The sequence below is a fragment of the Dermacentor andersoni genome, chromosome 2, assembly GCF_023375885.2.
Source record: "Dermacentor andersoni chromosome 2, qqDerAnde1_hic_scaffold, whole genome shotgun sequence".
NCBI classification, from domain to species: Eukaryota; Metazoa; Arthropoda; class Arachnida; order Ixodida; family Ixodidae; genus Dermacentor; species Dermacentor andersoni.
In genome coordinates this window covers 207,609,380-207,897,737 of record NC_092815.1, presented here as the reverse complement: position 1 = coordinate 207,897,737, position 288,358 = coordinate 207,609,380, and the positions used below count along the sequence as shown (strand labels likewise).

The 288,358-nt window shown below is 47.3% G+C and overlaps 3 protein-coding genes across 4 annotated transcripts; 1 reads left to right on the top strand and 2 right to left on the bottom strand.

The window, feature by feature from the left end:
* Positions 1-54,695: 54,695 nt before the first annotated feature.
* LOC126540186 (solute carrier family 13 member 2-like) lies at positions 54,696-59,367 on the bottom strand. The gene is made up of 2 exons (XM_050186973.2): positions 59,287-59,367; positions 54,696-56,535 (listed from the first exon to the last, which is right to left on the bottom strand). Exons 1-2 carry the CDS (start codon positions 59,301-59,303, stop codon positions 55,143-55,145), a joined length of 1,410 nt encoding a protein of 469 aa, XP_050042930.2. The 5' UTR covers positions 59,304-59,367; the 3' UTR covers positions 54,696-55,142.
* Positions 59,368-98,621: 39,254 nt separating this feature from the next.
* On the bottom strand, positions 98,622-189,679 carry LOC126540187 (uncharacterized). The gene is made up of 9 exons (XM_050186974.3): positions 189,211-189,679; positions 155,206-155,341; positions 144,813-144,952; positions 141,981-142,077; positions 139,552-139,688; positions 124,274-124,430; positions 113,959-114,098; positions 105,511-105,628; positions 98,622-100,129 (listed from the first exon to the last, which is right to left on the bottom strand). The coding sequence occupies exons 1-9, from the start codon at positions 189,275-189,277 to the stop codon at positions 99,907-99,909; spliced, it is 1,215 nt and encodes a 404-aa protein (XP_050042931.1). The 5' UTR covers positions 189,278-189,679; the 3' UTR covers positions 98,622-99,906.
* Positions 189,680-203,063: 13,384 nt separating this feature from the next.
* LOC126540189 (MIF4G domain-containing protein-like) lies at positions 203,064-251,598 on the top strand. Of its 2 annotated transcripts, XM_055075857.2 has the most exons (9): positions 203,064-203,351; positions 211,515-211,708; positions 212,563-212,665; positions 224,416-224,543; positions 238,984-239,001; positions 239,032-239,122; positions 240,137-240,255; positions 246,627-246,944; positions 251,206-251,598. In XM_055075857.2, the coding sequence occupies exons 2-9, from the start codon at positions 211,556-211,558 to the stop codon at positions 251,443-251,445; spliced, it is 1,170 nt and encodes a 389-aa protein (XP_054931832.1). In that variant the 5' UTR covers positions 203,064-203,351; positions 211,515-211,555; the 3' UTR covers positions 251,446-251,598. The 2 variants fall into 2 exon arrangements, with proteins under 2 accessions (XP_054931832.1, XP_072142716.1); XM_072286615.1 differs by having other exon boundaries at positions 238,984-239,122.
* The last annotated feature ends 36,760 nt before the right edge of the window (positions 251,599-288,358 follow it).

The following is a 288,358-nucleotide window of genomic DNA, read 5'->3' as shown; positions in this document are numbered from 1 at the left end:
TATAGCGAGGGACTCCGTCGCGCGCGAGCTGTTGTGACTCTCGTTTCGCACAGCGCACCATTTCGCGCTTTGTGCAGAAGGAGACATGACTACCGGTATAATTGAGTGCTACACTGAGGCAGAACAAGCGGATCGCAGAGCATGATCATGCTCTGGAACACGGTAGAAAATGGCATAGTTTCGGTACCTGCGCACGTGACCGCACCACCATGGGAACAAGCAGACGAAGCGGAAGTACGGTCATGTGTCTTCCTTCGGTGCGAAGTAATTCAAAAAACACGCAGACATTCCGTTTGTGTGTTTTATGTATTCTCTAAACTTCAATTCCTCCCCTCCTTCCTATCTTGCATTTCTGTGTTGCTGTCACCTCCCTTCAGAGGAGTAGGCAGGCGTTGTGCCCCTTCCGGTGGCAGTTGCCAGCCTGCTCCTCGCTTTCCCTTTCCTGATACCTGTGTATATGTGTATATGTGTTCAAAACAAATAATAATAATAATAAACTTCAATTAGTCAACTCAAGCAACAGATCACACAAATGACAGATGTTGCCTTCAATAATTCTCGAAGTCACGTGCCTCGATGATTGACGTCACACAGCGGACACTAGTAAGTGGACGCCGGGACGCGAGTACGTCACCGTCCGGCTTGGAGCGCGCTCGCCGCGAGAGAAAGGGAAAACGGCGTTTGGATTAAAATTTCATACTTTTCCGCGGCGCGTAGCGATGTAATACTTTGCAAACACGATCGTTAGCGCACATTGTATGCTCTGCGCTTGTCAGTTCAAAGTGGCCAGACCTGGTGAGGGGCCCTTTAACGTGCACCTAAATCCAAGCACACGGCCGTTTTTTTTTTGTTTTTTTTTTTTTGCATTTGGCCCCCATTGAAATGTGGCCGCCGAGGCCGGGATTCGCTCCCGCGACCGTGTGCACACGCACAGATGCGCAACACCACAACCACAAGGCAACCACGGTGAATACGCCGGTTTTCACATTAGGACATAAGTGCATATCTATTTTTCTTCGTTAAAAATGAAAAGAAAGGTAAGCTTGGCCAGGCCGGCTAGGCCAAGAAATCACACGTATGGAATACAATAAAAAGAAAGGATAATTAATATACAAAGCACTGTCAAATGTTTTTAACTGAATGAGAAACAATAAAAAGAGCGAGCCCAGAGATCACAAACCAAACAAACAAAAATGTTATTAGGCTGCAAGAATACCACAAGCATGTACACTCGTCAGCACAACTGTCTAGAACGATCGAACGCCGTCCACCTATAACGCCTTGTTCAAGACATCTTACATCTGCGAATGTGCTGCGCCACTGGTGGCACTGCGTCAATCTTTTACGCCTTACCGGCTGCCCAGGCTTCAACAGTTGCAATCATCTGCGATCGCCGGTGAAGGCGCCGCAGGACAGGGGAGCGAAGATGACACGCTGCGCTTTCAGTGGAGCGCGCCCGACACGTGTTATCTGTGGCCCTTGCTCGGCGGCCGTGCGGCGCCCAACACCGGCGACCACAGCTGTTGACGCCTAGATATGACTAACAAGACGAAGCGATTACGGCCGTTCCATAAGTAGAGGGTAGGGGGGCTGCACGATCAGTGCTTAGATGCCAGCTATTTAGAACCAAGCGTTATCGGTTGAAGGTGCTAGCTCTGTGGTGCTAGTACGGCCCAAAGAACGGCGTTCGAGCGCTGCAGAGAAGCGTGTTGACTACAGGTAGTCGAAGACGGAGGAAATTGAAAATGCACGTTAACTACCGCTCAACAGGAATTTCTCAATTCACTGTCAGCGAGATAAACTCATAGAGCCTCAACAGCCAATGCGAGTTTGCTGAAGCACGTACGACCAGGGTCCACGCACTTGATCTGCACCGTGAGCTAAGCTCGTACGTTTACGCAGCCTGCAGCAGCACGTCCGAATATCGTCGAGCCAAAAACCCCTTCTTTTGCGACAACCAGTCCCGCAACAGCATTTGCATCTCGCATCGAATCTTATCAACCGTCAGTCGATCAGAAAAGGCTTCTGGCTTTATGATTTCAAAGTATTCCGGCAAAGGTAACGTGACCGTTCAATGCAGTCGTCTCCACGCTGTCGACTCGTCACTTCTATAAAGTACCTGAATCACTATCTGGATCGTATTGCGCCATCGTGAACAATTACCGCATCTATTACGAGCTGTATTAAGCGCATCAGGACATTTATTTCGCACTGCACCGCTTCAACTTGGCGATACACCCGTCCTCCAAAGAAAGACGGAACACGTAGCCGCTTGACTACGCGGCTGATCAATTTACAGACGTAACTATTGCAAAGGTAGAGAACTCATTTGATCTACATTTCCATATCAAAAAGCTTAGTATGAAAGCATCTGATAGGATTAGTGTGAAACAAACGCGGCGAACATATGATGTGCTCGGATAGTGAAACCAAAATAAAGGATGACATTTAACCGAAAAGTAGAAGGGAAAAAATTAAATATTAAGAAATGAAGGAAAAGCACAAGTTGCCGCAGGAGGGAGCCAAACCCGCAACCTCCGCATTAGTGTTGCGGAGTTACCACTGCGGAATTGGAATGAATCCGGCATCATTCCACATTTTCACCACTCCGGGGGAATGGGAATGGAATGGCTAGAACGCTTGAAGGAATGGAATGGGAATGAAGCGTCTTTTGCCCGGAATGGAAGGGGAATGTAATTACGTATTTTTCCGAAAATGGTGCGCTTTTTCGTCTACGCGCTGTTTTTTGTCAAAATATGCCGAAGAACCAACCAGCCCACGTTCAAACAATAGTGAGTCAGAGCCTCGAATTTAACAATAAAGTAGTATTTTTTAAATGGCTTGGCTGATTACAAGCACGGTACATTTATAAGCAACGCGCCTACTACAATTATCTTGTAGACTGAGTTGCTCCGAAGTTTGTCTCGATTCTCCGCCTAACCGCGGCTCCATGCCGTTGGCATCCGTCGTGCGCAACTACGGAACTACCTTGTGATATATATATATATATATATATATATATATATATATATATATATATATATATATATATATATATATATATATATTGTTACAAGCAAGGGGAAAAGGGGTTTATTTAGGCGTGCGAGAGCAGGAACGGCAGGCTACGAACAACAGGAATGGCCGCTGCACAGTCTTCGTTCTCCTCTTCTCTTCTTGATCCCCGCGTCCCTTTTACGCGCTTGGACGTAACATATACCTCTCCTCGCAGACAAAGCCCACTGGGCGAGTCAACTAGCTTGTCGTGGCGTGCATGATTTCAACCGTGCGACATGCGCGACTTGTGTCCTAGCAGAACGTCTACCAGTGTTCGTGAGGCGCGCGAGAGTATAGTTCACTTCACTGACTTAGTCGATGACAATATACGGTCCATCGTAGTTTGCCGGAAGCTTTTGGCACAAACCGCGCTTCCTTGTGGGAGTCCAAAGCCAAACGAGATCACCAGGGTGATGTGTAACAGGCCGATGTCGTGCGTCGTAGCGGGCTTTGGAGTTTTCTTGTGATGCTAAAGTCCGCAGACGCGCAAGTCACCGAGCCTCTTCAGCGAGGCATAGCGTATCGGCGACCGTAGGATTGTCGTGGTGGTAAAAAGGGAGGACAGTGTCGAGCGTATACCGGGGCGGCCGAGCATATCGAAGGAAGAAGGGGCTGTAGCCGGTTGTCTCGTGCTTGGCGGTGTTGTAGGCGTAAGTAATAAATGGTAGAACTCCATCCCAATTCTTGTGATCGGACGCAACATACATGGAAAGCATATTGGTGATTGTTCGATTAGTGCGCTCAGTGAGGCCGTTCGTTTGCGGATGATACGGCGTCGAGTGCCTAAGGTGCGAGTTACATAAACGCACAAGCTCTTCCACGATATCCGCCGTAAATTGACGTCCCCGGTCGCTTATGATAACACCAGGCGGTCCATGTCGCAGAACAATAGCGTGAAGTAAGAAGAGCGACACTTCGGTGGCAGTGGCTGATGGTATAGCCGCCGTCTCGCAATAGCGTGTGAAATAGTCGGCGCAGACAATTATCCAGCGGTTTCCCTTAAATGACTTTGGAAAAGGGCCTAACAGATCAATTTCAACTTGCCGAAAGGGTGAGCTTGGAGGCGGCACAGGTTGAAGGAGACCAGATGGGGCAGTGGTTGGGCGTTTCCGACGTTGACACTGTATGCAGCTGGCGACATACAACTCAACCGAATGTCGCATCCGGGGCCAGTAAAAGCGTTCTTGAATGCGATAAAGGGTGCGCACAGTGCCTAAGTGACCGGAGATAGGGTCATCGTGCATAGCCTGAAGCATTGCTGGCCGGAGACGCTGCGGCACCACTAAAAGGAAGCGCGCACCCGTGCTTGAGTAGTTCCTTTTGTACAGGAGCCCGTCCCGTAGACAGTAGCTGCTTGTTGCACTTGAATGGGCGGAAGTCCGGCAAGTCGACGGCTTCGGCGAAGTTGTAGCAGCGTAGGCTCCGTGGCTACGAGGTGTAGCCCGCACCTCCACCAATTTGTTACAAGCACGGGGAAAAGGGGTTTATTTAGGCGTGCGAGAGCAGGAACGGCAGGCTACGAACAACAGGAATGGCCGCTGCACAGTCCTCGTTCTTCTCTTCTTCTCTCTCTATGATCCCCGCTTCCCTTTTACGCGCTTCGACGTAACAATATATATATATATATATATATATATATATATATATATATATATATATATATATATATATATATATATATATATATACACACACCTCGGCGGCGCCTTCGCCCCGCGACCGCCTGCTGTCTCCCCGCCCTTCACTTCTTTGTTTTTGCTTGTCAACGCACATTCGAAAAATCGCTTCTTTTTCCAAGTTCTGATGCGTATCGACGCTGGCGGGATGCTTGTGCTCACTGCAACCTTTCGGACACACCAGCTTGCTGTCTCACTTCATACTAACCGCCACCCCCCCAACCCTTTTGCAATACTGTACCCCTTGCCTAGACACACGGCCGTCTTTAGGCTGTTTCACATGGCGCGATTGGGGCGAAAAAAAATCGTTCTGTCGCGCACGTCGCAGAGCGATTTTCGCTGACAGCTTTCACATGCGTTTGCGGCAGCGCGACATCCGTCGCAGCGATGCGCAAGGTTGCCTCCTGCTCACGAAGTATCCCTGCCTGCATCGTTAAATAAGAACAACATGGAAACTAGTCAAATATTCGCCTTTTCCTATTATTATTCGATAATAGAATAAGCACACCATTTTTCTTTATGTTTAAAGTGTTGACACCTTACGACAGCTTGCAGATGCGGTGAGTGAGGCGCTGCACAAAGAGAGAGAGAGAAAATAATGCAGAGAAAGGCAGGGAGGTTAACCAGAGGTAGTTCCGGTTGGCTACCCTGCGCAGGGGGAAGGGTTAAGGGGGATAAAAAGAGAAACAGAGTGGAAGGGGGAGATAGAAAGAAAGGGAGACAAGCACGAACAAAGCGCGTACACTACAGAGCGGTAGGGGGCGGCATTCTTAGAGTCTGTCGTGAAGCCCCGTGGACCGCAAGAACCTTAATAGCGCGAGTAAGGCCTTCAACGCGGATGTTCTTTCGGAGTATTGGCCTAAAGCTTTCAGTTCTGAAAGTGGACGATTGTCCAACTGGTCCAGTACTCTGCACATCACTTGTCTCTCAGCATTGTACCGCGGGCATACACAGATAATGTGTGCTAGCGTCTCTTTGCGCTGCACAACATCGCAAAGCGTGCGGCCTGTGTGGCATCGGTGGGGTAGTTCTGTTTAGTACATTCTAGTTTCGTTACTACTGAAGCGACAACTTTTTTCTTGGATGAGTATTTGCTTTTTCAGAAGAACAAGGAATTATTGAGTGTGCATGTATAAGCAGCTGGCGCAATTTGTAGCGATGAAGAGGTTGACGACGGTGGCGATCAAGTGTCTACGTGCCTTATGTTGAAGCGGCGCTCTTCTCCCGACCTGGATAGCGTGCAGCTTCTCCTTTCAAACCAATTGTGTAAGTGGAAGAAAATAAAACGTTTATGAAGCCGCAAGCCGCAAACGCTGGTGGGTACGCCCTAAACATAGCTATAACTGGCGCGCGACATTGCTCCACAGAGCTACCAACGCGTGGTAAAACAGGAAAGCTCCTATTTTGACGGCGCTTTGTTTCATCACACACATTGCCCCCCCCCCCACACATCGTGCCGATCGCTGCGACTGAGCGACGGCGCGACGAACTTGTTGAAATCCAGTCGCGGAGAGCCCACGACGTCGCGGCGGTCGCTGAGCGACGGAATTCGCTCTGTCGCTGACTGAAAATCGCGCCATGTGAAACAGCCTTTTGCCAGAACATCTGTCGTCAAAGGCCTGCAGGTCAGCGCAGCATACAGTCGTACACGATGAACTGTGCGCCCTCTCCCTGCGTACTGAGAGAGAGAGAGAAAGAGAGAGAGAATAATGTTGAAAGCATTGGTTCGGAAAGCCAGCCGAAGCAGGAGAGCCCACGTAATCGCGGCCATGGCGTCCCTCCCTCCCCCCCCCCCCCCCTCCGAGCCCCGAAGCGACAATTCGCTCCGATGAAAACCCATGTTCGCTCTGTTCTAGGGAAGGATGGGGGGGGGGGGGGGGGGGGGGGCAGGGAGGTTCGGGTGACGCTGGCGCCTGTTGGCGGCTACAGAAGCGCAACGATTCATTTCGTAACTCGCTCACATTGTGAAAGCTAGAATGCTTCGAAGGATACCCCTAAGCTTTCTGTGCTTTCTAGCCTTCTATTGCAAATAAAAAGCGCTTCCATAAACGCGTTGCCACACTGGCTCCTGCGCCCAGCGGCTCACGCACGCCGTAAGTCCGCCGACATGGCACATTGGAAATAATTTTTTTAAGTTACCAGCGAACAAGCAAGCTGCAAGCTGCACGCTGCAAGCTTTGCTCCTGAACTATACATGCTGTAGTCGGAGTTTCATCTAATTTGATTCGGCGCCCAAAAAGCAAGCACTAACGTGAATACACGCAACAAGAGAAAGGGCTGCAGCCGAAGATAACGTCGGCCTTCACCGCTGGGTGCAGCTCTGTGACTGTTGATCGAAAGGCTGCTCTTTGCTCTGAAGTACGTGCAGGAAGAAATACGCACATCGAAGGTCGTCATCCTCACAGACTTCCGTGCTGCCCTGAGTAGGCTGTTGAGAAATGATGCCAATAGCACAATCCTACGCTGTACAATAGAGCCCGCCGACAAAATCACTTCTCGTGGGGCGTCCCTCATTGACCAGTGGATACCTTCGCACGTGGGTATTGCAGGAAATGAAGAAGCTGATCGCCTCGCTTCAACCTGTGCTCCCGACGGGAGTGACTGCCCAGAAATGTCTTGTATGTTTGAAAACGCCCCTGTATTAATCCGCCGATACCTCTTAAGGAAGCACCCAGACCAGCGTGTTGCAAACGGCTCGTTCTCTCCCCGTGTTCGTGGTCGAGGCTTGCCTCGTAGTGCCAGAGCACTGTTAGTGAAATTAAGAGTTGGCTCTGTGTTGGTGCGCGAATGTAGAACGTGTGGACAGTCCGTCGTGTACATCCTGTGGCTCTTGTGACGCTTGAACACCTTGTATTGGAGTGCCCCGCACTCGCCACACAACGTGCATTGCTAATTAAGGAATATGGACTGATTGGACTCAAGTGTACGACCCTTGATGATCGCCTGTTTCCGAGATGGAGTGTTGCTCAACGCGCCCAAGCCCGTAGAGCCTTCCTAAGCTTCATGCATAAGCAAGGTTTGGGTACGGGCTAGTTCGTATACCATTGTTTCAAACTTCACTTGCAGCGCATACATAGACAAGGGACTAAAATAACGACGAAGACAAGCGCTGTTGCGCTTGTCTTCGTCAGCGCTTGTCTTCGGCCTTCTTTTGGTCCCTTGTCTATGTATGAGCTGTAAGTGAAGTTTGATTCATGGAGAAACCTGTTTTGGCCTCCCGTTTATAGACATTTTTTCCAGGTTCCAACTTTCTCTTGCATGTGTCTCTGTCATTCCTTCATTTCGTATTTTCTTTCCTATTTCTTCGTTTCCTATCTTCTCTTTGCATTCCCTCATCCCGAAAGAGTAAGCAGGCGTTGTACCCCTCTCGGTGGCAGTTGCCAGCTTGCTCCCTCCCTGTTTCTTCTGTGTGTTTTTGTATGCGAAGTCATTACCACGGACATGGCGCTTTTTGGCCATACCTGGCCCTTGCGCCAATAAACACCACACATTCATTCATATAGTTCGTTCAGGGAGCAAAGTGCCATGATATTTTCGAATTTCGCAGAAAAATCTACAGCGTGGGAATCCGACTAACATTCCATTTCCAGCAGATTCTGCTACGCCGTCCTCGGGGACGACGAGTCTTCTTCAATGGGAGAGGAAAACAATGGAGCAAAGCAACGCAAAGGCGTTTTGCTGGATGTCAACGTGACAGCGAAGATGACGTCCCTTTAGAGTGGCGACGGCAAACGAACAAAGCGATACGAAAGGAAAACAGTGCCGCTGAAGGAAGTTTTCCCCTAACTCGCTTGTCAAAATGCGCTTCTTGCGTTTGTCCATACGATTTCTGCTATAAAAGAACTTTTGTTTGTGCTATGCAAATATTATATTCGGAATTTGTTTCCAAGCTCTTTTTAAAATATTCAACTAATGAAGTGATCGGAGGCAAGCTGAAACTATGCCACATTACTAGTTGTCATGCTAACAAGACAACCTCCTGCCTGAATCCATATTTACGGAAAAAGACGTCGGCTCCTATGTACCTGTTGCTGTGCAAGGTTGTTTTGCATCAACATCCAAGTGCCAAAATTACACGGAACATTACTCGACTTGTAGAAAAGATGGACGCCGGACCGTCCTTATAAAATGTAACAGTGTCAGAACAATGCGGCACTTCACGGCACCAATGTAAACCGTGGAATTTTTTTAATGCTGTGTACTTACGTAGCACCACCATACTTACGCACTATTTGCAACAAATAACAGAAGATACGCGGCTTTTTTTTTTTAAATCTTTCCTCCCAACCAAAACTTGCCCAAACACATTACCGCTGATACTCTGAGCGAGGTTGTTCGGCCTACGAGCGATTCACGGTAAACTTAGCATACGCGTTGAGCATAGTCTGATGTGCGTGTTCGACCAAACGGCCGACCACGCATATCCAGCTATTCGCGCGTATGCTAAAATTTACCGGGGACCGCCCATAGTTAGAATAACCTTGCTCAGAATCTAACCTTGGCGTTGTGAGGTTAAACATCACGACCGCAGTGTTGTGCTCGGCGATAGGCATATGTGTCTGCTGAAGCCCCGATTTGTCCCTACCGCACTGCTGCTTTGTTTGGTGATTCAGCTTACGTTTGTTTCAGCTGCTACGGGAAAATATTTCATTCAGAGTGCACAGACATCGACAGCACAGCTAGAAGTACGAAAGGCAAAATCGCAGTAGCGGTGCTTCGTTAAAGCGCCCGGGCCATCCACAGCCTATCGTTTACGGGGAGAGATGCGTTCACAGCGCTGCTGTAGTATCATAAGTAATATTTAGCATGTCATTGTGAAGGTAAATTGCGGTGACTGAAATCAATACACTCCGTGACGTCGGCGGTTTCATCACTCCAATACCCTGAGCGCGAAATGTCCCTAGATCTGGAAAAAGTTTTCTAATCAATGGGTTATATCCCCTATATCTAGAAAATTCCCCTACATTTGGCAGCACTGAAGGTAAATGCCCGTTCCTTAGTGAGGTGCAAAGGCTGTGCAGCCTATAAACCCTCTTCAACGAGATGGCGTTTCCGCCGCGCCTAGCAATGACTTGCCTCAAGACCGGCAAGGTTTCCTCCGCAGCCGCTCGAATGCCGGTCGCGGCCGCATCGTCCCCATAGGTGCGGAATATAAAATCGCTCCTAGGTTTAGCTGCACGTTAAAGAACACCTTGCGGTCTCTAGAAGGTTGTGAATGCTTGTAAATGTGGAACGATAGAGCGCAAAAAGTAACGTCACAAGAACGTTTGAAGCCACCCGCACGAATAATGACGTGACGTACTTGACATGTGCAATTCATGATAATGATGTCATGAATAATGTAAAAAAAAAACATGCAAATTGCTCGCCTCTGCTAGGCAAACCCACAGTTGCCAGAAAAGCGAAAACAAAAACGGAAAGAGAAATATGGGAAACTCTCGCAATACAAAAGAGAGAGAACAGTGCGTAAGCAATGCCTCTATCGCGCTCACAGAGACCGAAATCGAGTCAGCGGGACGGAATGGGTGCATTGAACTCTGCCGTTGCAGAGTTCAATGACGAACTCTACAACGGTGCATTGGGTGCATTGAACTCTGCATTGAACTCTGCCCGACAGACGTGTCACAAGACGAACGAAACGCACAGGCGAAGCGCAACTTCTACAACTAAGCCCGAGCCGAATGCACCCTAGTATTACGCACAAACTTCACCGCGCTCGTGTGAGTACGTATACGTACAGTCGAGCCCTCTATCACAAACGCCTTGGCAACAAAGTAACCTGTATAACGAAGGAATATTTCTCTCCACACGCAGGCAGTTTCCGGCTCCTCACCCGAAGCTAGGCAGATACCAGGCCTCGGTGCTGAGAATGCTGCAGACGGGCTCCTTTCCGTCCGTCCGTCCGTCCGTCCGTCCGTCCGTCCGTCCGTCCGTCCGTCCGTCCGTCCGTCCGTCCGTCCGTCCGTCCGTCCGTCCGTCCGTCCGTCCGTCCGTCCGTCTGTCTGTCTGTCTGTCTGTCTGTCTGTCCGTCCGTCCGTCTGTCCGTCCGTCCGTCCGTCCGTCTGTCTGTCTGTCTGTCTGTCTGTCTGTCTGTCTGTCTGTCTGTCTTTCTGTCTGTCTGTCTGTCTGTCTCCAAATTCTACTGCGAGTAATTCGGTGCGCAATCTTTACAACGAAGTGACCTGTATAACGAAGGAATACTTCTGCCACAGTCATATTGCGAGTGGTTCGGTGCGCGACCTTCACAACGAAGTGAACTGTACAACAAAGGAATACTTCTGTCCCAGTTCTATTGCGACTGGTGCGGTGCGCGATCTTTTCAACGAAATCACCTGTATAACAAAGGATTAATTCTGTCCCGGTTCTATTACGAGTGGTTCGGTGCGCGACCATTCCAACGAAGTGGCCTGCATAACGAAGGAATACTTCTGTCCCGGTTATATTGCGACTGGTGCGGTGCGCCACCTTTCCAACGAAGTGACCTGTATAACGAAGGAATACTTCTGTCCCAGTTCTATTGCGAGTGGTGCTGTGCGCGACCTTTACAACGAAATCACCTGTATAACAAAGGAATACTTCTGTCCGGTTCTATTGCCAGTAGTTGGGTGCGCGACCTTTCCAACGAAGTGACCTGTATAACGGAGGAATACATCTGTCCCAGTTCTATTACGAGTGGTGCGCAGCGAAACCTTTCCAACGAAATCACCTGTATAACGAAGGAATTCTTCTGCCCCGGTTCTATCGCGAGTGGTTCCGTGCGCGACCTTTCAAACGAAGTGACCTGTATAACGAGGGAATACTTGTCTCGGTTCTATTGCGAGTGGTGCTGTCCGCGACCTTTACAACGAGACCACTTGTGTAACAAAGGAACACTTCTGTCCCGGTTCTATTGCGAGTGGTTCGGCACGCGACCATTCTACCGAAGTGGCGTGTATAACGAAGGAATACTTCTGTACCGGTTCTATTGCGAGTTGAGCGGAGCGCGACCTATCGCCTGCCCGTTTGCTCGCTAATCCACACGGCTCTTTTCCGCAAGAAGTTGGCGTGATGAAATTACGAAATGTACAGACATCACATGCACATACAGATATAGATGCAACACTCTCGTTACCTGTCATTCGTCATTATGAGTGTGTTTAGGGACCCTTTCATTAAGCCATCTGGAGCCCGTGTGCATGTGGCATTAAGTACTTGCTGCTCTTCACTGATTCGATGACCTTACCTAGTTTTCTGAAAAACCTGCGCCGTAGCTGCGGTAGAAATTTACATTAATTGTGCCTTTTAGTCGTTTTTAAATAAAGGTGCTTCGCTTTGATATTATTACGATATTATCGGTAGATGCCCGAGAGACGAGCCGCCGTGAGAACGACGACGAAGTGGGTCTGTGCCCTTGGCGCGAGCGAATGTCGGCCTGGCACTCTGGCTCCAGTCTAATGTAAATAGTCTGTAAATAGCCTCTTTTGTCTGTGTATTTCTACACGTAACATTCTGGTGGAGGTCAGCGATCCCCGTCCTCGCCACGGAACTCCGAAGTGGTCGGTACGTCGAGCTTGTCACCATGCCTCCCGGTGACGAGCCCCCCTCTGCAACGGCTTCGGCTGGTCAGACTGCTCCCGTCGTCACGGTTGCCCAACATCGCGACCCTGGTGTGTTCTCTGGCCTGGAGGGACAGGACGTTGACGAATGGCTCAAGCTATATCAACATGCCAGCGCTAATAACAGGTGGGACCCAATCATTATGCTCGCCAATGTCATCTTTTATCTTGGCGGCACGCCACGCGTGTGGTACAGACGCATGACGAAGAGATCAGCAGTTGGGACTCTTTCAAAGAAAAGCTACGGGAACTGTTCGGCGACCCCATTGGCCGCAAGGTTGCCGCGAGAAAGGCTCTTGCATCTCGCGTTCAGACATCTACAGAGCCGTACGTTTCCTACATCTTCGACGTCTTGGCTCTATGCCGCAAAGCTGACGATGCTATGTCTGAATCAGATGAAGTGTCACATGTCCTAAAAGGCATCGCCGACGACGCTTTCAATTTGCTTGTTTTCGGCAATGTCTCGACAATCGACGACATCATTAAAGAATGCCGTCGCCTTGAACAAGCCAAGAGCCGTCGTATCACACACCACATCACGCGGCTACCCAACACCGCTGCTACGTCGACATGTGAGGGTCGATGGCGTCAGGCCACCACCTGTGACGACGTCACCCGTATTGTTCGCCGCGAGCTTGAGGCCGCCTGTTCGCCAGCTTTCTCCACGACGCCTCCCGATCCGCCAGCAACCACGATTGCCATGATTCAGGCCGTAGTCCGACAAGAATTTGAGAACATTGGTCTGAACTCCGTGTGTTCAACATCTCAACCCAGCGTTCCCCAGTTCTCCACCGGCCCTCCTCGTCCCCGACAGTCCTTTTCCGCCACATCTCGCCGCAACCCGTCCGATTGGCGTACCCCTGATGACAGACCAATCTGCTTTCACTGCTGTCGCATCGGCCACGTCGCTCGTCACTGCCGCAACCGATGGCCTCCGCCTCCTCGGACATACGCCGCCACTTACTCCCGCACCTTTGGACCTTCTGTTCCCTATGCCACCCGCCGTGAACCCACTGCCGCTGATGCTCCTGCTCCGAACCTTCGCTACAGCCGCTCGCCCTCACCTCGACGCCGCCAGTCCCGTTCGCCCCAACCCCGCCGCTTCTCTTCGCCGCCTATCACCTCCCGGGCCCAGCCGGAAAATTGGCACTGCAGCTTCTGGAGGTGAAGCTGCGTTGTCGACACTGCCCTCAAGTCCTCTGCTCACGTTAAACACGAACCAAAACCTTCTTGACGTTGACGTTGATGGATATCCTGTCACGGCACTCATCGACACAGGGGCACATCTTTCTATTATGAGTGCTGCCTTCCGACGACGACTGAACAAGCTCCTCACCCCAGCGTCGGCACGCGTCGTCCGCGTTGCAGATGGCGGTACTGTGCCTATCATCGGCATGTGTACGGCACGTGTTAGCATCGCCGGCCGCCACACTCCTGTCCTCTTCACCGTGATTGCTCATTGCCCCCACGACCTCATTCTCGGCCTCGATTTTCTCTCTGCGCATTCTGCTCTTATTGACTGCTCTGCCAGTACCCTTCGCCTTGAGTTACCGATTCTCGCAGAACCTTCTGACGCACCCCAGTGCCGCCTACACCCCACTGGCTTTATTTGCCTGCCGCCAAAATCAATAGCCTATATTGAACTCTTGTCTTCCCCACCAGTCCCTGATGGCGAGTACCTCGTCACTCCTCTGCGCGACATTCCACTACAGTATGACGTTACCGTGCCTCACAGTATACTATTACTGCGAACCGCACTTTCATGCCTATCTTTAACTTTGGATTGGCAAAGCAAATTCTACCACAAGGTATTTGCCTTGGCAACGTTGATTGTCTCAGCGACCATCACGTGGCAAATTTAGCAACCGATCCTTCTTGCGAGCTTAGCAGGCCTCTCGTGCCAGCCTCAGCCGCCGATCCCAAGATACAGAAAATGGTTGCGACGGACCTGTCTTCTGCGCAGGCTGAAGACCTTTATCAAGTATTATCGGCCTACAGAGATATTTTCGACTTAGACGATCGCCCTTTAGGCCAGACGCTCGCGGTCAAGCATCGGATTCTTACTGGCGATGCTACTCCTATTCACCGACGACCGTACCGAGTTTCTGCGTCGGAACGCCAAGTTATTCAAAGCGAAGTGAACAAAATGCTAGACAAAAACATCATTGAACCTTCTTCGAGTCCCTGGGCGTCACCTGTAGTGTTGGTTAAGAAGAAGGATGGCACGTGGCGCTTCTGTGTAGACTACCGTCATCTGAACATTACTAAGAAGGACGCCTACCCGCTCCCACGTATAGACGACGCCCTTGACTGCCTCCACGGTTCCAGCTATTTCTCTTCTATTGATCTTCGTTCTGGATACTGGCAGATTGCTGTTGACGATATGGACAGGGAAAAAACCGCGTTCATCACACCTGATGGCCTATACCAATTTAAAGTAATGCCGTTTGGATTATGCAACGCCCCTGCCACCTTTGAGCGTATGATGGACTCCTTGCTCCGAGGCTTCAAATGGTCCACATGTCTCTGCTACCTCGACGACGTCATCGTCTTCTCACCCACGTTCGACACTCACCTTGAGCGTCTCACAGCTATACTTGATGTATTTCGAAAGGCGAAGCTGCAACTTAACTCGTCCAAATGTCGTTTCGGTCGCCGCCAAATTACTGTTCTGGGCCACCTCGTTGACGCTTCCGGAGTACAGCCTGATCCTGACAAAACTCGCGCTGTCCGAGACTTTCCGGTTCCGAAGACAGCCGCCGACGTTCGAAGTTTTGTAGGGCTATGCTCGTACTTTCGTCGTTTTATTCAAGATTTTGCGGCAATTGCTAGACCCCTCACTAATCTCACCTCACTAGACCGCTCACTAGACCCCTCACACGTAACAATATAAACAATCGCGCCTATAAAGTATAACCTATGAAATCGCTCTAGTTTTCGTGAATGATTGCATTGACCTTGCATCACTATCTGTTAGCGCATGAAAATTCTTCGTTCTGCATGATTTCCTGTGATGATTATGCTCGTTCACGTTGCGTTTCATTTAAACGTTATGTACCAGCGTCACAAACGTCGCCGACGGCCTCGAATAACACTTATTGCCAGATACGAATAGTATCGACAAATACATTTTCTTTATTGCCTAATGCACCGTACCGTCGAGCTTATTTATTGATCACTTTACCCTGCCTTGCTTCCGGCTTCGGCCATCATACCAACGCAAATCATATAAGGTGGCTGAAACCCTGCGCAGTGGCTTGGGGGTTGCGCGACTGTGCAGCGGTGGGACGGGTTCGAAGCCCGGCCCCGTAGGCCGCGTAAAAATGGAGGATGTACGCGAAAACCCTCTTGTGCACACCCTGCAGACCTCCACTACAGGGCTGTATATATTGTATATAGTGTTGATCCGTTGATACAGTGTAGTGTTATTATGTGTTGTTAAGTTTCTATTTGAGGGAAGAGGTAGGGTCGGGATTTTTTTTTTATTATTCCTAGCTTTTCCTTTCCTCCTCTACGCACTTTCCGAATGCAGCTGTTTTCATTTAAACGTTATGTACCAGCGTCACAAACGTCGCCGACGGCCTCGAATAACACTTATTGCCAGATACGAATAGTATCGACAAATACATTTTCTTTATTGCCTAATGCACCGTACCGTCGAGCTTATTTATTGATCACTTTACCCTGCCTTGCTTCCGGCTTCGGCCATCATACCAACGCAAATCATATAAGGTGGCTGAAACCCTGCGCAGTGGCTTGGGGGTTGCGCGACTGTGCAGCGGTGGGACGGGTTCGAAGCCCGGCCCCGTAGGCCGCGTAAAAATGGAGGATGTACGCGAAAACCCTCTTGTGCACACCCTGCAGACCTCCACTACAGGGCTGTATATATTGTATATAGTGTTGATCCGTTGATACAGTGTAGTGTTATTATGTGTTGTTAAGTTTCTATTTGAGGGAAGAGGTAGGGTCGGGATTTTTTTTTTATTATTCCTAGCTTTTCCTTTCCTCCTCTACGCACTTTCCGAATGCAGCTGTATCTGCCTCAGCGCTACAACTTGGATTAATGTGCATGCACACGAAAAGACAACTTGGTTGAATGGGTGTCTAGATTTAGACATGTGCAGTAGGGTACGCTGGCGGGCAAGGAAGTTGTGCCAATCATCGTGTACAATTGAGGGAACGAATTGCGTTGACAGCCTTCGGCAACGCACACTGCTCTTCGCGGAGGGAACGCTTGGAATTCGTGACAGCGCCACTAGATAGCGCAGCGCGTATGGAAAGATGCGCGAGTTGGGAGCGCGGAGCTCGCAAGACGCGTTTCACTCCGTTCGCACTCACCCGCACAGCCTTGCCTTTCGGAGGCTTCGCGTCGGCGACGGTAGAGGGCGCCGTGGGTCCTTCGGGAAGCGCGCAAGGGGAATGCCGCTGCACTAGACGCCTGATGCATAACCCGGCTTGACCGACGCAAGTGCTTCTGTCGCTATGCTGATTCGATGTTAGACACATCACCGTCGGCAGTCATGACGACGGTAACGACGTTACGCAGATGCGGGGACGCAAACGGGCTGCATGTAATGGTGAGGTCGAAATCGTGATGCAGACGCGGTGTTTCTTAGTCATCCCAGATATGATGTCCTTACTCTAATCATTGTGGATTCTTCTAGCGTGGCCACCGACACGGTTCCTCCGCAATTCAGTGAGTACGAGCTGTGCATTCTTGACTTTTTTTCTTGAAATCAACATCCTTCTCGAACACCCCACAGAGTTTTCATCCGCGAGCTTCTCAACATCTGCCCCGCCATCGACACCTCTTTAAAGGTCAATAGTTTGATGGTTCTCACGGACCAGAAGCCTCTTGTGTACATGCTTCCAACCAATTCCTCGAATTGCGTCGCTCGGGGGCTTAGCGATCAGCAGTGAAATTCCTCGAACAGCCGTAGCGCGAGATGCTCTGCGAATCTGCGGTCTGCGTAGGGGAGCTTATGGTGCCTATCTTGGAGTGTGCACATAACAGCATTATTGCCACCCTAATGTACCGTATGTGTAGAAAATTCGGATACGCAGGGCAACTCGCTAAGCTCCCGAGTGACGCAATTCGAGGAATTCCACTGCTGATCGCGCGTGGAAGTTTCAATCCCGCCAATTTGTGCCTTCTCATCTTCTCCGTACCATTCACTGCTGAACCAAGGGTCACCACCCTTGTGCTAAAGGAATAAGAAGGAATACTTCTATCCCGATTTTATTGCGAGTGATTCGGTGCGCGATCTTTTCAACGATGTGACCTGTATAACGAAGCAATACTTCTGTCACGAATCTATTGCGAGTGGTGCGGTGCGCGGCCTTTACAGCGAAGTGACCTGTATAACGAAGGAATACTTCTGTCCCGGTTCTTTTCCGAGTTGTGCGATTTCGGAGGCCACAAGCACGTGGTTGTGTTATAGGCGTTCGACTGTATCTGTTGCAATAACACGTACATGTCAAATTATGCTGGTGACAATGGGCATGTGGCGAGTCCATGATACCTGTATTGCTCCCCTATCTTTCTCGCGTAGGGTAGGCTGGAATGAACTTGACATGCATTGCGGAAGACAATATCGGCACCTAACGTCGCTTGAACGTACACCACCCGGGTTGCCTTCTGGGCTGTTCGTGAACGCGAAGAGTTCGGTTTGCCGAATAATTCCAATGAAGTTGTCCGTACACATAGTCAGTAATAGTACACATAGTCAGTAGCTGCAGTATAATCAGACAAGAATAAAGCAGCACCGTTATTCCTCCCCAACCAGGTCTACCACGAACAAATATCTATTTGCCGACTACAAAAACACAGGTAAAGAAACAAAAGTCACACACACACAATAAAAAGCCAAAGAAGTAATCAAGCAACTTGTGCGCTAATCTACATAAAATTGTATCGGACATAAGTATAATGATGTATTTAATGATGACATTTCTGAAAACATTTCATCACACAGTGCCGCCTATACTCATTTACGGATTTATTATGTTCAGACTTAAATAAAAAACTTCCATAATAAATAAAATTAGCCTTAATACTATGAAAGCTAGGCGCACCCAGTAGCCTATAACTGTACACGTCAAGTTAGGCAAAAGCCGAGTCATTCTTAAAGGGCCCCTCACCAGGTCTGGCCATTTTAAGCTGATAAGTGTTGAGCATACAACGCGCGGTAACGATCCTGTCTGCAAAGTATTACAGCGCTACGCGCCGCGGAAAGGTACGAAATTTCAAACCGAACGCCGTTTTCCCCTCTCCTCGCGGCCGCCGCGTTCCAACCCAGAGCTAGTGCGCCTACGTACAACTCCAACCCGTACAAGTGGTAGTGCGCCTACGTACAACTGTTTGTGCTGTGACGTCACTCGTGGTGAGACGTGACTAATTATTCAAGTCAACATCTGTTATTTGTGCAATATGTTGCTTCAGTAGACGAATTAAAGCTTAGCAAAATTATACCACACACAAACCGATTAAGTGCGCGTGCTTGTTTTACTTCTCCCCACAGCAACACAGATGTAACTTCCGTTTCGTCTGCATGTTCCCACGTCGTGCAGTCGCGCGCGCAGACACCGAAACTATGTCATTTTCTACCGTGTTCCAGTGCGGGTCATGCTCTGTGATCCGCTTGTCTGTCTCGCTATTCGTGTAGTACAGACTTATACAGCTAGTCAGATGTCCTCGTGCGCAGCGCACAATATTGTGGGCTGCGCGAAACGAGACAACAGCTCGCGCGCAGCAAAAAAAAAAAAAAAAAAGTAGCGAGGATAAAAAAGATATAAAGGCGGGGCCCATGACCTATGCGCCACGCGATCTTCGAGGTCCGATGTGGGACAACACCGGTAAGGAATTTCCCATGCGAAGGCAAGACGGGGCAAGTGAAGAGAGTGTCTCGCTTGATGGAGCTCGCCTCCTGAAATCATGGGTTCGCGGCCGCCAAATATTTCTATCACGGCTTTTAATGAGCCGATCTGAAACATCCTGCGGCAGAACGTTCGCTAGAGGACCCGCAACAACTTCCAGCGTATAACCAAATTTTGCTTTGGCGCTTGGTGAAGGGCTATTTAAAGGAACCGAACAGCACATTGGCGTAGTGCCCGTTTGTTTCTATTTATTTATTTATTTATTTATTTATTTCATCTGTCTTCTAGTGCAATGGAAATCGTACCGGTCATAGTGTCCAATCCTGTACGGTAGTAACGTGGAAAAGGCTGTGGAATATTCAATTTTTGATATCTTCAGTAGCGATCGTGATCATTAAATAGCACGCTCGAAAAAACGCGACAGAGGTTACACGCCAGTTTTGGTGGCAAGCGGTAGGATGTGCCAGTGTAGTGCTGTACACATAGGTCTGGCACTCAATTACCACACAATTAGCCAATGGCATTTTCTATCGGGCTGCTAACTCGCAAACTCGTGCGCGTAATAAAAAAAAAATTTAAAAATAAAGAAAAGGAAGCCCTCACGTGCGCGCCACCATGCAAAGAGGGACGCCGCGGCTCAGCCGGCAGTTCCACTTGTTGCCGGGAAGACAACTCCGCTCGTGTAGCGTGAACGTTTTTTACACTTAGTGATGCGCATAGAGTGAAGCACGCACTCGCATGTAATATAAGGACTTCGATTGTAAACATTCAGTGTGATGCATTTAGTACCAAAAAAAAAGAAGACGTTCTGGGGTTTCACGTGCCCAAACCACGATCTGATTATGAGGAACGCCGTTGTGGATGACTCTGGAAAATTTGAATACCTGGGGTTCCTTAACGCGCACCTAAATTTAAGTACGCGGGCGTTTTGCGCATTTTGCCCCCCCATCGAAATGCGGCCGCCATGGCCGGGATCCGATTGCGCGACCTCTTGCTTAGCAGCCCAACACCATAGCCACTAAGCAACCGCGGTGGGTATATTTAATAACAGGCGACTTCGATAATCTGATTGCATCCAGCTTGGTACTGAGGTTTCACCGCCGGTTCGTGTCCCATGCCGTTATGGGCGACTTTGCGTGCCGATTTGAAATCACTATTCCTCTACTCGAATCGCGAACAGCGTGCTCGACTCTATCGCTTTATAAATCATGGTCTTTTTCCTTTCCACCATTTCACGACATGTTCTAGGAGGTTATCGGTCCCTTTAAACACGTCTTGTTAATTTCTTTTCCTCGGTTTTAATTCCCCGCCCAATGCGTTTCTCGACACGGGAATCGGCCAAGGTACCGCGCCCTTGTGACAGCGAGCTACCGCTGCAATCCCAGCACGGCTGCTCCGCGAAGGTGAAGCGCACATTTACCGAACATCAGGTTCAATGCATAGCCTGACTACGCGAGACCAAGTGCTGCGAACGGAGAGCCAGCGCTTATTTATAACTGCCGCAAGACGCGGGTAGCGGCGGCCGCCGGGAACCTCGGCCACGAGCGAGCGAGGCAGGAATCCAGCAGCATCGCAATTTACGACTAAACTACTAGTTTTTTGTATTTTGCACGATTTGAAGTCACCGGTCTATTATTGCGTGGCAAGACGCTCGTAGCCACGCCGACAGGACTAGAGCGCCCTCCTCGCGCTATCGCGATCTGTGCCTCATCAAAAACGACGCGGGAGAAGCGTCAGCTAAATGAATAAGTGAAATTTGCTCTAATCGGCATAGTTAATTATGGCGTCCTAGGTGCTAAACGAAAGAACATAAAGAGAAACGCCGCTCGCTGCTCTCTCGTGTCCTCGATTAGCGCCTAGGACACCGCAACAAGTCACTCGAATAATTAGCTTTCTATTTCTTCGGTCAACGGGGCACGGCTCCCATGCCAAGCGTACATTTCGCATTACCTCGTACGCGTGGAGAAGCCTGAACGTCAGCTCCCGCCCAGCGCGTGCCCCTAATTGAAGTCGTTCTTTTCCGCTAAACGTTCTCAAAAAAGCTCTTCAGCCGTCCGAACACACACCGGCGATATGCTACATCCCAGCGCGCGGGCAAAGAGAAGGAAGGGGTCTGCATCGTTCGCCGCGCGTTGACAGGCGCCGCGGCGACGGAGCAGAGGCGCCTGCCCCACCCTCTCCCAATCGCGTACGGCGCCCCAGCATCCACGCGTCGGCCGGGCGCGCAGGCGGCACCGGGACGCGCCGGCGACGCCAGCGGCTGCCGCACAGTCTACGGCTGAGTCGGGACTACCCGGCGCCGCAAGGATCGCGCGGCAGCGAGAACCAACCGCGTGCCCTCTCGCCCCGTGCTGCTGCATACAGCTAGCTACTCCCGCCGGTCTCCTGTGTTTACGCATTTAATAAAGAAAGCAAGAAACTGTAGTGAGGGTGGGGGTTGAGAAAAAGATGCAGTGTTGTGCCGCTTCGCCTCGCGGGTGAATCGCTCTTGCCGCATTTTTTTTTTTTTTTGCGATTTCGCGTATTTTGATAAGTGCGTACGTAAGGCACGGCAATATGTACAGAACACTGAAGCGGCTGGAGACATCGCCGAAACACTTCTGCCCGTCACTAGACAAAACTTTCGTTTACCTAAGGCCAAAAAAAAAAATGATTTAACATCGTAAACACACATTTGTAGCATTTCGAACGTATTCGACGGCGCTCGAATAAGGACGTCAAAAAAAAAAAAATATGTTGGAACCTAAGCGGAGCTAAGCTTCCGCGCAGCGGTTCACTAAATGGTACACACAAAAAATGCGAAGCGTACAACTCTATATTTCCACTTGATGCAACGTGCAACGTCAGTCGACGTTACCGCACATCAAAGGTCCCAACTTTATTAGTGTTCTGCAAAGTTTACGTTCTGCAATGCGCCGTTCGCAAGCTGTGCCCCCTCTACCCTTTGTGTCACACTGGCACATGTCCATTCGGGGGGGTTCGGTCAGCAAAGGGCACATACGCAGTGGTACATAGAAGTACCCCGAGAATGGGGGTACGCAAAAATATATGGAATTTCACGGGTACCGTTGCATATCAAGCATGACGTATTAAGAGCTGTGTATGCATTAGAGATAGCTATGAGGCGACGTGATATGTACACGGTTTCTGCATTGATTTACTGTTCGATTATTACAATAGAGGTGCGCTCGCTGGCACAACTTTGGAGGTCAACATACAATGATTGTATGCGGTGCGTCGAGCTTGTATCCGTCCGTCGAGAGAGAGCGACCGACACACTAAGCCCCACGACGAGCTAGAAGAAACCTTCACTACATTTCAAAAAACTACTACGCGTATACGTGGTCCATGGTCACCACTGAGTGCAACATTCGTGCGAGTGAGGCCAGTCATGCGGATAGGGGCGCTGCTTAACCGTCGCCTCAACCACACCGACACTGCAACTCTGTGCGCGAAGGTCATGTCGTCGTTTTTCGCATGACTTCATGCAGACCCGATATTTCCCTACAAATCCATAGACCGAAACTATTTTAGTCCGGTCACCCAAGCTCGGCGAAGGGTGATAAGTCGGGCGTAAAAATGCCTTGCTTATATAGCGACGCGACATTGGAGAACGCACGATAACCTTACCAACGCCAGCTAAACAAAAACTGCACAAAACAGCACGATGCCGTTGCGACTCCGCTTGCAACTCCAACAGACGTGACAGCGCCGGCGGTCATGGCATGCGGTGTACTTCACACACCATCGGCGTCAGCGACACACTACCTACCGCCTTTGTCCTCCCTGACCTTTGTTGCATATTCTTTATTCCTTGCAGGAAACACACAGCCACTTACTTGGGAAGATCGTCAAGCTTATGTCGGGCGATACGGCGCACATATTCCGTTTTTTTTTCTGTTTAACTGAAACCAATCCGCGACATTCTTTTTTTCTTTTCTCATTGCTAGCTTACTACTTTTTGCTCCCACAATAACAATATACAACATACACAACACACCTCTATTGCTTCTTCGATGACAATTTCTGATAGTTAGCTCTTATTTTTTTCCCTCTATCGTGGACGTTATAAGTTCGCTTAAACAACTGCGACCTTATAGTTCCATCCGGTTACAACACTAAATTTCTGCGGCTGCAACAGTTGCGAACAGTTGCGCAAAGGTCACCTGCCGCAAAGCAAGGGCGAATGCACACGAACGTCAGGTGATTGGTTGTCAACACCGCAGCAGCGGCGAATACTTCCCCTATACAGACATGACAGTGCGCAGCTGTCAAGTTAAATGCGCTGCCATGTGCGCAAAATTTTTATGCGATGAAGGCAACTGGGATGTCGACTTACATGCATTTCCATACGGCATGAATAAGCATCGAAGCAGCGGGTAGACAACGAGATAACGCGCGCTCCCGTAACCGATCGCAAAAACTTTCTGAACACGGGACGCTAGTAGCAACAAAATTGCATCGTACACAATGCCCCCACTCCCGAATCGAAAGCCGCAATGGATACTCGTTGGTACGAGGGCCACATTGTTTACCTAAATTAAAGGCTTAGCGACGAAGTAACCCGTAAGCGGAGCTTTTTCTTTTCTTTCTACCCAATTCTTGATCCAGAAAAGTTCGCCTGTGGGCTGTACACGCCTACACAAGCACACAACGCAAATACAGAGACGCTCACAAGCGCAACAACGTTGCCGTGTAGGAGCTCCCATTCAGCTTTCAAAGTTAATTATGGCTGACTGCTTCGCCAAGGACTCATAAGCCACTCTGTATTATAAAGATTAGAATCAACACAAATCAACATGGACGTTATTGAATGCGGCCACTGACAGCGCTGCATTTGATAACATTTCTCCTAAGCGTTCGCGCTAAGTGGCTGGCCCGCCGCCGGATACAAATGCCCAGCACAAATGGTAAGCAAACGAACTGCCAATAAAATATCTGCTTTTGTGCCCTTCTTTTTTACTCAGCCGTATGAGTTTCCAAAGAACACCCGACCCACTCGCCGCAGTTAGGAGACCCGCAAGTCAAACTCGTTAGCCCCTGCGTTCTCTCTTCCAACCTACATGTTTTTCCCTTTCCCCTAATCCTGGAACTGTTTTGATACACAATGCCCCGTCATCTCTGAAGCGGCAAGACCAGCGCCGGAGCGCACAATCGCGACGTGTGGCCGTCGGCTCCGTTCGTGCACGTTCAAGAACTCTTTGGGAACCCTGCCGGGGGCAGCTCGAGGCAAACCCAGCCGGCCGAGTATGAGTTAATATATACCCGAACCCTTGAAGTGCAAGGAACGTTGGCGTCACTTATTCAAGGCAAGAACCGCCCGGACAGACAGGACGCGTTTTTATTTGCCTAGCAAGAGGTGTCATACACTACGTCACACGTTGACCCTAAAAGCATAGTTTAACAGAGGTCGACAACGGCCGTCGGGTATTTGTAGTTTTCTTCGCGCAACATTCGAGAAACCACAAAGACCGAAATTCAATCACGGCACTAAATCATGGGGCCCGCACGCAGCTGCGATGCTAAATAAATGACAGACACAAAAACAACGAAGCGTTCCATTTTGCGAATTTATAATTCCTTTAACGAGGCTCTAAAGATAGACCCAGGCACGTGAAGACTGAACTTTACGAATTAAGTCCACAACTAAAATAAACATCAACGAACTACACCGAGCCTAGTTTTAACATGATTTCTTTGGCTCATAGAAAACAAAGGAAACGCATCTGTAAAAGTTAGCTCGCTTTCACCAGCAGTGCAACGACGTGCGCACAAACATACGAACACTCAATACAAGTAAACAGTTCACAGGCACTCACCGCTGTTAATGCGAGAATTGCCGCTTGATTATTGAACACTACGGTGAAGAAGCCAACGGCACTACAAACGCTCGTCGCCGCAACAAATACGCAGTCCCGACCACCGCGCGCCAGGAAGCTGGAAATCTCCCTCCACCTTAAAAACTCTCAGGCGCAAAACCTTACACACCCACAACCAGATCAAACTCCGCCGGAACTGCAAATTTAAACTCGACAGGCGCGAATCCGCTCGCGTCGTCACGCGCGCTACGAGAGAGAGAGAGAGAGAGCGACAGAAAGGAAAAAAGAGATAAAACAAGAGAGGAAAAGAGGATGTTGCGAAGCGCGCGCCATCTGCAGCCTACAAAGGCAATCAAAGAACCGATCTCGAATGCCATGGTTGCGTCGTGGTCTCCGAGATTGCGCACGGAGTTTTTCTCGTTCGGGACACGCCGCCGGATCATAGCAACTTTGTTCGGAGTCCGCGAAAACGCCCACTCATCGGGAGTGAGCGTGCGCTACAAACAGGGTAACCGTCGTTGACGGCTGCGCGCGACCACCGCGGTCGTGTTTGGTTTGCAACGTAGGGGCGAAAGCGACCGGCCGACGAGAATCGGATGGCGGTAAGGGAAACCGCGATATCTGCAATGTCGATGTGGCATTTGTGTGGCACGCTCGAGTGGAAGGAGAATATAACGCACCACATTTCTACGCAAATTATCTAAGTAATCTACTTCTTCATTGATTTGATGAGCGTATTGGATAAAGTATCGCACATAAAGCTCTTGTTTAATATAATCTCCTTGGTGTTAACGTTAACGTTATCATTTGGGTCGCCGCCTAGTTACGACATAGGCAACGGTCGGGCGAGCGCTCGACTACCTCTCCTGTGCCGTTCGGCGCGCGCCGGGAGGCTCAATACTGGGTCCCGATGTATTTTTAATTCATGGCATCGACATGCCACGCGATGTTTCCTCGTCATTTGATGTGTGGCTATTTGGCGATGACTGTCTTCTCTTTTGCCGCGTTAAAAGTGTTTCAGACCAAGTCAGTCCTACAACTCTTCAAGGGAGGTGTGATTATAAAACAGTGTGCGCGATCATTTCTAACGAAAAAAAAAAGCGCCTTTGATTTGCAACTATTCTTCAATTAACATTTAAATTAGGCGCACTACTGAAGTACCTTGGAGTAAGAATTACTATCAATTTGAAGTCAACCAGACGCATAGAAAACATATGTAGATACGCTCAGAGAAAGCTGGGTCTCCTTCGGACGCAAAAGGCAGCACACCTGATGCTCAACTTCTGGCGTGTGAAACAAGTGTACGACCGATTCTGCAGTATGCTTGTGCGGTCTGGGACCCCTACAGAAAAAAAAACAACATTAAATTACTTGCGAAAATTTAAAAAAAAATTGTCGTTAGGTTAATTTTTCCTTGTTATAGCAGAGCACGTATACACTCAGTGACGGAATTGCTTCAAAGGGCTGGACTAAAACCATTGGCTACTCGGAGAAAGGTAACACGACTAAAAAATTTTTTTTACCAACAGTAATATTTTAGTATCGACTCTTCTTTGATCCGGTCTTCTTTGGGACGTCATGTTTCTCGGATGGTGATCGGCAGTGATCAGAAGCATACAGGAAGCGATGTAGAACAGATGGACGAGAAATGTTTATACGTAAACGTTTCTGCGCATATACATGGCAAATAAAGCAAATGAAGTATAACTTGAGCAATAGAGGAAGCAGCGTCTCGCTATCCGACTGTCTGAATCACTGTGAGAGCACAGACTCAGGTTAACGTACATTGGGCGAAGCCTCACTGATCTATATGCAATCTTGATTTCAGCCCAGCATGAGGGACAAGATCTCGTCCTGGTTAATATAGGTCGAGCAGACAAAGGGGAAACCGGGTAGTAGGGCCGCTAGCCCGTCGCACGGATGCAATTGCCAATGAAAGTCAAGAGTTTAGTAGGCAACAACCAACAGCGATGGGTTTACTTACTGTTGAAGGGGCCCTGAACCACCCCACGTGCTTGGTGAAAAAACACAGTCCGCGGATAGCATACGCTGCTGTGAACATCTCAGTGAATTTTTTGCAGTCGTGCGTGGATCTCGTAAGCGGGGCGCGAAAGTCACCTTTTTCTCAAACGCTCTCTTTTCCACAGAACCTTGCTCCTCACTCTTTTCTGGACGCTTTATTTCGTAATATAGCGGATTCCCATACGTGGCTGCTATTGGCCAGTAGCTCACGTCAATCAAGAAGGGTATGTGGATCAGTGCGGTTCTTCATACTGTTACTGCGTATATTTACTGACTGTGAATACTGTGCTGTGCTGACTGTGACTGTACTCTGTATATATATACATGAACAGGTTGAAGTAAGCGAAAATCTGCTTTTGAATTTCGATAATAATTACCACATCGACTATCGTCTACTCACGCTCGGCCGCGGCCCGCTCGGGTAGGAATGAAACAGTGGGCGCCCTGCTTGGCGGTATCGTAGCCGTCGGGTCTCCTTAATTTCGACCAGTTATGAACGCTCAAATAGCCTCGAACCAGGCGAAACTAAAGGTCAGACCGTACGCACGCTTTCCAGCGCCCTCTAGAGTGAGCGCTTGCGCACATGTGCTCCTGTCTGGCTGTGCTACGAGGTGCGGGCCGGCTTTGTCCGGCACCAACTTGACCGGCGGATAGCAGCCACATACAACTTGCGCATCTTGAAGCGCTCACTAAGAAGCAAAGTCTGCCAAGGCGTCTAACGAGGGGCGGCCAGGAGTGCCCTGTCGTGCACAAAGAAAACGCTGAAGTGGCATGTAGCTGCGGTCAGGGTTGCCAGATGGTCCCAACAAAAAATAGCCAAATCATCTAAAAATGTAGCCCAAAATAGCCAGACCCATATTTTTCGGGACCGAAAAGTAGCCAAAACCATAGCCAAAACGTTTGGTGATGTACTGCAGCTGCTTTATAGATGCTGTCTAAATCTGGTCGCGTATTTGTCCGGCTTAAAATTACTTCCGCAGGATGGAACCAGTACAACAATGGCCTCAAGACCTGCGTAAAGAATTCTAGTAAGAGCTGCCACTCAGACGTAGATTTAGACGCCACTTATTGTTACAATGATCCGAAGAATTTCTTTTCCGATTTACTCATGACGTTACGGGTAATCTACTAAGGCACGTTCAGAGCTAACTTCACGCCTCGCTTTACCCGAGGCATTTTTCGATAACACTCGGGCAAAATATCGCCAGCTCCAAGCTCGAGGATCAGATTCGGCTAGTGAAGATCAACTGCCCAAGAGGCGGCCCGTACTCAATGAATCAAAGTAGGGACGACTTTCCTATAGGCTTGATATATAAAATAAACATGTTATTTCTCTTCCGCTCTATCTGTTTCTCTCTCAAATTATTCGAAAGCAGCTCGACGGTGATTTAGCAAATGCTGCTGCTTAGAGGCACATTGGACTCTGAAGAAAACTTGAAACCTTCCATTTTCCTCGTGCGTAGAGCTGCATTTGTGAATGCAATTGACCGTTGAGTGGGAACAAACACAACGACCTGCTGGCCCATAAAAGAAGAGGTGAATTAAAGTTCTTTGTTTTAATTGCCACCTAGATTACGGCGCCCGCAATAATCCGGGAGGTATTAGTATCGAAAAGTGTTGAACTGCACAATACAACACACAGGCATTCGCTGGCAAGAATCGGGCAATATGAAAACGTGCAAGTTTCTGTGAATGCAGGCACGAATGCGTGTGTTGCCAAATTTCCGAGGGGGATCTGTATACCTTAGATTTAGTGCGATTTAAAAGACGCAACGAAGTGTGATTCCACTAGAGAATACACAAAATCAGTTTTATGGGTCGCGCACGGCTCTCATGAAGTTATGTACAGCATGCATAAATCCACCTGTATAATAAATTCAAGCAGAGTCAGAATAGGAAGTCAGTAGAACACTATATGTACCTTTGCAATCTGCCAGGAACTCTTTGCCAAGTCACCACTGCGATATGGGCAACAATAATAATATATGGACGCAAAAGTACCAGAATCACCTATTATGCACATCGAACGTAGTTTTTTTTTTCATCGCAGCTCGAAAATACGCGTGAGAAAAGCACAATTTAATGAATAGTAAGATGAACAAAGAGGAATTACAGTGATCATAAAGTACGCGCATATAGAAAGTAATCCACCCGTACGAATATAGTCTAAAGGGAAAAATTTGTCCCAGGAGTACTGTATAAAAAATAGGCGAGTTATCGTCCTGACGTTGGCAAGGCACTCACGCACCCTCGGTGAGTTAATTGTCTTGCCCTCTTCATTGTGGACGAGCATCCCTTTCATATAGTTACACATCTTATCATCGTAATAATATGCAACGTTCAAAAAGTACCATGAAGCAATCGCAACATTCACGTGATACAAAGCTGCTTGACTGAAACAAAGAACAGAAAAATAACTTTGCGCATAGTGCCAGTTGATACTTCTCACACTGGGGATTTACGCTAATGGATTAATGTACACTCTAGCCCCATTGTAACTCCCACTGTCACTTGGACCATATAGAACTACAGAGTTGAAGTGCGACAGAAACTGTTCATCTTGCTGAAAATCTTTGCAGCAGTCCCCACTCTCTGCCAGACCAAACTTAACACCGTATCTCATTCGACATGCGGTTTCTCAGATCATTCTTTGTCAACGAAACCTGGCTGAACGCGCTTTCGACAGATGCGTTCGAAAGAGTATTGCGACTCGCGGTCGCGGTCGAGAGACGAACTCTTGGAGCAGACGAAGAGGAGATGAAAAGCTTTATACCGTATGTACAATATAGCAGGTAATAGCAGGTAAAAGGATAAAATAGCGGAGCCGAATAGCGCATCAGGCCGATGGTGCGGCTGGTGGCGACTCTCTCTTCTAACAATGGGCCAGCTCTGCCTTGGGCGTCCCATGGTCGGTAGGAGCAAGGCAGGACCGGTGCTGATGTCAACCGCATCGCTTTCCTCTTTCGTCAAAGGAGAAGTTCAAGCTGTGTAAAACCGGTCTTCACGGCAGGTGTCAGCAGTTCTGTGGAATTCTGAAGGCTGCCAGCAGATTCGTCATGGTGCTCTGTGTCCCCGGACTCCTCAGTTCGAGCCACGGAAAGGGTTCGGCAGTTTTCTGGAACTTTGCAGGTTGTCACCAACGGCAACCATTTCAGGAGAACGAGGTGGCGAGGGGGGGAGCGTCCGTTGCCTCGATGTAGGCGCGCAGTGTGGCACAACAAGAGGCAGCGCACGTAGGGACAAAGCAGGCTGAGACAGCAGGCGGAACATTAGATTTCCGGCACTGTTTTCATTGATATAGCAATTGTATGGACACTCCAGGCGCATTTCTGCCGTCGGCGTCGCCGTGAGGTTCCGTATAAAGTCTCAAGGGCGATAAAATCGCCGCCGCGCGCCGTACGCTGTAAGTGCGAGTGAAAGCGTGCGAGGGTGATCCGGCGAAAGCGCTTCAATCCCGCGTGCGCGCCCTCTTCTGTCACGCGCAAGGTAGGGGGGTGAGGCGAGGGAAGGGAGGGCGTTCTTCAGCGGCTGTAAAGCACCTCAATTTTCCAAAAGTAGCGCCATTCTTAGATCCTTCCTGCAGCCCGCTCTCTCCGGCGTTTCCTCCTCCACGCCTCCTCCGCTCCTCCATTGGCCAATCTGTGTGCCGCGGAAGCCCACGTCGCGCTTTTGTGTATTTTTTCTTTGCAGTGCGCTCCGACCGCCATTGCTGGCCCAGTGCGACGAAAGTAAGCGCAGACGGATTTATTTATTTATTTATTCCAAATACCCTCAAACGCAGATTCATTATACAGGGGAAGGGTTACAAAGAACGGTAAGTTATACAAGTTATACAAAGTAAACGGTAAGACAAAAATCTATTAAGGCAGAATACAAGAAATCTCATCAAAACGAACAGCGTGATACAAACAAAATGACTCTTAATATGTCACAGTTAGTTACAATAAAAAATGCAAATAAGGATTGTCTGAACAAAGCATGGTCCGTGATGGAAACAGATTTGCAGGAAGGTGGTTCCAGTCCCGTGAGGTGTTTGGTATGAAAAAGTGTAGGAATGTGTTTGTGCGAGAGGATGCATACCTTACATTACTAATGTGGTCAACCCGCGATGAAAGGCACGTGGGTGGAGGGATGAGCTCAGCGTGTAGATGATGATGATGGTATAATTTCTGAAATAAACATAAGCGAAAAACTTTCCTGCGTAGTGATAACAGCAACAATGCTAAGCTGGCTTTCATTGCTGTTATGCTGGATGTACGAAAATAAATGGCTAGTATGAAACGTGTGACGTTATTCTGAATCAATTCCAGTGCATTAATCTCGGTCAGGATCCCAAACAGCATTGGCATATTCTAATTTGGGGCGCAGCAGTGTTTTATAAAGAATCAATTTTAGTTTTGTTGGAGACTTACTGAAATTTAGACGTAAGTGTCCTAGCATTCGATTTGCGTTATTAATTATTACAGTGACGTGAGTTTTCCATGTTAGATGAGACGCTATATTGATTCAAATATAATGATAGCATGAAACTTGTTCGAGCGTACTACTTCTAGGGTTATAAATTGGGCGGCGTTCGTTTGTATGAAAAACACGCATTGATTTGCATTCATTAATGTTTAATTCCATAAACCACTTATCGCGCCAGCTCATTATGCAATCTAAATCAGATTGTAACGTGTTCATCGTGCTCGCTACTAATTTCGCGATATATAACACAATCAACAGCGTAAATGTGAATATTAGAAGAAACACAACTTGGTAGATAATTAATGTAAATTAAGAAAAGCAATGGACCTAGACCGAAGGCCTGAGGCACGCCAGATGGAACATACGATGGTGAAGAATCGGGATCGTTAACCGTGACATAATGAAGTCGATTAATAAGAAAGTATTCTATCCATGTTAGTAATTTATGATCTACGTTCAATGCTGAAAGTTTGGCCAGAAGTAGTGTGTGGCATACTTTATTGAACGCTTTCGCGAAATCTAACTATATGCAGTCAGCTTGGGAACTTCTGCCCAGTATGGTGCGCAAGCGATGTGTGAAGAGTACTAGTTGTGTGTCACATTAGTAGGATCGGCGGAAACCGTGTTGAGCACCCAGGAAGAAGTTATTTGAGTCTAATAAGAATCGAATTGATCGCGGGAGGTCGCGGGATCAAATCGCGCTCGCGGCAGTCGCATTTCGATGGGGCCGATATGCAAAGACGCCCGTGTTCTGTCCATTGGGGGCACGTTACAGAACCCCAGCCGGTCAAAATTAATTCGGAGTCCCCCATTACGGCGTGCCTATAATCATATCGTTGCTCTGGTACGTAAAACCCAAGAATCAATTTTTTCTGTCTTGTGTGCCTTCAGTGTTCCAGTTAATGCAACACTGCTTCCCTGCGAAAACTTTAAACTCAGAACAATACAGAATCACGTGGTAGACAAATATAAAATAAGTACTTCAACAAAAGTGTTACTGTTACTAATGAGGGGGGGGGTAATTGTTTTCGGAACCTTTGTTCAGTTGTCCACATCATATTTGTTCTTGCTATCAAGTTCCAACCACTTGCAGTGTAATAAATAAATAAAAAAACGATTCGATGTGCTGGTACGTTGTTCAAATCATCTTTACTCTCTACGTGTGAAAACATTGCTCATCACCGCCACAACCCGTGCATGAACTATACACATCTGTAAAATGCGCGAAGCAGAAGTGGTCCTGTTGCCAGGCGTTGCTGGCCCCCGACAGATGGAATCTCACAGCCGCCCGCAGAACAAAAGTATCCTGCAGGCGCGTAAATGAACCTACAAAACCACGTACACATACCTTCACGCGGTCAAAACGTGGAACTGAGGTAATTACGCGCGTGTTTAAGCCAACTTTGTGCATGTGTCGTGTTTCAGCAACACGAACTCTCAACGTGGGGGCGCTTTACGCCTGAAATAATGGTCCTTTTCTCTCTCTTTTTTGCGCAATTCGAACGCGACATTATGAAGGCCAGTTACCGACTGACGAAGCAAAACCTCGCCTCAAAAACTGCTCCGAAGGGCTCGAACGAACTTTTACGCAGATTTCGCCAGGTAGTGCATTAGCCGTCGTCTGCTACGGCAGGGCCAGCATAGGCGGCGCCGCTGTCGAAGCTGTGCCAAGCGCGAAAGTGGAGCGGAGGAGGAGAAAAGTGGTTGGCGCTACTAGAGTTTTAGAATAGGGCCCCAAACGTTTTGGGGCCCCCCAAAAAATAGCGTCGAAGCCACTGCGCATGCGCGAGACGCAAACTGCGTTTGGGTTTTGCGTTGGGCCCGCTGTCTCACTGATCTAGCGGGAGCCCCAAAAGTTACCCAAAACGATTTGCGTGAACAAACATTGCGGCACCCATCGAAGCGACGGCTCTAGCCTAGCTCCAAACTGGGTTCGATTCGTGGTAACGTGTGAAGTTCGCAAGCTAGGAGAAGGAACTGCGGTTATCGCTTTCTATCAACTAGCGTGTGTTATGAAGGTTGATTCATCAAACGCCGCTGATACGGAATTCGATTGTAGATATTATGGCTCGTAGGCCTAATACGGCTTAGCTTGGCTCGTGAAGGCACGTAAAGTCGGGTACTGAAAACTAAGGGCAACTAATTGTTTTGCTGCTTACAGAATAACCTCTAAATTGTAAATAAACGTGAACACACGAAAGTCAAAATTACTATTGCTATCATAAAATGATATATTTTATTTAATTACTTCTAATAGCTTTTCTTTGACGCCGTAGTGACGCTGTCAGCGCAAGCCGCTATCCGCAAACGTAGAGCTATGTTCTAAAGCTCTTTACTCCTGTGCGCCCCAACGCTAACACCCGCAAAGCTCTTTGGGGCCCTAAACTATTGATGCCCCTATTCTAAAACTCTTTACTTTTGTAAACTGAGGGTTTTCCGACGGCTGAGGTTTTCCGACGGGCCGTGCGGACGCCATATCTTGAAAGTGATCTTTGACGTGGCCGAAGCGCGCGCCCGCGCGGGCCTCATCTTCAAAGCGATCTGCGATGTTTGCAGAGTGCGCGTAGTGCCGGTAGCTTCGTATGCGCTGTTCTTTCCACATTTCGTTCGAGGTCCCAGCACTCGTTGCTGCTACCGCGACTCCTCAGTCCAGTGTATTCACAGCGAGTTTCCGCAGTCATCGAGCGTGATGTGTTCATGTTTACCTCTGCGCGCGTGACACTGTGCTTGCTAATTTAGTTAGTAAGCGAATGTTTACAAGTTTACACGGCCGATAGAGGTACTATCCTTACTTCGTATAGGTATCTACTAATTTGCTGTCGCAACTGACGCTTCGCCTTTCGGGCGAAACAGCGAACATTTTTTTTTTCATTTCTGATGCTAGCCCACAACTTGGCAAAGCTTGGTGATACTGGAGCAGAATATTTCGTTTTTATCGACTGTCGAGACTTATGTGCTTCCTTGAGCATCTACAGTGCGCGTGCGCCCTTGTGTAGAGCGCGGGAACGGAGGCCGCCGGGGCGCTTCTCAGCCAGGCAGCAACGTCTAACGGTACAGTGGCTGGGCCGGAGATCAGATGCGTAGGCCACTGCGTGCCGAGACACCTCTTATCGCGAGCCCAGCAGCTACCTGAGACGTCGCTGGCTGCCTCCGGAGCGCCCTGCGGCCGCCTTTCCCACGCTCTCACTAGAGTGCAAGCGCATTGTACATAAGGAGTCGAACCGTCGCGTTCCTCGTTTAAAGTGGCGCGCATTTTTTCGTAAAGCTATTGGGTAAATAAATAACGCGGTTATTCCTGGGAAAACAAAGAAGTAGGCTTCGAGGAACCCTTGATAAACATTGAAGGACCACGGGTAACAATGACGCGCCACGACATGCGTAGGTATGCTTGCGCTGTTGTGTAAGTCCACATAATCGTTTGCTGTGTAGCAGCTGGCACGGAACACGTACTCGACAGCTGTCAGCCCCTTTGTTTTTCTTATTGAACTACGTGTGAACCGGCAGCAGATGGTGCCGAACCCAAAACCAAAAGAAGAGAGCTTTGCGCTGGAACGAAGTATAGCAGCCATGCCTTAACGCCATCCTCCCAATGCCAACATCGCATAAGAACACAGCCTTCGAGATTGCCTACATATCTTTGCAGCAGCAATGAGCTTTTGCTTTTCATAAGCCGGTGTTCCCGAACTCTGTCAGTGTTTACGTGATCCTCGGCACTCTGAAGATCTTAAGACAAAAATATCCCAAATATAGCCATGTAGCCAACTCGGACTTTTCGACGCCAACCCGCATAAAAAGGTAGCCCAATCTGGCAACCCTGGCTACGGTCTGCTACGTATTGTTGATACCGCGGCTGCCGCGGAGTGCAGCGACGAGTCCACTCGCTGAACGCACTGAACATGGCGATGAGGCTCGCTGAGGACAACCGCGTTTAGGCATTTGCACATGGAGCGATAAAGCGAAAAAAAAATGGCTGTGGCTTAGCTAAGGTTAAGCCCAGGATGCGAAGCATACTAGCCTTTATTTTAGTTGTTGAACCACTGTTTAGCCTGGTGAACTGCTGTTGCTTGGCTATATTTGGTTCGGCTAGACGAAGAAACAACTCATGCGTCACTCTGCTTCGCCTTCAAGAGTGGAACGCGACAGCGTTCCCGTCGACCCGCCAAGGGGTGTAAGACAATGGGCTACGGCGCAGCGACTACGCGCCCCGCATTGGACACGGTGAGCGTCGAGCAACGCAGCGTTCGGCGCGGCAACGAAATGTGCGCCTGAGCAAGCGACGCACGCCTGAGCCTTAGAAACAGCTCGTTTCTAAGGCAACACCGCATTCACTAGAGGCGCTTTTGTACCGCTTTGAAGCATCGTACTCGTGGCTCAGTCATTCCGCGTTTGGCTTTCGAGGAGGACGGACGCGTGATGGCTCGCTCCGTGCGAGGTTCTTTGGCGGCCGCTGTTGGCCGCGGTGACAGCTTTTCTTCTGCGCCCTCAGATTATGGAATTTTGCTGCCGGCACTGCCTTCAGGCGAGAGCATACAACAGTGCGTTTTTTTGCACGGTGACCTGGTAAGAAGACCATATCGGCTGGAAGATTTCCGAGAGCCATTGGAGGAAGCTGGTATGATCAAGAACATCACGGGTATAGGAGCCTTCCAGATGAATCACATCTGGCTAGTCAAGTTGCGCAGCAAGGCGGACAAGGATGCTCTGGTGAAAACGGGTGGACTTCAGGTCAAGGGCGGCTTCTGCGCTGTCATTGACCCCGTCCAAAAAGATGTCACCGTGAAAGTGCACTGGGTCGACTTTGCTGTCCAAAGTGAGAGCTTTCGGCAAGCGTTGAGCAGCTTTGGTGACGTCCTTGACGTGTCCAACGACAACTGGTCCGTCGCCGGTTTTGAACATGCGACATCCACGATGAGAGTCGTACGAATGAGACTTAAGGAAGGTGTTGAGCTTGATGACCTGCCTCATCTTTTCCAGTTGGGAAGTGGCACCGTCCTTCTTGTGGCCCCGGGCCGGTCCCCACTATGTTTGAGGTGCCGCAGGCAAGGACACATTCGACGGGACTGCCAGACGCCACGTTGTGGTGTGTGCCGGGCGTTCGGACACGAAAGCAATGATTGTGCAAGGAGCTACTCTAGAGTAACTAAAACGGTTCTCCCAACAGAAGAAGTACAAGAGAACGTAATGGACGCGGAGGAGGCCGAAAGGTCTGCCCCGAACAGCAACACCGAGAAATGCGAAGGCAAGGCCTGGGAGACTGACGCCGAGAAAACTGGAGGGACGACACCTGACAGTCGGGACTTGACGAAGGCAACTGAGGAACGTGCCGAAATAGGCGGCACGCAAGAGCCACTGCCCTTAAGTCAAGCTAGTGAAGAGGAAGACATGAGCGACAGCACCGAGATCACTACGGCCGAAGATCAAGCAGACGCTACAGGGGCGACCGCGGGACGCGGGAAGCGTCCCAGAACAGGCATTCCGAAGTTGACGGAGGACAGCACCGAACGCAAGGTTAAACGCCTGGAGCGTCAGTGGCACCGCGTTGCTGGCGCCAAGGGTAAAAAATATGTCCCCGAAGTCCGGTCGGCGTCATCGTCGCCGGTTCGGGGTCAGGGACGCGATAAGTAATACCCTGGTATTCCCACTGCAAGGTAGAGCCACGGTTAGCGTTGTACTGGTGGTTCGCGCTTACAATCACCATGATTAGTATACCTGCACCATTACGCGTAGGTACGCTCAATGTACGAGGTCTAGGGACTAGTCGTAAGCAATATCAAGTCAAACGCATAATGCAAGAGAGAGACCTAGATTTGCTTGCGGTCCAGGAGACGAAGGTTAGCAGAGAGGAGGCGACCGAAGGCTTGGTAGCAAAATTTTCTTTTAAGGTACAATGTCTGCGTGAGCCATGCGGTGGGAACATCAGCCGGGTGTATGTTGTTTGTTAAAAATTCAATTGGCATTGTCGTTGAAACTGTTACAAGTTGCTTGCAAGGACGCTTTGTTTTGTGCGATCTTTCTTATGGGGAAGCGAAATTTAGATTTATTTGTGTCTATGCACCTACAAAGCCTCATGAAAGATGTTTGTTCTTTCGCGAATTGAGTATGTATTTTGATTGTGAGAGGTGTTTGATTGTATTGGGTGACTACAATTGTGTCCTTAATCAGGAAGACCGTTCAACCACTGCTAGTGTAAATGATGAAAGTGCTGCGTATCTTAAAGAATGCGTCAGCAAGTTCTCTTTAAATGATGTGGCACAGTTCGCAAGAGGTGGAAGTCGCCAGCATTTCACACACTTTCAAGGCACCAGCCATGCACGACTAGATCGAGTGTATGTGTGTTCGGAGATTGCGCCTTTGTGTCAGAACTACGATGTTGATGCTGTTTCTTTCAGTGATCATTGTTTAGTTACCTTCGAAATCGGCCAAAAGCAAAAAAGGAAACTTGAATGGGAAAGATGGAAATTGAATGCCAAGCGTATCAAGGATGACGTGTTCATAGATGAAACCAACAAAGAAATACATCATTTTTTTAATGACACACTACGCAGTGCCGCAGAGAAATGGGAGTTATTTAAACAAAGGGTAAAATTGAACGCAATAGAAAGAGGCGGGCATATGAAGTATCAGGCTCAAAAAAAACATGAACAGGGGCTGCGGCAGGAGCTCGAAGACATGGTGAGAATCGAAACAGCTAATCCGGGTTTGGTGACGCAGGAACTGCAACTCATTAAAAGAAAACTAGAAAGCTTAGAGGAGGATAAATACAGAGGTGCAATTATACGAGCACGAGCTGAAAAATATCTCGCAGGGGAAGTCCCTACAAAGCGAGCTTTGTCAGATGAAAAGGCGTACGCTCGAGGAAATGAAATATTGGAAATAGAATATAATGGTAAGATATTCAGAGAACAGAAAGTTATCATGACGGCATTTGAAAGTTACTATAGAGATTTGTTTGCTTGTCGTGAGCCAAAGGTGCCGGGCTACGAGGATGACTTTCTGGAAGAAATGCCGACGCTAGGCAAAGAGGAAACGAATTTATTAGAAATGAATATTAGTATGGAAGAGATTGAGAGGGCTATTGAGGAACTAAGCTCGGGCAAATCTCCTGGTCCGGATGGCATTACCGCGGCATTTTACAAGGCGTTCAAGACGGACATGGCAACAGCATTGCATGAAGTATTTTCAGAGGCACTCGAGCGGGGGACTTTACCTCCATCGTTCAATCGTGCGCACACAGTACTAATCCCAAAAGGCAAAGAAAAAAATATACTACGTAAAGTAACGGGATACAGGCCAATTACGTTGACTAATGTTGACTACAAGGTTTTCATGAAAGTTCTTGCAGCAAGGCTGCAGGGAGTTATATGGAAGTTAGTTGGGCCGCATCAGACATGCGGCATCAGAGGTAGGAAAATATTTACAAATATCCATACAGCTAGAAGCATTTTAGAATATTGCGATAGCGCTCTCCTCAAGGTAGCGATGCTGCAAATAGATCTAGCTAAGGCTTTTGATATGGTACCACATAGTGTTCTCTTTTTATTAATTAATTATGTAGGGCTTGGTTCCGTCATGTGTAAAGGTATCAAAATGGCATATCAAAGCTCATGTACCAATTTAATTGTTAATGGTGAACTATCACAACGCATACAAGTACTCTCTTCCGTTCGACAGGGTTGTCCGTTAAGTCCTTTACTTTTTGCTTTATTTTTGGAGCCGCTCTGTAGAAAAATAGTTAATAGTACAGAAATCAGGGGGTTTAAGATACAGTCCTGTGAAGTATGTGTTCTAGCTTATGCCGATGACGTTGCCCTATTTGCTGAAGATAGGGAGAGTGTTAGCGCATTATTAAGGATTACTGAATGGTTTTGCGAGAAAAGCGGCAGTGAAATCAATAAGCAAAAGAGTATTGGTATCTGGCATGGCCATTGGAATGCCACGCCCGGTGTTTTTGAAAATATTCGGTGGCTCACGACACCGAGCACTTACCTGGGGGTACCTTTGGATGGGTATCGTGAGAACGAGTCACTCTGGCTCGAAAAAACGGATGAAATGCGTGCAATGGCCGAAGCATGGGGTGGCCGTGAATTGTCGATATTTGCACGTGCCACTATTTGTAACGTTTTTCTAGTTGCGAAAATTATGTATCTTCTGCAGGCACTGTATTGTACACGTAAGCACATTCAAAAATTTCACCGAATCTTTGCCACGTTTATCTGGTGTTCTACGTGGGAGCGAACATCAAGGACAAATTTGTTTCGTCGAGTAAAGAAAGGTGGTCTGTCGGTGTGCCACTTGTTTCTTCAGCAGGTTGTATCACGTTTCATATTGATAAGGGACGAAAGAGACCCGTTTCTGTGTTGTTTTTTTCAAACCATGTTAACAGTTTCTATGCCAGATTTTTTTGTTTCTTCAGCCATTGGCCCTGACTACACAATTTCAAGGTTCTTGCGTGAAGTTGTAACGTCCTATCGTTTCCTTAGGGCGAGATTTTCCCTCGAGTACCTCTCCAATGTAAAAAGAAAGCGTCTTATGAAGGATCTCATTGAAAGTGTGTTCCCTGTTCCATTGTATCGGTTAATTTTTCAAGAAGGGCCTGGGCAAGACGTACTTAAAAGGGTTAAAAATATGTGTATACCGGCGAACGTTAAAACATTCTTCTTCAAGCTTCACACGGGAACCTTGCCTGTTAAAACGTGGCTGGAGGAAAGAGGGATTGATGTGCCATGGGGAAGCAGATGCTTTCTGTGCAACAAAGCTGAAACGATTGAACATGTTTTCATTGATTGTAATAATTCCATATTCTTTTGGGATATATTACAGAGAACGTTAAAGATAGACCTACCCCTCAATCCACATGGCCTTCGTTTTTTACCCCCTGAACGCGATTTTGAACAGATGGATGTTATATTTTTACTAGGACTGCACGCAGTATGGCGTAGTCTGTTGACATATAGACATTGTGATGTTAAAGGCCGAAATGTCTATGAATATTTTGTGGAAATGGTTGTGAAGGTACGTGACGTGTACCAGATGAATGACTGTGATGAAGCTGTGGTGTCAATGCTTGATACTTTGACACATATAAAACGAGTGTGATCTATGATCACAAACACTTTTGAGGCTTGTAGCCAAGCTGGAAATAAAGAAAAAAAAATACTCGTGGCTCAGTGGTAGCGTCTCCGTCTCACACTCCGGAGACCCTGGTTCGATTCCCACCCAGCCCATCTTGCAAGAGTTGAGCCAAAGCCACCTAGAAACAAGCGCAGCTGCTTATATACCGCCGCGACGCCGCGAGCGACGGCGCGAGTTGGAGCCCCGTTTCTCCTCTGTCGTGACGTCACGGTGTCACGTGGTATGGCATGGGGTCAAAGGTCATTGAAGGCGACACCGCCGCGCCTGAGGAGCTGGGTTGAGCTCTAGTAATATGCTTTGCATAAAAAACATGGTTGCTCCGCGCACGTCGCAGAGCGATTTTCACTCACACCATTCGCATGCATTGGCAACAGCGCGATTTCCGTCGGAGCGACGCTCAATGTTGCCCCCTCCTCACGAAGTGTCCATGCCTGCCTCATTAAATAAAGATAACATGGAAACTAGCCAAATATCAAAATTTTATTATTATCTGAAAATACAATAAGTACACCATTTTACAACGCTCAAAAGCGTTGAGGCTTCAGTATCGCATAGTCAGCAGCTGCGGTGAGTGAAACGCTGCCCAACACCGCAAATATGAGCGTGCGGCTAGAGCGGCGTCGGTGGGGTGGTTTCGTTTAGTACACTATAGTTTCGTCTTTGCGGCACCATGGGAGCCGCAACTCTTGTCCTAGAGGAGTATTTGCTTCTGCAGAAGAAGAAGCTACTATTGAGCGTGCAAGTACCTGGCACAATTTGTGGCGATGCAGGGATTGACGATGACGATCAAACAAGTGGGTGCGTTGAAGGCGGCGGCTGCTCCCGACCCGGATAACGTGTAGCTGCTGATTTTAAACTATTTGTTTGAGTTGGAGACAAACAAATGTTCATGACGCTCGCAGTTACCTTTACGCTTCAATGCATAAAACGAGGATTTGTTAGAAGGTAAGTGAAACGACAGTGCATCTTTACGGCAAGTTTGACGGCACATATATCGTGAATGGTGTCATCCACACCATTCTTTTCAAGTGGACGCCCCTTGCAGTCTCACCCGCTGGAATCTGTAAATTGCGATATGTGCTATAAGGTAATTGGGTAAAACTTTAATTAGTGATTTTTTTTTAATTAGGCAATTATGCATTTCAGCTTTTTTATGCAATCAATGTCCGCCTCTTCGAGTAGACCAGTTCATGGACTAGATTTATGCTATCTGCCACAGGCAATTAAAAGAAATTTGGAAGGGTTTGCTGAAACACGCTGTACAGTCTCTCTTGTTCTTGCCGCTCTTATTTTATGCTTATTTTTTAATACGCGATGCGCGCTGGCGAGGGAGCCTCCACGTAGTCGCGCGACAATGGGACCGAGCGCCGCCAGAGGAGACGCTAGCGCGCCCGTCCCGAATGGTCGCATCCAGCTGCCGCTCTCCGGGACCATCAGCCCCATGGCTGGACTGCTCCAACAAACCGCGGCCGCGGCGGCTTCGACTCCTCAGCCCGTTCCACAGGTTCAAGAGCCCTGTTACCGTGCCGCGTACAGACACACCCTTCCCTAGGCTGCCTGAATGCTCTCCTCCAGGTCGCCGTAGAGGGAAAGCATGCAGGTACCCTACTATCCCCATTCGCCTTTACTTGCATGCGGAATCGGCGTTCTTTCCTATCTTTCTCCCATAGACCGTTTTTGCATGGGTGCCACCATATTGCTATGCAGTGGCGCCATCTATAGGCAGTCGGTCGGCTGGCTTGGGCGAGCGCTCATTTTGCATAGCAGGTATACGCTCAGCGGTAGTTTCTGGCGTTTGTTTTCGCGCTCGTGCGGTCTATTTAGTATGACGTGGCGCCTTCTACTTGGAAAATGGTTCTGTGAGACGTACTGAAGTGGTTTAAGTCGACATGGCCGGACCTTCCGCTGGCGTTGAGGCGGACGGAGCACGCAGCGTGATGTGTGCGCGCATGTTTGAGCCTACCATCAGCCTCGGAGATCAATTGTGTTATTCTGAAAGTTCCATTCGCTAATCTGACCTTATTGAAGCGTTATTCTCTAGTTATAAGCTCCGGTTTAGCAGCAATGGGACATACGCGATGATCGTAACAGCGTGGGTACCGTTCTGCTACGATATGAGCTGTGCTGTTATACTTTAACAAACGTTCAAACTGTTAGCTGAAGATTACATTGAGTGACTACTTGGTTCGGTGGATGAGGTTTCCACCGATGAATAAAATAGTTTTGGCTAGTAATAACAGCATAGCTTACAGTGTGAACTATACTTGTCCAGCAAAGCGACCGTTTACGAACTGCGCGAGTATCCTAAGCAGTGGTAGGTGCTAGATTACAGATATCTTTATTCTATATAGCGGATGGTCCTAGCATGCGGCATCAACGTTTATAGATCTATAAACGTTGTGCAGCGTTACTGTGCGAGGTCGTACTGCGGCGTTAGCCCGTTTTCTTTTTCTTTTACGAGAAAGAGGATGATAACCGAATTTTTTTTTTTTGATTGTGTTCGTTCCGTTTTCTACGACGCACTCACGCGTATTACGTAAATTTCGTCCTCAAAAAGAGCCATCGCATTCTTTTGATGCGATCCCTCTCATATATTAGGGCTTTACAGGGGAAAGAGGCAATGCCGAAGTACATAGCTAATATATGTATCTTGCTCGTCCGCCAACCGCAGTGATCGCTGTGTTGAGCAGCGCCATCGGCCTCATGCAAAAGGTTAGCGTAGACATATAGGGATCTCAAGCCTGCTAGACATGCAAATGCGTAAGAATGATGCCGATGTATCACAAATATTTGATAGCGCCTGCCACTTAGGTGTTTCATGGCTTAGGTTGGCCGTACACGAGCATGCGCTCTAATGTTTTAGTCTCTACGCCAAGAGATCAGATAGTGGGCATATTTACGATTTCATGCTGGTAATACCGAGACGCCGATTCTCGTCGTTGAATTAAAACTGATATACGCAAGATAGTTCACAAAACATACACACACCGCGGCTGATAATGCGCGTCACGTGTTTGCGCCCTCCCGATATATTTCCGCGTACTGTAGTTACCGATGCACCGAAAGGCTCCCCTGACGACCTAATATGAACGGACAGTGCGTAAATTTCATAAAATACAATCTAAAACATCTCGAAATCGTTCCGCAGCACGCGACTGCAATACTTCCAAGCGGCGGTGCGCCGGATCGCACAAGCCAGAGAGGAGGAAAGGCTCGTCGCACACCTTTTCCTCCTCGCCCGATGAAAAGGTTTATACCGGAACGGAGAGGCAGCGTCACGCGAATGTTACGCGGTCCCTCGCGAAAACAATGGTAAATAACACAGACTAAATATATGCACGAAATAAAAAAAAAACGAAATGCAGCATAATCTCGAAATCAAAGTAAGTGCTACTTTTTGAATTATTATTTTTTGTTATGAATAGAAGCAGGCCCGAACAAAATATGCGATATAATTCACTAGACGGCTGTTCATACATTCTTTACAAATAAACCAGTAGGTCAAACTCGAAACCTACTCTTTCTTAACGCGAAATATACTCTTTCCTGTGGGCACGAAGGATATAAACTGACCACTACACATCGGATCCAAATTAACAACACATTATTGCTTTATTGAAAGCATGTGCAGCCGTACATGAATATTTTTTTAGGTTTATATAGATTCTTTTATACCTAAACACATTGGTTCAAAGTCAAGTTGTATGAATAGACGCTGCTTACCACTGAAAGAAAATAAAAAGGCATCACACACAGACAACACATTAGGAAATCCCAGATCTATGATTAATATGTGGCAATCAGTATTTACGTTGATAGCTGAAGTATTTATAACTCAAGCTCACGTGCGATAGCTCTAGCCCAAATGTTTTCAAAATAATGCACTGAGAGCAAGGAAACGCTGTCGGTGCCATTAAATGTAGGTCCAAAATGAGCTTGGGTTCTGCACTGCTGGCGTTGTCTCTAGAATAAGTCGAGAGTTTCGGCATAGTCAAGCAGTCCTGTCGAAGGCAAACTCAGTGTTGAATTAATAGGTGGACCGCCACCAAGTGTTCCAGTAAATTACTATTCCATAAAAGTGCTGGTTTATTCACGTAGCATTTTGTAGGGCTTTCAGTTTAAGAGCTCGCTCGCGAACATTACAAACCTATTTTGTCATAGTAAAACCACTGCATACGTCGTTTGCGCTGAAGCCACTAGAAAAGTGTCGATTCTGCTGCAACGGAACGGTGGCGCCATCTGTCAGCGCTGCGGTGAAACCCGGCTTTCACTTAGAGCAGTGATATTATGATAGCGATAAGCGTTCAAGCTTGAGCTAGCATTTAAATCTCGGCCTCGGAAGGGAAGATAGGCAATACTGCATATTGTTGAGTAGTATGGAAATGTAATACCTGCAACTAGTTTACGAAGAACAATTGGTTGTGCCCAACTACAGACGCATTAAAGTGATAACTGTCTTTAGCTACTCCGCCAACTTTGAATGGTAGGACGATCTCGCACAATAAACAGCTGCACCATACCCAGTGACCCAAGAAAGACTACTTAATTTGGGCACTAAGTATGGGCTGACTGCTGTCTTATCGAACTGAGCTGGGTCACTAGGTAAGTACTCGAACAGACAACTTGCTGCTGTGTCTTGTGGCCTAGTACACCACTTTAGGTCACTGAATATGTTCTAATCAGCATGCGCCCGAACAGAGAACTTCGGCACTGCGTATGTCATACTGGTACGCGCCCCTTCTTGGAAAATTCCCTAGTATCGATGCACCAAGATGACGCGAGTGTTATGTAGCCTTAAATATTGTCACGTTGTAGTGACAGTGAAGAACGAACCAGTGTCAAAACTGCGAGTTACAAATTTAACTCTTCATTGGGCGAACTTGTTCCCAGCAAAACAAGCAATACTCAAGCACAACGATAGCAGCGAATAAATTGGGCGATCGTCAAAGTCTCGTCTGCGGGTCCAGCGCGCCGCGCCGGCTTTCATGCATGGCTCGTCGAAGGTTCCAGCGGGTGCACGCGTGCCTTCCAGCAAGTACTACACAATTCGTGTCGCTCATACCACCAGATTGCACAAAGTCCGGCGAGAACACACAGAATCAACGATTACATTCGAGTAAGTTCCAAATAATGCCAGCGCCTCTTGCGCTGAGCGATAACATTAAGTTATCAGGGGGTGAAATGCAGTCGCCTCAAGAAGCATAAAAAAGTGTTCGACGATTACGATACTCCCTAATGCGAAATTTGAGCGCAGCTCGATAGGTGCTTTCATTTCGCGTTGTGCTGATACAAGGAATTTGACCGAAATTCCGCGCAGACTGCCAGTGCCCTCAGCGCCTTCGCAGAAGGAGGGGCAGTATGGGAGCGCTGGCATGATGAGCGGCCTCGGAGCCAGCTATGGAAGAAGAACGCACGAGCAGTGGCAAGAGCGCGACGGGCAGTGTGGGAATTCCCGCTGGCATGTCGCACAGCACAACGTTTACGCCACTTCGTACTCTGTTATCGACAGTGTTTCAAATCGCTTCGATATCTATAAACGTAGCTGTAATACATTTAGGGCTGTTAGATCAGCACGAAAAGGAAAGAAGAAGCACTGTCTTCCATGATATAGATCTGCTTCAGTGAGAATTGAACGTAGCGCACCATGGCTGCGTAGCCAGGCGCGCCGACGTGGCGAGACGTTCATTGGAGGGATCACCCGACGTTTGTGAGCAGGCGCAGGTATACGAGTGGGCGCGAGAGAGAAAATCTGGGGGCTTTTGCCAGGCTCCGCACACTCTCAAGTTCCAGCGATCGCCACAGAGGGCGCGAAATCAACCGCGGCGCGTTCCAGCATGAAGCGCGTACGTGGAGCTACTCTAATTTGGTCGTACACATTAATTTCTATTTTTTCTGCTAGGGGCGCTCAACGCGGCTAAATATTTGATGTAGAAGTGTACGTATAGTAACCGTCAAACACAATTAACGTGTAATCTTTTGCTAAATAAGCAGACAATTGTTTTTATTAGACTTACGTTATTAAAACCTGTGCTACATTACTTGAATAAAGGTTTTGAGACCTCACTAACGTGTCACAAGTAGTATCCCACTGGTATCGATTGCATTCGGTGCCGTTTATCGATTCAAATTGTACGACGGTTATATTTGCGAACGGTGTGGTCGTTTCCTTTGTACAGCATCATGCACATTCCTTTTATTTAGACCACAATAATATCTCAGCTAGTTTATGCTTCCAGCATTCGATAGCCGCTACCAGGCGAACGTGTTTACAGACGGTGAATTCTATCAGGTGTGGCGTTTCACTGGCATAATGGCTACATACACGGCTTCCGTCGTCAGTGATCTGCCGCGTCTGGCCGCGCATCACGTGTTGCTTGAAAAAAATATGCTAGCTAGCGTGAAAACTCATCGCTGGAACCGAGCACAGTCTCTTTGGAAACAACCCAAGAAAGCGGATTAACCTTGCAGCCTCTGGGTGTGTGCACCGGTAACTATAAAAAAAAAAACTGCTCCGCAGTGATCCACTAGTTACTTTTCATGAAATCACCTCTCATTACAGAGGGAATAGGCAGAGTTTTCCTTTCCCCCATCATAAGCTCTACAGGCCACAAGCTAGCACGCTCCGCATGCTCCAGACGGGGTCCTACCCCTCTAGGGGCTTTTCGAACATGCTCCACCCGGACATTGATCCACTCTGCCCAAATCGTGGCACTGAATTTAGCTCATTAAATCACATACTCTGGCAGTGCCCTGTGTTACAGGATTTTGACCGAGAAGAAGACTGGACGAAGGCCATCACAGACCCGAAACAAGATGTCCAGCTCCTGGCTGTCCAGAGGGCCCGTGAACGAGCAGAGAGGCATGGCCTCTCTGTTCCGACATGGGACTAGCCAACGGCTGGGTAGGGACCTGCAGGCCCCCGCTTAGCTCCTCAGGACCCCAATAAAGTTTTTTACTACTACTGCTACTACTGCTCCGCATTTTCAACTATGAATTTCTTCGGTTGCGAGATGAAACAGATTCCTGTACTCATCTTTTTTTTTCTTTTTCAAAGTAGAAAATTTTAATAAAGCTATTGCTCTTCAAAGGCAATTCAAACAAGGCTCTTGTTATTTTATCGCGTTGCTAAAATTACTAACACGGAGTACAGTATAAAACATAAATAGTTTTGGTTGTGTCTGCATGAATGATACACTGTGATAAATTCACTGCGGATAGGATCCTATGACGCACAATCTTCACTGCGCATTAGTGCAAATGTACTTTTGGTGATACAGTTGGATTAATAGAATTTGATACGTAACAAAACTACTGTGTTTATTACCTAGTATATCGCAAAAGATTTAATCGAGGCTGCACAAGCACAGCCCACACGAGGACACAACTGAAAGAATGCACCCTCAAAACAGTGGTGTGTGTGTGTAGGTGTGTGTGCGTGCGTGCGTGTATGTGCGCGCGCGCGTGTGTGTGTGTGTGTGTGTGTGTGTGTGTGTGTGTGTGTGTGTGTGTGTGTGTGTGTGTGTGTGTGTGTGTGTGTGTTTCTGTCATGGAGCGTTTTGTGCACTGTTCTTAGCCTTACATGACTCACCCACATTTCCACCATAATAACTGAGGCTCTTTCTTCTTTTGCCTCCAGCCTCCAAGACGCTCCTCATATTTGATCACCTCTTTGGACTCTATTGTCTCTGGACGTACAAGTCAACAGTGAATGTGTCACCACAGAGCCGGAATCCTCGCAAGGTATGTTTCTGAACACTTCAACTAGAACCGTGATTTGTTCATTTATTTGACTAACTTTTGTTTCATCCTTTTCTGCTTGCATGTTTGTCATGCTTTCATCATTTCTCTTTGCAGGAAGGTGGACAAAAGAGAGATTATTGGTCTGCAAGCTGTCCACGCCAAGACACAAGAAGCTCAGCGGTCACCATAATGACAGCAAGTCCTCTTGAACTACGTGGCTCACCATGAAATGTTTGCAAGCTTACCAGATAGAGGACTGTAAGGCCTATGAGGAAAGCAGCAGTCTACGGTTTTGTATCGTACCCAGCAGGAATTCTAAAATTTGACATACAAGCTTATTTGCTTTTAAGGGCGTTTTGTGACAGTCAGAGAAGTAACATGTTGTGTCCCAGCCTGTTTCTTTTCTCGTAATTATAGCCATGACGACTAGAATAGAAACAATGTAACAAGCTCGTACTTTCTAATGCACAAACTCTATCATCTGCTATTTGCAAATCAGATTGACGGGCATCACCACCAAGTATCACGTGCTCCTTCATAGCATTATTTGTTACATGAAACTGCAAAGAATTTTAAAACCCTCAAAACCGCCCAGTGCAATTTTGTAGAAAGTAGGCTTCGTGTTGACAAACTCTTGCAGTCGCTCTTCACTTTATTGTTCTATTTCTTTATTTAAGGTAGGCTCAGGGCCATATGCCATAAAAGAGGGGAGCGGTTACGAAATGGTACAGTAAAACAAACAAGAGCAGTGAGTTCTGGTAACGCTATGATTCTCGTGATTATACTATGTTAGCTAGTGTATCGCAAAAAAAGTTCGTTTTCGGTGACGGCTACGATACTTGAGGGAAGGTATTCCTGAGATGTACGGGGAAGATTGAAAGAAAGACTTCTTGTAACAAGAATCAATTACCGCCTTATTGCGATGATCGATGCGGTTTGAAATGTACTTGAGGCCGCGGTATGAAGTTGTCGTGAAGTGTGGTATGACGGAAAATTTTATAAAATAGCGAAACACGAGCTACTGCGGCGGTTAGCTAGAGGAATAAGTGCTGGTTAGTTTCATTAAGTTTATACTCACGGTACGGTTATAATTAGGAAGAATCAAACGTGCAGAGTTATAATTGTACTAGCTCAAGTGAATTAATAAGATGAATGCGACTAGGTTCCCATACTGCAGATGCATATTCAAGTTTCGAGTGTATCAGGGTCTTGTAAATGTGCAGTTTTAAAGTACACAGTGCTTTGGAAAAGTTGCACTGTAAGTACCCGAGCAGGTGAATGGCATTGTTAATGACGTACTCTATATTGATCCAGTTGAAGTTATTTGTAATGTGTACACCACTATATCTACAGGACATGACGAAATCTAAGGGAACGTTGTTAAGATGATAAGTGCTAGGATTAGAAATAGATCTGGATATTGCATTATTTTTCATTTGTTAACTACGAAAGGCTCATGTACAGTCTGCATAAAATCAGTAACTAGACTAGCCATGCACCGTAAGAGTTGGCTAGAAAAGGCAACTTCACACAACCGGCCTACTCCACACTACTTAAACATGACAAACCCATAAAATCAATTTTTCTTTCTTTTCAAACAGCAGATGACATGCCTGACGACAGTGTGTTCACAAAAAGTTTTCGAAATATACTCGAAGTTTGGCTTAATATTCATCCAGTCAACAGTGGACGAGCAATGGAAGCCTCAGCGTGGGAACTTGTCTTCGTCACGGCCCTCACAAATAAGTTTGATTGTTGAAACGCTGGCTACAAGCTGAGGCTTCCCTTGATCACCCCTGTTCTCAACTGAAGTGTTTGTCTCCTTGTAACGTTTTTGCATTGTTTGAACACAGAAACCGAGATGTTTTTTTTTTTTTTACATAAAACCGTAAATTCTATTTTCTAAGGATTCGTGAGGATTAATTGGGTGTACTTATATGTTTATTTAGTGTCCTTGTTTATACACTATATTTGCAGAGGTCCTTGTAAGCACTGTCGTCTCCCTAAGAGTAATCCACTTGTGTCAAAGCCTTTACTGCTGCATCTGAACTCTAAATGTGCAGCAGAAATATCAAGAACAGACAATATGCAATCTAAAATTTACCATAACATTTTTTTTTCGTCTAAACTTCGTGCCTATCGCCAATGTGTTATGAAAACAATGCGACATTGCAGCTCGAGCTTACCTTACTGACAGTACAGGACCGCTGTGCCGGACAGATTAGGTAGTTTTTTGGTTAGGGGACGCAAGCGGCTTGTGTGCGCAAGAACTAGGGGCGACGCTACTGCGCATGCGCAGATCCAGACGTAGTGGTCTGCGCATGCGCAGTACTGTGGCCACTAGTTCTTGCATACGCAAGCCGCTTGCATCCCCTCATCTAAACCTCTACACTGCCTCGCACTTGCGGCGCTCGCGCTAAGTAAGTCGTGCCGGACCATAGCTTTCTTACGCCCTACGGCGATGTACCTTGGAAATAACACTACAGATGTTTCCGTGGGAGCAGTAGGGACCGTAGTAGACACCAGACCGCATATACAGAAAATCTAGACGCCAGAGCGCCTTACCAACCGCGTTTGAACGCGACTGGCTAAAAAGCCGCCGGTGACGGTCGACGCCGCTGCAACCGCTATGAGAATACGTCGCGCTGCCCTAACGCCTCTTACGCTTACCTAACCTAAAGTCAATTTAGCCTAACGTTAACATAAGCAAACGTGGCTGAGAGGAAAAGACAATAATGGTCACGGCGTAACCGCTGATCATAAGCACTTTGTAAAAAAGTAGAATAGATTGCGACAATCGGTTAGCGTTATAGGGAAAATTCAATGTTCTTTTTAAGAAAAGCACGAGAGCACGACGCGCCACCCTAACGTATTTTACGCCAACGTAACCTAAACTAAGGTAACCTAACCCTAACCTAAACCTAACCTAACCTAACGTAACGTGGCCGAGACGCAAAGCCAGTAATCCTCACGGCGTGAAATCAGGCAGTGGCGTTCAACCGCGGTTGCTAAGGCGTTGCGCGTTTATTTCACTCAAAGGCACCACTCAAAAATGCTCCTGAAAAGTCGCTGACAGCAGCATACGAAAAGCCTGCCAAGAGCGAAGATACTGTACCAGGAGAGCAGGCCGGGCCTCTACTACGGCGCCTACTGCGCCTGCTGTTACTCGCACCTGCGCACAAACGGCTGGTAATCCCTCAAATGAACGTCTGGTGCCGACGCGTGACAGCCCAAGCGCGCTAAAACAGAGAGGAGCTGTTCACCGTGATCGCGCCGCGTTTCGATGCGTAGCCGTGTCGTACTGTCTGCGCATGCGTGGGCGCGCAAACGCTATCTTGCGCTCGTCCGCAAGCTTACGTGTGGTCCGGGCTTAATAAGCACACGTGTCACTATGTTAAGGCGATAGTGCGCCATCCACAACAGACACCTCCGCGTTGAGCGCGACTGCTTGAGTGATAGTCATTGATACTAGGGGTAGTCGGTTCCTATGGAGTTTCGACAGAGGTGCAATGATTACAAGCTATATTGTGTCGTCGCATCATTCAGCACTACGGTTGGCAGCGAGATTGCCACTAGGTGCCTCTGGCGATGTACTCATAGGGCTTCGCGATTCACAGACGTGATTGGGATATGCATCAGGTTACAAAATAAATATATCGCCGACTTTGAAAATCATCGATGGCGTCTGCCACATTTTCTTTTTTTTGCCGAGAAAAGCACGGCCATCACGCTACCACACAGCACATAAATGTTTTTAGGAGTTGCTCATGATTCGCGCCACGAAAGCTACTCCGGTAACGACCGAAAAACTGAGCTAGATGATTCCTTGAATTGTATTACTCTACGTTGCAGAAGATGTATTATATTTCCTGTTTCTTTAATACCGAATTCGATTTTTATCCGCGCAATTGCAAATGTACATATGCAAGTTTATGGTCTTTTGCTCAGCGCCGATAGTGAGGTCGTGGAGAGCGTGTATCGGAAGTATGCACGACGGCCAGGTTCCGAACCTGCTGTGTAGCAACGTTCTCGCCTCTTTAAGGAAACCCGAAAGCTCATCTACTGCAGGCACCTCCAGTTAGCGCGTCTTCTCATGCACACACCATTGCTGCCGGTCAGGAATTGTTATGGAGCTTCCAGCGCGCGTTGTATGGTACGGTATGAAAAACCACTGTTCAGCCTGGTGAACTGCTGTTGCTTGGCTATATTTGGTTCGGCTAGACGAAGAAACAACTCATGCGTTACTCTGCTTCGCCTTCAAGAGTGGAACGCGACAGCGTTCCCGTCGACCCGCCAAGGGGTGTAAGACAATGGGCTACGGCGCAGCGACTACGCGCCCCGCATTGGACGCGGTGAGCGTCGAGCCACGCAGCGTTCGGCGCGGCAACGAAATGTGCGCCTGAGCAAGCGACGCACGCCTGAGCCTTAGAAACAGCTCGTTTCTAAGGCAACACCGCATTCACTAGAGGCGCTTTTGTACCGCTTTGAAGCATCGTACTCGTGGCTCAGTGGTAGCGTCTCCGTCTCACACTCCGGAGACCCTGGTTCAATTCCCACCCAGCCCATCTTGCAAGAGTTGAGCCAAAGCCACCTAGAAAATCAGTCTCTGTAGCACGCCGCAACCTTCGCTTCTCATTCCAACGAGCAGCTCTGTCTCCAGGAGGCATCTCAGCTCGTGAGTGTCTAGCAGAGGCAAGCGCAGCTACCGCCGCGACGCCGCGAGCGACGGCGCGAGTTGGGGCCCCGTTTCTCCTCTGTCGTGACGTCACGGTGTCACGTGGTATTGAAGGCGACACCGCCGCGCCTGAGGAGCTGGGTTGAGCTCTCATAATATGCTTCGCATAAAACTTTATTCAGGTCCTTCAGGTCGCGCTAGATTCCTAGCCCAAAGCGGTCCGCTCCCACGTCGGGACCGAAAGGCACAGCCTCTCGGCGCGCGTGGTAGCAACTATAAAAACAAACTCTAAAATGGACAAGGCTACAGAAAGCGGGCACGCCTTCTTAGTCTCTATTACAGCGAAGCTGTTTATTGCTAGGGTTCCATGGATTGTTCGTTTCTGTCAAGAAATCTTCGTGTACAAAAACTTAGCTCCCGAATTTGATACAAAATCGCTTCATTTTATTCAGAAGCTTATATATCTCATAACTTGGATTTGCATGTTCAGTAGATTAGTTATCAATAGGCACCGTTTTGAAGATCAGTAGACTCGCAGGTAGGAATTTTTTTATGCTTGCTCACGGGGATATGAGCCATTCATTGTCTTACGTGGCGGACAAATTTCTTGTTGGTAGGCATATAAATGCTTACACGTTTAATAACAGATGCGATACGAGAATTTGTGTGCGTACCTGTAGTCACGATTACCACCGATCACTACAATAAATGTGTTCGTACCTTTGTTCAAAATTCTGCGTCAAATGTGTGTCGTGTGTTGAACAGCTTCGCTGGTCATTCACCTTCACAGAGTGGAATGGCACATGATTTTTGCTATTAGAACGTAGCAAACAAAATTAACGAACTCGTCCAGGTCCAGGTAACGTTCCCTCTCAAGGGAAGACACTGTGACACGGCACCAAATTCGGACGCATATCCATACCTGAGCCTACGTCATGCCATGCACCCTGCGCAGCACTCGTACAAATGTCCTCACAGTGGTGACTACGCCTCGATCTACCACACAACATGGGAATGTCCCCGCACACTGACCCGCCTTCGTGAATTCTCCAACGAACACCATCGACCAGTGGAAAGCCATGCTGTTCAGTTCGGACCCACAGGTCCTGCATGAGCCAGTGTTCTGCTTGTTCGCTTCCGTCCTTCCTTGTTTGCGCCAAAGCGATCACATTTATGATCTACACATCACAAGCTGATGTGGCGGGCCTAGGAGACAAGCAGTCGCATGAGCCCCGGATTGAGGGACTCTCCGCCCAAGCAGAAAGACCAGACGGCTTGGGCTCGTTCCTTATCCTCAACAAAATTATTTTCTTTCTCTAGAACGGTGGGCGTATATGTACAGCGAAGCAGAGGCATTCTGCACGTTGTACAATAAAATCTTTTATCGACTGCATTAAAACCGACACTTAATAAAAACGGAAGAACCTAGGTGCTTTTCCTGAGCATGTCGAGTTTGTAACGCCGTTCCGAAAGCACATTTAGGTCAACCTCTTCTTGCGGCGTTAGTTTGTCCAGTACCTTAAAAAAAAAACCTATACCAAAATATAGTTCACCAGGAACTCACCAAATACACGCGTTAAAGTTCTCATATAAACAGCGAACGTTTATTCTAACAATACTGAAACGTCGGTTTAATTGCAGGAATGAAAGACGCGGTTTATGCGGCTCCGAATTCTTGGCACTGCATTTATCGGAAGTTCCGTGTATGGAGTGCGCCACCGATCGCAGTCGGGTCACTATGCAATGGAAGGTGAGCCGGACGTCACGCGGACCACAATGCTAAAACAAGGGAAATTGCTGCAGGCCGTATTGTCCTGCAGAAGCTTCGTGCGACCGAATAACTCGCAGGGAGCCGGCACGCGCAATGCGCAGTAGCGTCGTTCGGGCGACGGGCACGCGTGACGACTCTAGAAACAGCGAGAAAAAAAAAATAACACAGCGCATATACTAGGTATAGTGTGTAATCCCTCCAAAACACACACATGCACAAAAACACATTTTTGCAAAACACGCAGGAAGCTCGAGAACAGAGGAGGCGAGCCCCGCAAATGTCTTGAAAGGGCATGGATGTGGCTCGTTGGAATTAGGCCTCCGGGGCCGTCTGGTTCCGCTTGGTAAGCGGCCCGATGGCCTCCTTGAGATAGAGGTAGTCCCAGCACCAAGTGTTGTACGCGAGCAGCACGATGAGCGCGCAGCCGACCTTCATGGCTATGCCGGGCAGTATGAACTCGACCTCGAGCAAGTCCCCGTAGTCGGTGACGTACTCGGTGACGGGCGTCGCAGTAGACGCCACGAAGCCGAAGTAGCAGCAGAAGGTGAACGGCATGAGCAGGTAGAGCGGGTGCACCTTGAGCGCGTCCGAAATGTGGCATATGAGCGGCGCGAAGATCACGATGTTGTTGAGCGAGTTGTTGATCTCGGCCAGCACTAGGGCGAAGAACGCGACCAGGAGCTGCAAGTAGAAGGCCGACGTGATCACGTGGTGCGGCAGCAGCCAGTCGAAGAACTGTTGCAGGTTGTAGTGCACGATGAGCTTGGCCACGCACACGCCCGCACCCATGGTGATGACGAAGGCCCACGAGATCTTCTTGACGGCGTCGTGCGCCGTCTGGCCGCGGAAACGGCGTCGCAACCGGCCGCGTCGGTAGTTGTAGATGCTCGGCAGCGCGTGCAGAACGAAGGCCGAGAAGAAGACGCACGCCGTCTCGCTAAAGGTGGACTCTGCGGCCTCGATGTCGAACGCTTCCGCGTAGTAGTGCGAGCCGACGATAGCCGCGGCCATGCAGAGGAAGGTGATGATAGTCGCCACCTCGGTGAAGCTGACGGCTCCCAGCTCGGCGAAGTGCCGGTAGATGATGTCCTCGAAGGCTCGCTTGGAGATGTGGTCGCTCGACACCACGTCGCTCGCGTAGCACACGGAAAGCACGAACCACAGCGTGAACGAGCAGAGCACCGTCAGGGGCAGATGGCACTGAACCCACTGGTAGATGGTGATGCGGCGGTAGTTGTACATCTGCTCCAGGAAGGCCTTGACGAACAGGTTGCCGCCACAGCCGACAACGGAGCCCATGCTTCCCAGCACGGCAGAGTACGAGATGCCGATGAGCAGGCCCTTCTTGACGGTGAAGAACTGACTCAGGATGCGTATCACCTCCGGCATGACGACACCGCCTTCGATCAGGTAGCGCGCCTCCATGATGGGTGTACCGATGCCCGCGGTACGGCGGACGTAGCGCATCCGCAGCTCGAGCACGTGAAACAAGCGGTTGTCCTGGATGTGCTGCAGCGCTTCCATGGCGATGGGCAGCACGATGGAGGCGGTGCGCACGGCGTTGGTCCACATCGAGACAAGTATGGTGGTGATGACGAAGCCGCCGATGATGAAGCCTGACTTGCCCCCAAACACCAGCAGGGACGTCAGTATGACTCGCTTGTGCAGATTGGTCGCTTCGACACCATGGACGACGAGAGCGTACCTGTAAGGAGAGTGGCCAGTGTTACGTGCGTTCATAAACTTGTTTACAAAACATCCTTCAAAGAAAGGACAGAACTAAGCACATATTATGCCGGCTTTCTCTGTAAACAGAGACCTTTCATCTGCGTATTAATTTCAGTAAGGAAAAAAATATCCCAGGAAGGAGCTGACACGAGACCATAAATATTGCGCACGTGATAAACAGAAACTTGCAAATGAAAGTTTGCTTCTTGTGCAGCTTGGTATTTATAATTATATACTATAGGTGTTGTGAAAACTGTTGAAACAATTAACCTGGTTTTCGAATGGGACTGGCTTTCTTATTAGGCAAAAATATCACGAATAAGGGTTGTTTGTGCTTCGTAATCTATTACAGCCGAATATTTTTACTGACTTGCAAGATAAAATTTATTCGCTTTCCTACAAGCCATCGCGTAGATCACAGATACTGCGCCATATTTTTAGAAAGCAGTTACGCTTAACCCATCTGCCATTTATTCAATTGCGGATGTGCGATCTTGGGGGGAAGAGGCAAAGCTGCAAGCGAACATATTATTGACTGTCTTACCTAGAAATTTTGAAGATTTCCCCTTCGACCCATCTGTCGAATTTCATTGCAATACATCAGCGCAATTCGGTGTCTAGGATTTGAATACGCATTTTCATTTCGCGTGTCAATATATTGTATTGCGATTATTAGGTACACGGCTTATATTAGGAAGAGAACGCTGTGAGTAGCGCGCTTTGTTTTCATACGGACGACGCGGGCTACTCTGGCGTCATATCGTAGCCGTCGTCGCCGCACAGCCAGCTTTGCACGGCACGACGCTTTTTCCACCAACGACGACAGCGGTCCTTCGTCGTGGAGAAATCGTGCCGTAAGTGTCAGCAGTGGCAACACCCAAGGGAGCGTCACATCGAGCCTTACTCGTAGACGCTCGTCATTGCTCTTTGCAGGAGCAGTGATCCCCGTCACACACAGTGGTACCGCGGACAGACCTCAGCAGCTGACGCCGCGGCCAAGCGTAGCCCTCCCCACCTAACGCCACCCTGCCCCCCTCCCCCCACTCGGAAGCGCAGATGAGATCGCCCACGCGGCTGCGGATGCCCTGACTGCCGGCAGCTCAGCGCATGCGCAGGCCGTTCCCCTCCGTTCCTCCTCTACTTTCCGCCTCATGCTTTCTCTGCAGCCCCATTCATTTTTTACCTCGCGCGCTCTTCTTTCATATGCTGGCTGTGCCAGTTCGCTGGGTTACGCCGAGGAACGACGCCAGCGCTCAATGCAGGAACGGGAGCATAGAACTGCGCTCTAAAAAATATTTCGCAAGACAAGCCGAATTTCAAGGCCTTCCAATCAGCAACGTCAAGATTGTACTTCCTTCTAAAATGCGCTTTCTAATAGCAGTATTTCAATCCTCCCCGCAACACTAATCACTATATTGCAGCAGGGAAGTTACGACTTATTGCAGTAAATACGCATCTCATTGAAGGGCCCCTCACCAGGTCTGACCATTTTGAGCTCACAGGCGCAGAGAATACATTGCGCGATAACGATGGTGTCTACAAAGTATTACATCGCTACGCGCCGCGGAAAGATCTGAAATTTCAAACCGAACGCCGTTTTTCCTTCTCGCAGCCGCCGCGCCCCAGGACGAAGGATAACTTACTCGCGTACCTGCGCCTACGTAGTCGTGTCCGCAGTGTGACGTCTCTCGTGGTGACACGTTACTTCGTGAATTAATCAATACATCTGTTATCTATGCGACCTGCTGCTTGAATTGAATTGAAGTATAGAGAAATAATAAAACACACGAACGTAATGTCTGCATGCTTTTTGTTTTACTTCGCACCGAAGCAAGAGAAGTGTACTTCGTCTGCTTGTTCCAACGGTCGTGCGGTCACGTGCGTAGGTACCGAAACTATGCAATTTTCTACCATGGTCCAGCGCGTGGTCATGCTCTCTGATCCGCTTGTTCTACCTCAGTATTCGTGTAGCGCTGAATTATACCGCTAGTCATGTTTCCTTGTGCACAGCGAACAAAATCGTACGCTGCGCGAACGAGACCACAGCTCGCGCGCGACGCCGTCAGCGGAAGTGCGTAGCACCGAAAAAAAAGCAAGGAGAAAAAGAATCAAGGCGGGGCCTGGACGTATGTGTCACGCGATCCACGAGGTCCGGCATAGGAGAACGCAGGGAAGGAATTTCGCTTGCGGAGGCTAGACGGGGCGAGTGGACAGAGCGTTTTGCTTGACAGTGGAGCCAGCCTGCTGAAATCCTGGGTTCGCGGCACTGAAATAGTTCTATCTCGGCTATTAACGAGCCGATTTGAAAGCCTTTCGCGGCAGAACACGTAACAGAGGACCGTAAGAACTCCCAGCGTATAAACAAAATTTGCTATGGGGCCTGGTGAGGGGCCTTTTAAGACGCTCGACGTTGTAGACTGAGTTATTCAATTTTGGCCAATTTAAAAACATATATTTATTTTTTAGAATGCTGCACATTGATTTGAGCTAATGTATTAGCTGCAGTTCAACAGATAGCTGTATAGACGGCAGTTTAGCCCACGCAGAAGGCATTCCTCTCAGATTAGCCTTACAAAAGTTATTTGAAGAGGGTACGAGAGTGCACTAGATTGGTAGCAACGTATGGTTGGAACACAGGCATGAATTCGAATGACGAAAAACATTGTAAAATAAGTTTTGCAAAGTAAAACAAGGGCCATCTAATTAATAAAAGGAAAGCGGTACGTACCCGATATACAGCAGCATCGTTTCGGATGTGTAGTACGTCAGAAGCTCTGAACTTGAGTAATTCAGAAACGCTGGCGCCAAAATTATTGGTAGGAATGATACGATGGCTGGTGGGATAGACTGCGTCAAAAGAAGCGAAAACATATCAAAGACAAAAAATGACGAGCTCTGCAGCGCATTTGTGCTGGACAACTTTCTAAAGTTCAGGCTATAGCATTCATTTTGCTTAACTGCGCATGAAAAGGTTCGCAAACATCGAAATGGAGCTGTCGCCACCTCCTTAAAATGACATGACTGTTGCTTCTGTTCCTAAGTTGCCCATTTGTTGCTTTGAGGCCATGTTGTGACTGCTGTTTTTGGCTCTCTAGTTTATCTTACGAAACCTGGGTGCACATTCACAAAACCGCTGACCTGAACGAACTGGTTTGCGATCATGCATTGACCAACCTCCGAAGTGAAAACGACAGCGTACATCTTCTGGCAAGCGGCATGCAATGCACATAATTATTATGAAGGAAAAGTCGCCATCGATTAGTAGAGATGAACAATAGGCAAATGTAGTTAATAAAACGGATACGCAAATTGGCTTTGGTTAGCTTTGTTCCATGTTAGTGACATGAGCGTCGCTGTAGACGCACAAATGATATCCCAATGCCAATGAATAAAGTTTTGACATAACAGTATCGCAAACGTTATGCGCAATGTCTTTGGGGGGGGGGGGGGGGGGGGAACAGTAAGGACTTCAAACAATTGTTGGCGACTGTACGTTTACGACCACAAAGTACATCTTTCTATGTGACAGGCATGTGCTACCTAAGGCTGTGGACTGGTACTTAAGAAACTTGTTAGTAACTGCTGTCTGCAATTAGTAATTGTAGCGTCGGTCGTCGCCTTTTCACGGCGATCGCTCTTATTACGGACTGATGCCCAAATGCAGGTTAATGCCAAATGCTCACACGCAAGGGAGAAATAAAGTTAACTCTAATGACAAGGATAGTTTAGGGACCTATCTGAGTGACCTAAGTGACCGCCTGCCACTGAGTGGACTTCCTGACCAGTGTACGTGATGAGAATCATGAACTAAAAAAAAAAGAAAGAGCTCCTAACGTGCCGATCAAGCCGGCCTCGGCGCGAACTACCACAGAGACACAAAAATTTGCGCACAGACGTAAACGGTGAGTGAGGCAGAGACGACGCCACAATGCTATTTGTCTTGACTCGAAATTGCAGCAATAAGCCCAGATGTCTAACGGAGTGTTTGCTGTTCACAGGTTGTCGGCGTAAAAGGGTGACGTAGTTTATGCCTTCATATTAGCGGATGGCAGATCCCTTGCGTTTCTGTCTCCCTATCGGGAGAGTGGGAGGAGTTTTTGTTGATATGTCCCACCGTTTGGAGCTATTTGCAAGTGAGCCGTCTTTGGCGATTGCGGGATCTGTGCTACTACCGGCTCGTGCATGCGGTAGCCGTCAGTTAGTCAGATGCGGTGCGGGTGTATACCTGGAAGAGCCAGAGCAATAGGACGTAGAGGACGATGAAAGCGCAGTGGCTTTCGGCCGAGCGCTGCCACAGCAGCGGCGTCAGGCAGACCGGGATGACGTACATGGCGAAGGCGCGCACATAGAAGCCGATGGTCTTGTAGCGGTCGGGCAGCCCGTGCCGCGCAAAGTCCGTCAACGAGACGTCTTCCGGACTTGCGATCTGCTCTATCATGGCTGCTGCTCTTGGCCGTCACGGATGGTCCCCAACTCCCCGTAGGTGGGAAGAGTGTTTCACCTGCGTGAGCGTAAGACATGCGCGTCAGCTTTTTGCATCGAGGGTGTTACGAGTGGTTCCCTAACACTTTTCATGCGGTGGTGATGGCGGGGTGGCTATTATATGTCAATCAAAATTATTCGTAGTTTTATTAAAAGGGAACGAAAGTCGCGCTAATGCTGGCTCGAGTAGTAGAGAGGAATCGTAACGAATCGTCTTTGACGCAGTGTCGTCGGCTAGTGGAGTTGCAAGTGTACAGTCAACGACCGATTTTCCGGACGCCCAATTTCGGGAAATGCCCGATAGTTCGGACGGCTTCGTGGCACCACCACGCACGCCATAGAGTGTATATATAAGAACGCATGAAATTTGGGACGCAACAACCCTTCGTCGTCCTATTTTCCAGATTTTTTACCGTAACCGCATGTCCGAAACGGCATTATTCAAAGCCACGACCACCGCCATTTTGATTATCTCGCCGCCTCGAACCGGCGCTCTCGCACGCAGATCCGCTGGCAAGCCGTAGCCACCACCGCGGTAACGTTAGGCCTAGCTACTTCGTCGATCACCATTGTTAGCAATTCGCCGCTGTTAGCATAGGCGCCGACTCCGCTTTTGTAATCCTCGCTAATGGCTTCGAAGCTCGGAAAGCGCAACGCGTTGCATTATGCTTATGCCGGTTTTCAAAAGTAAGATGTGCCTCAATAGAAGAATGTTACGCGGTGAAGCATACACAAAGCATGGCGGTGAAGCTTAACACGTGTGGAAAGGGGCAATAGTCACGGGGCCCAGTATGTATTCCTTAATTATGCACGCGTGCACCCACCGTCTTCTGTCACAGTACGGGCACCAATGTACCTAATAAGTGTACTGGTAGACCTTCAGAGCTTTTTCAGACGTGCTTGGGGCGACGTGAGCCCTTAAGGACAGTAACAGACATACATTCATTTTTCCGGACTGCCCGATTTTTCGGACGTTTTCATGGCCTCAAGGGAGCCCCAAAATCGGACGTTGACTATACAAATGACCAAGAGGATCCTTTCAATGGTCCGTGAGGCGAACGCGCGGTGGAAGGTGGACGAGAACAGAAAGGACCGACGCATTCAGGAATTAACGGGAAAGGAAGTGTGCCGCCGCTTGTTTGAAGGAGCTTGTGCTGCAAGAACAAAGTGTTGGCTGGCGCCGAGTTGCAGGTGTCCCTCATGCAAACCAAAATATACTGTTTAAAGCAGTGAAACGCAACACTGAGGCGGGTGAGCGCAGGCTGAGACTATGTCAAGACAGTTGAGGTTGACTTTCCAGGCGCTAAGAGAGATGGTTTAGCACAATGCGTTGGCGGGCTAGTTGGTGCGAATCCATAATTACTTTGCTTTGCGCAAAACCACGGCTGTGGCAGGTGGACTAGGGGCCCTTCGTAGGCTCGTCCTCTGCGGCTCGACGTGGACCATGGCGACGATGTTAGCGGCACGCATAGAAGATCACCGTGTCCGCCGTGCAACCAGCACCCATCCCAGAAGTCCATCGATGGCATGTGACAGGACGTCCGAGTGCACTGAAAAATAGCCTTGTCCTGTCGTCTTTCTTGTGTCCGTGGTTTTGCGCTAAACAAAGTAATTATTCTAAGAGAGAATTTCACTTATGGCAAAGTTTGTGTAACATACCAATGAGCTCGCTATCAGATGATAGAAGTGGCTCGTATTCGAAAATATTTGTTTCTGTATGCATCTCATTTTTATTCGTATTTGAAAATGTTCCACTCAACTTGCAACAGGTTTTACCATTCATTTCGAAGATATGTTGTTCGCTGTGCGTTTTACTAACCCTTCCCCTTCCGTTCTTTTAATTTTTTAGCTTGCTCACTTGAGAGTGACAGCATCGGGTGACATTGTGTCAGCCCGTCTTGACATATAACAAAGTTGTGTGTCACTCAGAAAATTTTGCAAGGGCTCTAAGGGAAAACGTGGAAAATTCAGTGAATTTGGGAATGTCAACTTCGTAGACACCCTGCATAAGCGACCGGTCTCTCTTGTCCGTCCGAATTGGTTGTAGCAGGACAGCTCCGTGGCCATTATCTCTAGCGTCGGTGTGAGCGACAGTAGGTGCATATTCATGGTAATGCCCACGGTCTGCAGGCAGCGTCTGCACCCGGACTCCATTTCCATGAAACGTCTCTCTTTAAAAGTTGGTGGAAATGGAAAGATGGTGTGCGAGAAGGCAAATTCAGGGACTGATGAGGGAAAATAGGAGGCGAATTTCAAGCTTTTCAGCTTGAAATTTTGCTCAAGCAACACGAAGCCCGACAAAGGCAGCACAGTGGACCATTGGCGCTTGTATAGGCAAAGATGAAATGCATGCTCGGTGGGCCATTGCCATGGCTTTAATTTTCTTCGCCTCAAGACCGACGGCAAGAACTGCTGGAATGCTTGCCGGGCAAGCCAGCCGTACGAAGCATTGTATATTATTGTCATGCATTGCATCGACAAAGGTGTCCATGGTGACACTAGCAAAGCCAGGAAGTACCTCTCTTGAGAGATTTTCGCTCTGGAAGGTCACGTCAATCTTGTCACACATGTTTCAGCTGTGTTAACCGCTAATGGTGACCGTTGCCAAATCGGGCAGCGAGCTGAGGCACCAAGGCCTCATAGTTGAAACGGGTGGACTCCGGGTTTTCTTCTAAGTGGCGCGGATTAGGCAGCACGCTCTAAGGACAATGAAGTGACCGGCGTGCGAAAAGTTGCGTATAGAGAAAAATGAAGGAAAACGAGCTGGATGCCATGAGAGAGCGTATATATATATATATATATATATATATATATATATATATATATATATATATATATATATATATATATATATGCATGCTGGAAAGAGGCGTTGAACCTTTTGGAAGACGTATTTACTTAACGTTTTCGGCTGGTGGACCAGCCGAAAACGTTAAGTAAGTACGTCTTCCGAAAGGTGCGTCGTCTCTTGTCTCTTTCCCGCATAAGAGAAGTCCGATGCCCTAACGAATGCCACGAACGCATTTTCTTTTCTTTATTGTCTTTTTTGCTGAGCAAACAATTACACAATGGTAAAATGCATGAGCCTTTCGTTGGCTGACACGTATTAGGGCTTCCTGAGCATTACCAGATCATTAAAAAGTGGTGATCCACTCTGGCTGGCTGGGATGACTCCTAACACCTCTTTAAGATGAACTTCATTCTTAGTAAAATTGACTTGCACTGAACAGGCATTAATAACAGCCCCATGAACTTGCATGCGGGTCTTTCACGAACTGTGTAGGCCCAGAAGCATTATTAAATCACGAGGAATACCGTCTGTCTTCTGGTCACGCTACAATCGCATACCGTGTTCGTCCAGTGGCAATTCCGTTCTAATAGTTCGCTGAAATACATCCCAGTGAAAAATTGCTGACCATTAATCTAAGAAAACTTCTTCAATGGTTTAAGTTTTTTGTTTACGTCAAAGACGGCCAGTCGTCAAGAGAGCAAAAAAATTATTTTTGTTGGAGCCACATTTTAACATGCAATGTGTTTGAGTGTAGATTAAAAAAACTATTAACAGCAGCAGCGGGCATTTTTTTTACCCTCTTGAGTAGATTTCCCCCTGGCTCTCTAAAATATGTTAGATGGTACAGTGGTGTAGGGAGCATAACATCAAGACGACCTTTGTAACGTCGTTTTTCTGACACATTGGCCAAATATCCCAAGGAAAATCTAACTTGCAGCATACGACAAGAATACCCCGCGCATATGCATCCAGTTATAGCACCATGCATATCTTCTCAAGCAATTAATAGACCAGGAAGCAACCTACGTGAGCGCGTTAGAATTACTGTGCGTAAAAGCCCATCTTTTCAATCACGGAGAGAAAGGAACATGATACAGTTTGTCTATAAATAAATGGACCAGTCCAAGGCCACGTTCTTTAAGTGGAAGAAACAAGTTCGTCCGAGTAGTTCTCCCTCATGTTGAAGCCAAAATAACAGAAAGCAGTTGATGTATTCTTTATGATGATGACGCGTGCAATACGTTCATCACATACCATATCTTGGACACAAGAAACACGTTGCATACCGTAAAGCGCGCGACCATTGACAGTTATCTCCCTTGCCAGGCCTGTGCCTTATCATTTACGTGTGATACTTGATATGACCATCCGTCATCAGTGCCATCGTAATTGTCTAAAGTAACATCGCGATAGAGCTACACCAGCGCATACGAGAAAAGCCCGAGCACTTTTTTCGTATGCGCTTGTCTTCGTAACCCATTCACCCATTTGCCATGCCGGAAACCAGGGGAGGTATTCTGTAAGAGTCCACCTAATGTACATGTCCATTTCGTCTGCTGCTGAAGTGCTGATTGTCGGTGGCGCCTCATTGACGTGGATACGCAGCCTAGCGAAGCCAATCAGAACTTCAACAGCAGACAAAATGGACACGTCCACTAGGTGGACTCTTGCAGAGCACCTCCTCCGAGCTCTTCTGCCAAATCATGCAAATTTTTTCGGCAATGTCATTAGCTATGCAAATACTCTCCATGTTCCAACAGAAGACGGCGACATCGTCCGCATAAGCTAGAATTTCGACATGTGCATACTTTAATTGAAAGCCTCTTATGTGTTCGCTGCTCAAGGTAAGCAACAGTTAACAGTGGCAAAATGACACATCCCTGTCTAACAGAGGACTGCACTCCACATTTTCTGTGAGCTGTCTGTTGACGATTATTCAAGTTGCGCAGTCAGTGTATGCCATTGTTACTCGCTGCGAAACTGTGCTCCCCAAGTTCACATAGTCAAGTGACGTTAAAAGGACGTTGTGCGATACAAGATTGAAAGTCTTTTCCAGATCTAATTGCATCGTAGCCACACGGGTTCCCAACGCATCACAGCATTCCAAAACGCTAAGAGAAACTTCGATGCTCGTTGGAACCGCAGGTTTGATGCGGATTAGGCCACGAACGCATGCCTAAAAAAGACAGAATAAAGCACCCTTACGAGTGCCCCTCACGAAAGCCAGCGTTTTGAGAAGCTTTGCGCGTTGCGCTCGCCACATAGCAGCATAAGTGAGCCCGTTCATCTCCTAGGAAGCCGGCGATGAAGGCAGAAGTTACGCGGCCTGCTCGTAGCCTGAATCCGCGGCGCTTCTCTCATCGTATTTTGGGGTTCTGCGCGTTTCAGCAAGGTCGAGCGCGTCGGGCCTTGTGATTTAACGCAATTCTACTGCTGTATAAGCGGTTCGCTCTGCAAGGTCCACTGGGGTACCTGAGAGGCGCGTTCGCCAACGAAATCATCTATCTATCTAGCAGTAGACGTCTCATGTCTTAATGCACCACTTTGCCTTGCTGGCTCACGGAAGCTCCGTTTGCCACAGTTTAAGGGATGTGCATAATTTTTGTCCTGCTGATCTGTGAGAATTCGTTAGCTCACCTCACAATGACGATGCAGAGTGCGTCGCCGTGATCGTCGGAAAAGCCAAAGGTAGCACTTGGACACTTGGCGGTCAATTAGGAACGTCCTCGGGTGCAGCAGCGGTCCGTGGTTGGTGATGATGATGATGATGATGTCCTTGATGAGATTGGCGCTTACCCACTCACGGGGATTGGCCAAGAGTCGGGCAGACTTTGCTTATGTGTTCAGAAAATGGGGGTAAGGAATCATCATCACCGTGGTTGGCCCTCGTGCCTAGAGCGCGCGTTCTTCTTCTACTTCTCGCTCAGGACCACAGAAACGCCTTCAAGCAGTGATGATAATGATGATTTCACACATTCGCACATATGCAAAAAGAAAAATTGACCAAGATGCGGGTAGTGAACCCTCAGAAAAGTGGTAGTGTAATAAGAGTAATTAAGCCATAGATTATTATTATTATTATTATTATTATTATTATTATTGTAATTATCATTATTATTGCTGCGATTAGGACTCCATTCTTCAGGTGTCTTTAGCCTATCTATCTATCTATCTATCTATCTATCTATCTATCTATCTGTCTGTCTGTCTGTCTGTCTGTCTGTCTGTCTGTCTGTCTATTAGCCTGCACGCTTAGAAGCATCCAAGCTGTTAGACCGAGTAGGCTGAGAAGTGAGGATCAACGTTGACATATCAGCAAGAACGAACCAACATCGGCGGAGTAGTGGCCATCCGCAGCCAAGAGGGCCGGCAGCCGCAGCCAGGTTTGACCAAGCTTCCAAGTGATCATCTTGTCTCGTATCCGAAAGAAGATTGGCCACATTTTAAATGCTCGTAGTGCTTGGTTTCTTATATAGGTTTTCTTTTTCCAAGGACCGTGAATTCCGGTCTCCGGTCCCGGCCAGGGCTCGCCCTGGTCGGCTAGCCGACGCACTGAGTCCGTGTCCCAGGAGCGTTTTCTTCGGAACACAGTCAATACTTTGCCTGTGGCGCTCGCACTCACAGATGGTGGATCCATTCAGTTGATCGAATCGGAAATTTTCCAGGAGGAGCTGCGTGGTATAACCGGACACTTCATCGACATCTCGGAGGTAAAGTGTTTTGCAAGACTGGCATTATGTGTAAGTCATGTAATACTGTGTGCCTCAATGATTTGCTTAACTGCACGAAATTCGCTGGCATCGCGGTTCGTGCTTTTGTGCCTCCACGTCTCGTACGCGTGGGGCACCCGCGTGGGTACCTGCGTGGGTTCGTGGGGTACCCACAGATACCACTCCTAAGGCGTTCTTGAAGATACTTTCTCACTGGTGTTGCTTCTGTTTAAAGATGCAATAGGCCAGTGGGTGATAACCGAGTTCCAACTGAGAGCGTTATTGTCTCGTTCGCCGGTTTAACGCGCCCGTCTGAAGTGAAGGCTTGGCCCTATTTAGGTTTGTTCGATTCAGAAAAAAGGTTCACGGCACCACAAACGAAAAGGTGCAGGGGGTGCCGGGCTGCACCCACTCGCTGCAAGGTTCAAGGGTGCAGTGGACCGAGGCGGCACCTTGCCTTGCACCCCGTTCAATCGAGCACGGGGGTGCAGGGTGCGCTGCTGCACCTCGGGGAATCGAGGGTCTAGGTGCAGTGCACCGTGAATAGGTGCCGAAGGTGCAGAGAAACTTGGCTGAATCGAATAGAGCTTTTGTTTCCCGTGCAGACTTTGACACAGCAGTGCGAGAAGTCCTGGAGATTTGGGCACAGTGCTAATGCCTGCTGATCTTCAGTGAGATGCTGTTATTGTGGCGGCTCTCGCTCCACATCACCCTGCGACGTAGAGACACCAAGGTGTTACTTTCGCGATGTCTCTCATAGTGCTACATATACTACCTGCCCCGCGCAAGGTCATGAGATGCGGGTGCTTGAGATCGCGGAGAAACATCATTGTTCCCGCCCGGAAGCGATAGCAGCGATTAAAGGCCGTGAAATCGGTTACGCAGCCGCTGCATCCCGACAGTCCACATCACTAGAAGCTACAGTTTCGGCCGCAGTAGACGCGGCTATTGACAAGGCAATCCCAATAGTTATGGAGCGACTTTTTAACACATTTGCCAAAGGTATAACCGAGATCATGACTGCCAAATGCAACTGTCTCCTCTAATCGCACTTTGCTGCTGCAGCACCCACCCCCTCAATTAGTATTACTGCGCAACATTTAAACGAAAAAACTTTGATAGTCAGGCAGAAGCTGCGTCTGATACCTCCGTGTGCTCTCCACTATCAGTATCTGCGGGACCTAGTCATCCATTTGGGTACATGAGGCTTGGGACCATCAGCAATAGACGTAATAGTTCCCCACTTCCCCCCCCCTATCCTCGTAAATGTAGGCTGAAAATGGGAAAGAACAGCGATCACCACTAGTAGCATGCGTTGCGTTCTGTTGTGCAGTCATCTATTCTAGGATCGCCGTATCATCAGTAAAAGTTATCCAATGGAATTGCCACTTTATATTCTTCGGCTGCGTTGATCTTCTTTTTCTAGCCCACAAACTAATTCCGCTTTTATTTTAATTCAAGAATCATACTTTTCGTCACATCAAAGATTTTCCATTATGAATTTTCGGACATTTCGTTTCATCGCCCAAGTAGAGGCGATGGGCTGCTAGCATTAGTTTCATCAAAAATATATCACAAGGTAGCTGTCACTTTTGAATATGTATGTTCAGACTGCGAAATTTCAGGATTAGAGTTTTTATGGCCTGGTTGCGACATGTTTACAGTGGTTAATGCGTACTTCCCGAACGGAGTCAAGTGCACTGATCACCCGGACTCGTGCCAAAACTCTTCAAATGCAATGCTCCTGGTAGCCGATTTTACTTCTCATCATACTTCTTGGGGACTTGAAACGGATGTTTGTGGAAATAGTTTGTGGAATTGGGCGCTACTGCACTTTTAAATATCATAATTGTCATAATTTCAATGTCATAATTCCGGTCGAGTTACTTTTCTACGTGGGCGATTCTCTTCTGCATAGACCTGGCTTTATCTCCTGCTCATATGTCTGTTTCATCTTGGGACACCTTTGACAATGCCACAAGTAACGATCACTTACCCATTACTATTGAAATTGTGCTTTCCCATCAGCTTAGTATGAGTATGAGTATGACTTGGCAGCAGCAACGGCAGCCTGACGAGGTCATCTAAATCTTGTCCGCTATCATTGCAGGTTAGAACGTTCTCCATACCGTGAAATGCCATTTCTGTCCTATCTGCCCAAACTACTGCCAACGCCGTTGCTTGTGTGCACTGTTTTGTTGCATTTGAGATGGGTGAATCTGCTGAACTTAGGAAGGAAATGCGCGAATTTCAAGCTAAACTTGAATGGGATCTAAGAAAAGATCTAAGAGAAGTCAAGGCAAGTCTCGAATTTTTCAATAAAGAATTCGAGGACAGAAAGAAAGAACGTGATGAGCTGGCAAAAGTAAACAAAGAGCTCCAAGCGGCTAATGAAAAGTTATTAGAAGAATGCCAAGCGCTCAGAACGCAAGTTTTACAGCTCGAGGATCGAGTGACTTTCTCGGATCAGTATTCAAGGAATCGGAACCTTGAGATTAAAGGGATACCTTTCTCTGAAGATGAAAACCTTCCTGATGCTCTTGATAAAATAGGGGAGGCTTTAAAGAAGCCTATTGCGAAAAGCGACATTGAAATTTGTCATCGCGTCCCTGCAAAAAACCCCAACACTGTACCGAATATTGTTGTAAAGTTCAAAAGCCGTCCCAAGCGAGATGCTGTGCTCCAAAAAGCACGTAAAATGCGCTTATCAGCTGAGGACCTGGGTTTTTCACCAAACTCACCCCTGTTCATCAACGAACACCTTTGTCCAGCACTAAAACGAGTAACCCCCGCAGGGGCGTCTGCGTCAGCAGGCGTTTGGTGTGTTGCGACACCACGTACCCGAGCACATGGGGGTTGGACCCCCCCGCGTGTAGCCGTGCGCGGCTTAGCCATGTCTGGGGAAAGGGGGATCCTGGGGGTTGAGCTGATGCTGGGTGTTTGGACCTTTAAGGCCCCCCAGCGGAGGCAACACACCCCTTTGGCCTCTACTTCACATAGACGGCACCTCCAGATTGACCCACCTGGAGGAAACCGGCAGTCGCCTTTTCCTGTCTCTCTCTACCCTCATCTCCGTCTTTCTCTTCAACTTCTGATCTTTCCTGTCTTCTCATCTTTTCTATTCACTTCGACTTTTCCTGGCTGCAAGGGTTAACCTGGTGTGGCTGTCCTACCTTGGGTATACCATATTGGGTTATAGTAACGGCATACTGCTGGCGCTGTGCAGACTTGTTTACACGTTCTGCCACGTCCCCTTGTTGGGCTCCGTGGTGGGTGGCAGACGCCGTTGCCGAACAACTCACTTTTTTCCATGGGATCCTCCAACCCGTTTTCAATCGATCGTGCCCCGAAAAGGGTACGCACCGACGCAACCTCGCTGTTCTTACCCAGAAACAAAGAAACATTTCCGAAGTTCCACGTCCTTCACTGTGAACAAACATCCACAAAGGCTAGAGCAATTTCCCCATTCCTTGTGGCCAAGTGCCTGAAAGAGACCATTGGAGCTGGTTATAAAGTAACAAAGATGGCAAGTGGGGATTTGCTCCTGGAACTAAAAAACAAAGAACAGTACAACAGACTCGCACATCTCGGAGCTTTTGGTAACATCCCTGTTTCTGTCAGCGCACATCGAACTATGAACACAGTCAAAGGCGTAGTATCAGATGAAGACTTAATGGCATTGAATGAAGAAGAACTCCTGGATGGATGGAAGGACCAAGGTGTGATCTATGTGCAGCGCATCAAAATCAGACGGAATGACAATGAAATCCCAACAAAACATTTAATACTCACTTTCAGCTCAACTACTTTACCCGAGACTCTTGAAACCGGCTATGTAAAACTACATGTTCGACCCTACATTCCTAACCCGCGACGTTGCTTCAAATGTCAGAGATTTGGTCACGCATCCCAGAGCTGCCGAGGACAGCTTATGTGCGCAAAGTGCGGTGCAACCGGTCACTCTGCTGACGACTGCAATAATGATGAGGTACACTGCGCGAACTGCGACGGCAGTCACCCTGCGTATTCCAGAGCTTGTCCAGCCTGGAAGAGAGAAAAAGAAATAATTACAGTAAAATTTAAGAACATAACATTCCGTGAAGAACGACAAAGGGTCTCTTCGTTATTTTCACTGAAAACATATTTCGCTGAAGTGGTGCAACGGGGGGCGGCACCACAACGGCCTCTGGCGGCAGCCCGGACCACGCCTAGCGTGCCGAGGCTAACGCCACCCGCCCCTACGGTGGGAGCAGCCAACGCTGCCCTGCCATCTCTCGAAGTGTCCACACCAGTGGCCTCTTCAAGCTCCGGCAGTAGGCAGGGCACCGCAGAGGCCACAGGGGTCCTGTCGACCTCCGGCCCCGTGGGGACGAAGACTCCGTCGCTTGAGACGAAGTCTACGGGACGCACACATCGCTCTCTGGAGCGGGTGTCCCGTGCCTCGCAAGAGGCTATGGACACCAGTCCAAGCCAAACGGCGCAGGTAGCGTCGAAGGAGCGGCGAGGTTCTCTTGACCGCTCCAGAAAAGACAAAACACCAATTACAGGGCCTAACAAAGGCTCGAGATCTGTAAAGTAACGTCATTCTCCTCTCTCTCGAGACACAGAGCACAATTTTTTTTTCAACATGCATAACATCATACAGTGGAATGTTAGAGGACTATTAAGAAACCTAGATGATGTCCAAGGAATTCTCTCTAAGTTTAATCCTAAAGTGCTGTGTGTACAAGAAACCCACCTAACTTCCAAGCACACTAACTTCCTCCTCCTCCGACAGTACATGACTTTCCGGAAAGACCGCGAGGATGCTGTCGCATCATCTGGCGGTGTAGCTATCATTGCTGATAGAAGTATAGCATGTCAGCATTTCAAGCTCCAAACGGCCCTTGAGGCAGTGGCCATTCGAGCCGTACTTTTAAATAAACTCATTACCATCTGCTCTTTGTACATACCACCACATTATCAGCTTCACAGACGCGACTTATAATCATTAATAGATGAGCTCCCGGAGCCCTATATGATTCTCGGTGATTTTAATGCACACAGTGGTTTGTGGGGCGATTCCCGCTGTGATGTGCGAGGTCGCGTCATTGAACAGGCGCTTTTTTCCTCCGGAACATGTCTCTTGAATACGAAGGAGCCCACATATTTTAACCTAGCGAACAAGTCATATTCTGCCATAGATCTTAGTATTTTATCGCCGACACTTTTACCTTATTTTAAATGGAGTGTGCTTAATAACCCGTATGGCAGTGACCACTTCCCAATAATCTTAAGTACGACGGAACAAGGTCAACTTCTCCCGCAGGTCCCCCGGTGGAAGGTTGACTCAGCAGATTGGGAACGGTACCGAGCTCTTACTAACATGACGTGGACTGAGATGTCCGGTATAAGCATAGATGATGCTGTCAGATATTTTACAGTTTTTATACTTGATGCCGCCTCTAAGTGTATTACTCAAGCGAGCGGCACTGGTTCTAAGCGGCGCGTTCCCTGGTGGAACGATGCATGTAGGCAAGCGCGGAGGAACCAGAACAAAGCGTGGGCGCTGCTTCGCGATTCGCCAACAGCAGAAAACCTGGAAAACTTTAAGCATGTAAAATCACAGGCGAGGAGAACGCGCCGACAAGCTAGACGAGAGAGTTGGGCACAGTTTATATCAAGCATTAACTCTTACACGTATCCGTGAAGCTTTTGTTCATAAGCAGTTTTTCGTATCAATATTCCTAGATATGGAGAAAGCATATGATACTACGTGGCGGTTTGGGATATTGAGAGACCTCTCTCAGTTAGGTATACACGGTAGTATGTTCAATGTTATCGAAAGTTATCTGTCAAATCGCACATTCCGTGTTCGAGTGGGCAACGTTCTGTCACGAAAATGTGTACAGGAAACTGGAGTGCCGCAGGGCGGGGTGCTCAGCTGCACGCTCTTTATAGTAAAAATGAATTCTCTTCGTCTACACATACCACGTAACATCTTCTATTCAACATATGTTGATGATGTGCAGATAGGATTTCAATTAAGTTCTCTCGCAATCTGTGAGCGACAGGTCCAGCTTGCTCTTAACAATGTTTCCAAATGAGCGGATGAGAACGGGTTCAGACTGAACCCACAAAAAAGCACATGTGTCGTTTTCTCTAGAAAAAGAGGCCTGCAGCCTGATCCTGAAATTGTGTTGCATGGTGAGCATCTGCCTGTAAATAGGGAACATAAATTTTTAGGCATAATCTTAGACGCGAAATTAATCTTTATACAGCACATAAAGTATCTTAAAAACAAATGTATGAAAACAATGAATATCTTAAAGGTGCTGTCACGCACAACCTGGGGCAGGGATAGAAAATGTCTCATGAACTTATATAAAAGCCTCATACGCACACGACTAGACTATGGAGCCATAGTTTACCAGTCGGCTACTCCAACTGCTCTGAAGATGCTAGACCCTGTCCACAACTTAGGAATTCGCCTATCAACAGGGGCCTTTAGAACAAGCCCAGTGGAAAGCCTTTACGTTGAATCGGATGAGTGGTCACTTCATCTGCAGAGAACATATTCGTCGTTCATGTATTTTCTGAGAGTGAACGCAAACAGTGAGCACACCGCGTATTCCACTATAAATGATTTGTTCAGTTCTCAACTTTTCCGCAACCCGCCCACAGTGGCAAAGCCTTTCTCACTGCGTGTTAGAGACATAGCTGAAGAAACAAGGGTTCCACTGCTTGAATACCACCTTATGCCCCCTGTTATACGGCCCCCGCCCTGGCTGTGGCAACCTATATACTGTGATACATCTTTCGTAGCTGTTACAAAGCGCGCGCCTGTCGCGCATATCCGAATGCACTTCCTCGAATTACAGCACAAATACTCCTCTCCTGAATTTTTTACAGACGCATCGAAGTGTTATTCTGGCGTGTCTTACGCAGCGGTCGGCCCATCCTTTTCGGATTCCGGTGTTATGCATCCTAGCACAAGTATTTTCACTGCAGAGGCCTACGCGATATTGGCCGCCGTTAAACACATTAAAGAAAATAATATCCCAAAGGCAGTTATATACACAGATTCTTTGAGCGTCGTAAACGCTCTGAAAATTGTCAAAAAATATAAAAACCCTATCATTATATCTCTTTACTCAGCATTACTAACCACCTATGCGTCCAAGCAGCATGTCGTGGTATGCTGGGTGCCGGGGCACCGAGAGATAGAGGGAAACGTGTTTGCTGACCAGCTAGCCACATCCGTCCACGCGAACGCTTCCAACACTTCCACGACTGTCCCTGTAATAGACCTCAAGCCCTCAATAAGAAAAAAGCTAAGGGCTTTCTGGCAGCGTTTGTGGGACAAACAAACAGAAAATAAACTACATGTTATCAAGCCGTATCTTGGTAACTGGCCGCCGGTATCAAAGAATCGCCATACAGAAGTGACACTTTGCAGACTCAGGATAGGACACACATACAGCACACACGCATACCTCTTATCCGGTGGCGATCCACCCATGTGTGATAAATGTGGTGAGTCACTTACCGTGCTTCACATCCTGCTGCAATGCACTGAATTAGACGCAAATAGGAAAAAGCATTTTCCATTACCACACCGGCAACAAATTCCACTTCATCCTCTTATGATCATAGGTATAGAACCGCTCTTTAAATATCAATCCTTGTTCGAATATTTAAAAGATGTACACAATTTTCATGTTATATCACCAGGAAGTCCGTAGCACGGCCTCTTAACTGAGGTCTCTGCTGCGGTAACTGCATTAAGAGAAAGCACCTGCCTCCCAGCCTTTGGGCTCAAAGGCCTCCCGGAGGCATAGGTGCTATTTCCATGTTCTTGCTTTTTAGCTCCATGTTCATTTATCATGCGTACTATATCGATAGACAACTACATGTATCACTATCATAATATTATTCTATATATCATTTTACGCTTCTATGATACGGATTGATTTTAGGCCACTTTACAGCCATGTTAAATCCAACCATCGCAACTCACAAATCAGCGCTTAACCCAACATTATAAGTCATGGCGCCCTTTGGCCATACCTGGCCCTTGCGCCACTAAACAACACACATTCATTCATTCAAAACGAGTACTTGACATGGCTATTGAACAAAAGAAAGCAAAAGGGTGGAAATTTGTCTGGACAAGCAATGGTAGGGTTCTTGCACGGAAGGATGAATCGTCATCGATTCTGTACCTTCGCAATGCTCAGGACGTGGAAAAAATGGTTTAAGTGTCTTCATTTGTTTATATTTTGCAATTTGCCTGTAAAATGGCTCAGTCTCCGCACGACATAAACACCACATTTAATACATCGAGGAAAATTGGCTTGAGCTCTTTTCATCTGAATATTAGATCAGCAAGGCATAAAGAAGACGAGCTTTCTATTCTTCTAAATGAATTTGTTTTTAATTTCGATGTAATAATGTTGACAGAAACGTGGTATTCATCGGATACAGAGGTTTACAGGCGTGATGGATATAATAGTTTCTTCCTAAACAGACCTAATAAACAAGGTGGTGGAATTGAAATCCTCATCAAAAAATAATCTAGAATGTGAAATAATTCCTGAACTGTCTCTATTGACTGAAGATTTTGAATGCCTATGCTTGAAATCGAGAAAATACATCTACTGTGTAATCTACCGACCGCCAAACGGTCAATTCAATCAATTGATTTCCCACATTGAATTGCTATTCAACTACGTGAAGGTAAATAATTTGGAATTACTACTTGCGGGTGATTTCAACATTGATATGCTAAAATCTTGCCCTGCGCAAGAGACCTTTCTTTTGGCGGTAGAAGCAAATAGTCATGCTATCATTACTAAAACTGCAACACGTGTTACAATGTACACAGAGACTTTGATAGACCTTTTTATCACCAACATTGATGTAAAAAATGTATTATCAGGAGTTGTATGTAATGACATAAGCGACCACTTTCCGATATACCTTTTTGTTGAATGTGAAGATCAAAGAACGCATGCGCAAACTTCGATGATAAGTAACTATCCAGAACATCACCCCTGTAACTTTGGAATCTTTCTACTCGAGTCTTGTGAGTGAAAACTGGGATAGTGTATTCCATTGTGACACTGCAGATGAGGCATATGAAACATTCATATCCATTTTTAAGCGAATTTACTGTGAACAATTTAGAGAAATTACTTTAAAGCCGCATCATAACAACCGAAAGCCCTGGATCAGCCGTGAGTGTTTAAAACGAATAAAAAAGAAGGGTAGATTATATAAAAAGTTTGTCAAAACGAGGTCACTTTTAGATTTGAAAATGTTTAAGCAATATAGAAATAAGCTGAATTCCCTCCTGAGAAATGAAAAGCGGCGCTTCCTGCAGCATCAGTTCCAACAGGAATTCCGTAAGGATAGTGCAGACGTGTGGAAAAAACTAAACAAGTTGCTAAACAGAACCCCATCGTCGCCAGTTATCAAAGATCTCGTTTTTCAGGGCCACCGCATACATGGCACAGAGCTTGCCGAAGAATTTAACACATTTTTTAAAGATGTTGTCAGCAGTTCTCAAAACCCACAATCTCTGAGCAGCACTATTCCTAGGAATAACCGCAGCATTTATTTTGATCCGACAGATGAACGCCAGGTATGTAATATCTTCAACTTGTTGAAATATAGCAAATCACGCGATATTGATGGCATTCAAATTATTCCAGTTAAATATGTGCTGAATGTTATTGCCCCCCTGCTGACTTATATATATAATCTGGCGTTATCAACAGGTTGCTTTCCCAAATTAATGCAAATCTCTAAAGTAATTGTACTTTTCAAGAGTGGCGATAAAAACGATATGTCCAACTATCAACCGATTTCTATTCTGCCGATTTTTTCCAAGGGCCTAGAAAGAGTAATTAATAAAAGACTCATGATCTTTTGCAATAAGCTTAACCTCATTAATCCGTCACAACATGGTTTCCGCCCAAACAGGTCCACTGAAACAGCCTTACTAATGCAAAAAGAGATCATCCTCGAGGCACTTGAAAACAGGGAGATATGCATAGGTATTTTTGTGAATTTCTCGAAGGCTTTTGATCGCCTAAACCATCAAATACTACTCACTAAGCTAGAAAGATATGGAATCCGTGGCACTGCAGCTTGTCTACTAAAGTCCTACCTACAGCATCGATATCAATGCGTAACAATAGATCAGCATGTTTCAACCCTTCAACCTATAACCACTGGAGTTCCACAAGGAAGTATTTTAGGACCGCTACTGTTTATTATATTGCTACGGGATAGTATTTCGAATGACCAAGAGCCGAGCAGTAAGAAGACGACGACGACGATTGGAAGCTAGCGCGGGCTGTTGCCTCTTGGCCAACTGCGGCGTATTGCCTTGTAAATATACTTGTAAATAGCTTTTCGTCGGTGTCTTCCTACGTAACAATATACATAAACGACATAACCGATATCAGCAACCTTCCAAAATATCTTCTGTATGCAGACGATACGAGTCTCTTGTTTAGGGGCAATACCATTCCATTGCTCATTTCAAACACAAACAGTGTACTAGAAAAGTTGAAATCATGGAGCGCAGCAAATTCCTTGATAATAAATAGTAAGAAAACAAAAGCAGTACTGTTTCATTACCGGCAGAGCATCGTTACATCAGACATTAGGCTAAAAATAGACAATTCTATTATAGAGGTGGTAGACACAGTAAAAACACTAGGAATTTTCTTTAACAAGAACATGAGCTGGGACCCTCACATTAGCTCAACTTTAACCAATTTATCGAAGTGCGTCGGAATGCTCGCGAAATTTCGCTCCTATCTACCTGTATCGATTAAATTAATAATATACAACACATTATTCATGTCATATGTTAACTACTGTTTCCTTGTTTGGGGCACTACTACTCAAACTAACCTGCACAAAATACACATGCTGCAAAAGAAAGCAGTACGTTACATAGCAAATGTTGACTACCTCGCACACACCGAAGAATTGTTTAAGCGATTGAAAATCATACCCGTTTATAAGCTATACGAATTTTTCTTAGCCGTTAGATATAAAAAATCCATTTTTCACAATGACAACTTCTTGAAAGCATTGCCATCCCTCGAAGCAAGCCCAACGCCATACTCGTTTCGAAAACACGAACGTTGGATCATTCCCTTTTGCCGTACAGAACATGGTCGACAGATGATGCGTCATGCAGTTCCAAGGTTACTAAATAAATTCATATTTGAACGTTTTTCTCTTGAAACATCTAGTACACAAACTCTAAGAAATCATTTTTTGTAAGCCGCTGTATTCCCTTTGCATTAAAGTCTGACACGAATGGCATTTGCATCTCTGTTAAACACCTATGCATTGTTTATTAATGAGCATGTACGAAGAGTTTATATCGATTGTTCTGAATTTCACTTATAACGATTTTTCTGAATTGTTCCACTGTACTCCTTTTGCATTAAAGTGTGATAGGAACGACATGTTCATCTCTGTTAACACCTATGCATTGTGTATTAATGAGCATGTACCAAGAGTTTATGTCGACTTTTTTGAATTTCTTGTATTATATTCTGTTGTGGTAGTGTGTGTGAATGTTGTACTTTTTTAAAAACTTTTGACCTTGCTGTACGCCATGTAGGGGGGCTCGGGCTCCCTCAAGCGAACATTGTTCGCTTTTTGACCTGAGCCTACCCACATCATAATGATGTAAATAAAACTGACTTGACTTGACTTGACTTGAACTACTACGGAAATGTGGCTCAATAATTATGAGACTTATAAATCAGCTATAAATTCAGGCTTATCAGCGTCGACCGCTTGTGATAAACAGTGGAGAGCTCACTCTGTGGTATCGCTTTAAAGGAGCCCAGAACCAGCCCTCGGGCCTGGTGAAATAACGTAGTCCGCGGGTAGCATACGCTGCTGTGAACATCTTAGCCAAGTTTTGCTGTTGTACGCGATGCGTCGAGCTCGCAAGCAGATCTCGAAGTCACCTTTCTCTCAAACACTCTCTTTTCAACAGAAGCACCTGTCCTCACTTTCATCTAGACGCACTATTCCGTCATGGGACGCACTATTTAGTCATTGCCTTAGACGGCTGCTATTGGCCAATTGCTGACATCAACCTACGGGCAGCTACATGGCGTAGATACCACGGTTACCGCGGGGTGCCGCCACGAGTCCACTGGCTAAGCACACTGCGGCTCGCTGAGGACAACCGCGTTTAGCTTTACGTTAACAACCAAAATGAAATTTTAATTGCGCGCCACGGTGATATTCAGAAGGCGGAGCGCTGTCGGCACGTCCCACTGCGCCGTAGCCTTCGCAGTGCAATGCATTGAAGAAGGAACGGGAGTGAGTGAGTGAGTGAGTGAGTGAGTGAGTGAGTGAGTGAGTGAGTGAGTGAGTGAGTGAGTGAGTGAGTGAGTGAGTGAGTGAGTGAGTGAGTGAACAAACCTTTATTGGGTCCTGCTAAACGCGATCAAACGCGCACCCGGCTAATCCCACGACGGGACTGACAGATCTAGTCCACCGGCCCGATCGCGGGCATGCTCGACAGCCAGGATTTGGTCCTCAAATATGGGGCTTCGCAGGAGCGCGTCCCACTCTTCCTTAGTGAACTTCGGGCTCAGCGACCCGCACTCCCAGATCATATGAGGCAAAGTAGAAACCTCACCACAGGCCACACAAGAACAATTCGGATAAATCTCGGGATATATGCTGTTAAGGGACGCCGGATTTGTGTAGGAGTTCATTTGCAAGAGTCTGAGTGTGACCGCCTGCGGCGTGCTTAGCTTGGAGTGAGGCGGCAGGAGAACCCTCCTCTCAAAGTAAAAGAATTGAGTAAGTTCATTGTGCGCTATAGGAGCGTCTCTGTGTCCGGGGAGAGAGTCGCCCGATCCGAGGGCAGCGCGCTCGGTAAAGCCACGCGCAGCCTCGTGGGCAGACTTGTTGAGGTTCAGAGGAACCCCCTCAATCGCCCCGACGTGGACAGGGAATGAAAGGATGGAGTGTATGGAGGTGTCGCCGTGTTTCGCGTCTTTCAGAATTTGAATTGCTTGCCGGGCTACCCGGCCTTTCTGAAATGCCCTGACGGCCACTTTCGAATCGCTATACACCCTTTCTCTCCGACCGTCTTGCATCGCGACTGCAGTGGCCACTTGCTCGGCCACCTCGGGGTTCGTCGTCTGGACTGAAGCACAGTTGATGACTTTGCCCAGCGTGTCCACGACGGAAACCGCAAAAGCGTTGCCGTCTCGGTATACAGCTGCGTCCACGAAGCTTGCTTCGATCTTGTCCTTGTTTATAGGCACGGCCAAGAGCAGTCTGCTTCAATTTCCACGCTTCTGCCTTTTACAGGCTTACCTGGCTTCTTTTCTGGTGCTGGAAGCGTCGTCGGTGCAAGCCTCGCCATGTTCCACACGTGCATGGCCGTTCCCGTCCCGCAACTGCAGTTAGCGACTGCCTGACTTTCAGCCGCAAAAGAAATCAAGTCCAGCTACAAGCGCTATCGTCCCATTCTTCTGCGCATTGTCTCCTTGCACGATGACGTCACAGCCAGGAGCCAGGACATAAATGGACGGCAGTGCAACGGTCTCTTCAGTGGGCATGGAGGCACGGCCAGGAGCAGTACGCTTCAATTTCCACGCTTCTGCCTTCTACAGGCTTACCTGGCTTCGTTTCTGGTGCTGCAAGCGTCGTCGGTGCAAGCCTCGCCATGTTCCACACGTGCATGGCCGTTGCCGTCCCGCAACTGCAGTTAGCGACTGCCTGACTTTCAGCCGCAAAATAAATCAAGGCCAGATGCAAGCGCTATCGTCCCATCCTGCGCATGGTCTCCTTGCACGATGACGTCACAGCCAGGAGCGGACATAAATGGACGGCGGTGTTACGGTCTCTTCAGTGGGCACGGAGGCACGGCCAGGAGCAGTATGCTTCAATTTCCACGCTTCTGCCTTTTACAGGTCTGTAAGCCATATTCTTTGTACGCTAAGAAAAATGATAATCGTTGTTTGGTCCTGCTTCCGTGCTCGGAAGTGCTTGCTAACATTGCCTGTGATTGTTTTTTGATGCTTTTTTTGTTACTTCGTTCTGGTGATGTGGAAGCAAATCCGGGCCCTGAAAGACGAACTAAAGCCCAGCTCGATATGGATTCATTGCCTGGTGACCCTCCCGAAAAGATGAGTCATATTTACGCTCATTAAAGACCTTCATACGCGCTCAACTCATTCCGCTAAAGTCCAGAACGAGTTGGCAACTGATGTTAAAGATATAAAGACGGGCCAAAAGAAAATCGAAGCTCAAGTTACATCAATCAAGAAAGGCTTGATGAGCTTGAAACAAAAACTAAATTGATTGAGCTCCTAGAGCGCGCTGTTGATCACGTAGAGGACTCAGTCTAGTCGGTTGACGCCCATCTTGGTCATTTAGAATCCCGCCTGAACGAGCAAGAGGACCACTCCCGGCGCAACAACATAATTCTTCGAGGCGTTCCAGATTCTCAAGAATCGTGGGAACAATCCGAGTCCAAGATAAGGTCCATCTTAGCAGGTGCGCTTGACGCCCTGTCAGACAACGCGATCGAGCGCGCACATCGCTTAGGATCATATTCACAAAACAAATGCCGCCCTATGATCGTCAAATTTTCTGATTTCAAATTAAAAGGAAAAGTTCTTCCAGCAAGAGCAATACTGAAAGAGAAAAATACAACCGTTAGCGAAGACTTTTGTGCAGCCACACGTGAAGTGAGGCGCAAGCTATTCCAGTTTGCTAAAGATCAGCTTGGCGCACCCGCCTACCAAGTGCGTTACAAAAAGTTAATAATAAATAAGGAACAATATGTCTACAACCCGATAAGTCAATGTGTCAAAGAAAACGAGTCGTCACGAACCCACAGAGCTGCAGTCAATACAGAGCATGCGCCCGGGCAGTCGACATCCCCTGCTCGCTCTGTAAGATAGGAACGCGACAGGGTCAACAAACGCAACCGATCGAATACCTCAGTTCTTTTTACTAACATACGAAGCATTATCAACAAACGCGTTGCACTCGAATCGGCCATCGACACGTGCGGACCGGACATTATCGTGTTGACCGAAACATGGCTTCATCCACAAATCGGGGACCAGGAATTATTCATGAACTCGTGCGATTTTTCTGTTTACCGCTGGGACCGCGATACACGCCAAGGAGGCGGTGTGCTGCTGGCGATAAAGAAAAGGCTGCCTTCAAATTGCATTAAAATTGCATCCAATTTGGAGATTGTATGGGCAGTCGTTAAACTAGCACATCAAAAATAATTTTGGGTGTCTTCTATCGCCCCCCGAATTTCACTGCAACATTTGTGAGCGATTTGCACGATGCCATTCATAGTGTTTGATCTCGTCACACCAGAGTGCCAATTTTCTTGCTTGGTGATTTTAATATGCCAAATATTATGCGGAACAATGATCCCCCCCCCCCCCCCACAGTGTATCCTAACTCCTCTATGGCGCAAGATTTCTTAGAATTGTGCAATACCTTTTCGCTGCCCCAAATCGCTAAGGAACTAACAAGAATAACCACGTCTGTTTCCAATACACTTGACCTTCTTTTTACTACCCGACCCGATCTTATTTCCGGCCTAACATGCTTGCCAGGTATCGGCGATTATTACCTACTTTCATTTAAAGCTTCGCTCTAGCTACCTAAACCGATTAAAAAGAACAAGACATTAAGAAATTATAACAAGGCTGACTTTCTTTCAATTAATAATGAACTCGCAGTGTTCCTTGATGAATACTTGCGTGAATTCGAATGCCGTAATGTTCAGTCAAACTGGATTATCTTTGTTAATAAAGTGACTGAATTAACAGATAGGCACATCCATATTTACACGATCACCTCTAATCTAAAACAACCATGGTATAATCATCAGCTAAAACGCTTGTCTAATAAAAAAGCGCCTGTTTAAATCGGCTTAACTAAGCCGTACCAATGTTCGTTAGTCAGCCTACAAACAGAGTGCCGATGAGTACGCGCAGGCCCTAAAAGACACCAAAGATAACTTCCCAAGCAGCACATTACCTTCTGTGCTTAAAACTAACTCTAAACAATATTGGCGCACGGTTAATGTTAAAGACAATAATATAATAGCGCTCAGTGACGTTAATGGTGACGCTATACCGGCCAACCAGTGTCCCGGAGTACTAAAGGAAGTTTTCGCAAACCATTTTTCGTTACCCAGTAGTTCCACTCCGCCACACCTACGACCATATAACCAAGATGTAATGTTCCCTCTCGTTATCAGCTATGATGGTGTCGCAAGCATCATTAGGTCACTCAAACCATCCTCTGCGCCGGGTAGTGATCACATTAATGTGAAATTCCTTCAAAGCACAGTTTCTTACACATCAATCATCTTAACTAAAATTTTCCAGCAATCGTTGCACGATGGTTTTCTTCCATCTGAGTGGAAAGTCGGGAAGGTAATTCCTATTCATAAATCGGGCAATAAGCATTCCCCTCTTAACTACAGACCGATTTCGCTCACAAGTATACCTTGTAAGATACTAGAGCATATCTTGGCTTCTCACTAGCTACTTTTTTGGAGTCGCATTCATTTTTCGCACCATCACAGCATGGATTTCGCAAACCATACTCGTGTGAAACTCAACTAACACTTGTACACAAACTAAACACATTCTTGACAATAGGTCCTTGGCTGACTGCATTTTCCTTGACTTTGCTAAAGCCTTTGACAAAGTGAGTTACAAACTGCTAATCTATAAATTACGACTACTTACGCTCGATCCCTGCATTTTAATCTGGATTGAAAGTTTTCTTGCTAACCGTTCTCAGTTTGTTTCAGCTAACGGCGCGAATTCTGAAGAATGCACAGTCCATTCTGGTGTACCGCAGGGCTCAGTCCTCGGTCCTCTTCTTTTCCTTATCTATATTAACGATTTACCATCCTTCGTTTCCTCATCCGTTCATATGTTTGCCGATGATTGCGTAATTTTCCGAGAAATAACAAGTTCAAATGACGCCGTTCTTCTTCAAGCTGACATTAACGCAGTATTTGAGTGGTTTAATGCATGGCTTATGGAACTAAACATTAGAAAGTGCAAATTCATACGAGTGTCTAGAAAGATTACTAGTTTAGCCATTTATCACTTAAATAATTCACTATTCAACAGCGTATCTTCATATATGTACCTCGGAGTTCACATCAGTAGCAATCTAACATGGGATACTCACATCTCTCATGTTGTCTGCAACGCTAATCGCATGCTCGGATATCTTCGTCGTAACATTGCAAAATCACCTCCGTCTCTCAAACTAATTCTATATGAACACTCATTCGCCCTAGGTTAGAATATGCCGCTTCGGTTTGGGATCCGCATTATAATAATTTGGTACATACGTTTGAAATGGTGCAAAATAATTCGGTCCGTTTTATACTCTCTAATTACAGTCGAATCGCGAGCATCACGGTAATGAAAGCTAACCTTAATCTACCTACGCTTGCTTCTCGACGTGCGATGCTTCGCTTAAGCCTTTTCACAAACTGTATTATCATTCTTATCTGCGTGGTTTACTAATACTTCCTCCCCATCACGTTTCGCACCGTTTGGATCATGCTCATAAAGTTGGCATTCCGTTGTGTAAAACAATCATTACTACATTCCTACATACCACACACATCAAATGATTGGAATTGCCTTCCCAAATTGGTAGTAACAATTTCAGATCATGAAAAATTTGTGACTTCATTAACCAATGCTCTATAACATCTTGTTCTTGTCTGCCTATTTATAGCTATTATAGTATAATTAGAACAGCTGGACTGCTTCTTTGTATATACATAGTATTTTTTGTAACATGTACTTGACCTCTTCATAACTACTATCGCATAATTAGAAAAATTGTGCTGCTTCTTGTAGTTAAAATATTGTTGTTTTTCTATATTTTGTACCACTCCCCTCTGTAATGTCTGTTGACCCTGAGGGTATCATAACTAAATAAATAAATAAATAAATAAATAAATAAATAAATAAATAAATAAATATTTGCTTCAGTAAATTCAATGCTCTTGCCTTGCGATGACCTGCGTTGTGAACGGGATGAACGTTGCGAGGCAAAGCGGCGACCACAATCTTCTCCCCTATTTCTCTGGGGGTTCGGGTGTTTTCAGCCAAGTTCTTGGTGGGTGCGAGTCCGATCTCCTCGAGCATACGCCTGCCGGCTGGCGTGGTGGACAGCCGAGTTAGCTGACACCATGGAGGAAATAGCCGAGGCTCAGGAAGAAGGAACGGGAGCACAGCGGAGGCCGTGTTTGATTGCCAATAACTCCACTACTGCGGAACACAGTGAAGTACTTTTTTGCGGTAAAGTTTGCGGTAAAGCCAATTTTCTCCACTTCGATAAAAAAGTGGTTCAGGGCCCCTTTAAATTCCGCTAGTCAACCCGCTGAGTGTACGGTTATATTTGGCAGCTCGCCGTCAAACTCGTCTGGATGGAATGAAGTGCGCACACAGGCCTGTAGGTGAAGAAAACCAGGGTGGAAAAGTCTCCAACATAATCATTCACCGAAAAATTGGATGTACTACAAAAAGAACTACGGCGTTACCTAAAGACGAACAAAAAAAGAGACTGCATTCGTCTTTATCAAAACCAGAAAGAAACGTACTTTTCAAGTGAAGTTTGTATTGCTTCCCTCTATTGCTTCAATCCATACATGAGTATGGATTTGTACAGGGGAAGGGTACACAAACACTGTTAGAAGCTTTCTCTGATCTTTTAAACTTGACACTAGACCGTAACCGGGTAGCATGTGCCCTCTTTATGGATGCCTCTAAGGCATTTGACAGTGTTTGTCATGAGATTTTGTTGCAGAAACTGTCTCTCCTAGGCTTTCGTGGGTCATTCTTGAATTTATTAACTAACTTTCTGCAGGATAGACGACAGTGTGTAAAGATGGGAAATAGTTTTAAGTGTTTTTACCAGTATTCATTCTGGAGTCCCTCAGGGCTCAATATTAAGCCCCCTGCTTTTTAACATTTATGTGAATGATTTGTCCAATGTAGTAGGTAATTATATATATATCAATATGCCGATGATAATGTTCTTGTATCCTGTGCAACTAATTACTATGATGCAATCAGCTCCTTACAGAATGAGGCAACTAAAGCTATGGACTGGTTTGCGGCTAATTTAATAAGCATCAACCCTTCTAAAACGCGACTTGTCTGTTTCCATAACCCCATGAAAAAAATCCTGCCTACGACATCATTATTCTTACACACATCAGACTGTTTTGGATGTACATGTCAACCTGCTAAAAATGCATCTTCTGTTAAGTATCTTGGGTTACTTTTGACTGTGATCTTTTATGGAACTCGCAATTATCCCACATCTGTAAAAGGCTGCGCGCGGTCTCCTGTGTATTATACAATGTGCGATGTCTTATGCCAATCTCCGTTCGAAAAATTATTCTACATGCTTTAGTCTACAGTGTGCTACGTTATGGCTTGACTGTGTATGGCCATTGTACTCGTAGGTGGAGCTCAAGAATTAATTCAATTTTACGTTCACTGCTGTCAACAGTGGCTTACGATTTGTGTCCAAAGCAAGATGCAAACGTCTTTAGGTTGTTGAATTTGCCAAACTTCACTTCTCTGATTATCGAAAGTGTTGTCATTAAACACTTCTGGAATAATGATTTTAAAACAAGATATACGCCTGTCCGCTCCTTAAGACCGAAGGAACCCTACGTCATCCCCAAGACTGCGACAAAGTACGGAAGGAGAACGCGGCAATACTATGTTCCAGCCATATTTAATAAATTGCCAACGCCTGTGTTAGAAGCAAACACAAGGCGTGGGATTAAGAAACAACATAGAATTGTCGATGTTTGATGTAACATATTGTATAACTGTTCAACATTTTGCTCCGACCCGCTAATAGCTAACTCCGCTATTAACCCTGTGCAATTTTCTGTGACCTGACTGTCAGGCACTGCCAGTCAAGCCCTCTGAGGCTTTGGTAGGCCTGCTATATGTACTTTGTTTTCTTTATGCACAATAAAGATTGTACTGTATTATTGTATTGTGTCGGCGTTGGTGTTGTCGTGCGAAAAAGCTCAGCCATGCAAAAAAAAAAGAGGTATTGCTTGTTGAGCTGCAAATTCGAACCACCGACCTCCGCACTGCGAGGACACCAGGCTAAGCGATTCATCCTCTGTGGGTATTTTTTTTCTTTATTACATAGAAAACCAAACTGAATGTATATTACAAAGTGGAAACAACTACACACTTAAAAGTCAGGCAAACACACACATGCATCCAACAAGTGAATACAGTCTGGCGGAGGTTCCTGCGCAGCGTACACACTTCTTACATAAGCAGCAATTTCGCGAAAGAAGGATATTGTAGATCGCGGGCTTTCGGCATGGCGACACAGTCTAGATCTCTATAGGCTGCATAAACCAAGTACTATGAACATGTCATAGAGAGGACTCCCCGTAACTATAAACGGTAGAAACCTAATGAACATGGAGGGATGTCAATGTCCTTTATAAGCGCCTGTCGGTACATCATACGTATAAATTAAAGCGCGGTTTTATACGCATGAAGAAGTAGACAGGGCAAGGCGCTAGCCGATCACAAGCGTCCCCTCCCTCCGGAGGAGGGAAAGGGCGTGATCGCGGGTTCACTCGCCTCGCGCCCGCCGTTTCTCGCCACTTCAGGTGCGGCAGTCAGATGGGGAGGTCGCATTTGGTTCGTTCTGCCAAAGAGCAGGCTGCGTGGAAGGAACGGCAGTAGGAGCGGGCTGCGCGTCGTGCGTTCGGCCGAAGAACAGGCGGCCTTTCATGAACGCCCCGGGAACTCGTTCGCGAAAGGGCTCGTCGTTGACGTGCGATCTTGCCGTGAGGCAGCACGAAGCCGAAGCGTTAGAACGAAGAGTCGCGGATCCCGAGCTTCGCTTGGGATCCTCTGTTCCCGGTAGGGGTGATCCTATCATTCTTTTATGTTCTTAAGGGGCAGAAATCTGTTCAACAGTCCGCATGGTCATATTCCGCTGTTCTGTCCCCCACAGAAGCGGTGAATTTGCTAAATGAGATCGCGAAAGGGTTTGAAGCACGATTTTCTTCGCAGTGTCCCGGACACGTATAAGGAAAACAAATCCCCTGGGCGCCTGCGGTCTGAGCTGTTGTTGTTAGCTATCACGTGTGTGGCTCCTTCCCACGATGGGGAATTGGCCAACAAATGGGTGGATTATTCGAAATTAGTATGGCGCATAAATTACAGCGTATTTATGGAATTAACACTTAATAGCCTACAATTATCTGTTCAAATAAAATCAGAAAAGTCATATCGAATGAGTAATAATTAATTTAAAGGTACAAAAGATATATATAGTTTAGCAGGGTATTCGTTTGGATTCTGTAAGAAAAGTTTAGACAGTGAAGCAAGCATCCCTGTGGCTGAATCCCAAAGTGGACGCCCCGAACGAAAGAATATGACGTTCTGTTAAGTGCAGGCCAAGTCTTCGAAGAGGTATTTGAGCGCCTTTTGGCTCTCGCCGGAGGCCACTTCCGCTAGCATGGCAGCACCCAGGACCGCGTCTTCCGACGTTGCCTCCAAGATTTGCGTTTGTTTACGCTCCGACGCTGGGCTTTCGCCGCGGTGAACGCGTTGCAGCAGTGGGCACTGCATGACGCCCATTTGATGATAGGATCACGCATCACTTGCACTGGGGTGTATCCGAGGCACGTGAGGCAACTTGAAATGCTTCAAGAAACGCCTGTGCAACGTTGCGCCAGGCATAGAGTTTCCTACAAAAATTACTAGAGGGAACTCTGGCGCTAGTGTCTACGGGAGCTGCAATGGGAGCGGTTGTCCCAGCATGGGAATTATGGGAAGTACATGGATTTGCCTAAACTTCGTCCTTTTGGCTTCAAACGGCTTGGTGACTTTGTAAGCTCGTCATTTTCAACAGTGCATTGCGTGATAAATAATTAAATAAACATCATTAAAATTGCTCGACGGCAGGATTCGAACACAGGGACTCTAGCACGGAAGCCTGATGTTGAAACCATTAAACCACGGACGCATGTATCGACAAGCGACTGAAACGCCCTTATGGATTTATTGCGGGCATGCCAGTGCCTTGAGACGCTTGGCGCGTTTCGATTTGGCCTCTTGGACAAGCTCAATCGCTGCAATTCATAGCAATTGTACGCGTTCACGGCGTCTTCTGCACTTCGACGAATATAGATTGCGCTGAAATATACAATAAGATTTATATAGCTTAATATACAAAGCCACAAGAACGTCTGGATCCACAAGCACGAAGCTCAGACAAATCCATGTACTTCCCATCATTCCCATGGTAGGACAACGACTGCAGCGCCAGAGTTCCCTCTAGTAATTTTTGTAGGAAACTCTATGGCGCCAGGGTTGCGTGCCGGCCTTTGCCAACGCCACGCCTCGCTGCCGAAAGCCGGGTCGATCCGTTTTCAACGACACTGAAAAAGCATTCGTGCGGAACGTGGGCACGCGCCACATCGAAAAGGCAGATGACGGCGGCGTGATCATGGAGCCATGTGCTTTTTTTTTTTTTTAACATTCCTATCAACGCAAGGCTTACTTTAGTATTGATCAATACTTTATCTCATGTATTCATAGTTTATTTTGCATCTTGGATTATTTGTTTTCTTTTCCTTTTTCGGGTTATTTATTTATTAACCAATTTATTTTATTTTACTTTATTTATTGAATCATATTACCACCCGATTCGTGGCCTATCCCCCTCAGTGGGTTTGTGCCATTAACTGAGGCTTCATCATCATCATCATCATCATGTGTTGAGGCGACAACAATAACGACGACACGGTAAGATTTTGCTGCAGTACAAAGTGCGTATTTCCGAGAACGCTAGTAACATCAGGTAAGACTTAATGCCCCATACCTTACGCGGAGCGCGCACTTGTCCAAAATAATTCGACGCCACACAGAGTGACTGAGTGCATGCCACGCGGAATGGGAAGCGCGCATATATTTGCAGATGTGCGTCCATAAGCCTTCATGCATGCTTCAAACCATAAGCACTTTCCTGCTGCCGCGCCTGCGGCTTAGCTCTGACACCCCATTGTTCGTGGGATATTATTTTTTTATAACTGCTATGTGTGAAGGAAAAGCGCGTGGCCAACACGCAATTATCTCGTTTCTCATTGAAATAAAGCGTATACCAAGCAGGAAACTCTACTAAAGCACCAAGTTTGCTGCCATTCTTCAGTTATGAAAAAAAAGAAAACGGTAATTTCTGAGAGCTTCAACGCATGTGTGTAATGCGGTGAAGCATTCAGTGTATTGCAGTGAAGCGAGTTAAAATAGGCGTGCATACGCAGCATAAACAACGCGTTATTATTAAAACTGTAAACATCACTCGGCCACGCTTCTAGCCTTTATTATTATCTCAGGCGCTCACCTGAGGCTTCCGCGCTGAAGCATACGGTGTGGTGCAGGGAAGCGAAATGCGAATTTGCGCGCGTACTAAGTGTAAGCAATATGCTATAAAAACGGGAAACGCCACTGAGCCATGGTTGTAGTCTTTATTATTATCTCAGATGCGCACCTGAAGCCTCCGTCTGCCGGTATATTTCTTTTCGCTTTGTGTCTAATCAATGCGCAATCATTAATCAAATTGTGTCTAAACAATGCCAATAAAGCCAAGGCATGTTCGTATATTTACAAGATAAGGGGCGATTTCTGAAGACTACACTCCTGTTCCTGCTTCCATTTCATGGACGCTTTTTTGCATCATTTGTGATCTGGTAGGTATTGTTCTTGTTTTAGAATGGAGGGAGGGGGGTTATACGCATTTCATGATGGTGAATGTGCTTTAAAAAGCTTCTTTAAAAAGCAGGAACAGGAGCGTAGTCTTCAGAAATTGCCTCTCATCTTGTAAATATACGAACATGCCTTGGCTTTATTGGCATTGTTTAGACACAGTTTTTTGAAACCAATGCTTATAGAGGATTCTATAATGCTTTGCAGTTGCGAGGCAAGTGGAAATACTTGATCCACATCTGGTACGCTAACGAGAGACCTCACAGAAACCACCTGACAAAGCAAGTGGAGAGGTTATCCAATTGATGGTAGCATAATGTTTCTACACTTGGCCTTATAACTCGGAGATCACTCAACTAGCCTAGAAGAAACAGTGTACTGACAGGGAAGCACTTCTTAATTTGCTCTTGATTCTCAAGACATGCTGAAGTAAGCTCGAGTTCATTGTATATGTGAGTGCAGAAGTCGGGTAAATGAAACTGCTTTCATCCAAGCGTATGTTGCAGAGCATTGCCCTCATGAACAACAGTAGACTTTCATGTTGTTATCGTGTCATAAAGCCTGCTTCACGATTTAGAGTATAAAACGACATGTACAAAAAGAAACGCTGTCATGATGGTGAATGTGCTTTAAATAGCTTCTCCACAATACTTGTATGTGCTGCGGTGAAATTGTATAGCAAGCGAAAAGAAAAATACCGGCAGACGTAGGCTTCAGTTGCGCATCTGAAATAATAACAAAGACTACAACCATGGCTCAGTAGGGCTTCCAGTTTTTATGACATGTTGCGTACACTTAGTGCGTGCGCAAATTCTCACTTCGCTTCACTGCAACACACTGTATGCTTCAGATAATGATAATAAAGGCTAAAAGCGTGGCCTAGTGAGGTTTGCAGTTTTAATAATAACGTGTTGCTTACACTGCGTATGCGCGCGAATTCTAACTCGCTTTGCTGCAATATACCGAATGCTTCGCCTCATGACAGATATGCGTTAAAGCCCTCAGAAATTACCGTTTTCCTTTTTTGTTCATTACTGAAGAATGGCAGCAAGCTCGGTGCTTTAGTAGAGTATCCCCCTTGATTTACGCTTCATTAAAATTAGAGATGAGATAATTACGTGTTGGCCACGCGCTTTTCCTTCATGTATAGCAGGTAGTAGAAGAAAATCATATCCCGCGGAGATGGGGTGTCAGAGCTAAGCCGCACGCGCGGCAGCAGGAAAGGGTCTATGGTTTGAAGCATGCTTTGAAGGCTTATGGACGCACATCTGCAAACATATATGCGCGCTTTTCATTCCGCGTGGTATGCACTCAGTCACTCTGTGTGGCGTCGAATTATTTTGGACAAGTGCGCGCTCCGCGTAACGTATGGGGCATTACCTGATTACCGGGTCTTACCAGGTCTTACCAGGTCTTACCTGATAGTACTAGCGTTCTCGGAAATACGCACTTTGTACTGCAGCAAAATCGTACCGTGCCATCGTTATTGTTGTGGACTCAACACATGGCTCCATTATCATGCCGTCGTCTTCCTCCTTCTCGCTGTGGCGCGTGTCCACGTTGCGCAGGGATGGTTTTTCTGCGTCTTTGAAAACGGAGCCACGCGGCTTTCGGCAGCGAGGCGTGGCGTTGGCAAAGGCCTGCACAGAACCCTGGCGCAACGTTGCACAGGCCTTTCTTGAAGCATTTCAAGTTGCCTCACGTGCCTCGGATACACCACAGTGCAAGTGATGCGTGCTCCTATCACCAAATGGGCGTCATGCAGTGCCCACTGCTGCATCGCGTTCACCGCGGCGGAAGCCCAGCGTCGGAGCGTGAAGAAACGTAAATCTCGGAGGCAACGTCGGAGGACGCGGCCCTGGGCGTCGCCATCCTAGCGGAAGTGGCCTGCGGCAAGAGCCAATAGGCGCGCAGCCCTGACCCCCCGGCACCCAGGGGATGTTTTCCATATACGCGTCTCGGACCTACCAGGTTTAAAAGTTCGGCGTATGAGTTTGTAGAGGTTGCCATGAGAGAATTATCTGATGTTATCTGAACTACGCATCAATCGGCTCTTGGACCAGACCGTATAACTGCTATGATTCAACAATTTTTTAATTCTTTCCCAAATGAGTTCTTGAATATTGTTAACTGTTCGATACAATGTACATGGGTTCCGACCTCTTGGAAAATTGCAAAAATTGTGCTTTTACTTAAAAATTCATACCTCGGATATTTCTTGGACAACATTCGGCTGATTGCCGTTACAAGGAATCTAGTCAAAATTGTAGAAAAAGTAATCCATGCCGGCTCAATTTATTTACTGCTTCTCAAGGTATTCTGACCTCGAGACAAATAGCATTTAAGCCTCAATGTTCCATGTGGTTAGCTGACGTTGATTTAGGAAGTCGCATTCGAGTCGCAGGGCTATCTGGAGATGTGTCGGCAATGGTAACTTTAGATATTGCAAGAGCATATGACAGTGTCGAACATAGAAGTTGGATTTTTATATTAGCAAGCTATGCTCTTCCAGGCTCTTAGTGACATGTATACAAGAGCTCTTGGCAGCTCTTTTCAGCGTCGGTAGACAAAACTACTTGTTCTATGAGCGTGGCTACACATATCTTACCAATTTGGAAGGTCGTGTTCCAAAGCCATTGGGAATGCGGTGCTCACTGATATGACAAACTTCCGTCAGACACACTAGAAACGTAGAACAAGGGGTGCTAACAAGTTCAGGATTTAAGGAAACCTTCTGGTCCTAGAAAATTTGGTGATGACAAAAACGACAGCACAGAACAGTAACTACAGGCGCTTCGCGACTCGATCCACAAGGCACCCCCCCCCCCCCGTCCGGGTTGTTGCAAATAATAAATCAATGACGAATCGAGGAGCCGATATTGTTCAATTGATGACAAAACCAAGAGTGGCCCCACTGAAACGTTTGTCACTACCACGGATGGAGCTCGTGGACGCTTTGATCAGCGCACGCCTAAGCCGTTATGCGATTGAACATGTAGGCGTACCGACAGTTCATGTGCACTCCTAGTCCGATTCCAGCGTCACGTTGAACTGGATTAAGAGCTCTGCATTGCAGTAAGACGCATTTGGGAGCAAAAGGGTGCAGGCGATGCAAGCACTATAGAAGCTGCTGCTTTGAAATTGTGCCCTAAAGGAAACAATTGAAAAGACCTTCTTACCCAGGTCGTACTACCATCCGCTTTCGGAGTTAGTGCGGGGTGGGCGGGACCTACATGACTAAAATGTGTTAAAACGTACGAAACAATGCCTTCAGGTATCTCTAAAGCTGAATGTTGTACTGAAAGCTCAGAAACATTCAAGTGCCGAATACTGTAATGCACGCCGAATTTGTTTGTGCCTTCCTCGGCCTATCTGTTTAGAACCACTGCGTGTCTTTAGGCTCGCCTTCGTGACCAAGACTGACCAGAGAAACAAATTGGCCACGCAAACATTAGAAATGATCGAGCACCTTCGCTGTCGGTCCAAGGGGTGGTATGGATGCTTCGACAAATTCGAGCCAAACTATCTCTCGTTAACCAGGGGGCGCTGCAACGTAAAGCTATTCCAATCAGTTTCTATTCCATTCCCGCCATTAGCCCTCCGCGATCAGTAAAAAATTATACTGGCGAGGCCTGATTCGCCTGTCTGCCGCGTGACTTAACGAAATTGCGGGAACTCGCCACATCAAAGTGGCGTGTGCAAATTACATGCACATCATTGTGCTCGGAACAAAACTAAATAAATATTTGAAGAGGCGGAGACGACGCGAGGAGACTTCGCCGCGTAAACCCATGTAGAGCGAGGTGCCACAAATGGAGCGCTTATGGAACCGCTCCTCCAGCTTACGTTGTGATTGTGCTGCGTGTACTGCGCAGGCCTGCCAATTTTCCCTTTCTTTATTTTTTTTTTCATGCGCACCATCATATTGAATAGACACTGGCGCCATAAGTAGTCGGCGTGTTGGCTTGGGCGAACGCTCGGTGTTGTATGCCAAGTACACGCTCGGCGGCAGTTGCTGGTGGTTGTTTGCAGGCTCGCGTGGTCTGTTTAGTGTGACGTGCTGTCTTCTACGTTGGAAATGGTTCTGTCATACATACTGAAGTGCTTCAACTTTGCATAGCAAGAGTTTCTGCCGCCGGTGAGGCGCACGGACCATATTGCGCGATGTGTGCGCATGTGTTTGAGCCTACAATTAGCCTCCTACATTAGTTGTGTTTTTCTCGAAGATTGGAGACGACGAACAGTATGTTGTATGAAGCTCTGTATTTCCTTTTTGTCTCTGCAAATTTCGAGCAACTTTGTGGGAGACGCCGCTTCCGTAACTACGGTGATGGACGTGGAGTCACCTGGAAGGGTGCCCGGTTCTTCCACGACAACTGCGGCCTCCCTTACAGCAGTCTCCCTTACGGCAGCGCAGAGCGTCACTTACTGTTCCCTACAGGCTCAGAATCCAGTCATCACCACAACACGAATGCTACAGCATCGTCACGTAGTGCAGCTGACACTTACACTATACAAATAAACCCAACATGACTAAGCTTCTCATCCTACGAAATGAGGAATATTGCTCGGGTTGTAACTTTCCTCACGAGGTTTTCCAGGTTGCTGAATAGTCACAGCGATTGCCCCCCTGGTACGACTTCACACAGTTATGGGATTGGATAATGACAGAACTCAAAATAAAGATGCGCCCCACAAGAACTCATAATACAAGATTGCTGCTCTTTTCAGGACAAATATAAAAATCGCGCAAGATTGTACGCAGTTAGTTTTCAAACATACAAACACGTGGGCGTGGGGGCCGTAACAAAAATTTGGGAAACAAGTATTCGAACACCGCAGTATGCCCTTGTTTTCCCTGCTGAAGTTTAAGCTGGGTGTACTGTAGTTAAAACAGTATCACTGACAGGCACGAAAATGCAGTTATATACACTGATTCATTAAGTACGCTAAAGGCTCTACATCTGAAAACCGAGTGTGACACCCTTCTAGGGGATATTTTATACGTGGTGACTTCAAACAAATACGGGAAAGTAAATCACTTCTGTTGGGTACCAAGCCACGTTGGGATAGCCGGTAATGATGCAGTAGATAGATGCGCATCCATGGCAGCATACAAAGGCATAACGAACAGGACATTTCCATGCAAAGGTAGTACCCGAGCGATTAGGATAGCCTTGACGTCAATATGGCAACGCTAATGGGACTCTTGCACAGACAACAAGCTACATGCGACTGAACTCATGCTTGGCGAGTGGAAGTCATATAATCACGAGGAACGGTTTATTGACGTAGTTTTATGCCGACTGCGGATCGGGCACACGCAACTCGCACACATTTCTTTACTTACGAAAGAAAACCCACCAACATGCGAGAATTGCCAAGAACCGCTTACAGGGATGCACACTTTACTGAATTTTATTGTCATGTACACATTGAAACACACAGAACACAGACGAACACTATTGCGTGGCTTACGTAAATTACACGTACATCTACACCCTGCTTTAGTTTTAGCAGATGATCCACCGGTGCCATTATCTGACGTGCTTCAATTTCTAGACGACACTGGCTTTTTACATAAGCTGTAGATCCATAGAAGCTTTGCTGTGTTTTATTGTTTGCTTTTGCTTTTAATTTGATTTTATAACACCTTGTGGATGGCGCAGCATAGCCTTAGTCGCTTTCGTGCCACTAAACCCGATTTAACCAAGTAACTAAAATTTTATGCGATTCCTTAGGCTATTACTGCTTTACAATGCAGAAAGGTAATACCGAAACACAAAGATTGTAACATGCTGGTTTGTCAACCGCACTGATCGCTGTATTGAGCCGCGTCAATGGCCTCATACAGGTGGCTAACGTAGGCACAGCGTAGTAGACTGCGTGAACGCGCCGTGGTGACGTAGTGGCTTTCGTGTTGCTCTGCTAAGCCCGATGGCACGGGATGAAATCCTGGCCGCCGCTGCGGGCGCATTCCGATGGGTTGGAATGCAAAAACACCCGTGTACCGAGAATTGGGTGCACGTTTAGGAACCCCAGGTGGTCCAAATTATTCCGCAGTGCACGAGTATGTGCGTGCCTCTTAATCAACTCGTAGTTTTGGCACGTAAAAACGCAGAGAAAAACAAACTAAATGCGTGGAAACGATGCGTGTGGCTCACACAAATAGCAGTTGGAATTAGATATTTCGGTTTTACATTGGGTTGCCCGTAGACGAACACTATTAAGCTTCTTGCCTAGTGGAAACTGATAAAGTTAAAAAAATATGCGCAACATGTACACACACCTCGGCTGATGATGCGCGTCGCATGTTCACGCGGCCAAGAAAAATTTCCGCATAGTTCGGCTAATTTTGCGCCCAAAGACTACACAGTTCTTGGTTCCCCGATGATTTTCGATGAACTGGCATCACACAATTTCTCGGAGAACCAGCTCGAACATCTCCAAATCGTTCCGTAGCCCGCAGCGGCCACACATTCGAGCAGCGTCGCGCAGGCTTGCACTTAGCCGAAGATGAGAAGAGGCTCACCGCGCCCTTTCCTCCTTTCCAGATGAAAAAAGGTCTATAACAAAAACTAAGTTCGAAGCTGAGCACCATTCTGAATGAAACACCACGCACTTAGTTAGCCTATGCCGGTGCGCAACAAGTAAAACGGTGTTTGCTCGCCTCGTTCTACACGTTTAGTGGTGTCCCGCTTGATGGCAGCAAATACTCCTTGACCGAAAGTAAACCTGCGCAGCCGAGAGATGCATTCTTTTCGGCATTCTATAGAGAATAGTTAAACAAATGTGACTCGCTGAGCCAATCAGCTGCTTCCGCAGCGGCTGCCATATTGCGGGCGCTGAACGACAACGATTGGCTGCTGAATTAACGCATAGGTCGCTACGACTTTATGAATCGGAGTACTTTCGTTTATCACGAAATGCATTCAAACCGCTTTTGTGTTTAAATGTTATAAAGCAATTTTGCTGCCAGTAGCATGCAATGATTCAATTACTAGGCCTTTCTGTCTAAAATGAACTCAATACGCGGCGCCATTAAGAAAAAGAATAATGTAGAAATAATCGAAGATGATTATCTACGTAATCGAATAGCTTTCTTATCTCGCTTACTGGTTCGTGGATCACTTAAATGCAGTGGACGTACTAGCAAGAGTCTGAAGACGTCGTTCTTGAGGCTTTAATGCTTTTTTGATGGAACATGCATGAATATGCTGTGCGATGTTTTGTGCGTGTAAAGCCAAAGGTATTGGTACAGCAATCAATTATGTCCGTTTATTTCTTCCTGGGTTATCTGCACTGACTGTCCGACTGGAACCACAGCCAATCGGACACACCGCACCGAATCATTAGCGAAGTGCTTCTTGGAACAGTTGCTAGCAGAAATAGTCGAAGATGATTTTTGACGTTTCGCTTCGTGGTGCTGAGCGCTGAACTCTCGCATCCGGTGGAGTCGATGCTGCTATTCTTGTCAGCACGTTGTTGTCGAACCATTTCGCCACCTAGGCGTCGGACTGCCAAATTTTCTTCGGGGCCCATCCGTCTTGGCGGCATTTCTAATGTCCGGTTGCGCACCACCGTCATCGTTGAGACGGACAAATCGTCCAAGCCAGCGGACCACTCTCCTCACGCCTGCCTCGCGTCCGTGACGTCGGTGTGACTTCAACGCCACTCGGACCACTCGGAGAAGCCGATGCAAGCCTCGTCTGGTGGTGACCTACCTTTGGTCCTCTAGATCTGCCCCATCGACACCCGCTCCTCCTGTCCGCGCTCCTCGTTTTTCGTCAATTGGTTAGATAAGAAAACTCTTTCATGGTAGGCAATGCTATTCGCTTTAAGGACAAACAAAAGGGGCCTCCTGTAAACCATGCGAGTGTTTGATTGGGCTGCTCCAAAAATGGCGCATCCCCCCCCAACCCCGCGCGCACACTTGCGTCCACGGTTACGTAAATCTCACGTCAGGAACATAAAATAAAACCAGAGAGGAATAACTTTACGTTATCGCGCTCCTTATTAGACAATAAATTCATCTATAGGTACATAGAAGGCGAGGCGATAATCGAACATAGCGTGTGCACAAGTAAGTAAGATCGTCAGATAAAACACTGCTAAAATACGTAAAGGAGGTTACTAAGCGAAGGGCTAAACAAAAGTTACCACATAAAAGATCATGGGGCGCACAGATTCGAGAAAGCAAGCTCAGGGTTGTGCACAGCCGCTGAAAGCCGGCTCACGCTTCTGTCACCTTATTTCCTTGAGATGCAATGCTCCGAGGTTTAGCGTGGGCTCTGACCATTGAAAATATGTTTTTGGTAATCCTTTAGTCTCTCTTATTATCAACACATTCCTTATCCACTAAAATCTAAGTTGGTATAGCTAGCGCTCGTGTTCCTAATTTATTGATTCAACCACATATTTTTTTTCTAGCCACACGGCGTTCGTCCCGCTGCTCTTCGATCACGAACCTAACTCTGAAAACTTCTCCAAGTAACCAGTTCTCGTTCTCAACTGCTCCATCTAGTTCCGTCATCGTATCATATACGCCGCAGTAACACAACTGCTGCTGCCGCGAACACGAACAATCTGGAGCCTGGCAGTGGTCGGGCGGTGTCGCTCCTGCTCTGCTTGGAGCAGTCCACGTTGGCAAGGAACAGACGGAACAAATTGCGCACTCCCTCGACGTCGGCACGTTCTCCGCACTCATCCGGGCTCAGCAGTGCGCTGTCCAAGCAGCGGGTGACCTTGTTCTCGATGACCCTGCGGCAGCGGGAAACGCAGATCAAACGCCCGGAAGTCTGTTACGCTTGGCAAAGAGAGAGGAAAGCAGTGAAAGGAAACAGTCTAGCAAGTCAAGCACATGCACGTTCGGTTTGCCACCATGCCCTAAATATAAGGGGGAGGGGAGGAGTTGCACAGGGAAATTGCTGCTCGTTTACGCCAGAAGCCTTCGTTACTCGGCATGCGGAAAGTGCAGTTAAATTTCTTCTTTCGCTCTTACTATATGCAAATGACTGCTTCGCGAGGCCTTTGCCAATGCTTACTTGCTTTGTTTGTCCTAGGCTTCTTTGTTCTCCCATAATACTTTCATTTAATCAACAAATTAACGTTGTAGTAGGCCGGTGATATATCTGTTCCCGGTAGAAGTGTGCGGATATTCGAAATTTCGAATACTAAACGAATATAGCCTGGGCTGTTCGATTCGTATTATTTGCACCAACAGTCATATGGATACTCAAGCCGTGTTCACACCATGGGTGCCAACGCCGCCGCTGTGGTCATGCTGTCCCGGCGACGGCGCATGCGCCCTGCCGAGATACGGAGATGTTTGGCTGCAAAAACGACGGAGGGATCTAGATGCACCAGCAACGCTGCATTTAATTACTTCTGTGGCAGATCATAGGCAGCGTTCTCCCTTCCTCTGCTGGCACCATCATTTTGTACAAGCGCACTAAAAGCACAATAACGTTCCTGCTGATCATGCCATGTGAATGAAGCAGCGTGCTAACCGGGACAAAGCGGCGAGACACAAGAATGCACTCGCTGCGCGGAGCATTATTTTACTGAGTGCTCACGCACTGCGCCGATAGTGGCACAAATGTGCGCACAATCTCGGATTGAGCATGTGACGCCGTCGGTGTAGCCTGCTATGCTTCAAAGTAAACGGCAGCGCGCATTTCTCTTACGGTTAGCCCGTGCCATTGTGCGTTCTGTGCCTATGCAACCAACCACTGTCACTTTTCCGGATGGCTCTTAACTCATCTTGCTCTTCCATGGCTTCTTTCTCTCTCCCCTCGCTCTTTCATGCTTTCATAATACTTTTGCATGTCTGTTCGTTCCATCTGTACTGCACATGCCTACCGTGGTGGGGTCTCTACCCCGTGGCTTATGGTCCTGACTTCAGACCCATGAATGCCCATGAATGAATGCGCGCAACTGCCGGAGATTAACGCTTAATATAACATACAGGAGCATGCTACTTGGTGGATCCGCGCTGTCAATTTTAATGACATACTTCATACTCCTATAATACACTGGCTTATACCTTTGGCTTCAGCTCCGCAAACCTTTTTTCTGACCTTATTGGCTTTTGTATCTAAATTTATTTTGGATTGTCATTCGTGATGACCCCTTCATCATTCCTACATTGATTGGCTTTCTAAGCCCCTTATACCTCCGGGTGGTGCGGGCCTACTCCCCCTTTCTCATTATGTTATTTTTGAACTGGGGGAAACAAGTAAGCAATGCCGTTGGCGGCGCCCCCAAGTCAGCGTTGTCAGAAGCGTTGTAGCTGCATCTAGGATTGGCCCAGAATTCAGCGCCGCAAGTACGGGTGACGTTCCACCTCGTTTTCCTTTGTCGAGCTGGAACGCCACCCGTACTTGCGACGCTGAATTCCAGGCCTATCTCATCGTCTGCAAGAATACGCCACCGCTGCGGCCTTTCCCACTCCACGGGCTGACCCGGGCAACAAAGTAAGCCACGAAAGGGAGGAGGCCATTGACGCCACAACTCGACAAGGAGACCAAAGGTCTGCGGTGAAAACTCAGAGACTGACACTTCCATGGGCGCCCCCAACAGCTTCTCTCTGGGATGACTGCGACAACGAAAGAATCACGAGAGATATACGACCGTGTCGGTAGCAGCGCTTCTGCTTTCCTTGTCAGTGAACCCGATTGTCTAGGCTGTACGCGGGAGCTTATTTAGAGCCTTCCTGGGCGGAATCGCTCGACACTCCGATCGAGTCACTACCTTGTACAAATCATGTAAATGCATTTTTTTTCTCGTTCTCATCACCCCGATGTCCGCCTTCGCCGTCGCCTCCCGATTCCTGCGGCGAAGGCCATCTCACTCGGCCTTGGTCGTATGACTGCCAGCGTACTGTTCCTTCTGCCCAGCAGCATCTTCCTTGCAGGCTCGGTCGCGCCCGCACGTAGCACCCGCTTATAGCTAGAACACTGTTCGCGAAATTCGGGTGCAAGGCCAGACCTTCATATAGCGTTCGATGCTTCGCCTTCCCTACCATTTTATTTATTCGAAATTGGCCATTTCAAGTTGTCGAATATTCGTTCACTAAGGGACAACAACACTCGTCGAGTCTACAGGCAGAAAAGGTCGGCGCAGATGGAGATGAGACTCCCCCAAATAATTATGCTGCAAAAGAACCACGCTTGTTGCCCAGACGCACCAATTCCTTAGCGAATGCATGAAGGAAATCACTTGTGCACAAGGGATTGCACTTGTCCAAAAAGCAAGACTCGTCTTATGCAGCCTACGAATTTGTTCTCTCGAGTTAAGCAATACAGTTTATTATTTCGCCGAGTTCTGATTATTTTTTGAAACAATGTGCGATGTTAAAGGAGCACCACTTCGCTCATACAACGAACAAAGCACCCTACTGTATGCACACGATGACAAGCTGTTCCTTTGTGACATTGCTGCCATTGTGACCATGCACCAGATACAGTCAACTATCACTTGTTATTTAGGTACAGACTTCTGACTTGACCTGGCATTGATTTGTAAACTGAATTAGCATTGTCATATAACATTGCTAGCGTTCCTTTTCATATGGACTTCGTGCAACATTTATATTTCCATTGGTTTGGAAATTCGGAGTATTCCATGTTCTACTCCATATTCCAAAGTCTGTCTTCTAGAATATTCGCATTCGATTTATTTCATAATTTTCTCTATTCGAGCACCACTGGTTGAAAGTATTATATGACAATAACTAATTGAATAAATAATTAAGTAAATGTGTAATATCTGAACACGAACAGCGAGTATTTACGGGACATCCCATCGCGTCTACAAGTGGTCGCTCAGGTCAGGCCACTTCAGGAAATGCAGTATCACATAACTTCTGCAGCGCATATGCTAAACGATCTTTGCGTAAACGGTTGCAAGAAAATAGAAGGCGTTGCAACAAAAACCAATGTAACTTTAAAAGCCTATGAAGCGATACATTGCTCATAGCGTCGTCGCCTACGGAAATGCTAATAATTTATGTGTAAAAAATTAAACCGCCTATAGCGAAATTAGTGATCGTCGGCCCAAATACTGCAGCGAGTGACCGTATACGTTGAAGAAGAACTGCGACACCACCTAAATGTAGATTTAGAAGTATTCGGGGTTCTCGTTATAATTTATTTACAGACTAGCGCAGAAGCAAGAAGCACATGTCCATGGGCTTCTGTGCTACTGTGTGAATAATGCCGTACCAACTAGCCCACCAGTCTGTCTTATTGAAGTTTATTATCAGTTCGACAAATGTAGGACAACTCAGTCAACTCGGCCTGTTGGGTCGAACTTTGTCTGTTTGTCTGCACACATATCAAGGCAAGTTGAGTGAGCACCGCTTCGGGTGCTCACTGCGGGGGCTGGTTCAGCAGGTTGATTCAGCGACTCCCTCGGAACCAGTGAACCACCGTTATTCAGCATTGCGGTACTGCCTACGGTTGCAGCGGCGTTTACAGACACGTATTCTTTCATATTGGAACGATCTGGAGATAACGTGTGACTGGTGAATGCCGGGTGATAACCGACTACCTGTGACAGCCTTCCCATATTTAACGACATCGCGCGAGCGCCGACCGCACGCCGATAATCTGCGAGACGGGCAGTAGCAGTACGCGCAGGCACACAAAGCACTCTCGAACGGACCGTCGTTTCCTACGCTGTTCTTTTCAGGACGAAACACCTTGTGCGCGCCTCGTCCCTGCAGATGACCGCTTCTTTTATTCTTTTCTTTTTTGTTCTAATTTCCTGGCGCATCCGCACACTGCAGAAATAAGAAGGGACAAGAAAACATCCATCTCTATATCGAACATCTTAGTCGCGCACATGTTTTTATTTTCACGGCTTTCCTTTCCTTTTTTTTCTTTAGGAGACGTGCTCAGACACCATGGTGTCTTGAAAGGAACACCATAGCAAAGGCCACTTCCACTAAAAAGTTCTTCGTGTGCGTGCGCGTACTACTGTAGGTTTGGCAGATTATCGTCATTGTAAGGCGCAGACAACTGTCGACGCTCGCGCGATATATCTAAAAATTCTATACCTGTCTTCGATATGAAGTACAATCTCCCTTTACAGCGCGTCAAATCGGATGCACTGCAGAAGATATTGAAAGGTGCAGATTGTGGTATCTTGCTCAAATCCGCCAACGTCAGAAAAGAAATAGCCACATCCTAGTACATTCCCAACGATGTCCAGCTTCTGTCATGGCACTGCACATTATGAAGCATTGTTTACTAAAACCAGATGCCTAGGCAGCATTGGCCACAAATGGGCAGTTCGTTCGCACACTAAGGACTGCTCGGTGGATGCGATTGAACGCGGCTTTGCGATTTGCGGGAATAGTCTGACTCGTTCAGCGATGTAGCACGCTCTACTACGTGACTTTAAGGGTTTTATGTTCACTATGGCAGAGTCAGGGTAAAATTTATCACATTTTCTTTCCACATTATCTTTTATCACGCGCGTTTGACGATTTCAAATATTCGAAAGATAATCCTGTTCACAAATACGGACTGTTCGATTCGAAGACCAAATCAAACGGGGCAATGCATGGTTCGTTCGATTCGAAAGTGTCGACTATTCGCAATCTCCCACTTTCCTTTTTTTTTCTCACCCTTGGTGCAGAGCAGAAAACCGGGCACTCATTCCTTATCCCTATGTCTCCTCTTTTAGCTGTTTCTTTCTTAACGTGTACTTTCACAGAGAGAATCCAAAGTGCACAAACTCCTGTTCAGCCAAAAATTTTAAAGTATGGGCTTTGACTGACGCTAGGTAATTAGGCCGAAGAAAAGGCAAATTACAAAGCGCACAGCACCAACCAGTTCAAGCTACAGCCAAGCTATGAGTAAACACGCGATTTTCTGTCGATGTCCGTGAAGTCTCAAAATTTATTGGCAGTAATACTCTGCACACTGTAACCTCGCAAGTATCTGTCCAATCCGCGCTTGAAAAAAGTGGTAAGCACATTATCATGACGTTTGCCATTCGCAGCCGCTTTAAAAATATGTCGGCACTTTCATGCAGTGAACCAGTCATTATCAGCTTAAAATATGGGGGAACAAGTGTATTTTTCTTCTTCACTAAGAAAGTCGAATGGAATCTAAGGGTGACTTAAAGCTTACCTGCACATTTCGGGCGTGTGTCTTGTTGAAAAGATGGCGACTGCACTGAACATGCCGTTAGGATTTAAGCAGTCGTTCAGTTTGAGCAAGTCGAAGCAGTGGAGTGTTCTGGACATGTCTGTAAAACACAACACACGAGCAAATGACTAACGCTTCTTCTTTTCTCGGATAACATAGTGTTATCAGTCGGACACGCCTGCCGAAAAAGTCGTCTGTAATCATCGAAGATCGTATGTATCGCTTCGGCCGTATGGCCAGCGCGTTGGTGTATGTCCAATTAAGTCGACAAAGATGGCGAAGACAATTAAGCTAAGCTTGCAGAGCGAACGAATTGTACTTCTACACGTAAGTCAGAATTCCGGACACCATTGCAGTGGTTTGTGATAGTTGATCTGAGTTATGCAGTCTCATTCCTTTAAAACCACTTCGGTTAATTCGCCGCTTTGCTTAATTCTAACGCGCTGCAAACTCCCGGCGGAATACTATACGTTGCTCTCGAATGAAAAGTCGTTTACTGCGAACTTGAAAGCATGCCACTTCGGTTAATTTGACCCCACCGGCGCCTCCTCATACGCGCAGCGCTTAATAAATGTTTGAAAACACAAGCAATTCAGAAAACGCTGCTGCTGCTGATTCCCTTCTTCTGTGAACGTGAATATGTTTTAAGTGTTTAAATTTAGTTATATCTTTTAGTGACCGACACTCCTTCCACCCGTGAAGCGTTTCCGTCCCACTTGTTTCGTATCGTGTCACGCTGAAGCAGTATGTGAAAAGATGCCGGCGGTGTCTGCCTCATGTTGGCTCATGAGTCGGGCGTCATGTGCAAGAAACGAGAAGACATCACAGACTACTTTGCGGACATTGCAGACTACAACCGCCATTTGTCAATTTGACTTTTAGAATAATTCGACCAGTTCTTGCGCTCCCACCAGCGTTGAATTAACGGTAATCGAGTGTATAACGACATAGGTATTGTGCTTTTAGTAGAGCACATACATACGTCCATACGCATGCGTCAATGAGAATTTGTGAAGTTACACAACACTTGCCTAATGAGGCAAGCGCATCGGTAGGAGCTCCGCAACTAACTAGCAACCAAGCGTCACGTTTCGAAGCTGCGACACGACAAAGCCAACTGAGCTGCTAGAGCACAGTAGCTCGTGCACAGTGACATGCTAACTTAACGGTGCTAAATTTTTTTTACGCCCAGTCAAATTTTACGTCTTCTAATTCACAGCTAGCTCTCGACTCTGCATTAAGCACTGTCACTTGCACCGTGCGCAGGCGCTGTCGTTCCACTATATAGTGAAAAAAAAATGTGCGTAATACGGCGACAGGCGGCTGCGAGTACCACTGTGCGCATTCGGCAGGAAACAGTGCTTGATGAGAGCGCTACGCTCCATCCGCTATTTCCACCAGTGCGATATACACGGTGGCAGGGGCAGTCTCAGTATATCATTTTTGATTTGGTAACAACTTTATTTTTGATACGGCGAGCTTAATACCTCAAAATGTTGTCTTAAGGGGAAGCTTTACCTCGGGCCCAACTCAGACGCGGCCTATTCAAATACATGTAAAACGGGAAAACGTTTTTCTGAGATAACCATTCGACCGATTTCAATGAAATTTGTTGTATTTGGGAGAAAAAGTTAAATTCTAGTGACTGTTGGAAGCGGAATTTCGAGTAAGAGCCAGAATTTTATGAAAACGATTTTCAGAATTTGGGAAGGTTGAAAAATATAGAAGCACGAAGTTTACAAATTCGTAGCTCTGCATCAAGAGCAGATATCGCAGTTCTGTAAACGACATCCATTAGACCGTTCAAAGCGGCCAAATTCGATACGTCATTTTATATCTTACGCGAATTTGTTACGTTGTTTACAAGGGTTCTGCAAAAGCTGTATTTCCATATTACTAATTTTTTTTAAATTCATGTGTAACACATTAATTTTGCCCGCTTTAGATGTACTACCATATGCAACTCACAGAATTGTATTACCCCTATTCGTTGCTGAGTTACAGAGTTGTAAAGATTATAGTTTCGTTTTTGAAAATTTTCAGTTTTTGCCAATTCTTTTATAAAACATTGAGGACCTAAATCGAAAATTAGAAACCAGCAGTCACTAGATTTTAAGCTTTTCTTTTAAATGCAACAAACCTCATCAAATTTAGTGCAGTGGTTGCAGAGAAAAACGAATTCTCTTTTTACATGTATTTAGATAGGATCACCCGAGCTAAAGCTTCCTCTTATGCGCGGGAAAGTTAACGCAAGGGCCTTACTAGCGTTTTTGGCACGACGAAGTCAACTTCAAGTTGCGGATTCTATTAAACTCAGTTCGCTCAATTCTTCAGAGAGAGGAAAAAAAGAAAATAGCTTTCTACGCGGTCTACGCGGTTTGCCTGCTCTCGCATTGGATAGATCAAACGAACCTATTGCTGCTATTAAATACTACTTATTTGAACCTAAAATACCACTCTACTGTCTTTATTTTGTGTGTGTGTGTGTGCAACTGTGCTTTAAATAGGCAGAAACAAAGGTGATCAAGTTCTTCCAAGTTTCCTTGATGCTGAATAATGTTTGGGCTTTGTGGGTTTAATAAGCAGTAGTTGGCCCGCCTTCTGATGCTAAGCATCAATTCGCGGGTTCAATTCCCGACCGCGGCGGCTGCGGTGAAATGCAGAATCGCTCACGTGCTTAGATGGTGCACGTTACAGAGCCATAACTAGTCGAAATTAGTCCGTGACCCTCCACTACGGCGTCCCCTACAGCCTGAGAGTTGCTTTTGGCGTTAAAGCGCCATGAATAAATCGATCATAGACACTCTTACTCGTTATCCTTTCTTGCTTACTTCATTGTTCCTACCTCCTCAAGTCGACAGGTCTCTGCGACCGCATATAGAATGTTTGGTGCAGGTGTTGTGTAGTATCCCTGTCTCCCAACCTGGAACTACGAAGCCGTAACTTTCCTCCGGCGTCAGCGATGCCAGAAGAAACTACCACACAAGGCTCCCAGATTCAAGCCACCGTCTGTCCCGGCGCGCTGCCTCAGAATCGCCCACCAATATTCAGCGGGACTGACGACCATGACGTCGAGGACTGGTTGGCAACTTACCAGAGCGTGAGCGCAGTCAACAAATGGGACGATGCAACTGGGCTGACCAATGCAATTTTTACTTTACTGGTGTCGCCAGTATCTGCTTCCGAAATCACGAAGCAGAGATTAATAACTGGGCGTCGTTCAGGCCAATTTTTTTTTTCGGAAATCTTCGGCCGCACCGCGGCCCGCATGCTCCGCGCAGAACAGCGACTTCGTGAACGCGCTCAACAAATCGGTGAGAACTTCACCAGCTATATTGAAGACGTCGTCGACACGTGTGAGTGCACAAGCCCGTCGATGTACGAGTCGGATAAGATCAAACACATCCTCAAAGGAATAGCCGATTACGCATTTCAAATCTCATTGGGCAAAGACCCACAAATCGTGGCAGATGTCAGCTTGTGCCAAAGTTTCGACGAATTGCCCGAGCAGCGCGCCCAAACTCGACGCCCTCTGGAACAGGACGACTCGATCGCGGCCTTGACTCTGGGCGTCCAGAATGCACTGCTGGTTCATATAGCAGTCCGTGCGTGAGGAGGTCGCCCGACAGCGCTGCGTTTCATCAAGCACACCCGAGCCAGCACACACACAACATCTGGCCCCAGCCATTCGACAAGTGTTACAGGAAAAGATCACTGACGCTTTGCCTTTCGCTCGTTCGCCACCCTTGGCGTACGCGCAAGTCGTCGCTGCCGGGTCGCCCCGTCAACCAACCTATTCTTCCGCGTCGGCCCCCCTTCGGCCACCACTAGTGGTTCCATTAAGCTGAACAGTCCTCACGTTTTATAATCCATGTTGCATTGTGGACAATCGCCATATGTGTTATTCTTGCGGTTATGCAGGAGATGTGGCACGCTTTTGTCGCCGTCGCCCTCCTTTTCACGCTGATGCCATGCGCCCGTCTGCGTACGATCCTGGACGCTTTAACGGCACAGCGCGGCTACAACAATCCTCTTCGCCCGAACGCCTGCCCTGAGCTAACCGCCGATCTCCATCACCCCGACGTCACTCTCTGTCACCTATGCACCGTCAACCCTGCCCTTCTGACGCGGAAAACTAAATGCCGCAGCTCCCGAGGCACGAGGTGCATTGTCGTCGAAAAATTCAAGTGCTAAAATTTCTCCAGCAAACCTCATCGAAGTTTTTGTGGATGGTTTTCGTACCCTTGCACTTTTGAACGCTGGTGCTACCATTTCAGTGATACATACAAAACTTTGCCACTTGCTTAGGATGGTTACCTCGATGTCAAAGGGATTATCCTTCCGTACCGCCAGCGCACACCATATTCAGCCGTCAGCCGCCTGCACAGCCCACGTCGTCATTGAAACTGTTGTGTATCCCATTGAATTTCTTGTGTTGCCGCCCCGCTCGCATGCTGTCATCCTCGGTTGGCATTTTTTGTCTCGCCATCGTGCTGTTAGTACGTGCGCGTGTCGAGGCGGCGTTCTCTGCGTTGTGTTTCATGTCTTCTGAAATTACGTTGGAAAAGTTGTTTTGTCACCAACGATACGAAGCTACCGCCTTGGTCCCCGCATCCTGTGCCGGTGTTGGTGACCTGATAGTTCTCTTTCCACCCTCCGAAACTGTTCAACAGCGCAGCAATCTCGCGTTGCTATTTGCCGTTTTCGACTTGCCCAACGGCCTACATCCTTGTTTGTTACGAATCCGTTGCCAGTTCCCTCAACATTACTCCGTGGAGAGAGTATAGGCACAATTCAGGTATTCCACATATCCTCCATCTTCTGGCCTGAAGACGCTTGCAACCCGCTACTTAGTGCACTGACACGTTCTACTGGTACGCCTGATCGCCCACCTTCAAGTATGTCTGCCTCGGCCATCGACGACGAACTTGCAGAGGCGCACCGCGGAAAACTTCTAGCACTTCTACACAAGTTTCGTGGCCCATTTGCTTGCCAGAAGACCGTCATTGGGTCGAACGCACACTCTTCTCCATCCGATTGACACCGTCTCCCAAGCGCATCTGCGACAGCGCCCTTAACGCATCCCCTGCTGAGCGCCGTGTGATCTCTGAACAAGTTGACGAGATGTTTCAGCGTGGCATCGTTCAGCCGTGCTGCAGTCCGTTGTCGTCGCATATTGTTCTTGTCAAGAAAAAAGACGGCTCGATCCTCTTGTTCGTCGATTACCTCCGAATAAGCAAAGTTGCGCGCAATGATGTGTATCCTCTGCCAGGCATCGTTGATGCCCTGGACTGCTTGCAAGGAGCCGAATTACAGACTTAAGGTACGGTTATTGGCAGGTCCCTATGACACCATCTCATCGCCCGAAAACTGTCTTCGTAACTCCCACGGGCTGTCCGAATTCAATGTTATGTCTTTCGACCTATGTAATACCCCAGCAGCATTCAAAAGGATGATGGACAGTGTCTTGCGTGGGTTAAAATGGAAGGCATGCCTGTGCTATCTGGATAGCGTCGTCGTTTTCTCTGCTGATTTCGACAGTAATCTCCGTCATTTTTACGAAGTATTGAGATGTTTGATGCGCGCAGAACTTTAGCCTAACGTCAACACGCCGCAAGTTAACCGGCAATGGCGGAACCAGCGCAAGGCTTGCACTGCCGAATCACAGCCTTCCTTCTGGGTGAGCAGCGTGCTGTGCTTTTACAAATAGTCCCGACCTTCTTCATTACATTTACTTCCTCTTCGGAAAAGAGTCATTCTGGAGACCTAGTGACAGGACATGACTGCAGGGTCACAGTGAGGCTTTAGACGGTCTATATGCAAAATCTTGCGCCCTCGACGACGTTGATCACAAGAGAATTCAAGCGGCTTGACAACGTAGTTCACGGGTTAAGTTCGCTTGACTGCACGGTACGGGCCGTAGTACATCGACATAAATTTCGTCAACTGACGGAGGCTACATATCATATTGACCGCAAATAAAAACGGAGACAGGCGTTGCATTTCTTTAGAATTGCTTCGACGATGTCCCACAGAAATACACGTCCTCGGTCGCTTAGCAGCTCACATGGTTTCGGTGTGTCGAAAAAGGATTGAAGTTTCGGTGTGTGGAAAAGAAGTTCTCAGGCGCGCCAGATGAAGCATTCTGTGGCGTCGGTGCAAAATCATAGGTGTTTCGGCGGACGTCTTTACGTTAGAGAAAACCATTCTGGTGGGAAAACCGCGCTATGCGGCCAGGAAAACCGCACGAGTAGCATATGGGGCGGTTGCCTGCAGTGCTCCAGGGGCTCTAAAAACGTGGCGCCGGTCGGTAGAATGAACGGGCAGCCTGGTGCACCGGTTGAGGAACGCAAGAAAACTTCGTGCGGGAACATAGGAATTCGTGACGGGCGAAGGACGAAGCCAGAGCGTATCTCCGGCGTAAGTGAGCGGAGCAGCCACCAATAACGCAGGGGCTGCGGGTATCACCATGGCTACTTGCTCTTGAATGACGAGCGGGATCGAGAAACGTAGTGCAGATGGGGCATGGTCAAGGGTACAAGGCAGAAGGGAGAGCTCGCGTGTCACTTCCTCGAGTGCAAACTGCTTTATCTCCCGAAGTAACGGAGAGTGCACCCCCCTCAAGACCAGGGGGTGCTATGGCCGAAATTGTTTCGTCTGATGAGCAAGTGCAGTGAGCAGACTCTCGTTGCCTCCAAAGCTCGTCATAGCTTTGACATAGTTGAATGACGTCGGCTGCTGTTTGCGGGCTTTTGGCGACAAGCATCTGGAAGGCATCCTAAGTAAAATATTTGAAGGTGTGTTTGATCTTGTTGGCCTCCATCATGAATATAAAAAAAGTAAATTATGGGGTTTTACGTGTCAAGACCACTTTCTGATTATGAGGCACGCCGTAGTGGAGGACTCCGGAAATTTCGACCACCTGGGGTTCTTAAACGTGCACCTAAATCTAAGTACACGGGTGTTTTCGCATTTCGCCCCCATCGAAATGCGGCCGCCATGGCCGTGATTCGATCCCGCGACTTCGTGCTCAGCAGCCCAACACCATAGCCACTGGCCAACCACGGCGGGTACCATCATGGATGGGTTGACCCGCTTGCAAAGGTCGACCACATCTTCAATATAGCGGGTGCAGGTTTCAGCACTTTGCTGAGCTCGTCCTTGCAAGCGCCGTTCGGCATGCAACTTGCGAACGACTGGACCGTCGAAGAGTTGAGCGAATCCTGTTTTGAAGGCTGACCACGTGGTAAGATCCGTCTCGTAGTTAGGAAACCATAAATTGGCGCCGTCAGTCAAATAAAAGATGACAATGTTGAATTTCCTTGTGTTGTCCCAGTTGTTGTGCTTGCTTACCCGGTCGTATGACACAAGCCAATCACCGACGTGCTGGTCCTCGGTAATGCTGAAGAAAACAGGGTCACGTTACCGAGGAATACCGGAACAGACCACAGTCGGAAGCTGGGACACAACCCGCTGCCCTTCGTCCATGGCCATGATAGAAGCTGGAGGCAAGGTACGGCTGCAGAGTTCCAGGGTTGGACCGGTCCAGCCAATGGAGTGATTGGTATCAGCGCGCTCCTTTTCTGTTAGTCAAGAGACAGGAAGTTAACCGGCGGTGGAGGGACCATCGCAAGGTGCGCACTGCTGAATGGTCATCTTCTCTCTGCGTGAGCAGCGCACTCTGCTTCTACGAGTAGTGCTGGTCTGAATTGAATTCTGAGATTGTACGTGCCAAAACCACAATTTGATTATGAAGCACACCATAGTGGGGCATCATCATCAGCCTGGTTACGCCCACTGCAGGCCAAAGGCCTCTCTCATACTTCTCCAACTACCCCGGTCATATACTAATCGTGGCCATGTTGTCCCTGCAAACTTCTTAATCTCATCCGCCCACCTAACTTTCTGCCGTCCCCTGCTACGCTTCCCTTCCCTTGGAATCCAGTCCGTAACCCTTAATGACCATCGGTTATCTTCCCTCCTCATTACATGTCCTGCCCATGCCCATTTCTTTTTCTTGATTTCAACTAAGATGTCATTAACTCGCGTTTGTTCCCTCACCCAATCTGCTCTTTTCTTATCCCTTAACCTTACACCTATCATTCTTCTTTCCATAGCTCGTTGCGTCGTCCATAACGAAAAGGGTTCTACTTAAATTGAGGACGAGGAGGACGTAATGAGGCACTCCAGATTAATTTTTACGACTAGGGGATCATTAACGTGCCCTCAATGCACTGGACATGGGCGTTTTTTGCCTTTCGCCCCGATCGAAATGCGGCCGTTGCGGCCGGAATTCGATCCCGCGACCTGTGCTTAGCAGTGCAACCCCATAGCCGCAAAGCCACTGCGGCATGAATGTAGGTGTTCTTCTTTACAGTATATATATACATAAAACGTCGACGACTCTAGAGGTACACATGCCATACTCACTCTTGACGAAAGAGGCGTCTTCTCGGCAGACCTCGGCGACACTCGCGCTCATTGCGTCCTCGAAACGTTTCACGACATTTCTCTGCTGCGAGCTGCAGTCGTCCGTCGAGTGAGTCGATGCGCAGATGCCCGCAGGTCGTCTGGACAGTAAATGCGCAGAGAATTACAAATTGCAAGACAATAAAAGACCACGCGTTCCCCGTCTTATGGGGCGCCAGAGCTGTATTAAGGGAGTTCGTACACCCAATAGAGGTGCACGAAATCCCGTTAAACAGCCTTGGTGCCTTCGATGCATGCTTTGCTTTGACATCTGCGAAGGACTTTCTTTTTTTTTTCAATCCTGTAATTCCCATCGTACCACACGCTACACAGAACTTAGAACTTCTCATTGAATCATGTTGACCTTGTCACGGTGCAGTTACGATACCCAGCACGTCCACCAGATGTCAGGTTGCAGTAACGGCGAGGAACACAGTAGCGAAAATTGCGAATCACGAAAGTAACTTTTCATTGGGCGAACCTGTGCCGAGAAAAAGCAAGCACAGTCAAGCACAACGATAGTGGCGAGAACAGTCGGCGACCGTCAAAAATATGATATGCGGGTCAAGCGCGTCGTCTCTTATATGTGACTCGTCGAACGTTCCAGCGTAATTGCTGGTGCCAGCCTGCTATTCCAAGAAGTACTACGCACAGAATCGGTGTCGCGCATACAATATGATTGCACAAAGTTAGGCCAAAGCACACATGACAGTTAATATCAGCGATAACATTCGAATAAAGTGCCAAATCATGCACGATGCCTTGCGCTGAGCGACAACTTTAAGTTGTTTGTAGTTGACTTTAAAAAATTAAATTAGAGTTTTACTTTACGGCGTGCCTCCATAATTATGGAGGCAAGCCGTGGTGGGGGTCTCCGGAATAATTTCGACCGCCTGGGGTTCTCAAACGTGCACCTAAATTAAATGCATGGGTGTCTTCACATTTTGCCCCCATCGGAATGCGTAATCCGACGACCTCGTGCTTAACACACCAACACCATGACCACTAAGCAACCACGGCGGGTCCGGGTAAAATGCAGTCCCCAAGATAAGGAGGAACAGGTACACGTCTCAGTATCCTGCAGCAAAGTTTCTGGTCTTGAAACGTTCAAGAAACCACTTACTAATTGTTAGTCCTGTACTTATGAGGTTCCTGCTCAAAAACATTTCCTTTATGCAAATGTACCCTCCATAGCCAGAAATAAAGGCGGACAAGATTTCTAAATTTTCTGTTATGTAAAACTGTATTTGTTCATTCCAGGGTTAAGCGAGCTTTCCGTGGCTCTTCTGGGATTTTCGTGGTCATTCGCCCTTCGTTGTTCGTTAACCTTCTAACTCCTTACGCAAGCCTTCCATTGGATTAGAGACGCGGACAATGCGAAGGAGTGTGAAGATGGTGTCGCAGCGCGGAGAAAAGTGAAAGGAAGAAGACATTAAGGCTCTTATTGCACGAATTTGAATATTCTTGTGAAAGAGTTGGACAAGGCTGTGCGCAGGGCAAGAATTCCCATACAACCCTCTCTAGAGAAAGGGTCGTATGGTCAACAGCTACGGTATCGACTTCTACAGCGTTGGTGCGCACTTTCGCAGAAAGAAAAACAATATTCAACGCACACGTTGGAATCTATGAGAAGTGAAGCTTTAGTGAAGCAGTTAATTGAATGTCTTGCAGCTAGCGTCGATGCGCACAATTCTATTGTCTTGCATTCTGTGCAACATGAGATCCCGCGATATGTTTATATTCATCCACCACAATGTTGACAACAACTTTAATTTAGAACCATTTTATGTTTCTCCACTCCACAACTCGCAAAACATACTGAAATGAACACACCAAACAAGGCGGATGCACAGTGTGAAACGTCTTCACAGCGCTGTCACAATGGCGAAGGGGATGCGATGTCTCTTGACAGAAGAATGGCAATGACAGGTGTTTGCCCAGAGAAGTGCGAGACATACCTAGCTGTCTAAAAGATTGTGCCCCTCGTTTGTCGCAGTGGCGCATGCCCATTCTGGTGGATCGGCCAGGAATTTCCAGGATTGGCCAAAATTGGCCACGAAATTTTTGTTTGTTCTCAGGTTAGGTTTGCTTTTCTAGAGCGAATGAAAGAATTGCGGGCACAAATAATCAGCTCAGCCCATGCTGCGCCATTGGTTACCACAGCGTGTGTAGCAAAATGTCTGATGTTGTGTCAGACTGTTTAGGAGCAGACGATACAGTGGCGACCCCAAATTTACAGACATCACACAATTCATTACAAGATGGCCAAGGTGGTGGGAGGGACGAGGCAGCACCGATTTGAAATTTCGAGTCAATATATTCGCTGAGAGCCCAGTGATCTTCTTTGTGTGTGTATAACCTTACTGAACCATTTAATTCCAGTTACAATGATGAACTGAGAATAGTTGAACGACCGTAGTCAAGGTATCTTTGAGCGTTTTGCAACAGTACTGTGTATTGGGTTAGTCTGAATATATTTCTAATAGATGGATAGAATGTGCACCACTGGCCCCTGTGTTCTATGTCGTGTGCATTCTGCTCATATTGAAAAAGGTGTGCATTACGAGGGAAATGTGTTTTTATGTCTTACTTGAATTTCCGCCACTGCACCTCTTAAAATTAAGAGTTAAGCGTTTTGACGCGTTCATGGGCTTTTGTACGCCAAGCATTTCACTTGTTTTTCAATTGTTTTTCAAATATTTGAAGGTGTGAGCTGACACGTGCTAAAAGAGAGTGCACGCTATCTATGACCAGGTCAATACAAGCCACTGGCTTGTATTGGCCACTGGCTTTTATGGCGAGCCACCAGCGTTTTACCATAAGCCAGAACGTCATTTCGCAGTATCGAGAACCAATCTCAGAAAAAGATCAGAAATAACGCGTAAATGTTGCAGCTAAAGTGAGGTGTATCTAAAGTCAGCAACACTATTCACTTCCAGTGATGATAGCAAACGAGTCATAAGGGGCTACCCTCTTGGCTTGAAGTGGTCAGGCTTCGCGCCACTAACTGGGTGGGACCTTGGCATAGTTTAGGTTTCATTCTGCATGGTGTCGGCAGTATGCCTGAGACCTATTCGAAAATCGCGTGTCTGGTAAGAATCAGCTGAGCGCTCTCGGTGATAACTTTTGGCGTACACATGCTTACCATATACAGTCGAACGCTTTTACAACGAACGCGTCCAAAGCGATATGAGCCGTTGAATAATTGATTATGTCCCGGCTGAATTCATACTGTCACGAGACTGCGAGCAACGTGCCAAAGACGACATTGGCCACGAAGGGGGGGGGGGGGGGGGTAAAACGACGATTATACGACGGCGACGGCATCACGTCGTCCAAATGGGACGCTACCCTAAGCAGCCTCGATCTTGAGCACAGCTATGAGTTGTCCATCGGGCCCGCGACGCAGCAGAGAGGCTCGGCCTTTCTTTACCGACGTGGGAGTGGCCCGCTAGGTGCTGACGCGCGTTCCGGAGGACCAGAATAAAGTTTTACCTTACCATACCATACCATATATCTTTCCCGTGGAATTTAGGTGGAGATGCGGGGTACTACGCAAGACAGAACTGCGCAGCGGAGGTGTCCTGGCAAGTTCCACCATATCAACAGGTGGAGATACTGTGTCAACTGCAACACCGGCACCCCAGCCGGTGATTTCGATCCAATTCTGCGACTCTGGCTTTCTTTACGGCACCGACAGCGTCAACGTCCATGACCAGCTTGGGAATCATGAGCGCGTTGCAACGAACAATCGGTGGGACCTGACAGTGACGTTCGCCAATGTCGCTTTCTACATCAGCGGGGCAGCTCGCGTCTGGTTTGACACTCACGAAACAGAGCAGACTACTTTGGATCCACGCATGCAGAAGCTTTGTGACCTATTTAGTAAACCAATTGGCCGCCAGCGCACGGCTTCGAAAGATCTCTCCTGTCGTGCTCAATGGGCCACTGAGTCTTACGTGTCATACATCCTTGTCGTTATCACCCTTTCCCGTCGAGTTGATACCAACATGACCGAGCCGGAAAAACTAAGTCACGTCCTGAAAGGCATTGCTGATTATGCTTTCAACTTGTTGGTCTTTAAAGGGAAGCTGAAACACTTTTCGAAAAAAATGAGTTCTCTGCGGCATTCTACAGTTTTGAGTCCCCTGAACACGAATATCTGGTTCAAAAAGGGCGGAAACAAACGCAAGCGGCTGTTTTTTCAAGAAAACGCGCACCAGCGCCTCAGGGCATCGCGCGAACGCCGCTGTTGCCCGTGATTGGTCGGGGCCGTTGTGACGTCATTCGCGGCAGTCGCCGGTCGGCGCCGCCGTTCCGGAGCGTAGCACGCTGTTCTGTTCTGGCTTCATAGCTGAGTTGTAAGCATTACGGAACGTTCTCGCGGTCTCGGACAGCTTGTATTTTCGCCGTACGTGTTCGAACCGACAGCCGATACGGAAAACGATGGCGGCAACGGCGGCAACGACGATGTTGAGTGTGCCAACAGCGAGAGCGATGTGTGCACCTTCTCGCGCGTTGGAAATCTTAGCTGGTACTTACGTCTTTTTTTTCATGTAGCTGCACGTTCCAATGACGGGAGAAAAATGCGCTAAAGTGTCACTGGGAACTTGCTGCTGAAAGAATGCCGAAGCACTAACTTCTCATTAGATTGTAAACACGGGTGCAATTCCGCGATGTCAAGCACCTTGCCGCTGCTTGTCTAAAGTCCCGTAGTTTTTTTAGTGTTGATACACGATCGAGAACATAAGCGCCGCGTTTCAAAGCGCGCACATGCAGTGCTGCGAGGTACAGTCATGGAAGTTACTTATCATACACACCCAGAGATGGCCAGAGGTATTATATGTGCAATATTCATACTATGTTTCGACGACTTTGCGATTGTGGCTCGATCAAGAATCGGTATGCGTGCTCCATGCTAGTGTTGACATAAAGATATTAGGCAGTTTTAGCACCGCCGTGTGGTAAACATGATAACTGCAACCGTACGTCGAATGTCACTAGGCAAGCCTACTCCATTTCATAGCTCAGGTGCAACGCTGTGGAAGCTACGCACGAAGTCCGGTCACCAAAATTTATTACTGCGCGCGTTTCCGTCTATGCTTCGCAGCGTGCCAGCGGCGTTTGCTCGCGCGAGCATGCACGTGAAGCTGCCGCGACGGGCTGCAATTAAAAAAATACCGAAAGGAAAATTGATTTAAAAGAACGTGTTAGCAGCCGTATAAGTACACGGTTTGTTTCCATGGGTAAATAATTTTTTTTTTCATTCAGAACTGAGCTTATATATGGAAAATTTTCTCAAAAATCGGATCAAGAAACACCGAACTTTTTCTAAGTGCGAACGCAGCCACTGCAAGAAGTATCCCAAGCGGAACAACGGAACAACGCCGGGCTTCAGTCGCGCCGATTTAACTGGAATACCGATTACCCGCATCGTTGTCAAGCTCCGATGATAGTCGCTGTAGCGGAAATGGTCCGAGCACAGCACAGTTGATTTCGTCGGCACGAACTTATCTGCGCTGCAAGCTTCTTGTCCTTCGGGAACCTGTGAAACACCACATCGTCTCGCCCGCCTGTGTTCGCGCATCCGAATGCTGCACAGAACGAGGGCATGTTGGGCGCCCTTGGCTGTAGGCACTCACGCAGCACAGAAGGAAAGAACAGCTTACGAAAATCGCAAAAGAAAACAAACGTGAGCGGCGGCGGCAGCAGATCTCTCGTAGCGTCGTTCAGTAAAGCGCAGGACGGAAAGAGGCATGCCAGCACATGCCAGCACGCCGGTCCGGCAGCTCGGTCGCCGCGAATGACGTCACTCTCGCCGGTTCTTCCCTCTGGCAACCACCTCACCCGGCGCTCCGGGAAGCGATGGGGGCTTGTCGGCGGGGGTGATTTAGAAAGCGATTTCCGCCCCTTATATTAACAAAACGAAGAAAAAAATTCGGAACCGGAAATTATTAGGTCTGTTCTTCCCAATCCCAGCAATTCATGGAAATTGAAAACCGTTTCAGCTTCCCTTTAAGGACTGCTCGACCGCTGAAGACATTATAAAGAAATGCAGGCCTTTGAAGAACAGAAGAGTTGCCGCGTCGCCCAAAATCTCATGTATCTTCCAAACACTGCCGCTACATCGTCCTTCGCGAACCTTCAGACGCCCATCAGCGACTCACCATCGACAGCCTTGCCCGTATCGTACGTCGTGAAATTGAGGCGGCGTCTCCACCTTTCTAATTCTCACACTCTTCCGATGATTCCTGACCGACTCACTCTTTAATACAAGCCGTCGTTAGGAAAGAGCTAGCTAACATAGCATTCCAGCCCGTTGGCTTCCTTCCTCACCCTCGGGTCAGTATTGTTCTGCCGCCTATAGAAACTCAGCAACGTTTCGTCGCTATCACCATCCGGCCCAGTGGAGAACCCAGGATGACAAGCGCAACTATTTTAATTGCCACTGCATATGACACATTTCCCGTAACTACCGATATCGCCCACCTTCCTCCCACCGCACGTTTCCTTTTTCAACATTCGCCGCGACGACAATCGGCCCCTGCAGTTTTCCGCTCTTAGCGGCTCACTGTTCCGAGACGCTCCTGCACCCACCCGCAGCTCCACCTGTTCACTTTCCCTGCAAGATCATCGTTCCCAGTCACCTCTGCCCCGCCGCTATTCATCGCCGCACCCCTCTGGACGCTCTTAGCAGAAATACTAAACAACGAAGCTCCCGGGCAGGACGCTTTACTGGACCCCCAAACTGCAAACCCCCTTTTAACCTTGCCGACGCAGGAGAACCTACTTGCCGTAAAAGTGGATGGCCTACCTGTTACTGCCCCTATTAACATCGGTGAACATATTTGTATCATAAGCTCTGGTCTCCGTGAACAGTCCAACAAAGTGCTAACACCTCCCGAGTCCCGTGTTGTGCACGTCGCTGACGGCGGAACTGCGGGCGTGCTCGGGATGTGTACCGCACGTGTGAGTGTCGCTGGCCGCCACACTTCCCTTCTGCGTCATGTCCTTCTGCGATGCCCTCATGACGTAATCGTCAGACTTGATTTCTTGTCTTACCACTACACTGTAATCGACTGCTCAGCCGGTGTCGTTGAAGTTGACTTCCCCGCTTCACCAGACGTTCACGACACAGTCCAGAGTCAGACTCTTGTGCCGAGTTCGTTTGCCGCCCCAAGCACTGACCTATATTGTCGCTGTACCCTGCCTCAGTGTACCGAATGGTGACTATGTGGTCACTCCGTCTCCCAGTGTCCTTTTGCTGCACAGCGTTTCCATTCCCCAAACCGTTGTGACTGTTGCGACCAACCGGACTTGTCTGCCTCTCTTGAACTTCGGACTGTGTCCTCAAGTTCTACCCCAAGGCGTAGCTTTGGCGACTTTGTCGCCATCAAATGAGTGCCATTTCATCACTGTTGCCTGGTCCTTCTTCAGCAATTCCTTCCGTCGACGCACCCACTACTCCGTCGGTACAGAACGATATCACAAAATTGATTGCCCCGGACCTTCTGCATTGACAAGTGGACGATCTCCGTCATTTTCTCGTCACATATTCCGACATTCTCGACTCTTCAGTCGTCTCTTCAGTCAAACCCCTTTTCAAGCATCGTATGCATACTGGCGATGCGCCTCCAATTTACGGGCGGCCTTATCCCGTGTCACCATACAAGCGCCAAATTATTGAACAAGAGGTTGACAAGATGCTTTCAACAGGCATTATTCAGCCGGCCGCGAGTCCGACGCCTTCGCCTGTTGCCTTAGTTAAAAAGAACGACAATAGTTGGTGATTCTGCATAAATTATCGGCAGCTCAATAAGATCACCAAGAAACATGTCCATCCTCTTCCACTCTTTGATAACTCTCTGGGTTGCCTTCACGGCGCGACCTACTGGCACATCGTCATCGACGACAGGGACCGTGAATAGACAGCATCTGTTACACCTGACGGCCTCCACCTGTCATATGTATTGTGAATGCCTCTACAACGAAGAACACTACAACAAATTTGCCCGTAGAACGAAGGTATTTGGGCGTCCCCGACGGTTGATTTGTTGCTTTACAGCGAACGTAGATGTGCCACCAGTGCTCTCCGCAGACGTCACCGAGTTGCGCTCGCGCTGCACTGTCGGGAGCGCCAGCGACGTTCTTGTCGAGTGTGCCACGTCAGAAGTAGTCCTGCTGCACTTCTCGAGGAATCTCTGAACTCGTGCGCTGCTTATTGTAACACATTAACAGGTGTGAGTGACGCTTTATGAGTGCATCGTAGTTGATGACGACCTGATGTAATCGTGACTGGCGACCGCCACCGTGTTCAACGCCACCGGGGGCAGAAACGACGCAACTGCCAACGAAGGATGAAGATTCTGTACACGAACCAAGAATTTCGACGGCAAAGGAGGGGACAGCAGCACAGGGCGATCGGCCGCTTTACTTTGCGTAGCTCCTGCGTTTCGGGGCTGAACCTCGACGCAGCGTAGTTGGCTGCACTCGCACATTCCATCAAGCAATGTGCACACAAGAAATTAGCGACTTACTTCACTAAGTCACACTTGAATGCACACTAAATAAGGGGTTTCTTTCGTTGAAGGTATTTAGCCTGCTATATCGTGAGCGGTACGGTGCGCGGGCTTAACGACGTAGGAACCTGTACAATGACATATTTTGGAGGTCCCGAGCACGTCGTTATAAAGACGTTTGACTGTACGCCATGTGGTCAACCGTTTCTCCATTTTCTTATAAAACCTGCCCCAGAAGCAGAATCACATCCCGCGTCCAAATGCCGTCGCGGCTTCTAGCAGCGATGTGGTAATGATATAGACGCAGGCGTCCATGCCACCTTCAAGTGCCCATAAGTCAGAGGTCAGAGGTTTTCTCTCGTTACGTCTGAACGGACAGCCGCTACCGCCAGCACGATAGGCTTGAGAGGAAAGGGCGCGCATCCGTTTCCCGAGTCCCAAGTTGCCGCTGAGCTGAGAAAGTGATAGCGCTGTCACACTATGGATTGCTTAGAAAACCGATGTGGTTGTCCCGTTAAAGCGGCAAATCTCTTCACTCTCGCGTTCAGTACGGCAATAGGAACACATAAGTTCTGCACGCGAAATTGTTTTGTTTAATAATTATAAGGCTGCGACAACACAAATTAGTGCGGACCATACCTCCTCCCTCTCCGCTTGCTCTATAAAGCGTGCGCGTGCTCGTGTAGCTTTCGGTGGTTAAACTAAATCAATTATTCTAGTCAGTCAGTCAGCAAAGTATTCGTATTTTAGCGTGCACACTGTGGCGAAATCGACGCATTGATCGCGGCAGACAGAAAAGGGACAGGTTCTGTGACGTACATCACTCCATCGTTATAGGGTGATTTGAAAAAGCACTGTGCCTTCCTTACTGACGTGCTCCGCACCTGCGTTGTCTGTCGAAATACATCACGATACTTCTAGAAGACTAACATTGTCGCGAATTAGTAAAAGAGATGGGAAAGCCGCCATGCAGTATGACTAGACACCATTTTTATGCAAGAACAAAAGCGACGCCGTCTCTGTTCATCTACCCATAGATCTTCATATAATTACTCGAGGGAACAGTGGCGCTGGCGTCTACCAGAGCTGCAAGCAGGGCAGTTCACCCATTATGGGAATGAGGGGTAGTGCTTGGAGGGGCGTAAAGTTCGTACTTTTGGTTTTAAGTGGCTTCGTGACTTTGCAAAGGGGCCATATTTAAGAAAGTAGTGCGTTATGAATATATAAGTAAACATTATTAAACTTGTAACACGGCAGGATTAGAACACAGGACCTGTAGCACAGAATCCCGACATTGAAACCATTACCACGGACGCATGTACAAGCGGCGCCACTGCATTATGCAGCGACTATGCATGCTTGCTGAGTGTTACAACCTTCTGCATTAAAAAAATGCATAAATTGATTTGAAATTTAGGCCAATTTAGGCCCAGATAAAGCGTAATAAACGAAGCTGCAAGAACGTGTGAAGCCACACGCACAACTATCAGGAAAATGCTTGTACTACCCATCGTTCATTGAGGCAGAGCGATCACAGCGCCAGAGTTTTCTCTATTACCTGTAGGAAACTCTATGCATCTACCCTCCCGCTACTGCGTCAACTTCATAGCCTGGTGCATACACGCGGCAGTATGAATGGGGCAGCATGCTACATGTCAGAATGATGAAATGTTTGTCTGCTCTATCACGAAAGTTGAACTACCCAGACAGGGCTGTTAATTAAAAAAACAAAAACAAAATAAAACCGGCATACTTACTGACATATCTCGTCAACGATTTTCTGCTTCAACTCTTGCTTCTTTTTGGCAATGGCTGCAACTTTGCTCGTGTAGATTATCATGAAATCTGTCAGACAGTTCACCGCCTTTCGATACTGACATGTAGTTCGTTGATGCTTTGAAGCCACTTGCCGAGCTGTGGAGAAACAGGAGAAAATATTGCATAATTCACATCAGCTTTCCGATCGCTTTGTGCACCGACCTTAGACATTAATTTGAATCATCAAACACTCCAAACTTTATTGACAATTGTGTGTGGTTTACAATATCTCCGCCGAAAATTCCGAACAGACGCTCTATATTTGGTACATACACCTGTATAGACTTACAGCGTTACTCTTCGATCATTTAGCGTGTGTCAGTAGATACGCACAGCAAATTATTACCCCCATTAGAACTCCGGAATGGGATGAGAAGCAATATGCTTCGAGATATTACAATTCACAGGATAAAGCAGCAATGCAAAATGCAGCTGCGCGCAAAACGAGATAAAAGTATAACAATGTGCTTCAACTGATTAGTTATCACTTATATGGTGGCTAATAGATGCGATGTACAGGCGACATAAATAAGCATTGTTGAGGCAATGTAGTAAAATAAAGCGAAGTTATCTTGTTCACGAGAAGCCTCGGTGACAGGAGAAGGAAATTATGTAATTCAAGTACGAGAACCATTAAAAAGGTATAGCTAGTAAGTAGAACACATTATTCTTTCAGAAAATACGTAGGGTTCCCAATGACACGCCTTTCAATGTTCGCTTACGTTGGGAACAAAAGTTATTCCCTCCAAAATAACACAGGTGATTTTATTTCACAATGTGCCATTCCATCCCCCACAATCTCACAAGACTAAGGCGTTACCCTGAGGAGTTTCCAGGGCTGGGATAGCCCCCACTCCTGTTACCTGCAAGTGAAAGGGGTTCATCGTTATGACGAGGAGGCCTGCCGAGTATGAGCTCCTGCCTGTGAATTTTTGTGGGGTCTCTGTTTTGGGGACATCCTTAAAACTGTCGTGACTGTCGTTACAGTTTGGGCACTTCGATTGTTTACATTGCGTGTAGTAATGATCTTGAGAGCAGATTTTGCACCACCATGCAGAACGGCAGTCCTTTGCAATATGTCCAAAGCTTGGACATTTGTAGCAGCGTAAACCTGCAGCTAGATATTCTTCGACAGATATTATTTCACAGTAGCGAAGCCTAAGTAAATCTGAGCTCACCATGGGGGTCATCCTAAGAATGCAGAATGACTGAGTGCAGTGGACGTGTTTGAATTGATCCATCTTCTTTAAGATGATACCTCTTATCCCGACAAACTGACATGCCTCCGTCATCTCTTAATAACACAAGCATTTGATCGTTAGTTCACATTTTCCCAACGTCCCTTGTATACGACACAGGAATGAAGAGCTTGACCTTGAGGGCCGGCCACGTCAAAAGGTAGTAGTAAACGGTTAGCTGACACGAAAGAACTGGCTCTAGGACTGCGAAACTTCCATGTCTGTTAACTCTGAACGAATGAACTTTCTCTTTAGCAACAGGAACAATTTCTGAAAACACCCGGTTTGTGTTTACTTCCCAAATATTCCTACCTTCCTCTGTGGGATGAAAGACAACTGCACTATTCCCTGCACACGTGCACTGTTCAAGGTATGTGCCAATGGGAACGGGTCGCCCTACAAAGACGCAAACGAACCTTTCAGTAACGAACCTTTCAGTTTTTGTTGTGTTTCCACTCATCGTCATTTGTGAGCCCAACTTTTCGAAACCAATAAGACTGTCAGGGTACGAATTTATCATGTCATCAACAAATTGTGCATGCAGCAAAACCGTCGTTTTTGTTCGTCGTGAACTCACCTATGTTTTGCAACCATTTCCACCCCACGACGACAATCAATATATATGCATCACAGTTAAAAAGAACAAACTCTTGTTTACTCTCATAGGCGTGTATACATCGCCTTCCAGTAATTTCGATATCAAAAGATTTGCGGATATCTTGAGTGTTTTTCCCGCCCCATGGGTCATCATAGAAGATTTCAATGCACACTATCCAGCATGGGGAAGTACAAGGACAAATGCAAGAGGACGAAGTTTAGCAAGCATCGCCCACAACTATGGCCTTACTCTCCTGAACGATGGTAGCCCCACCTTTCTTCGAGGCGTGACATACGGCAACTGCCTCGACCTTGCTTTCGTCTCCAACTCCCTCGCCAGATGTGTGAAGTGGTTTCCAGACATTGAGACTCATGGGAGTGATCACATTCCCACCTATCTGAACATCAAAGGCTTGTCGTCTAGATCAGGCCCACGGAATACCATTCGGACGATTCAATGGGCCAACTTCAAATCTGAGATGGAAGATGCCTGCCGCGAGGGCCTACCCTCTGGGTTAGAGCAAACGGTTAAAATTACGATGCAAAACACCACTCGCATGATGACGATCTCTTCCACGCGAAATGACTTCGACATAGAATTAGAGCGACTTCGAGTGCTTCGTCGCCGGGCGGAACGTCGATATCGGCGTACAAAATCAATCCATGACCTTAGGGCAGCCAGGAGGATGCAAAAGAAGATTCAGCGTCGTATAGATAGATTAGCGTAGGAACGTTTGGCAACGTTTTGCCAGACACTCGACCCCCGCAAGCCACTGTCTCACATTTGGAAAACGGTAAAAGGTCTGCGTTGCCTTCCGGAACGGCGTTTTCCATTCAAGGCGCTAGCGCTTTTCCGAGGGCGGCAAGACATCATGTCGCAAAAGACTTTTGTGCGCGGATCGCAGACCAAGTGACTCGTCCAGATCCTCTAGCCCGAGCTGACGTCCCCCATTCCCGTGATTGCCGCATGGACCTTCCTTTTACAATGGAGGAAGGAGTTCGAAGCGGCACTAGCTCTCTGCAAGCGCTCATCATCTCCGGGTCCAGATGGTATATCATACCGGGCCTTGTGCTATCTCGGAGAGTCCGCACGGATAGAATTGTTGAGCCTTTACAACTCCTCATGGCAGGAGGGAAATGTTCCTGACGAATGGAAAGTAAGCCGCCTGGTGCCACTCTTAAAGCAGGGCAAATCCCCACTAGAACTCACCTCTTACCGCCCAATAGCGCTGGCCAGCTGTGTAGGAAAGATAATGGAACGGATGATCCTTGGCCGCCTGGAATGGTACCTTGAATACTACAAGATTTATTCGATTTCCGTGGCTGGTTTCCGACGTGACCGCTCTTCTATCGACAATGTAGTTCATCTCGTTTCATATGTCCAGCACGAAAGGTCCCGTAAGCGTTTATCTGCAGCTTTATTCTTAGATGTGAAAGGGGCATACGATAACAAATTACATGAGGCCATTCCCGACGCTCCCTCAACCACCTAGGTGGTCGAGTTTTTTGTGGATTGCAAGTTACCTATCTGCAAGATCATTCTATGTGTTAACTGACGATGGCTCAACTACACGACGCTATACCAGCAGGGGCGTTCCTCAAGGCGGTGCTCTCAGCCAGACGCTATTCAACCTCGCTCATGTTCGACTTGCTGAATACTTGCCAACTACCATCAAAATTTCAATATACGCTGACGACATCTGTGTCTGGACTTCGGCAGTCACACGTCCTCAGATACGTGCGCGGCTTCAAAGAGCGGCCACTTTGACAGCGAACTACTTGTATAAACAGGGTCTCAGCATATCACCAGAAAAATGCGCACTAGTAGCATTTACTCGCAAACCGATGACGCCTTATGTCATCTCAATAAATGGGCGGACCATTTCCTATGTCCGAACCCCCAGATTTCCTGGCGTAATTATTGACCGAGACCTCTGTTGGAGCCCGCACGTGGCCTACATGAAACGGCGCCTGACAGCAACTTCCCAGTTGTTTAAATACTTGACAGGAAAGAAGTGGGGGATGTCAGTAGACGCAAGGCTTAAACTTTACAGAGCTCTCTTTCTCCGTTTCTTTAAGATATAGTCTACTTGTACTGAACAACACCTGCAAGACAAATATTCGTGTTCTGCAGGCAGTACAAGCTGAAGCACTCAGAGTCTGCCTTGGTTTGCCCAGATGCACGTCAAGAGAGGCAACTCTTGCGATTGCTCGGGACCATCCAATGCGAACTCACATTGCGGTGGAAGTTCTAAGAACGCACATCAGACATTTTGCACGTGCCCCCTATCACCACCTTGCAACACTACCTTCAGACAAGCACCAAGCGTCATTCTCTAAAACTATCGTCAAGTACAACGACAAACTTCCCTCGGGCTTCACCGCTGCATCTAAACCATCGGTACACCCTTGGTGTCTTATCAGCCCAACAGTCCATCTCAGTGTACCAGGAATCGGGAAAAAGTCTGAACTGTCGTCGCCTGTGCTGAAACAACTGTCTCTGCTTCTTCTGCAAGAGAGGTATGTGGACAGTGAACACATTTATACTGATGGTTCCACAAACATCCAGTGTTCGTCCGGTGCTGTGGTTGTCCCAGCAAAAGCTATTACCATCAGCTTTAGCACTGACCACCCAACAACATCGACATCTGCTGAACTAGCTGCTCTTCGCGCTGCACTTTGTTTCGTCAATCGGGAGCAACCTCGACAATGGTCAATCTTCAGCGACTCAAAGGCAGCCCTACAATCTGTGCTATCAGCTCTGCATCGCGGGCCATTCGAACAGCTCGTATTCGATATTAGATGCCTACTCCATACATCCCAGGAGAAAGGACACCACGTGACGTTTCAGTGGTTGCCAAGTCACTGCGGCGTCACTGGAAACGAAGACGCCGATAATGCCGCTCGGGCAGCTCTTGAAGACGCACAAGAAGAGGCCATACCACTTTCACGATCCGACGCAGCTAGCAGACTTCGAGTGCTTGCACAGGAGATCACGCTCTCTCTATGGTGCACACCAAACAGCCAGACCAACCGGAGCAGCGTCAATACCACCTGCATTCTTTGATGCATCTCTATATGCCAACTGAATTCCGCCGAAGAGAGGCGACTCTGCTTTATCGCTTATGGCTAGGGGTGGCTTTCACGAAATCTTACTCATTTCGCATGGGAATGGCCTACAACGCTCTCTGCAATGCCTGTCTTTGCGAGGAGACGCTGGAACGCATTCTGTGCGACTGTCCTGAATATAATGTTCAGCGACAGTCCCTGGCATCCGTTCTAGCGCACCTTGACACTAGACCATTGTCCCTCGACACGATTTTCACATGCCGCCGACAGAAGACATCGCAGGTGAAGGCGACGAAGGGACTACTTCGGTTTTTGAAAGAGACGGGTTGGACAAGCGGCTGTGACACTGATATCACGTACCACGCCAGATTGATGGACTCTAACGGACGATGTGTGTGCTGTGCTATGTGCTCTCTCTCTCTCTCTCTCCCCAATCTTTCATCGCCCCCATCCCTCTCCCATGTGTAGTGTAGCAAACCGGTTAAGCCAAACTGGTTAACCTCTCTGCCTTTCATTCCTTCCTTCCTTCCTTCCTTCCTTCCTTCAGTTTCTGCTATACTGAGCGTAATCGAACCCACGTCACAAGGTTTGCTCAAGGACAGCAGCTTGGCAGGCTGCGCCACAAATGCACTTTTTAGTGAACGTCTTTCACGCCAGCGTTTAGCTAGGGTCCGACATGAATGCGCCGGGTATGTGCCGCTCTTCAATGAACATCTCGCCGACTTGGGTCACCGAGTGTGCGCCACTGAGTGTGGGGCAAGCGAGGAAACAATTTTCAGCGTTAGCAGGTACCGGCGCGCCAAGCTTCTCGTCTCGGAGGCCAAGCGCGTACTTCTCGGCAGTGACACTAGATAGCGCAGCGTGTCGAGAAACAAACGCGACAGACACGAGCCCAGCTCCCGCATGGCGCCTTTCTCGGCGTTCGCACGCACCGATGCGCCTTGCATTTCGGAGGCCAGGCGCAGGATTCGCGGCGGCGGCGCTAGATGGCGCCGAGTGTTCTTAGGGAGGCGCGAAAAGAATTCCGCCGCAGCGCACGCCTCTACATAACTCGTTTCGAAGATGGCAATACGTTGTGTCGCTATTCTGATTCAATGATAAAGACATTACCATCGACAGTCATCGTTGGATGGGTACTGCGCAATGTTTTCGGTAACAAATTACATGTAACCAGCTATTTTCGTTTTCGAGGAACATGAACTTCTACTGGTGTGGCTTAAAATTCCTGGGTGTACATCTAAATGGCTAACCACTGAAGGGTGCTGGCAGGAGATCGGCGGTGGCCTACGAATTGAACGGGTGGTGCTATGGCTCGATAGCGATGACCGCTTCGGTCGTCGATGCCAGGAAATCAACTAGATATTATTTTTTCAACTTTTCGCCGCGCCTTCTCCGAACCCCAACCACTCACGATGAACGCTGCTAAAGAACGCAGAAGCGAGCTACGCTGCAGGAACGCGTTCGTGTATTACAATACCATCCTTCACTGACGCACGCGCATCGATCAAGTTCTCAGAGTCGCTGCCTGATGCCTTCACCAGAAATCAAGCGAAAAGGACGGACAAAATTTCGCAAAGCAATTTACTGATGGCAACTTGGGAAAAACCTGCAAAGGACGCCCTGAAAAAGCCAGGCCGGCTTTCTTTATGTATTGTGTTTGGTGAATGTTGATAAACTTATGTAGGAAAATAACATAAATGATCGATTACTTATTAGTAATTGCTCAACTACATTCGGGGGGCAGTAACTGGTCACTGTAATCAGACACATTTTTAATGCTGTAATTGTGATCGGCTCCTTTCTTTTTCTGTAGCGCGTGCAAGTCTGGTCTTGTACAAGTCTTAAGATGCTGTTTGGCTCGTACGAGCCAGCCGACCTTCGAGTCGACGGCTGTGCAGCAGCGCTCACGTGCCTTGGAATGTGTTCACAGGCTAGGGATGCCGCTCCTCGCATTAAATACGAAGTGCGATAACGACAGAACGGACGTGTGCGTATAAAGCTTTCCAATGTAGTTGCCGTCAAAAAAGCGCTCTCTCCAAGATGGCGCAGTGGCTGTGGCATTCTGGTAATGAACACGAGGTTGCTGGTTCGATTCCTGACAGCGGTGACCATGTTCTTATGAGGGGAATGCGCAGACGCTTGCCGAGCGTTCTTTGAGTGCACAAGAGCCCCAAGTTGTCAACAGGTATAATTGGAACCTCTGAAATGTTCCCGCTTCTTTTAACTAAGTATATAAATTGTGACTCTCAAATTTTAAACGTTTTTACAGATGTATGGCTAACATAAAAAAGTGAGAAAAAACGCACGAATATAGGGTACAACCATCCATTACTGCGGTATTTCTTCAGCTACCTACTAACGGCATTAACGTTCAGGTGTCTCTTCTCGTCTGTGACGAGAGTTGTATCAAAATGACTCTACAAATCCAGACCACCAATTGAATCCCGAAGTATTCGAAAACCAAAGTGTATATTACATTTATATTTTACAGAGAAGCTGTATCCCTCTACCGTCCAAAGAAATTTCGTGTTGTTATTGGCGTGGTAAGCAAAAAAGTCCCCATACGTGGGCCGATCGCAGACATAGTGCAACGATGGGCCGACACTCGGCGGAGGTGAAGCGGGCGTTAAGCACTCCCCATACGTAGACTGATGCTGAAGATTGTGCAATGCCGGGCCAATTTGCGGCGGAGGTGAAGCAGGCGTTAAGCACTCCCCATACGTGGGCTGATGCTGAAGATTGTGCAATGCCGGGCCAATTTGCGGCGGAGGTGAAGCAGGCGTTAAGCACTCCCCATACGTAGGCTGATGCTGAAGATTGTGCAATGCCGGGCCAATTTGCGGCGGAGTTTAAGCAGGCGTTAAGCACTCCCCATACGTAGGCTGATGCTGAAGATTGTGCAATGCCGGGCCAATTTGCGGCGGAGGTGAAGCAGGCGTTAAGCACTCCCCATACGTGGGCCGATCCCAAAGATAGTGCAATGCCGGGCCGACCCGCGTCGGAGGTGCAGTTCGCCATTAATAGGCCCACATACACAGCTGCGCTGGTCATCCTTCTTCACAGAGTGGAAGGGCAATTAGTTTTTTTATTGTTTAAGCAGCGCGAACGCCGGTAGTTTCAATACCGCGTCAACCGACAAAGGGCTTTCGTAAGCGACTGCGCGAGAGTGGGGATACTAAATGCGCCTAGACTGAGCAGAGCTGACGATTCTGTTCAGACAATATGTGGAAATCCAATGGCTCGACGCAATGCACTAATTTCTTGTAGCCCTATTTTTCTACATTCATTTTTGTCTTGGTGCCGAAAAGAAAGCGTCTATTCACGGTCTAAGAACACATCTAAGCGAGTAACGTGGACTAGAGATCGCGTGGGCTTACCACACACGTCAGAACCTCGCTGCCACTTCGTCGTCTTATGGACTCCACTGAGCATGCCCGCAGAAATCACATATGTATTTATCAATGAGACGGGGCAATGCCCGATTTAGAAAACTGTCCTTGAAACCTTCGAGATGCACTGGAAGAAAGCGTTTGCGGGAGAACTCTCCCATGAACTGAGCCACCGGCAGCAGCCTAGCTAGATGACAGGAATCTTAGTCATTTTCCTAACGGTGTTACTTATGTGATGCTCGGCAATCTTGAGCAGAAAGCCGGACATATGCTGCTGAACCAGTCCAACGAGTCCTGGCGCAACGGTTTGGTTCCACGTGGATGGAAATGGCAGCCGCTTGGTTTCGCTTCTCAACCTGGTTAATTGCCGCTAGATTTGTCATACTACCATCCCCTTGCTCTGGCCCGTTCCATCGGACGCATAATCAAAAGGGTAGTGTTGATGCATCGGGAATGGCACCTGGAATGTTACAACGTGGGCTCGGATGCTACGGCTGGCTTCCGACGTAAGCGGTCACCCATAGATAATGCCATCAATTTGGTCAGGTTTGTTCAGCATTAAAAACGCCTAAAACAACTCCTCCCAGAATCGTTCCGTGACATAAAAGGGGCCCATGGCAGTGTAACACATCACACCATTATAGACGCTTTAACTGAGCGTAAGCGATCAGCCATAGATAATGTCGTCAATTTCGTCACGTTTGTTCACCATTAAAAACGTCTAAAACAACTCACCCCAGCATCGTTCCGGGACATAAAAGGGGCCCATGGCAGTGTAACACATCACACCATTATAGACGCTTTAACTGAGCGTAAGCGGTCACCCATAGATAATGCCATCAATTTGGTCAGGTTTATTCAGCATTAAAAACGCCTAAAACAACTCATCCCGGCATCGTTCCGTGACATAAGAGGGGCCCATGGCAGTGTAACACATCACACCATTATAGACGCTTTAACTGAGCGTAAGCGGTCACCCATAGATAATGCCATCAATTTGGTCAGGTTTGTTCAGCATTAAAAACGCCTAAAACAACTCATCCCGGCATCGTTCCTGGACATAAAAGGGGCCCATGGCAGTGTAACACATCACACCATTATAGACGCTTTAACTGAGCGTAAGCGATCAGCCATAGATAATGTCGTCAATTTCGTCACGTTTGTTCACCATTAAAAACGTCTAAAACAACTCACCCCAGCATCGTTCCGGGACATAAAAGGGGCCCATGGCAGTGTAACACATCACACCATTATAGACGCTTTAACTGAGCGTAAGCGGTCACCCATAGATAATGCCATCAATTTGGTCAGGTTTATTCAGCATTAAAAACGCCTAAAACAACTCATCCCGGCATCGTTCCGTGACATAAGAGGGGCCCATGGCAGTGTAACACATCACACCATTATAGACGCTTTAACTGAGCGTAAGCGGTCACCCATAGATAATGCCATCAATTTGGTGAAGTTTGTTCAGCATTAAAAACGCCTAAAACAACTCATTCCGGCATCGTTCCGTGACATAAGAGGGGCCCATGGCAGTGTAACACATCACACCATTACAGACGCTTTAACTGAGCGTAAGCGGTCACCCATAGATAATGCCATCAATTTGGTCAGGTTTGTTCAGCATTAAAAACGCCTAAAACAACTCATCCCGGCATCGTTCCGTGACATAAAAGGGGCCCATGGCAGTGTAACACATCACACCATTATAGACGCTTTAACTGAGCGTAAGGGGTCACCCATAGATAATGCCATCAATTTGGTCAGGTTTGTTCAGCATTAAAAACGCCTAAAACAACTCATCCCGGCATCGTTCCGTGACATAAGAGGGGCCCATGGCAGTGTAACACATCACACCATTATAGACGCTTTAACTGAGCGTAAGCGGTCACCCATAGATAATGCCATCAATTCGGTCAGGTTTGTTCAGCATTAAAAACGCCTAAAACAACTCATCCCGGCATCGTTCCGTGACATAAGAGGGGCCCATGGCAGTGTAACACATCACACCATTATAGACGCTTTAACTGAGCGTAAGCGGTCACCCATAGATAATGCCATCAATTTGGTGAAGTTTGTTCAGCATTAAAAACGCCTAAAACAACTCATTCCGGCATCGTTCCGTGACATAAGAGGGGCCCATGGCAGTGTAACACATCACACCATTATAGACGCTTTAACTGAGCGTAAGCGGTCACCCATAGATAATGCCATCAATTTGGTCAGGTTTGTTCAGCATTAAAAACGCCTAAAACAACTCATTCCGGCATCGTTCCGTGACATAAGAGGGGCCCATGGCAGTGTAACACATCACACCATTATAGACGCTTTAACTGAGCGTAAGCGGTCACCCATAGATAATGCCATCAATTTGGTCAGGTTTGTTCAGCATTAAAAACGCCTAAAACAACTCATCCCGGCATCGTTCCGTGACATAAAAGGGGCCCATGGCAGTGTAACACATCACACCATTATAGACGCTTTAACTGAGCGTAAGCGATCAGTCATAGATAATGTCGTCAATTTCGTCACTTTTGTTCACAATTAAAAACGTCTAGAACAACTCACCCCAGCATCGTTCCGTGACATAAAAGGGGCACATGGCAGTGTAACACATCACACCATTATAGACGCTTTAACTGAGCGTAAGCGGTCACCCATAGATAATGCCATCAATTTGGTCAGGTTTATTCAGCATTAAAAACGCCTAAAACAACTCATCCCGGCATCGTTCCGTGACATAAAAGGGGCCCATGGCAGTGTAACACATCACACCATTATAGACGCTTTAACTGAGCGTAAGCGGTCACCCATAGATAATGCCATCAATTTGGTCAGGTTTATTCAGCATTAAAAACGCCTAAAACAACTCATCCCGGCATCGTTCCGTGACATAAAAGGGGTCCATGGCAGTGTAACACATCACACCATTATAGACGCTGTAACTGAGCGTAAGCGATCAGCCATAGATAATGTAGTCAATTTCGTCACGTTTGTTCAGCATTAAAAACGTCTAAAACAACTCACCCCAGCATCGTTCCGTGACATAAAAGGGGCCCATGGCAGTGTACACATCATACCATTATAGACGCTTTGACTGAGCGTAAGCGGTAACCCATAGATAATGCCATCAATTTGGTCAGGTTTGCTCAGCATTAAAAACGTCTAAAACAACTCACCCCAGCATCGTTCCGTGACATAAAAGGGGCACATGGCAGTGTAACACATCACACCATTATAGACGCTTTGACTGAGCGTAAGCGGTCAGCCATAGATAATGTCGTCAATTTCGTCACGTTTGTTCAGCATTAAAAACGCCTAAAGCACCTCACCCCAGCATCGTTCCGTGACATAAAAGGGGCCCATGGCAGTGTAACACATCATACCATTATAGACGCTTTGACTGAGCGTAAGCGGTCACCCATAGATAATGCCGTCAATTTGGTCAGGTTTGTTCAGCATTAAAAACGCCTAAAACAACTCACCCCAGCATCGTTCCATGACATAAAAGGGGCCCATGGCAGTGTAACACATCTTACCATTATAGACGCTTTGACTGAGCGTAAGCGGTCACCCATAGATAATGCCATCAATTTAGTCACGTTTGTTCAGCACTGAAAACGTCTAAAGCAACTCACCCCAGCATCGTTCCGTGACATAAAAGGGGCACAGTGTAACACATCACACCATTATAGATGCTTTGACTGAGCGTAAGCGGTCAGCCATAGATAATGTCGTCAATTTCGTCACGTTTGTTCAGCATTAAAAACGCCTAAAGCAACTCACCCCAGCATCGTTCCGTGACATAAAAGGGGCCCATGGCAGTGTAACACATCATACCATTATAGACGCTTTGACTGAGCGTAAGCGGTCACCCATAGATAATGCCGTCAATTTGGTCAGGTTTGTTCAGCATTAAAAACGCCTAAAACAACTCACCCCAGCATCGTTCCATGACATAAAAGGGGCCCATGGCAGTGTAACACATCTTACCATTATAGACGCTTTGACTGAGCGTAAGCGGTCACCCATAGATAATGCCATCAATTTAGTCACGTTTGTTCAGCACTGAAAACGTCTAAAGCAACTCACCCCGGCATCGTTCCTTGACATAAAAGGGGCGCATGGCAGTGTAACACATCATACTATTATAGACGTTTTGGATGAGGTCGGCTGAGGTGGCCATAATTTTCAATGTATGCGCAGTTATTGGACCGACAGGCTTTGTGATTACCGAGGGCGGCGCCATTAAACATGCCGTGAAGGACCGCAAGGCGGTGTGTTTAGCCCAGCATTATTCAACCTATGCTCATTGGCATTGTCCAATGCTTGTACAAGCCAGTCCAAGTACGAATCTATGTAAATGAAATCTTCATCTACGTGTCTTCCGTGACATCACTGCAGGTTGCATTCACATGCAGGGGAATGAGGCCTTGCAATGCAAATGTAAGAGGAAAACAATCGTCAACGCATGGAAACACCGTGTTTGCGGGGTAATTATCAACCGCAATGTATGATGTAACCCGCACGTTTTATACCTGAAGAGGAGGTTCACTACAATCACACACCCCCTCAAGTTTCTCGTCGGAAAGTCGTGGGGAACTTCGGTTCGGTGAATGCTGCAGAGTCACAATGCTTTCTTTTCCTTGTTTTTTGCATGATACAGCCTCGCTGTGTTGGGCAGCTCCTACAAAACAAACATGCGTGCACTACACACTTCAGAGAATGCAAGCTTAAGCCCTGAAGACGTGCCTTGGTCTTCCGAAGGGTGCGTGTGCAGAAGCGACGATCGTCAAAGTGGAAAATCACCCTATATCACCGTACATAGCCATCAACATTGCGAGGGCGCATATTTTTGCGATCGCAATTATATGGACACTACAGGTGCATTTCTGTCGTTGTCGTCGCCGTCGGCATTGCCGTGACGTTTGGTATAAAGTCCGAGTGCGATAAGATCGTTGCCGCGCGCCGTGTGCTGTGGATTCGAGTGAATGCATGCGAAGGTGAACCGACTGTGGGGGCTCAATGTGGCATGCTCAAGGAAGGTAGGAAGCGCGCCGCCTTCCATAGCGCTCAAGTCACCGGGGGGGGGAGGGGAGAGGGACAGTGTGCTACTTCGGCGGCAGCTGCGTATGGCGCAGCTGATTGCGGTAGCGCGGGTCCTCTCTTGAAAGCGGTCTGCGATGGGTACAGAGTCTAGGAGCACCGAGGCCTGATAGCTTCGTGTGTGATGTATTCTCCCCGCTCAGTTCACGTTGAAGCTAGAGGCAGCACGAAGGTCAATTCGCTCGCTTCTGCTGGTGCTGTTCCTCACCCAAGTGTTTTGACAGCGAGTGTCCTCTTCGTTCATCGAGTGTGATGTGTTATGTTGGCCTGCGCGCGAGTGACGCCATGTTTCTTAATTTAGTTGGTAAGCGAGTGTTTACAAGTTTATGCGGCCGATAAAGTTGTCTAATAATTTGCTATTGTATTTTATTCTTCGCCTTTGGTGCGAAACAGTGACTTTTCGGCACGTTGCCCGGTTACCTTCTCACCATCTTGTCTGTTTACCGACACAGAGGCCTCACATTATTTACAGTCGTGTTACAGCTGCCATTTGTACCTCATATCCTTCAAACTACATGCCTGCAGCACGGACGTCCACGATTTTATCGTGCCAGTGCCGACTATACCAGGCATCACGAGGAAAGCAAGGATGTTGTCGGTTGGCCTCCAACAGGCCGCATTACCACTATTAGATAACGTGCACAATAGCCGCCTAGATGTTCCCGCCGATGGCTCAGTCACAACTACAAGCTAAACTGCCGCGGTGGTGACTCCTGCAGCATCTTTCGAAATACAACTCAAAACATCACACGCAACATCAACTAAAGTTGTTAAACTCATAGCTCTCCATGCAGCTCTTCGTTTCACCATCCATGGGCAATATTCTGTGATCCCAAGGCAGCCCTGCAAATAATGCTCTCTGCACTGCATCACGGATCATTGAGAACGTAACAAATTATATTTCAGTGGCTGCCTAGTCACTGCAGTATCCATGGAAGCGATAAAGCGGATGCAGCTGCCCGGTCTCCCCAAGACGGCGTCAGCTTTGTTGTCATCCCACTTCCGAGATCTGACGCAGCGAAACAACTTCGCGCGCCTGCACGTCACCTAACATTGCATCAGTGGAATCAATCCTAATTTCAAAGCACACGCCTTCATACCGTGGACCCTAATTTGCAACTTCATATTCCTTCAGACTTCTCAAGACATGACTACATCCTTCTAGCACGCCTATGGCTTGGAGCGGCATTCTCAAATGCGTAACATTTCTCATCGTAATGCCTAATAGCGCTCAATCTCGCAGCTTCTTTGCGAGTGCCCTCTCTTCAACCAGCGAAGAGCAGCGTTCTCAGCCACGCTATACCAGTTGGTCAAGCGCCCACTTACATAAAACAATATTCTTCGACATTGGCCTACGTGGACAGCAGCGCGAGTCACTATGAAAGTGCTCTTGCGTTTCCTAAGAGACACCGCATTGTGCGACAAATTGATTCAGCAATGTGTGGCGTGTTACATCTCAGTGGGACGTTGACATCATTTATGGCTGCGAGGAACTCTCACAGACTGTCACAACGCTCACACTGACAGCTCTACATTATTCATTCCTTCCTTCGTTTGCTTTCTTTTTTCTTTGCTTTCCACCTTTCTCACCTATTTACCCCTTCCCCATTACACGGTAGCCTACCGGAGACGTACTGTGGTTAACTTCCCGGTCTTCCCTCCGTTTTAATCACTCTCTCTTTAATCGCTTTAGTCAACAGACATATTTAGTCTTCGTTCGGGCGTTTTGATCATTGTCGACACCGTCTTGGAGAAGTCTCACTCAGTGACATTAAAGCACGGAGTTACATTTGGCGCGTATCAACCGTGGCTTACCTGGTTGTGCGTGCGGGAAGTGCTCCCCGACTCGCGCTGTGCAATTCAGCACTCGCGTTACTGTAGCAGCCAATGCTAAAACTTCTCTCTCGACTTTGTCATCCGTGCTGCAGTTTCTTGAACTGCTCGCGATCTCGCTGCAAGAAACGTAAACAAATTCAGGAGATGTCAGTTGGCAAAGTCGGATTTATACAGCCGCAGATCTCCGCTTTCATTGCGTCAAACACGTTTTCATAAATCTAATCACTGCTAAAAAATTGTATGAAAAGTAACAGCGGCCATACAATGTATCTGCTTGACGCGCGTCTGTTGCATCGTTGACGTAGAACTTGAGGACGAGACTTCAAGCTACATTATGACGTTTCCTTTCTAGCACTCGCGTGGAGGCAGAAGTGGGCATTGGGGATGTTTTATTTTTCCCGCCGTCTCGAACGCGTTAATGCCAGAAATGAATTTTGCTCATTTTCATTCAGAAGCAATGAAATACCCCCTTAAGCTACGAAAATGTTCCGATGCAGTTACGAAAACGGGCAAGAGACCAGCTCGCATGCACCGACTCTTGCACAATTTTCGATACAATATTCACGCATGCAGTCACTAATATTTAATGACGAACATTCCACAGAAGCTGATGGACTGCCAGAGTAAGTTGCTCATTATTATTATGCTATTTATGTCCACTGCCGGACGAAGGCGTCTCCCAGCAATCTCCAACTAATCCTGCCTTGCGCCACCCGACACCATTCTATGCCTGCAAATTTTCCTAATTACATTACATCGCCTAGTCCTCCGCTCTCCTCGACTGCGCTTTCCTTCCATTGGCACTCATTATGTAATTCCAACAGACCACCGGTTACATTCCCTATGGATCACATGACCTACCCAACTCCATTTTTCTGCTTCGTAATCTCAACTGTAGAATGTCGGCTATATACCCCGTTGTCCTATTGATTCACACCGTCGTTTTCCTGTGTGCTAATAAGGCTACGCCTTAGATTTTTTCTTCAATCACTGGTTGCGCAGTCCTTCGCTTCTTGTCGTTTGATACCGTGGTCTTAACGAGTAGTCCTACACTATGCCTGGCGATAGACAGAAGCTGCACAGCAATTTCGCTCCCTTGCTCTCAGCATGAAGTCGAAACGGTTGACGAGGCTTTGCCCACTCTGTATGACAAACGCGAGACTCTTTGTTGCTACTTCAGCCGTCGCCTATAATCTGTGTTGTTTGTGGACGGGCATCGTATTCTGCAATGCATTATTTATTTCGTTTTTTTTTCACCATGAACGGGGAAATGCCTGAACGAAAAGTGAAAGTTAATTCGTTTGGAGGAGCTTCAGTGCTCCTTTACGAGGAAAGCAGCAGATCAGGCGGGAAGCCACCGGTGTATGAGCTTCACCATGTGATGTAAAACCGTATCAAGTACTGCATATATCCGGTGTTACATATCGCAACCATTCCCACATAATTCTGGGCCCTGTATTACACCGTACATAAATATTTAATAGGCATATGTATACACATTTATTATAAATAAACAGACTCTTTAGGCTTATCAGCTTCCTTCCAGGATAGCTTAATGTGCCATGTCATATTCTTGGTACTTCGGGCAAAACTATGCCGCCTGTTCGGGCATGAGGTGTCGCAAATTATCAAAAAGGGGCGATTCAAGACAAAGTAATTTTTTCAAAGCAAACTTCATATAACAGCGATAGACATAAAGGTTGGCGCGACATTCACTGCATTACATTATCAATAAGGAAAGCTTTACTCATTGCTTACTAATACTTGATTTCGAGGGTATACGTTATACTTGAAAAATTAAAGACAGCCAGTATTCAAAGCAATCTCTTTTGATAGATACTTCCTGCCTAGAACCAGTTTCAAACATAACCTAGAAAACTGACGGTGACACCAGAGAAGCATGGCGAAAGTTAATTTAGAATTAATAAGCACGAAGGAAACGAAAGTAGACGAAAAGAGAATTAGGCGCAGCCGGGAGCCAAATCTACATCTTTCGCATTAAGCATGACGTGCTTTAACCAGTTGAGCTACCGCGGTGGCTAATTTCCCGTCCGCATTATTTGGTATCTGCCAATGTGTACAGAATTTGCCGTTGGAATATTAGACAGCGCCACTACCGACCAACTTAGAGACAATATGAACTCAAGATGTGCCGTGAAACGCATTGAGAGTTTTTTTTTTTTTGTAGTGCATCTTTTCACAGTGTGGAAATATATTTAACCGGAAGAACAATCTACTTCGTCACAGATTTTAATTATTCATTTCCCGGAAATTATGCAACGCACAGGCTTTCTAGCAAATGGTTGCTCTTTGAGTACTGGCTGACCTTATAGTTCTACATCTAAAACCTGCTCTTTAAATGTCATGCTCCCTATACTATTCTGCAATGAGTTAAATTTTGTTCTTACTTGCACAGTGCCGCTCCTGGAAGTGGCCACTTTCTCACTGCAGCAAATGCTCGCAAGCAGTAATTTTCGTTGTCGCCGGTAAACATTCGCTTGATCACTGAAACATGAGTAACATTCGCTTTATCAATGAAACATGAGTAACGTTATCGATCGCTACACATTCATAGCCATTCAGAAAAAAAAAACGTGCAACGAACACCGTCTCCTGTTCGCGTGCCTGGAATGAAGTGATGTGGTAGAAAAAGCGGACGGCGAGGCGAGTGGTGAAATAAAATGGCCAATAACGCGGCCAAAGCGACAAAAGACGCTGTGCGTTTTTTTTTTTTTTTCTTCTGTAGAAGTTCCAAGACCTCAGTGACAAAAACATTGCTTCCGTCTCGCCATAGCTGCAACAGAGGATAACTAGAGAAAAACAGAGACACAAACGCCAGCACGGACGTCCCGAACGAACGCGTTTGTTCCTCTCTGTGCTATTGTTCATCTCATTAACCTTCGCGCCGGCTACACGATGGCGTCTAATCGCCTGCCAGCCCACCTTCCCCCACCCCCACTCACCCGAGCATCCTACTCCATCTCGCCGAACAACAATCTTTATTAGATTTCCTGGCGTAGCCGTTAGATACCGCAGTTCTGGTCTTCCATGTAAGCGCTGAGGGGCGTCCAAATAGCAAATTTTTTCTAGTGAAATAAAATATAAGGAGGCACTCGGCTCCTGAATATACGATCACTGTTGATCCACATTTCTGGATGGCACAAAGTTTCAAAACGTCCCTACCACAACGCATTGAGTATACAGCACGATCTTCCGAAATTACTGCAACTCTCTATACCGAGCCACGGAGGGCGACACGAATTACTGAGCTACCGTGTGTTCCCGAGAGGAGTAATCACCCGCCGTGGTTGCTAAGTGGCTATGGTGCTGGGCTGTTGAGCATGAGGTCGCGGGATCGAATCCCGGCCACGGCGGCCGCATTTCGATGGGGGCGAAATGCGAAAGCACCCGTGTACTTAGATTTAGGTGCACGTTAAAGAACCCCAGGTAGTCGAAATTTCCGGAGTCTTCCGCTACGGCGTGCCTCATAATCAGAAAGTGGTTTTGGCACGTAAAACCCCATAAGTTTTTTAAGAGGAGTAATCAGCCGTGGCGCACAGTGGCGAAGTCGGCATGTGAAAATTTCCTCTTCGATAACCCTGACGCAGACCTGCGCGCTCGGAAACAGCTCACTGAGGCGTGCAGTAAGCACCGGCAACGTAGATGTAGAAACGAGAGCGAGGTTTCTACATCTTCCGAAAGCGTCTACTGTAACGTTGTTGCGGGAATGTAGGTCCGGAACGCCATTAAGGATCGCTTCAACCGAAAATAGCCACGATAAATAGGCAAGAATGTCTTATTGCCTTCAATTCTTCACATTGATTGCATTGCGATTGTAGTTTTTCGATCTCGCGAATTTCGAGCGATGAGAGTATGTTTAGAGGCCCCGCGATATCCGAATCGTTGATGTTTTATTGTATTTGAAGAAAAAAAAGCACGCAATTCATTATTGAAACGAACGCCAAAGGCTTTTTTTTTTTTTTTTTGAAGAAGCATAGAAGCATAAAGCTCTCCTTCTCTTCATTTGCGCGACTACACGTCCACTCGCATGTTACTAGAGTCTCCTTTTTCATACCCATTTGCGTTTTTACTATAAAGTTCTTAAATGGGATGCCTCGGGCAGTCAGCATTTATCGCTAACTGTAGCCCTCGAACTATCGGTGCTTTCGGTAGAAGACGCCAACGCGCACAGTATAGCACTTCACTTTCGCACAGTGTGATGACGACCGATCATAGATTTTGTTTGCACTTTAGTCGCTTTGCTTGTTTCACAAAGTCCCGTTCTATTACTGCCGAAACAGCCGGGAAAAAATACAGGACTGCTGTTAAATTCCCAAAGCAGTATTTCACAAGTGCTATCTGGGACTGCCCCGCCGGCATCGCTAATCTGTCGACCTTGACGATTAGATTGACGTCTGCTATTACGAGCAGTTCTATCGGGAGAAAGATTTTTTTTTCTTTTTTGTGTCTGAATACGTTGATAAGACATAAGTTGGGATAACGTAATAATTCCGTTTTAATTCTTTACTATGTAGCGCTTGCCTCGTCAATGGTTCGAGCGACGATCCACTAACGTTCTCACCAGGATCAGTCGATCGTGAGGTGTAGATGATAAGACAGTGCCTATAGCCTCGAGTGAAGGGTTATCGTTACATTATGCCGGCCATGCTTTCTGTTTTCGATCGGAAAACCATCGTCACAAGTGCGACAGTAGTAAGCAAGTGAGTGCGATTTCTTTCGTTCGATTCTATTCCTTTCTTGCCGTTCACCGCGTATGACCGGCTACTCCTGGTTAGAAAGTAGGCGGAGCACTCCTCAGGCCCCAGGCAAAGTGTGAAAACAAAAAAAAAAAGCAAACAGAATGGAATCGTTCCATTAAGCCGGCCTAAACCGATCGCTTCCGCATTCAGCTAATGCTCTTCACGGACGAAGAATGCTTAAGTAGTACGAAATGCTTTTGCCTTTTCATGGCTTTAGTGCTTCTGGAGCTACTTGGCCAAATGTGTGTTAAGGATTGGATAACTAGCGATAAAATGCGCCTGACAGGATGACCCACATTTCGGATAAGATAGAGAGGTCCACCTGTCGAAACGTCGGCCTGCAGCCTGTCTGGGGCCACTTTAGCCCTGTTTATTCAACCTTCAATCTTGACTTTGGTATTCCGCGACTGAGCGTAGAAATTCAGGATTAAGTTCTAGAGCAGCTTGAGTTTGCATAACGTTAAAACAAAAGGAACTTACCTTGCCATGTCCGCAGTTCTCCGTTGCAAACAAATTGCCGAACTGCTGGGTATAGATGCTTAAACTCCCAAGACGAACCAGGCTCACGTTCTTCAAGACCTTCGTACGCTTCGCATGGTGACCTCTCTGTATATTTAGCCCTACAAAAAATAATAGAAGTTGAGTTTGAGCTATATTAAGGCTCTTTCTAAAACGGGGGTGACAAGAAAGATAAGTGTTCCTTGCTCTTTTTTTTACGCCTTCATGTGTAAACGCAATCTCTGTCGACAGTTTTACAGTTGTTAAAACAGCTTTCAATTCTTTGTGTTTCTTCAGGGTAACATACCATTTAAGGAGCTGCAGTATACACAGTGCACACGACAAGCTCATTTGATATGAAATATGGTTCTCACCAAACCAGCTGTGACCAGGAGAAAAATAAAAATTAATACAGCGCCAACTACAACAAAATAAGGACATGCAAGTAGTCGACTCATAGCCAAGTTGGAGGAAGGAATGTTGTTTGACCACTGCTCGGGATTCGTTTATCTTGTATACAGAGAGGCTCACAACCAAAGCTTTTACCGTGCCAACAACGCTTTGTTTCTTGCAGGAGTTCTGTTGGGGAGCCTTAGAAGTGGCCTTCATGAGGCGGGATATGAAAATATACCATAGAACACCGCGTACCTGATGGACCAAAATTTATGTTGGATGGGGTAATTTGGGTAGTGCTTAAGGGAAGAAAATAAATCTGTCCACGCATAAAACAAGCAAATTTTGTTGGTCATATAAGACGAAGGAACATTGAAACATTTTGAAAGATTTGGCGCCCCACTATATTACAATAAGCAATTTTAACATGGTCGAATACCGGGGTAAAATATGTTCTGCATTCTATGCGGGATCTTACACTATATTGTAACCACCAGCTCATATTAACGCCGCACTAACAATACCACACACGTGTGTTTAAAACCAGAGTATGCGGTGGGCATTCTTGTCCCCTTTACTCTAACTTCCCACTGTATTTTGAACTTTGACTTATGGTGTACGTGTGGTTATTTGCATAAGCAGGTGCACGAAAGTCAGCACTCAAATGCGTCAGCAAAGCGATACCCACAGACAACGCCAATAAGCACGGACAGCGATCAAGTTGGTCCTGAAAGTGTTTATGCGAAACGCCCGTGGTCCGACCACAGAAACCCTACTGCAGGGGTATGAGCCATTGTTCAGGGGTGTATGAGCCATTGCAGTCATCTTGCGTGACGGACGGACGGACAAATTTCTCGTTGAGTGGCATAGAAAACTACGTAGTATTGCAGGAAAGGGACACAGAGGGGACGGGGTTCAGGCAGTATCTTGATGTCATAATTAAAGAAATACTTTTACAGCGAATCTGTAATGTAACGCTCGCAGTCCGACCATAGAAACCCTCCAAGGCGCGGCGCGCGGACCACGCAGCACGTGGTCAAGCAGGTTGGATCGCGCCTATGTGGGAATAACGTTACGTCCTTTTGTCTCACGATCTGAAGCCATGTTTTTACCTTCATCGCCTGCTTATATTGTTAGGGGTAGAGATATAAATTAAGTGTATTTACAGGCTATTTTCAGCGAACGGCAAGACGGTCAAGATGGCGGATAGTTTCCTTCCGGACAATTACCAACATCGTCTTTGACGTAATGTTCGCCGTATTGTGAAAACATTTCCAATTATCTACCACTTATGCCCGCAGGCATAAGTGTCTGCTGCCTCATCAGTGAAAACTTGGCGCCTGGACAGCCGTCTTCTGCATGCCGTGTTCTCGCTCTAGTTTGTAAAGTTCTTTACGTGCCTCTCTTTCTGGATCTGACCCAAAGTCATGGAACTTGCTCAAGGCGCTACACTGGTCACTTGAAGCACTTCCGACGCCGTATGTCAGAAAAACTGGCACGAAGCTACGTGCTGCCCTTCGGGTTGACTGACTGATTCCACTGATGCAAGCGTGGCAGCATGAGCTATGGATATGTCTCTAGCGCCTTATCGCCACATTGTCTTTTTGAGCTGCTGCTTGGTGATGCAGGCGTGATGCCAGCGCACAACTCTAGGTACGGCGCTTTGGCAGGAACTCGTTCCTCAAACAGTTGAGTCCGCTAGGCTTTGCGGTCGTAAGAGCACTTCTTGTAGCGTCACCACCTGCGCGTGATGTACCACTCTTTGTAGCACATTTTGGGAACATGACTTGTAGGACTATGCCAATGTATCATGGTAGTTCTGGATCTCATACAATGCTTAGTGGGCTGCCTCAGGTTTCTGAACGCCTTCGTGCATGTACGTCAGCTGATCAGATGAAGGCGGAATTATCTTTAGTGAAGCGGAGCTCGGCCCGGAAGCTGGACGGGTTGCCCTTTTAGCCTTCCAGGAAGATATTAGTGCCGCTTTCACCTGTGTTATTTGCCGCTGCTTTGAGAACTGTGATGTCCTGATTTGTTTTCGCGACGGTCACATTGTGCCAACACCCAAGCATGACCCATCATCAGTCCGTCAAGCACCATGAAAGCCAATTACGGTTCTTAAAACTGACTACAAAAGCTTTGCAGCTGTTGTCACTGGGCGCCTAGGGAGCCTGAGGCCTTGCTTAATAAGGCACGATGAGGCGTGCCCGGTAACAAGTAGAGAGATTACACGTGATATAATGACGTACATGCTGGCAAGATCAGCTTGTTGTCTCTTGGCTTCACTACATGAAGAGAAAGCATTCGATTGTCTTGAGCATAGCTACATGGCGCGCGAAGGCCACCACTAGAAGTGCCGGCGCTGCAATGGTTCTTCCGTCGAACTCGATCACATGGCAACGCTTCGCTGCAGCCAGATCGCGCCTGATCATTTTATCCTGCGATTTAGAACGTTTTATTTTATTTCGATTGTTCATAAATCTTGTCCCTTGCTCACTAGGATGGTCTGCCAAATTACAAGAGAAAAAAAGTTGGTTGGGTCATTCTAAATGTTTTAATGCGCTTGTCGCAGAATTACCCAATAAATTCATGACGACAATTGTTCTTGCTTTGGTTGGCTTGTTCGAGATTCCACTTTACACGTGACCTTGATGATCCCAGGTGATTCAGACGCTGGTGGCAGGCGGCACCGCAGTATGTCCTCGCGCCCAATATTTAGCGTGCTGACCGCATTTGACATTTCGTCAAATTGGACTACTCAGAAGTGCCTATACAAATATAAGAAATTATTTGTTCCTTCATGAACGTGGAAGCGCAGCATCGTTCGTTACCCGTGGTGTCTGTTAAGTGTTTCCGCTATCCCCAGTACTCTTTGTGTTCAGCCATTTGAGACATTTCTGCGCTCAATACAGAGACCCTTACGTGCAAGGCCTCCAACCACCTGGTAGCTGGTAGTGGTGCTGCGAAGATCTTCGCCAGTGACGTCACGGTATATCCTCCGGACGAAGACAGCTTATTGCGTAGAATCCGTCTTATTTGTTGAGTACGGAAATATTTCAGGAGCTGCTCTGAATTTTTCAAAATGTCAATAGCTGTTCATTGGCTCCCTACAGACACACCTCATTTCTCTCTACCCGTGTTCTAAAGAGCAATTCTATTCGCATTTTAGGCCTCGATTATACCTAGTACGGCGCATATCTGTCTCTGTGCCACTTTTGAATAATTGAGGATGTAAGAAAATATATTCAGGATGTGCAAGAGTACTATTTACCCCAGTTGCAGAGAAGGCACTTAGCACAATCTGTAATTTGCGACCATGTGATGTGACACCCTCACCACTACGTATCGCTACGTCATTCCAGCCCCTTGTGGTTTCGGTTTCCAGATCGGGCATTTCAGAGTTGGTCTCTCGCTGCGCTCGGGCAACCACGCTCTCGCGGCGATTTCGCGTCCCATCCGTGTCTGTTTGCTGCCGGCTGCTTGCTCTGCGATTGCTGCTCCGACTGTTACACGGCGAACAGTGCCCCGCGCGCGAACTCTTCTGCTATTCCCTTGGCACTAAGGTTCGCTATTACCGGCCGTACGCCTAAATTGCCGGCCGAGGGTATAAAGCACACCTGCATATTATCCTATGGCATCGGCACTTCATCACCACGTGCAGCATGTCTATACTGACGTAGGCACTCTCGAAAGCCATCTTGCGGATACAATGGCACCTAGATGGTCCCTTTGTTTCCCCTAGCGCGCATAGCACGTTGCAGTCATGTGTAGTGGGGTGCGATAAAGCCATAATTTCGGCCTGGCCATCTCCGCGACTTCAAGTGGCGTCTCGTGTGGGGAGCGCTCTCCACGTGTGACGGAATGGAACGGTGGGGCATGGTCTCATCTTCGATCTGTCCCAATCGCCCCCATTCGAGAACCCAAACAGCATGTTCTGTAGCGTTGTGTCGTTGCCAGGGTCTTTTGGAGGGCCGTGCATGCTAGTTGTGCTGACGTCGGAGTTAATCGTTTTATCAGATATGGTCGTCGCTCCCGTGGTCACTTCGCGCGACTTCTAATTGCTGCGCTTTCTTTCTTTTTTTTTCTTTTTTTTTTTTCTTTGTAGTGGTGCAACCGCTGCAAGGCAGTTGCCGCGGGACGCCAACTCGGCGCTCTTTTCAAACTTCAGGAGCAGCTCTAATCTGGGCTATGGCCATTTCTGTCGGAGGAATGGCTTTTCCTTGGGGAAGAGGAGTTCTATAGACAGTAGTCATGTCGTTTCCCGTCTGTGGCTGGTGGATGCGTACGGCTTGCTTTTCGTCCAGCCTGTTTCTCGCAGCCAGGTCATCAAAACAACTTTTTTGAATGTAATAGTATATATGTGTGTACATGTGATTTCAGTGTCTGCGTGCTCCCGCATGCATGCGAAGTTTTTGTTTACGCGTATCTAATATGCAATCACTACATTATGTAACTTGCCTTTGCCGCATCGTCAATTGTACATAACCTTCAAGTATTGTGTGCCTTTACCATGATATATATAATGTGATAGTTTATGTGTAACTGTAGTGTGTTAGTGGAGATCGCGTGAAGTCGGACACTTTTGTGAAATTATTATTTCAAAAGCTTTATTTTTCGCCTATTATGGGCTAGCACCTCAAAGCCTCAAAATTCTATCCTCGGGATGCAGCGCAAGTGCCTTATCAATCGAACCAATCCCATATCGCCACACGAAATTTCTTAAATACTAAATTTCTTCATATCTTGACATCAGCACGAACGCAGCGCTCGTCTAGGTTTCTTTGTGTCGTTGTATGAGTTTGAATTCCGGCAATGGTTAGCTAACATGGATTCACAGTTGCAATTTGTCCAGTTTATAATTATAATAAGTTTTGAAAGTTCTGCGAAAAAAAAAAAACACGGGTGCGATAATGTAGCCTATCGTATAAACATTTTTTTTTAGAAGAGTGTGGACCCTAATCAAGAATATTTCAGTGGTGATTTAGGGGTAAATGCGAGCGAAATACGTTAGCGTTACATCGCGCCTCTGTGAGGTCACAGATCATTGATTTAAACCGCGTTCCCACATTGCAAACTGCGGTTTAGGAGCTCACTCAACAAACGTTTTGCCTCTTCTAGGAGTGATGTGCAACTGACAGTGGTCCGGAGCCCAGACCACGATCTGTTACACTATATATATAGGGGAAATATAGGGACAGCATACAGGAAATTACGTCTACTGAATGATTGAAATAAACAAATTATAAATGAATGGAAATGAAATCGGATGATAAACAACTGGCCGCAGGTGAGGCACGAACCCACATCTTCGCATTACGCGCGCGCTGCTCTTACTAATTGAGCTACTGCGGCGCGGTTTTCCCGTCCACTTTCTGGGGTATTTACGTTTACCTGCAACCTGCAAGAACTAAACCTGGGAGTATTAGCCAGCGGCCACATTTCGATGGCGGCGAACTGAAGAAATGTTCCTGGTACCGTTCACTAGGTACATGTGAAAGAAATCCCCAAGTGGTCAAAGTCCCCCACTACGGCATTGCCTCATAATCGTCGTGGTGTTAGAGAGCTTTAGGATAGGGGCACAGAAAGTTTGGGTCCCCAAAGAGATTTGTGGGTGTTGGCGTTGTGGCACGCAGGAGTGAAGAGATTTATAATCGGGCTTAGCGTTTGCGGATAGTGTCTTGCGCTTTCAGCGCCACTACGGCGTCAAAGAAAAGCGGTCATAAATACTAAACTAAAATATACCATCTCATGATCAGTATAATAAGTTCGACTTTCGTGTTTGCGCGTTCAAGTACAATTTAGAGGTTATTCTACTAGCAGCAAGCAATTTGTTGCGCTTAGTTTTGAGCAAACCAACTTTACTTGCCTTCACCAGCCAAGTTAAGCCGTGCTAGGCCTACGAGCCATGACACCGACAGTCGAATTCGGAATCAGCGGCGTCTAATGAATCAATCTTCATTGCGCAAGTTAGTTGAGAGAAAGCGATAACCGCACTGACTTCTCCTAGCTTGCGAACTTCATGCGTTACCACGAATCGAGCCCGCGTTTGGTGCTAGGTCAGAGCCGTCGCCTCGATGAACCGCTGCCTCTATGTTGGCGCAAAGCTTTTGGGACAGCTTTTGGGTCTCCCGCTAAACCGGTGAAACAGCGTGCCCGACGCAAAACCCAAACGCAGTTTGCGTCTCACGCATGCGCAGTGGCTTCCACGCTATTTCTTTTGGGCCCCTATACTAAAATTCTCTATTGGTTCGTAAAATCCCAGAATTTATTTCTTTTATTACTGTCGAAAGCTTGTACGGTACATGTTCTGGGAAGAATTGAATTTCGAAGCATCTAGTTCCTTCCCGCAGTCAGTAGTACTATGAAAAATTGTTGTTGGCCTCTAGACGAACACATTCTGCAAATCAGAATAGCATATTGCGTTCCCAGAGGGCAGAAATATCAAACTTCTCTTACATTCCGCGGGTCTGTAAGCTTTTGATGCTGACTATACGGGATAAAGGTGGTACAGCTCTTTTTGGCAGATAGCTGATCACACCCGCCCAGCTGTTGTAAATTTAATATTCGAGGGTTAGAATGGTAGAACTTATGGTAAGGGCACAGCCAGGAGATTTCATGACGCAAATTTAGCGAAGGGTGCTCAGCAGGCTTTTTGTTGAATAACACTGTTGATGAATGAACAGCCAGATCAAACACGTCTTGCCATGCAATTATCGAGATTCAAGCGCACTTCGTAGGTTCTATATTACCGAAGTTTCCATATTAAGTCCATACTGTGCATTTATATTCTAAAAATATGATTTTAGAGTTTTACGTGCCAGAACGATGCAGTCATATTCTTATTTTGGCCTCTCTTATGCCTTCCTTTTTTTTTTCATGAATCAAGGGATGTAGGCGATTGTTTTCCGGGATGTAGCCGAGGTCATGGTTTGTGTGATTATTAATGTTGTGTATGCGAATAGGCTGACCAGAATTAAGAAGTGCAGCGCAACAAGAACAAGGACAGAAGGAGAAATGGAATACAGGCACAAACGCTATGTGCATGTGTGTTTGTGTATATCACTTGGGTCTGTGTTTCGTCTTGTGCCGCTGTTTTGCTGCGCTATCCCTGATGTCACTCCATGATGATCAACCAACCAGCTCACATCGCCAACCTCGTTGCATTACTATTGATGCATTACTACATCACGTACGCCAAGATACATACGTGAATCACGATCGATAAGAATAAATCACAAAGTTAACGAAACGACCATGAGAGCACCAAGACGTAGGCGGCTGTTTCATGACCTACATGACAGGCATGTCATGACATTCATGTCATGACCTATCATTTACGTTCGTGGTATTCTCGTCATAATATGCCAATTTTGCTACATACCAAGATGTAGGCGGCTGTTTCACGACCTACGTGACATGCATGTCATTTATGTTGGTCATACACTCTTGTCATCATCGTCATCAGCCTGGTTACGCCCACTGCAGGGCAAAGGCCTCTCCCATACTTCTCCAACTACCCCGGTCATGTACTAATTGTGGCCATGTCGTCCCTGCAAACTTCTTAATCTCATCCGCCCACCTAACTTTCTACCACCCTCTGCTACGCTTCCCTTCCCTTGGAATCCAGTCCGTAACCCTCAATGGACATCGGTTATCTTCCCTCCTCATTACATGTCCTGCCCATGCCCATTTCTTTTTCTTGATTTCAACTCAAATGTCATTAACTCGCGTTTGTTCCCTCACCCAATCTGCTCTTTTCTTATCCCTTAACGTTACACCTATCATTCTTCTTTCCATAGCTCGTTGCGTCGTCCGCAATTTAAGTAGAACCCTTTTCGTAAGACTCCAGGTTTCTGCCCCGTACGTGAGTACTGGTAAGACACAGCTGTTATGCACTTTTCTCTTGAGGGATAATGGCAACCTGCTGTTCATGATCTGAGAATGCCTGCCAAACGCACCCCAGCCTATTCTTATTCTTCTGATTATTTCAGTCATATGATCCGGATCCGCGGTCACTACCTGCCCTAAGTTGATGTATTCCCTTACCACTTCCATTGCCTCGCTACCTATCGTAAACTGCTGTTCTCTTCCGAGACTGTCAAACATTACTCTAGTTTTCTGCAGATTCATTTTTAGACCCACCCTTCTGCTTTGCCTCTCCAGGTCAGTGAGCATGCATTGCAATTGGTCCCTTGAGTTACTAAGCAAGGCAATATCATCAGTGAATCGCAAGTTACTAAGGTATTCTCCATTAACCTTTATCCCCAATTCTTCCCAATCCAGGTCTCTGAATACCCCCTGTAAACACGCTGTGAATAGCATCGGAGAGATCGTATCTCCCTGCCTGACACCTTTCTTTATTGGGATTTTGTTGCTTTCTTTATGCAGGACTACGGTGGCTGTGGAGCCGCTATAGATATCTTTCAGTATTTTTACATACGGCTCGTCTACACCCTGATTCCGTAATGCCTCCATGACTGCTGAGGTTTCGACTGAATCAAACGCTTTCTCGTAATCAATGAAAGCTATGTATAAGGGTTGGTTATATCTCTTGTCATACTATGCCAATTTTTATACATACCAAGCTAACGAAACGACCACGAGGGCACCAAAACGTAGGCGGCTGTTGCATGGCCTACATGACACACATGTGATGATATTCATGGCATGACCTATCATTAATGTTCGTCTTAAATTCTTGTCATACTATGCCAATTTCGGTACATACCAAGGTAACGAAACGACCATGAGAGCACCAACACGTAGGCGGCTATATAGATAAAAAAATACTCTCAAAGTGGCAAATATTTGCCAAGAAATGCTTCGAATTAAAAAAAAGATACCTTGTATAAGGTCATACTGTATGTTAAATTACAAAGCGGTCGTAGCTTTGAAAAGAAAGTGACTGTACAAATCCCTATTTCTAGGATATAGTTTCATTTCGCCTGGGTATACCACCGCCTGATTCATAACCTCTATATTTTACAGCGAAAGTGTGTATGGCTATGGTTTCGTGAATTTTTCATCTTTGCGAGCAAAAACTTTATGATCCGCAATGGCTTGCGCCGTTGTCTGCTTCCATGACTGGCTCCGTTGCCGCTCATCATGCCAGCCTTATGCCAGCCCAGTGCCGCCAGCCAAGGCGCTGACGGCACTGGGCCACTGCCAGTCTTCGCGCTGATTTCGGTCTCAAATTCCTTGCCTCAACATATCGCGACATGAAAACACGAATGTATATAACGAATATGCATAACGAAGGTATGACACGAATGGACGTCAATGTACAAAACTAAGTGTGTGTGCGTACCTTTCTTCACGATGACCACCGTTCAAGACAATAAATGTATTTGTACCTGTGTTCAAAATCCTGCGTTACCACTCTGTCGTGGGCTACACAGCTTCGCTGGTCATCCAGCTTCATATAGTGTAATGGCTCAGGATTTTTTAAAGTCTGCCTGGGTTATTTATTTATTTATTTATTTATTTATTTATTTATTTATTTATTTATTTATTTATTTATTTATACCTCAAGTACCCCATTTGGACTTTTACGTTAGGGGCGGGCATATCTAGTAAGTAATATTTTCAATGAATGCCTTGAAAGATGGATGACTGGAGGGGTAGACCACTTCAGCAAGAATATTATTTCTCCCTCTCACTGTTTGGACAAAAAAAGTGCTGAGATGAGCGGCGGTGCCAGCTGCAGGAGGATAAAGAACTCTTTTCTGCATCTACGTTTTTTTTTCTTCTTTTACGATCTGACTCTTCCTTTGACTAAACCATGAGACCTGTCCCAGCACCTCTCCTGTCTAGTAAGAGTTCTAACAGCCGTGGGCGGAATTAGTTATTGCATGGCACGCTTTTTTCTTACACACATGATTGTCTGATGGAAATTATTTAACATCACACAATCGTCTTCACTTAAAAAGAAACAAATCGAGAAATAACGAATGCATCCAAACGTACTTTGTGTTAGCCTTACTTGCAAAAATGCCGGGCGAAATTCACGAGGTCGCTGACATCCTTGGTGTTCGCAGAGTCTTGCAAGTCGTCGAAGAAGTCTCGTAGCGTTTTCAGATGACAGCTGGATTGGCAGCGCGGTTCTTCGCAGCACGAACCTGCATCAACAAACCAGTTCGCCGAAGCAGACTGAATTTAGTTTTGTTAGTTAGCCGGTGACCAATACTTGTATCTACATTCCTCGCAGTAGCGCTCGCAGATCAGTGGATCGACATCACGACGAGTTTAACTGCACCAGCGCTGCCGCAAAGCATGCACGTAGTAGTATACAAGATGTCCCGCGTAACACGAGCGAAACATTAAAAATATGCAAATGCCACGTAACTGGACAGAATTAATCAACTTCTCAAGTATTATATATATATGAAAAGTGTCCAATGTGAAAATGGTAGAGCAACATGAAAAACTCGCGATACAGCTTTCTGTTGCTCGATACGTGCTACATAAAAGAGTTTTACCGATTGTAAAAGAAGCCCTCGAACGGCCAGTCGCTCGACAATTTTTGAGTGTATTTGTGGGCTACTCTCACGCTCGAAAAAAAAACGCACTTCTATGTAGCACGTATCGATCAACAGAGAGCTGCATCTGGAGCTTTTCGTGTTGCTCTACAATATCTTCGAGGCTGTGAACTTGGTTGGGCTCTGTCTAGTGGGCGATTCACTACATGGCGCACGGCGAATTGCAAGCGCATGGCGCTTAGGGAAGCATGCCTTGTCGCAGGCCTTAACGTGCGTTCTCTAACGAAACACATGGACTACGAGGCGCACGACGTTAACGTCAAAAGAGGCGACATACTTTGCCTCACTGAGACATAGATGAGGCCGTATGACAAGAGACAGATCGCGGCATACTCGTCCGTGTGCGCCGCTCACGCCGGCATATACTCCAAGCCATGGGTCTTCAACGGCTTCAAATACGACCCATCCATCTCAGAGACTGCTTCAGTGCAGACCACGGTACTAATAGTAAAGCTGGTGCAGGCAGAGAGATGTGCGCTATACAGTTCGTCGAAACGGGACTCGCGGTCGTGTGCCAAATCTGCCTCAAACGGACGCGGCAGCGTTCGTGCACAGGAATCTGCCTTCGGCTCAACGCTGCGACACTTCCACGCTCGTCGTAGGAGACTTCAATCAGGACTCATGTTCAACACAGCAACAAACAAACTCAGCAACATTTCGCCGCAACACTAAACTCAGCGACGTTACCCTGCGACACACTCAACGACAAGTAACGTTGTTCTTAAAAACTCGTAACAGTGTCCTCGTCGCCCTCGACTGCGATGGCTTGTGATGTCAGCATTCTAAAATGATTACCTCTGCTAAAGGACTTTGATCGAAGCGCGTGATCACGAGTGTGAATGATCGTCTTTGTAAATTGCAGTGAGGACAGTCACAGATCGAGAACGTGTTGAAAAGTTTCCTCGCTACCACAGTCGTCACACGAGGCATCGTCGGCCCATCTAATTCAGAAAGTAGCAAAAGACTTCGTAAAAGCCACTCTTAGCCATGTTCGACAAAGCAGGGTGATGTCCCGTCAGCATAGTCCAGCTGGGATACGAAGCCGGAGGGAAGAGTCCAGGTGATGCAGCCGGTTGTCTTGAAAGCGTCGTCGGGTGTTCCACATGGAGAACCTGATATCCCGGGCGAGTATTCGAAGTTTTCTATTGGCATCTGTCCTTGATAACGGTAAAGACTCAGCTTTGCTGCCTTGAAGAGCCGACCGAGCAGTGTTATCGGCGTATGGTATGGTATGAAAAACTTTATTTTGGTCCTGAGGGATCAGTCTGGGACTGATGCAGGCCGCTCCCACGTCGGTACAGAGAGGCCGAGCCCCTCTGCCATCACACGGGCCCTCTGGACAGCCCTGAGTTGGTCCGCCAGCACTTCACTGTGCAGCATGCGCTGCCACCACTGTTCACCGCGAGAGCCATCACCGGCCAACGCCAAGCAGCGCCACAGCATGTGTTGTAAATCGAGCAAACCCCCACACTTACTACAATAGACTGAAACCCCGCAGACCGGATTAATTTTATTCATGATGACCGGGTTAGGGTACGTTCGTGTCTGCAGAAGCCTTAATGTAACCGCCTGCGGCCTATTTAATTTAGGATGTGGCAGCGGGAATGCCCTGCGCCCTAAGTAATAGTGCTTGGTGATGTCGTTGTAGGTTAACAGTTGGTCCCTGTACTCAGGAGCGGGAGATCCAGCCCCTTGAGGGAGTACACGGCACACTAATCCTCGTGCCTCCCTGTGCGCCACCTCGTTGAGGTTACGCGGGGCTCCCTCCACTGTCCCCATGTGCGCTGGGAACCAAGTAACTGTATGCGAAGTGATATCCCTACCCTGTAGCAGTCTGTTAGCCGGTTTCGCAACAAGTCCTCTCGAGAAGGCTGTGATCGCAGATCGCGAGTCGCTAAACACCAAAACTCTTCTTGAATCAATTAGTGCTAGAGCAATAGCCACCTGTTCAGCAACCCCCGGATCTTTGGTATAAATGGAAGCAGCATTTCTAACGCTCCCTTTGCCATCTACCACCACCACCGAATAAGCATTTTTACCATTAATCCATGCGGCGTCAACAAACGCAGACTGTTCTTCCTGATCCTTTGCCTCTCGCAACAAAGCCCTAGCTCTCGCGACCCGCCTCCCTACATTGTGCACGGGGTGCACATTCCGCGGAAACGGACGAACCATGATATTTGCCCTAAGGTTCACGTTGAACTCGTGTAGGGGCGCCCTATCGTACGACACAGCCACGGCTTCTTCAATTGACTCTAAAATATACCTACCCGCTGGTGTACCTAGCAACCGCTCCCTCTGCGCGGTACGTTGAGCCTCAGCAATTTCATCTAAGGTGTTATGCAAACCCAGTTGTAACAACATATCGTTTGACGCAGTCATAGGCAGACCAAGCGCAGCCTTGATGGCTTTTCTGATTAATGCTTCCAATTTATTTTTCTCCCCCCTATTCCAATTTAGCATAGCTGCCACATACGAGAAATGACACATAATAAATGCGTGAACTAAGCGCATTGCACCTTCTTCTCCTAAACCCCTATGCCTATTAGAGATCCTTCTTATAAGTCTTATGGCCTCCTCCGTCTTCTTGGTAATACTCTGAATAGTTCTAATATTCAATCCGTTTGCTTCAAGTACAAAACCCAGGACCCTGATTGCTTCAACTTTGGGTATCACCGACCCTTCCCTAGTATGAATTCTAATGCAAGGCTCAACTTCCGGTACCCAACCCCTCGGCCTTCGACCTAGCTTCTTAGATTTGAAGATCAACAACTCCGACTTTTTAGTGGAGCACTTGAGCCCCATGAGACCCAGATACTCCTCCGTAAGCGTTACCACCTGCTGCAGCCTAGCCTCAAGCTCTCCATCACTACCACCGACACTCCATATAGTAATGTCATCCGCGTAGACAGAATAGCCAATATCCTGGACAGTGTCCAGTCTATTAGCCAACTTCGACATCGCCAGATTGAATAACATAGGCGAGAGTACGGATCCCTGTGGAGTACCACAGCAACCCAATTTAAAGAGTTCCGACTTTATCTCCCCAAACCTGAGACATGTCCTTCTATCCGAAAGGAAAGCCTTGACAAAATGGAAAAGCCGCTGCCCCAAATTCAAGTCCGATAGCACCCGTAGAATGAAAGAATGACGGATTTTATCGAAAGCTTTTTCCACATCAAGTCCAATTAGTGCCTTAGTATCCCTTGTCCGCCGGTCAAGGATCTGATGCTTAATCCTGATCATAGCATCCTGAGTCGAGAGGCCGGGCCGAAATCCTATCATCGAGTGCGGTAAGACCCCATTGCCCTCTACATAACGCGTTAGCCTATTTAAAATGGCATGCTCAGCGACTTTCCCCAAACACGACGTCAGGGAAATGGGTCTGAGATTTTCAAGCGCTATGGCCTTCCCCGGTTTGGGTATCAGAACAGTAGTTGCAAGTTTCCACTCTTCCGGGAAAGAGCCTTCCTTCCATAGGCAATTGATCTGCCGCGTAAGGAACTCAATTGACCCATCGTCTAAATTCTGTAGCATTTTATTCGTAATGCCATCCGGCCCTGATGCCGATCGACCATTAAGATTCTGCAGCGCCATCCTTATATCACTTTCAGTAAATTCCGCGTCCATAGCTGCATTTTCGTCTCCACTATATTCCCAAATCACGTCAGGTGTATCGTGCCAGGTCTCCAACGGAAGGTATCTCTCAGCCAAATCCTTCAGCAACTCCTGCTCCGTGGAGTCCCGACACGCCTGATGGACCAGCTTACCTATCACAGTCCTCTGATTAGACTTAGTGTTTGTCTCATCTAGTAAATGTCTGAGCAAACTCCAGGCGCCTCCCCTCTTAATGCGACCATCAATAGAATTGCACACTTCATCCCATTGCTGCTTGCACAGTACCCGACAATGGTCTTCAATTTCCTGATTAACCACTGCTATACGCTTTCTAAGCCTTCTATTCAATCTCTGACCCTTCCATCTCGCTAACATCGACTGCTTTGCTTCCAATAAATGTGCCAGGCGACTATCCATGTGTTCCGTGTCAATATCGGTCTGAACCTCTTTAGTGGACGCCTCAACGTCACTTTTAAGCTGACTAGTCCACTGTTCCAAGGTCAACTCATTTCCCTCATCTTCGATTCTCTGCACTCTTCGTTTCCTAAATGCATCCCAGTCAACCATCCTGAATGTGCGCTCCTTTTTATTAGCCACTACCAAAGTAATCATAAGTATGTAATGATCGCTACCAAAATCTATATTAGAATTGGACCAGGACGAATCCACCACCCCCCGAACAAAAGTAAGATCAGGTGTCGAATCTCTACATGTCGACGTGCCACATCTGGTGGGATATGAGGGGTCTGTAATCAGAGTTAAATTCAAGTCTAGTGCCTGCTGCCATAGTCTCTCCCCCTTAGTAGTGCTATAAACATACTTCCACACATGATATGGTGCATTGAAGTCCCCTCCAATAAGCAACGGTGCATCCTTAGCCAGATTGGTTGCCTTGGTCAAGAGAGATTTGAAACTCTGCTTCGTGTCTCGGGGGCTACTGTACAGGTTAAGCAGGTAAACGCTCCTCTGACATGACCTTTGCCGACCTAAGATTACTTCCACCATAATATATTCAATCTTGCAATCTGCCATGTGAAGATCATGTCTGATATACGGCGTGTTCGTTACCAATTACGCTGCAGTGACTTGGAATCCACTGATATGTCCTGTGGTGCCGTTTCTTAGCAAAGGTACGGATCAGTTCTCAAATCTCGAAATCCAGTTGTTCGTGTGGTCCGCGCCGCACAGATGATAGCAAAAACTGGTGTGCTGCCTTCAAGTCGCTGAATGACCACTATTTTCGAGGTTGTCCTTCACTGACGAAGTGCAGCGCGAAGAGCAGCAAGTTGAATTCAGAGGCTTTACGTGCAAAACCGACGATTTCCTTAAGAGGCACGCCGTAGTGGGGTACTCCGGATTAGTTTTGACCACCAGGGAATCTTTAACGTGCCCCAATGCACGGGACACGGGCGTTTTTGCATTTCGCCCCCATAGAAATGCGGCCGCCGCGGCCGGAATTTGATCCCGCGACCTCGTTCTTAACAGCGCAACACTGCCTGTAAGCCACCGCGGCGGGTAGCTGCAAGTCCCGCAGCGATCGATGTCGTTGGGTGGAACTTCTTGAAACTGATGGTGGTGGCTCCCGCAGGGGAAGACCACGGCTCCAGACGAATACTGGACAGTTGCTGATGGTTCAGTATAAATACGCATGTGGTCGGCATACCTCTCGTGCAAAAGGAATAGATATCGCTATTTTGAAGAAGGAAATGACAGTTCAGATTTTCTTTCTGATACCTGGTACGGTGAGGTGCACTGCAGGTAGAGCGGGGGCTTAGATACGGGGGTGAAGCCTGGTGGAAGGCTGGGTTAATAATCCGAAATGACTTCTGCGGCCTCTCAGACGGTATTGTTGCAAGATGGCGGGAACGAGCGCGGGCAACGTGCCTGACGTGCACTCTCAGCGCCTCCACCGCAATGTGTGTTTGTATTGGCTGGTCCCGGACACGTGGTCCCAGGCGATTGCAACAGCCGCTGCTGCTGACGCGCATTTTGGCAAACCAAGACAAACTCGGAGAGCCCGAGCTTGTCCTGTCCTGCAAGAGTTGGTGAGCGCGGACAAACTGCAATCTCAAGAGCCCAGACAAAGTGCCCTGTGCGATTCCAACATTACATGCACCGACATTCCCCAGGTATTTGTGCCCAGAAACTTGAGAAGCTCGGAAATTGCTGTGAGGCGCTGTTTCAAGTAGGTCAAGTGCCGGCTCCATGAGAGATCTCTATCAATGATTATGCCCATAAATCTGTGAATCTTCTCATAACAAATGATCAGACCGTTTCTAAAGACGGCGTAAGCTGCCATTGGTTTGCGAGTGAATGCCACCAGCGCACATTTGTCTGGCGAGATTTCGATACCATGGTTGCGGAGGCACACCGCTGTCAGAGTAGCCACTTTTTGAAGCCTTGCACGTATCTGAGGACGTGTCACACCGGAAGCCCATACGCATATGTAATCAGCGTACGTTGATATCTTCATCTCTGCTATCAGATGTTAAACGAGGCGAATGAGTGTGAGATTGAGTAGGGTGGGGCTTAGTACTCCGTCTTGACGAACGCCTCGGTAGGTGTAGTATCGTGCGGTTTGGCCATCGCCGGTACACACAAAGAACGGTCACATAAATATGTAATTAGAAATCCATTGAAAGACTCGATCCCAAGGCCAGCCATCTCAAGAGCATCGAGAATAGCCTCGGAAGGTACGTTATCACATGACACCTTGATATCAAAGAAGAAAGCTTCATATAATATTTTATGTGACGTTTGATACTATACATACCTGTCCGTAGCGAAATCAACAACACTGTCGATTGATGAGCTCTCTCGTCTGAAACCAGCCAGGCAAATTGGATAGATTTTACGGTGATATAGGGTACCATTCCAAGCGGGCAAGGTTCATCTCCATTACCTTTTCATTTCCATTATACAACAGATGAAGTGAACAATGATCGAGGTAATAGGGGCTGAACAAAGTAATTGTTTGTATGTGCCGTGCGAATGTTCTCGCAGAACTTAGACAATCATCGTCAACGGATTCGGAGAGATTTTTTTTTCTTATCAGGATATGCGAAAAAAGAAGTAAATGCCTCCATCGAGCATTGGGAAGATGAACGGAGTGGATGCACTTCACATCGGCTGCGTGTTCTTCACATAATTTTGCAGCGCAAATCATCAAGGACCACCCACATTTTGGCACCGTTCGACTCAGCTCTTCTCCGGGAATCTGTTGACAACTGATTCTGAGGTAGGTGACCATTCTAGCAGATTTTACGGCCGAAACCCATGCCAAGCGGCGGGCGGCTGGCTAAGCCTATACCGCCAGCCCTATACCCACCGTTATTCAGGCCTCGGGTTTCTTGAACCTAAGCGGCGACATTGTATCAATAATGGAGGTTGTTTAGAGAAGCGACAACGAGATTCGACAGGAGATGGAAGGCGATAAGGGCTGGACAGTCGTTCGATATAAAACACTGGCAAAAGAAGAAGCGATACGTGGCATGCCTAGCTCTAGCCCTAACTGACTTCCCAAGGCGAGCGGAGCAAATATCATCTCGCAAGTTCACAGGGCCAGCAAGATGCCTAAGCTACCTATGGGAGGTTATAAGATTGTGATCAGACCAAGAGGAAGGCTTCAGCTATCGCAGCTAAGCCTACAACAATTAGGACAAGCTATCTACGACCTGGCAGGGATCCGTTACGATGAACGGGAGACGGATACCATCTGCCCCAACAACTTACAGAATATTCTAGTCGTCAGTACTCGAATCAGGACCATGCGGATAAATATTATTGCATCAAAACAATCAAGTTCAACAAGGAATATGAAGTTGGAGCCTACGAAACAGCCCCGGACGTTACAGCTAAAGGAGCCATCCGAGGTGTGCCTGTCGACGTTTTCCCGAGAGACATTACGGCAGCCATTATTACACCACGAAATCCAACGGCAATTGCAGCCAAACGACTGGGAAGCACCACTACTGTGATCATTTTATTCGACGGTTACAAGGTTCCCACGTACGTGAGTTACGGAGGAGTGCTCACGAGATGCTCGTTATACAGGAAACAAGTGGACTTTTGCAAATAGTGTAATAGACTCGGACACAGAAGTGGCGTGTGCCCGAAGCCTGAGGATAAGCTATGTGCGGGATGCGGCAAGTCCAACCCGGATCAATATCACACATGTCAGCCCGATGGCAGCTGTGCGGGAATTACCACCCTACGGCCGACAAAACCTGTGAAGCCAAGTTCAAGAAACCCTACATAGTCAAGCAACGACAATGGCTTCGCCAAGAGCAAGCACTTCAACAACAGGAACAACAGCAGCAGCTTCGCTTCGCAGACGGGCCTACCGAGCGAGGCAGACCTAAGTCCAGAGGCAGAGCAACGACTAAGGCCCGATCCCGATCAAGGTCTCGGGCGAGATCCAATTCCCAGTCCAGGGGACAAGTACACCTGGCTACGACCCCTAAGGTGAGCTGGTCAGATGCGTTTAAAGGGCTGCTCCCTGGGTCATCGGAGTGGACTGCACATAAGTAAAATAATACTAACGAAATAGCTGAGATGAGGACAGAGAATGAGCACTTGAGAGCATTAATTGCACAGTTAACCACGGTGATACAGGAGCTTAAAAGCGACAAAAATCAGACAAATAAACAAACGCGTTCCCCAAGCCTCGGGAGACTGGAGGTAATTCAAGAAAATAGAATGGAGGAGAATAATACTCCACCTCCGCCGAAGAGAAAGGCGACCAGGGACACAGCTACGGCTCCAACTATGAGTTTAAACCACGCAGTCTCCGACCTGCAGAAGGCGGCTAAGGAGCAGGCAGAGGCGACCAGCAATCTTCCGCTGGCAGTCTCGATGATCTTGACCAGGCTAGACAAAATGGACGCCAATATGGCCAGCTTTATAGCAGGATAACACAACTTAACCTGAGAAGAATTCCATCGCCTCCGACCAACAGCACTCCTGGGATCAGTGCGGCAGGGAATCTACAAAATTTAAAAGCAGCTGGAAATTCCAGGCCTTCTAACATTGTTTTAAGCGCGCCGTCCTTCCATCCGCCACCTTCCACGGTTCCACGGTAAGATGGGAAAGAGTGAGAAAAAAGAGCTTATCATATGGCAGTGGAATTGTAGGAGCTACGAAGCCAGAAAGGCGGTCGCGCAACAATACCTTAGAAACAAAACTAAACCAGACGCTATGATTCTTCAGGAAACTCGCGAATAAGCGAAACAGCCGGGATATCAAGCTATCGGGCCCCCGAACGGGAATAATAGAACATTAACTACGCTCGTCAGGAAAGAGGTGGTGGTGATTCGTCACGACACCCAAATCTCGGATAATGACCACGTGCTTATAGAGCTCCTCGCCAGATGCAGGAAGTCCTCGAGTATATCTATTCTAAACTTATATAGTAATCCAACCCTCAAAAGGCAGCGCTTCAAAGAGGCAGCGCCTCTTTCGAAAGGCTGTAGTTATGGCAGGTACTAGTCCTCTAATCATAGGGGGAGACCTAATGCCCCGCACGGTGCCTGGGGTTATGTTTATTCGAGAGTGAAGGGGAAAACGCTATGGGAAGACATTCAAGATACAAAGTTAACGTTTGTAAATGAGCCCGACTCCCCTGCACGTATAGGGACCAGGCTCAACACAGATACCACACCGAATTTTACGATCGTAAACAAGGTCGCAAAGGTCGAATAGAGAAACGCTTTCGAAGACCTTGGCATGGATCATATAATTATAGAAATCAAGATCGAAGACACCGCAGATTCCGAAAAAAATAGATCTGTTAAACGGATTGACTGGGACAAGTTTCGCAATATAAGAGACGATAGGAAGCAAGAGCCAATCGAAAACATAGAACAATGGGCTAGAGACCTTATCAAAGACGTAAGCGTAGCTACTCACGCTATCACGCCGGACCAACCGGTAGAGAAGATTGATAGTCGTCTCGCACATATGTGGGAGGCGAAACAGTCGTTACTGCATAGATAGCGTCAGCGAAAGTACAATAGGAGTCTACGTAAGTCAATAGCTGAGTTAAACAAAAATATTGAAGAGCATCGCAAACAGTTATGCAAGCAAAAATGGTATGAGTTCTGCAGTGCTATGGATGGACAAATTTTTGCTGGCCAGACGTGGCGTATACTCAAATACCTGATAGATCCAGATAATCCCAGGATAGCTCAAAAACATAATTTGCGAAAGGTTCTGCAAGGGTACGACGGGAAGGAAGACGAACTCAACACTGTGGCAAGCGCTACATACCTTCCCCCCCAACCCAATCGTCGAGCATGGGCGGTCTCAGGGAAAGCCTAACGAGACCTTGGATGAGCACTTCACTACACAAGAGATTAGAGCTGTGCTGCAAAAACTCAACACGAAATCTGCCCCGGGGCCAGACGGGATTAATATCAAGATGCTAAGAAACCTGGATGATGAGACAATAGAGAATATTACGAAATACATAAACGATTACTGGGCCAAGGGCGCTATACCACAACAATGGAAGGAAGCCCACGTTATACTTATTCCTAAACCTGGCAAACCAATTAATATCGCAAACCTACGGCCGATATCTCTCCGCTCTTGCGTAGGAAAGCTTATGGAGCATGCATTCCTTATCAGAACAAACAATTACCTGGAAGAAAACGAAATATATCCAAATACTATGTTGGGATCTCGGGCTGGACTCTATACTCAGGACGTTATGCTGCAAATGAAGCAACAAGTGCTAGACAGTAAAGCGAGGTCCACCAGAGCTATATTAGGATTGTACCTTAAAAAAGCATTTGACATAGCAGCACATTCGGCCATGCTCAGTTGGGTCAGAAACCTAAACCTAGGAGAAGGGGCATACAATTACATTCGAGACTGCCTAATGAATAGGAAGTTGAGTTCCCCTCACCATGGGGGAACTCAAATCTGAGGTGAGGGACATGGGCAGTTCGGGTACACCTCAGGGCTTCGTGATATCGCCCATGCTCTTTACCCTCATTATGATAGGATTGTCGAAAAAGCTCGAGGACATCGAAGGAATCAATCACTCCTTATACACGAATGATATTACCATATGGATCTGGCAAGGCAGTGATGGAGAGATAGAAAAGAAATTACAGGAAGCGGTAGATAAAGTGGAGGAGTACCTTACAGGCAAGAGGATTGAATGCTCTCTAGAGAAATCAGAGCTTTTCCTTTACAGACCTACCCTCAAGGTCAGGCCGCCCAAAGGATACATCAAGGAGAGAGAGTATGAGGAGATACAGATTCGCACGAAGATTGGCGGCACCATGCCCATCGTTAAACAAATTAGCGTCCTGGGTCTCAACATTGAGTCGAAGGGAACTAACGGCGAAACTCTTAGAAATCTCGTTACCAAAGTCACTAACGTCATTAGGTTGATCAGGAGAATCACGAACAGGTATCAGGTAATGAAGGAGGCTAGCATTGTTAGGCTCATTCACTCTTTTGGTATAAACCACACCACTTATGTAGCTGCGTACCTTAACTGGTAAAGGCAGAAAATGACAAAATCAATACGCGTATAAGGAAAGCTTTTAAGCAGGCCGTAGGCTTACCCGAAAGCACCAGTACTGAGAGATTAATGCAGCTGGGCATGAATAACACCTTAGAAGAATTGATTGAAGCTCAGCAGATAGCTCAGTTGGAAAGACTTGCCAGCACCCGGACTGACAGAGGTATACTCGCTAAATTACGAATTAATTACCATAACCAGCAAGAACCCAAGGTTGCGTTGGCCAGAGAGATTAGAAGCAAGATACAAATCCCAAATGTACCCAAAAATATGCACCCGTAATTCAATCAGGGCCGGAGAACGAGCAGAGCTAAAGCTCTACTGAAACAGTATGGCAATGACGAGGAAGTTCTGTTCGTGGACACCGCGGAGTATTCAAATCACTAAGCGTTTACAGCAGCAGCAATTAACACGAAGCAAAAAAGCATACAAACGTGTTCAATCAAAGCCAGGGTATCTGAGGCTGCGGAGGAGGTTGCCATCGCTCTGGCTATCGCTTCTCCCAGATATAGATACATAATTAGCGACTCTCAATCGGCTATACGAAATTGCGCCAGAGGACGGAAATCAGCTGAGGCTGCAAGATTTCTAAACAGTAAAGCCAAATTCATATCTGAGGAATTTCACGACAAGAAAATCATCTGGTTCCCAGTCAATACAGCGTGCGAATCCACCACTATGCCCAATTTTAACGAGTCTGCCCATCGTGTTGCGCGAGGACTCATTAACCGCACCCGATTAGGAGGGGAGGCTCTGACCGAGGAGGAGATGGAACGGAAGGATAGGGATATACTCTTCTCACTCAGTGAGACTACTCAATTCTATAGAATGTCGAGGTGTATCTATCCACCTCCTCGCCCAAAATTGGACAGGTCTTAGGCGGTCGACTGCAGGCGCCTTCAGACCAGAACTTACACGAACCTGGTACATCTTAACCGCATGTTTCCGGAATTATACCCTGATGCCAAATGTAAATCATGGGATGATAGAGGAGCCACCCTAGAGCATATACTCTGGGATTGTGCAATAGTTCAGAGGAGAATTGCAGTCCCCCCGGATGAACTAGAGACGCGGTGGAGAGCCGCACTGACTAGCTCAGATCTTCAGGACCAGCTTCGGGCAATACAGCAAGTCGGGGAGGCTGCCGAGAGACAGGGTCTCACTGCTACCCCCGGCACGGCCTAGACCCAGGCCATAAATTGCAGGATAATTGATACATTGTCACACACACACATCGAGCATTGCACCCTGAAAAAGCTCGAGGCAAGAATTCTAGACACCATCACAACGTTAGGCGGCTTCTACGGCAGGGACTCTACGCAAATCAACAAATGATGTGCCTGAATGATTGCGCAAATTTGAGGACAAGGCTGGGACCTATATAACATTTCATAACAGTGCGAAATAGTCATAATGTCCGCTTTAAAAGTAAATTTTATTTCAGTAAAGTAGAAATTTACCATCGACACCGACATGTGCTTGAAAGACTCCGAAAGGCCTTTTTGTTCGGTGCCTGACACGAGGAAAAGCCGTTTATTGCAAGACACGTCTCACTCTCGAAAGTGCGACAGCCGCTCGGCTTGAGCAAGAGGCGCCAAAGCGGTCGGGCCACGACAGCTGCCAGCAGATAGCTTGCCATGGGACGAACTAGAGCGGAAACCGAGTGCCGCCGATAAGAGGGACGTTCAGTGAAGGCTCACTCCCACTAGGCCGACCCGACACCGAAATCGGTGTCGGGCCGGCCTAGTGTGAGTGACCCTCAACTGGCGGCGCTCGAGCGCTGCTCCGCAACATCCATCGGATCGCGCTGAATCCGCGTCGCGTCTCCTGCAGCCGTCGCTCGCGTAAAGGCCAAACAGCACGCACGCTGCGGGCGCGCCTACGGTCTTAAACAAAATTACACCCTTTGGGTCGTATCTTGCCACACAACAAAAATCGTCATCTGTTTTGTCCCCATTTCCTTTCCTTAACGCTGCGAGCCTAGTACATCCAAGTCATGAACGGCATGCGCGTTATCAGCATGACAGGGCATTCTCGGCAGGAAAGTAACGAGCGCAGCGTTTACAAGAAAGGAAATGTGGGCAAGATAGATGACGATTACCGTTGCGCGGCCAATATACACCCCAAAGGTTGTAAACTTTTTTTTAGAGTGAGTGTGTAGATCGCGCGCGTCGAAGCGCGGCGCGAGCACGGATATCGGCGCGAGACATATATAGGGATAGAGTTGGCTCACATTTACACGCGCCTGGCTCCGCAGCTACGGCGCGGCACAATCAGCACTCAGTCAGGCAGGTTTCCGTCACGCGAGAATGTGCTTATTTAGCCTTTGCTCTGATCTCACGGCTAAAAAAAATAAAACAATTGCGCTTATCAATATGTAAGCATTTTCAAGCACTGGTCAGTGAAGCACGAGACGATATGTCTGAACATCTGTCAGTGAGCCACGTGGACGCGCATGGAGGAAGGAAAAATTTTTCCTTCCTCCACGGGCGCTATTCTCGACACGCATGGCGGCTCCGCGGCCGCCATTATCCGCCATGTTGACTCTGTGATTGGCTGTCGAGAGGTCAGGTGCCTTGCAATTTGCACCGCGAAACGGAAGTTTAGCAAAATGCAATTTAGCGTTTTCATCAAGATGACGAAACCTGTCGTGGACCTGCAAATTTTCTCGCAAAAATTTTTTTCTGGTCCTTGACAGCCATATTGCGAGTTTAGCGCTTTAATAAGGAAGCGAGCAGTATCGTGCAGAAGCCCCTGCAATGCATCTGCAATTTCGCGAATATTTGGTGGTGGTCCATAATAGCCGCCATGTCAGGTTAAGGAATATCCCGTGAGGAGCGTCACAGGAAAGGCTGTTTCGCAAGCGTCAATTTGACGTTGCGTGACTTTCCGCTCGGTCGCCATGGCAGATATTTTCCGCCATAATTTGTGGAGAAACGAGTCGCGCGAATTATGCTAATGAGCAGCCATATGCAATGGCGTTCGAGAGGCATGCGTATCGCCGCATTTTCCCCGTCATTTGGGGCCATGAAAATCTTTTGTTGATAACGCGTGCTCGTAGCATTTGCATTGCTCTCGGGTGGTGCTGGCATTTGCGTTTTGGGCCATCATTTGCTAAAAACAACGCATTTATTTGTAATAATATTAACTGAACATTACAAACCTTCTGCATGCGACTTTTTGCACTTTTCAATGCTGTGTATATATAATCAAGGTTAGTCACATTTCACATCATGAGAGGTTATGATAATGGCGGCTTTTTAATCTATAGAAAGAAATGTGCGCAGAAGTTTCTTCACGCGATGCAGGTAAGCAACAAAGTGAACAAGACAGGGCAGCGCCGGCGCTTGCGTCGCGCAAGCGGATACTTGTGTCGCGCGCAACGCTATCGGAGATATTCGGCCGCTTCTCAGCCAGCCGAGTCGGGCTGAATTACTTGTGTTTCACGAAATAGCGATAACGCAGCCTAGAACGCGCGCTCATCACCAGTTGTAGATCGCGTATGTTGTCTCAATGTACAAAACAAGCGCGTTGACGCCAATATACGATGACTCATACGTTTCCCGGGACACACATCCTAGCTAATGAAGCAGAGGACGGAAGCGAGAAGCGTTTTCAACGGAGTAGTCGTACACCTTGAGCTAGCTGCTTTATTTTTACTGAGGAGGAAAACTGTTTTACTTTATGAAGAATGTTAGGTTCTGTGCCTACATTACACTGTCTTGGGCGAAGCGTCAAATTTGCGGCACGTCACGAAAACAGGTCGGGGTCATCAGCCCCATTTTGTACGCGTCGCACCTACGTCACGCCTGGAAGACAATGACAGAATGTCCAGAATAAAGTCCGTGGAGCGTTAAATCGGTGCTATTAGCCTCGAGGAGGGAAGAAGCACTAGCGAAAGCCTGTTGTGGAGAGGGAGAGCATCAGAGCCAGAGAGGACGGCGGCACGCATTAGTGAAAGCCGGAGTGGGTTCTCCTGTGTATCTTCTCTATGTTTCAATTGTCAGCTGTAGACTAGGCAGCAGAACATTCCTTCATTTCTTCTTATAATAAACACAAATCAGGGTTAAGCATTTTGTGGGGACACGCGCGCACGCATGTGTGCTTGTGTGTATTTGTGTGTGGTTCGTCCATCATCATCATCATCAGCAGCAGCAGCAGCAGCCTATATTATGTCCACTGAAGGACGAAGGCCTCTCCCTGCGATCTCCAATTACCCCTGTCCTGCGCCAACCGATTTCAACTAGCACCCGAAAATTTCCGAATTTCATCGCACCACCTAGAATTCTACCATCCTCTACTGCGTTTCCCTTCTCTTGGCTCCATTCTGTAACCCTAATGGCCCAACGGTTATCTAACCTGTTCGTTGCATGACCTGCCCAGCGCCATTTTTTTTTCTCTTGATGTCAATTAGAATATCGGCTATACTCGTTTGCTCTCCAATCTAAACCGCTCTCTTTCTGTCTCTCAACGTTATGCCTAACATTCTTCATTCCATCGCTCCTTGTGTGGTTCTTAACTTGCTCTCATGCTTCTTTGTCAGTCTCCAAGTCTCTGCCCCGTATGTCAGAACCGGTAAAATGCACTGATTATACGCCTTCCTTTTCAATGAAAATGGTAAGCTTGCAGTCAGGAGCTGACAGTGTCTGCCATATGCCATCCAACCTATTTTTATTCTATGAATTTCCTTCTCGTGATTAGGGTTCCCTGTGATTAATCGATCTAGGTAATCGTACTTCTTTACATACTCTAGATGGCGATCCTGAACTCTTGTTCCCTTGCCCAGTTATTCATCATTATATTTGTCTTCTGCATATTAATTTTCAACCTCACTCTTACACTCTCTCTGTGAAGGTCCTCAATCATTTGTTGTAACTCATCTGAAGAAAAATCAACATGAAAAGATCATCAAAACACAAAATCCCGCTATCTCGTGCTTAGCAGCCCAACAACATAGCCACTGAGCAACCACGGCGGGTAACCACCCATTAGCGTGTTGAGCAGAGCCTCGACACCCGATCTGCGCATGAAAGTGGTCAATATGTGTTGATTCCGTTTTCGCGAACAGACGCTCCGACTTACCTGCGATTGATGTCCCGTGAATCTACTTTGCCCTGTGGGACTCGAACGTTTTCACCATGTGTCGTTTGCGTTCGTTGTCTGCCGATATACAGATGCATCTACCGCCCGGTTTACTACGACGTGAACAGACCATGCTGTACCGTCTGTAGCGAGGCGTAGCATTTAGAAACTCTTATGGCTTCCTTCTTGGAATGGCAAACAGCCCCACGTCTGTCACGTGCACCTGTGATCAGACGCTCGCATACATTATCTGCGTCTGCCCGCACTTAGTGCCGAGAGGCAAGTGTTGTGCAAATTGCTGGAGCAGTTCATCAATCGTCCACTATCAGAGCTAAAATCTCTGGGCCAGTGCACTCAAATAACCTCCGCGCACATGGCCTTATTCGCGCTACTAAGATTCCTGCGGTCTAAGGGCCTTCACGATAGACATTAACGCCGACCCCTACCGCTCTATAGCATACGCGGTTTGTTTGCTTGTGCTGCTTGCAGCAGCTGCTGGCTACTGCTTGCTGCTGCTGGTGTTTGCTGCTTGCTGCCGCTTGCTGCCGCTTGCTGCTGCTTGCTGCACATCGCCGCCTCCATACGCTGCGTCAGAGGTTGGTTCAGAGCGTGTATACATGGCAGCAGTACGGCAGAGAAGAACGTCGACGCGAGAAACTTGTTTGCACCTTACTATCAAGTCACATATGCACAGTGCCCTCTGGAGCTCCCTGGGTGTCGCCACATTAGCCACTGGACAGCTGCATTTATCCATAACCCCCTAAAAAGCATCGCAGAAACTGCAGCGCTTGCCTTTCGACAAACGTGCATGTCCAGAGGGGACGTAGATAGAACTGTAAGGAGGAGGGGCGAGAGCAGGCAGAGGATGGGTGGAACCGACGGCAGTCGCGAAACGAGTGCATAACAGCCTTGCCACTTTCGCAATTCCCTCAGTGGGGGAGAGGGCGAGAGAGAGAAAAATGACGCGAGAAGGCAAGGAAAAACAGCGGTTGCGGGCCAACTGAAGGTACGGTACGGTACGTTTCTGCTATTTCTGAAAAATAAGCTGACGGTTTGCGAAAATGCTGTTGCGCATGCGCGAACACGGATGTCGTGAGCGCCCTCTACACGGTTGGATACCAGAAGCAGACGAACAACCAACGCAGCCCTAGGGCGCCTTGAGGCGCTCTTTGGTGGTGGTTTTGATCGCGCTATTAGAGAGTTTTAGAATATCGCCCCAATAGTTTGGGGCCCCAAAGAGCTTTGAGGGTGTTAGCGCTGCGGCACGCAGAAGTGAAGTGTTTTATAATAGAGCTAGATTTGCGTTTGAGGATAGCATCTTACGCTGACAGTGCCAATACGGCATCAAAGAACAGCTATTAGAAATAATAAAATATACCAGTTTATGATAAGAATAGTAATTTTGACTTTTTTGTTTTGGCGTTCAATTACAATTAAGAGGTTATTCTATTAGCAACCAACAATTAGTTGCGGTTAGTTTTGAGTAACCAACTTTACGTGTCTTCACCAGCCAAGCTAAGCCGTATTAGGCCTACGAGCCATGAAATCCACAATCGAATTCGGAATCAGTGACGTCTAATAAATCAATCTTCATAACACACGCTATTTGAGAGAAAGCGACGACCGCAGTCACTTCTCCTTGCTTACAAACTTAACGCGTTAAAGGGCCCCTCACTAGGTCTGCCCATTTTGAGCTGACAAGCGCAGAGCATACAATGCGCGATAACGATCGTGTCTGCAAATTATTACATCGCTACGCGACTCAGAAATATCTGAAATTTCAAACCGAACGCCGTTTTTCCTTCTCCTCGCTGCCGCAGCGCTCCAAGCCGGAGGATGACGTATTCGTGTGCCTGCGCCTACGTACTGGTGTCCGCAGTGTGTCGTCGTTCGTGGTGACACGTGACTTCGAGAATTATTCAAGACATCTCTTATCTGTGCGATTTGTTGCTTGAATTGACGAATTGAAGTTTAGAAAAATAATAAAACACACAAAGGGAATGTCTGCGTGTTGTTTGTTTTACTTCGCACCGAAGCAAGAGGAATGTACTTCCGCTTCGTCTGCTTGTTCCCACGGTCGTGCAGTCACGTGCGCAAGCACCGAAACTACGCCATTTTCTACCGTGTTCCCGCGTGTGATCATGCTCGGAGATCCGCTTGTTCTGCCTCAGCATTAGTGTAATTTTTCCGCAGTAAAGCTCAGTTTAAGTTCGGCGACTGTCCTCTGTGCATTCTCTCGGTGTCCTGTCCTAAAAACGCGCCGTTATGATAATGTTCCGAAAGAATGGTGCGCTCCTATTGTTCCAGTAATGAAGCCATCTGGAGCAGTAAGAATCTAACCCAAATAAACCAGTTTGTCAGATGGGAGCGTCATCAGCTACCAACGTTGGAGCAAGTTATCGGAAGCTTCCAGGAAGCCGAGGTCTTTTCTAAACTGGACGCCAATTCTGCATTTTACGAGATAAAGCTTTCCAAGGAGTGTCAAAAGCTCACCACTTTTATTACGCCATATGGGCGGTACTGCTACCGCAGGTTGTCGTTCGGGATAACATCCGCACCAGGAATTTTTCAAAGGAAGTTCTCGCAGGTCGTGGCAGGCCTAGACAGCGTGCTGAATTACATGGACACATTCTGGTGTAGGGACAGAACAAAGTGGAATACGACAACCACATTCGTAACGTGCTCGACCGACTGCAACAAACAGGAGTAACCCTTAACAAGAAAAATATATTCCTCTGTTGAGCAGGTAGCATTCCTGGGCATTCCTTCGACGCCGATAGTGTGCGCCCAGGTCCTGAGAAAATCAGAGCAATCAAGGAGTTGCCCCGGCCCTAAAATGTCGCTGAGGTTCGTTCCTTATTAGGCATGATGAAGCACCTCGCAAAGTTTCTTCCTGATGCTGCGTCTACATCTGCGTGTCTACGCAACTTCCTTAGCAAAGACAGTGACTGGACTTGAGGTACTCAATAAGAGGAATCTTTTGAACAGATCAAGACTACTCTCAGTTCGAACAGATGCCTCGTAAGGTACAAACCCACGTACCCGACAATCGTATCAGCGGGCCCCTTCGCAAGGACTTGGCGCCGTACTACTCCAGGATCTTCCACCTGGCGAAAGACGTCCAGCAGCATATGTCTCCAAATCGCACACAAAAACACAGCAGAGGTATTCACAAATCCAAACGGAAGCGTTGGCCTTGAGCTGGGCAGGAGAACGCTTCGACGAATTTCTGAGAGGCCTCACGTTTCTGTTTGAGACAGACCACAAGCCTCTCCCTCCGCTACTGGATCGCGATCCTCTTGCTTCTCTTCCGCCAAGAATCCAAAGGTTCAGAAGGCGTCTTATGTGATGTTCGTTCACGCTTACAGACGTCCCGGGTAAAACCACCGCTACTGTGTAACTCTTTATCTGGTCAGAGTAATGAACATGGAACTGTCTATCGGCAAACTGTCTGAAGCTGACGTCTCGACTCACGTGGACGGAGTCGTTCGATATGCGCTCTCAACGAACAAGCAGGCAACGAACTCCAAATGTGTATTGTTGCTCGAAGCTTGCTTGCAAGGTTGGCCTGCAAAGGACCAGCTGCCGCAAGTACTCAACCCGTTCTAGGCGAATCGTGGCAACATCACGGTTTACAAGCAGTTGCTTCTGAACGACTCCAGACAAGTAATTCCACGAACGCTGCGGAAAGAAACGCTTCAGAAAGTCCATAAGGGGCATCAAGGCATTGCCTTGATGCCCTCAGTCTGGTGTCCTCAGTCTGGTGGCCAGGAATTAGCCTAAAAATTGCAACAAAGGTAGTGAGCTGCCAATCTTATGTCGCAGAGCGTACCCAATATTCCGAACCCATGATCCCATCTGAAACAACGGAGTTCCCATGGCGGAAAATCGGTACTGATTTATTCCAGATGAAAGGAGCTGTCTATCTTGTTGTCGATTACCACTCCAGCTATCCTGAGCTGGCCCTGCTAGATTGAGTAACATCGTCAGAGATCATCATCCACCACCTGAAAAGCATCTTCGCCAGGCACGGGATCCCGGAAGCGGTAATATCAGCCAATGAACCACAGTTTATCTCATTTGCGTTCATTAATTTTGCAAGAAACTACGGCTTCAAGCATGTCACAACTAGCCCTCGTTACCCACAAGCTAACGGGGAAGCTGAGCGCAGGATAAGGATTTTGAAACGACTACTGAATAAAGCGCAGGACCCCTACATTGCCTTGCTGAACTGTAGACCTCACCAGGCCCAACTGCTAACTCATTAGTGCAACGGCTAATGAGTCGCCGCTTAATCTCACGAGTGCCTTGCATGCCGACCGCGGTAAAGCCGCGATTATTAAGCATTTTATGGAAAAAGCAGCACGAAAAATACAGACAAGCAAAAGATGCACTTTGACAGACGTCATGCTGTGCGACCTCTTCCGAGTCTATCCGCAGGCAACCAAGAATGGCTGAGCCACAGAAGCGCCGAGGGTACAGTCCTTCATCCTTCCTCGACACCGACATCCCTCTGGGTCCAGACTGCCTGGAGAACCGTACGTAGAAACAGACGCCATCTGTTCCTGCTCCCGAACGGCGAAGAAACCAGTCCGCTACAGGCCGAACAGCGTCAACAAAGCAGCCAGCCAACGGACACGACCGACAACGAGGGCACCATGGCTAAAGAATCGTTTGACCCCCCCCCCCCTCCCCCCCAATAGGCCCTTCCTTCAAACGAAACTTCGAGATCAAAGAACGACCTGATATGGGCGCGTCGTGCGAGCTTCCAAAAACTCGGTATCGACGACTGATTTGTAAACTGGCTTCATTTCTTGGCAGGCACACAGTGCTTGTAAAACGTGGAAGTTGTGACGTCATCCTGATTTGCATTGACACGCGCTGAGATAAGCGCTGTGCTTTCATTTACTTTGCACATTTCTCACAAAATTCGTGTTCATTCTGGCTGTGTATATATTTCACAACGGTGCATTAAAGAAGATCATTCTTGGTCATGATACGACGAGTGCCTGTCAGCATGTCCGGCACCGCCTTGCACAGTGGTCGCTGCGCGCGGCCAGTCTGCGACACGAAGTGTGGTCACTCGGCGACACATTGGCAATGTGTTTCGACGACGTACACACCGCTCTTTGTGGAAGGAGTGCATGTCGCTCGCACCAGTCGCGTGCTGGCATCAGCAGTCTCCAAATATATGATATCTTTAACGTAATCTTCTTCATTCAGTGCCGAGACTCGATGAGCCTGGCGAACAGTGGTGGCTTTAGTTTCAATGGTACGCTTCGAGAAGTCGGAGGTCTATGTCGTGTACGAAAACGGTAAGGGAGTGACGGCGTCTTCAATTATTTTTGTCGCAGTAAAGAACACGCGCGGCTGCCGCGGCAGAGGCCCGGCAGAAGCCTAGAAACGAAACTCGCTTTCTAACCACATACTCTCACACGCAGAGCGCTGCGGCTTCGTTTGTTGTGAGACAGGTGGCGATCACTATTTTGCAAACCATCAATTGGTCAAGCGGACAACTGACCCAGGGCGTGAAGACGCAAAGCCGGACAAGAACACCGTAGGGTCTGGGAGACTGTACGGAAGAGGTCGCACGTTAAATCGACACTTCTGTGCCCGCTGCAGTATCTCGACGACTATGACATTGCTCGAGGTTGCGGGTTCAATCTCCACTTGGCAGCCCCATTTTGACGGAAGCGAAATACAGAAACACACGTGCAATTAGATTTAGGTGCATGGTAAAGGAGACCAATGTGTCAAAATTAGTCCAGAGTCCGGATCATGGTTTTCGCACGTACATCCCCATATTTCAAGTAAAATTTACTACTCCTGCCACTATGCGATGTGCCATGTGCTATTCCAGTGAATACGCTCAACCCTCATGAAGTATGGCGCACAACAACGCCTCAAGCAAACACTTCCCCCTGTGTGTTCTGTGTACTACGCGGACAAACAGCAGTGACGTACGTAAGGTAACGTTTGCCATCAACTCATCACTCTCCTATTGGACTAAACGCTGAGGAAATTATACATTTGCCGTCAAGGTCACCACTAAAATTATCGTCAGTCAAAGCACACAGCATAGAAAGCTTCGTTCAATCATTTCCCACAGTGCGTGGGATTCACATATTTTATCCCCTTACTCTTTCGCCCCGTGCAGGGTAGCCAACCGGAACTACCTCTGGTTAACCTGCCTGCCTTTTTATGCATACTCTCTGTCTTCTCTCTAACACGTTTTCACAGGAGCTTTCAACGCTTTTGACAGACGAAACAAAATATAGCGAGAAGGAACAAAGGCGAGAGAACCCACCACTTCGCAACAAATGCCGCCCTGCTGGAATCCCAAACCATTTGCCATCATCATCACCATCATCAGCCTATTTACGTCCACTACAGGACAAAGGCCTCTCTCAGCGATCTCCAATTACGCCAGCGGTGTCTTGCGCCAGCTGACTCCATGTATGTTATGCCGATATTTACAATATGTCCACTATGGCAATTACGAATTTACCAACATCCTCTGCAGCAGCTAACGTTTTCTCAAGCATCAGGAGGCCTACATCTGGTGGTACGAGTGTTACATTAGGCACGAAAAGATTTTCAATGCAAACAGATTACAAATCAGAAGGATGAATGCATGTCATTGAATTATGGATTAGCATGAAAGCCCCGCGAACGTAAGTTTTGTTGGGGAGCAGAAATAGTGGTCTGGACGCAAAAGTTGACAGTAACTGGGAATGATTGAAGAGACGACATTCCGTCTCGACACTACAAGTTTCTGTAGGCCCAATTAGAGGAAAACAATATGGAGCGACAGTGGAAAAGAAAGTTGTATGCATTTACTGTGTAGTCCATACACATTTTCTTATCGAGGCTTAGTCACCGGTCTTTCTTGACATTGATGGTCATGTGCTCGTCACTGAGGATAATGCTGTTATAGTGGACTTCTCCGCTCAAGGCCTTGAAAAGGCAAGAACGTGCCCAGTGACGAGCATTCGGGATGGCTGTCGACGCTATCATAAACGTAAAGTGACGCAAATGAATCATGCACGACAAGAACGCATGACAAATATATGAATTCACGGCGCAGCGTTGAGCAGCAAGTTGTGTACAGTTTTACAGCGAAGCTGTATACCTCTACCGTCCAAGGAAATTTCTGTATCGTTGTAATAAAAAAAAAACTGCCAATACGTGGGCCAATCCGGGAGATAGTGCAATGCCGGGCCGACCCGTGGCGGAGGTGAAGCAGGCGTTAAGCACTCCCCATACGTGGACCAATCCCGAAGATAGTGCAATACCGGCCCGACCCGCGGCAGAGGTGAAGCAGGCGTTAAAGGGACACTAAAGCGACAAATGATTTATTCTGTATCAGTAAATACCTTTGTACAACACCAATAACACCACTCTTACGACGATAAGACTCTTGGTAAGCCAGAAAAAGCGCAAGAACGAAAGACGGGTGGCGACGCCTCCTTGAAGTTCCCGCACCTGGTCGCTGTGACGTCATGAATTTTGATGGCATCTTCTAGGGCCTACTTAATTATACAGCGGTATAGACTGACTACATTGTGTTCTAAAGGAACCTAATATTAAACCTGGCAAGTTTCGGGAACCTTTACTCAGCCAACGCGGCCTAAATGCGCAAACATACTTTGGAATCCCTGACGTCACACTGACGTATCGGCGGCGGGGTTTCGGCGCGAAATTCAAATACTGATACTTCGACCTTGATTTTTTTCATCTAATAATCGAACTATTATTTTGAAATGACTGCCTGTAGGGTTATCAAACAATGCTTTAATAGTCTAAACTGATTTATTGTTTCGCTTTAGTGTCCCTTTAAGCACTCCCCATACGTGGGCCGATACCGAAGATAGTGTGATGCCGGGCCGACCCACGGCGGAGGAGCAGTTCGCCATCAAGGGCCATCAACACAGCTTCGCTGGTCATCGTTCTTCACCGAGTGGAAGGGCATTGAGTTATTTTTTCAGTAGCCGGAAGCTTTAAAACAGACATCGCCCTTGGGCACCAATGACAAATCTGTTTTGTGTCAAAGAAACCAGAACAATTTGTTTCGGAGCCTTAGCCTTGTTTGTTTGGATGGTGTCGAGTCCGTCAAACGCGATTATTGGCTTGCGTGATTACCGGCACCGCTGGGCGCTTGGCATGCCAAGCGGATGCATTGTAGTATACTATGAAATCGAGGGCTTTGGAACGCATTGGGAAGGCGTTTGCCCCTCCCCCCCCCTCCCCCAGCTATGACCTGGCACGAAAAGAACCGGCCGCCATGCGGGCCGATTATCGTGTTTGAATCGCTGAGCGCTGCACATGGCAACAGCGTGGAGGACGGCGACTACTCAGCGCCCACAGACCACTGACAAATATTCATTCTAACTTCGGCCAAGCTGCGAAACCCCTGGATGCGCGCTCATCTCGCAGGGTGCGCATGCCTGTAGCTCTGAGTGCGCTAAAGGCTTCGCCTACTCTGACGGTGCATTGACTTTGCCCGTTGAGCAAACTCCAGCGTACTCTCCATGTAAAGCACGTGGCTGTCCTCCCGCTGCAGAGCCACTGCTTCCATATAGGAAGGAACACTTTCACCAGAGCAAGGCGAAGCTCGGCCGCCTTCAACGTCACATGCAGGACCGTTTCCAGCGAGGAAGGCCGCCGGTGGGGAAGCGAGCGACACGTCGACATCGATAAGCCTGACCTCGGCGCTATCTGCTTGGATATTGCAAGTGAAACAGCCTTGACCGGACTTGTAGAGCTATCGCTCGTTATGCTAAACAGCGAGTCTCGAGCGCTCCTCTTTAATACAAGACTCGCAGAGGAAACACTGCTTTTTACCGACCATATGGCCTGCGGTTCCCAAATACAGCTTAACTGTGTTTTGGGGAAGCAGACGCTTTTCTCGTTAGCGTCGCTGATTTCTCCTTTTCTTTGCTTCTCCGCCTTGGCGAAGACGGTACGTTGACTGTTTGGACAATTGCTCATACATTAGAGGACCAAGAAAACATACTTTTCTTAAAAGGACGAGATATAGAAACAGCATATTACCTGTGCCGCGCTGTAGCAAAGATTTATCGGTACGTCTAAATGAAAATTACTTCGGCAGTATTTTTCTAGTTGAGTAGAAAATTTAGACTAGAGTGTTAGAGTGCGTTACTATCGCTTATCCATACTATGCCGTTGCATATAGTAAGCGTGGTAACGTAACGCGAACAACAAGAAAACGTAGCTACAGCCCTTTGTACAACAAGCCAAATTCACAGCGATTTTCGTTCATAAGAGTTGCTTTCTGTTGGCCGCCCGCCTTCACTAATGACATGTCCAACATGTTTCCCCACTGTCTGGGTCATGCTCTTAGGAAAAGTTTTAGCTTAAGAACTTCAGCAAGATGGAATACTGGGCAAGTTGGTATGTGTTCGTTATTGCTAGTGCGTGAGCCAATCGTCTTTATCGCTTGCAAGCAATGGGCTTACTATTCTTAACTCTCGCTTTTCTGTGAGATAGATAATGTAGTTCAACCATGGATAGCATGCAGGAACCTGCTGCGCATGCATATATTATGCTTTTAGTTTTTCTTATCCCTTCTGTGTAAGCACACACAAGCATTTTTCTGCGAATGAAAACTTGAGTTGTTAGTAGACACATGTGTCGTCTTCGTTTTGCGTGTGTCTGCTTTCGCGCTACAAATAATGAACTTAACAACTTCATTTTGTGAATACGGGTTCGCAATACTGCACAACTGGATTCCACCCTGGAAACAGGCGCACACGCAAAGAAAGAGAGAAAGAAATGGGCGTTGTTCCATGTGCTTCACCCATGTTCCATGTTCTATGTCTTGTTCGCGTCGCTTAAGCGCACTGCTTTTATAGAAGCATATTGTTTGAAGGCGCCTTGAACCACTTTTTTAGAGCGAAGCTCTTAGGCGCCCGTTCCTGCGGCGAGCCTTGGCGCAACCGAGCGAACGACCATAGCGAAGGATAAAGAGCGAACGCGGAGCGTAGCGGGCTATGAAAGACGCGACATGGAAAGAGGTGGAGGAGCGTGCAGCGTAGCTATGAGGCGGAAAACAGAGGAGGGTATGGCGTAAGCGAGACAAGAAAAGTGTAGTGCGGCGACGATCGCGACGAGATGGCGCCACAGTATCTCGCGTCATCTGAGAGTTCTAACGGCTGCGGCTGCTGTGAATAGCGCTCACGCGTCACACGCGCGCTGGCTCTCGCAATCTCTAGATTAGCGAGGCAGTCGCGCCGCACTTCGCTCTGTTCGCAACGTGCCGCACGAAGCAGATTGTCTGCACCAGCCAATATATCGCGAAATATTGCAACGCGACAACCGACAAGTGAGGCGGAAATTAATTACCTTTGCTAAGAATAAAAACAAGGCGTTTAAGTTGCATGTCGACCGAATCCGCATAGACTCTGAGACGTACACCTACGATGTCGCAACTGATGCAGTTGTCAAGGTCAATAGATAGCTCCGGCACAATGCGCATGTGCGCAATCACCATAAACCGAATCAAACGCTTACTTCCTCATCCTTATCATTATCGTTTGCTAACATCCGTAGTATTAGGTCAAAGCGCGATCTTGTTTCTTTTCTTGACGACTGCTATTCGGATGCTCTTGCTTTTACCGAAACGTAGTTAAACCCTGGAATAACTGACAACGAAATTTTCCCCGGTAACACAACTTACAACATATACAGGCGCGACCCTGATAAGAAAAGAGGGGGGGGGGGTATCATGATAGGGATAAAAAAGTATATCACATCTTCTGTTGTTCAAACCCATACTAACCTCGAAATCATTTGGGTGGCCTGCTCTGTATCAACCGTGAAGGTACTGCTCGGTAAATGTTACCGTGCGCCGGATTCAGATATTTCCTTCCTGACTGCATTACATGACAGTATTAATGAGGTAATTGGTCGGTATCAGGCAGATATAATGTAGCTATTCGGAGATTTCAATGTTCCTTTAATCGACTGGGTTAATTTATCATCATCGTGTCTTATGTGCACAAGCTTCATTTCCTTAACATTAGATTTTTAATCTATTTCAACTTGTTAATCAACCGACTCGTAATTCCAATCTTTTGGATCTCACTTTAACAACAGCTCGAGAAACCGTCACACATATAATTTACCTTAGATGGATTCACTGATCACCAGTTACTCCAAGTGATCATCGATATTTCGTGCGCGTCCACCGGTTTCACAACAAAGCAAATTAGAGACTACAATAAAGGTAATTATAGCATCAACTTAGAACTAGACAACTTTTTTATTGATGTATTGGAGCCATCCTTTTACAGCAGATCTGTCAACGAAAATTGGGTTCTGTTCAGAGATAAGTTGTCTGCATTCATTGAAAAGCACATTCCTCTTGTTACTCTAACTAACGATAATTCCAACCCATGGTTTACCAAAACTCTTCATAGAAGGAGAAACAAGAAAAAACGCCTATATGAAAACGCGAAGCCCGTACAAACAACATTGGCTTGGGATAAATACAAAAGCTATCTAAAAGAGTACTGCACAGCTTTATTGGTCGCCAACGATAAATATTTATCAAAAGATCTACCAGGAATTCTTACAAGCAATCCAAGAAAATTCTGGAACATAGTTAACCCTAGTTATAAGTGCAGTAATATTTCATTGCAGGGTAAGAACAACTCACCTATTCCTGACAATGTCCAACAGCATTCAACTTATTTTTTACATCCGTCTTTACAAGAGAAGATAGTTCTAACACACATTTTGTACCCGATTTTGATTTCCAGTACATGGCTCCCATCACTATCAGATTAAAAGGCGTAGTCGATCTAACAGATAACCTTAAAATATCTTCATCCTCTGGCATAGATGGTATGAATTCTAAAATACTAAAAAACACAATACTAGTATCGAGCAATATTCCGCTGCACCTATTTAACCCTTACAACTGGTATGCTTCCTACAGACTGGAAGATAGCAAAAGTAGTGCCTGTCTTTAAGAAAGGTAACAAGAGTTCTAGTGAAAATTACCGTCCTATATCACTAACGTGCATTTGCTGCATAATGTTAAAACACATTATCGCATACCATATATATTCTGATCTTGAATATAATAACTTTTTTTACCCGAAACAGCATGGTTTCCGAAAAGGGTTTTCTTGCGAAACCCAACTACTCGAATTCCCGTCAGATTTACACTTTGATATGAACAAATAAACAAATTGACTGCATCTTTTTGTGCTTCTCGAAAGCGTTCGATCGTGTAGCCCATAGTCGCCTGATATCAAAGCTCTCTGCATTAAACTTGGCTCACTAACCCTATCATGGATTCGTAATTTTCTTTCTAATCGCGAACAGTTCACTGTTGTTGGTAACTTTTCCTCTGCCCTGTCTGACGTCACCTCCGGTGTACCTCAAGGCAGTGTACTCGCACCTCTTCTCTTTTTAATTTGCATTAACGACTTTACGAACAATATATCCTCTTTTGTATGATTATGGGCTGACGACTGCATTGTATACCGTTCGATTAACTGTTCTGCTGACCATGCGGCACTCCAAAATGATCTTGCACATATCAGTGGTTGGTGTGCTACGTGGCTCATGTCCCTAAACGTGTCGAAGTGCAAAGTAGTTTTCTTGAAAAAGTGTTAACTCTCACTTTTCTTATCATTTGGATTCTAACATAGCTGACCACACCACAAAATATAAGTACTTAGGAGTGTTCCTTACGCCCAAGATTTCATGGACTAATCACATCACCTCCATTTCAGCTAGCGCCTCCAGATCATTAGGATTTCTGCGCCGCAACTTAACTGCGCCTTCACCACTAAGAAAACTAGTTTACATAACTATTGTATGGCCACAAATTGAGTACGCCTGTAGTATATGGTCACCTCATCAAAGATACCTCATCGAACTCCTGGAGAGCATCCAGAATAGAGCGAGCCGTTTCATTACAAAATATTATAGTAACCAGTCAAGGGGCGCTATAACGTAAAACTATTCCAAACTTTTCTGTTCCAATTCTGCTATCAGCCCTCCACGATTGGTCAAAATCTTTTTTCGACCACCCCCACTTCACCTGTCTGTCACGCGATGTCACGAAAACCGCGATACCTCCCCATCTGATATGATGTGCACACACAGATTATGCATGATTTGACAGAAAAAAGAAAAACATTTATTTCTGATTCTACCCCTTTTGGCCATTAGCCCTCGGCTATTAGTAAAAAGTTTTCGGGCTGCACCCACTCGGACTGCCTGTCACGCGACGTCACAAAACCGCAAGAACTCACCGCGTCAAAGTGACGTGTACGCGATAAAGATGCATTTTCTGAAACGCTTGACTGGACTAATCATGTTAACTCAATCAGCGCGAAAGCTTACCGTCTTCTTCACTTTTTCCGACGAAATTTTAAGCATTCTCCTTCATCACTGAAGGCAACCTTGTATTTAACAAACATCAGGCCTATTCTAGAATATGCATGCGTTATCTGGGATCCATACACTAAAAACCTCACAGAAAAAATAGAACGCGTCCAAAAGCAAGCAGCACGCTTCGTAACAGGAAATTATCATTTTACTACCAGAGGATCCAAAATAAGGGAAGGGTTGGGTTGGAAAACTCTTTCTTCACGCAGGAAAATCCTAAGATTCAAATTCCTTTACAATATATATAAAAGTAAAACTGGTATCGACAAAACACTGTTCATCAAGGAGCCGCATTACGTTTCATCTAGGAGAGACCACGCTAACAAAATTAGAGCTTATCAGTGCCGTACCAATGTGTTTAAGTATTCATTTTTTCCTAACACGATTAGCGATTGGAATGAGCTCCCTAATGAAGTGATGGCAGCTTCTAGTTTTGAAAATGCTATTGAGAGTCATATTCTTTGATTGTTCTGTTATTCATCTGTGCACATACGCTATTTTTTTTCTGTTTTGTTAGTTAGTTACTTTGTCACTCACTTTGTTTTGTACTTTGTTAGTTTCTATTCCGCCTTTGCGAATTTCAGTGCTTAAACTATGTTCTATTTACTGATGTATTCTTTTGATGTTGCTGAATATGTTTCCATTGTGACCACCTGTATTTTAACCCCCCTACGATAATGCCGTGCAGGCGATGTAGGTATACCGAATAAATAAAAAAATAAATAAATATGCCGAACAAAACTGAATTTTCTTCGGAAGAGCCGCAGGCTGCCCCGTTCCGAAAGGAATAAAGGATGGCTGCCGCCGATCGCTCAGACGCTGACTACTCGCACCTGCCGGAGAACATGGGTGTATTTGCGTATAATAAAACTTCTTGCGTGGCCGTGTAACGTTTTCGAGCACTTTTGGCATTACCCCCTCATTCTGCCAACTCTTCTTTGCTGAGGGTCCGTTTTAGCGTCGTTCTTGAGCTTCCGTTGCATGCCGCCGCGATTTATAACCAGCCACCGCAAGCTAAGAAAGGGAAAGCCGACCAATCGTACACGCCGGCACCACCCTCTTCATCCGGCTATCAACTTTCAGTGCAGTGGCTCGGCCCTATCGAATCCCTCGCCACTTGAGCGTTCTCCTCGACTGTTGTCAGCCAATTAGATACGACAAGCCGCTCAGTGTAGGCAATGTTATTCGTTTTTCAAGCAACCAAAAGTAACCTCCTATGAACGAGGAGAGAGTTTGATTGGTCTGTTCAGACAACCCTGCGGGTGACCGCCCGGTGCCTACGTTGGTCGTTACGCAAATTTGACGTCAGGAGATTGGAATAGAAACATATTGGAATAGTTTTACGTTATAGGGCCCAAGTATAGCCCAAATAAAAGTAGATCTTTCGTTGGAACCACTAACTACCCGTCGTGATATTTCCCTTCTGTTATTATTTCATAGATTCATTCACACAGCTGGCCTAACCTTATCAAACCGGAAAAAAGCATCCTCGACGTCACAAATACTGAACGATCAGTTCAGCTACACCCGAATTTACGGCAATACACACGCTTTTAATTTTTCAACTTTGCCCCGTGCGGTTCGTTTATGAAACGCTCCACCAGATAACATCGCTTGCCAATATAAACACAGTGCATTTCGCAATCTTCTAATCGATCAATATGCGATTTCAACCGTCTAACACGTCTTGCCTTCTTATAATTTTATTCCTGCATTGTTCTACAAGTTCATAAAAGAACTTCAGTGATCCTAATTTTTTATTATATTTACTACTGTATACATGCAAAAACGTTTATAATGTGATTATGCTATTATGTTATTGTGTTTACTGTTTATTGTTATAGCTCTATATATTGTATTTGCTAATGTCGTATTAATTTTCCATGCTGCGTGAATATTCTTTTCATTGTACTGATGTTTGTTTTTTCCCGATTCCATAATATGTTACCGTGTCCCCCCCCCCCCCCCTTACACCATGAATTCTCGAAGGGCTGTAAGGTACATGTAAATAAAGAAATAAAGAAATGAAAACGCGTATAGAGCTGAGCTCAAATTTCGCGTTTGGAAGTATCGTAATCGTCGGTGAATTTTATCAAAGCCGAGAAATGCACTTGAAATTAAACTATTTCAGAAATACCTTGGCCGAAAAAGTGGTGCAATGCGTCCAGTAGAAGCGGAGCTATTGGCAATCAAACGTATATATCGTTCGCGGTGCTTCCGCTCCTTCTTCAATGATTTGCACTGCGAAGGCTACGGTGGAGCGGGGTGTGCCCACAACGCTCCGCCTACGGAATGTCACCGTGGCGCGCAGTTCAAATTTGATTTCGCATGTTCGCGTAGACGCCACTATTTACGATTTCGGCGCCTGCGACGTGCCAAACGCAAGCCCCAGTGCCATTTGCAGTGCGCTCCGCCAGTGGACTCGGACGCGCTACTCCATGGTGGCCGCGGCATCTACGCCACGTAGCAGACGGCAGCTGCATGCAACTGTGCCGTTTCTTTTGTGCACGACAGCGCTAGACTGGGCGCTAGCGCCCATATGCTCCTTTCTGACTGGGCTACGTGGTGCGGACCGGCTTGGTGCAGAACCAGCTGGATAGTAGATGGATAGTTAGCCACATCCAAATAGCGCGTTTTGAAGCGCTCATTACGAAGCGAAGTCTGCCAAGGCGTCTAACGAGGAGCGGCCAGGAGCGAGTGCGTGCTGGCAAGCGTGCGTGTGGTCTGCCCTTAAGTTTCGCATGGTTCTAGGATAGCTGAATGCACCGAACTAGTCGAATTAGCGAGACCCGACAGCTACGACACCGATAAGTAGGCTGGCCACAACGCGGGTGGCCAACCTGCAGACGATAGTCGGCTTCCTCCGGAAGTACGTATTTACTATCGAAATACGACAGCACATTTTCGCTTACTTCAGCCTGTTTGCGAAACTGCGTCAATAAATATACGCAGTAGCAGTAGGAAGAATCACGCTGATCCAAACACCCTGCTTCATTGGTGTGAGCTATTGGCCAATAGCAGCCGTGTATGCGAATCTGCTACATTATGAAATAAACCGTCCAGAAAAGTGTGAGGAGCAGGGTTCTGTTGAAAAGAGGGCGTTTCAGAGTAAGGTGATTTCGCGCCCCGGGCTTGCGAGATCCCGCTTACGAGATCCACCATGCACGACTGCAACATTTGGCTGAACAGCGGCGTATGCTATCCGCGGACTATGTTTTTTCACCAAGCCCGAAGGGTGGTTCAGGGCCACTTTAATGTTAGGAGTTAAATGAAAAGGTTAGTCAACTGCAGTTGAAACTCAATAAAAAAAAAGAAGGAGAGAATGAAAGAACGCCCAAACAAGGCCTTCTTTGGTGCATTAATGTACGATGTGGTTTGTTGTTAGGCTGCACTACCTTTAGGGTCGGCCTACATTTTGACTGCCTATCTCCGCGACTGGTCCATAGTTTCCGTCGAGTAAAGTTAACACTGCCGGTTCCGGTTCTATAGGTGCCCGCTCTTATGTTTTTTTCGGACTTTCTCGCGGTATAATTAAGCATTACTAGTGATCTGTACTTAGCGCCACGCAAATTTAGTGCGTCGTTTTCGTTCAGAGCTTTATTTTTACGGCTTTTTCGTTGTCCTCCGCGTACTAGAAGGCCTTAAATCGTCCAATTTGACGAAGCAACATGGGCCAGGTACTCTGCTCCCACGAACGCCAAATCGACCTGAAATCTCCAGAGAAGACTCTGTCTTCGAAACTCCCTCAAGCTCCCCTATTCGTGAGAAAACAGTCGTTGGAACTTACCTCGGGAGATGGCGGAACACGTCAAAAGAAGGGCGAATATGAAGCATTGTCCCGTGAATTTCGTCATCTGCAGGCGTTGACTGCACAACACGATGTGCGAGATGGAGTCGCTCGGTTTCTTTTCAGCGCGTCAGGCTTTTACAAAGTTGATAAGACGCGTGCCTGTCCACTTACTCGCTCGGTAGAGATACGACGGCCCTACAACGACAGAATAGCAGCAGAAGAAATCTCGTAGTTTCACAAGAGTGGCAAGGCCGCCGATAAAGGGTCAAGTGATCAACAACCAGCTTCGCGGGACGAAGAGAGTCTGATGCTTTGTAGCATCTATAGCGGATTACGAGAGAACGAGGATAGGTGGCGACGGAAACTGCCGATCATTGCGTGCACTCGAGATCGCTGGTGGGCAAAGCAAGAACAACTAAACAAAAAAACAGATTCAGCAGTCGAAACTCGCGTGATCTAACTTAAACAAGTTACACACACACACATGCGTGTGGATGTTTTGAGAAGGAGGAGCCTCCTGAACGACAAACGATGTTTGGCTCCAACGATGACGTCAACCGTTTCGCTTGAATCACGTGCAGTTTAATCCTACCACAGCACTTAAGTCAGTTGCAGATGAACTACTGCGTATGCAGTTCAAAAGAGTTGCACATGTCAGTAAAAATTTCGCGTACCGTGATCTTGCGGTTTTCGCATTCGATCTCAACACTGGAACGCATAATCATCATCAATTTCACTAAATCTCATCATCATCCACCCTATGGGTATAAGGAACGAATGAACTTTTCTAGTAGCGCAGTGGTACCAGAGATATGGAGGCCCCAAAGACCTATAGACAGCAAATAAGCTTAGAATGATAGAGCGGATCCTTTCATGACACCAATGGTATTCATCATTATCATAATCACCCTCTATTATGTCCACTGCAGGACGAAGACCTCTCCCCGCGATCCCCAATTATACCCCTGTCTTGCGCTAGCTCATTTCAACTCTTTATATGTAATTTTCTACTTGTCTTGTGCAGAAGCAAGGTAGCTGTGGAATATCTGTACACACTTGCCAACATATTCACGCGTGCCTCTTGTGCTCCTTGATTACGCATTGCCTCCATGATTGATGGTATCTCTGCTGAATAAGATGCGTTTCCATAATCTATGAAAGCCACAATCAGAGGTTGATTGTAGTTCGTAGATTTCTTAATTACCTGATTGATGACATCGACGTAATACATTATAGAATATCTCTTCCTGAAGCCAGCCTGTTCTCTTCGCTGGTTGAATTCACGCATTGAACTGATTCTATTGGAAATTGGTGAATATTTTATACAATACTCAAAGCAAGCTAAGGGGTCTTTAATTTTTCAATTCTTTAACGTCTCCCTTTTTAGGAATTAGTATAATGTTGGCATTCTTCCAGCTCTCAGGTACACTTGAAGTCGTGAGGCATTGCGTATAATGTGCCGCAAGCTTTTCAAGAATATCTCCTGCATCCTTGATTAAATCGACCATTATCCCATCTTCTCCTGCCGATGTTTCTAGGGACATGTGTTGCAAGGTCCTCCTAACTTCATCGTTATAGAAGGAGCCTTTGCATCCTGTTCACGACTACTTCCAATCAAGCTTGCGTTGCTGCTCTCGGTACTGTACAAGTCAGAACAGACTTCTGCTGCTTTTATCATAACATCGAAATTGCTGATGACATCACCTTTCATCGTGAAATTTTGCGCTAAAAAACGGGGACAAATAAAGATACACAATGACGAGTGCTTTCTAACAACTGGTTTTATCTTTTCGGAAGCATCAGACTTTTATACAGTAGAGATCTACGCAAAACATCTCAGGATTCGATCTAGGGCGCACACAGTGATCACATGAATGTTCTGAAATCTACAGATACGAGGAAGGCAGCAACATCTCTTTAGCTAACGTAGCAATCGAAGGGTGACTCACACAACCTTCTTTTTGCTATGAAATGTAATACGGTTCCAGGATTTGCCTCGTTATTTTATTACATTGCTTGAACAGGATGGCTGTGCTGCCAACGCAAGATCTTTCTCTATTCAAATTGAAAGCAATACTAGACCTCATAAATCTATGGTCATCCCTTTTACTCTACCTAAAATTCTGAACTATGCTGGGGGCGGCAGAGAGTACGAAATATATTTCATTTCTTGTTTCTTTGTTATGGCTTTTTCAGGTTCACTTCCTGTTCACTGTGCTTCCTGAAGAAGGTATTCATCATTCCATTCCTTTCCGCGAATTCTACCATCATTTATCCTCTACTTTTCTAGAGCCGATGCCGTAGTTACCAATTACTTGTTCCCACAACCTGATTTTCCCCACTGGAGTAGCCCATTACTACACCGTACTGAGCTTGAACCTTTATCATTGCTAATTCAACATCTTCATAAAACTGCTCTATCTCTTCATCATCATGACTGGAGGTCGTAGCGTAGGCTTGTACTGCCATTAATCTATATCTCATATTTAACTTTATTACTACGACTGCTACCCTCTAAATAACAGTGTGGAATTCATCAATATTGTCCGCTATGTCTTTATGGGTTAAGAATCCTACACCGTATTGCTTCTTATCTGGGAGTCATCTGTAGCACAGGACGTGGCCATTAAACAGCCCTGTGTGAGCCTCACCAATTCTTCTAACCTAGCTAAGGTCAATAATATGCCACACAATACCTGATAATTCTTAAAGGAGCTCTCCTAAGCACGCCTCACTTTAGAAGGTTCGCGTGTTCAACGTTGCCAGGTTCAGTTTTCAATGGCGGCCTGTCCGGGTGGAGAGGTTCTTAGCACCCTCTCCTGCGTTGAAGGTGCGACCGACGCCTTGGACAGCTGCTCCGCAGCCGCTGGGGGCTGAAGACCACGGATTAATTCTAAGGGTAATGCAATAACCTAACGGTAATGTGGTGCATCTCAAAGGTTCAGCATGTGTATGTCCGGCGCCGGAGCATCAGCTCTTACCTCCGTCTCAGTAGTGGCCATGCGTAGGGCGCGGGACGCCCGCTCCCGTACAGAAGCTGTCTTGAGTTGCTCCACAGATGCTCTTCTGTAGGCATCCCATCTGATCGTGCGCACAGCACGCCCGGCCACATGTTTTCGTCCCACGCTCAAAGTAATCCACAGTGGGTAGTGGTCGCTGCCCCCGGCGTCCGGATCGCATCGCCAGTGTTTCACGCGGGCTGATGCGGAATGTTGTTACGCTGTCCACTATGCAGCGCGGCGCGGGTGGTGTAGTCGGTGTCATTTGCCAGCACAACGTCAGCTGTCTCCGTGGCATTTACGATTGCCGTTCCATGGTGCGTGTGATAATCATAGCTTCGCTGTGGATGCTTGGCGTTGAAATCGCCGCCTATCGGGAAGTCGTCGCTTGGGTAACATCTGTGCAAAGCGCCAATCCATGTGAACGAAGAGCGTATGCGGGAGCTAAATTCCGGGTGCCTACATGTATGCCGATACCAGCACTGCACTGCGTTTGCGATCTTGCAACGGACAGCTTCCCCTTCCTGCACGGCAGTCGAACACATAGACGTGTCATTGTGCGTTTCCGGATTGTCTGTGCGGACAAAGACATCCGCTTGTCCCCGTGTCACAAATTCGTCGGTTGCCCCGGCGATACCATTGCACTGCGCGTTTCTGTGTCGTTTCCTGTTTCGATTGACGGCTGGTAATAACCACTGAACTGTCGTGGTGTCTGTTATGTGACATTAACCTTTTGAAGTAGAAGCGCAGCAGGGCGTGCGACACAGGCAAACAAGAGGTTCAGTTCTGTTACACAGGTGCCCAGCTCCTGGAAGTTCCACTGTAGAACGGAACGTGCGGAGAGGAACGTAGCCGTGAGGCTACCGACACAAGGCGAAGAGCTGACGGAACAAGCCATATTGTCAGTGGAAGTGCTTCCACAGCGCTTGGAGGAGAAGATACAAAATGTGTTCTATCAGCAGAGAAAGATCTATCTGCTGTTTGTTAGCAGAGTATGTTTCTTGCGTTTTAGTGAGCTCCTGCTGATTACATGACTACTGCTGTCGCCTGGCACGAAGCCATTCGAGCAGAGCCACAGGTTTCTTTTTTTTTTCGTTTTCTTCTAGTTTCCGTCCAACTGGCTGAAGAGGCTGCTGGGACCCAAGACCTCCCAGCCTGCATCTGAGGCGGCGGCACTCGCCCCCTGCCCTGCGTGTCGGGGGGTGGGTAGATCACCTAATCCGTTGGACATTAAAGTTTATTCTATCTATCTAGTCCAGAGAAAACATGGACATGAACACGTGATAGCTTACGCTAACCGGTCGTTGTCAAAAGCGGAAGGTAATTATATTCTACAACCGAAAAGGAATGCCTCGCCATCGTTTGGGCTACAGCGAAATTTCGCCCTTACCTATACGGTAGGCCATTCAAAGTCGTCAGCGGCCATCACGCCTTGTGTTGGCTAGCGAATTTAAAGGATCCTTCAGGACGGCTGGCGCGGTGGAGCCTAAAGGCCAAGATATAGTCCGACGTTCTCGGCGCGCCAGGCCGCGGCAGGCGAAGTCGGATACGCTGCGCTAGCGACGCCAGGGGTGCAAGAAATTTGCTTCCTCTACAGTTCGGCGTGCGCGCGCAGCGCGAGGCTGGCGCCATCTCTGCGTCCGGGAGCGCAACTTCACGGCTCGCGCATAAAACGAAAACTTTTGCGGCATGGCGTTAACTTGTCCTGGAAGCCAGAACGTCGCACTCATATTGCTAGTACGTCGGCTACGTCAAAAACGGAAGCGGAACATGTACATACGAAAGCTATTCGACAAGCGCCCTCAACTCGGCGACTACCACCAGCTAGTACAGGAGCTGCGAAATGCAGCTTACCTGTGGCGAGACCACACTGCTTTCGTATAGCTTCCCAGGCGTTGTTCTTCCGCTCTGTGTCGCGGTAGTCCATGCGTTTCATCACATCGTATACACACGGATGGTTGCGAATCGCTTCAAGCAGGCGTCCTCACTCGCGCTGTCATCAGACACGGGTGTTGAAAAAACCACAGCCGCACTGTCAGTACGCGCACCGCAGGCCGCCATTCTGCCTTCTGCTCGCTGCCGCTACAGCGCGCAGTGCATTCTGGTCTAGCGTCAGCCGCGTGAAATAGAACACGCTCTATCTCCGCGCCGGCGGCGTTGAGTTCGCCAAGCGCATCTGGGCACGCCGGCTACGCCGTGACGCCGAACTGTAGAGTGCGCGTTTTTCACCGACGTCGCTTAACCGCGACGCGCGTGGCCGCGCGCGCGCGTTACGCCGGAGTATATCTTGCCCTTAAGACTGCAAGAATATGATATCACTGTAACCTATAAGTCCGGACGAAAACACTCTGATGCCGATTGCCTATCCCGCGCCCCCATTGACTCGCCGCCGCAAGGTGACGAAGATGACGACGCCTTCCTTGGCATTTTAAGCGCGGAAGACTTCGCTGAACAGCAGCGAGCAGACCCGGAGTTGAAAAACCTCGTCGAGTATTTGGAAGGGCACACGGACGTTGACCCTAGGGTATTTCAGCGATGATTGTCTTCGTTCTCGCTTCAAAATAACATACTCGTAAAGAACTTCTCACCAGTGCGCGCCAAGTACCTTCTTGTTGTCCCGTCAGGACTGCGTCCAGAAGTATTGCACGCCATGCATGACGATCCGACCGCTGGACAACTCGGATTTTCCCGGACACTATCGAGGATACAGGAAAGGTATTATTGGCCGCGCCTGACCGCTGACGTCGCCCGTTATCTCAGAACATGCCGAGACTGTCAGCGACGCAAGACACCACCGACAAGGCCAGCGGGATTACTACAACCAATCGAGCCTCCTTGCCGACCATTCCAGCAGATCGGGATGGACTTGTTGGGACCTTTTCCGGCGTCAACAACCGGAAATAAGTGGATCGTCGTAGCGAGGGACTACCTCACCCGCTTCGCTGAAACTAAAGCACTGCCGAAAGGTAGCGCAGCCGAAGTGGCGAAATTCTTTGTCGAAAACATCCTGCTGCGACATGGCGCCCCAGAAGTACTCATTACCGACAGAGGAACGGCCTTTACAGCAGATCTCACCCAAGCCATTCTGCAATACAGCCAGACAAGCCACAGGAGGACAACTGCCTACCACCCAAAGACGAATGGTCTTACGGAGCGCCTGAATAAGATCCTCGCCGACATGCTAGCAATGTATGTCGACGTCGAGCACAAGACCTGGGATGCCGTCCTGCCGTACGTAACATTCGCTTACAACACGACGGTGCAAGAAACAACACTGATCACGCCGTTTAAGCTGGTTTACGGCAGGAACCCGACGACGACGCTCGACGCCATGCTGCCGCACGTCACTGACGAGGAGAATCTTGACGTCGCTACATATCTCCAGCGCGCCGAAGAAGCCCGACAGCTCGCCCACCTGCGGATCAAGAACCAGCAGAGGACCGACAGCCGACACAACCTACGACGACGCTTCGTCGAGTACCAGCCCGGCGACCGTGCTTGGGTATGGACCCCGATACGCCGGCGAGGACTCAGTGAGAAGCTACTGCGACGCTATTTTGGACCCTGCAAGGTCATCCGACGTATCGGCGCACTGGACTATGAGGTCGTGCCAGACGGCATTTCGCATTCACAGCGGCGCCGCGCACGATCTGAAGTAGTCCACGTGGTGCGCCTTAAACCCTTTTAAGGACGCTGACTAACTGAAATTCCTTATTTTGTTGTTTTCTTTGCTACGACTGCTTTTCTTTATTATTTTCGTTTGTTTGCAGCATCGGGTCGATGCTTTTTAAGAGGGGGTATTGACACGTGTACTTATCTTTATCGGGCGACCACGTTTCGCCGCTTAACAAATGTTATCGCAGAACGCGGGACGCCCCTGCATGTATCCGAAGTTTCTGGAAAGTTATCGACGCTCCTATCCGCTGTCTATTGTCGCCGAACCTTGTGGTATCTGATGTCATCGCCTGACGCGAATGGTGTAGAACTTTGTGGAAGGCACGCGGGTCCCAACGATTAGTCTGGAACGTTCGACGACTGCTCTATAAAAGCCGACGCGCTTGACCCACTGATCAGATTTTCGACGTTCGTGTGTTCGCCGCTACCGTTGTTCTTCGAGTGTAGCCTGTTTTTGAGGGCACAAGGGGCACAAGTTCGCCCAATAAAACGCTCGTTTCGTTAATCACAGTGTTGCTGCCTTCTTAACCGTCACTACCACGTGACAATATCAATTTTTTCCGCTTTAGATGTACTATTAGATGCAATTCACAGAATTGTATTGTCATTTTTCGTAGTTAGAGTTGTAAACTTATAGCTTAGTTCCTTTTTATTTTCGATTCTTGCCAATTTTTACTAAAGAATTGACGACCTAACACGAAAATTCGAAATCAACAGTCGCTAGATTTTAAGTTTTTCTTTTAAATGCAACAAACCGCGTCAGATATGGTGCAGTGTTTGCCGAGAAAAGCGAATTCTCCTTTCACATGTATCTAGATAGGAGCACCCGAGCTAAAGCTTCCTCTGAAAGCGTCCGCGCCTGTGCTGCGTTTTCGCAACTTCGTTCGCGTTGATGCGAGCGGCAGCACGAAGGTCAATACGCTCACTGCTGCTGTCGCGTTTCGTCAGCAGCGTTTTGACAGCTAGTTTCCGCGGTCATCGAGTGAGATGTGTACATGTTTGCTTGTGCGCGTGACACCATGCTTGTTAATTTAGTTAGTGTGCCTATGTTTACAAGTTTACACGGCCGATAAAACTACTATCCTTACTTCGTATAGCTGTCCGCTAATTTGCTATCGCAATTGATGCTTCACATTTATGGAGAAACTGCGACTTTTTTGTGAGAAAATTAAGCGATGGCAGCGATTACACACGATGCTTTTTGGTTCGTAAATTGAAACACGGGTGATGCGGCCGTACTAAATTACGATCTTAGAGCGGTGGTGTCCTTCCAATGTCAGCACACATGTCCCACACTTTCCCACTAGGCGAGCGTCAAGTATACGATTACGTCGGTGCTCACAGGTCAGGGATGCCCGGAGTTCAGTCTTCGTTTCATTGCAGTCAACATTGTATATCACGCCTTGGCAAGTGTCTCATCCGGGTGCCTGATATACTTGTATCTGTCCGCGGTTCACGTCTAGGTGCGATAGCTTGAGAAGCCCGTCTGCTTGCCTCTTGTCGTAAACGAGTAATCTTATGGTGCTATATGCTGGTTGCAACGCGTGCGTCAAAGGTTTGGGGTTGACGGCCGCGGATGTGACCGCCACGAAGTCGCAGTGGAGGTCCTTGCTTGGTACAGCCGTGAGCGCCACGTTTACCCGTGGTTTCGCGACTAGCACGAAAGTTTCTGGCGGTGCTTCCTTTTCGGGCCGCGTATGGTTGTACTCACGCTGCTGCACTTTACACGCTCCGCCGCCGCCATACTCGTCGAACGCGTCCTGGGAGAACACTCCGGCGTCTCGGCTTCTCTCTAGCTTCTCAGCTGAGGGTGCGTAATAAAACAGTTCTTGAGGCGTGGGCAGTACAGTCTCTGTTTGTGGTCACGTTAATTGTCACATCGGATTGACGATGTCGGTGCTGCTTGTGTTTGCATGTCGTCTTCGTCGCTGGAAGAGAGTGTGTGTGATAGTGAAGAGGAAGAGGGGCAATTTACTGCAGCCCATTAAAGAGCACGCACTCAGCAACTTGGGGAAGGGGAGGGGGGCATAAAGAAGAAAGCAAAGGCGAGGCGATTGCAAAGCCCGGTACCGTGAGGTATCGCTGGCAGCGGTAGCCAGGCCGCGCATTCACAATTTACACGACAGCCCCGTGTACTCCAGGAACGTGAGAAGGTGCCTGAAGGCGGATCCGTGGTGCCGGCCGAGAAACAGCAGCTGAGATGCTGAGACCTCTGGGAGTCCCAGGCGTCGGAATGACACGTAGAGCGCCCTCCCTACGGCACAGAAACAACGTAGATGGTTGATTGTTCGTCGCTGGGGCGGACGCGTCTTCGTAGACAGATGACGTGAGAGAGGCGTGCCACGTTTGTCTGGATAGCACGCTGGCCGTCGTTGATGGCCTTACAGAGCCATCTCTGTCACGACGCTGGCGGCCGCGTTCGTTCGGTTCCTGAGTGTTCATTCGTCTTTGGCGTTTGCGCCTATGTTATTGCCCAGCGGTAGCGTGCTCGCAGCATTATTTATGGGTCCCAGCAGAGCATCCGGTAGTAGACGCTCCTGGAACGCCTTCGGCACACTGCGCAGCTGCATGGTAGCTGCTGCTTCGCTCCAGTCTTGGGTTGACTCCGTCAGAGCTGATTGTCCAGTGTGTTGTTGTTCATGGTCGACAGAGCAGCAAACGGCCTCCGACGCGACCGATGCAAGACGCGAAATCGCGCGTAAGTGTTTGTAACCCCGAAAGCGATCGCTCTAGGATGCCTCCTCGCAGAACCTATAGAAGGGCGAGATTTAGGAGCTGGCGATTTGTGATCACTTAACAAGACAAGAAAAACCAGGATATAGGGTACGTATTTTACGCATAAGATTTCGTGCCAACCTACTAGGGCTTCGAATTCAGAAAGTTAGTTTCGGCTGATGATACTTCTCTTCTGCCCCTGTGCTGAAGGAGCTGGAGATGCGGCTGGCGTATGAAAATGCACGTCGCCAATGACCAGCGAAACGTTTCACACTAAAAACACTATTGGGCGCGACCATGAGAATAATAAGCTAATGTACGTGTGCTCATTACTCAACCAGTGCACTCATTTAACGTGAGAGCCCTAGTTAGAGCACACGCGTTCTGCGCTGCCACCCAACGATACTACGAAGAGACGGAGCGAACACTGCAGCTAGCTGCAACGCCTTCGCTAAGTGCAGAAAAAGCAGATATCGCCACATATACGCAAGAGGTGTGAAAAGGGTTACCCCCTATAGAGAAGGATGAACCGAAAAGGATCGACGATGTGTGCGAATGAGCGTCCACAACTTGTGCGTAACACGATTCACACACACACACACACACACAGACACACCCCCATCACACATGCACACAGAACACAAAGCTTCAACACAATGCCCTTATCGCGCCGTCTCGCATAGCGGAACGGTGCGTTAGAACCTTAGAAAGATAACGCTAGAACTAAGGAAATCCGAAGGTGACCGTAGCCATGCAGTTGGCTGAGTGAGGTAAAAGTCCTCATGCGCCCGCACTGCAATCCGTCAAGTCCCCACAAAGATGGCGGTGAGCGCTCATGGCGTCTTTTTTTTTGTGGTCTGCTATCCAGTGAACTTCCAGAGAGCAGCAAGGCCAAAATCCTCCTGTCTGGTTCTGGCAGCCCGCGGGTAACCAGAACCGTCCAGCACAACGACATGCTCGTAAGAACAGACTCGAGTGCTCTCTGGTAAAGTCGGGACTACCTAATACCATAGACAAATATAAAATTCTAATAGACGGCGCGCAGGTATACCGAGTTACTCACTTTGTACATCCCATAAAAGGCCCAGAATTCAGTAACCTTAAGCACGCTACGGACTAGAGTCCAACGACTCAGTAATATGCTCATAACGACGAATCGGAACCATGCAGCAAAAGAAAAGGAGGCATGCTGGCTATAGTCCAAGCCTTCTTTATTGGAAGGCTGGCATACGCGCGCCCCTATCTCTGCCTCTGAAAACCTGACTTGAAAATTCTCAATACCGTGATCAAGATCCTCTACAAAACGACATTGGGAATCCCTAAAGCACAGTGTACTAGATTATAGTACACTGTACCCTAAAGGCACCAGTAGCCGGTGTCTCCTCGACATCGGAGTGCATAACACTATAGAAGAAATCAATGAAGCACGTAAGGCTGCGGAACTCTGGCGCCTCTCACGTTCTGCTCAAGGGCACAGAATTCTAGAAGCCATGAGTCCCGTTGTCGGCATAACGGATACAATTCGTATACCAAGCAGCATCCGGAATAAAAATATCATTCCCCCCCTGCCCCAAAACAGGGGAGAAAACAATGTAGGCAGGACGAAGGCTCGGGTCGAGGCACTCGGCCGCCGCCTTAGCAACAAACCAGCTATATACCTGGACGCTGCACAGGAGAGCGCTCACACTCACAATTGCGGCAGTCGACAACGAAGGCCAGGCAGTGACCTCACGTAAAATAAAAGCAGGCTCCATTCACGAAGCCGAGGAAGCCACGATTGCGCTTGGCATAGCAGGTATAGCTTCGTAGAGCTTCACAATATCGGACCGCTATTAGAAGTTACGTGCAAGGATCCCTAGGCCCACGAGACTTTGAAATACTCAGCCAACCGGTTGGCAAAGTTACGTTTATCTTGGTGCCGGCCCCCTCTGGGAATGGTGGGAACGAAATGGCCCCACTGTGCTGCCCGAGAATTAATTAACCGGGAGGTGGAAGCACGTCGGCCACCGTTACCAGGTTGAACGACACCCAGCCACAGGTACCAAGAAATCGTCACCGCCAACAGGGAGTACCGGTGGATATATGCACCACCGGATTCCTCCCTTAGTAAAATGCAGGCCATGAATCTCCGCAATGTGCGAACAGAAATTGTTAGGTCCCCCAAATTTCTATCTTATATATCCGAAGGCGACTATAATTCAAGATATAAATATTGCGACACAGATCCAGCCGATCAGCATCATTTTCTATGTAGTTGCAGGAATAATTGTCCCCCAAGAAATCTCCTGTGGCAGGCTCGCTCACAGGAGGCGTGGGACTCCACACGAAAATCTACTAACCATCAAACTCAAGCCGGGCTGGCGGACTGCAGTCCGCCAGCCCGACATTGGCCACCCATGGGTGGCCAATGTCGTGGTTAGCTGGACGCCACCCTAGCCCCTTCCGCCTAATCTCTGCTCCCGCCTCCCCTTTTTCTCGTCTTCAATAAAGTGTATTTCTTTCTTCCTCCAGATAGCAGCCAAACAAAAATCGTCTTGGCTGGTTCTGGCAGCACCCAGGTAGCCAGAACTATTCAGCTCGAATAAAACGAACGCGCGGCGGAAGTGCGTCGCGCGGTGGGGAAAAACGAAGGCGCTCTTGTTGGCTCCGGCAGTACGGAGGAAGAAAAGGGTTGAGAGCATTGCGTCACGCAGCCAGCCTTGGCAAGCGAACGCTCCGTGAAGCTAGCCCCATGCTAGCCCCTTGGTCACGTGTTGGGCCGCCAACGCGTGACCTCTCGCGTCGAGATGACGGATCAAGAATCGAGATTTGCTGAAACGTTTGGTTCCCAGTAGCTTTGCCAGTAGCTTTTATTAGGTTCACGCTTGTTCGGCTGCCCTGCCGTGGCTCTGACTGCAGAACGGGAGCACTGAAACCAACCGCGCACTTTAACGTCCGATCACTTGTTGGGCCGACAGGTCTGGATTCAATCGCTTTGCGCGATGCTCCCTCCTAACATTCTTCCTTCCTCCATGTCTGGCAGCCCACGGCCGGGTAATCAGAAGTGGAAAGTCGAAGAGTGCCAGTGTCTACACCCTCTACGGAGCGGTGGGCGAGGAAGACATCGGGGCACACTAGCACAGGTAGCACCATCACGCCACATTTAGTGAGGCGTCGCGCCAGACGCCATGTCACTATGCGTCACGCCAAAGTAGTCGGAGAGCTGTCAGTCGATGATGATGATGATGAAAAACTTTATTTATCCCTTTTTAAAGGGAAGGGGGCAATGGAATAGAGGGTGGGGGAGGAACTACTTGAAGTAGGCCTCCTTTATCCTCTCAGCCCACTCCGGATGGCCTCCTGAAGATCGGGCCTGGAGCTGCGCAAGGCAGCCTCGCACTGCTCCTCACTAGATACTAATTGCTTGAGGAAAGGGGGAAGGGGGTGCTTAGGGCACCCCCACATAATGTGGTTTAAGTCTGCTCTGGGAGAGACACAGAATTTACAAAAGGGAGAAAGGTAAATGGCGGGATGAATGCGTTCAATAGTCGCAGGAGGTTTCAATGCTCCCCACCCGGCTTGGGATTATGTAACACGAACAAAGAAAGGGGCCAACCTAGTTGCAGCGAGTACAGACCTAAACCTGTCAGTCAAGAACTATCGAGAATTCGACCTTTGGTGCAATACGTGGGGTCACTCTTTTATACCGAGCAGCGCTTTGTTCGCCACTACTCCGTACGATGCCGACGCACTTCAAATGGCTCGTTACGTGAACATTAGTCACGGCATATGTGCTTTCTCGTTCGTTGGGCGTGGCTTTGCAAAATTTAAACGAACGATTTACGTGCATGCATACCGGCACGAACGCCATTTCACGACTGGATGAGAGAGAAGAAAAGCAGAAGCGCTCTTTTCTGCAGCCCTTTAGGGTTAGGGAGCATGTCTCAGCTTATTGGGAAACGGGATTGGGACATAAAGAGGTAAGAAGTGAAAGAAATATCATCATCCCCCTCCCAGAACACATAGCTAACAGCGGCAGGTAGGCGACGCATTTAAAGGCCTGGTAACAGAAGTGACGGCGAGACCGCTGGAAGGCTCGAGCGTCGAAACGATGCGAACCGAGCAGACCTCTCGGAATAGACAGGGATGAGCGGATGCCCAATTGTCTCTGCCGCGCAGCACGCAATATATACAGTCGAAGCGCAAGAAGTCTTAACCGTTTCTGCCATGTTCACCGCACACGCACGCGCAAGTGAAGCTGCAAGAAAGAGAACACATGAAGGAGCGCAGAAAAGAGTGTGTGGCAAAGCGCAGAGAAACCCAGGAGGGGAAAGAGCGAATAATATATATTGCTCCTCTACTACTTTCTTCCAGATTGAGAGGGCATGATGCGCATTTTTCTCTTTGTCTTGGCATCTTCATTGGCGAGTGTGGAGAATTCACGTGACACTTCTCCGACCAATTAGGAAAGCACACGCACCGCAACCGTTGCGCCTTCAATTTTCCATTGTGGTCGCACTTACCTCGAGAGCGTTCATTGCCGTAGCGTCCGTTGTGTGACCATTTAAGGTTAAATGGTGAGGTTGGCAGCCTTGATTGCCTGAGGCATCGTTTTTTTTTTCATCGCTGCCGTCTCTGCTGCACCGGGGCCTGTTCACCAAAGTGCGTCATTTCTGTGTTGTATTTACCGCCAACCTGTACAGCTGCAGTGGAAGGTGTTCCAAGGATCGCAGTCGCACTAAAGGATTTCTCAACTTCCCGATATTCAAGGTCGGTACGAATTGCATATTGTGGTGGGCTTTTGGGCGCACACTAGTTACGAATGAATGACCGAAACGCTGCAGTTTGTTTTTCATTGTCCATGTAGCGGCTTGGGTAGATGAACGCGTTAGCTGTAATGACGTTGCTCTTCTCGCCGGCATCTATACATCTTGTACGGAACTCTTTTCGCTCGTCGTCGACCGAACTTGACGCATGAGTGTTGGGAAAACGTTGATAGTCTGAAATCGTTTGTCGCTAATCAATGCTAAAATACTGCGTCGTTTGCGGAGTCCCCTTTCTCGCAATCGAGCGCAGACTTCGCGATCTCGCCGTAGGCTCGCAGTGCTTCGTGCTGTCACCCGCTTTGTAGTGCGTCTCGCCGGCACATGATATCGCCGGTGCAACCACCGCTGTACGGATGAGGAAGGCGTCAGAACATTTTTCATGTGCCTGTACTATCGGCGTCAAATGAAACGAACAGCGGAGCGCGTGGCCGAAGCATTGCGCACTTATGATCGCGATCAAGCCCGATCCAGATCGGATTTCTCGGGCCCGATTGTTTCCTTTGCGCAAGCTGCGCGAGGAAGCCAATCGCGGTCGAAAATTTCGACTTTTATGTTTTTTTCTTTTTTATCGAGTTTCGACGATTTTTATGGGGCTTGATCGCTATACAAAGTGGTCGTGTGACACCTGTATAATGCGTGCCGTCCAGACATTCCATTGACAGGCGCGCACAACTGGTTCGACCGGGTCTGATCGCACTGAAGGATGCTCTCCCGATACTGCGATATTTTCGTTTCTCTTCTGGCTCTTTTTTTATTTGAAGGCAAGAAAAGATGTCGGCGCAGTAACGATGATTGTGCAAACTGTACCGCGCGCATCGCTTTTCGCGTTTCATTTGACGCCGATAGCACGTACGGCTTCGCCGCACTGTGCGATAACTAACACTCGTCATATGATGTGATATTCCAGCGCCTGTTTTCTTTGAATTTTTTTCTCTCGCTTTCAAATAAGAAAATCAGAGCAGAAAATACTGCAGCAAAGGGGGAACATCACTGGGCCTCTGCGATGATCAATCCCGAAGTGCTTGGGATTGCTGCGCCGCATTCGATATTGCTCGGACAGGATATCGGACAGCTTCGGAAGCTCCGCCCACCAGTCCGAGAGCTGCCAGAATCGCGTTCGTCTTTCGCGGACTGGAAGTCGTGGACCATCCGCGGGCTTTACCGTGATTTTTGTTGCGATATCAACTGCCTCCCGGACTCCTGCACTGTGAAGGAACTTTTAATTAATGCGACTAACATTCTTTGCCTGCTCTGGGCACTTTGAATCTATCTATCTATCTGTCTATCTATCTATCTATCTATCTATCTATCCATCTATCCATCTATCTATCTATCTATCTATCTATCTATCTATCTATCTATCTATCTATCTATCTATCTATCTCTAACCAACGCCTCCTCTAGAAAGATGCCTGCGGCGTCGCTCGCTTACCCATTGTAGCCGTCGCGCCTTGAGTTACGGTCAGTTGTCAAGAGATGGCGCCACTTACGTCCCTATCTCCGCCAAGGCAAAGCCACCTAGACTTTGGCCAAAGGGACTGGGGCGGTGTGGTGTCGCGGCGGTAGCGGCGGCCGCGCTGCCATGCGGTGATGTGCGCATGCGCGCATGTGTTGCAAGCGACCACCGCAACGATCGCTAGCTACCGCCTCGAGTGGAAAGGAGGAAAAGGGTAAAGGTAAGGGCAGCAGGTTTTCGGCGCACGCGGCTGGCATCTTTTTAAAGGAGGCGTTGCTCTAACTAACCTCTTACGCTGTCGTGGTCGTTTCTTTAACTGTATGTATATCAGCTTATGCATGACATGACAGACATCATCGCCATCGAAGCGCAAGAGAGGAGCCGCGTTACGCCCTTGTCAATGCGGCATTCAATGCTAATCGCATTAAGTTCGCGAGTCATCGTGAAAGCTCTATTACGTCAATTCATTCCTCTTCGAAATGAAAGCGTCGCGCGAAACACTTGCAGCTACGGTGGAGCTACAGAATACGTTGGTGACCTTTCAACTAACATGGGAACGCTCCCTCTCTCAGTGCTCGGGGGCAGTTCCAGTATGTGCGAACTAAGATAGTAAACCCTGTTCCAGCGTAGTCGTTTTATTGGAATTAATGCTTTAACCGAAGTTTCGCCCCGTCTTGACCCAAACGCGTACATATTACACCGAAATAATCGAAGCCTGCGGGCAGCGGGCTCCGCTTAGCGCGAAGAGGGAACCAGCGGAAGTTCTGAATTATGAGGCGCTCGAGCAGGAGGCGGCCTGGACCTTCGAGCGCGCCCGCCACTCGGACCCTTTGCCGCTTCTTTCCTCAAACGCGACACGGAGAACCGGTGACAGCGCTAGAGATAGATTTACGGCTTTGGCTAAACATGGGCTTGGGGTTCTGACACGCGTGCAATCCGACAATCTCAAAGGCTGCGTAAGCCGTGGCCTTTGGGATCGTCAGACTGCGTACGCCCTCGATCTCGAAGTTCATGGGGAAAGGACATAGAACCGCGCTAGACTCGCACGGCGCTTTTATCGTTGCCATGCGCGCATGCGTCACACTAACTACTGCGGGTGCGCGGCGAGCAAAATATCGAGACTTTAGGCCCCACCAGCTTCGGGAAGTGGCTGGCGCGCAGCGCGCGCACCATATGTTTCGACTTGTGCGGATCTTTCGTCAGGCAATCTGCAAGTGGTGCAGTTGGACATTGTATGGATAATCTATGCAAGCTTTACCACAAGAGCCTTCTGCAAAGGTTGTTTATTAGAAAATTTTAGCGCGTCTGGTATTCCAGCAAGCGCAAGCAACGGTTTGCGGCCAGATTGGTGGAGACAGCTGGTGGTGCAAAGCTCAACTACACAAACAGAGAGCCAATTACTATGTTCTGCTTAGCTGCTGGTGTAAATTTTCAACAGCAGGATAATCGTGTACACAATTATGCCGCTACCGAAAATTTTCACCAGGAGCGAAGCGCAATACAGTACGTCACTGCAATTTTAGGTCTGTGTCTGGGTTGAGCTCTATGCCACCAGGCGGCTGCACCGCTCCAGCCGCTCACGTTTTACACCCCCGACCATCCGGCAATCCGCCCAAACCAACCCTGTTTGCCGGAATAGCGGATACGCTAAAAGTCTCTATTGTCGCCTGCGATGCTAACAATACCTGCAGCATAGATCTCGGCGCTATGCATTTTCTCTGCCAGCCATGGAAAGAAGTAATGCCGCCGGCAGGCATTGCAACCAGCTTTGTGCATGCAGGGTTTTCCCTAGTTCAGGAGGAACAGGGGATGATCCGCAGGTGTGCAATGACCTAGAGAGAAGTGTCGTTCGGGGAGGGCCCCGAAGATGAACTCAGATGCAGAACCTCGGGAGATACCGTCAACGGCTCAAACACGGGTGTGCCCAAGTCTGTTCGCAACAGAATTGAATGCTGTGGTGGTAACTCGGAGCTTGAATAAGTTGGAAATGGCATTTTTCCGCCCAGTAGATAATTGCGGCAGGCTAACCGACCTCCTTTTTCTCAGCAGACTACAGAGACAAGGGCATCGGCGGCCATCACTGAGGTGGAAGTGCTTGGGCAATTTTTTCTTCCACGGTGATGCCAAACAGCAGGGGCGCTATTGTTCAAGATTTTATGGCGCATCTGCTTTTATCGAATTGCCGGTATCGGAAGTTTTTCGCTGTTCCATACTCTTAGCTTACTGCAATTTCCATGTTGGCCGAAAAACCGCTCACAGGGAATGCTTCTTCTGCAGTACCGCCGTAGTCGCGCATGTGTGTCGCGTGGCGCTTTTTCATTTCGAAGAGGAATGAAAAAATTAACTTTGCGCCCAGCTACTAGGCATCAGTAAAAAAGGGTTTAACAGTTTATATCGCAATGAATCATAGTGAATCATAAAGAATATTTACAATTCAGTGCACGCTTTCCCTTCCTCTTTCTCACTGTCAACTTTGTTTTGACTCAGTTTCTGGCCGCGCTTATGTGTATAGCGAAAAAAAAAAAAAGCTGGCTGTCGGGCGCAGTTTTACTCACCGGCGGCAGTAAAGGGCGGCGATGGCGTATGCAACACCACAAGTGCCCCGCTCGGGGTCGGGCGATTTGAATTGCGCTTGAGATCAGACGCGATCTTAAACCAAGGATTCGCACAAAACAAGTGCTGCAACGTTTCTGTAGTGGTGTTCTGACAGTCCACGTTGACTTAATATTTGCTTGAAAAAAACTAGCAGCAGCGGTAACAACTGGACATGCAGACATTGATAGACAGACTAAGCTTCTGTCTGCACCTCCCGCTCTTTGCGCTGTTACTCTTTTTCTTATTTTTTGCAGACAAGTACCAACTGACCCAAGTTTCGCACTTTATTAATATTTGCTTTTAGTGTTGAAACTGCTATATGCAACCCTGAGTGGTTGTAGCAGTGACAGCTGTAATAATTTGCACAATGTTGTTTATTGTTGGGTGGTCTTTGTGTTCAACAGTATGTAATACAGTAAGCCTCTTGAAACGTTACTACTTAACACAGAAAGCACTCACCAGGTTTGACATCGCCAGCTTAACAAGCGCGCGGTAATCACGCATGGCGATCGCTTCTGCGAAAACCAAAAGGAAATTAATTTAGGCCGGGTGCCCTTTATTCTCACAGCAATGCATGTCGTCTCGTCACCAGAGATGTTGTTAGAGCTTTCGATCACGTCGCAAGGCCTGGCTGCAGCACGCAGACAGCCAACAACGATTCGACAAGGCGATCTGGTGATGCGCAGATCACACGGAACCGCCGCCGGAAATTTACCCCCGCCTCGAAGGATAGAGGGAACGACAAAAATCTGAGTGACACCTAAGCACGTCTTAGGAGTTGTGAATGCGAAAGCAGATGTCCAGTTGAGCGCTGCTGGGTGGTCCTTCGAGTTACGAACTCCTTGTGGGCAAGCGAGCACGTTGAGATGCTTGTCCAAGTTTAGCCCAGTGGGTAAAACACTCGGCCTGTGAGCATGGGGTCGTAGGTTCGAAACTCGCCACTGCCAACGTTTTTCCTTTCGAATTTATTCTGTTCTTATACAATAATTTCTTTATAGCGATTATCTAGGCGAAGTTAGAACGCAGGTGAGAGCTTGCGCGGACAATGAACCTGAGGATGACGTAGCGTCACGGCGATGCCCTCTCCCCTCACGCAACACCTGGCGCGCAAGCGGGGCAGCAGATGTTGCATCGGCCGCTCTGCTCCGTTGCGGCGTGCACGTGAAGTGAGGTCGCAGCCAATGGGAATTTAGGTGCCGTTTCGCTGCTACAGACGCTGGGCTTTCATATCAAAAAACAAAAAAGAGGTGCAGCAGGTGACATGACCATGACCAGGCGCCCTCTTCCCCAAAATGGGAAGAAGGTTGCAGCCGATGGGAGTGAGCATTTGCTGCAAGGAGAGGGCATCCCTCACCTCACATTTTATTTGCTTCTATCTCCGCTATTTACCAACTGTTCTTAAACATTCTTGTAGTAGAATATCTGAAGGGAGGCACGTTGTTGGGCAAGTCGGTTCATAGATTCAGCAAAATTTTAAAGTGCGCGAGGAAGACGGGACATGAACAGAAACATTGACGCACACACAAAGCACTTTGTGTGTGTGTGTGTCTATGTTTCTGTTCATGTTGTCTTCCTCGTGCAGTTGAAAATTTTGCTGAAAATAGAATATTTCCCAGGGCCTGTCCTTGTCCTGTCCACTTTCTCGTTTTGCCGTTATGCTCTAAACTCGTGATAATGGATCAAAATAGCCCGAAAGAGTCGCCTCGCTGATCGTAAGGTGCGTGCACTTGTCTGTCGCATCTGCCTCCACACCGCTTGTTAATGCATGGCAATGGAAAGTGCTACCCAATTCGATTCACATGTTATACTTCAGTGCATGTAAGGCTGTGTATAGAAAGGTTTCGTTTTTTTTTTTCCTGCCATTGGCACATTCTTTGGGGAAGTCGTAATCATGCATGAGAGACCAGATAAACTAATGCTTCATGAACTAAGCGGATTTGGGAACAATTTGAACTGGATCTATCTCAAATTATGTGGGTGTGTGGGAGGTGCTGGTCTTATGATGTGCGTCTATTTTGCAAACATTAGTGATCAACTCACTATTATAGCTGTGTCATGAGAGACTGAGCCACTAAGTATTCAACTGTATGTAGAACGGATAAGAGCACTTGTATGAAAGTTGTAGCAGCAGTTGCTGGAAAGCAATTTAGCTTAGTTTCTTTCCATTGGCTCTTTCACTTCGCATGTTCACGTAACAAAAATAGCGGCAACATAGATAAGGTGACTGTGCATTGCAAACCAGCCTGCATTCTGGCAGATATTTAGAAAAGTGGAAAATTAATTTGGGTTTGTACTTATTTGGAACTGTGCCGTCATTTACTTTTTATTCGTTACATAGTTATCTGCAATATAACGCTTGACTCGCCTCACCATATTATTTTCATTGCACCTTTTGTGCTTCACCAAGACACTGCCTCTTCACATGCTTCCTAGTGTCATTTGCACACTATGTTATTGTAACATTCGTGGCACAGTCAGTAATGTTGAATGGCAAATGACTACCGGCCGCTCTTTGCCCTCCTTGATGAATAAATGCTGACTGCTGAATGAGTGACCAGCATCTGCCAACCTTTTCTGAGATCAGGGATTTTGTGGGGTGGTGCCTCGTATCAGAGGTGGCCTTGCCACTTGTATTCTTCTTTTGCTTTGCCTTCTCGTATACTAGCACACTGATGTTGGGAAAAGAGCACTTGTAGACCTGCTTTGTCCAAGTAATCTACATTTAATCAACTGGGATTCCTTGGATATCTCCACTTAAAAGTCCTAGACATATTATGAACTCTTCACTGTTGTTCATAAAGTTGGCACTGGACATACCACACTGGCTGCATCATGCACAGCAGATGCACATCATGCAGAGGTCGTCCCAACCTGTCAATCAGGAGTGAGGAAAGAAGGCCATGGGTTCTGTAGGTGCATTTAAGTACTTAGCTCTGCACACACTGCGGTTTCTGTTGGTGTGCATTCCTCGGACATAACAGGCAGGACTGCAAGAACATTTTTAAAGCAAAGCTTTGCTTGCCTCTGCCTTCAACTTTGCACCTGTCTGCTGTCTTGCATGATATAGCACATCTTGAACGGGAGGGGTGGAGTTCGTGCTCTTGTATACACCATGCAGTATGGAGTTGGTTAATGCCACAGTAGTGATGCGTATATGTATGGTCGTATATAGCAGTAGCTTTGGTGCATGTGGCATATAAAGGGTGTTTCAAGTATCATGCACGAAGATGTTAAAATATGCAAATGCCACGTAGCTGGATGGAACCCAGGTAACATTGTTTGCCTTCGCTTGAAAATACTTGGGTGACTTAATGTATTCCGGTTAATTACATAATTAGTATTAGTTACCTTCTGAAATATTATAGCTAGATTAAAAGTGTCAGTGAGTAAATTGTATAACATGAGAAGCTCCCGATAACAGCTTTCTGTTGCTCGATACATGCTACATAAAAGTGCTTTTCCATGCCTGAAAGGAGCATGCAAATACATGCAAAATCGACACCCGACTGGCCACTTGAGGCACTTAGCGCGTATTCACGGGTTTCTTTCATGGTCGGAAAAACACCTTTATGCAGCGCGTATTGAGCAACAGAAAGCTGTATCGGGAGTTTTTCATATTGCTCTACAATTTTCTCATTGGCTCTTCATCTAAATATAATATTCGAGATGTTCATTAATTAATACTAATTATGTAATTACATGGCATGCAAAAGAAAATCTAAGTATCTCCAAAGGATGACAAACAACATTACTTTGCTTCTGTCCAGCCACGTGGCATTTTCATATTTTATTGTGATGCATGATAGTTGACCGGTATATATCCACTTTTCCTTAATCCATGGATCATGACCCAGTGCCTAAGAGAGTCAGAAATGTGGCTCAGTATGTGGCAGGATTCACCTGTGATCCGGCTGCCGGTGGGTAGTGTGGCCTGTGTACTCATTGCAAACGCTTTGCACAACGCTTATTCCCACAGTACATGGGCTCTGCCGAACTTTTTTTCCCGCTGTTTTTGGGTCTGTCCGTGAACGGGACTTTTCTCTTCCCCATGTGCAGTTGCTGGTAATTACCAAGAGAGCTGAGGGAACCCAGCCATCATGCAGTTCGGCGCCGAGGACTTGGGATTAGCGGGTGTTGGAAAACTGACCTTGCAGAGCAAGTCGGTTGCATGTCGGCCTTCTCCGGGACTTGACATGACTCATGGCTTCATGAAAAAAATCCAGGAGTTGCAGATGGAGCATCTTCGACAGGTGTGTAGGCGCAGAACATGGTGCTGAGTTAAGGCGGCGCACATTTCTCTATGTGCTGGTCAAAACAATTGGCACATGATGCAGAGAGGTTAACAATCGGAGCACTAGTCACCGTTTCTATAGTGCTGCTGGAAATTAGCCCGGTGCAAGGGGATTTAATAAACGCACCTCAACATGGCGGCTGTAATGGTGGCATTGCAAGCCACTTGTCTCTGGCTTCATCACTTAACTCATCAGTTCATCAATTAACTTTTCTGCAGAACCACGAGGCTCGGCCTTTGTAGGCCTTTGTGGATCTCTGTTCTGCTTTTGCTGCTGTCTGCCACCATGTTTTCTTTTAGGAGCCAGTCGGAGAGGACGCAACCTTCCCACAGCCAATACATAGTTTAAGAATTGTCAAGAATTGTGGCCCTAGTTTCACAGGGAGGAAGTGTACTTTAGACGTTTGCTACAGGATAACACTTTTTGTCGGTTTCTAGGCAATGCATGTTTTTTGTCTCATTGACGTGGTCTCACAGTGTTTTAGCTGCCTGACACGATATGTCGCTCTTGCTGATTGTAGAAGTGTTTTTTAGTTTTTGTTGGTTAACCCTTGTGAGTAAGTTCATCTTTATGTGCAGAAAATTCCTGTGTGCAAACTGTGATGTTTCTCGCAGTTAAATATGGCCCGGCTCCAAAGTTGAGCATGTGTGGTTAACGTTACTCTGTGACATATGCACTCTGGCATCACTACTTGTTGCTGGACTAGTTAGCTCATGCCTGCCATGGTGTAATGGTATGTGAAATAAAGTCAGGTAAGACCAAGTGTGATAGTCCATTCGAATTAACTGACTATCGTGCTTGTGCCAACCCAGCCTGAACCAAAGAATGCCGCAATTACGCCTACAAGCACCTCGCCCCAGACCGGTGGCTCCCAGAGGTCAACCAAGCCAACCTTGGAAATTTACAGGCCACCCGGTGAGTCACTCACCCCCGTTTGTCACGTGGGATGCACACCGCAAACAAGCTATGTGGTGAGGCATGAGATTTCCACATGCACGTTGTGAGCTGCAGCGGGTTTGTTATCATCAGGGTTGTAATTCGATCCCCTTTGATGTGCCTCAATTCATGCAGTGGCTGTATGGGGTAGCTCGTGACAACTAGAATGGTATTCATGGAATCTGAAAATGTGGGCCTGTATTCACACCGATCCTCCTACATAAGTGCTTTAAATAGCCGACGACAACTCGTGGGATGGCTCCGGTTGTGCAAAAACCGTTCAACATATTCTGTTGTGACTGTCTTCACTGCAGCTTACAGGGACGATTGCTCGCATCTCCACTAGCGTGCTTTGATTTCAGACCATTATCAGAGCAAACCATTTTGGAATTCTGACCTCATAAGCCATTGCAGCTGGTTATGATGAAGGTATTTCTACAGGGAAACAAACCTGCACAAGCATCTGGGACCTGAATTAGTGCTTGTTGTGCTACAACTGATCTTGTGCAGTGATAGCCTGCGGTGATAGTGACTGACTGGGATGGTATATATATATATATATAGAGAGAGAGAGAGAGAAAATTTTCTCCTTTCCTATTCCCCAGTGTACGGTAGGAAACCTGATTTTCCCTTCTGGTTAACTTTGATCCCTTCCTTTCTTCTACTTCTCTACATAAGCACTCTTTCTCATTGGCTGGTGCATGCTGCTAACTTTAATAATTGGCATGATAGTGACATAATCACCACAGTGACTGCCCATTGCCGGTAACCCTTGCATGACAGAGCCTTTGTGAATCCGTGCTTTACAAGCTAATTTACTGCATGGCAGTAACCACACAGTTATTATAGGCAACCATGTCTTTGAATCGGGTCAGATCAGATATCTGGTGAGGTCACTGCTGTATTGTTTTTCACTGTAGCCGGGCAATGACAAAGACAGAAGCAGACACGCAGACAGAAGTCTGTTTCTATCTCAGTCCTTGTCGTGTTGTGCTTGCACATTGTATTAATAATCTAAATCAACTAGCCTGCCAACACGTTTTAGCGGAATTGAGTACTTAAGTTTCAATTCTAGCAACCTTGTGCAAGCTTAGTTTCAATTTTGCTTTTCTTTTATTTCCATTTATAATCATGTTCACATACTACATGTCATCACGCTAATTTGTTATTTGCTATGTGGTACCTGCTTCACCATTGTAGGCATTACATTAGAGGGGTTCAATTCGAGAAAAAAAACAATCACTTTTCAAAAAGCATGTAAAACATATTAATTAGAAATAATAACAACATCGGAGGACAGAAAATTTCTTATTGATCGTACAAATACAAAGATAGCGAAAGGCATAACCCCTGAAAGGGTATGCGCATATTTTAAAGTCATGATCTTCAATTTTATCCAATTTTTCCTAAATTTAGTGCTTTTTACTCTTTGTCGTACTAAGCGTCCTCCCGCAGTACGAAGGGCAAACTGGACAGCCGATATTTAAACGATATTTCAATTTTTTATTCCATTACAGAGGAAACATCCAATGAAAATTTTTTTTTTCAGCTGGGTTTTACATAGGCGTAGTAAAACATAATTTGAATGTGATTCTGATTGTCTTTTGCATTTAACAGGGCTTTTAGTAGAATTTGGGTGCTCGAATCACGGTGGTTAGTTTTTTGTTGTCTCGACTAATGGGTTCCTTTATTTCTAGTTGGCAACACTGGATGCCACTGTCGTTTTATTCAGAATGAGCTTAGTACTTTCCAGCATCCAGGAATGTTTTTGTGACTACCTACTCAAACTCCAGGTCCCTGCAGATAACTGGCCTCTCTGGGAGCCTCCTGCACCAATTCTCATTCAACCATTCACCATTGGTGTCGCTTTTATGAACTGTTTGTCCGCTGCTCTACAGTTGGCTGGGGTGGTGTTGTAATGACGACGGCGGCTGTTCTGCTGTCACGTAACTGTTTGCGCAATTCATGTTTTTTGTGAACTCAGGGGCGTTAATGTCGCAAGGCTGACAGCCTCGCAACGCTTCCACTGTGTTCTCCTCCCGCACAAACCTGGAAATGGGCGACAGTGAGCACCACGAAATGAACAAAGTGGAAAATGGAGCTTCAGCACTGCCGATAGACAAAATGTTGTCCATCTCGTTCCCTTTGGCTGCACCACAGAGATGCCTAACATGTTGTTTATTGATGGTGCCATTTAGAAAGCCCCGCTTTTTTTTAAATTTTTTTCATTTCATGGTGCGCACAGCTGCCCATTTCACAGTTCTGTGAGAACGAATACATGTGTGTTTCTCTCTTTTCTTTTCCTTGGCACCCCTGTATATTAAACCTGTTGTGGCATGCCAAGCCTTTTTCTTGCCTAACCTCTCCACCTATCGTTAAAATTTCTCACTGGCGCGCATGTATTTTGACATACTGGTTTTGATGCACCATATTTACTCAAAAATAGGTCGAACATGAATATAGGTTGACCCCCATGTCAGGTGTGTTTTTCTTTAACTGCACTAAGTTTTTAAAATATAGCTCTGGCAGATAGCACAATTCTAAACCTTGAGCTGAATTATCCGATGAGGTGGCCATTACGTCTATGATAAATGGAAATGATTCATTGAATATTGAACATAATTACAAATTAGCATTTTAATTAATTACTTTACGGCACATATTTCAGTCTACAAATTATAGTCGGTGACTTCGCTAGGCATATCCACTTGGGAAGAATTCTCAGGACTACGTAAGTTTTCAGCTGGTGTTCCGTTTGCTTTTGTGCTTCACTGCATAAAACTCTTTCCTTAAAAAAGTAAGTAGAACAACAGTGCACGTGTACTGCAAGTTTGATGGCACGTATCTTGAAACCGGTGCCATCTTCAGAATTCGTTCAACGTCGGTATGGTTTGCAATTTCACTAGCTACAATTCGTGATCATCAAATATCATGGTATTTGAACTTGTGCTCTGATAATCTAGAGTTCAAATGTAGATGTAGAAAACTACAAGAAAGGTAGTCTGGCCGATCACTGTGCTTGGTGCAGGTGTGTTCCCATGTCTTAGAAATAACTGTGTCATCAAACAGGCAAGAGAACAGATGACAAGACAGATTATTGAAGCAAAGTTAATTGACCAACTTGGTGAATAATGTGTGAGCACCCTTTCTATCTTTCTTCTCAAAAAAGAAAAACACTTTCTGCACAAGGTGTAAAAATCTTTTTGCTGTGCCCACTATAAGTATGGTGCTATGAAATAAAGACCAGCCGCTGTGTATGTCTCTTTACTTTTGTCCCTTGTTTTTTATGCATTGGTATTTGACGATCATGAATGACCGAGTAGCCCGAACTTCAGCTCTAGTGTACCTACAATTCGTAGATTGAAATATGTGTCATAAACTTATTAGTTAAAGAGATAACTAGTGTAACTATGTTAATAATTCAGCATTTTATTTTCTTGTAGAAGCAATGGCTGCCACATCGAGTAATATTGCCCAAGGGTTGGAACTGTGCTATTTGCCACAGGATATATCTTTTAATTGGATGCAGCTAAAAAGAAAAGCTCCTGATGTATTGAACTTGCCAAGAAATATATATGTATATATATAAACTCACACAGAAACAATAAAAGAACTCTGCTACTAAATCTTCTTAGTCGATGCCACAAGCAGCATCTTTGTTGGAATTGCCAGAGAAGTCGTCCTCGTCAGATGCTTTGCATTCATCCTCGGCATCCTAAACAATAATTTTCTCAGTGCCATAGTGTGCATTGTGTTCACAGAATATCTTAAAAGCAGTTTGGAAAATTTTCAGACATGTGTTGTGGTATGCGTGATGGAGGAACTTTGTTGGGAGTAATTTGTTCATGAAAGTAGGTTGATATTCTTTGGTAACGAATATAGGTTGGTAACTCATTTCGGGTAACATATTAAAAAAAAGTGATTGACTTATATTTTAACGAATATGGTAATCGGTTTCCTTGTGCTTCATTCTTCCAGTACACGTGTACGGTGGGTGGGCCATGCAGTTTCAATAACAAAACATGCAGCGCATGTTCAAGAGCAGGCTAGCAGCCTAGCATAATACAGCACCAACATTCTGAGCAGTTTTGAGCCACAGGGCTCAAAATGTAAAATATTGTGTTTTCGTTCATTACTCTGCTTGACATTTTCATTCAAATGTGTTACTTCTTATTACTTGCTTTCCTCCACCAAGGTCCATAGGTACGTGTATTTCAATTACCTGTATCACGATCATCTGTATCTTAATTAAGTTCACCTTAATTAACACCAAGGGTATTGGGTTCGACTCTCAACTATCACAATGTCAGTTGAAATCAAACTTGGGGATAAGGTGGCTTCGCCCACATCTCCATGTTAGGTCGTGGGTTTGAGTGCATTAATTAATTTTGCCTAAATTAACACCAAAGGTCTTGGGCTCGACTTCTACCAAAGGTCGTGGGTCGACTCTCGACCTTCACTATGTCAATTGGAATCCAACTTTGAGATATGGCCAGCTCAGCCATATCTCCAAGTGGGCTCGACTCCCACCAAAGGTCATGGGTTCCAGTGCCTTAATGAACTTTATCTTAATAGCTGTGCTTCAATTCACTTTGCCTTAATTAAGACCAAAGGTCGTGGGTTGACTCTCGACCTTCACGATGTCAATTGGAATCCAACTGTGGAATATGGCCAGCTCAGTCATATCTGCAAGTAGGTTCGACTCCCACCAAAGGTCATGGGTTCCAGCGCCTTAATGAACTTTATCTTCATTAGCTGTGCTTCAATTCACTTTGCCTTAATTAAGACCAATGGTAGTGAGTTCGATTCCCACCACAGGCTGTAGGTTTGACTCTCGACCTTCACGATGGCAATTGGAATCCAACTTGGAGATTTTTGGAGGCATTTTCGCCACACACTTTGACATATCTTAAAACTGGTACTAGTTACAAAATTGTTTCTAATTGAACAGGCCCTGCATGTTAACGGATTCATTTCCTCCATTGCAACGTGTACATTAAGGCTATTAATAATTAATTAAAAGATAATTGACATGATGTTGTCAATTGGAAACTTCTGCACTATGACTTATTTGGAAAGTAATATCTGCCTGTTAAATGTAACCAAAAAGAAGAAGCTGAATGCTGGTATCTGTAACAGTAATAAAAAGAATAGTCTGACATAAGAAAAGAGATCCTGTATAATTTGCTATTTAATTAATGCACACTATTGTGCCTTAAAGTGCGCTTAGAAGGTGAGCGCCTTGTAAGCAAATTACCACTACAGTTGACTTTTTTTGTCGAATTTTATTAAGCTGTTTAGATACAAACTCAGCAGAAATTGTAGACTTTGTTGGGAAATGCTCTAATAGTAGGTTAGGGATTGGATTAAACATAAGATGTGAATTAATCAGTAGCAGTCTTGTACGGGCATTTGGAAATGACCTTGCTTGAAATGCATGAGCCTGTTCATCAGAGAACTGTGCAGCTAGGTCACATGACTGCCTCTGCAATGGGTCCCGCTCTGGCATCTGAAATGATAAAAGACATGTACTATGTAAGTCTCGCAAATGGAAAAACTTGTATTAACTATTGTTCGGGTGCTGAATATTGGACCAGATGCTTCGTGGCCTCATAATAAATCTCAAGCATTGTACTTGTGAACATGTTCTGACAAATCCATGATTTTTCCTGACAAACACTAAATATGCATCGAATATGTACCCACAGTCTCTTGTTACTTAGCCTCAAAAATAAGCATTGCAAAAATCTGACGCGAGTAAAAATTCGCCTTTCTTCAAACTATGTATCTTATCTGCGTCAACACTACCACAATGTGCATACATCGTGCGCACAGCATGTATAGTATGCTATGGGCATTGCATGCACATGTCAGTGTTCCGTACACATCATGATACACCCACAGTCTCTTAATTCACTTGCACGACAAGCTTTTGCTTGGGAACTCTTGCACATTCAGTGCAGCTACAGATACCACAAGGCATCGAACTTAGGCTGCGCTATTAACATGTCAGTTTCAGCATATCGAAAAGTGTAGACGAGCTCTCGAAACAAAGAAACGCAGCCTGAACGGTGCTTACGTGCACTCGCTCTGAATCAACTTGACAAAAGATGGGCACTAATTGCGTAAATAAGATGTGCAGGTTAGGTGTAAATGTGGAGGTCTGTAGGTGGTGAAAATCCGCTGGCTGGAAATGTTCATATCTTGCGAACAAGAAGTGCAGCGACATAGAAACCGTGTAAAGCTGTGCCGACCAAGGAGCCACTGGACGCTTCTGTTAAAAGGTTCCAAGCACTGCCCTATGGTCGGCACTCGGCCAATTTTGCTTGGAGTAGACCGTACTGTATATCTTGATTTCTATATACCCATGGTATTGGTAGCTTAATTCACACTGTTACGTAATGCTAGGAGACTCCAGCACATGTGCATGTAGACTCGAAAGGATTAAATTTTTAAAAGTCCAAGTAACAGCCCTGTTACACTGTACACTTTAATGACATTAGATACGAATGGCATTTGGTGCAACGAATGCCACTCGACCCATGGTGGTGCTACACAGGAAAACCTAATGTTATTCGATCATTCCAAAAATATTGGTGAGAAAAGAACAAGGTATGTGTAGAGTATCTTGAGAGTCAATGTATTTATTTTACACCGAAATAAATGCATGTAAATAATTCCAGAATGTCTGCCCACCATGCACCAAAAGAAGGCTTAGCCAGCTTAGTAGCTATAGCCTATAAATTGAAGACAAACAATATGACTGACACGGCAGTGCTGACCGACGACGCTTAGTTACAGCAGGTGAAGCACTTATTTGGTGATTGCTTTGCATTGCGAGCGAAGCATACTAATCGGAGGAGGAGGTTCGATCATCAAATAGATGCAGATGCAATTTGAGACGCCAAAAACACGTGCACACAGTTGCCCGATTGTTTACAGTGTGGCCGATTAGCAAAGCGACGGCGGCCAGACGCCACTGAGGTAGGGAGCAAAAACATTGACAGCCTGCCATACAACTTTACTATATTTAAAATGACAGGTGCCTTAAACCACACAAAAGTAAACCTTTTTACATAAATGCTTCCCAAATTGTGAATGCTGAATGTCATTTTTTGCCTTGTCTCTGGGGTAAAGAGTGTACATTCACTTTGAGTGCGAAGCCAAATGAGTTTCTCGAACTCATTCGATTGTAGAAGTCATTCAATTCTAATGGCATTAAATATTGCTGTGTAGTAACCAAATGTCAGTCGATGCTGATGCCATTTGATTCGAATGATATCAAAAGGTCCAGTGTGACAGGGGTATTAGTAAGCATTAAATTGTGTAAAACATTTTTTGATATTCGATATCAGATTCAATATTCAGCTTTTTTTTTCTTGATGCGATTCAATATATAATTCGAATTTACTGTTCAATATTCGGTCACCCTTGATCACTACCCAAATGATTCCTTGCCGTACTCTTGGGGTGTAAACCATAGGGATTAGTTGCTGACGTGTTTATCCCAGCAATTCTGTTACTTTGGTGTTGTGATCCTTTAACATACATCAGCATCGAACACACATCATCATCAGCCTATCTTTATGTCCACTGCAGGACGAAGGCCTCTCCCTGTGTTCTCCAATCACCCCTGTCCTGTGCCAACCTATTCCAACTTGTGCCTGCAGATTTCCTAATTTCATCACCCCACCTAGTTTCTGCCGTTCTTGACTGCGCTTCCCTTCCCTTGGCACCCGTTATATAACTCTAATGGTCCACCAGTGATCTACCATAAGCATTAAATGGCCTGCCCAGCTCTGTTTTCTTCTTAATGTCAACTAGCATATCAGCTATCCTCGTTTGCTCTTTGATCCACACCACTCTCTTCCTGTCTCTTAACGTTATGCCTAGCTAACATTTTTCATTCCATCGCTCTTTGTGTGATCCTTAACTTGTTCTCGAGCTTCTTTTTTAACCTCCCAAGTTTCTGGCCCATATGTTAGCAACGGTAGAACGTAATGATTGTGCACTTTTCAATGCCAATTGTAAGCACCAATTGAGGATTTGATAATGCCGGTCATATGCACTCCAACCCATTTTTATTTTTCTGTAAGTATTTTGGTAAGTTCTGTGAAGCCCAAAATAATTTAATGTAAAATGTTTTTTCTTGTGAACCAATTTTAGTTTCGTTTTCTGTGATATCTATGAGTCAGGATGTAGAAGGTGGTTATCTGGGAGCAGAACATTGTGGCATTTCAGTGAATGGCTGTTCAGTGAATTGCATATACCGGACAGTCTGCAGTCTGTTTCATCTACTCCGATGTGCAATAGTAGCCACTGCAATTAGTAGTGAATCCTTGCTGTTTGCAGGCCTCACTAGTACACCATCAAGCTGAACTTGTTGAAGCCGGAACCATGCATTATGAGCTGGAGATTTGCTCTCGAGACCTGGCAGAATGCCTACTTCCCATTCACGATTTACATTGCGAGAAGTTGATGGAAGACGGGAAGAATGTAGGGACGACAGGAGCGCCGTCATTCAACTTAATGTCTATCGAAAACATGTGCCGAATAAATTTACAAGCTCACAAATTAAGCGAGAAATTCCTATTAAAAGTATTGTGACAAAATCGGTAGTCACACAGGTAAGGCACAGTTATATGTTTTATCTAGAAAAGCAAACTCCCACTTATAACAATAGATGAATGGCTTACACAGACTACGCAGGGGTTTGCTTTTCTAGATAACGCTTACATAACTGCATCTCCCCTATATGACCGCTGATTTTGTCCCCCCACTTATAAGTGTCTCATGTTGTTTTTTCGACCTTGTAAGTTTAACTCTTTCCCTACCGCACCTGTTGGATCGTTAGCCCACTAACAATTAGTTGAAACGCAGCTTTTGAAACCTTCCATGCTGCTCACGGACACACTGCTCCATTGGATATGAAGGAGGAGAACTATGTTTTTGTTTCCTAAACAGTTTTTTCTTTTCCTGCTTGCTCCGACATGCTTCGAAGTTCTGCGATCGTCAAAGTTTAAAGCAAAAATGGTCACCTCCAAAAGTGGTGCACGTGCAAGCTTCAAAAGATCGCTAATCTCGTGATTCCGCTGCGTCTGCGGCTGATATTATTGATGGATCGAGCAGCAACATGTCTGAGGATGCCACCTTTTCGTTGGACTTTGACTCTGAGAGCGATGACGTGGCAAACTAGCCCAGAACATTAGCAGCCACAGCCCAGTTAGTGTTGCTTTTTGCTTCGGCTCATCTTTGCTGTTGCTTGGAGTGCTTGAGAGCCTGCCAAGGTGAAGATTTATAGAAACTGCCAGAAATGCTACAATGACAGGAAAACTGAGCAGAAAACAAAAGTTTATACTGCAAGACATGCAACGTTCCGTTATGTTTTACATCGAGGAACTGCTTCGCCACATGGCATGTTGAACTGTAGTCCTTGTAGTTAAGTTTTTGTAGTTGAAGTTATATCGAGGAACTGCTTCGCCACATGGCATGCTCAACTGTAGTCCTTGTAGTTAAGTTGTTGTAGTTGAAGTTACATCGAGGAACTGCTTCGCCACATGGCATGCTCAACTGTAGTCCTTGTAGTTAAGTTGTTGTAGTTGAAGTTACATCGAGGAACTGCTTCGCCACATGGCATGCTCAACTGTAGCCCTTGTAGTTAAGTTTTTGTAGTTGAAGTTACATCGAGGAACTGCTTCGCCACATGGCATGCTCAACTGTAGTCCTTGTAGTTAAGTTTTTGTAGTTGAAGGCCTGTTCACTGAATAATTTAGTCTTTCTTTTTTGTAGATAGTGCCTATTAGTTGCAATACATTTTGTATGTTCATAATTTCTTTTTCCATTTTTTCCTAGAAAATATTATCATGTCTTTCCAAACTTTGTTGACTTTTATCCCATGATATTGATTCAGGCAATTTATATCCTTTTCATGACCTACATCTCGTTAATAAAGCATTTATGCTTGAAAAGTATCCGCATTCTGCTTTTTGTTTATGTATACATAATATATTGAGTGCAGTAGTTCCTTCGGGAATAAAGAAAATCTCGCGTAACCTATAAAAACGCCTATTTTCCACACGGTAGGGAAAGAGTTGATCTAACACATCTTCAGTAAGTGTTAAGTTAAAGGACGGCACTCCTGTCCCTACTTTTGTTGCACTGTAAATCGTGGATCTGTTACAACTCGCCTAACACTGCATCATCGGCATTGCATCATCGGCCAGAGATGCTGTGCCATACTCAGTCATGGTAGAAGATGCTGCCCGCTTATAATGTACATGCACTTTGCTGGCCGACACTGGCAGGTGGTATGTCGGAGCTGGTGGTGTGTTCGCCCAGTGTTGCAACACTTCTCCATGAGGCATAACCTACTGTGTGTTCTCAATGGCTTTTATACTGTGAGCGTTTACACCCTTCTGTAATTTTTCTTTTACTTTATCAGCTTTCCTAGTCGGGATCTGGTGTGGTTGCTCAATGCTCTTATAATGAGCACACTGAGACAAATCGTTACAATTTTTGAGAGCCAGTGTTTCTGCTTTCTTGCTGCTGTATTACCATATAGCTCACACGAGGGAATTAAATAATGTTGTGTTCGATGATGGGATGGAACCGTGGTGTCCCAGCGCAACAGGCCGATGTTCTAACCACTAGTCGGGCCACAACCACCCACACACTTCCCTCATACCAACACCAAGCAGTTCTTTGAGACTGTGGGCATTTGTGCTTAGAACGACAGAAAGCTGAGCTAGTTGGTAAGGATACATTATGCAAAAAAAAAGGTGAGGCTTGAGTCATCTGACGTCACAGTAACTAAATGGGAAACACATTAGAATTGCAGCACAGTAATTAGCAGTCACACTGCTACTGTTCCCAGATGTCAGTCCACACATACCGCTGTGAGGAGAGCGGCACAGCAGCAAAATTGCACTCATTAGAGGCTACTTTCCTCCTCACCGATAAAGATGTCTATAGTATAGTGCCCTGTTTGCAAGGGCCTTGGCAGTTTGGTTTCAATCAACTCATCGCTGCATGCATTATGAACTGGGACGCGTTGGGACAGACAGACTGGCAGCAATAATCAAATGTTTGCAGCAGGGGCATTCCTCAACGTTAATGCCTGCGTTAATTAAAGCTCTTTCTTTGACTTCCTACAGTCTTCTCTATCATCATCATCAGCCTATTTTGTGTCCACTGCAGGACGAAGGCGATCTCCAATTACCCCTGTCCTGCACCAACTGATTCAAGCTAGTATACCTGCGAATTTCTTAATTTCATCACCCCACCTAGTCTTCTGCTGTCCTCGACTGCGCTTCCCATCTCTTGGCACCCATTCTGTAACCCTAATGGGTCATCAGTTATCTAACCTACGCACTACATGACCTGCCCAGCTCCATTTCTTTCTCTGATTAATGTCGGTGAGAATATCAGTTATACCGTCCTCTAATCCACACCGCTCTCTTACTCTCTCTTAATGTTACGCCTAACATTCCTTGTTAGGCGTAAGCATCAAATAAACATCAAAAATCACCTTCATGCATTTGACATCACTACATCTTGTAGAGTGCATTTCCATGACTGACTTTTGTTTCACAGTACTTTTTGTAAAGTCTACGCTGCTCTTTATTGTGGGCTGACTATAGGGCCAGAAAAATGCATTTGGGCAGTTCAAAGGCAACTTATAGCTACAATGGAGAAGCCTTTTACTGTTATTGTTTGCTGTTGCTTCCCAGAGATGCTGTGCCAACAAAACAAAGATATTGAGGCGTCTGATACTGACCGCATCCAATGCCAGCCCTTCAACACCACAACCAACGGCAACCCAGGGACGCATCCGAAGCCAAGACTGGACCATTCTGAGGTTAGTCGCACGGTTCCTGCGATATCTGGAACATGGAAGATCCTTTTCTCTCCATCACGATGGCGAGTCCTATCTTGTTAACCAATCTTTTTTTGTCTTTTTCACATTTTCTCGACCACAAGTGCAGCTTATTAGGATTGTTGTGTCATTTTGCTTGTTTGTTTTTCTGTCTGTTCATTTGTTTTGTTAGCGCTGTGGATGTTTATTACTCAGCTCTGCCTGCTAGCTGAGACATTCACCCATTGGTGCAAAAAGGCTATGGACACTGCTGGAATGAAGAGCGTGTTGTGTTTTTCTTCACTTGCTCTCATTACTCTTGCTATAATGCTGCCACCCTTGGGACAACTGCATTGTTTCTCTAAATTATAAGAAATAATGCAGAAGCATGAAGCCTTAAAGGCTGTCTGCCACTAAATTTTCAATGCGTAAAAAGCCTAGTTTTAGATAGTGCGCATATGCTGCAAAATTTTATGCATTTTAAATATTTTGAATGAACACAGTCATCGTCATCATCAGCCTATTTTATGTCCACTGCAGGATGATGGCCTCTATCTGCGATCTCCAATTACCCCTGTCCTATACCAACTGATTCTTACTTGCCCCTGCGAATTTCCTACTTTCACCACCGACCCAGTTTTCTGCTGTCCTCGACTGTGCTCTCTTCTCTTGGCACCCATTCTGCAAATCTATTGGTTCACCAGTTATCTATCCTGTGCATTACATGGTCTGGCTAGCTCCATCCCTTTCTCTTATATTTAATTAGAATATTGGCTGTCCCCGTTAGCTCTCTGATCCCGCACTGCTCTCTTCCTGTCTCTTAACGTTACACCTGATGTGAGCGGACATAATGAAAAGCCTGCAAAAGACAGATTTTCTTGGTACTGGAACTGGAAAAGAAATGCCTGTACCACTTGTCTGAAATTATGGACACGGCACCCAGAACAGTGAGAAGCAACTCTTCAGTATAAGCTCCACGATTGGGCGGCATTTGCATTGCGCTAAATAACTCTGTGGTGATGTGCTTGGATTTGTATATCTGTGGTTTAACAGCACGAATAAAACAGACACAACGAAACAAATACCACAGACAAATGCTGACTGCCAACTGGAAGTTTATTTGAAATTCTCCAGCCATTTGATACCTTTTCCAGCATTGGCATGCATACACATACCAGTTGCAAATACATCTGCAAGATCAGCTACATCATAATCTTTCATGCAAAAAGCTATTTATTTTTCCGACAAGGCAAGAGAGGGAGTGCTTACACATTTATCTTCTTCCTTTCTAATGTAATAAGCCTCTATTGTTTCCCGTTCCCTCCTACATACTATGACTTGCTTCTTCAAATATGGCAGTGCAGGGACACTTGTTACAATGTCCTGCTTAATGACTCAGTTCTAAATATGAACCAACTAGTCCTCATCAAGATCTTAGTAATGTATATCTGCTAACCACAAGTTGCATGCACATGTTGTCAGCTTAAGGGCTATATTCAAAGGGTGTTGTACTTAAAAGGTTGGATGATTGCCAGCCCTGTAGATTTTTGCAAGGGTGCTTCATTAATATATACACTACTTATTTGTAGCCAAGCTCTGCAAGTTGAAATTTTGTTGCTGTTGAACTTCAGGAGTCCTGTGGACCATGAGCACAAGGTGGTGTTCAAGGTTTGTGAAGTACTGTATATAAGAATATAGCATCTGAATCAGGGTTAACTTGAAGCATACAGTGGCAACATGGACTGGCTGAACAGTTCTGGTGGACCTAGGTATACCACATCTAAATTGCAGCTAGGAAGAGCTTACACTTTTGTTTGATCTCTGTCGGGTTCACAGTGTTCATTACCAGACAGATGAGAGTGAAGAGACTGACTCACATGAGTGTACATAAGTTTTTAGTTGGTTCAGTCTTCATAAGCTAAGTGTTCTGCAATTTAGATTTACTTATATTTGTGACGATGTCAAGGGTCACCAGTTCTTCAATGAGTCTCTGGCATCTTGGGTGGTTGAATGTCCTCCTAATCGTCCAGTACATTACCGCATACACAGCACTCGTCCAGTTAGCTTTGGCAAGAAACACTCTTCAACAAATTCACTGTCCGTGCTTGCATTGCTCATACCTGCGGCCATGTCCCCCTGCTGTCCAAGCATACCAGTCTGGGCACCTTGGCCACACAGAAGACAAAGGAACCTCAATGTGCCATTTCTGTTAGGGAGGGGAGGTTAGGCAGAAGTTTACACACGAGATGGCTCAGACAGAGCTCGCGGCGGTGGCAGCATGTGTTCAGTGACCTAGGGGTGCCAAGTGCCGAAAACGGCAAATTGTCACTTGGAAGTGGGTAGGCAAAAGAAAAAGAATCCGAGGACACTTAAGCACTTCTTATAAATTGTGAATGTGAAAGCATTAATGTCCACTTGAACACCGCTGAGCAGTCTTTCAAATTATGAACTCTTTGCAGTCAAGCGAAGAAGCTTGGCACGTTTGAAGTTGAGAAGCTTGTTACATTTTGATTTGGCCTTATAGAGGTGCAGTTAGAATGCAGGCAAGAGCTTGCGCCGACAAGGAGCGTGTGGATAACACAGGCTTCCGAGAGGAAGGGTGACATGGCATTGTGGTGATGCCCTCTCCCCTCATGCAACACCTGGCACGCCAGCGCAGCAGCAGGTGTTCTCCTTTGCCCACTCTGCTCCGTCGAGGTGTGCTTGCACCATGGTGTCACAGCCAATTGTAACTCCGTCGATGTGTGCTGGTGACATGGCGTCGCAGCCAATGTTAATGGGAGGTTAGGTGCTGTTTTGCTGCTACAGATGGCAGATGTGAGGTTTTTTTTTTTTGCACAATTAGCCTTAGGCGCTTTCGCATCAAAAAGTATGTGTGTTTATCTTTGAGGAGAGGGTGAAGGCACCCTCACCCAAAGTGATCCAAAAGGGAGAAACGGGGAACATACGGTCTACAGCAAGACTAGTTTCTAATCTCAGAAGGATTTACTGTGAGGGGGAGAGAGAGAGAAACATACTGTGAAATTACTGAAGGTGGACCCAGCTTAATGAACAGCATCCTCAGCATTGCATATGGCAGTTGTTACTAACAGCACTTCTCCTACATACCGTGCGAGGCTACTTTGATCGTGACATACGAGTAAGACCTACTTGCATAGAGGACGAACTTGCTATCATTTAGTTTTGTGGCAAGTTATTTTTATTAGGCTTGTTTTGTTTGTTGTGCTTGTAGATATAGTGTATGTTGCAGCCGTATTGCTTATAATAGAAGTAGTATTATGATTATTTTCTCCTAGTTAGGTTTGTTTTAGTGTTTGCGCGTCGTACCTGCTTAGCTTATAAAAAGCATTCAATAGTGACCTTGAGATTTAAAGATTTTTGAGCTTGCGTATTTGTTTTTTCTTGTTAATATACTATGTGTTGCACCCACTACCTTTGTATTGAGATTAGAATGATTGATTACTTTTGTGTGGCTTGTTATTTGTACTAAGAATGTTTTATTATTATTTTTTTGTGCTTGTTACAGGATTGCTTGTCAGAATGTCAGATCTAGAATGTCAGAGCTAGAAGTACTACTTGATTAGCGGAAGTTTATTACAGAGAATTGTTCTCTAAGCAAGTGAAACTAGCAGCAGCAAAGTTGCTCTAATCGAGAAACATTGTGTTGCTTATCAGTATTTCCTGTTCCAAGTTAACTGCTGCTTCAGTGCTATTTCTAAAGATATATCATCGTTAATATTAACTAGCGTGTATATATATCCCAAAAGATGTGTGCACCAAAGGACAAGCTTTTCAAATATCTGTCCTGCTTCCCAACCCCTGGTGTTGTGTACATGAAATTTTAACGAGTTCGCCAGGGGCAGGTGTGCATGGGTTAACGCCTCTACAATGGCACGGCTTTCTTACGTGACATTTCCGTTTAATTTACCTGGTGGTGGGCTTGGTGTTCATCAAGTACCTATGATATCATAGGGACCTACGTGAAGCAGCACCTGACAGCAGCTTCACAATTGTTAAATTTTCTAAGGAGACGTCTGTACATGCAATGTTGCTTGTACAAGGCACTCTTTCTGCACTTTCTCAGATACCGCTTGTCTGCACAGTCATGCATTGTTATTATATGACATTTATTAATATGGACTACTTGACCTATGGACAGCTATCGCGGCCTAGGCACCAAATTTTCCATTGTATTTCCACATTGTTGATATGGACACTTGTTGCGCGTACACTGGATGGAGGGGAAAAGCGCCAAACTCGTAGAAGCCCATCTATTTTTATTCCGGTGAAGCAACGGTACGTATGGCGAGGACCTCATCTAAATCATCATCATCAGTCTAATAATGTCCATTGCAGTGAAGGCCTCCCACTGCGATCTCCATGCAATTACCCCTGTCTTGTGCCAGCTGATTCCAACTTAATTGGCTTGCGAATTTCCTAATTTCGTCACCCCACTAAAATTTATGCCATGCTCAACTGCTTCCCTTCCCTTGGCACCCATTCTGTAACTCTAATGGTCCACTGGTTATTTACCCTACACATTGCATGGCCTGCCCAGCTCCATTATTTTCTCTTAATCTCAACTAGAATATCAGCTATCTCAGTTTGCTCTCTAATCGTGCACACTGCTCTCTTCCTGCCTCTTAACGTTACGCCTAATATTTTTTGTTCCATTGCTCCTTGTGCAGTCCTTAACTTGTTCTCGAGCTTATTTATGAAACTCCCAGGGTGTCTACCAATCGGGAAAACCGGGAATTCTCAGGGATTTTGAATAGTCTGGAAATACTCAGGGGAAACTCGGGGAATTTGTGCTTCTATCAGGGAAAATTAGCTGTAATTTTATTGAAAGGGAACGAAAGTCGCAGTAATGCTGGCTCGCGTAACAGCGAGGGATCGTAATCAATCGTCTTTTGACGCCGTGTCGTCGGCTGTATGGGCGTCTTGCGCTGGAGTTTGAGGTATAGTAGCGGCGCCTGGTGGCGGTGCGGAAAACAACATCTGGGTCGTGCCAGTTTGGGTTGTAATGAGCCCTGGCTGTGGCGATCGAAGCACGTTTCTAGGCCGAGTTTTGCGTCGATTCGCACTTTTTTATGCGCTGTTGAGAGTGCGAAAAGGCTCGTCACTTCTCACAGACCACGCCGACCACGCTGCGAGCTCGCCGCAGCCTATAATTTAACGAAAACAGACTCTCCGTGTGCCGTGGTACGTAAATGCTGGGAGCAGAAGGATTCGGTGATGCCGATCCGGAGAGACCTAGCCCAGCCTCGAAAAGGCGTCACCGTCATTACTTCTGCGTCGTGGGCTGCCATGAACAAGAAGGCCTGAATCTCAACATCAGATTCTACCGTTTTCCTTCAAGCCCTCACGAAGTGGAGTGTCGGGCGCGCTGCATAGCTGCAGTTCGTCGCGCTGAGTAAGCGAAACTTCGTGCCATGCTGACTGCTTCGCCTGTCTTGAAGCTTGCTTGATTATCTGCGTTCGAAATTTCGGTCTTTTGCACCTACAGTCCCGACAGCAGACCGACATAGCAGCAGGCATGGCTGGTAATTCACGATTCGAGACCCGGCCACAGCGACAATTAACAATTCTACCGATGCGAAGTGGTGAAGTGTGTGCAAATGAGCACAAATGGTCGGGCTCATTCGATGACAATTCACTACTCCACTACGAGCAGCACAGGTTACGAGAGTTAAATGCGCTCATCCTTGATCTCAAGCCAGCACGTTGAGGTAACGCAGCAAGGCAGTATTGATTGCAGCACATCGATGTTCGAGCGGTGTCATTAAAAGCTACATCAAGCGAGCAGCGCACAAGCTCGCGCTACAACGCGATTCGCACGTACGTGCGAGCTCATATCCATTGCATCAGTTTAGCGACATGCAGTCAACAAAGATTGCAGGATGCCCGCCGTTTGGCGGCATGTCGAAAGACCGCTGCCGTCGCGGCGCGTACGATCGTGCGCTCGAGCAGTTCGTACATCGCGGCGCGTACCGTCGTGTGCTCGAGCAGTTCCGTACACATGATGTCTGCTTATCGCTGCTGTGGATTCATTTATAGCACGCATTTCCTCGCGTTTGTGCGCCTGAATCTAGCAGCTAGCGTGCAAACCTTACCTGTAGTTCCACTTCGTACGCGGCTCGCTTCACTTGCGATTGACACCGTGCTAAAACTTCGCCGCCTAATTCTTGAACAGCGTACACGTATTCGGCACTGCATAATTTCTTGCCTTTACGCAGCGTGCCACCCCCGAAAAAATCTTCGGCGCCCGATATACGCAGCAGGCCGTGCTACAACACAACCGAAAGTGGCGGGTCCATATTGTAAGCGTGCTTTCCGAAGCCGACGACCGAGCTTGGTACGACCCATTTTAGGACAGAGGGCGCTTTTTAGCACCTTTCTCGCAGCGCCCCCTGGGCAATGCAAGAGCCCCATACAGTCAATGGCCGACTTTCCGGACGCCCGACGGCTCCGTGGCACTGTCACGTACCCCGTAGAATCAGTGTCTGAGAACGTCTGAAATTTCAGACACAAGAGCCCTTCGCCGTCCGATTTTCCGGACTTTCTGCCGTGACCGCAGGTCCGAAACTGCATTAATCAAAGCCACCACTGCCGCCGTTTTGATTACCTCGCCACCGTGGCAAACGCTAGGCCTAGCTGCTTCAATGTTCGTTATAAAGCTTCTTGCCGTTCGGTGCCGGGTTTTTCATTGAAAGAATTCACCGCTATAAGCAGTGGCACTGACTCCGTCTTTGTGGTCCTCGCGATTGGCTTCGAAGCTCGGAAAGTATGGCGCGCTGCATAATGCCGGTTCCCAAAAGTCAGCTTTGCCTCAATACCAAAGTATTACGCGGTGAAGCATAACAAGTGTGGGAAGGCGCAATTGTCACGGGACACAGTATGTATTCCTTAATTATACACGCGTCCATCCACCATCTCTTGTCACAGTACGGGCACCGATATGCCTAATAAGGGTGATGGTAGCCTTTTCGGATGTGCCTGTGGTGATTTGAGCCTTTAATGGCAGTAAAAGACATGCATTCATTTTTACGGACTGCCTGATTTTACGGACGTTTTTGCGGCCCTTAGGGAGTTCGAAAAATCGGACGTTGACTGTACAGCTGACGAAGAGGATGCTTAAGATGGTCTGCGGGGCAAAAGTGCGGTAGAAGGAGGTTGAGAACAGAAAGGACGTACGCATTGAGGAATGAACGAGAAAGGAAGCCTGCCGCCGCTTTTTTCAAGGAGCTTGAGCTCAAAAAACAAAGTGTTGGCTGATGTTGGAATGCAGGTGTTTCTCATCCAAACCAAAATATACTCGCTAAAGCAGCGAAATACAACACTGAGGTGTTGTGCGCGGGCTGAGAGTATGTCAGGAGAGTTGAGGTTGACTTACAAGCTGTTGAGAGAGAATCTCAATTGTGACAAAATTCGGGCCTCACACCAATGAGCTTGCTATAAATTGATAAAAGTAGCTCATATCACCTTCAGTCATGGCGTGCACATTTGTACACGAGACCTATTTTTACGATTTCTGTGCAGTGGTAGCAAGGAATAGAGCATGAACATTAGGCTTATGGCAAATTGAACATTCTGTTAACCTAAATTACTTCTATTTTGCTTCTGAGTGATATGTATCATTACAGAGTATCGCTTTGGTGAAGGCACTACCATGTTTTATGTGATGCTTGATGTGGGGCATGTCGGTATAGCAACCTTGAAATATATAAATTTTTTTCTTTCTTGAAATGCTTGAGGCTAATGAATAAATTGTGCATGTAATTCGAGTGGGGGATTTAATCCTTTTTATGAAGAAGTGTAGCATGACTGACTTTACAATACTCAAATATTTAGTTACTCCGTAATTATAATGACGCATCATAAAATGCATAAAGAGTCATTCTATCACCTCGATTTTCTTTCAGTTGAGTCTCAAGTACCACCCATGTTTCACACATATGTAACGACAGTCGACCATAATTCGTGAGTGAAGTGGATATTCGAATACATTTGTTTTTGTATGCATCTCATTTTTATTCATATTTGAGAACGTTGCACTCGATTTGCAATGAGTTTTACCATTTTTTTCAATGTTATTTTATTCACTGTGCATTTTACTAACCCTTCGCTTCAGATTTTTTTTTTATATATAAAGTAAACTCCTTATTCCATACTCCTTACTATTCAAACTGGATTAAGTCATTTCTTAGCATGCTTACTAGAGAGTGACAGCATCGGGCGACATAGTGTCAGCCTGTTTTGACGTAAAACAAATTCTGTGTCACTCAGGGAATTTCGCAAAGGCACTCAGGGAAAACCTGGAAAACACAGAGAATTTGGAAATGTCATCTTGGTAGACACCCTGCCTCCAAGTTTCTTCTCCATATGTTGGCACAGGTAGAATGTATTGATTGTACACCTTTCTTTTCAATGATAGTGGTAAGCTCCCAGTCAGGATCTGGCAATGCCTGCCATATGCCAACCCATTTTTATTGTGTAAATTTCCTTCTCATGATTAGGGTCCGCTGTGAGTAACTAACATAGATAAACGTGCTCCTGTACAGACTCTATAGGGTGTGACATTACCTTTGTCTTCGGCATGTCAATCTTCAATGCCCATTCTTACAATTTCTCAGTTAAGGTTCTCAGTCATTCGTTGCAATTTATCGCCAGTGTTGCTGATCAGCACAATGGCACCTGCAAACAAAAGGTCGCTGAGATATTCGCGATTGATGCTTGCTCCTAAGCCTTCTCAGTCTAATTCTGTGGTATAAAGGTTATAAACAGGGATAAGCTGCCTCAGATAGCTGGCTTATCCCTGTCTATAACCTTTATACCACAGTGTGCTACTCCATCTGTCAGCCCCACATCTACACATTCGCACGGGCTTGACCTATGTTTTGCATACAGTTCAGCCTCATGACTACAACCAATATGTATGCCTCCGCATCAGAAAGAACAAAGTGTCTTTCTCTCTTATTCGTTGTTACGTCCCGCCATCAAGGCAGTTTGACTGCAAAAGCTGCGAATGGGTGTCGTGGGGATGAACGAAGACCACAGACTGTCCTCCATATATGTGAAAGCAGCTTCCAAGGGTCCAGTGATTCACAGACATCAGCATACCTTCAAACACAAGGCTTGAATGTATCGACCTAGAAATGTGCATTGATAGCATTCACACGTAAACCTATGACACCATACCCAGTCTCGAATAATGGACACACCACCACCTGTGGAAGAACCTATCAATTTTTGGGTGTAATAATTGACCAAAATCTTTCCTGGGGCCCTCATTGCACGTACCTGAAGAAAAAACTTGATTGCCCAGGTACTGAGATTCATGTGCTGGAAAACATGGGGCACATCTGTACACTCCATGCTTCAATTGTACAGAGCTCTGTTCCTTGGGTATTTACGCTACAGCCTTCCAGTGTTGTCTAGTGCATGCAAGTCAAATATTCGCTGATTGGGGAGCTTACAGGGCCAAGCACTGCGCACGCATTCAGGACTTCCTCGCTGTGCTTCAACAGCTGCAAAAATCATGCTCGCCAAAGATCATTCCATCCAAACATACGTTGCTGTGGATTGTCTCAGGATGCGTATCTGTCATCTCTCCCACGTCCCTGATCATTGCTTGGCGTTCTTGCCATCGCAGAGACCTCGTGCAACTTTTTCTGAAGTTATAATCACCCGTACAGATTGTCTTCCATTAGGATACATACCAGCAGCAAGGCCGTCATTGCTCTTGTGGTGTCTCCAACAGCCTCAGGTGCGCCCGAGTATTCCGGGCGTAAAGAAGAAAGCCAATCAGCCAACAATAGCTCCGAAACAGATGACACTGCTATTAATCAATGAGGGATACGGGGACCGAATGCGCATCTATATTGATGGTTCAGTTTCACCTACCATATCTTCAGGTGCCGTTGTCATTCTGGCTACGAAAACCACAATGAAATTCAAACTGTTCCACATGACAACATCAATGGCGGCAGAGCTTGCTGCCCTGCGTGCTGCTGTTAAATATCTCGTGCAAGAGACACCTCAGAAATGGGTAATTTTTGGCGACTCTAAAGCAGCACTTCAGAGTCTGAATTTTGCCCTATATCATAGGACTCGTGAGCAGCTGACATATGATAAGTGATCACCATCAAGCTATCACTAAAAGGCGTGAAATTATATTCCGGTGGCTACCTGGACATACCGGCATTGCTGGTAATGACCTCGCCGACAAAGCCCCCCTGGTCTGCCCATCTGGAAACCCGACCAGTTCCAATCCCCTATCCAGAACTGACGCAGCAAGAAAGCTTCATATCGTTGCTAAAGCTATGACACACAAATAGTGGTCTTCCGACCTCCCAAAGTGACATCTTCATAGGCTGGATCCATCCTTAAAGCTACAAGTGCCATCAAATGTTTCCCGCTCTGAGGTGACAGTATTGTGCCGCCTCTGGCTCGACGTGGCATTTACGAAGGCCTACTCGTTCTGCATTGAAATGGGGGATACACCCTTGTATGACCCTCATGGAACCACAGAAACGATTGAACACAATCCATGTATCTGTCCCCAATAAGACATTGAGCGTGAAGCTCTCCGGACAGCATTTAACCAGCTAGACATTAGACCATTTTTGGTAGTGAAGCTCCTTGGACCACGGCCGTACGCATACAGAAAGACAAGAAAGCACTGTTCAAATACCTCAAGTCGACAGGTCTTGACGACATCTTTGCTTTTCGTTACGTGCACATGTTTTCAAATTGTTATTGGAAAGTAATATTGACTTTGTGCTCGAAAACCTTCTTGCTCTTTGTTTTTGCTCTTTGTATTCTTTTTTTCTTTTTTTGCTCTTTTGCTCTGAAATGTACGTACCTGTGCCTAGTGTAAGGCTATTACTTCATTGTTAACCACTCCTGCCCTGGCTGCCAAAAGGCAGCTGGCAGTATTGTACAAGTAAATAAATAAATGCTAGGAGTTCATATTCGACATGATCTTGCCTTGCCACCAGCAGAAAGAACACAGACATTTTGTGCAACTATTTGTGCTTATTGCATCATTTACTGGCACAAGTCGACTGTCGCTTCATTCTTGGTGTCTGGTTCAAACCAAAGTGGTCCTGATAGACCTGGAATTATATCATTAAAAAGAAATTTGAGCTGGCTTTTCTGGCTTTCTCTGTTCCATGTGTATGAGAAATACACCTCGACTGTATCCATGTTTTTACTTATGGTCTGGCCACACTCATTTACTTGGCTGGAGCCATAATTTTCCCAGCGAGAAGCCACATATCCTGCACAACGACATTGAGTGCTATAGAACTTGCAGGTTTCATGCTGCCCTTTATCTCATCAGTTTATCTCATCAACGCCAAAGGGCTTCGCAGCTTTGGTTGGAGAAAAGAAAAAGTTTAAAGACAGCACTGCTGGCTCTACTGAACCTCACCCTTGAAGGAGGAGCTGGTCCCACTCCGAAACATTGAGTACATTAAATAATCTTTTAGATGGTGTCAGACCCAGTCCTTTCAAAATCAGTTATTCCCGACCAGACAGATATCTGTCAAATGTTCATCTTTGCACCTACGAGACTATTCAGTCAGTTTATAAAGATGGCACATAAGAATACATCCTATTATCATGGACAGATACAGCTAGAAAACTTCATGCTTGCCTGAAACATTATATGTTATCTGCATGGAACATGCAAGTTTCAAGATAGCCAACTGCACAACCTTGACTCTATGCCTCTGAATCCCATCTAGTTATCCTTACGCGAGGTCACCTTGCTTTTTTGGTTATGGCTAGGACTACTTGCCTCTATGAAGTTACTTGCCCTCCATTAAGGGATGACCGGTGTTTTTTTTTGTTTGTTAATTTAGTGCATGATAGAACATTGGTTATTTCTTTAAACGGAGCTTGACTGGGTTTATTTAGCACCAGCGCAAAAGAACAGGTGTAGTTGCATGGCTATGGGTATGTAGAGTGGGGATTCGAGAGCTAAGGACCACAGAGGGCTCAAAGTTGACATAGGAGGACAAGGGCTGCAAATATAGACTGAGAATGGAGCACTTAATTCGCCAGCACGAAATGTCCCTTGATATATGGTGGTGCCTCGTCTAAATTCTTGTAGCAGCCAATAACGTTGCATTTGATGACTGGTCACGAGGAGAGACAAGCATGTTTTTGGTGACTTAGCTGACACATATTGTGCTAGCACACTCACAAATGTGCTGGCTCTCATTGATAACAGGCCACCTTTTGCTTGGCAGAAAAAGGCTGCTAGGCTGTTCAATTATTTCTGAAGAAATCTGAGGGCCAAACTTACCACAAATTAATTTTGCATTTTTAAAGGTGCACCGGTACACGGTCACATGGATGAGTTCTTTTACTATGGCTGTTTTAGAGCAGGAGACATTGTTGGCACTTGCTAGGTTGTCGTTGGTTACTGATATAAGACAGTTAACTAGGTCTTGGCAGGCACTGTTTAAATCCCAAGGCATCACAGTGAGCTGCAGGTACAGTAACTTTGGGTGCGGAAGTCATCCAAACACTCATTTTTGCATCCTTCTGCAAAACAAGGCCTTCTCTTGCCATGTACTTTGCTATTACAGAAATCTATTGCTGAAATGCTATTGCAGAAGTGTAGAAAAGAAGCGCTCATCATTTTTTTCTCACTTTATTGCTTCACATAGTAGTTACAAGTTTTCTTGTAACTACTAGCTGTTCAACTTATAAAAAAACAATTAATAGATCAGCTGGTCTACACTAATAAAATAATCTTTCAGAACTCTACTTACATAAATTTCACCGCAAAATGTTGTGTACTTGAATATAAAACGAAAACCAAACATCCATTTTCTTAATTGCATGCCGAAACCTAAGCAGGGGTACCTCAAGCTCATATACGTAGCAGATTTCCGTGCTTTTTGTATTTGGGTCATTGTGGCCCTGTGAAACTTCTCTAAGCTTGCCGCATTCATTCTTTGGCTCCTTCAGATACAATGTATTCCATATTCCCAGAGAAAAAAAAGGATTAATTAGGCTTGAGTAGATGGCGTCATAGTGAACTTGTGTGGGACTTCGAGGTGGCATCTGTTTTTTGCATCTGTACTTCAGGGTGTCTATCAACCGGGAAAATGGAATTCTCAGGGATTTTGAATAATGTGGAAATACTCAGGGAACAAAGTGAATTTGTGCTTCTATGAGGAAAGTAAGCTGCAATTTTATTGAAAGAGGACGAAAGTCACGGTAATGCTGGCTCACATAACAGAGAGGGATCGTAATGAATAGTCTTTTGACGCTGTGTAGTTGGCTGGAGGAGTTTCCAGTGTACAGTCAATGACTGACTTTCCAGATGCCCAATAATTCGGACGGCTTCACGGCACCACCACGTATCCCATAGAGTCAATGTATCAGAATGTCTGAAATTTTGGACGCAAGAGCCCTTCGGGCCGTACAATTTTCCTGACTTTTTGCCGTGACTGCAGGTCCGAAACGGCATTAATCAAAGTCACCACTGCCGCCATCTTGATTATCTTGCCGTCATGGTAAACACTAGGCCTAGCTTTAGCATTGTGTTCAATGAGGCTCGTTGGTTCATCTTCATAATAAAAACAGGAACAGTGCAACAGGACGAGCGAGTAAAGAGCACAGGTCAGAGTGCTGACTAGCAACCAAAAGCTTTATTTGCAGAAGCAGTGTATAAAGACATCATTGAATGTGACATTAAGAACTGAAAAAGAAGGATAAGCGTCAGCTACGGAGATAATCCGTTCTTTTGTTGAGAGTGTGAGGGACGCAGAACTGACGCACGCATCGTCGCTTTTAAATGTGCAAAATGCCTCAAAGATTTCCCGCGGCAATTTTGCCATTTTTTCAAGGCTATTTTATTTGCTGTGCGTCTTACTAACCCCTCCCTTCTGATTTCTTTTTGAATAGAATAAATGCTACTCCTTACTATTTAAACTGGATTAAGTTGTTTTTTTATGTTTAGCTTGCTTACTAGAGAGTGACAGTATTGAACGCCATGATGTCAGCCTGTCTTCACGTAAAACAAAGTTCTGTGTCACTCAGCGAATTTGGAAATGTCAACTCGACACCCTGGTTCAATATTGCTTATCAGGCCTTTCTAATAGCAGAAGTTGCTTTTTTGGTATTATATAAGGGTAATTTGCTAATAAATCTCTACTACTTTTTTTTTTCTTCGGTGTTTCTTTTAACATCTCTCTTTTACTGCTTGTTTCTGGGCTACTTGGTTCATACTTGTTGCGGTCGACAAGACACGGGAGCAGTTAAGAAAATGATTGGACAGGAAAGAAGGCCACAACTACTTGTGACTGACTTTCTTTCCTGTCCGGTCGTTTCCTTAATTGTTCTCGCACCTTTTCCACCACAAGAAATCCCTCTTTTAGTTCAGGGCTCTGTTAACCACTTCAACGAATGGACCTCTGCACAGGTTCCAGATGTTGTGCTGGCTCGACAGACTGCTTTGTTGGCCTGTGAGGAACTGCAGCCCGCTGGCGGCAGCCCACAGTCGCACAGTGATTACAAGAAGGACGAGTACAGTCTTCTGATGGTTAAGCAAGCTTTGCAAAGTGAGTGAATGGTGGCAAGCAGCGTTGTCAAACTTTAGCTTGTCATCAGCCTATTACATTTCTGCTGCAGGGTGAAGGACTCTCTTGCTGATCTCTGATTACCCCCGTTATGTGCCAGCTGGCACTATCTTATGCCTGCAGATTTTGTAAATTCGCTACACCACCTCATTCTTTGCCGTCGTTGACTTCGCTTCCCTTCCCTTGGCACTCGTTCTGTAATCCTCATAGGCCATTGGTTATCTGCCCGATGCATTACATGGCGTGCCTTAACTCAATTTCTTCCTTCTAATCCCAGCTGTGATATTGGCTGTCCCTCTTTGCACTCTAATCCCCACCACTTTCTTCCTGTCTATTGTGTTATGCCCGTCATTTTTTGTTACATTGCTCATTGGACTGTCCTTAGCATATTATATGTTTGGCTATATACTTTACACCAAATTGAGTGCTTTTAGGAACTTGGCCACAAGAATTTTGTGCTTTGTACTGCTAGGGTGGCCCAAGATAAACCAAACCCAAAACAAGTGAAAAACATGGGAACTGTATAGTGATATCAATAAGCAAAACATTGTTCATCTTGTGTCAGTCGCTCTTTGATGAGCTGGAAGATGTAGGCAACTTAGTGCACTAAGTTTACTGTATCGCTGAAGAAAATGGGTCCAATGAACCTCGTCCCCTTGCTTTGGGTTCGGTTTATCTTGCACCACCCTGTGTTTTATCTAGCTGCATTTTGGCTACTTCAGGTGTCAAATACTGTATATGAGCATGCAAGTAACACTGTGTGTTTGAAACAGTCACACTTTGCGCTAGGTATCGTGACTGTGCCTTGAGGTGTACTAATTACTGTGAAAGCTCGATGTAATGAAGTAGGTAAGTTCAGAGGTTTACCTCATTATACATAAATTTTGTCACATTGATATTTGGTCTTTTAGGCAAATCAAATGCAGTGCCTTGCACGACTAAAGAAGCTTGCAGTGTTTTGATATGCGAATTGGGCTTTCCTTTCCTCTTGTGCAGACCCTACTTCACTAAGCACGCAGCAGCTTCAGAGGCTTGCACGCGGCATCTGTCAGACGGCACCCAAGAGCATCGAGCACGCTGAACCAGCAGCCAAGTTTTGCCACCGGATTGCCTTGGTAACCACCTCGCTTACCTTTTGTAGCGACAAACAGTGCTCTGTTGTGAACTTTAATGGAACGTGGAACAGGCAAGTCCTCAGATCCCTTTTTTTTCAGACAAGACAGAGTCTGTTCCGTTGTGTAGAGGCCCAGTTCATGGTAGCTTTTACGAATGGGAAAATTCTAGTCCACCCGACCATAGCACAAAGCTACAGAGGAAATCCACTCTGGTATTCCACAAAACTGATTTGCCATGTTCAGTGTCCTCTTCTTAGAGTTTTCCCAATTGACTTGGCCTCATGCTGCAATTTGCTAGCCTCCTGGTTAGCCGAGGTGGTAGAGTAACCTTACTGGAAAGGCACTGGACTCGACTTCGATCCCCAGACCAAGACAAAATTTTTCTTCGGCTGCGCTAGGCTTTCTTATTTGTTTCCTTTGTAGCATCAGACTGCAGTCAGGTGGATGAAAATTTTCCGTTTCATCAACTTTCCTCCACCTTGAGGACTTCCGCAGAGCTGATTTGCAATGGTAACTTTCAGCGCATCATTACAGAAAACACTGGAGTGAAAAAGCAAAAAATTCAACTGTGCGCTGCACATGTTCTTACTGTTTTTTTATTCCTGTGTTCTGTGTAATTATGCACTGAAAGCTACCTGGGATTTGCAATGCCAGCTTGCCCAGATCACTACATTCCAAGAGAGTAAGTTGACTCTGTTCCTCACAGTATCTCTTTTTATTTTATTTATTTATTTTTATTTTATTTTCCTTTAGAGAGGAAGCTTTACGTGGGGAGCTTCTGGTAAATACATGGCAATGGAGAAATCATTTTCTTTGGCATCCAATATGCAGAATTTGATCAGGTTGGTTACATTTCAAAAGAAAAAGTTGAAATCTATGATCTGTAGAAATAACACCACATTCTCTTTCATCTGGTATTGCTTCATGGTGCAGAAACATTCTCATCAAAGGAGTTCTGTGTGCTTCAGAAGAACTTCAGTTTGGCCCAGTTTGTGTTTACTGCATATCATATTGATTGCAAATAAAGATGGGGACAGCGGAAGAGAACACAAAAACGACACAGGCAGTGTCTCCTGTGTCATTTTTGTGTTCTCTTTCGCTGTCCCCATCTTTATTTGCGGTCAATATAATATGGAGTTTTATATGTTTCTTAAAGATAGGTTTCGTTGTATGTTGCCAGCCCAAGAGATTCTTAGCACATCCTCTCACCAAAGGCTGCTGCAATAGTGGCCTTTTGTTAAATGGGCCCCGAAACAACTTTTTTACCTAATTGTAGAATAGCCTTGCTATTGAAGGGTGTCGCCTCACAAATCTGCTGCCGCAACAATTTTTCGCATCCTTCAAGTTTAAGGTGAATTCAACGTAGTCATTGCTCTGATGCATGCCTTTCTCTCTGTCTTTACTAACGCGCTGAAATCTACACTGTGGATGGCAAGGGGGCAGCGACCTGCCAAAAGTTGGGCATTTTCGTTAAGACGCTACTTCTGCTTCAGGCGTGTGCATTGCTCTCTCGATGCAAGATGGGTGCCCTGACTGCCTCACGTCGCCGCACCCCTGGAGCTAGGTCACCCACAGAGACCAATCGGAGCACGCAGTTGTCAATGGCCAGAGGGCTCATCATGGTATCATGGCACAGTATCTATGCTAAGCAGCATTTAGACACAATCTCTGAGGTCACATGCTGCAGACACAGCTATGTGCACCTGTCATGTGTGGACCAGAAGTGCAAAGACTAAATACCTTTTTGATCGTTTTGAGATTGCAGGGATATATATTTCGTAATTATGTAACTTAAAGTTAGGCCAATACCTTTTGGTAGGCTGCTTGGCTGCTCGCAACGTATTTGCCCACAACATTGCAAAGGAGCGGGCAAGTGGTCTTTTACCACTTTTGACACAAAATTGTCAATTCCCTGCTGCATGCAGCGGAACATTATTTGGCTGACAGGTTCACAGGAGCCTTGTTTACAGATTGGCAATGTTGCCCTAGTATGTTCAAACCACGTTTCAGAACCCCTATAAGCCTGTGCGTCCTTGCCCTTTGCATTTGCAATCATGGTGAGGCAGTAGTGCTGTTGGCACTGATGTGTTTTAGTATATCATACATTGGAAGCATATTTGTTATGCTCGTAGCAGACCTATTAAGTCATTGTCATAATTTTAATGCAGTTGACTTCTATTAATTAGACCCTGATGGACTGACGAAGTTGATTTAGTTATCCAGTGGGTCAAATTAAACAGGTTGCAGAAGAAAGAATGCTCAAATGATCACCTGCTTGGCACTCTTTGGCCATACCTTGCCGTTGCACCACTAAACCCTACTTATCAATCAATCAGCCGAGTGACTGTAGGGAGGAGGCCTTTCTTTTAGGCTATCACTTTTAACAATAATTGTCAAACTCTGCAACTCATAAATAAAGAATGATGTCAGAAATCTGTCGATTGCACCTATTGAGACATCTCTAAAGTGTGCAGAAAAACGCACTACATTCCTATTCGTTATAACAGTAATAGGATAAATTCCAATAGAGAATGTTTATTGGATGTATTGGATGTAATGTACTGCCAATACAACTTTATGTCATGATCACTACTTCAAGAAAGCATTTTAACGTGTGAGCGTTAAGGGCCCCATGTCACAGATTATCCTGTGCCGGCAGCAGCAACGTTGTCCGTATGACAAAAATGGTCTCAAACCACGCATCCCGATCCACGAAGGCCTTCCACGTGGCGCATGGGCGTTACTGAACTAATTGAATTTCTCAAAGTGAAATGCATAAGAAAATTCATAAAGTACCACCTACACATGACCTCCAGACATGATGGCATCTGATTGTAATTTGAATATACGAGAAAACATCGTTCTGTTACGTGGAAACTCAAACAAGAACCCCTTTTCCAGCGGTCATTTGAGGTCTGTCTCAGTAGGAGCGGCACGCCCTGGAGAGCTCGCCTTCATGCATCGCATTCGCCGCCAGCATTTCCAGGAAAACATTACGGTTACATGAGCTGCACCTGTCAGGAAGTATGAGGAGCGGTCAGTGATTTTTTAATACTATTGCGTTCCACTCTTATGAGGAAGCTTAATTAGCTTGAGTGCTTCTATCCAAATGCATGTAAAAGGAGAATGCATTTTTTTCGGCAACCACTGCACCAAATTTGACGTGGTTTGTTGCATTTAAAAGAAAAACTTAATATCTAGTGACTGTTGGTTTCGAACTTTTTATTTAGGTCGTCGATATATGTCACACTGATATGCTGATAAAAGCAGTGCCCATCGCTGTATCCTAGCCGCCGCCATTTGCAGAATAGGTTTGTTGCGATGGAACAGGCCCGCCTATGGCTTATGATCAAAGAAAATTTATTACCGAAAAGATGGTCTCGAAATCTTGTCACTCCAAAAAGAAGTGCGAGCGCTTCCTTTTCCAGTTGAGAGTAATTGCACTCCGCTGGTGTTAAGGTTCTTGACTGAAAGGCTATCAGATAATCTTCGCCATTGATACGATGGGACAGTACTGCGCCCAAGCCGACCGACGATGCATCGCATTTCCGTCAAAGGGGCTTTTACGGGTCATAGTGCACAAAAAATTTAGTTTTACACAAAGCAGTCTTTACTTCTTGATACGCTCTGTCCTGAGACAACTCCCATTTCCATTGCATCCCCTTTGCCAACAAGCCATATAAAGGAGCTGGCGTAGTTGACAAGTTTGGCAAGAATCTCGTGTAATATGTAACCAAACCCAAGAAAGATTTCGCCTGGCTTTTCAATGTTGGCTTCAGCGTGGCTAGCACAGCCTCAAGGTTGTCCTGCAGAGGATCAAGACCTTTAGCATCGATGCAATGCCCAAGAAACACTTGCGCTTCCCTACACCAGCATTTGGCTTTGTTCAACTTCAAGTTGTGTTCACGCTGCCACTGAAACATCTGCCGCAGTACGGAGATATCGTTTTACTTTTTTGCCACAAGGATGTCGTTGAGGCAAACTTGAACATTCAACAACCCTTGCAAAACCGATTCCATGCATCGCTGGAACACGGCAGGGGCTGAAGCAATCCCAAATGCCAGACGATTGTAGCAGTAAAGACCCTGGTATGTATTGAGTACTGCCGTCTTTCTGGCTTCTGCATCCAGTGCCAGCTGATTGTAGGCATTGCGCAAGTCCAGCATACCGAAAACTTCGCCTCCAGAAAGAGCTGCGAACATATCTTTAACTCCGGGCAAGTGATACTGCTCTAAGTGTGGCGCTGGGTTGACCGTTAACTTAAGTCACCGCACAACCGTATATCTCCGTTCTTTGCCACCAGAACCACTGCATTTGCCCATTCCGAAACGCTTACCAGTGAAAGCGCTCCGTCTTGTATAAGACGGTTGATCTCGGCTGAAACATTGGAGTGCATAGCAAAAAGCACTGTTCGCGCTTTACAGAAACGTGGGTGGGCTCCCCCCTTGAGGTGCAGTTTCACAGGTGGGCCCTTGCAACAGCCATACTTGTTCTCAAAAAGATCTGAAAATTCCTCGAGCAGAGGATTCACCTTGCTGTTGTCCCAAACCACATTTACACTCGGAAGTGTTTACAGCGTTTCAAAAGGATGCGCCCACCATATGCGGAATGCTTCTATTGTGTTCCGACCGCAGAGCAGTGGTCCGTGACATTCGACAACTATTAGAGTGCTCGTTAAAACAGTCGAACCCAACTGTACTGGCATTATCTGGCCATCAGTGCCAGATAATGCCATCATGTTAAACGGAACGATGTCTTTTCCACTGCCGGCCACCACTTGCGGTGCTTCTGAAATATGCTCTTTCATATAACACTGACCGGAGAACCCGTGTCTATAATCATTCGCAGTTTTCGACCCTGCCAGGTCAAGTCTTTCTCATGAGGCTTCCATGTTGCTCCATTGGACGAGCTGTGAGCGACAAGAATAAGCAGCATCTCTTCTTCGCTCTCACCTTCTCTCTGCTCTATGGCAAAGGCCCCAGCCTTACGGGAATGCCCCCTGCTGCAAACTTTTGTCAGATTTCTTTTAATGCCACAATGGTGGCACTTTGTGTTCCAATGACAGCACGTACGTGTAACTTGGGGACCGCCGCATCAATCGCATGAATGATTGTTCGTTGGAGTGTTCCTCCACTGCGTCCAGAGCCGCTGTCCTTGCTGTGACTGTACAACGGTGATGCTGGTTACCGGGAGCCCTTCCCGCATGCCTCGCATGTTGTCTAGCGCTTTCTCCAGAGCTATGACGAATTCTTCTGCCTCCTCGAAAGTTAGCTTCTTGCTCATGAGTAGGCAGCGACGGGTGGCGGCATCCCAGATTCCGCATACCGTACAGTCTCGCAGCCTCCGGTTCAGTGAACTGCCGAAGTTACAACCCTCCGCCAGTCTCCGGAGGTCAGCGATGCCGAACTCTCTCGCCATCCCTTTGCTTGTGCATGAAGAACGAGAAACTTGCTGCTATTTCATTAACTGGAGTATTGTAATGTTCCTCCATGTATTCAACAACTTCATCATAAGTTTGGCTGTTGACTGACACGGTTGAAAGGTGCCCTTGCAACATGCAGATGACAGTATCACTCAACGAAGACACAAGCAGAGCTTGGCGTTTTGTAGTGCCGGTAATCCCATTGCCCTCAAGATAAGCTTCCAGGCGTATCCTGTACGTGCTCCAGTTGCTCACAGTCTCGTCGAAAACCGGCGAGCGTGATGCCATCCTTCGATTCAGTCCGCTACAGATCACGCTCGCATCAATCCCATCTTCATCGCCACTGTAGTATCGCGAGTGGCAGCAACACACAGTAGGCGCAAGCCAAAGAATGGTTTATTGCAGATAGCATAGCTGCTTTTATGCAGTGTGCATTTGGTCGAGCATGCGCACTTCGTGCGATGAACGGGCGTCAGATGACGCAACACAGCAGATCTTCCTAGTCATTGTAGAGTGACACATTCCCAGCAGCAACATGTACCTAGTTACCCAAGTTGGCAACAAAGACGTTCTTAGAATAGCGGCACAGTCCGACTGACCCGTGCCCAGTCGTCCAAGTCGGCGTAAGAGAGTTGCTTATAACAGCGGTGCCTATACCCAGTTCCGCGTCTACAGTGACCCGTGTCGGTGTGAGAGAGCTTAGTTTATTAGAGGCATGTGTGTATACGTTTGCCCATACTCCGTGATCCAAGTTGATCCAATGGTTGGTTGCCCGAGGCACTAACCATTCGGCCACCCCGTGACCCAGACAGGCAGAAAAACGGTTAGGCACAAACATAGATACATAGATAGGTACAAAGGTAGATAGATAGCCCCCGGAAGTGCTTGAAGTACCCAAAAAAATTGTAACGCAATAAAAATGGCCTGCTTTTGATATGTCCACCATCAGGTGAGCAACAGCGTGTTCCTCGAGGGCCTGTTGAGCAGCTGCCGCGAGTTGTTCGAGAAGCGGGAGGAGCTGATGGGCACGCTTGAGGCTGCGACAGGTGTGCCGCTGCGCTGGACGCCCTACGTCTCCTTCGTGGCCAAGCTGCTGGTGGAATTCGAGTCATCAGACTGTGCCAATTCGGCCGGCACCACTGTCGATGCCAGCGGTGGCGAGAGGCCAAGTGGCGCCTGGAAGAGGACTGTGCAATCCCTGGCCATTCTGCTGAGCAGCTGCTTCCATGTGATCTTGCGCCCTCCATTCCTGGGCAGTGCTGCCGAGGCAAGAAGTTGTCTGCCTTTTGGCTCACCAGTTAAGCTAAAGGACAATTTTATGTGAATCTAGATTGTAAAGATTAGGGTATTGTAACAACGAATTTGTCATTCGTAGCAATAACGGAGGTTTCATAAGCAAGAAAAAGACAAATGGAAATTTGGAGTGGTGCCACCACCTGTTGTGGACTATGGTAATTCTAGTGTGACATGAACACTGGTCGATTAATTGAGTGGCGTAGAGGGATGTCGTGTGGAGATTGTCAGCTGGTCTGTTCTGACGCAGTTGGTTCAAATTGAGAAGCAGCAGTGGGACCTTCACTGGCGATTTTCTGCTCAATAAAGTGACATGTCAGCACAAAAAAAGATTAAGATAGGCTTCTAAGCAAACAATCTATCAATCCAGCTCAACTTAATATTTTCCTTTATTGCCCCTTTAAGGGTAGTTGTAGACTTATACTTCAGGAAATAAATGGCGCAAGACGAACACCGACAACAAACACAAACGTCAGGAAGGACATCATCAGGCCAGTGCTTTAAAGGAACGCTAGGGAGAAGCACAGACAATTTGCAAAATTGTGTTTTCGTTATTTTCGAGGTTAGATGTTTGTTGACACTAGTGAAAATGAAGTGCAAGCCTCTGCATTTTCGAATTTTCACACTGATACCCTTGTACCAGTATGTCACTGTCACATTGTGAGTTGCAAGAAGTATTTTCTTGTATTTGGGCCATTGTGGCACGTTCAGAGTTTTCAGATCTTGCTAAATTCGGTCTTTTGACTTGGACTTGTTGGCCTAGTTGGTACAGGTTTATCTTAGTAGAAATGGCACAATATAAGACGGCACATAAAGGTAGATGACAGGACAGGCACCTGTGCTGTCATCTCCTTCTGTGCCATTTCTACCAAGACGAATTCAGTCTTTTGCTTCTTTGGAGTACTACTGAGTTTATCTTTACGAATAAAATAATAACTGAGCTTGAACAGATACCATCAAAATCTCTGACGCCATGGCGATTTCTGTTTACTAGCTCAGTGCATTTTTATCTTAGACGCAGTAGCACAGGCTGAATGTCTCTGCAATCAGTCTGTGCATGTATTTTACCTAACGCACAGCGTGTCATAGTTCATTTCGCATTCAATCTTTTCTTTCGTTTTTGTAGTAGGTGTGTTCACCGTGATCACGTGACCATTTCTGTACTTAAAGTGATTGTTTATAACTGAACTCAGTAGAACATTGGTGCCCATTATGATGTGTATTCCTTGTCTGCATATGTGTTGTGTGGTTAGATTTCTTAAGTAAGAGTGCCAAGGTGCTGATTGCAGACTTCCTTTAATTCCTTAAAGGCGTTTTCTTTAACTGGGAGCAACATGGCTGATTTCTTTATGATGTGAAATGCTCCAAGTACATGCATGTTTAAAACATACAAAGATCTTAGTAAACCTTGTATGCAGAGAAAAATTCTTCATTTACTCTGGTAAACTACCCACTCCCTTTTTGCAACTTCGTGAAAACAAAGATTGATTTGACATATGTATTGTATGGCAGGGTTCATCCATTGAGGCTGTGCAAACTATATTGAAGACTGACTACCAGCAGTATGGTAATGCATCCTTGTCTGAAGCCATGAGAAATTCTCATTCAAATAGGGTGACCCCAGTACATAAGGATCACCTGCTGCCATTCAATGTAAAAAATCTTTCTCAGAAATTGACAGTTGCTCTTAGGTGCCCTTACGCGATTTGAATGCGAAAGTGTTACGACATGTTACATGTCATGATGTGACACGTGGCATCATACATGGGCATCTCGGAATCAATTTCACTTGTGACCATTACACGTGACTTCATACATTGTCACGTGCCCTTCACAACTCTACCTTAATCCACCTTAATTCACCTTGACTGCGATTCTGAAACGTTTGCCTTCCGCGAAACTATCGCCTTGGCCATGCCTCCACCAATGCCGCAAGCTGATTGGCGGTTTTAGCAAAACCGGAAAATAAATAGCGCCGTCTAGTAGTTCCAGCCTACGTCATTTTAACATCATGGTGTTGATGGGTACTTTCGACATATATTGAATATAATATTATATTATATATTATATATGTATATATTATATAATATATATTATATATGAATGTAATATAATATATTGCTCGGAAATGGCTCTGATATGACTTTTATGCGTGACTTTCTATGTTTTCTTTGGTAGCTGCAATGTTGTTTATTGTCAATTCGTGTTCAGTAGTGAAGTCATTGTAGTGGGACCTCTCATATTATGTGTTTTAAAAAGAGGTGTGGGCCAACGTATACAAAACAATAACGAGCAACGAGCAATGACCACTGAAATAACAATGGCAACAGCAACTCAAAAGTCGGTTTCACAAGGCAATTCAAAGTAATTGAAGGTGAACATTCAACAGATACCTGTCTGGTTGGGAATAGCGGAACGATAGAACTGAGTTTGACACTAACCCAAAAATTTTTGTTTTAAGGCATCTGACACTTTGAAGCCATACCGGCTTCTTAAGACATGAGTACAGTAGAGCCTTGCAGCGTTGCTTTTAAGCTTTTTTCTTTTGTCCCCGGTCCGGCCAGGCAGTGGCGCCACAGAGTTCTTCAGCCTACAGTGGAGGAGGGGTCCCTAATGCATTAGTACATTAGTCTTGTGTGCCCGTTCGGAGAGTGCAACACACATTCGGTTTGTGCAGCAGTCCTCTAGCTTGCATTTGGTTATAAACACACTCTGAGCCAGAAAATCAGGGTGACCATTCAAGTGTAATATTACCAAGCAAATGCACCTCTCAGAGTTTAGATTCGCTGGTATGCTATTGCAGAAGCATTATCTTTAGGATGATCACTGTTATGTTTTGCCATAATCGTGTTTCTCATTGATTGTAGACCTCAAATAAAGCATGAAAGCAAGTAAAATGTGCTCCTGTCAGATTGAAACATTACAATACTCATTGGGTTGTTGCAGCTGTCATTGCATAATGTTCATTTGCTACTCAAGGCTTCAATTGAATGACTTGGAGTTAGGTCAAGGGGCTCAAGATGAGTACCATCACAACCATTTCTAAATGAAGGAAAACGGTCCCTTTAGTTATAATTGTCACGTCCCTTAGAAGGCTAAATGATGCAGTCTAAGCATGCTAATTCATATTTTATTCTAGCATGCTTAGATGTTCATTTATAAAGAATTAGTGACCTTTTTCAGCACACACTACTTGACATATTGGCATGCTCATTTGGAAGTGTGAGCATCGACGCAAGCAACAACCTCGGGGACTAGGTGCAGCTCTTTAACTTCCGGGAAAAAGTGTGGAGACGTCCTTTGTTTGGCTGCATTATTCAGGCACTGACTGGAGTGGCAGGTTGCCAATGCTTAGTCACAACAAGTCTGCATGGACACTATGACGTAACTTCGTTCTAAATTGGAAAGCATATTTAGCGCCAGCAGACAAGGACAGAATGGTGACGACACCACAGTGCGCGTGTTGGGTGTGTTGGTAAACTGACTTTCCAAATCAGTTTACCAACATGCCTGACAAATGGCAATGCTGAAATTAATTCTAATAGACCAGTATGTGACCATGGACATGTAAAATATTTTATTGCTGTCATGTATAGCTATTTCCTCCTAATTTGTCTTTGTAACCTCTAGTGTAAATTGGCTTCTTTTTTTCTTGATATACAGTTGGACCTTGTTACAACAAACTCCCATCCGATATGAAAATGCCTTCGTTGTATGTTATAAGTGGTGTTTAACTATTCTACTCTTGTAATTTACATGCTAATACAGTCAAACCCAGATATATCGAACTCGAAGGAGACTGCGAAATAGTTTGATATATCAATAATTTGATAAATAAAGATCTTATACAAAAATTTTGCAGATTTTTCAGCTGATTGTTATACACAATAATTTGTTGTATTCTGGTTCGGCTGTATTCCAAGAAACATTTTAGATTCACTCTATATTTAATCATTCTTTATATCCGTATTATACTGATGTTTAACTATAACAAACTAATGACTATAACAGTGTAAACAGAAATCTTTGTTGCCGGCAATTACACGAAACAGATGTATGCTTACAACAGATATCAGTATACCAAAGTTCTTCTTTAATTATTATTGGATGTGACTCCACTATAATGAGGCTTGACTAAGTACTAGAACTATACCCTAAATGGGGCTCTTGTGTGCTGCACTTTCAAAGACCATTCCTGCCTGTAATCCAGCTGCACTCTCGTCTTGTGCCCACAGATGGAGTGCCTGAGGTCAGCGGTGACGGCTGCTGGCAAGGCCATGGAGCGTGTGGCACCACACGTGACGTGCGCACTGATGGCTCGACTGCGCGACGCCTTCCTCGAGCCGGGCACGTCGGCACGCTCACGCAAAGTCCTGCTGGAGCTGATTGAGCTGCGCGCTTCCGGTTGGCAGCTGAGATCTGCAGCGCAGCAGATGTACTACCACCCTGGCAGGACCTTCCAGTCTCGCAATTGAATGTGTGACGAGGGCAGGGACGCCACTCAATGTATTCAATTTTCACAAACGCCATAGTCACACATGTAAAAGCGGCAGTGAAAATGATTTTTGATTCATTGTAAATGCGTAATTTATTTTATTTATTAAATGTGCGATGTATTATCTGTTGCAGCTCTGTGTCTAAATAGTTTCCTCTGTGGCTGAGGGCTGAAGCATTACCATTCATGGTCGACATGCCCACTGAAGGAGTGCGTTGCATTCTAATATATAGGCAAACCGAGATTTATTCAAGGGTGTTGAGGGGATGCAGCACTAAGAATTCGAGGTTGCGATGTTCGATTCTGAATTTATTTAATATTACATTTAATTGGGGGGGGGGGGGAACATATGCTGTTGCAGTATGAGGCCATTACTTTGAGGTTCCAGACTGAAGTGTTATTTCTAGTCATAACCGATGCTTAAAGGGGGCAGTGTAGTTAACTTAGTCATGAAGGCTAAGAGTCATTCTTGTAAAGGCACAGCAGACAGTGAGTGGGTACAACATAAACTTCATCATGATCATATAAATTTTACTACATATTAGCTTACAATGCATTCATTTGTAGGCTGACATATACACCATTCCTTATTAAAATCAAAGGCTGAAGCATTATGTATAAATGTATGTGGCTGATGTGCCTACTTACATGCAGTATTGTTAACATTGGTATTGAAATCTGAACTCAATCATTCGAAGGCAGCATATCAAACAGGATTCCAGGTTTTGTTCCATCTTAGACATTTTATTTGCGCATGAAGTGCCTGCAGTCCAACGTGTAGGACTTTCTCTGAAACAATAGTTAAAATTGAAACTTGCATTAACAACAACAAATTAAATGTTAGCAGCTCTCTATGTCGAAATGAGTTGCTTCACTGTCGCGCAATCACGGAAAAGTGGAAATACTACTTGTTAACCGATACATATATCCAATAAGATGGTACACTTTATGCGCATACAAAACGCATCACATTCAATGGCTGCTGAGTCAAGGATTTGGCTTTACTACTTTTAAAACGAAACTACTGTGTAAGCGGGCCCAGTTTAACGAGGTTTTACTGTACCAGTGTGCATCAAATGCAAGAGCTTTCTGTAAATTAAGGCAAAAGCGTTAAGTGGCTCATTGCAATGGCTCGTACCTGAAAAATGCGGCGTCTAGCCGAGTGGTACAAAAACTATCAGCAATAGCTTATAGGCCGCGTGCACCGCCTATAGAGGCGCCACTGATGGCCACCTAGCGGGCGCTTCCAACAATACGTGCGGGAGCAGTAGCAGACGACAACGCTTTGCAGCAAGGGTGACTGAAGTTCGCGGCTGCGATTTGTCCTTTGTTCGGGCGCCAGACTGCTTCTTCTGCGGTGAGAGCTGTAGCGAAGACGCAGACCTCTGTGGGAGCGGGTATGAACAAGATGTTACCGGTGTTTGGGGCAACATGGTCCACATACGCGCCAGGTGCGTCCCGCAGACAAACGCCATGAAGACCATTTACATGAAGTGGAGCTCATGTAAACTAGCCGACAAATTTTGTTGACTAATGCGATGTCTCGACCGTGTTTTTTTTTAATTCTACCCTTGCCGTAATGCTGCTTCTGCACCTCAATAATAAGCGCCCGTCGTTAGTGCATACTTAGATAACAAATCCGCACGGTGCGATGTCTGCATATGCCGCGGTGTGATTTTTCTGCCGATGAATACATGTGACGCCGCCGAATAAGTGTAGTGAAAGTCGCCTGAAGAAGAATAATTGCGAATTTATTGATAGAAACGCGTACACTATAGTCAACGAAGCCACCAAACGCACGGGTTAATAAAAGTGTGTGTTAGCGCTGTATACCGCTGATGAACTGCCGTTCGCGCTGCAGTTTTTGCAATATTAAATTCCCTAGGGGAGCTGCTTGGAAACGTACAAAGCTATAGTCTGACTAACTTTGCAGTACTTTTTTTAAATGTTACTAGAGAGAGGTGCCACATGATATATTTAAAGGCGGAGCAGCGCCAGTCAAATTAGATCCAGCGCTGGCGGCAAGGCCGGGTTTAGTCCTATGCGGCGTAAGCATAATGAGAAATAATTCAGTGAGTACAAAATTCACTTGCAAGAAGCGACTACGTTGTGAAACAAACAAACCACTCTGCGTGTTAAGTCTGCTCAGACAGCATCAAGGTGTGATGACTTACCAAACGTGACGCGAACTATTCAGCGAAAAATGGAACAAAAATACCATATGCAGCAACTATTAACAATTCTCGCCCTGAGCTACCTATTTTCTAAACACATTTCCCAAAAAACCACAATATCTAAGATGCCCTCGGGAGAAATGAATAAAGCTGTTAAAGACACAGCGTGATTTATACCCTTTACAAACGAGGCAGGGTGAAAACCTCGCAGCTCAAAAGAATCAAGAGTTATGCATGAAGCAACTAGCAACAGTTAAACATGTGCGAAACCACACATAAAATAGATGTAAAAACATGAAGTGCGCGACAGCTGGTGCGAGGATTTACCGGGCCACATAAAACTAACAATTTCAGTTCTTGCAAACTTCTGTAGCTTTAACATACAACACAATGCGCTCATGCAGTCGTGCTGCCTAGCTAGCCGAACGCGGTAAAGAAGCGGAAAACAATATAAGCGGCAAACGGCATTCCGAACTTTAGCGAAATGCCTTTAAAACGCATGTTGCACTGCAGACGAACTTCGTCGCTTACGCGTCTAACTACAATCGAGTAAATAAATAACAACAAAAAAGAAAAAACACTGAAACGACAAAGGAAAGGATGAGAACAAGAAATTTCGCGCCGAAGCGACGATCCATTGCCACCGTTGCTCCTGCAGATGAGGCTTTGCGGGGAATAATTAGAACCGTATCGCCGGCACGTTTTCGCCGGTATTTGAGCCCCCCACCCTGCAACAATTCTTCTTCGACATTCTTCGGAAGCTTTGGCCATCCCACACATGCGAAGGGTGTTGCCTATTTTGCTCTGAAAACACGCATAAGACGCAGAAGCACTATCAGCGACGCAACGAACTACGGCGTGCTACGGCGCGCGGCTCGCTCCTCTCCCGTGCGTTCTGCGCGAGGCCGCCACCAGTGGCGCGGCCATCGGCGTGCACGCCGCGTATACCCCCGTAAGCAAGCAAGAAATGCAACGGCTCCTACTCCCTAAAGGCATAGGCTATAAACGCTCGGCAAAGTGAACAGTGCATACATTAATTGAAATCACCCATACAAAACACAGAACACCATGTGTTTCCATAAAGTACAAGCTCAAGACAACCATCCGAACCTTCAATAAAGCATTACGTACCCCCCTTCGGAAGTAGGCTATGGCCGACAATGCTCACCAAGCGAGAAACGAACAAGGTGTGACATGTGAAACGGTGGGAGTGCGAGGCATTTGACTGCAGATGCTGCTTTCCCCTGCTGAGAAGATGCAACATAAAGTCGAAGAGAATTGTTGTTGATGCAAGCCTGATCCCCACTATACGAGTAGGGGAAGTCGCAGCTAAGCATCGAAAATGAGCCGAAGAAGCCCAACTATGAAAGCAGCAATGCAACGATGCGAAACGGCAATGTAGAGAGGAGGCCAAAGTACACAGACAACAGCGTGCCACATGTTTATCTTGCACTGCGGCTCATTATGTCTTGCAAGAAGTCTGACCCCTCCGATAATACAACTTGATGCATTACCAATTGTGCCACAGGCCTTCGAAGGCCTTCATGTGTTAGAGGAGTGTAAATGCTGGCGAACATTCTTTTCTCTACTAATTGCAGCCTCTTTTATTACAAGAAGCTGCCCTTTTTCATGAATTTGCTTTTTATGAAACTGATATTTAGCTTTACGAAACAGCAATAAAAGTTGCAAGTGTGTAAAATGCCATACATGGGTGCACACGGTATCTAATAATATAAGTATTGCAGCACAAGAGTCTGCAAAAGAAGGAATACTGTATTGATCTGCAACTCGTTTTGCATATTGAATAAAATTTTGTGCTGTTTATGGGGGCTATATTTAATGCGAACCTCGGTGACCCCGCCGATGCAGAAGATGGCCGCCCACGCTTCGAACTGGGCCGAATCGCGTCAGTCGTGTACGTCTGCCCCTCGTCGGAGTGAATCCCCAAATTATTTGTGGTTGTCTATCATGCCCGAAATATTATTGCAAGCTTACGATGCACCATTCGTGCCACATGCGTTTATCCTGAGCCGTGATATCCGGCGACGGAAGATTGCAGCAAGCACCGCTGACACTGCGCTACACTTCGTCTGAAAACAGGATCCCGTGGCGACACATCCTTACAAATAAGCATGCTGCGTGTTTGTTCCATGGTGTTTTGTTTTGCTCCAAAGGGAAGATATGATGAGGAGAGTTTGCCAAAGTCTGGTGCCAACTGTTAGCGGCGGGTGTGTTCATGTACTGTGTCACTGTAAATAAAAATGAAACGGGATGAAAAAGAAACCTGTCACATTCTTTAAAATAAGTTTGTGATAACACTGAACCAAAAACATATGTCTTATACTATGTAAAACAAAGTATTTATGAAACGATGAATGAAGCATTCTTGTACATTTCATGCTTCGATCATCTTGCCCCATGCAGGTTTGTAATGGTATCGATAAATGCATTGTTTATCTTTTTTAAGTGCTCGTTAAACAGCAACTGATTCATTTTAAGCTCGGAAAATGAGTAGTATATGTGCCGTGTACATGTAAACCAGTGCAAAAGCCATGCAGAGCTGTTATTCTTTTGTCCCTTGCAATGAAGCTAAAAAGCTGAGAGGCAGCGTTGTAGAAGGCAAGGAGTTATTTTTCTTTCGCGATACGGCATGTGCTGTAGCATTCCAGCCACAAGAGCTCTACCAAACCAGTCGTCAAAATGCAGGGGTATTTAATTATACCGAGAATTACGCATTTTAGAAGCACAGTTTTTTTAAGCTGGACTATTTTAGTCATGGACGCAGTCGGCTGTGGCGCATCGGTCATTTAAGCGGGGCCTCCCCTTTTTTTCTAATATTGTACCCGACTATAGATGTCAGCTGCTTACTGCCGTTCAGGGTGGTGACCCTTTGACGAGGCCCATACCGCACCTCCTAATATTGCAAATAAAGCTAATATTGCTCTAACCAAGCGTAAAACATATTAAACATATCCAAAAACAATGTGTGAACGATTAAACTCCTGCGAAAAATTTACACCAGCAGCAAAGAAGGACACATTTCGTTACTGCTACTGTGTGTGGTTGAGCTCTGTGCCACCAGCTAGGTGGCTGCACTGTGCAGACTGCTCATGTTTGCGCTTCTGCTCATCTCATGACACTGGGCGCGTTAAGTTAAGGCGCTCGAGCGCGCTCGAGCCAGCAGAGCGCGCTCTTTTAAGCTTAACGGCTAAAAAGCGACTTCCGGTGCGTGATTGCGGAGCGCGCTCTACGCGCACCATCCTCGAAACGGTGCGCGAGAGCGCGCGCCTGCTACGGCTTCCGGAAAAATGACGTGTTTCCTACTCTTTCCACCAATGCAAGTCCGTTCTCCTTGCCCACTCGTTCCTCTCGCCGCCGCGCTGCCGGGCGTCTGAAGCTGCTGTCGGGCGAGATCGGCAACGTGTTGGCGCGCTTTGAGCTTGCATTATGGTGTCTAGAAAGGGGACGTGTGATGACCAGCCAGGAAAAACTGGTCCCCGTTCGCGTGAATGCCGCAGGGCGGCGCTACCGTCAGGGGCGCCGTCAGCGCACGCGGCTACCCTCTGCGTGTGCAGAGAGAATGCTGTAGTGGAAACGCATTTGACTGATTTTTAGAAATTTTAGCTGATACTGCAGTCCTTTAGACATCGCAAAGATTGTATTGCGCTACGGTTATCATGCTGTTTTCGATTACGGGGTAACACAGCCGAGTTTCCCGCTGGCAGAAAGGGAGCAGGCATTTTTGAAATTCCACAATAAAGCCACTAAATCAGCAGGGAGCTTATCTATCGTATAATGCTCTTTGCATGAGTTATGTGCAATCGTATTTTTTTTTCTCCGAGGTCAACGCGATAACTGCTAGGATCACCCGGGATGTTTATTCTTGCCACAAGTATTTTCTTTTAGTTGTGGACGTTATTACGCACGAAAGCGTTTAAGTTGGTTTACACCTGCCAAATCAGCATTAAATCATGACATACCTTGTAGTGCAATGACCTGGAGCCATTTCATTCTCACTGCAATTCAAAAACCAGATAAACAAAAGCAACATGTTTACGGACAAGCAAATTTATTGCATAAAGCATATTGTACTTCACCAATTCTGCTGCTTGTTTCACATCACGCAAGGCTTTGTTCTTTTGCCTTTTTTCTCATTCATTTCCTGGTTGAGGCTCTTCAAAAGAAAGTGAATTCTGGTAAGGCAGAAAAACCTGACCACTGATTTTGTAAGTTCCAGGCAATGTTCCCCACAACCAATTTGTGGCACATTTGTGCTCACTTTCTCGAGCATGCTGAAAGCAGCTTTAGAATGCAGACGCGTTCTGCTAAATTCATACGTTAGCCTGATTCCAAGAGCTTGAATCAGACGATACAGTGACTCCGACGGGTAGAGAAGCCCACCCAAGTCCCACTCTTTGGAGGCATCATCTGGGAGTTCTTTTGGGACGCAGTCTCTCGGCACAAGGCAGGCATCCCTGCATACTACACAGCTAGTTGAGAGAACACGCTTCCTGGCCACGTAGCCTGCAATGTAGTACACCAAGCGAGCATCGCTTCGTTTTTCAGTAGTCCGCATGGTCCACGGCCACTTCAACAGCCTCCATGGGGAATACATCATCCTGCTTCTCATTTTCCAGGAGTGCCTCTTACTCGTACTTCAGCTGTAGAGCATTGTTTGTGTTTGTACCACGTGTTTTAAAAGCAGCCCAAATCCTTAACTAGCGTGCGCGAGCGGGAACTTGCTGTGCGCCAGCACCTCAACAAATGACTATACTATCTTCACGAGCTATGTGAGCATGAGTTACCATCGACTGTTTCGCAAGTTCGCTCCGTCGTAGCGCGCCGGAAAGGAGAAAAAGAAACAGCATTTAGATGAGCTAGCTAAAGATTTGGCCGGCTGTACATGTATGCATACGTTAACATGCTAGAACTATACCTTGCGTCAAAGTGCTTTGCGCAAGCAGCTGAATTTTCCTGCAGCGGTTTGTCGGCCCTTGGAATGGCACGCGCCCACTTCAAGAACAGTCTTGGCAAGTAGGCGCACGGAAAAGGAACACTCTTTTTGAACAAGATTTGTAACCGGAATCGCACCCTGGCACGAAGCAACACCTCTGAGTTTTTTTCTTTGAAGTTGAAGGCATCTTCGTCAGCCCACAGCAGTCATAAATAAGCAGCACAGGCAACAATCTGCAGCAAAACAAACCGTGAAAATCCGGCGCCCAAGCGCTGTCTAGCCGTACTCGTTGCCTTCTCTCCGCCGTCTCTGCGGAAATGCTGACGGCGCCCCGGGCGGCAGCGCTCTGTATGGCCCTAGCGGCAGTCACGCACAATGGGATCACCCCTCTCTATGGGAAGGGCGCCGCGGTCATCACACCTCCCCTTTCTAGCCACCCTACTTGCATCGCATCGTAAGCCGCTGCTGCTGCCTCCGTCGCCGCGCGTCAAGTACTTCGACCTCTTCATCGTCTAACAAGGACTGCAGGAGTACGGTCGGCGGGGCCATTTTCGAAAAGCGCGCGAAGTGCAATAGCGGATGCGGAAACAACATAACATTCGCCAGACGGCACGTTCGTGCGCCCGAAAACAGTCGGCGAAAATGGCCGTTAAGTTAAGGTCCGAAGGCGTCGCACTCGAGCGCACTCGAGCGTGCTCCTTCGGAGTTCGGAGCGCGCTAACTTAACGCGCCCACTGTTACGTGTTCTTACACAATATGGCGGCGCAACCAGACGTGTCGCCACCGTGTAAAAGGACGTATCACGCATGAGGCGTGCAAACCCAACCCTATACCACATTACGTGGGAGTGCACACTACACAATATAGAACACCCAACACGAGAGAGCAATGGGAGGCACTGCTGTCCAGCTCGGCCCTCGACGACCAGCTCAAGCTGATAAAAAGATGGCAAGAGCCAGCGGAGCCCTGGACTAGGGGCCCTGACCATTAGCGGTTTTTCTGATTATTCTTTTGATATAGTTTATCTATCGCTACCGTGTACGAAGAAGCGTGGCATGAGGCACGCTACGGCAGCGGTGGCCGCGCGGGGACGAAAAATTGAGAATTGCCTACTAATGCTTAAGTATATTTGGGCTCGGGTGTTACTTCGTTCTTGCTTAGTTTTGCTGACTTGCTTTTCCTAGCTCATGCGTGCTTACCCATGGCCTTTCCTATGACAAAGAATGCTTAGGCTTCAGTGGACAATTGTCGGCTGTTCTCGCCGCTTCCGGCCCCTTCAATGCAATCGTACCACTTGAGCCGGAACGCCTGGCACGAGCGCGCCTCGATGGAGCAGAGTGGTCGACAGGGAATACCAACTGCCGCAGTAGCGCGTGAGGCGTTGCGTGAGGGGAGAGCGAATCTCTGCGAAGCCATTTCACCATAGCAGTCGCTCTTGCAAGTCTCTGCTTTGCGGGCGTTCCTTGTCCCCGCAAGCTCTCGCCTGCGTTCTGACTGCGCCTTGGTAAGGTCCAATGAAAACGCGCCAATCGTCTCAACGCGCTCGCTTGCCCGCGAGGTGTTGATTACGCGAAGGACGCTTAGCAGCGTTCAATTGGACATTGGGCCACCCCGAGATCTCAAGTTGGCCCACCAATAATTAATTTTAACTAAATATTTAAATTTAGCTAGACCCACCCCCCAAATACTGAGTTGACCTACCCTTAAATTTAAGTTGGCCCACATGCAAATTTTCTAGTTGGCCCACCCCCAAATTCGAGTTGGCCCACTCCCAAATATCAATTCGGCCCACCCTCAGATTTCGTGTGGGCACGGTTCGCGGCAGCCGCTGCAGACTGACCTCCCAGACGATGCGCGCTACTCTAGCGCCATCTCGTAGCCTTTTTTTCTCACGCTTCGCCATACCCTCCGTTTTGCGTCTCGTGATTCCGCTGCACCCTCCTCCTCCGCTTCCCTCCTAGCGTCCTTTCATCCCTCACTGCAATCTGCGTTCGCTGTTTCAACATGTGCTGTGACTATCCACTCGGTTACGCCGACACCGATGCTCGCTGCAGGAGCGGGCGTTGTTGGGGTCTCGGTGCTGGCGCCCGTTATTGCGAATGGGTCGCAAGCCCCAAGGGTAGCGTTGGCCTGGCGGCCTGGGGCACTGGAAGCATCCGAAGGTCTCGGCAAAGCATGAGAAGACTGGTAACAGAACAACTTGTTTATTCTAACATAGCAAAAGAGCGGCCGGTCAGTTCGACCGAAGTGGAGAGACGGGAGAGCACGTAACTCAACAGTACAAATCGGAGCCTCTCTCCTGGCGTCCGGGGGCAGCTGCTCTTATACTCTCGGCGTCGCGGGCCAGAAGGAAGGTCACGGGATGAGCCCACGCGACGGCGGAGCATGAGCCCACGACGGCGCGCACGGTCGAGCCGAGAGACATGGTGAGCCGAGTGTAGTGACGCATCGCCAACCCGCCGACGGACAGACCAGCTGGCTCCTCACTTGGGGAGCTCCGCTCCCCGGCTGCCGCGCTTTGACAAGCGAGGGCACACACACACACACGCACATACGAAGACACGTGGCACTGAAACACGCCTGGACACGCTTGGCGGGGAGGCGTTGCGGCGACGTCGAACGGGCCAAAATGTCCGCCGCTTTGAACGAAGCCCCGGCGTCCGTTGCATCCGCGCCGGCATTACCGCGCGTTGTAGGCGAAACGTAACAGACCGCCCCGCCGGGGGAAGGAGATCCCGATGGTCAGGGGACTGCATCCGCTGTCCGGAGGGATGTCGCTCGATGATGCTCATAACCGAAGTCGGGCGTCCTTTGGCGTTTCTTGAGCGCAGCGCACAGAGAAGGCCTCGTTCTCACGTTCAGGTTCACACAGGACACTGCAAAGTGACTTCGGGAGAGTTGACATTTTTGTTCTCGTTTCCGGCAAGCGTTAGAACCACGCCTGAAAGTCAACCGCTCAGTCAGCAAGCACGGCACAACCCTCACTAAGCCCTGCCAGGCTCTTTCCCCTTTTATACTGCTGCCTAGTTCCTTACAGTAGTTTAGCAGCACTCAGAACGCGTCCACAAATCGGAAAATTGCACTAGAAAGCACATCATCACTTTGAAACACTACACAAAAGCAATAGGTTAAAAATCCTGCCTCAGGAAGAAAAACATCAGTAACAAGCAATTTTGAGGCTGATTCCCACGTTAGGGGCTTCGACTTAAGCCATCGGCGTTACCGTTGAGACTCCCCTTTTTGTAACGCACCTCAAAGGAATATTGTTGCAAAGCGAGGCTCCAGCGCAGGAGGCGGCCATTTTCGGGAGAGATGGTCTGCAGCCATTGGAGAGGGCATTGATCCGTCTCAATGATAAACCTCGAGCCAGCTAGGTAACATGACAATTTCTGAACGGCCCACACGATACACGCACACTCTTTCTCGGTGGCGCTGTACGCCTGCTCACGACTCGTCAGCTTACGACTAGCATACAGGACGGGGTGTTCTACTTCTCCATTTTCCCGTTGGCACAGTACAACGCCCATGCCTCGCTCACTAGCATCGCACTGAACAACGAACCCTTTTGTGTAGTCGGGCGATCGTAGCACAGGCTGGCTTGTTAGGGCGCTCTTTAAGGCGCTAAAAGCTCTTTCCTTTGTCTCATCCCAGACGACTGTTTGCGGCTCTGTCTTTCTTAGAGCATCCGTTAGGGGAGCCGCGATATCAGAGTACCTGGGGATGTACCTCTGATAGTAGCCGGCGACACCTAAGAACGACCGAATATCGGTCTTCGTGCGCGGTTGCGGGAAGTCTCGCACAGCGGCCACCTTTATTTCAGAGGGGCGGCGACGACCCCGACCAATCACGTGTCCGAGGTAGACAACCTCGGCCTGTGCTAACTGGCACTTGGGAGCCTTGACTGTCAAGCCCGCATCGCGCAGGCGGGTTAGCACTGCCCGCAAGTGGGCCATATGCTCAGGCCAGGATGCGGAGAATATCGCTACGTCGTCTAGATACGGTAAAGCGAATTCTTGCTGTCCCCGCAACACTTTATCCATGAGGCTTGAAAAGCAGTATGGCGCGTTCTTCAAACCAAAACTCAAAACTTTAGGACGGAATGTCCCCATTGGTGAAATGAACGCCGCATACCTACTAGCCTCTTTTGTAAGTGGAACCTGCCAATAACCCCTGACAAGATCTAGGGTGGAAATAAACTGAGCGCTACTCACTCTCCCAAGGCGCTCCTCGATGTTAGGGATCGGATAAATTTGATCCTTAGTGATGGAATTAAGCCTGCGGTAGTCGACGCAAGGACGAGGTTCCTTGCCCGGTACCTCAACTAAAATCAAAGGGGAGGTATAATCACTCTCACCCGCCTCAATAACACCGAGCTGTAGCATTTTCTTTACCTCAGCCTCCATAATATCGCTCTGGCGGGGTGACACCCGGTACGCCTTGGATCGTACTGGCTCTGGGGAGGTAAGTTCTATGTCATGAGTAAGGACAGAAGTCCTACCAGGCCTCTCAGAGAACAGACCTTGAAACTCTTGTAAGAGCTGGTGTAGTTCGGTTTTCTGCTCAGGCGACAGCGATGCTTTACTTATTAAGTCACTAATGACTTGATCGGTGTCTTTCCTGTTCGTCACTGAGCCTAGTCCCGGAAGCTCGACCGGAAGCTCTTCTAACTTTCCCGCATCGGGAATTTCCTCTCCAGTATCTGGTGCCTTTAACGCTACAGGCTCAATTTTATCCCATTCGGGCGTGCTCTGAATACCAGCTTGCTGCGCCTCTGACCCTTTCTCATCGTTCAACAACGTCGGCCCCGCAACTACCGCCTTTGCAGCGAGCTCCCGAACCTTCGATCTGATTAAGGCCTGAACGCTAGCCTCACCAAACAAAAGCCCCTTCTCGCGCAGGAGGTGATCGGACCTGTTCGAAAATAAGTACGGGTACTGGGGGGGCAGCATAGATGACACTGCGGCCTCCGTCTCAAGTTCTCCGAAAGGTCCTTCAATAAGCACTTTTGCTACCGGCAGACACACGCTATGAGCTTCCACTGCTTGCTTGATCCATGCGCACTCGCCCGTGAACATATCGGGTTCTACGTAAGAGGGGTGAACTACATCCATTGTAGCTGCGGAATCGCGAAGCACTCGGCACTCTTTCCCGTTCACGAGGAGGTCTCGCATGTAAGGCTCGAGAAGCTTCATGTTTTCGTCAGTGCTGCATAAAGACAAAAACACGACTTTTGTTTTTGTTTCTGGACACTGCGCCGAAAAGTGACCCGGCTTCTGGCACGTATAACAAACGCGCGCTCGCCTCGTCTCGAACCGCTTTCTCATGGGCGTGAACTTCGGCCTCTCAAACTTGGAGCCAAATTCACCCTTTTGACCGTCCTTAGCTCCGCGAGCCCGACGCGTCACAAACTCCTCGGCTAGCTCAGCGGCTCTAGCCACCGTACTAACGTCTGGCCTATCCAAGACCCAGTACCGCACGTTCTCAGGTAACCGACTATAAAACTGTTCTAGCCCGAAACACTGCAGAACTTTCTCGTGGTCACCAAACGCTTTCTCTTCTTTGAGCCACTCCTGCATGTTTGACATAAGCCTGTACGCAAACTCTGTATATGACTCACTTTTGCCTTTCTCATTTTCCCGAAACTTCCGACGGAACGCCTCCGCTGACAGCCGGTACTTTTTTAGCAGACTCGATTTCACTTTGTCGAAATCCTCTGCCTCCTCTCTCTCCAAGCGAGCGACTACGTCGGCCGCCTCGCCGGGTAGCAAAGTGAGCAAGCGCTGTGGCCACGTTTCCCGAGAGAACCCCTGCTTCTCGCACGTTCGCTCAAAGTTAACCAGGAACAAACCAATGTCCTCTCCAAGCTTAAACGGCCGCATCAGGTCAGTCATTTTGAACAATACTCGTTCTCCTGCACCGTGTGCCTGACTTCCATTACGAGCGCGTTCCATCTCTACCTCGAGACGCTTCATTTCCAAAGCGTGTTGACGGTCGCGCTCTTCTTTTTCTTTCTCTTTTTGTTCTTTAAGTTCACGCTCATCTTTCTCTTTCTGTTCTTTAAGTTCACGCTCCCTCTCCTCAATGGTCTCAAGGCATTCCGACAGCTCGTCATCCTCAGCTTCTAACTCAAGAATAGCCCTTAGCAGTTCTGGTTTTCTGAGTTTGTCTGAGACATCCAGACCCAACTCTCTTGCAAGCTCCAGCAATTTCGGTTTGCACAACGACTTCAAATCCATGGCTGCTCTGAATGCTGCTTTCTCTACTGCCTACTATTGTCTTGCCGCAAACTAACCCGGCAGCAACGACAACCACAATTACCAGCTCTGTTTCTAACACTAACAAAAGCCTGGCAAAACTCAGAAGAAGAAAGTCCCGCACTCACCAAACCTCGCAGCCAAGACTTCAGCGCAGTCGTTCCGCTGCAGGCAACCAGTCATCACACAGGGCTCGTTGCACTGCTCCCGGATGGTCGTTGTGCTGCTCAGCATACATTCAACCGCATCTCTTCGCTGCTGGCCTCCGTTGTCGCGATCTCACCGCTGGCAACCAGTTGTTGGGGTCTCGGTGCTGGCGCCCGTTATTGCGAATGGGTCGCAAGCCCCAAGGGTAGCGTTGGCCTGGCGGCCTGGGGCACTGGAAGCATCCGAAGGTCTCGGCAAAGCATGAGAAGACTGGTAACAGAACAACTTGTTTATTCTAACATAGCAAAAGAGCGGCCGGTCAGTTCAACCGAAGTGGAGAGACGGGAGAGCACGTAACTCAACAGTACAAATCGGAGCCTCTCTCTTGGCGTCCGGGGGCAGCTGCTCTTATACTCTCGGCGTCGCGGGCCAGAAGGAAGGTCACGGGATGAGCCCACGCGACGGCGGAGCATGAGCCCACGACGGCGCGCACGGTCGAGCCGAGAGACATGGTGAGCCGAGTGTAGTGACGCATCGCCAACCCGCCGACGGACAGACCAGCTGGCTCCTCACTTGGGGAGCTCCGCTCCCCGGCTGCCGCGCTTTGACAAGCGAGGGCACACACACACACACGCACATACGAAGACACGTGGCACTGAAACACGCCTGGACACGCTTGGCGGGGAGGCGTTGCGGCGACGTCGAACGGGCCAAAATGTCCGCCGCTTTGAACGAAGCCCCGGCGTCCGTTGCATCCGCGCCGGCATTACCGCGCGTTGTAGGCGAAACGTAACAGCGTCTAAGAGCTGCGCTCAAAATATTGTTATAGACAAGAAAACGCCGAAACGCATGTGAACATTTTATTGCGCCTTTGTAGGTTTGCCCTTCTCCCCCCCCCCCCCCCCCCCTCCGCACCGCCCTTTTTTTCCAGGTGTGTTTAGGTAACTTCGGCTACTTATTCGCTCATGTACCCGCCAGCCTAAACTTCTCAATTGTGTTAATTTAAAAGGGTACGAATGCGAGCTAGTTTTTGTACAAATCTATTGGTGAAAAACAGAGCAAAATAAACACGTACAACGGAGAGAGAAGAAACTTCATTGTAAAGTGAAATGATTTATGTGGTTGGAGCCCTCAGTCCAGGGTCCCAATGGCTATCGCTACCGCTCGTGCTCGTCGTATCAGGGCCAGCCAGACCTGAGGCTCAGAGCGACGGAGGATCGCCTCCCACTTAGCGTATGTTGGTTGGGGGGATTGTGGAACAGGGATATCTTTAGGTAGTTTTTGGCACTCAATCGTGACATGGAACGTCGTCGGTGGTGCACCGCAGCCTGGGCAGGTGCATATAAGGTTGGGGAGAACTTGTTGAGAAGGAGGAGGTTCGGATATGAGTTGGTTTGAAGCCGTCTCAGGGATACGGCTTCATTCCGGGAGAAGGATTTGGGTGGAGGGTGATCAGGCCTGGAGTGCGTCCTGATCCCGGTGACCAGAACCGGTAACGCACTCTCTCACCAGAGCAGGATTGGCCACCCTGGTGCAGTACTTGGCCACAACCTCCTATATGAATACAACAATCGAACCCCGGCCCTCAGTCCCCAGCAGCCGCGAAGCAACTGACCACGGCGGCGGTCAGATCTGTGACGCTGCAGAGGGTGCTAAGAATACCTGGCTCCGGACAGGCCGCCATTGGAATCTGAACCTGGCAACGTTTAACGTTAGAACGCTATCTAGTGAGGCGAGTCTAGCAGTGTTATTGGAGGAATTAGAGGGTAGTAAATGGGATATAATAGGGCTCAGTGAGGTTAGGAGGACAAAAGAAGCATATACAGTGCTAAAAAGCGGGCATGTACTGTGTTACCGGGGCTTAGCGGAGAGACGAGAACTAGGAGTCGGATTCCTGATTAATAAGGAAATAGCTGGTAACATACAGGAATTCTATAGCATTAACGAGAGGGTGGCATGTCTTGTTGTGAAACTTAATAAGAGGCACAAAATGAAGGTTGTACAGGTCTACGCTCCTACATCTAGTCATGATGACCAGGAAGTCGAAAGCTTTTATGAAGACGTAGAATCGGCGATGAGTAAAGTCAAAACAAAATACACTATACTGATGGGCGACTTCAATGCCAGGGTAGGCAAGAAGCAGGCTGGAGACAAGTCAGTGGGGGAATATGGCATAGGCTCTAGGAATAGCAGAGGAGAATTATTAGTAGAGTTTGCAGAACAGAATAATATGCGGATAATGAATACCTTTTTCCGCAAGCGGGTTAGCCGAAAGTGGACGTGGAGGAGCCCGAATGGTGAGACTAGAAATGAAATCGACTTCATACTCTGCGCGAACCCTGGCATCATTCAAGATGTAGACGTGCTCGGCAAGCTACGCTGCAGTGACCACAGGATGGTAAGAACTCGAATTAGCCTAGACTTGAGGAGGGAACGAAAGAAACTGGTACACAAGAAGCCAATCAATGAGTTAGCGGTAAGAGGGAAACTAGAGGAATTCCGGATCAAACTACAGAACAGGTATTCGGCTTTAACTCAGGAAGAGGACCTTAGTGTTGAAGCAATGAACGACAACCTCATGGGCATCATTAAGGAGTGCGCAATAGAAGTTGGTGGTAACGCCGTTAGACAGGAAACCAGTAAGCTATCGCAGGAGACGAAAGATCTGATCAAGAAACGCCAATGTATGAAAGCCTCTAATCCTACAGCTAGAATAGAACTGGCAGAACTTTCTAAGTTAATCAACAAGCGTAAGACAGCGGACATCAGGAACTATAATATGGATAGAATTGAACAGGCTCTCAGGAACGGAGGAAGCCTAAAAACAGTGAAGAAGAAACTTGGAATAGGCAAGAATCAGATGTGTGCGTTAAGAGACAAAGCCGGCAATATCGTTACTAATATGGATGAGATAGTTCAAGTGGCGGAGGAGTTCTATAGAGATTTATACAGTACCAGTGGCACCCACGACGATAGTGGAAGAGAGAATAGCCTAGAGGAATTCGAAATCCCACAGGCAACGCCAGAAGAAGTAAAGAAAGCCTTAGGAGCTATGCAAAGGGGGAAGGCAGCTGGGGAGGATCAGGTAACAGCAGATTTGTTGAAGGATGGTGGTCAGATTGTTCTAGAGAAACTGGCCACCCTGTATACGCAATGCCTCATAACCTCGAGCGTACCGGAATCTTGGAAGAACGCTAACATAATCCTAATCCATAAGAAAGGGGACGCCAAAGACTTGAAAAATTATAGACCGATCAGCTTACTGTCCGTTGCCTACAAAGTATTTACTAAGGTAATCGCAAATAGAATCAGGAACACCTTAGACTTCTGTCAACCAAAGGACCAGGCAGGATTCCGTAAAGGCTACTCAACAATAGACCATATTCACACTATCAATCAAGTGATAGAGAAATGTGCAGAATATAACCAACCCTTATATATAGCTTTCATTGATTACGAAAAAGCGTTTGATTCAGTCGAAACCTCAGCAGTCATGGAGGCATTACGGAATCAGGGTGTAGAGGAGCCATATGTAAAAATACTGGAAGATATCTATAGCGGCTCCACAGCCACCGTAGTCCTCCACAAAGAAAGCAACAAAATCCCTATAAAGAAAGGCGTCAGACAGGCAGATACGATATCTCCAATGCTATTCACAGCATGTTTACAGGAGGTATTCAGAGGCCTGGAGTGGGAAGAATTGGGGATAAAAGTTGATGGAGAATACCTTAGCAACTTGCGATTCGCTGATGATATTGCCTTGCTTAGTAACTCAGGAGACCAATTGCAATGCATGCTCACTGACCTGGAGAGGCAAAGCAGAAGGGTGGGTCTGAAAATTAATCTGCAGAAAACTAAAGTACTGTTTAACAGTCTCGGAAGAGAACAGCAGTTTACGATAGGTAGCGAAACACTGGAAGTGGTAAGGGAATACATCTACTTAGGGCAGGTAGTGACCACGGATCCGGATCATGAGACTGAAATAACCAGAAGAATAAGAATGGGTTGGGGTGTGTTTGGCAGGCATTCTCAAATCATGAACAGTAGGTTGCCACTATCCCTCAAAAGGAAAGTGTACAACAGCTGTGTGTTACCAGTACTCACATATGGGGCAGAAACCTGGAGGCTTACGAAAAGGGTTCTGCTGAAATTGAGGACGACGCAACGAGCTATGGAAAGAAGAATGATGGGTGTAACGCTAAGGGATAAGAAAAGAGCAGATTGGGTGAGGCAACAAACGTGGGTAAACGACATCTTAGTTGAAATCAACAAAAAGAAATGGGCATGGGCCGGACATGTAATGAGGAGGGAAGATAACCGATGGTCACTAAGAGCTACGGACTGGATTCCAAGGGAAGGGAAGCGTAGCAGGGGGCGGCAGAAAGTTAGGTGGGCAGATGACATTAAGACGTTTGCAGGGACAACATGGCCACAATTAGTACATGACCGGGGTAGTTGGAGAAGTATGGGAGAGGCCTTTGCCCTGCAGTGGGCGTAACTAGGCTGATGATGATGATGATGATAGCGCAAACGCTCTAGTCTGTAAAAGTCTATAGAGTGTCATGGTATGTGTTGGGCAAATTCTCGGAGGCTTGATATGGGTTGCTCGCCTCACTGCCAGGTGCCCGGCAGGTTAGGTCTCGGGCAGCCGCATGAGTGCGGTCATTGCCCGACAGTGAGGCATGAGCAGGTGTCCAAATCAGCCTGATGCGTGGTATTGAGGGATCTGGAATGGCGGGGAGCTTATGTGTGCTGGTGAGAGCGCGAATGGCTTCCTGAGGTATATGACCCCTGAGGTAGGCTCGACATGCGTCTTGGGAGTCTGTAACGATGATGTGGTCGTGTTTTGGTGATCTTTTCATGTGACTGACGATATGGTTGCCAACGTCTCCTCTGTGAGCGTAGCCTCGGTTTGTACGCTACACGAGGTGACGATAAATGGAGGAACACAGTGCGAGCTCGTCCTATGTTCCGCCCTTGTTCCCATTTCGCCCATTTACGCCAATGTCTTGTTTTAGGTTTAAATACAGTACGTATGCCATGCTTACAGAACAATATTGAATCCGGTAATCTAAGTAAAGGCTGTGACCTGTTCTTATTGCACTAATTCTAATCGCTGGACTTTCTTTTTTGTTGGGGGGGGGGGGGGGCACTAATTGTGTACGCCCTTCTATCAGACATTCCAGGCCGCCTTTTGGGTCAGTGCTGCTGAAGCAGCTTGCATGCATTAACCCACCGCAGCCACCACTTCGTTTCCTGAGAATGGCATCAAAACGTCTTTCGTCATATGCTTGACGCGCTGGGCAGCAGCAAAATTGGAATGTCTGTGGCCAACGGAGCGGGCAACCGAACACGCAGCACGCGCTGGACAAACACAGTGTCACAGCGTAGACACAGAGGCTGAAGGCCAAATGCTGCAGTTCGTCGTCGAAAAAGGGCCGAAAGATCATTGTGAGTGCGCCGCGACGGCGGGACAGCGCTGACGAGTAACCAACGCCGTATACGCACATGTGCACATACCGATGACAGATAACGCCAGGAGCAATCGATACTAAGCGTGGTGACGATGGCGACTTCGCTCTATTTGGCAGGAAAAGCGTCCTGGAACATTCCGAATATGCTGTTCTACAAACGTGCAGACTAGCATTTCAAAAATCGTGCAGACCAGGTTGACAATGACGTTTATTTTCGCGTCAGTACAGTGTAATGATAGGAAGGGGCGTGCGGAAAAAGATGTCATTTCGACAGCTTGACAAAGCCGCAGGCCCCCGGATTAGCGACTAAAGCAACAACAAAGACAATCAGTTTATAACCTTTGAAAAATTCTACAGACAAATTACCCAAGATAACAAAAGAAAGTTGTGTAGCAGGATGCAAACATACACAATCTTACAAGTATACATGAAATATAAGCATCTATTCCTACGCCGCCAAATGCAATCTTCAATAGAGATGCAAAAGAAAAAAAAAGCCCGAAGTGTACATTATGATGCAAATGTTTTTCTGCTAGATGCGGAGCAAGAACGAACAAAGCAAACATACTGTTCTTGTCCAAAAAAAAAAGCAGCAGACCAAAAAGAAAAAAATTTTTTTTTTGCTAGGAGAAGTCAGAAAATATCGTCAAATAAATTGGTCTAGTTTTAAGCTGAAATAACCACGAATGGCTTTAAAGGTAGTGTTCTCCAGTTGGCCGCCGACAGCGCCAAATTGCCTTCAGGTAGCGAGCGCGCGCGCCTCCCGGCAGCAGAGTCCCCCCTCTGACATCACACACAAGAGGACGCCATTAAAAAATCTCAGGACTAAGGGATAACTTCGGCACGAAGGAAGGCGTAGAAGGAAGACTCGAAGAGATCGAGCAACAGCAGAGAATCCAGAAGTACATGTCCCTGGGCTAGCTCGGTTCGTATTGCTGAGTAGACCATAAATATGAGCGCTTCGCGCAAACAACGAAAGACGTGAGGGTGAAGTCCAAATGGCGCTCCCCTTGTTCCCCTCCATCCTTCCTTGTTCGCGCCAAACCGATCATATTTATGGTCTACTCAGCAACAACAGAGAAGCCTCAGAGATCGAAATTTAGCCCACAAAGCTTTTATTGAAAAAAAAAAACAAGAAAATGTCCCTAATAACACGGCAGCACGCCCAGATGAAATCACAATACAGCTAATCAAAAACGTCGGTCCAAAGAGCAAGGCACTACTGACTTAGAGCAAGTGTTTAGAACGAAGAAAATTCCGGTTGGATGGCCTGAGAGCAAGCTGAACTTCATCTGCAAAAGCAAAGGTGATAAGGATAAGATGACTTCGTAGAGGCCAGTTAGGTGGTTACAGTAACGGCGGTGATACACAGGGTGTTTTTGACATCACGCATACATCAGCGTCACATATTTTCTCAAAATACACTCCAATCACGAACACCCATGTTTTAATGCTGTTAACGATATGACATGTGCTACACTTTTCCGCAATCGTCCCTCTGTAAAACAGCCTTTCTCGCTGCGTGTGAGGGAGCTCAGTGATGAAATCCTCGAGCATCGCTTAATGCATCCAACCAAGCTGTTACCTCCTTGGGAGTGGCATGTAGTAGAATGTGACGTATCCTTTCTAGAAGTTACAAAGCACGCTCCAGAAGTCTAAATCCGAATGCATTTCCTAGAACTACAGTACAAGCGCTCGCGCACAGAGTTCTACACAAACGCTTTCAAGTCACATGCCGGGATTTCCTATGCAGCCGTGGGTCCATCCTTCTCGGAATCCAATGTACTGCATCCGGAAACAAGTATCTCCATGGCCGAGGCCTACGCACTATTGTCGGCTGTGAAGCATATAAGGAAATCAAAACTCCAAAAAGCAGTTTTATATATATATATATATATATATATATATATATATATATATATATATATATATATATATATATATATATATATATATATATATATATATATTGCTAAGAGATTTATTAGCAACAGGCGCGAACGGGTAGCTGTCACAAGCGTTCGGCGAAAGACAGCAACCACGAGCTCATGCCGGTGGCGATGGTGCTGTGGCGCAGGCGGCCACTCTTCTTCGTTACAATCGCCCTCCGCAGAAAAAGGCGCCATCCTGGCGGCTTAAGGCGAAGAGACTACGATTGGGTCGTAGTACGGCTTAATGCGAGAGACGTGGACAAGCTCGCGGCCGCGATGGCGTAGGTCCGTCGATGGCGTGAGGGGCTCTACGATGTAATTGACGGAGGACGTTTGCTCGAGAACGCGGTAGGGTCCTAGGTACTTTGCGACAAGTTTTGAGGAGAGGCCGGGTGTAGTAGCGGGTACCCGAAGCCATACGAGAGAGCCAGGCAAAAAAGTTGGTGCAGAACGGCCGGCAGGTTGACGGGATTGCTGCTGCCACTGGTCCTCGGTGGAAAAAGAGCGGGCAAGCTGGCGGCATTCCTCGGCATGACGAGCAGCTTCAGATAGCGGAGTACTTTCGGAGGCGTCAGGTGTATATGACAGAATGGTATCGAGAGTAGTAGAAGGTTCTCGTCCGTATAGGAGAAAGTAAGGGGAAAAACCAGTAGTTGCTTGGGTCGCAGTATTGTACGCATACGTCACGAAAGGGAGAACTTGGTCCCAGTTTGAATGATCAGAGGCGACGTACATGGAGAGCATATCGCCAAGAGTACGGTTGAAGCGCTCGGTCATGCCGTTAGTTTGCGGATGGTACGCTGTACTAGTGCGGTGAACGATTCGGCATTCGTCGAGTAGTGCCTTCAAAGCCTCGGAAAGAAAGGCGCGGCCTCTATCGCTCAGAAGTTCGCGAGGGGCACCGTGGCGAAGAACGAAATGTCGTAACAGGAACGATGCAACGTCGCGGGCGGTGGCAGTCGGCAGAGCAGCTGTTTCAGCATAGCGGGTCAAGTGATCCACTGCAACAATAATCCAGCGGTTGCCTGCTGGAGTGGAGGGTAGCGGTCCGTAGATGTCTATACCAACACGATCAAAGGGCCGACGAGGGCAGGGAAGGGGTTGTGACGGGTAGACTTGTCCGGGAGGTAATTTTCGGCGTTGGCACTGAGCACAGGAGCGAATGAACTTTCTGACGTAGTTATACATGCCGCGCCAATAAAATCGGATGCGTAGCCGAGCATAGGTCTTGAAGAGGCCGGCATGTGCGCACTGAGGGTCTGCGTGGAAAGCGTCGCAGATAAGGTCACGGAGATGGCGGGGTATCACGAGAAGCCACTTGCGACCGTCAGAGAGGTAATTACGACGATAAAGAAGGCCGTCGCGAATGCAGAAGTGAGTAGCCTGGCGGCGAAGAGCGCGAGATGGTGAGGAGGTGGATGGATCAGAAAGGACGCTGATGAGAGCACTGATCCAGGGATCCTTGCGCTGCTCCGACGGCATGTTGCGCAGTGCATGAGATGGAACTGTGGGCTCAAGGGCGGATAGGCAAGCGCAGTCAGCGGAGACCGGTGAGCGAGAAAGGGCGTCAGCGTCCGTGTGTTTGCGGCCGGAACGGTAGAGGACGCGGATGTCGTACTCCTGTAGCTTAAGGGCCCAGCGAGCAAGTCGGCCAGATGGGTCTTTAAGGGTAGATAGCCAACAAAGGGCGTGATGGTCAGTGACGACATCGAAAGCGTGGCCATACAAATAAGGACGGAATTTGCCAAGTGCCCAAATAATGGCTAAACACTCTTTCTCTGTAACAGAGTAATTAGCCTCGGCCTTTGTCAGAGTTCGGCTCGCGTAGGCAACGACATATTCATCAAAGCCCGCTTTTCGTTGTGCGAGTACGGCGCCAAGTCCGACGCCGCTGGCATCGGTGTGGACCTCTGTGGGCGCTGCAGGATCGAAGTGGCGGAGGACAGGTGGCGAGGTTAGCAGGTGGCGTAATTTCGTGAAGGCGTCATCACAGGCGGGTGACCAAGCGGAAAGTTCTTTGTCGCCACTTAGAAGGGCTGTCAGGGGTGCACTTATGGAAGCGAAATTTCGAATGAAACGTCGGAAGTATGAGCATAAACCAAGGAAACTTTGAAGCTCCTTTAACTTCTTTGGTTGCGGAAAGTCGGTGACAGCGCGGAGCTTGGCTGGATCCGGAAGAACGCCGTCTCGTGATACAACATGGCCAAGAATAGTGAGCTTTCGGGCGCCGAAACGACATTTTTTTAAGTTAAGTTGAAGTCCCGCGTCAGTGAGGCATTTGAGAACTTGCTCGAGACGGCTGAGATGGGTTCGGAAATCAGCAGAAAAGACAACTACGTCATCCAGGTAGCATAAACATGCGTTCCATTTGAGGCCGCGTAAAATATTATCCATCATTCTCTCAAAAGTGGCTGGGGCGTTGCACAGGCCGAAAGGCATTACGATGAATTCGTACAATCCATCAGGTGTTACAAATGCTGTTTTAGGTCGATCAGATGGTGCCAAGGGGACTTGCCAGTATCCGGAACGTAAATCCAGCGAAGAAAAGAACTCAGCTCCCTGCAAACAGTCGAGGGCGTCGTCGATGCGCGGTAACGGGTAAACGTCCTTGCGCGCTATCTTGTTCAGACGTCGGTAGTCGACGCAGAATCGAATAGAGCCATCCTTTTTCTTAACGAGGACGACCGGTGATGCCCAGGGACTGTTGGAAGGCTGCACAACGCCACGCTTGAGCATGTCAGCAACCTGGTGGTCAATGACACGGCGCTCAGAGGCGGAAACTCGGTAAGGGCGCTGCCGCAAAGGTGCATGACTGCCGGTATCTATCTGGTGAAAAACGGTCGATGTGCGGCCCAAACCGGAAGTATGGCTGTCGAAAGAAGCGCTGAACCTCTGCAGGAGAGCAATAAGCTGGCTTCGTTCTGAAGATGACGTGCCATCGTCGATGGAGCAGTGGAAAGCGTCGAGGAGTGACTGATCAATCGCAGAGTCACAAGTAAGTGCGCCAAGGCCCGCAGAAGTAGAAACGGCAGGAGTGTCAAAGATGCAAAAGGTGTCGACCGGTTGAACAAGGCCTAGGCATTCACCATGAGATAAAGCTAAAGGGCAGGCTGTGGGATTGTCGACGACCATTTTCGTGACGCCATTGCGAAGAGTAAGGAGAGCAAAGGGCAGCGGAGAACATCGGCGGCGAATGAACAGCTCAGAGGGCGTAAAGAGAACAGTGGCATCAGAAATAGCGGCGCACGACACAGGCACAAGCAGGGAAGAGCGTGGAGGGACGGAATTGTCTTCGGACACAAACAGTTTAACACTGGAAGGGTCGTTTTCGATAGGCTCGACGTCGGGAAGTGCAGAAAGTTCGAGTTCGGCGTGACAACAGTCAATAACGGCGTTATTATTTGCAAGGAAGTCCCAGCCTAATATGATGTCATGGGAACAAGTGGGCAGCACGACGAATTCGACGGTATACAGTAGACCTTGAATGAAGACGCGAGCAGTACAGGCAGCGAGAGGCGTTATATTTTGAGCGTTCGCGGTTCGAAGGGAGAAGTCGGAGAGAGGCGTCAAAACCTTTCGTAGTGTGCGGCAGAGTTCGGCGGAAATTACGGATACGGCGGCTCCTGTATCTACAAGTGCCAGGACGGCGATTCCTTCGACAGAGACTTCAATGACGTTGGCTGGAGAGGGACGAGGACTTGGGCATTGCGACGTGGACGCAGTTCGTGCTTCGGGAACTGCGGCCATCAGTTTTCCTGCTCGGTGGACACGGGACGACGCCGCATCGGAGAAAGCGAGCGACGACGGGGAGATGGTGAGCGGCGAGTAGAGGCGGTTGGGCGGTCAGGGGAAAAGGAAGAGGTAGGAAGGCTGGAAGGCGAAGAGGAAAACGGAGCGGGGAAAGGTGGCGCTCGCCGGATGTTCTGAAGAGGAAGCATGCCACGACGACAATGGCGCGCCACGTGACCAGCATTACCGCAAGCAAAACATATTGGGCGGTCATCGAAGGTGCGCCACTGGTGGGGGTAAGGTCCGAGTCGCGGTTGAGGATTCGCAAAATGCCGTCGGTCGTGAAGCGGCATAGATGGCGGCAAAAATGTCGGTGGTCGATGCATAGAGGGCGGCAGGGGCGTTTGTGGACGAGATCGGGAAACTGCTTCAGCGTAAGTGAGAGGAGCCGTGACTGGTGTCTGCTCAACGGCTGGAGGAACGGCTTGAGAGACTTGTTCTTGAATGAAGTCGCGGATCGTAGGATGCAAAGAAGGGGGTGGTTCCTGGACAGAAGATATCAAAGATAGCTGGCGGGCGACCTCTGCGCGAACGAATTCCTGGATTTTTACGAAGAGAGCAGCATGGTTGTCGTCGACTCCAAGGCTTGATAGAGAGTCGGCGGGTGGGGTGGGACGTTGGGTGTGAAGCCGTTGCCTGCGCAACTCGTCGTAACTCTGGCACAATTCTATCACTTCAGCGACAGTGTGAGGACTCCTCGATAATAACATTTGAAATGCGTCGTCCTGAATACCCTTCATTATATGTTTTATCTTCTCCTCCTCTGACATCGACGCATTCACCCGTTTGCAAAGGTCGACAATGTCCTCAATGTAGCTTGTGAAGTTTTCTCCGGCCTCTTGGGCTCGTGTGCGCAAACGTTGTTCTGCACGAAGCTTTCTTACTGCAGGCCGACCGAAAACTTGGGTAAAGTTGGTCTTGAAGACCAACCACGAAGTGAGGTCGGCTTCATGGTTTAGAAACCATAGTTTCGCAACGTCCGTAAGATAAAATGCGACGTTTCTCAACTTGGTAACGTCGTCCCACTGGTTATGGGCACTCACTCGCTCATAGGACGAGATCCAATCTTCAATGTCTTTGTCATCTGTGCCGGAGAAGATAGGGGGATCTCGCTGACGCAAGGCACCGGCACAAACCAAGGTGGCCGGCGCCGTTGGAGGAGCTGGAGGAGTGCGTGCGTCGTCGGGCATGATGGGGGGTAGAGTGCGACTCCGAAGTTCCAGGGTGGTCGAAACCCAGCACCTCCACCACTTGCTAAGAGATTTATTAGCAACAGGCGCGAACGGGTAGCTGTCACAAGCGTTCGGCGAAAGACAGCAACCACGAGCTCATGCCGGTGGCGATGGTGCTGTGGCGCAGGCGGCCACTCTTCTTCGTTACAATATATATATATATATATTGTCACGTAGTGGTGACGGCAGTCGCAGGGACAATGAGGACGGACAAAAGTTCGTCGAAAGAAGACTGTTTATTGGGCTGACTTGCGCCCACAATGCCCTGAGTTACCCGGCGGCGGCGAGGCGACCAGCGTGCTCGGCGGTCGTCGAACAGAATGCCCGCCGCTGTCGTCTGTGCTCAATTTAAAGCGCGTCTTGGCGCGTCTCAACTGGGCGCGCCTAGCGTCGCATGGCGGCAGCGCGTCTTGCGTTGCGTCGCGTGGCGGCAGACTTGAAGAGTGAGCAAGCACTGCATAGATTCGCGGCATTACTCCCCCCTCAAAGAGGCATCGACCCGATGCATAAATAGAAATAATGCCACTAGCAAAAATAAAACGAACCGTGCGAAAATAAAGACAGAGTGTAAAAATGCAGCGTCCTTTAGCGCGTATAATAGGGCTTCAGGCGGACGACATGAACAACTTCTGGTCGTACGCGGCGTCGCTGGGATGCAGTCATGGCGTCAGGGATGACTTCATAATCCAGTTCACCTAGCCGACGAAGAACCTTGTATGGGCCGAAATAGCGGTTCAAAAGCTTTTCACTCAATCCACGGCGCCGAATGGGCGTCCAAACCCAGACTTGGTCTCCTGGCTTGTATTCAGCGTTGCGTCTTCGTAGGTTGTAGCGTCTGGTGTCGGTTCGTTGCTGGTCTTTGATTCGTAATCGGGCAAGCCTTCGAGCTTCTTCTGCGCGTTGAAGGTAGGCGGCGACATCGACGTTCTCTTCTTCTGTAACATTGGGCAGCATGGCGTCTAGCGTGGTCGTGGCCTCCCTTCCGTGGACGAGCCTAAAAGGCGTCATCTGGGTGGTCTCCTGCACTGCGGTGTTGTAGGCGAAGACGACGAATGGCGGGATGACGTCCCAGGTCTTGTGTTCGGCATCGACATACATGGCGAGCATATCGGCGATGGTTTTGTTCAGGCGCTCGGTCAGTCCGTTGGTCTGCGGATGGTATGCAGTTGTCCTCCGGTGGGTGGTTTGGCTGTAACGCAGGATGGCTTGCGTTAGTTCCGCCGTGAATGCTGTTCCTCTGTCCGTGATGAGTACATCGGGGGCGCCGTGTCGCAGGAGAATGCATTACACGAAAAATTTTGCGACTTCTGCTGCTGTTCCGTTCGGTAGGGCTTTTGCCTCGGCGTAGCGAGTCAGGTAGTCGGTGGCTATGATGATGCACTTATTTCCAGACGTTGACTTTGGGAAAGGGCCAAGCAAGTCCATGCCGATCTGCTGAAAGGGTCTTGCGGGGGGTTCAATGGGGTTCAGGAATCCTGCTGGTCGGGTGGGAGGTGTCTTTCGTCGCTGGCAATCTCGGCAGGTTTTCACATAATGTGCGACATCGGAAGAAAGGCGGGGCCAGTAATACTTTTCTTTAATGCGGCGGAGAGTGCGAGTAAACCCGAGATGTCCCGCTGTCGGCTCGTCGTGGGAAGCCTGTAGAACTTCTTCGCGGAGACAAGCAGGTACAACAAGGAGGTAGGCTGTTTTGTTCGCTGGGAAGTTCTTCTTCATGAGGACATCATTCTGTACACAGAAGGAAGAAAGTCCTCGCTTGAATGAGGCAGGGGGCGAAGAAACATTTCCTTCCAAGTACTCTATAAGGCATTTTAGGTCAGGGTCCGAGCGTTGCTGCTGGGCAAGAGAGCTGGAGCTGATGGGTCCCAGGAAGGCGTCCTCATCGTCGTCCAGTGGCGGCGCATCTACAGGGGCTCGTGAGAGGCAATCGGCGTCAGACTGTTTGAGTCCTGACTTGTAAACCACGGTGACGTCAAACTCCTGGAGGCGAAGACTCCATCGAGCGAGGCGGCCAGAGGGGTCCTTCAAATTGGCAAGCCAGCACAGCGCGTGGTGATCGCTGACCACCTTGAACGGTCGTCCGTACAGGTAGGGGCGGAATTTCGACGTAGCCCAGATGATGGCAAGGCACTCCCTCTCAGTCGTGGAATAGTTAGCCTCGGCCTTGGAAAGGGAGCGGCTAGCGTATGCGATGACGTTCTGCAGCCCATCGCTTTTTTGAACGAGGACGGCGCCTAGGCCCACACTGCTTGCGTCAGTATGCACCTCAGTATCAGCGTTTTCATCAAAATGCGCGAGGATCGGTGAAGACTGTAAACGGCGCTGGAGTTCTTTGAAGGCTTCTGATTGTGGCGCTTCCCATTTAAATGGCACGTTTGCCTTTGTTAGTTGGGTCAGGGGCTCGGCGATGCGCGAAAGGTTTTTCACAAATCGTCGGTAATATGCGCACAGTCCGAGGAATCTGCGCACAGCTTTCTTATCGGCCGGTGGTGGGAACTGTTCAATAGCGGCTGTTTTCTGCGGGACTGGGCGTACTCCCTTCCCGCTAACGATGTGGCCTAGAAACAGCAGCTCTGCATAAGCAAAGTGGCACTTCTCGGCTTTCAAGGTTAGGCCAGACGACTTGATGGCATCGAGCACTGTCCGAAGTCTTTTGGGGTGTTCTTGAAAGTTCGAGGCGAAGACAACGACGTCATCTAAATATACCAGACAAATTTGCCACTTTAGGCCTGCGAGCACTGTATCCATCACCCGCTGAAACGTCGTTGGTGCGGAACAGAGACCAAATGGCATCACCTTGAACTCAAAGAGCCCATCAGGAGTGATGAATGCTGTCTTCTCGCGATCTCTTTCGTCGACCTCAATCTGCCAGTAGCCGGTCTTCAGGTCCATCGATGAGAAATACTTGGCGTTGCAAAGCCGGTCCAGTGTGTCGTCGATGCGGGGGAGGGGGTAGACGTCCTTCTTTGTTATGTTGTTTAAGCGGCGGTTCTCAACGCAGAATCGAAGTGCGCCGTCTTTCTTTTTCACTAGAACAACCGGTGCAGCCCATGGGCTGTTTGATGGCTGGATGATGTCGTCGCGAAGCATTTCTTCCACTTGGTTCCGGATGGCTTGTCGTTCTCGCGGCGACACACGGTAGGGGCTTTGACGGAGAGGTCGGGCGTGCTGGTCGGTTATGATGCAATGCTTGGCAATTGGCGTTTGTCGGACCTTTGGCGATGACGAAAAACACTGGCTGTAACTTTGAAGCAGATTGCGGATCTGGTCTTCTCTGTTCCGGGGCAGGACTGGGTTGATGTCGAAAGTGGGCGAGTTCTCATGGTCAGACGAATCTTCTGCGGATGGGTCGGAGAGGGCCAAGGAATCCCGTACGTCAGATATTTCGTCGAAGAAAGCAATCGCCGTTCCTTTGTTAATGTGCCGGTATTCTTCGCTGAAGTTAGTCAGCAGTACTTCGGTCTGGCCGTTGCGGAAATGTGCGATGCCTCTTGCGATACCGATTCCTCGGTCGAGAAGCAACTGGCTGTTCCCCTCGATGATGCCTTCAGAGTTAATGGCTTTCATGGCACCTACGGTCACGATAACGCTTGAACGGGGTGGGACGCTCACTTCATCTTTCAGGATGCTCAGGGCAAAGTGATTTCTCAGAGTTATCATCGAAGGGATGGCCTCGTTCGTCGAAAGCGTAATCAGCTTGGATCGCAGGTCAATGATCGCCTGGTGCTCACTAAGGAAATCCAAGCCCAAGATCACTTCGCGGGAGCATTGCGGTAGCACAACAAAGGTCGCAGGGAAGGTGTGTCCTTTGACAGTCACTCGCGCTGTGCATCGTCCTGATGGCGTAATGAGGTGGCCACCTGCGGTGCGAATTTGTGGGCCATCCCAAGCGGTCGTGACTTTCCTCAGCTGCGCAGCAAATGTTCCATTCATCACTGAGTAATCGGCTCCTGTGTCAACTAGAGCAGTGACTTTCCTACCGTCGATAGCTACTTCTAAGTCGGATGTCTTGGCTCTTGCATTGCACGTCGCCCTCGGCGTCGGGTTACGGCTTCGTCGCGTATTCGAGTCGCGGGTGGGGCGTAGCGTCGAAGCGTTTCTGGGTGGAGGCGTAGTTTCGAAGGCAGTTCGCGTCGTGGTCGGGGTTGTCATTTTCTGCGGCGTCGATGCAGCGAGTGGGGCTTCTTCATGCTGCGTAGCAGGTGTAGCGTCTTCATGGAGCGTTGTCGGTGGAGGATCTTCGGCGTTTCGTTCGTGAGCAACCTCACCTCAAGAGGTTGCCGTCTTTAGTTTCCCCTACGGGGGCTCGGTGACCTTCCCCGTACCGCGGCTGCGTAGCTGCGGCGTGGCGACGCAAAGCGCGACGTTGACGGCGATGGTGAGCGCGAAAGGCGGTTCGGCGTGTACTCCTCGCGACGCAGGTACTCGACGATTTCCTGCGGACGTTGGCCGAAGCGTGGTCGTGGGACGTCAACGGCAAATCCTCGAAGACCGATACGTCGCTACGGGCAGTGACGAAGAATATGGCCGGCCTCACCGCAATGGAAGCACAACGGCCGGCTGTCGGAAGTCCTCCAGGCATCGCATTTCCTGGGGCTTGAGCGTTGCTCGTAGGCTGGGCGGGCGGAGGCAGGGAGGCGGTGTCCGGGAACAAGTTGTTCATGTCGGACAGGATGTAGCGGTTGTCGTTGGGGCTGAGGAGTGCGTACTACAGCGCCGTACGTCATGGCCTGGGGTTCTGTGGCCGTCGGGGTGCCAAGTGCCCGTTGCACTTCTTCCCGTACCACATCCATGAGAGTTGCTGCTTGCGGCTGTGCGGAAGATGGCAGTAATCGGCGTAGCTCCTCGCGAACAATTTCGCGGATCACTTCCCGCAAGTTGTCGCTGGTGGTGGTCGTCGTGTCCGGACGGATTGCACAAACAGAGGAAGGGCGGTTGTACTGCCGAGCCCGGACGTCGAGGGTCTTCTCAATCGTGCTGGCTTCTTGCATGAATTCCTCGACTGTTTTTGGCGGCTGGCGGACGAGGCTGCCAAAGAGTTGTTCTTTTACGCCGCGCATTAAAAACTGAACTTTCTTTTCCTCGGTCATCTCGGGGTCGGCACGGCGAAATAGGCGCTTCATTTCTTCGACGTAACCACGGACGGGCTCATTTGGCAGCTGGATCCTGGACTCGAGGAGTCGTTCGGCTCTTTCTTTCCTCATGACACTGCCGAATACCTTCAACAGTTCCCTCTTGAATAGCTCCCATGTCGTTAGGGACGACTCGTAGTTTTCGTACCACGTTCGTGCGGAGCCCTCCAATGAGAAGAATACCTGTCCAATTTTTGCCGCATCATCCCACTTGTTGGACGATGCCACGCGCTCAAATTGGTCCAACCATTCTTCGGGGTCTTCGCCTAGGGATCCATTGAAGGTTGGCGGCCCCCGCGGCTGCTGCAGTATGATCGGTATCGACATCTTCGGCGAGGTTGCGGTACTCGTAGCGGCGTCTTTTCGGTTTCTGGTGCGGTCCGGTAAGGTCCCGAACTCAGGATCCTCCCCCTGGAGACGTCGGCTGGCTCGCTGAACTGCTGGCTCGTCCTCGGGCGCGAAGCGCTGAGGGCTGGCTTCACGACTTGAAGGACGCGTCCGGAACATGGAAGGCTACCCCGCGCCTCCACCAGATGTCACGTAGTGGTGACGGCAGTCGCAGGGACAATGAGGACGGACAAAAGTTCGTCGAAAGAAGACTGTTTATTGGGCTGACTTGCGCCCACAATGCCCTGAGTTACCCGGCGGCGGCGAGGCGACCAGCGTGCTCGGCGGTCGTCGAACAGAATGCCCGCCGCTGTCGTCTGCGCTCAATTTAAAGCGCGTCTTGGCGCGTCTCAACTGGGCGCGCCTAGCGTCGCATGGCGGCAGCGCGTCTTGCGTTGCGTCGCGTGGCGGCAGACTTGAAGAGTGAGCAAGCACTGCATAGATTCGCGGCAATATATATATGTATATATATATATATATATATACAGCCTCCCTAAGCGTCATGAAGGCCTTGATGCCACTCTGTAAGCACAAAACTCCAGTACTTGCTGAACTCTATTCCTACCTGCGTAAAGCGTGTCTATCTAATCAGCATATAAATATGTGCTGGGTGTCTGGCCATAGAGGCATCGAAGGTAACATTCTGGCGGAAGAGATGGCCACGTCAATTACATCGCATGCTGTTAATCTTACCACTGGTGTCCCTGCCACAGATCTGAAGCCTTCCTTACGAAAGAAACTGCGAAACCACTGGCAACGCATGTGGGACGTAGAAACAAATAAGCTGCGCGTAATAAAGCCACAGTTAGGTTTATGGCCCTCCGCAACAAAATCACGGCGAACAGATGTCCTTTCTGTCGTCTCAGAATAGGACACACATTTGGCGCTCATAATTTTATGCTTACTGGAAATTAACCTCAAACCTGTGGTAGATGTGGTGACAGGCTGACCGTCCTTCACGTCCTCCTGGAGTGTCGGGAGGCCGAAGATGAGAGAAATAAACATTTTACTCTTGCATAGCGCTATTGTGTCCCTCTTCACCCGGCTACGTTTCTTGGTCAAGAACCGCTCTTTAACACCAAAGCAGTCCTCAGTTTCTTGAATGATGTTATCCTACATGTTATAAGTCCATTAAATTCGTAGCGCATCCTCTTCCCAGAGGATGCCGCTGTGATAATTGTTTTGTATAGCACGTGCCTCCAGGCCCTAGCATTTCAAGGGCTCTAACGAGGCAATATAGTGCTAGCCAATTTTAGCATCTGACATATCTTGTATATCGTATCATTCTCTCGCAATGCATCTTAATGCTCATAGTACACGTCATTTGTCATCGTCACAATATTATTACGCATGGGTTTTACGCACTTTAACGCGACTGTGTTTTTAAGGCCCCTTTTACAGCCACGTCACATCAACTTCATAGAACTCATAACTACACTACAATTCATTACCATGGGCCACGCCATTACCACGCTCTTTGGCCATACCTGACCCTTGCGCCAGTAAACACCACACATTCATTCATATCATAAACATGCTTATCTATGTCTCTCTATCTCGGGAGCATCGACTTGCTGGGCCATTGATCGGCTGCGTGCCTCATCGCCCAAGTCAGAGTTGCTCGGGCGGAACAATTAACACGTCAGTCCAGATCGCCCGAGTAAAACGCTTATGCCCGTTTCTTCGAGTTCGGGCTGTTTTGACCCCATCTGTAATTTTTTTTTTCCTTCGCCACGTGCAGGTCTCCTTGTTTTCACAACTTTCCGAGCACGTCTGTCGACCTTCCGGCTCAACTGCTGTAGGCCGACACGTACCAGACCGCTGCATCAACGCCCACTTTCAGTACACACCTGCATATGTAAACACCGCACCACCCGCCATGTATATCTTCGGCGATGGCAGCAGACGAAACAGGGACAATGCTTCATGCGTCGCGAGTGTATATGTAGTACAGGAGTGCGCTCAACACGCAGAGCTGTGGTCTTGGTCACTATACCAGGTGTTCTTTGTTGGCTTCGCCAAATGTTTTAAAATTGCCCGTGGCAGATGGCACAATTATAACTCTTAAGCTAAATTACTCGATGAGGCGGCCGGTAATTCCACGAGAAATCAAAATAATAAATAATTGAGCAATAACCTAATTACGATATTTACCTATATGTATATTTCAATTTACGAATTGCAGCCGGCGAGCTTTCAAAGTGCATCCAATTCGAACGAATTGCCAGAAGGGAACCTATTTCGAGCTATTAATTTTACGAGTGTCCGACGAAATGCATTGGCGTTGCAGCTACTATCGTGCTTCAATGCGTAAGACAACGTTTTTTGCAAAAAATTATGTGGAGCAACAGTGCATTTTGCCGCAAGTTTGATGGCGCATATCGTAACCGGCGGCATCATGAGAATTCGTTCTAAGTCGATAGGCCTTGCCAACTAACTAGCTGCGATTCATAGATTGAAGTATATGTGCCACGATGTAAGTAATTAAAATGATTAGTGTGATTATGGTACTTAATGAGTTATGCTTTCTGATTTCTCGTACAAATAATGCCGCCTCATGGAGTAATTTAGCTGAACGGTTAGAATTGTGTTCTCCGCCATATGCAATAGCTAAAAATTTTGTACAACTAGAAGAAAGCACCCTTATATAAATGGCTGTAAACAATACAGCTTAACTGGCGTATCGAAGTTTCCTCAAAGGGTGCTGGCGAAAATGTGATGTCAAAAGAAGGCACGAACTTTTTATACCTGTTGCGCAGCAGAGCCCGAGGTCACGTGTTCGATCCCAGCTGTGGTGGCCACATGTCGATGCGGGCGAAACGCCGAAAAGCCTGTGTACTAAGATTGAGGTGCATGTTAAAGAACTCAAGATGGTGAAAATTAATCGGGAGACCCTCACCACGGCGTGCCTCATAATCGAATCGATCGTGGTTTTGATGCATACGCAAAACTCCAGAACTTTTTTTTTTTCGCTCTACCTTGCCGCACTTCGTCGTTGTCACCGTCGGCTCCTTCGCGCCATCACGCCTTCAGATATAGTAATATACATCCGACTTTCCATGAGGCGAAGGCGGCGGCAAATGATTGGTTAGCGTTGCCCGGTGGCGTACAATCTGGACTTCCGGTGTTCGAAAACTGCTCGTCGACAAGCGCGAAGAAGCACTTGGAACGCCAGAAAATGAATAAATGTTCACCGACGATTACGATACTTCCTTATGCGAAATTTGAGCGCAGCTCTATGTGTGATTTCATTTCGCGATATATTGGCTGGCGCGAAAAACCTGTTTCGTGCGGCACGTTGCAAACGGAGCGAAATGTGGCGTGACTGCCTCGCTAATCGGGAGATCGCGAAAAACAGCGATTGGATGACACGACGGCCCGATTGACAGCAGCCGCCGCAAACGGACCTCTGCTAATTCAGCGCTTCGTATAGATATATATGTTGGATACGCTCGCCGCATGCCATCGGTGAACAGACGACGCGCGTTACTCTGGCGCCATCTCGTAGATATCGTCGCCGCAGAGTAGCGCTGGACTTTTCTTCTGTCGCTTCGGCCATAGCCTCCTCCTCTACTTTCTGCCTCATGCTATCACTGTAGTCTCCTCCTCCGCTTTCCTCCTCCGGCTCTCTTCGCTTTTCATTCCGCCGCTGCGCTCCGCGTTCGCTCTTAAGCCCAAGATATAGTCCGACGTTCTCGGCGCGCCAGGCCGCGGCAGGCGAAGTCGGATACGCTGCGCTAGCGACGCCAGGGGTGCAAGAAATTTGCTTCCTCTACAGTTCGGCGTGCGCGCGCAGCGCGAGGCTGGCGCCATCTCTGCGTCCGGGAGCGCAACTTCACGGCTCGCGCATAAAACGAAAACTTTTGCGGCATGGCGTTAACTTGTCCTGGAAGCCAGAACATCGCACTCATATTGCTAGTACGTCGGCTACGTCAAAAACGGAAGCGGACCATGTACGTACGAAAGCTATTCGACAAGCGCCCTCAACTCGGCGACTACCACCAGCTAGTACAGGAGCTGCGAAATGCAGCTTACCTGTGGCGAGACCACACTGCTTTCGTATAGCTTCCCACGCGTTGTTCTTCCGCTCTGTGTCGCGGTAGTCCATGCGTTTCATCACATCGTATACACATGGATGGTTGCGAATCGCTTCAAGCAGGCGTCCTCACTCGCGCTGTCACCAGACACGGATGTTGAAAAAACCACAGCCGCACTGTCAGTACGCGCACCGCAGTCCGCCATTCTGCCTTCTGCTCGCTGCCGCTACAGCGCGCAGTGCATTCTGGTCTAGCGTCAGCCGCGTGAAATAGAACACGCTCTATCTCCGCGCCGGCGGCGTTGAGTTCGCCAAGCGCACCTGGGCACGCCGGGTACGCCGTGACGCCGAACTGTAGAGTGCGCGTTTTTCACCGACGTCGCTTAACCGCGACGCGCGTGGCCGCGCGCGCGCGTTACGCCGGAGTATATCTTGCCCTTTAATCCGTCGCTCTGCTTGTTCGCCCCGTTACACCGACGACTAACAGCTACACTCTAAAAAATCCTTTTGATGGAAGCGAGACGCTCCCGAACGAGTGACCTTGGCGAGTGAATTTTTCATTCTTCTTGCGCTATGCCAAACGGATGGAAAGAACCGGGCTTGCACTCATGAAATAAGCAGCGATTGTGGCATAACATTCAAAGGTTCGGTACTCCGCACACAACTTTTTTGTAGATGAGCTTGTGTTGACGTTGGAGTGAGATGTGGAAAAGGCCATTTGCCGGCCATTTCACTGCACAATCTGTGTAGTCTCTGATGAGAACCGTAAAGCTGGGTCGACCACCTAACTGCAACCAAGTTTTAAACATTTTCGGAAGTTTCTTTTTGAGTTCCTGGCAACACGAATTAATATCGCCTTCGGAATATATGCGCTGAAATAGATGTGCCTGACTGTATGGAATCGCAGTCTTGCAATGACGCACGTGGGTGCTTTCAAAATGAAGAAATTGATGATTATCCGTTGGCTTTTTGTAGAGTTTTGCGATTAGGGGTCGGTCGGAAATAGTAATAGTGACGTCAAGGAAGTCTATAGACGATGGTGAGTAATGATGTGTGAATTTGATAGCGGGGTGTGCCTAGTTGAATGCCGCAATGAAGTTGAAGAGTTCTATTTTGTTATGTGTCCAAATACAAAATGTATCGTCGATGTAGCGTTTAAAGTAGATAGGTTTTAGTCGTACACTTTTAAGGAACGCGTCTTCGAGCACTCCCATGAAGACATTTGCATAGCTAGGTCCTATTTTCGTTCCCATCGATGTTCCACTAATTTGTACTTCTAAATCGTAAATATCCAGAAAAGATGATCGATGACGCGATACACCGAGTGGCAGGACACGACCGGATGGAGTGTTTAAAGGGCAGAAATCAAGCCCAGTGGCTCCC

Excerpts from the sequence above, each read along its gene's own strand:
- LOC126540187 (XM_050186974.3), bottom strand. The coding sequence starts at position 189,277 with ATGACGAAATTCACGGGACAATGCTTCATATTCGCCCTTCTTTTGACG. Across the intron at positions 142,078-144,812 it reads AGAACTGCGGACATGGCAAG|TGATCAAGCGAATGTTTACC; the intron begins GTAAGTTCCTTT and ends CTCATGTTTCAG. Across the intron at positions 114,099-124,273 it reads ATCGTTGACGAGATATGTCA|ACGACCTGCGGGCATCTGCG; the intron begins GTAAGTATGCCG and ends TTTACTGTCCAG.
- LOC126540189 (XM_072286615.1), top strand. The coding sequence starts at position 211,556 with ATGCAGTTCGGCGCCGAGGACTTGGGATTAGCGGGTGTTGGAAAACTG. Across the intron at positions 211,709-212,562 it reads AGATGGAGCATCTTCGACAG|CCTGAACCAAAGAATGCCGC; the intron begins GTGTGTAGGCGC and ends GTGCCAACCCAG. Across the intron at positions 240,256-246,626 it reads TTTGCCACCGGATTGCCTTG|GTGAGCAACAGCGTGTTCCT; the intron begins GTAACCACCTCG and ends GTCCACCATCAG.